Source organism: Diprion similis, chromosome 7, assembly GCF_021155765.1.
Source record: "Diprion similis isolate iyDipSimi1 chromosome 7, iyDipSimi1.1, whole genome shotgun sequence".
NCBI lineage: Eukaryota > Metazoa > Arthropoda > Insecta > Hymenoptera > Diprionidae > Diprion > Diprion similis.
In genome coordinates, this window is record NC_060111.1 from 58315 (window position 1) to 336960 (window position 278646).

The following is a 278646-nucleotide window of genomic DNA, read 5'->3' on the forward strand; positions in this document are numbered from 1 at the left end:
GGCCCTTCGCTTTTAGATTGTAGGCCTGAACATAAGTGCATGCATGAACGTAAGTTTTCTAAATCGCTAAAGGGGCGAACGAAATTTGCTGTATATGACAGCTCTGCCACACGTTAGATTTCTTGGAGATCCTATTTTTACCTAATCCCTGTTTCTTGAAAGTTTACTATGAACATTAGAAGAAATGTCACTGACGGAATAATTCAAAAGGCATATTTCGATTGATATTACATTCACCTATTCTGGTCCAAAAAATTCAATTCACTGTGGACGACTTGTATTCTGAACGAACCGATTTTTCTCTGGTAATGAGAATCTATTATCCGTAGTTGTATAAAGAATCATGGCCTCAGGACATTTAGCATTGCACGTGTCTGATTTGCCATCTTCCTTCGGCCGTCACGAAGGTTTCTCCGGCAGTGTTCGCCACTATATCGGCACGGGTGTCGAGCGTGGCACACTGGGACCCGTATACATGCACGTAATTACACGAATCGTTCCACCGAGTATGGGCTCCCCAACGAAAAGCATGGCAACCGAAACTAGCATGTCGAAGACAGGCAATGACGCCCTCGGCAAACAAAGACATTGACTTTGATGATATATAATTGATCCAAAATCATTATCTCTTTATTTTTTTTCAATCTTCCGTTTAAATTCTATTGATACACGTAAGAGGCGGGAGAGAAGTCTAACCATGTTGGAAGTATCTTTCGAACCGTGCAACCATGGCAGCCCCGGACTCTCCCCGGTTCTCAGCAAGTTGTCAAATTGTTCAAATTGAAAAAAAAAGACCGGACGAAAATTTACAGATAGAATTGAGAAACATACATCAGTATAGACTCTATAGACTATTCTCCTTCGCGCCCACATAGGTGTAAATTATACATTTAGGTTAGCTTGAGACCCTGCGTGCAGAACGAAAGAAAAAACAGAATAATGAAATATGAAGAAGGGAAAAAGGCGTTTTTGAACAAACTATACGTTGTATACGTAGAGGCGCAGAGTCGAGCTGGTGTAAACTCTGAAATAATTTTATTAACTCGGGTAGGTGTTCCGGGCTTCTGGCTTAACGTTATTAAACCCTGGCTTATTTCCCTACAATAAACTGGCGAAACGCAGCAGTGGCAGCCGAGGGTGACGACGAGTTGTTAATTATCGTATTCAGGCGGTGAGAAGGGGTTATCAGTTTGGTGACTCAGCCTGAATAGCGAAGCTAATACTACGACCTAACTTATTTAGGCGATGCAGGTATATACGTGTACCTGCCTGCTTGCCGACAAGAACCAGCCATTGGGAAATTTTACTTATTAACCATCGTCTCTGCAAGAGTCCAGACACAGAAAGAACACCTAAATGAAAGACTCATTGCCCAATCCTACCCATTGTTCAACTCTTGTGACATCGATGTGGAGCAACTCTCGCGGCCGCCTCGGTTACTCCTTCTGCCTGGATTATTGATTTCTTATTTGTGTATTTTTCTCAGCAGAGCACTGTTAATTTACAATTATATCAATTTGAAATTTTCCTGTGTAATAAAATCGTGTAAGCAGTTCACTTAAAGGTACACTGTAAAGAGATCGTCAAGCGGAAAATTTTGTCTAAACGGTGCGCTAATTACAAAGCACTGCGAATAGAGTTGGCTTGGGAAGTCTGAAAACCGTCGGGGTATATACATTAATATTTTTTATACGTAGATTCCCAGTAGTATTAAAACTAAATAATGTTTATAAGTGTGCATGAGTGACACTATGAATGACAATATACATATAAATATACCTAATATACGCGTACATGCGGATGCACTTGTAGACTTGAAATACAAAGATTGTAGGTATAGGCAGGCGGGTAATTATAAATATATAAATATATATGTATATATACGACTGTGTCTATATATATATATATATATATATATATATATATATATATATATATATATATATATATATATATATATATATATATATATATATATATATATATATATATATATAAGGTAGGTACCCTGCACACAATTCACCGGTATAAATCTCAGGCTCTTGGCATTGGCGAGGCTGCCACAGTCGTATAATCGGCTCGTTGACTAACGAGCGCGTGGTGCTGACAGCCGCCGATTAGAACGTGATCTTCGTTGTAGTTCCTTTATTATTATACATTCATTTCCTACCATCGGGCGTTGAGCGACGCCCAACTTGTATCAAGGCCGAAACGATCCAAATCTTGCCCTTGCTGGCATGCGAAAATCTATGAATTTTCATGCTATTCTTTTTTTACTAGCAACAATGGGCGAAAGGTACGTGAAATATAAGAACAGCACATCGTAACGAACGCAAAGAACCGTCGCGTCGAGCATAATTTCGTGAGTGTTGGTATTATATACGCGAGCTGAATTCCAATTTGCGAATGAAACCCCGCGGCTTTTCAATCATCCAACTCTCTTTATGTACTACATATGGTAGCTGGGAAATAGAGAAGTTGTCCAGGCACTGAAAGTTTGAACGCATTAGAGGTATGAAATAGGAATTGTTGAATCGATGCAGGTCGACTGTTGAAGTATAACGGTTTTGTTTCACCGACAATGAGTCACCTGCGTACCGACCCTGCATCAAGTATCCAAACCTCCCACCAAAATCTCGCAGGGGTAGGTGGGTGGGTAGATAGAAGGAGCGATTGAACGGTGCATACCTACATACCTATAATATAGTTGCGTGCACAAGAAATTTCACACTGCACGCACGCACGTACGCACGCACGCAGCGCCGCAATTATTAGCACTGCGGTCATTTATGAATCACCAACCAATCAACCGTCAACTCGCGAAGCGTCCGTATGAGTGTGCTGCACCTAACACGCGTGCGGTGTTATACCTGCACGAGCAATTAAATTCTCGTAACTATCCCACGCGTTGAACAGATCGCGCGCGATAATATTATGGAGTGAAAATGAGGGGGTAGAAATGCCGGGGGGGCGGAGGGCGATCCCCCTCCTTCCTACCCACCCTGCCTTTACACTCGGCAGGCGGCAGGCTGGCGCCCTTGGCCCTGTAGAAGGGACCCCCTGCGAACCCGTCATAGACGTCCGCGCGGGTGTACGATAGAACGTATAGGCGGCATGCGATAGATGCGAGAGAATCCATTACAGGTAGATACTACCTACTACGTATACAACCTATGTTAGAAGACGCACGATTGGTCAGCATGAAACAGCAACGGTCGCACACTACAACTGCGTGTTTGCATCAACTAAACTTCCCGTACGCGTAATAAACACTACATAGGTATATTTTGTGCAACACAGGTCTGACAATTTCAGGTATATTGCACAATTGCGCATTTGACTTTGTAGTTTATGAAGTACGCGCAATCTACTGACGTGTACGCTTAACGTGCAAACGTAATCTCTTCCGATTTGTCGAATGATTGCAGAATCAATGAGTGCCCATAGATTCGTTTAAATTTCGAATTGGTAAAATGATACGGAAATTATCGGTATAATTATTTCGCAGAACCTCATTGACCATTCGGCTGATTCGTGCATTTGGAGTAGCGGGGTAAAAATTTTTCACCACATTCTCCAGGGATGAATTACATGTAGTCTCGTCACAGTTGCTTATGTGGAACGTGCCATGACTTTGAGATAGGGATCAACGGAGAAAAAGGCGCGGATCAAAGTTCCGATTTCCAAATGGTCATTTTTCAGACAGATCATTACACCAAATGACCAAAATTCCGAACGATCAAAACTCCAAGCGTTACCAGCCTTCGAATCTGCCGTGAATCGTTTATCGCATGTGTGAAAATTGGTAACATTCGGAACATTGACCATTTGGAATATTGACCCGCATTCAGATGAAAATAGATCCGTGGATAAGCATCTCTTCAAGATAACGTAGTTTTTTGAAAGACGAACGTATCACCCAATTTTTTCTCCCCTTCCCTCATGCCGTAGTTGTGTTAATTTTCTCGTGACATGCAGAAGCGTCGATTTAAATATGTTCGATCTTGCCATTTTTTAATTTTTTTTTGTTTTATGTGTAATCATTTGTTCAATACTTTTGATGATCGGAGTATGACCTCCATCCTCAAAAGTAAACTGACATTCCCATTAAATACAAATTAAGGGGTATGTCGATGCAGGTGTTTCAAAATTATTCGTGATAAAATGAATAGGTAGAAGATTTTTCAAACTACACAAAGGTAAATTACGCGAAGCTATAAGCTATATAACTGCATTACAAGTATTTTCCTATATTACCTGCCTGCCTACCTATCTTCACCCCTTCGACATTCCTTCGTCTGCACACAAATAAGTGCCCGATTCTCGCGAGACATAAAGGCGGCGTCGATCAGTCAGGCGCCAAGCGTCGCGACGCACGCCTCACTTCCCCTCTCGTCGTAACGAAAGACTGGACGTAAGGTGCACACGACGTTGCGCTACGCATGCATATACCTATTGCATCGGAAGAAATCGGAGTTACGCCGTCTCACATGCCCGAAACAGGCGCTGTAAAGGTAATTATACGAAAGTCGAATCGAGAGAAAACAATGGGAGATACCTAGTAACGATGGAAAATGAAATGAGCCCGATCTTCCACCCAACGTTGAACGCTCAGAATTTTTCTTTTAACCTGAACAAACTTTTTATGGAGTGCTGTGGTGGAAATTCGTAAATTGTTTTTTTCAGAAACACTGTAACATCCATATGTATGTGTATATATATATATATAGGTAATAAGAAATTAACAATAAAGATAAAGATGGTTGACATTTAGAAAGGTGTTTGCAGTATGATAGAGCGGTAGCTCTTAATAAAGCTTTATCTTTATTGTTAATTTCTTATTACCTAAGCAAAACGACTTAATTGTACAAAGGCTCTGTCTACATTTGCCCCATAGTATACTAGGGCATAATAAACTCATCAAATCAAATCAGAATCTCTCCCTCTCCCTCTCTGATTGCTGCTTTAGGTAGATATATCGACAGTATAGTTACATGCTTTGTGTCGAATATCTTGTACGTATAGTTCTCAAAAATTCATGCCCTTTCTTATTATATCTATCAAAAGAGGGGTAAATTCTAAAGTCGCAGCCTGCTAGCGGATTACGACGCGACGCGGGGATGAAATCCAAAAAAGATAATTTGAATTTCTATTCAGATCCAGGCAATTTGTTTGGTAGACGTTTCGAAATCGGGAAAGTCATGACCAATGTGCATATTGGCTGTCACACTGTAGCGCACAGGCATCTTGGACGTTGCTACCTAGATGTCATATGCGTAGGTATACCGAGTAATACATTGGCACAGCGTCGGTCGCGGCGCCGGTGCCGGGCATCGTCGTCGTCGGCGACGTCTTATAATACGACTGCCGAGTCGCGACGCTTCCACGACGTTCGTCGCGTGACGCACTCGGTGATTACGTTGTACAGCTAAACGCAGAACAGTAGGTATAAGATACGTACATCTGGGTGTGTACCTACCTACACCCTACACCCTGCCCCCTATATTATACGCAGCTACGCGTATAATTCACATATAATAAAATGTATTTTGTATTGTACATGCATGGAGATATGTGTTATACTGTCTACCTGCACACATTATACATATACCTAGTACAGGTATACAGTACCTATGTGTAATACGTCGTGTTTAAATAGAAGGGACGCACGATGCATGTGTCAAATCAAGTAGGCTAAGCGATTGAGAGCGAAAAAATCCTAGCGACACCTCCGCGGAAAGTTCGATTTTCGGTGTGTAATTACCGTGCGAAATGCAATAAATTTCTAGCTTCGCAATTTAATGAGTCGCGCGAGTGAAATTGGTTTTCCACCCGTGATGCAGGTTTTTTTTCTCCTAGTTCCGTACTAAAATTGCCATAATTTACATGCGCACTGCGAGAGCGAACGAAAATTCAAATTTCGCTCCAATAAAGCAGGAATCGGGCATAAAAATTGTTTTCATAGTCTACGTCGGTCAAGGTTTATTGCATACCTATACGATGAGTATGTATAATAAGAGACACGCGTCGCGATTGGAAGATGACGGGGTCGCCGGGCCACGGATCGACGCACGACCGTGGTCCGATTGTAAATCAACCGCGGTTCGTGCGTGCGTGCGTGCGTGCGTGCGAACGTGCGGATGCGACAGGCAGCAACGCGGCGCGGGACTGGAACTATTTCAAAGCATCGTGTGTCACTGCAGCGGACCAGCCAGCACGCAATATTTACAATTAGACGAGTGCGTGAGCCGGCGGGCGGCGATGGGTTTGGATAGGATGCAGGAGGGTTCGAGCCGAGCCGACCCCCCTCCCCCCCCCTGCCGAGGCGGTCGGCGCGACGCCTATGAGTCAAAGTGACGCCGCCAAGACTCGAGACTCCAGACGCCCGCAACCTGGCCGATTTCACTTATATTACACGCGTCATCCCCCAACGACAACGTTGACGTCGCCGGCGTCGCTTACCTCATAGCCGTCTACACAACGCGGCCGCGTGTGACGCGCGACGTGGTTAGTCGCAAGTTATATCTGCAGTAGTAGTCTATTAGGTGATGGCGGTTTGGTCCTATGGAACGCGAAGTACCGAGGTGGAAACCGCAAATGCGACGTCAAGTCATCCGGTGATTCAGGCTTTCTATTCATCGTCAATCCTCGCGATGCCGGGGCTTCCGATGAGAATTCGTCACGTATTTTGCTTTGGATTACACGAAGAATAGAAACTGCATAGTTATGGTTGGAGAAAAAAATCACCTTCTGACTATTTAACAAGATGATTCGAACGTTGCATTGGTTGATTGCGATCGACGTAGTTGTGTAAGGAAAGAATTTAATTTCTCTGAATACCTAGCTTTTAACCTAATAGCTGTTAACCTACAGCTGCCTAAAGGAAAGCGGCTGTATTCCGGGTTTTCAGCTTTACAGATTTCCACTGTAGTAGTTGTTGCCGTACTGAAGTTTTTATGAAATAAAAAAAGCTATTATATCGTCAGTATACAGGATCATTTATTCGCTGTTGAACGCGCGACCCGGCCGATAAAAAGCCGCTTCGGCAGGCAATAGATAGAACGGCTGCCATACGTCAATCGCACTTGTACGCATCGTCAGGAACGAATGGATGACTCTGTATGTGTGCCAAAGATTACGCATGTATAATTTTGATGACCGAAGAGATTGCAGATTCGGTATGTGATGGACCGAGGTTCAAACTTCCTGAAGCGCATTGTTTGCAGGTGTTCATAATCGGCAGCTGATATAGCAGCCAGGTGGGTATAATCCACCAACAACAAAACTGTTCTAAAGTGAACAGTTGGATCTTGGCGTTCACAGACGTACAAATCCCTTAAACTACCGCTAACTGTTTTCGCGGAATGGAGCTGAACCCTCCCGAAAGGTATTGCTAGAAAAATCTGTCCCTAAAACATGGACCGCAATGTGCCTCTGAAAGACTTGATCAACGTCTATATTCACTCTATAAACTTGGTTTCTGTATAATTTATAGTTTCAATAATTTTCTGATACTTGTGAGGGACGAGAATTCTCGATCGAAACAACCTTCGTAACAAATAAAATGGTTAAAATTGCCAGGGAAAAGGAAATTGATAACCTGTAAGCATTCGTAACTGAGAATTCTAATCTGTGCGATATTTGCGCGATTCTTCAAAATTAATACCAGATCGATTTACGAACACTATGTTGCATTCAGTTCCGGTTGTTGTTTGTTTTCATTCGTCGTCGTTGTAAAAAGATTACGCCGCTCACTCGTCACTTGACGTGATTTTAATAGCTGCAGTCGACCAGCGGATAAAGCCCCGCGCCCGCAGATTGAAATGTAAATTTTAATCTGCGAAAATTGGCGCAGGGTACTCAAGTGATTCACTGGCACCCCTTGGCTAAGAGAGATTAGCCGTATACGCGAAGAGCCTTCTTTGTACGCAGTGCACGTATGCGTATGGTTGGTACGAGGCATACGTGTGAGATTCGCTGTATTCTAAACGGGTAATTTCACGAGTCCTTGACTACTGTAGAGATTTGCGCATCCCCTGAGATGAATAAAGAAAAAGCAACAGGGACGCGCGGGAATGAAGGAAAGGGAAAAACGCACTCCCTCCTCGTGGCGACGGAAGGGAGGCTGCGGGTCGCGCCACCGCGTGCAGTCCCTAAATACATCGAGGACGCCTCAACAGGTTCATGAATTTTATTTCTCGATCACCGTCAAATCCACGCTCCGTGGCTTCGGGCTTATCGTATACGATCGAATCTTGAGTTTTTACGGTGCGCAGAATATAATCTCAATTGACCGATACAAATCCACGATTTTTTCAACAATTCACGCTTCAGAAATTCCAAAGAACGTTTGTTCTGTTTTTTCTTCTTGAATAATATAATGCGAAAGGCCACGAGCCAAAGTGCCCAAGCCCTGTTTTTGTTAAAATTGTAGTTTTTTTTCTGCCTATATGCCTTAATGTTCGCACAGCAAAAACATGGTACATTTCCTCATAACTGTCCGAGAATAACCTTGATACGATTACAAAAATATTTTGAAACTAGCAATAACTCCGCTTCGATGAATAGTTATGCGTTTATTGAATAGTTTTGACTAACAATAAGTGGGACTTGTTTCAACAATCATGCAGCTAAGCATTGTATACTATTTTTTTCATCGCACGTTAGGTTCCTTCACATCTTGCTACCCTCAACATAGCCAAAATTTAATTATGATACTTTCGCAGCTATAGCAATTTTTGCAAGTTTTTTTCTTAAGTCCAACTGCAAGTCGACCTTTTCAACTTCTCTCCCCGTGATTCTATTCGATACATCGAGTACATGTATATAAACCCTACTTTTTCAGGGAATTCGGGGTATATTTGCGGAAATTCGAATGCTTAGTCGTTTTCCTGAAAAGTTTAGTTTGGCGAACAAGTCTGCTGAAATATGTATATATGTGTGTGTATGTATATATATATATATATGTATATATATGTATGTATGTATGTATGTATATCTTATGACGTGAGTAATAACTTGCAAGCAAAAATGAACCGAAAGTAAGGTGCGTTCCACGCCCTGTAGCGTTGCTAAATAAGTAGATGTAACGTCGTGCAATGTATATGTCTTCGCATTGTAGGTATATACGTTATGTATTTACATGCGTACCTAACTGCTAATAAATGGAGACATCGCCTCGCGCGGACGTGCGCGTTATAAATTTGCATCGAAAGTGGCACTTGCAGGTTTTCCAAGAGGGGCTGCTGCTCACCGAGCGTCGCTCATGCGAATTCCCGTGTGAGAAGCGTTATGTTTATCGCACAGATTGCGAACCTGCACACATTATACATCCCAACAGATTTGCCATTAAATGTAGTTTAATATTCATTGCCCGTAGGTATACAGTATACAAACAAACTTCAACCAATCTTGAGACATCCGCAAAAATGATTCAACCATTTTGCGCCTTGTGCGCCTCAGCTGCAGTTTTTTGGTAATCGATCGAGCGGTTGAGTTTCCTATGCAAATATACACTTCAATCTGACTGCTTTTTCTTATACATACCTCGTTTTTCTCCCTCAATTAACATATTCCATTTCTAGCCAGGATTCAAACCAGAAGTTGACGACACTTCGTGAAACCTTGCAGGTAACAATTATACGCTACCGTGACGCATTACGTTTCAACCGATAGTCTGATCGGCAGTGAAAAATGTGATACCGGTCTATTGAAACACTCGGAGCTGTGCGGATACTTTTGCACTGTACGTGCAATCTTTATTTTCATCGCCGCGGGCAAAATTGATCCTTATTTTATTGACAACGCAACTACAGTCCCTCCAAGTTATTAGTGGCTACCTCGTCGGTGTACACGAAATGTCATCAAGTCCTTGTCGCTTACCGTTCGAATTATAAATGAGACACGGCTGATCCTATCACGTCTCTTGATAGTAATTATTGCTGGCACCGATATTTTCCTACTGGTATGGGCAGTACTGATCAAATAAATGCAGTTTCTGGCTCTTTTCTTCGCGCAGCATGTAAAGAGACGATAAGATTGAATGATTTTCAACTACCAATTTCTCTATCATTGCGAAAAGTCGAGAAAATCAGGGGTTCGTATAATCAACTGAAAAATTGTAAGTAGATCTCTAGGTCACTAGATCTCAACCCAAAAAAACAAAAATGGCAATATCTCGAAAATCAAAGGATGGATTATTACGAATTTGTGGTCAATCAATCGATGCGGCGCTTCATAACTAATTGTTCAAATTTTAGATTGGATCGACCCAACAGTTTCTGAGTTGTACAAATAGCAAAGTTGAATAAAAACACATCCCATTTAGTAATGTTCTCTAAGCTCTAAACGTATCAGAGCGGTAAGTTGGCAGACTGATCTATCGAGTTAAATCAGATTGTCCACTTGGTTTTTCCCTAGTCAATCGCGACTGCTGTTAGTTTTCTGTTTTTGTAGTAATTCGTGTCAAGTGTATTGCGATGAACAAAACATTTAGAAAAACAAAAACATTTATATTTGCACGATCAACAGAGCATTATTAAATATCTTTACCTAACATTACAGTTTACCATTACCCTGGCCGCCATTCATCGTAAAATTAAATTGGAAAGAAAAAAGAAATGGGGAATCGCAATTATATGTATACTAATTCCAAATCTTGGACCAGGAGGCGGAGAGCCGGGGAACGGAGAAAAGGATAATTAATGAAATCTTACGGTTGGCATACGCGGTACTGCGTTGATATAAATCATGGATTCTACATGGGCCTGCCTGCGGGGGTAGGTAGGGTCTTATACCATATGGCGAGCGTGCAGATGTGTGTGCAAGCGTTTATAAGTAGCGCGTGCTTCTAGTAATGGGATGGGTATATGTAGGACCCTTTCTATACACGCAGGCACGCAGCCACACACACACACACACACAGACACACGACAACGCTATTATATTGCATTCCCACCTTCCTAAGGTCTACGTTATACTCGGTTCAAAGGACGCACGCCACCGTGGGTACATGCGGTAGAGCGCTTGGCCCCCTTTCTCGGATATTTCGCCTATTATCTCAACTATCCGTTTACTGCGGAGACTATACCCATACGGACGGCGCAAGAGTGTCGATTTATAAATACGAACGCTGATCTTACCCTTCTTCTTCGTAAACCCTCCTCTACATTGTTCCTTATACGTTTCAAACACTGCGTACCTAAAGTGATGGTGGCACATGTAATTATGAATCTTGGAATTCACCGCGTCCTTACCTTCGGTACGTCGACCTTTTCAAATCCTTACTACGGCAGCTCAGTGATGCAATTTTTCAATTCTAAATTCGTCTCCAAGCCTATACGTTGAATTTCATCGACCATTGTTAAACCTTTTTCAACTACATTATTGATTGGTCACCTTCTTTTTATCTGACGAAACAGCTTAGGAAAAATAAAAAAGATATTGCAATGACTTTTCACAAAAAAAAATTGTACAAGGCTACATGGTCTGGAAAAAATATTGAAATGAGTCATGCTTCAAAAATCGTAAACGGATTAGGCCCACTTTCCGAAGTCTGGGCAAATGATATACAAAACCTCCAGAAGGTTAGCAGTAAGACGGATGTTTGACGAAAAAGTATATATTGTTCTGGTAAAAAGTGTTCGTCACCTGTACGCGCGTATACATGTATAACAACGAGAATAAGGTATAACGTAAACAGCAGGGCTGCAAATGTAGTCAACTTATAGTGCCAATTTCCCGGCTGACTGCGGTCAGGGAATGAATGACAAAAAAAGATATAGATATGTCGAAGAAAAAATCAAGAAAACTTTGTAAGCAAGGGAAACAAACTGAGAATAATGGGTGTCCGGATGACGAAAAATCGAGCAGGGGAAGGATAAAAACAGGATATTAACGAAAGCACTACTATACGGAGGTAGAGCCTGCGCGTAACGCTCATCATCGTCCGCGCGGTGAGACCGCATAGAAACGCGGATATAGGTACGCGTACCTTAGCCGGGAGGGAGGGAGGGATGCCTAGGGGAACCTAGGCACGTAGATTACACGTCTACGCACCCTGATCCATAAAAATGTCCCCCCGATCGTCCCCCCGGTAGCTCGTGCTCGTGGCATCACCTGCCCTCGGCCTGGGCAACCAGCGCTTACACCCTCCTTCCATACGGCCATGCGTGCGGTAGGCGAATAAGGCACAGACCCCTGCGGAGGGGAAGTTGGGCCAGGTGATGACTCACCCTAAGGCTCCCGGTTAACACGGCGAGGGGTCGCGTCGCTGCAATGGTACGGCAAGCGGGTAAGTGCTGCACCAGGCCGTGAAATGCATATAAGAGACCTCAGGAGCCCATACAGCTTATATGTATATAGGTATGCCTCATATTCTACAAACCTATACCCAGTACGTGTAGACACCACGTTGCGTAATTTGTATAATACGCACGCGTCCGGAGCGCGGGTACGAAGGGGGCAAAGGAACACCCGTGCAACCCGTGAGCACGGGCAAACAGACGGACAGACAGACAGACTGCAGGATGTGATTTATACGATATACCGTGTCCGCTAGGTAGAACCGGAACCCCGAGGCTGAAATCGAAAAGGGGAATACTACCATATCGCGAGGAGGAGAGATAGGGGGCGGCGGGGGGGGGGGGGGGGGGGGGGGTCGTGTGCGACTGAGGAAACATTGAACGCACACCCGGCCGCCCGAGCACTCTGAATAGACGGGCCTGCATGACGGGACGCACTTCACAAACGTGCAGCTGGATTTATGCAGAATATTGTATATGGACACATAGACGCGATTAAATACCTACCAAGTGTCCGATATATGTTGCGAAATACAGAGATTTCGAAGAACAAAAGTTATTGGTCATGTCGGTTGTGAACGTGTCTATATATTCTGCACACCTTGAACGGAATATAAAAAGATACATTGCTGATAACGATACATTTACTACCGATCAGATTTTTTTCATTCATTACTGAGCCGGACATCGGAATAATTTGATTCTATTGTAGATTTTCTATTATTATGTCTCCAGGGTATATCACAACAACCGATTATTGAGAATGTTTTACGTATTATTTCTAATCCTTGATACTTCCAGATGTTCTTCGTCTGGATCGAGCCGTTCGTTCATTAAGGCTATAAATATGGTGAAACAAACTTGAAACCACTACGCACGATTTCCGGTTCGTATATCGGTGACGTGAAAACGTGGACAGCGGAAGGGAAAGGCAATACGAGTGAAGTGATACATCTTGAGGGGTTTCCTCCTGCTCCGGGACAATTGGTTCAGCCATTCGTATTATTAAAGTGTCGCCATTCGTGTTCCAGGTAGTTTTTCTCTCTGTCTTTCGTCGATTTCATTGTCCCTTTCCAACCCATAATATCGAGTTCATCCAAATCCTAACAAATTATACGTGAAAAAGACGATTGATGTTAGCAGCAAACTGAAAAAATCTCTAAAAATCAGAATCTCACATGCGGTTAAAAAAAAAAATTAGATGCTCGCATTTTCACTAGGTGGTAGCTTCGGAAGCCAAATTCAACTTACGATTAGCCTGCACAGTTGAAAGTCAAGGCCCGAAGCGATATCCTGATCGGGGCTAGCAAACTTTTGATTAAGCTGCCTCTCGATTCGGGATTGAAGAGGTCGAAACCGACAGAGCTGCGCGCACAATCTATACGTCGAAAAATATGCCGGAGTGTCTTCTAATTTGAACAGTAGATGCAAAGAAAGAGCTATCAAATAAACCCCCCACTTTCAAGAACTGTAACACTTTGTACAACGCGCCGAAGGAGAAGGACTATTGTAAGGATGAGAAGATCGACCTGCAGCTAGGGTGCTCCTGGGTTACGGCCACAGGTGAAGCGACGGAACGTTTTCTTTCATTCAAGACTACCAGGCCCATATTCCACGTCACTCGGCTCCTGCTTTTGCATCACCCCTGTGGGGGAATGAACTCGCTTAAAGTTGAATGAAAGGCGTTAAGAAGCACGTAGCAAGAGAGAAAGAGCAGGAGGACAAGTAGGAGACCTTAGACGAGTGGCTTTGCGCATTGCGCGGTCGGAGGTGGTGGTGTGGCCGACCTCCGGCTGGGTGCTAACTATTCAACCGCGTCGCGTAGGGAGTTAGTATGAATGAGCCGGCGAATTCTCAATGGAAGAAAACGTAACATGATCTACGTAGGGAAGCCCTGACTCTGCCCCCGCTCTACCTTGTCTCGAGACAGCGAGGCACACGTTGGGTACCGTTGTCCATTGGGTTCGCGAAATATGAGAACGCCTGCTATAAGGTGCGCATGCTACAAATTACCTACACTGGATGACAGACGAGGATATTGTCGCGGCTGAAGATAGAATTCGGCCGGTCCTGGATCCGCGAATCAAGAAAACATTGTATATCACACTGTTGTTCGAATATGAGGAGAAAAAGCCAAGCGACATTCGTACATATTGCGCATCTAGCGACAAGATGCATTGCATTTCGAGCAGATTTCGATTATCAGGCAACGCACGCCAAGCTACGACCATGAATGTAATTCATTACCGGTTACCAAGAGTTTTAAAGGAAATCCCATCTTTCGGGGGATTTTTTTCCTCAGCAAAGTCTCTGCACATCTGCACAAAAATTTGCATTAATCCTCGACGAAGAGTACTGAGGAATTTGCGCGTGATAAGTAAGAGCCTGGGGAAACCCAGGTTCTTTGACAAGCTAATGCAAATTCAAGACCAAAATAATTTAACTAACTGAGTTTGAAATATACATGGTCAAGCCTCCAGCGTGCTGCGTGACATCTTTCGGTTTCTTACCTTCAGCTTTTCCATGATCCATGATGTCGAGAACAATTTTATTACAAGAACCCCAAATATTTTTGGGGCCTGGCTCTGTCGAGGAAGCTTCTGTTATTGTGTTATTTCCAAATTTAGGTCGTCGAATATATAAAAAATAAAGGACAAAATTCAAAATTTTTTTCGAAAATCCTAACCGAATCATCATAAAAAAAAAAACAATTGTAAGGAAAAAATCGTCGAGAACTTGCAATGGCCGGGAATCAAGTTACACTGCTACAGGGAATTCATAAGGGTATAAGTTTCTGATGATGACTGTTCGAGAAAATCTGCAACGATTAATGAAAATTCCAAAATTTTCACCATCCATCGGAATTGCACCAGTAAAATTATTTATATTTTCTTTGGGTTCCTGAGTCTGGTTCAATCCCGAGGGCCTACACACGATGCGCGAAGTCGACGATGAGCAATTACGGGATGAGAATCTATGATCAACCGGGGCGTCAGGACGCGGTCGTCTGCGCCCATCCGTACATGGCATGGCATCGGTAGGGACGTGAAGCTGCAAGAGAGGGCCGATGCGGGCGCCACGCGCCGTCAAACAATAGCTGAAATCAGGCATTCAGTCATTGTGAACCCGAAAGCTGTGACATCGAGTTTGGGCAGCTGCACACGCATCTCTCCCTCGACTTGTGACCCACGTTTCACTACAGGGTTTCTGGTTTTCGGCGCGTGCTACCGAATCCGAGTTTACCCCCGTCCCCCCAGGTGCTCACCCCGTATCGTAAATAGCTGCATGCTGCATAGTTCCACAATAAAATAAGGATATATTTTCTCTTCTTTGTTTTTCTGCGAACATCTCTGTAGATCACAATACTTTTGCGGATCATAAGACATTTCTCGATGATGAAAGATGAGTTTTTGATTTCCTTTTTTTCGTATGCAATCGAATTTAAAGTTTTTTGATTATCAAACTCTAAGATCGAATGGCGCCCACAGTTTACGATGAGCATGTTTGTTTAACCCCTTGACTGGCGGGGACGTCTATAGATGTCCAAAAAAAGACGTGCCACTTCTGGCGAGGACGTCTACGGACGTCCTCTAAATATTTCATCAATATCTTTGAAACGACTTGACCAATCGTCTTGAAATTTATAACTCAGGGGTTTTTTGACTCGCTGAATTCAAATTTGAGGTCAAATTTCCAAAATTCAAAATGGCCGATCCAATATGGTGGATGGACAGTTCAAATTTGATCAAATCTGTTCGAAAAATACTGCTCAGGGATTTTCAAGGTCACTGATTACGAATCTAAAATCAGATTTGAAAAATTCAAGATGATGGATCCAATACGGTCAACAAAAACTGTTTCAACTGGATTCGATCAGATTTGAACTTCTTGCTCCCTATATTAGATCCACTATCTTGAATTTTCAAAATTTGATTTCAGATTCCTAATCAGCGGCCCTGAAAACCCCTGGGTAGAGTTTTTTGACCGAATTCGATCAAATTTGAACTTTTCGTCCGCCATATTGGATCCGCCACCTTGAATTTTGGGATTCAATATGAAATTCAAATTCAGCGACCCCAGAAACATTTGTATATACATTTTCATAAAGATTGATTAATATTTTGACTCTGCCAGCAATGGCACGCAAAGTGAGTTTCGTCGTGCCAGTCAAGGGGTTGAGCTCCCAATAAGCGATCTCTACTAATGACTCGGCTGATTACCAATGCAAGTATGTAGCACGTATGTAGAGGTGTTCAAACCATTTAGGTAGGGTATATAGGAAAGGACAACCCAACTTTCATCGGGCTTATCTTGAAAAGCTGATAATTATCTGTAATTAAAGCTAAGCACTGCGGTGTAACATACTGATCATTATCTGAAATATTGATTGCACGAAAGTACATGCAGAGTATTACGGGGTAAATATTCATGAAAATTGAAAGGCTGATTAAGATGCGCTGATAGGAAAAATTAATCTTTTCCTTGCAATTAATAAAAAAAATACCCTCACACCGCTGACAGCCTTTATAACGCCCTGCGTACTCTCGACTTAATTTTGATTCCGAAATAGCGACTAGATAATATCTTATCTGGCATAAGCACGTGGGGATTAATTGGCATTCCATATGCCCTGATATTTACGCAACCAATGACGTACGTTGCATACTCGGTGTCGCAATGCCCCCCTTTCAGTCGAACATACCTGCGCACACTCATCTGCCCGATGACGAGTACGCACACTATTAATTAATTAGAGTTGAGTAGGTATAATTTATGAATTTTCATTGCTCCCTGCACTCAGCACAGTTCAACATCCAACTGCTTGAACGTGTAGTTTTTTCTGCTGCCTATACTTAACTAACTTTCTTATGTCGCGTGACGTCACACCTAAATTTTCACCCGGATCTTATAGTGGCGATCAGTCAAGCCGTTAATTGCTTGTTGGTAAATTTATTCACCTATCGTTTATTAATAGAAATCGCCATTGATTTGCCAGAGTTCTCTGCATGAGGAGTTGGTAGAAAAATGTATCTCTCTACGGTGTGGATAAATTTGATCTCCCGCTTTTGAATCGATCACAAGAATCTTAACTTGTCCATGTTTGTTTAATTACGCATTTTTTATCGGATGTACGTACAAACCATCAGTACTCCGAATTAAAATACGTTATTGATCTGCAACCCAGAGTACGTTTTTACATCGAACAAAGAGGCGTTTGTTCATACCTCGGGGAAACGGAGGCTACTATTTAGAAGGTCATTGAAGTTCTTCGTATTACTAGGCTATGTTTTATTACTTTTATTTTTCCTTTTGTTTTGTTTTTCACGGAAGAACTTTAAAGGGCTTTATGGGTATGTAGATTGACTGACAGTTACAAATGTCCCACTTCCCGCCACCCTGCGTAAATACATTTTTCCACTGCAGAATAGTATTTAACGGGCTGACATTGGTATGATACTAACAGATTATCGAGTGCCATGACATAGTTGCCTGCAGTGCCACAGGCTCCCCATTGTATAAAATACAGAGCTGATTAGATCGCATGCGTTGGGACACTGGAGAGAACGAATTTTCTTTGCGAATAATGCATTTTTTATTTAATCTTGGTGGATGGATTTTGATAACGTAAAGCAATTATAATGATTATGAGAGATTGGGAGGAGAAAAAGACCTATGTAGAATTATTGCTCGAGTCTCCACCTGTTCATTCGACTGGACCCTCATTGCTAATTCCGGTTTACGGTCCATGCGTGACGAGGGTAAACAGAGGCAGCGTCTTTGAAGGCGACATAAAGCGCATGCCCAAGGCGAGACGCGCACCTTACGCGCTTCCTTTCCGCATCTCCCCTCCGAAATCTTGATCGCCCATTGTAGCACGTGCCTTTGAACCTATGCAGGTTGTGTTTCCGGTGTCAAGCTAAGAAGGAGGTGGAAGAAGAATAGAGCGAAGACCGGGTAGCAGATAAACTCCTCTCGTCCGAATTGAAAACTACCAACTATGCATTGTGCAACGATTATTGTAACCGGCTCGCAACAGAGGAACAACACCATATTTACACACAGACCCCTCCCACTATCCTCTTGTCAAATGTGTCCATTTCTTTCATTTCCTTGCGAGGTATAACGAGGGTTCCGATTGACACACGCGCCGTCGGCACCATGTGTCCCAAGGCAGCGTCACGGATTGCAGGCCGCCTTGGAGTAAGGTGTGCTGCACCTCGCCTACAGATCAACCGGAGGTAACACAGCAACGTCCTTCTAGCGATGTAGAAGAGCATGACGTCACAGGCCTCATGCAGAGGTTTCGAGATCCGAGTCTCAGAAATCAGCTGCTCTTTGTCCCGCGGTAGATTACGTCTTCTCACCTTCGGCTTATGGATTTCGGATTCATTTCTGCACCCGCGCAACTGCATATTTCCTCGATGCCTCATGCTTGCTCACACATTCTTAACTCGAGTGCAACGTGACATTGCGCATGATCTAAGCAACGCACCTGCGCAATAATGAGAATAACGATAATGAAGATGACAACAACAATCGGTTATGTACGCGTGCATGCCGCAACGAAGGTGCCGATGCAAAAGCGCCTCTCCTCCCGGTCGGTCGCTCTTCCCTTCAATCCTATGGCACTTTAGCTACTGCATTGTTGGCCGTGCAGCTGTCTCTCGCGCAACACCCCATGGCAAAGTCCCGCCAGCGTGTAACTGTGTTCCTACATACGTGACGGTGACGATGACGACGACGTGCGACGTGCGACGTACGGCCCCCATACGTGGCCCCCGTGGAGCCACGTCATATCACCTGGCCTGCTACCACGCGCCTGCGGATTCACTGCACACGAATGAACACCGGGCCCACCAGGTAAGGCCGGTAACGCGTGGTATAGCAGATACACGCGGAGATAGAAAGAGGGAAAGGGGTGCGCGATGCATTCGATTATACGGACGATAACCGTGGGCGTGAATATACAAGAGAAAATATGGAGATTGCGGCATTGTATCCAATTTTCGATCAGTAAAATACATGGATCACTGCAGGGTATATAGTTAATCGAAGCCCATTTCTAGACTGCAATGGGAAAAGTCCGGAAAACAGAATTGCAGGGTGTTCAATTGAATATCTAGCATTTATGTACCTATTTAGTTATTGCTGCATGTTCGAAATGTTAACGAGTACTTTTCTTGACACTAACGATTTGGCGTGCAAAGCTGACTCGTGAGGATGACTGAGTGTGCAAATGCTATTTCGCACATTTTCCATCAGAATAATGAAATAGTTTAAACTTTTAGGTCTCGAAGATTCGGAAAATTAACATAAAATTGCAGCAAACGTGGGATTAAAATATTAATAACGTACCATAACCTCGACCTGAGTGAGAATCTGTGGTAGGTGCACTTAATGTTTTCGTCAACTTTCTAAACTTTTTCCAAAGACTACACAAGCACAATTGCAACCACTATTACTTTCCGACAATCAAATCGATTTCAATACTCTGGGAGAACAAAAGTGAATAATATCGAAGCCACACGATGGCCAACACGTAGATGAAAAGATTTTATGTATTTTGAGGTTCAATTCACTAATATCATGACTTGCACCAACATTCATCACCTAATTTCTAAGTCTGCTGAGCAAAAAAATCACTGCCTAGCAATTTTCCAAAATATCAATTATCCCCGAATTTCGTATTCAAGAAAGGAATTTTATTGCACCGACGATCGGAAAAATTTTCCGTGATACATGAATCACTATCTATCTAGACTATAGTATAGACTGTGGACTAACTATACATGGCTGTCAGACACTGTAACTGACTCTATCGCACGCGCAAAATAAGCAAATTAACATATTTTGTACGTATAAATTATAAATATACTGTTTGTTGCATCATGGGGCATCTGTTGAAAATCACACGTATGTGACGTATACGTAATATTTCCCGTGTAAAAGAATGACGTAACGCAATTAAGATTACAGCGGCAGACAGATCAGTCTTTCGGTGGTGAAAACAGTTTATATGAATTGATTTTAAATTATGTAATTGTATTTCAAACTTACATTTTCGTATACACTGTTTTTTGAGCAATAAAAAAAATTAACAGTGAAAAATGAAAAGCGCGTGCATTGTTGCTAGTAGAGATAAGATCGTGTCGAGGCACGCGTCACTTTAGCGAGCAATATTATTGAATCCGCTTCGTTTACTTGTACATTTATTACTAAATTCATTACGCACGATGAGTTAATAAAGAATACGTGGTAACGCCTCTGTCAGATAAAAAAAAAATGAAACTTGTAAGCCTATGGGTATACAAGAAATGTTTTTTTTAAGATTTACAGATACATAACAGTGCGGAGGAAAATGTAAAATTTCTGAACACACGTCCAAACGGAAAAAGTTCAAGCCTGCAAGTTACGGATTTAAGTCCAAATTAGAATTGTCACAGGAAGCTACTCACACCGCAAGTTATTCAACGAGCCGTGCACCCAAGGTGTAATATACCTGTCTGGATATACGTAAACGCATTCGTGTACACACCGAAAAGTAGGGATAACCTTAAAAGTGAATCAAACACATACTGATATTAGGAACCTACACGGTCATTTATTCGTTGTTGAATACAAGTGCAACTGACGCAGCAATTCTACCTTGCGCCCGCATTTAAGAGGCTACCCCCCCCCCCCCCCCCACGCCGCCCCTTACGCTCTCTCTCTCTCTCTCTTTCTCTCTCTCAAATTAAATATTCAAAAGTCGAAAATAATCATTCTTGGAAGTAGCGCTTTTATCAGTCGTATCAATATTGATAATTTGCCTCCTATATCAATCAATGGGATAGATATCCCATACGTTAATGAGGTAAAAAACCTAGGTGTAATTATGTCGTCGAATCTTTCTTGGCGTAGTCATGTCATGGCTATTTCCAGGAAAGTCAATTACTCAATCTATAAGCTTAAGTATCACAAAAACGCACTTTCACACGAATTAAGAACTACTCTTATAACTTCTCTTATCTTTCCTCTCCTAGATTACTGCTGTCTAGTCTACCATGATTTAACTGACGAACTAAACTCAACCCTAGAGAGGTTAATAAACTGCGGAATTCGTTTCATTTTTAATTTAAGGCGTGATGAGCACATTACGCCGTATCGCAGACGTCTTGGTTGGCTCACAGTGCGATCTAGGAGACTTTACTTTCTCGGTATCGCCGTTTTCAATATCATAAGTAATAAATCCCCAACATACCTAACTGAACTATTCACTCGGCTCCCTCCTCCACTACACCCTCCCCGCCGTCGTACACCTACATTCTTTATCCCGACTCATCGTACTACTACCTTTCGCAACTCGTTCGTAATGTCGGCCAGTTACTTCTGGAATTCTCTTCCAACTGAAATTATAACATCTCCTTCCCTAGCTATTCTTAAACTGCGTCTTCGTGCATACTTGTTCAATTTAGATGCCAATCAGTCGGACGTTGTTTAAATCTGTCATAGCTTGCGTTGACCTACTTATTACTTTTGTCGTTACTATTATAAATAATGGCTAGTCGTATCATCATGCTATTAAAGTTATCATATTTTCGCTATCTCTTTCTCATCACCTTCGATTTCGGTCAATCATATATTCTATTATATTTTATTTTATTTTTATCCTTATATTTCGATGTTCTGATTGTATTGTATTTCTTTTATAACTCATACTCTACCTTAAACATTATTCGAGTTTAAGTTAAATATTATTTTATCCTATCTCTATACGCATTAATACTCTTTGTTATCTTTACTTCTAATTCCAGCTTATCCATATTCTTATTTTAGCAGTATTACTATTATATTGTTTTATTTTTATTTTTATTTCATTTTATTTTCATTCGAATCTATTCCAGTTACTACCAAAACTATTCCTGCTAAGTCTTACTCTTCTCTCGTATTCAAAAACTGTAATTCTGTATTTTAATCTTTGCCTCAAGGTCTAACCAAGGCATAATAAACGAATCAAATCAAATCAAAATTTCTCTGGCCCAAGTCTCGCGTTCAGTAACAAATAAATAACCCTGTATCCGCATTCCGCGTGTATATACGAAACAAGTCGGATCCCTGTACTTGAGGAAACGATCGCAGTTATTTATATATTTTAGATGAATGTGCGAGCATTAGTATAGCTATAGCGTACCTACCTACCTATACATGTACTCCACAATCGAGCAGCTCTTTTTTTCCTTAGGCAATCCGTTAGTTTATTCGGTCGACATTTACTTATTTTTTACTCTTGATAGTAGTATTATTGAAACTGCACGCGGCGGTACCCCGATAACAAAATCATTATCTCACCCAGCTCGGACCTCGCAGGATAAACACATCACCGTCGTATCGATACTCGTATTGTTGAACGAACTTAATGATATTATTTCCGTATTATCGTGCAAACACACGCGTTATCTCAAAGCTTCACAAAATATACACATACCGCACGGTTACGGCGCAACGGTGGTACAGCAGCAGTAGCACACGACTCTGTTTGACAATGCGATAATTATTGATTGGTCAGAAGAAGGAAAGGGTGTGATAAAAATCTACTCTGTGCATCACGAATCATTAACTACGTGACGTATAGTTACACATTTCACACGACAAATGTATAATAAGTTACATATACCAAAGATGAACATCGCCAACTTGGTATATATAATAATAATTGTTGAAGTGTAGCGTTCATGGTGTATTGCGAAGCGCGTACAAAACAGAGAGAGAGAGAGAGAAAATCGGAGATGAGCAGCGCGCTTAGCGGGGTCTCTCCTTTCCAGCATCTATCCACCAGCGAGCATCCTTCCTGAGCTTCGGTAAATACGCAGCGTAAAACACGATAGAAAATTCATGGGTTCCATGCGTCGACCACGTACCAACTGTGCGTATTGACGATTCCCGATCCCCCGACAGATCCTTGTCCAATGCCCGAGATTTCAATCGGCCATCCAGTTGCTCAATGTTACATCGTACGACGTCACAATGCAAAGAAATGTGTCCGGAAAACAAACAGCTAATAAATGTGTGTAGTATGCAGCGACGTCGAGATTAAGACTTGCGAAACGCCCTGGATTCTCGATTGCTGTGTACGTTTCACCTTGTTCTTCACCTCAGTGCCTGCATCGCACACGTCTGCACGCATGCACCCCTAACTGCTCTGGGAGGAAAGATACGAATCTGAAGCATTTAAAGCGATGTGGGTACCGTGGCTGCACGTGTATGGTTCAACTTTTTCATAAGCACTTCGCTTGAAATTATTAATTATTCTCCTTATCGTATCGGTGGGGGGGATATAACAGCTTCGTGTCAGTAATTGTTGAAAAGTTGAATTAGGTCGTCAAGACTATATCGTAAGGTACGCTGCATAAGGGAATACTATACGGTTGGAAGAAATCTACCAAGGAGTAGAGCATTCGTCGCTGTCGCATAAAAGGCGTCTTCACCCCCAACTGCATTTATTTGAATTCGCAGATGTTTTAGGACCTCACTAAACACTTTGAAGCATACATTTTTAAATGATTGTATGATCGTTGAAATTCTCACGCGGGCGTTTTTGGGATCACTGATTACGAATCCGTAATCAGATGTATGAAATTCAAGATGACGGATTCAAGATGGAAGCGAAAAATTTAGAAAATTGTGGAATTTTGCTGAAAATGACACATGGGGGGTTTTTCCGGTCGCTGATTACGAATCCGAACGCAGATTTTCCTAAATTTTTCGCCGCCATTTTGAATTTTGAAAATCTGGAAGGCCTACACCCACGAGACAGTTCAAGTTACAGAAAAATATTAATGGACACTTTTAAAAAGTCTCTAATACACTACAGATTGCGACTAATTTCAATGAAAAATCATTAAACCGAACTGAGCTATAATAATTTAAATAAAAAAACCAATGATTTACATGTTATTTAACTGGAAAAAATTCAACGATCGAGAGGAAGTACTCAAAATTAATATTAAGGGCTCATCTTTGGAGAGAATTTTTTTTTACATGTGAATAACCAAATTTTCATGTGTCAGCTAATAAAAAAATGTTCGTTTCGAATGAAGCACCCTACTAGGGATATATACATTTCGCTTTCTAAAAAATATCTGTCTTTCTTTTTTCGCCGTTCTTCGATTGTGAACATTGAAATGTAAATATGCATAAGATATTAAAAGAATCTCACATCGAGTATAAGCATGTATAAGCAAACCAAGGAATAGAAAGAACCAAAGACAGCGTTTACCCAAATTTTTGATTGTTGAAATTCAATATCAGAATCCAACTTCACACATCAAGTCGGGTGAGGTCAGGTCAGGTTAGGTTAGGTTCGATCAAAAGTCTCGAGTGTCGTTATGAACTTTCCAAGAATTTTGTAATATCCATCAATTATTACTGCAGCCTTCGGTAAGAAGAGCCGAGAGAAGAGGATGAATTAGCGATGCGGTGAACCGTGCTGCATTCTCATATTAAAAATTTACTCTCGCCTCTCTCCTCTCTTTTCGACCGGTGGTCGGAGAATATTAAAAAAATTCCCCCAACAAAAATTTTTGGTTCTTTTGTTAGTAGTTGAAATATTTGTAATCGTTATAAGCATGGCATTTTTATTTACGGCCTCAATGTTAATTTTTATATAAATATCAGCTTCAATTAAGAAAGTAGAATGGCGCAGCGCTGCGGTACACAGCTTCAGAATTTTTATTTCACACGCAGCCACGATTAAAAAGAGCCTACTTAAGCGTATGAATTTATTAATTGAGTATGGATTCGGCGCAGGTGGGCGAGCTGATAGGTAACTATTTGTTCCGAGGGCGTTCATAATGACAACGACTCGCGTCGTGCATATGACGCATCGAAAAGAGTATGCCATGTATGGACGATCAGAAGCCAGCAGCCACACTGCACTGACCGAGAGGCGGTTATGGGTATCGACTTGAAAAAAAAACACGAGAAATTCTGCTTTTAACAGGTTTCCCATCACCGACCCTCTGCACGCCACAACGTTAATTTCGAAACGCTAATTCCTCTCTCGTGTAGATATGATTGAAGAAGAAGAAGAAGAAGAAGAAGAACCAAAAACGAGAAATAAAAACGAAAGCGAAGGACAAGCAGGTACATACATACGACTGTGTTAATCACAAGACGCCCCTATTCTTTGCCACTTTATACCACCGTCACCGCCAGGCCCGCTCTCAAGAATCAATTAAGCGAGATCCGGTTCAGCTCTGCAGAAGCCGCATGATAATGCCCGTTAAACACGGCTGTAATAATATACGGTTTCCGAATGCTTGATTAACACGTTATATTCATTGAACGGAGAAAACCATAACTTATTGGATTTCATTTTGTGGAACGGTTCAATCCCGATGCACCCAATATGGCCAACGATTGGGTTCTTTCTCCATCATCGTCTCGCCATTCAAGATATTTTGTAATTATAATTCTTCAACTGGAGCATCAATTAATGATCTTGCTTATTTACTAGGTTGTTTTTTCCCTCATCCTCGGGTTAATTCCAATCTGGGGGGTAGATATTGATAACCGGGGCTTCGACGTGACTGGAATACGCGTATATGCGTACAGGCAAACGCAGGCTACAGGAAGGTTACAGGAAGGAAGTGTCGCGGTTGTCCTTCCGGGCAGCTGCCACGGGTGACCTGGATATACCTATATATATGTATGTATCATCGAAGGACCGTACCAGGCTATCCCGGTATATTATCCGCCTGCCACCCGCGGTAAAGTAATCTACTCTCTGTACACACCTATACCGGTATGTATATAATATCTTTGAGTTATATAGGACGCCATACAAGTGCCATTACACTCAAGAATCCCAAAGGCTTCGTGTAATACCCTGCAGCCCCCCACCCCACGCAACCCAAGAATTATTCTTCCCTGCAGTCGTTGCTTGTAGAAGCTGATTAACTACGCGCAGGACTTTTATCTTTGTATTATTTTCTCATCCATGCGTCAAAGTATCCACGTGAGGGAATTTGACCTGAAAACTCTATAGCTGTAATAAACACTTATTTTTCATCGAGAATACGTATTACGAACTCCCGGTTGCAATGTTTAAATTTCGAAAAACCCAACACAGCAACATTATAGGCACACGTATAATTCTCCTTTCGTGCATACCTACCTACATACATATTCTAAGCATGTTCATTACATTGTTCGGTGCGAAATATTAAAAAAAACTTCGCAGGTTGGACAACAAAAGCCGAAAAGCAGGTGTTCCGGCATGTATGCCTCGATAAGAGATGTATTCAATACTTTATTTTCATCTCCTTAGTTATAATCACGAAAATGCTGTTTACTAGAAAGAAGGATAAATAAAATGACGATATATTACAAGAATCCATACGTCGAAATCTGCTGCTGCATTTTCGTGCAGCGAAATAAAAATATCACCTGTAAATACATAAGTATATGTGTGTAATCTGCAAAGTGTGGCAAATGTAATATAACGAGCAGGCTTAAACTTGCGAACTATAATCATACGCAAAACTTCCAATTGGTCGGGAATATTTATAATTTTGAATTCAAATACCATAAGGCCGTCGAGCGATGCGATTCGATGCGAAATATCGAGTTGCCCGGGTACCTATAATATGATTCCTAGGTATTTTCACGTTCGGATTGATCGGATGGCGTGCATGATATTATACCTATGTGTCGGGGGCCGCGTTCCCTTTCAAATCACTACATCAGAGGTACGAATTATTTTCTCCGCGACCCTTAGTCCTCCCCAGCTGCACTAGCTCTCTCGGGGCTATCGGGGTGTATGTAATAATCCTTATTCAATTCATCTCTATAGGTATACGGGTTCCGGCCACTGCAGTGACAGATGGGACTCTCGCTTTCGTATACGCGTATGGTACACCTAATCCACCTATACGCGTGCCGTATGTACGATCTATGCATTATAAATATATTTCACAAGTACGCCGTCACCGTTTATAAAAATAAAAAATAGCATACCTTTACCAAAGGAATAGCGTATACCCACCTGGGTATACATACCTAATGTTAGATGGTACATTGTTTCAAATAATGATCGAAAGGTGGGAAAAATTTACACGAAATTGGCGCAGGTTAATGGAAATTTCCTATCAAGTTTCTGCGATTGTGAAATAACTACAATATTTATCCCTTAGCTGCCACACCTCAGCCGGACCACATAGCGGGCACATAGAGCCTGAGGTAACTAGTTACCCCGTGTGGCCGCTAAGGGTTAAGCATGAAATTGTGCGTATATCATATCTATCATGAATATTCGAACGTATGCATACATATAGGTACTCGTACACCTTTAGGCAGGTACGCCTACATTTTACGTACGACATAGGACACGTACCCTGCGCAGCTACAAAGGTTATTTCCGGGGGTAGGGAAGAGACTCTCATCTCTTTCTCCCATTGTGCCCGTCACGCGTCCCGACGCCCTGATCTGCGCGACATGACAAAGAGAACGGTATGGACCAGCCCCATGAAACTTCGGCCCGCCCGAAATGCTTTGGTCTGACCGCTTCGTTCTTATAGCATCGTACCAACGAGGCGGCGTGGTTGATATTACTAATTTTTTTGAAAATTTCAACTCCAGCCCCCCAACCGGACGAGGCATTTGCAGTAATGTCGCGTAGTCACATCCGATATTAACAAGACTGTCGTCAGCTGATTATTACTCGAGAGTCGGGCTGTCCGGTCCTCTCTTTCAGGCCCGTGGCATGGTGTGACGAGTGGATTTCACTGTAGGTACCCTGTTCGACTGTTGGCGATTTCATCTCGTAAGAAACTGAACTTTGGAAAATGATGTCGGTCGGAACATTATACGGAGGCGCGTTAGAGACCCTCGACTCTTCTTCGTTGCCGTCGTCATCGTCGTCCTGGTCTTCGTTGCGCGTCGTAATATCCTGACACGTGCCACGGGAGAGGTTCGTTCCTTCACTAATATCCAACTTACGCGGCCCTGTTGTTCATCGCGTACCTACCTAGGTATACCTATACAACATCTCTCTCTTTCTCTCTCTCACCAACAGCTAACCTTACCTGACCCTTACATCTATACATAAGTATACTTCGTAAACTCAACTAATTTTACACAAGGTATATGATATAACCTATTATGTTTCACGAAGATGCTCGAAGGTTTCTGATATCCGCGTCACGCGCCAAGAGCATCGAATTACCCGCTCACTCGCTCATTCGCTGACTCCTACAATAAATGTTCGAGGTTAACGTGCATAGACCGATGTTAAAAACTTCACTACGTCTAATATACTGGACTCTTGGGGAATGCATATTGTTGATTTCAATTTCTTCCCATCGTCAAACGCAAGAAAATATTATTATATTTACGTATATACATTTATTATTCATAGATGATGTTCATCGTTCAGTTGAATAATAGATTGACTGTAAAATCAATAATAGGCATTCCAGCTTTTGACAAATTGACCCAAGACCTTGAAGTTAGTTAACTATGATTAGTAATTAATTTTGTATCCAACCTTCAATATTCGTAATGCACCTCGCGCAATATTCGTGCCAAAATTATTATACCGATTCACCCTGATTATCCCGTAGCCTAGCGTCTTTGCAAGATTACTGCGAATCACGCGACGGCACAGACTTCTATTAGGATAATTACACAATCGTCGTTGTACGTCAAACGGGTTGAACTAGACCCAAGGGGTAGTTTACTTCAACCGGGGTGGCAGTAAATTGTATTATTTGTGAACCTTTACATTAATAACCCTATAAGTGTAAGGTAGAATATTATATGGGGCATTGCATTAAGTGTGCAAGGTTAAACATTTTGACTATTTTTCGTGTAAGATTTGGCACGTTCTGATGGAAAGCCGGCAATTTCCTTGATTCGGTTCAAGTCCACACGCATTCGCGCAAAATTCGCATCAAGCTGTGTAAATTTTTATAAACTCGAGTTCAAGTAAATGCACGCGCCCGTATGAACTTGGTAACTACTTACCCGAAATATACACAAAAAGTTCCTACGCTGCAATCGATCTGACCGAAACCCGGATGCTCTCAAGATCGGTTCAAACTTTGTTCGTAAAAAGGTGTATCGATGACGCATTATCGTAGAATCATATACCTAAGCTTTAAAATATAGGTATAAATCATTCGCACCGTTGTATATCATTTCATTCAAATATATTGCGTGCATGTTAAATTATATTGTAATATATATTGGACGAATTGAAATATTCACCCGGATTCGATTAAATATGAAATGAAGCGGTGATAAAGAAAAACAACAAATCTTCACGAAAAACATGCGTAGGTTAGCTAAATGTTACGAAACTCACATGCGTTCCGTTCCTCTATGCTGCACATCTACATACGGGGTTGGTAGTAAAAGCTGAACGATGTCAATAGCGAGTGTCGGTGCAGTTAGTTCGACCCGACCGACAGACTGCGACTCATCATGAGGTTAATCTATTGAATTCTAAAAAGAAACGAATTAAAAAAGTTAGTCGACATCATACATATAGCTTGGAAAGAATTGCAACTATAGGGGCGAGACGAAGTAGTTCACTAGATAAGTTGGAATGAGTAAATTTCAGCCGCACTGGCGATCGGTGCATACATCATCTTTTGAAAAAGAAATATACCTCAATCGAAATAGTATACAGTTCGCGCTGGATCCGAGTGAACAATTGTCGGTAGAGTTGCTATCTACTTTTTATTTCTATTCGCTTAATTATCTATTCCTTCAAGGTTTGGGACGGGGCTTACCTCGTACACAAAGCGAACCATTATTACACATGGCGGGATTATCATCTCTCAATTGCGTGTAAATTAACCACGTTACATGTAAGACACCTTATAATTCTTATATTACGTACACCGGCGGCGTAATTAGCGTGACATCTTTCGTTGAAATTATCTCTAATTCACAATTATATCTGGAATTGTATATAGAAAGGAGCCAAGCAAGAGGAAAAGAAAATCCACAAAAAAGTACACCACGCCTATTACATATAACCTACAACGAATGCAGCATTGGCAGCGAGCAAGAGCTGTTAAAATTTCCCACGGCTCGCTGCGGTATTATAAAAGTTACACCGACCACATACACGCTAATACACTACATCTATAACAGCTTACGGGGGAGGGGGGCGAGTTCCCATGGAAAATGATAGTGCCGAGATCTCACCCTTCCTCGCGGCCCTACAGATGCCAATAAAATGAAATGTATGATCAAGTGTGGATGTATTAATTCTATTTACGGGTCTGTCACGGTCAGCGCATATGGCGTGGGACGCAGGGATACACGGTACAAACACTTATTCCCCTGCCGTGCGAGCGAACGGCGCACGCCAACTCGCCCGCGTCAAGTAAACACGCGTCTACAAGTATTTTTCTTTATCTTGAAATTTGGAAAAACGCACCATCGGTAATTCTTCTACGAATCCGCAGACTTTTACTATTGGACGCAACTTCGTGAAAGTAAAAATTTGTAAAAGGAAACTAAAGAGAATATCCATTGACAAAAAAATAATTATAGTGTGCAGAGAATTGTCGAATTACGCGAACTGCGGGTAGATGCGGAATGCGATAGGAGGGTCGGCTGTATCCAAGCCCATGCGGTAATACAGTGCCATGCACGAATTATATTGCCCATGCACTGGTTCATCATACGGCTCACGAGATCCTTGAAAAGACCCACCTGTTGCTCCCATTGCCCTTGGAGCATTTCTACCCCTGCAGGCGTAGCGGCTCTCATACACCCCCGCAACGACAGCAATAGCAGACGACGCGTAATCACCCCGCCCACTTCCCCTCTGCCGAAGGGTGGGTAGATGTATAAACGAGTTGAAGCACAATCAATTCAAAATCATATCCACCCCGTTCGATTATGATGTTTTCTGGCAATTTCTAAGTTTGTGCTTCCTACTAACGATTCTTATCGGGAGTGATCCCATTATGCCATAGTATATGTATACACTTTTTAAATTTTGTCGAGTGAAAACCGAGCTACGTTATACGATAAGCAAGTGAAGGCGTATGCGTAGCGAATGCATATAGGTGGAACAAAAAAATTGAATGCGGACATGCGACGCGGCACATTACCAGGTATATTTTCTCACGATTTATAGGGGATGTATTTTCGCGACGGCGCGGCGACGGCAGCAGGAGGGCTACAAGGATGAAGACAAGAGGAGAGAAGTGCACACGGAGCATTTTTCATTCAGCAGATAGAGGGCGCCGATTAAATCTCTATGTGGGCACGCAGTACGGTATTGTTTCAGTGCACCATTGTGTGGCTTCGGGAGTTTGAGGGTTACTTCGTTATCGTGTATCAACAAAGAACGCACACCAATCACCACGGGAATGTGTCAATAGTAGGATGAAAAAATTTCCATCCGTTACTTGTACTAATTTGTCCCAAAACAATTCAATTATTCGACCCTCGGTCATTCTCTTGCCAATGAAAAACTGCTTTGAACGAAAATTCGCCAAGGTACGTTCAATCGAGAAGCAGAAACATTTTAAAGACACGCAACCCATGCCCGTATACCTACCTATACGCATATTGTAAAAATCTTAAGCAACGGAAAACGAACTCGCAACGACTCGTGTTATTTTGTCCGGCTATATCTATCGCTACTATCTACGGGAGAATTCCTCCATCGGTGCACATTACAATAACATGGAAAATCAATTTTGGTCATTCCGAATAGGCTACGAATAGAAATTTTTTCACCTATAATCTAGAAGCTGTGTTTTTCTAATCTTCCATCGATTGGTGCCATCTGTCTGCCGCAGGTAAAGCCTATCGATGACCAGTACTGGGCGCCACGAATTACTTTGTGTGATTAATTACGTCGAAATTACTAATTACATTGGTAATTTGTAATCAACAAAAAAAAAATACTAATTACATTTTCAATTTGTATTTAGAAAAATTTCAATTACAAATTACGAATGTAATTAGTATCGTTTATTTTTCTAATTACAAATTAAAAATGTAATTTAATTAGCATTTTTTACTCTTATAATTACAAATCAAAATTGAAATTAGTAATTTTCTTTCTTTCAATTACAAATTACAAATTACAAATTACATTGATCGTTTATTTACATCTGTATAGAGTGAATTTCGTATTGGTGTGAACCTAATATATAATCTATAGATGCATGATATAGACAGGCCACGGTGGGGATAATTTGCGTCGCCGATCGGAGGACTCTTAATTACTAGTACAATATCGCGAACACATTGTCTATTCGGTTTTATGCATATAGGTACTAGTGTTGTACGACCTCACCGGCTTAACCGGCTAAGACGGTTAACCTGATTAATTCGTCAGTGGTTTAACCGGTTAATCGGTTAACCATGTTGTTGAATGGGTGACCAGTTAATAGTTAAATGTTTAACCGGTTATTGGTTAAATCGTTTCAATAAGTAATTCGTTCAAAAATTAATTGAATGCAATTTTTCATGCGCTAATTGTAATATTAGGTTGGCTTCATCATTTCAGTAAATATAGAAATTTTTTACTATTCAAATTAACGATCTGGTTAGAAGCCGTTTTTCAATCCCTGGTCATCAATTAGTCATGAATTTATTTGTATTCAGTAAAGCCGGGAGGAATAAACCTGCTAACAGATATGTATTCTTGAATCAATTATTATTAGTATAAGTAAATAATACTTCGTTGTCAATAAATGTAATAAATTCACTTGTCGAGGGTCTGAAACGGATGTAATAAATTGGGTAGACATTTAGGTTATTTTATTGAAAAATGCAGCCGGTAACGAGTGAACTTTTGAAATGTTGATTAATTTCTGACCCCTTCAAATTTATTTTCAAATTATAAAATAGTGATTTTTCTTTCAACGTTTCGTTACTTTAACATTACTAGATTTAACCTCACGAATACGGAGATCGGAGAGCGAAATCACGCTATCATTATATATATATATATATATATATATATATATATATATATATAATGTATCAACTATATAATGTATTCGTGTCCATTTGACTAACAGGGGATTCTTATATATTATATACTATATATGTATAGGTATTAAGTACTCAAGAACAGAAGGTTATACAGACGAAGTAACGTCCCACCACATCTGTCCCTCTCGCTCTTTCTTTTGCGTTTTTTTCTCTCCTATTTTACTTTCTGTTTCTTGTTATACGAATGACACTTATCATCGCCCCGTGCCGTTTCACCCTGGACGTTCTCTTTAATTACAGCAGATGCAACAATGACGCATGGCTTCTATATTTGGATCAGCGCCCATCATGTTATCCAATAATGGAAAATACAAAATGAAAGAAGAAGACAAAGAAGGAGAACTGTAAGATAAAGAAGCCACCGACATCTAATTTTTTCATATTGGCGATTGATACCTGCGCATATCGTACTATATTACATTATAGTATGTCCATATTGAAATCGTAGCCTTCTTTTCAAAGATTCTATGTATAGTTGTTTAGTTTTATTGCTTATTCAATAACTGACTCATTTGTTTCTGTATGTACTTATCCATTTACTTAGTCGTCTCGCACTGTGCAGTTTCACATTTGCCTCGAGGCTGTGGGGTGACCCACAGAAAACGATACACTTTATAAACCTATCAGTGACACATCGCGAATGTAACGGTTCGAAGCCACTACGTTAATTATACTTACATCACCGCAGCAAGCATTAGGATTGGCGTATATAGATATGGTGTCGTTAAACGAGCGATCATCGAACCTTGAGAGTGCAACTACAGGGTGGAAACCATGCGGGAAAACGACAAAAAAAAACAGAATTAACGGAGTTCCACCTGGTGCGGTCATCATGGGGCGAGTGGTCAAACAAAAGTGTAAAAATACTCCCTGTTTATCACATTTACACGGCCGACTAGTCCGTAAGGTCTTGGCTGCCTACAAGTTGTTGCTATAATACAGGAGGACGCGCGCGCACTAGCCTGAAGAGGGATGATCGCAGTCTAACCAACCGTATAAATATCATTTCTCAATTTCGTAGCATGACTAAGGATTTTCCGAGCTTTGACTCTCGGGGCGGGGATGGCAGAGGCGGTTGGAGACATTTCAAGGGGCCACCCTTTTGGAAGTTTGCCTCGATCCCTGTCGAACTTGAGGTACTGAAACGTCCTCGGACATCTCCGCCTGATATCCGCCCTGACCACCGAAGCCTGCGTATTGTAGCCATACCCATACCCATACCCATACCTATACCTCTATGTATACCTGTAATGAACACTGTAATTGTCCAACAACGAGACGGCTCGGATCATCGCGGGCGGCGAGTCAGTCAGTGCCTCACTTGCTGGTACCAATGGTGAATGGGCAAAGCAATTTCACCGCACTTCTGTCGGCGCATGCGAATGGGCGGAACACTCAAAGGCGCTGCGATTATTTTAATAAATTGTTATTTATTTTACTTGAACATAACTGTACGGCTGAAACACTATACCTATTATATCGCCAAAACCTCCGCACATTTATGGTGCATAACATTTTACTTCGTACTCATTGATACTTGCATCCGGATCTTATTGTTAATGTAGGGTTCCAGGACATCCGAAAGTGTTTCGTTGCTTATACTTCTTGAATCACATCAACGACTGCCCAATCACTCATACCGTTAAAAAGTTATGTTATGGTCAAAACTCTCATCAATTCTTCTGATTCGACGTTTTACGGCACAACACCAGCTCGAAGTATCGGAGAAGCAAACTCTTCGATAATTATTATATTGGTATTATGGCGTAAAACGTCGAATCATTATGTTTCATGACTGAATTACCCTGCAATAATATGAAATACTCTCCAAAACAAGTAAATTGATCTCGACATTTTCCGAGTCAAAATTAGCTTCCGAAATGTCAGTTTACACCGTCGCTTCCAATACCTCGCTGTTGTATATGCTATACACCCATCTATGATGAGTTAGGTAGCCTACTTACCTGGGTCATAGTATAGGATATGGGAAAATTTGCATCTATGCGTATGCGTACGCGCATCATTCTGCATTGCACTTGAATGTTGGTATAACCTTCAATTTATACCCAACCTTCGACAAGCCCGCATGACACCTCATTCTACACACATTCTGCTGGGCGTCTCTGCTGCTTGTGGTATAAGATTATGATTCAAATTCATACCGGCGGATTATAAATACAGGCGGCCTATGTGTTGCGTATTGCGAATACACGAGCAGGTGTTCAAAACTTCGTCGGCCAATAATTTTTAAAATATTGTTACAACTGACGCTGAGTTATCGTACACGCGAACCTGAGGTTTCGATCGATCAGGATTGATCGCGAAATAAAAATTTATTTGCCACTAGTGCTGACTTAATTCTTACAACAATTCGTAGCAGGGTGAATATAAACACCGGTGAGTTAGCTTACGGGCAAATCTTGCACTGAACTGTATGAATTTTATTTTAAAATCTTATCGTTAGTATCAGTAAGAATTTGAATTTTCCATAAAATTTTATCAGGTAGGTAAACGTCTTTGTTCCTGCACAAGGGTTGGTTATTGTCAATTTTACACATATCCAAAGCTACTTTTAACACATAATGCCTGACGAAAAATCGTAAAAGTGCCGGAATAATAAAATTTCTATTCTGAAGATTACAAAAAGCAAAAAATCGAAAACCTTGAGAACAGTCACTTAATCAAAACACTCATCACATTTTCTGCAACACCATATATTCGCGTGCTGCAACTCGTTGACAAGTAGTGCGGTTTGGCCGGTTATTATAAACGAAAAAAAATCCGATGGAACAAATCAACAGCTCCCTCGTTCCGTCTCTCCTCCCCCTCATGCCCGGTGTATCATCTTGGTATAAGGTAAACGCACAAGCACCTAGAGCTAAACAATATATACAGCCAATAGAGCTTGCAACGTGACCAAGTGCCAACGGCAGCTCGAATATTCCGCGTCACAAACCCTCATCGAGACAGGGGATAGACGCACGTTTGCTGTAGTTTGCACGCCAGTGGAGAGAGCTTATACCTTTGATTGACCAAACGTCAAATGGTATAATACCGGTGAATGGTGGTCCCCATAACGTCCGGCCAAAACGGTTCAAAGTTGAGTCTCTGCATGTTCGGTAGAATTACCGTCTATCTCGTATCCAAGTGTAAGTGCACTGCGCACCAGATCCGATCCTGCATAACAACAGCAACAACATCTACGACGACGACGACAACAACGACAACGACGACGACTACGACAGCCGAAACAAAACCACAACCATGATATCGGTGGAGGGGGTAGAAGCTTAGCAATTGAAGTATTCCAGGATCGAGGGGGATTCATGTTGTACGGGGTTTAGAGAGGGACGAGACCAATCGCTCCCGTCGTCAGGACTATTCGTCTGCGCGCGCAGCTTGCGGCGACGGTGGGGGATTCAATTGTCATTGGGGTTGAGCTTGCCGCTACACCCTACGGAGACCAGGATTCGCCCGGTGGTGGGGACAGGTAGGCGACGATCGGGTCGTCAGGGAAGACATCGGCTGGCGTTAGGGTTAGTTTGCGGCGAGGCGAGCGAGTGTGCGCTTGCGTCACCTTCGGGCCGATCACCGTCCTTTCTTCTGACTGACTGACTGACTGACATACAGACAAACAGACAGACTGACTGACCGACAGATGATTGGAGGGAAAAAAAAACCGACCAACAGACGGATTCAACTGTCTCACGACGAGGAGCTGTCCTTGGCCAGTAATCAACGTCGGGCTCGATAATAGACTGTCCGACACAACCTACATCCGGGTATTGAAATCTCCTCCGTCGACAACCCTAACTTCCGCCATCGTGAACGACGATGACATCGACGCGAAGGGAGACATTTCAAGAACTCAATGTTAAATTGGAGGAAAAAAACCAAAAGCTGAGGGTCAGGGTTAGGAGGGACTTTGCGGATAGAGAAATGGAGATCGGAAAATCCACGACATCTGTGTTTGGTCGTATAAAGTATAATACAGATATACCATACCTATATACTTTATGCACGGTTTCCATCACGATTTAAAAACTGTCATCACAATTGAAAGATAGCGTTATGAGAGTCGATATTGATCTAACAAAAGATGATTAAAAATATCCCACACCAACGATGTGATCCGTTAGCAAGACTGAAGAAGATACTAAATCACCAAGCTTATATGACGTCGGTAATGTTTCATCGAATTGACAGCGGTGAATGCGTCAAGTTGCCCGAAGAGTTCTACGTAGAAGCGGAAGAAGACCAGAAGAGTCACATAAATTACACGAGACGACATACTTCAAATAACAATTTTTGACGCCGAATTGAAATTCTATAAACCGTTAAGCATCCGGTTGTTATTTTACGAGAGCACAGCCGGACCCGACCGCCCGTTACTACTTGGCAGGCTGCAGACGGGCTATCAGCGACGACTGTCGCGGATGGAACTACTGGGAATGCATGGCAGACACCCTGGCAATACTGCTACTGCTTCGGACATATTATGTCTATGGAACAGCTGACGGCCAACTTCTCTTTCACTGACATACACACACTCGCCAGCCTCACAATTGCAGCTCGACACACATTTCTGTACACATGCAATACATTGCCTTGCATGTATAGGTAAGCCTTGTAGTATAGTCATTATCATCATCATCATTATCATATTATTACTTGTATTAACAGTACTGTTATTACTATTAGAAGCAGTTTTTTCTTTTCTTTTTTCTTTATGGCTATGCCCCCGTGAAGGATGTGCCATTAGAAGCAGTTCAAATGACCATTTTTTTTAGTTTCTTTTAGATTATAGTTACAAAGCAAATACTAAAGTGAGATTAATGTTAAGTTACCGATCAAGACATCGCAAATATTCAATAATTTGTATCTAGTCATGCATTAATGCAAAACTTCAAATATCATTTCATTAGGTCATCTATACACGTGTACCTAACCGACAATCGTTTAGACCTACTTGATTTTTTTACCAAACGAAATTGATTGCTCTTTCCACGTACTCCCATATTATGCCATGCTGGCTCAAAAATAATTATACAGATATGCATAAGCTTTTCACTTTATTCTAGTGAGAAACACGGAACTAAAATCTAAGTCAGTATTGAACATATATAGTCTACGTAGAGAGTACTAATTTAGAAATGTACCGTTGTACCTACGTGGTCAAACATAGCGTGGAACGCATCGTGAAAAAATATGGGAAATTCAAAAATGCAGTTGTTAGCCCAGCCTCTTATAGAAAAATGTAAACTTTATTATTCTCAATGATGTGAGCATTTCCCTGTCGGAGAAAATTTACAATTATAAATCGAGTTCCACCTCTCCGAATCATATATCAACCATATATTATGATTGTTTATTATAATGCGAACACTTTACGAGCATTGATATACGACGAACTATAGGTGTATAAATTGATTATAGTCAAAGCGTCAAATGAACGTATATCTCTCTAAAAGATTCATATCTAATTAAGTATTAATCATTCATTTTTCACTTGAATTTTTTTTTTTTTTGTGTATTCACTACCCAGTTGAATTTGAACACACGGATATAGGGCAGGCCACAATTAAATGCAATTCGAATGTCAGATTATATTATGTAGGCAATAATAAAGATGTTCGTCGACGTAGGTAATTTTGTAGAAAAAAATTATTCAATGAACGACGTTTCAGGCTAGAAAACAATTTAACAAAACTGATTCAGTCACAATCCTTTGTCAAAAAAATCTTTTCCGTTAACTTAGATTCTAACTTGTATTCTTACAAGTGTTAAATTCATGATATTTTGTGATATTTTCTTAGTTTTAGTTCTCGAACAAAATTTAATCTCAAAATGAGGCATGATTGTGAATGTAACCTGTTATATACATTGACAATTCAATTATTCTCAGTAACTATTGTAAAACATGCAAATTGCATAATCGTAATTTTGTTAAATTGTTTTCTAGCCCGAAGATGGTAAGCTGCAGCCTTACCAAAACGTCGTTCATTGAATGATTTTTTTCTACAAAATTACCTACGTCGACGAACTTCTTTATTATCACCTAAAACAAGATGGTCACGAATTCAACATGTTAGATTATATTATAGGCATAATTTTGACCATGAGTACAAAATGAATTTTTACAAAGATTCCTAACGTTAGTTATACTTTGCAAACATAGACGTCTAGCTATGTAGATATATGAGTCTTTTAAATTATGAGTATGAATTATTTCACTCATCGCGAGTTATTTCAAGCACGTATACGTATATACAACCGATTCACCTGAATAAAAACCTATAAACCATATTTTAGTCGCAGCTAGATAAAGGAGGGAAGCAAATTTGCCTTAGCCCGCGAATGAACCAATGCCATAAAGAGATAATCTAAGAAAATTCATACGACAATTGCTGGGAAATCTCAGATCAAGTTCACCTGACAAAAATTTGGAGAATCCAGGATTACCTTGCGTAAGACGACGTAATCGCAGATTCTTATGCTACTAGATTAGAAAAAAACACTTACTCTCCCCGCAACGTACATCCCCTGACTTTTTTAAAAATCATTTAATCTAGGAATTTAATTTTTGACTATTGGTATAAGCCTAGGTAAGACAATCGTTCAGTTCGGGAAACGTGCCAGTATAGGTATAAGCGTGAGTATATTTTTCCTCCTCGTTTTACACAATACTTTCACCAGAACATGACGTGGAAAACATTGCGAAAAATGAATGAAATAATTTTACGAAAATAATAAACTCCGTACAATCTAAATTGAAGCGAAATGCGTGAATAGTTTTGGAATATGAGGTTGTGTCAGATAAGCATTGAGAACGAAATCATATTGTGTAATATATAACTCAATTCTGTAAGTACATGCTATTCCCCTCTTTTCACTTGCTCGCATTATAACGGAGTTTATATTCTAAGAAGTACAAAATGCCCGAATGGCAGCTAGTAGATTTAAAAAAAAGTATATAATAATTTCCCGCTTGTAAATTTAGCTTATTACCATATTTCATCCATCGAAATATTGAGATCAGACTAACCGTCTTTTTCTCGTGTATTCATAACAATTCATTGAGAAATCGTATTCTATTTCACGATAAAAAAAAAAAAATGAATTAAGTATATATGTGTAGAACAACTTTTTCACAAGGCTGTGTTCAATTAATTAATTTAATTTAAACGAAAGTGTCTCACCACAGGCGATAACCAGTGGAAAAAAAATTTTCGCTGTTCCTAATTACAAAAAGTAACAACCTAGCATGCAACTAAACTTTCCCCATAAATTGGGGTTGGTAGTAATTCATAAATACATATAGATGAGTATAGACGAGTTCTACGACAATGATGAGAAAAAGTAATTTTCTACACGGTCATTGATTCCTCATCGTTCACATCTGGAAGCCGTGAATGCAATTGGCATCGGATACTTCCACCGGTAACCTATATACCTACCCAAGGCATGCGCGAGGGATTCTCTCTTACAATCAAAGATCACGCGGCACAGGAGTGTTTGAATAATGAGTTAGATACACACTGTCATATGTCAGGGAGACGGGCGTACGTAAGCCACAAAGTTTCTATGCAATCATCAAGTGTTGCATGTCACTCACCTGTGAACGGCAAAGAATGAATGACCCTGCATACTCCACGCGTATACGTCTGTATATAATATTACTACCGACACAGTCTGCGGTAGCTAATTATAAGATATGAGTTATAAAACAACATGAAAAATGTACTGTATATATATAGAGAGAGCCGGAGGAGCTCCGGAGAAAGTAATATATGAAAGTATATTAAGAGTGAAGTCTAGTCACAAATATTGCTCGTGGACAATAACCTGAAAAGTTTTGCAAGTCACGTGCCGTCAAAACCAAAAGCACATACTTATATACAATAATCGCAGCTTGTACAAAATTCGATAAATCAATATTGTATCCCCGACTGTCTAGAATTAACTGATATAACAACCATTCGCATATTAACATTGAATCATTGATAAGCTCGACACTGATTTCCGCACAGCCAAGTAAGGTATTTGATCTCAGTCCATGAGCTCATCTAGTCTGTAAGATTTGAGAAATCATTTACATAAGTATAACACAAAAGTAAGATCGTACTCTACCTATACAATACAACTTTTGTATTGTAACCGATTAATTGTAAGATAAGTAAAACTACATATGTATATATATATCATATAGGCATTGTCAGCTTACAATATTTTTCTAGTCGGTTAGATATGTATATTGTAGTGGGCTTAAACTGGAAACAAGCCACCTCGGCAGCTACAGATAGGCGGTCGGAGTTATGATTTGCCATTGCACCAACGAAATTGTAACGCCCGGTTGCCTATCTGTGGCCGATATACATTTATATATGCATACAAGTATGCATGTATGTATGTATGTATGTATGTATTTATGTATAAGTATATTATATATGACGGTGACGGAATCCCAATTAATTTTTTTTCCTTATGTAAGTGTCACGGGAGGATTCCAAGACGGTTAACAATACAGACGATGCCCACCGGCAAATAGGCAACCAAGGTTACATGTGGGGTAGGTAGGTACTTAACTTCTTGTCGGATGTCACTTAATTCGGTTGCTTATCTCCGGGTGAGCATCGTTCGCGTAGTTAGCCTTGTTAGTAGGAAGCCTCCTGGTACATCTTTCAAATGTAAAAGGGCTGACAATGAGTTTAATATTCCCTCTTAATTCAAGTTCAATTGACCATTATAATCTTGCAGCGCGATGTAAGTTCTCGGCTTGTTTATACTTGTGTAATATTTGTTTTTTTAGAATATTTTCCTATGTATTATTTATCGATTTATATTGTATAACTTATTATGTATAATCGTTTCTTCAGCGTACACGTATTTAACGATAATTAGTCATATACATCGAACTTGACCAATCTTTGTCATTTGAACAACGAATACCCTTTTTCAACCGTTTTTCCTTCATCGCTATTTTTTGTCGAGTTTCAAATATTGCTTTTTGCCATTTTGTTTATTCTGTCAGCACTGGTAGTAAGCTGCACACATTAGATATATTCTACATTATGCTAACATCGATTCCCTTCAAACTATCTATTAAGCATATAATATATAAATATTGTTTATGCGCGTGTCGTGTCATGTCGTGTGTTTTGCTCATTTACACTTTGTATTATTTCACTGCTACAGAAAATTACAGCTATATTCATAGGTATAACGTTTATCGTGTCATAGGTGTAATTATTCATTAGCATACTCATATATTATTATATACCATGTACGTATATTGTATGCATGCACTATCATACATACATAATTATATAAAAGACATTTGATAATACAATTTTCGTTACCTATACACGTATGTAAAATGAGAGAAAAAACCAAAACAACTACCCATATCAACCGTCGGATCTTGTCCGTTGATATATTCTATACACTTTGACATATCGACTATTTGTACCAATACATACAATCACTTTCAAATCTGTATACTGCGTTATTAATGTTTTAATGTGTCTGTAACTGTGAGAATTGAAATATTTTGTATCTGCTAAAATTGTCACATCTTTTACTTACAAACCTCACATAATACCACAATTCCTTGTAGCCCCATAATATTTTTCAGAGAATCTGCATGCGCCCAGAACCTTCATTGCTGGTTGAAATTGCGTATGTATAGATTCGAATAGCCAAAACAGAAAACACATCAAAACGTACCTATAGAATACAAATTTTTACTAAAAATCTTAACTATTCAATAGCATTTCCTGCATTTTCTGTATTCGAATCTGTTTGACATATTCAACAGGGATAATATTGGTGCGTGAGTGATTCTGTATGTCACATATACATACCTACGTGACATACATGCTCACCAATGCCGCTAGTGCGGGTGAATGTCTGAGGAAATTGTGGAAAAACCGCATAGTATAGAGCGACACAGACTCAGGGTTTACGGGCCGTAACGTGTGTGGAAAAAGTTAAGAAATTGAGAAAAAAAAACACTTTAAACATCTCCGGTAATGCGGTTTGTACCTACCAGTGACGGCCGAAACACATCGCTATCCGGCAATAGAAATTATTCTGATCAAATTCAAATAACTCAAGCTCACATATCAATACCTTCAGAAAAGGTCTAATGTTTTATTATGCTTATTTCGTTCATCATAAAGATCTCCAGTGATCTTCTAAAAAATGTGTCAGATATAACGATATATCTATACAATTACGTAAAATTTCTTGAACGTTTTTCGGATAACTTGTAGGCACCTGATCAGCGAACATAATGAGTCTACAAACATTAGAATCGGATGAAAAACACCACCATTTAAGGTAATTGTACAGTTATAAATCAGCATCTATGTGATAATTTTATTACAAGTTGGTAGCACGTAAAGCATATCGATGAAATTATTAGATTTGCAAACTGCGATGTTTCCCGTAATTATGCAAAAAAACCGGGTGAAATTGTAGATAAGAGCTGCAACGTCAATTATTAATTTCAAACTGCTTTTGAACGGTAAAAAACTTTAATATACCTATTGGTTCGATTTTACTCTCGATTGGTTCGAGTCACTTTACTCAGAAGATTATTCTCTACCATACCACCGTAACATTTCTTTTCATCACATTATTATCGTTGAATATTTAATATTTCAAAATTGTACTGATAATTATTGACTTTGATCGACACATAGTAAATTGAACTGACTATTAGAAGAAATAAAATGGACGGGAGTTCTTGCTTTAAAATTTTTCCAAAGCTAATCTGTGACCGGATGATAATTCTTATTTACTATTTCTATTCATTATCTTAATTCATTGTGTAGTCAAGTGAATTTTTAAAGTCCCTAAATACAGGTTCATAGGCCGTATGATTACATAATATATGTACCAGAAAAAAAAACGAGAAGAATATGACAATAAAGAATTTATAAGGTGATCTACCTCGAAAATGCGTCGCATTTTCATCGTGCATTGTTCATGACTACGTGCGATTCGAGTACGACGAGTCTCTATTAGGTATGCAACAGGACGGGGGTTAAGGAATTCTGTGTATATATATATATATATATATATCTGCAGTGATGGGAAAGACGGCATTTTTGTACAAAAATAAATAACACACAGCTATCTGTATTCATGGCGCATGCAAGAACCTCCATCACGTAATACATATAAGCGTTACAAAATAATCTTCGTGTAATACGTACGTGCACTTAAAACAAAATTGAGGACAATTGAGCGACATGGTTTTCATTAATATTTTGCCCTTTTTCCATTTAGGTTGATTGTTCGTCGGAAAAATAACTCCCTTTCCGCGGCACTCGAGTTATAGAACTTCACTTTGAAATACTATAACGGTTGCATACACCTCGCATACTCACATTGTGCAGTTACGGTGCCCATCGACTATTATACTTTTATTCATTGATAGGATGAAATAGAAGAAGTTTGGAATAGCGAACAACCCTCGACTCAACTGGGTACCGGGTGCATATAGGTGTACAGTACCAACTTCCTATCCGAGGGGAATGACTATAAAAGTTGACATTAACTCCTACAATTGCAGTCTGCAGTCACGATGAATGCACAATGTTTACTATACATTGTTTACAACGGCTAGTATTACTAACTATGTTTACTAATGTATTACAATGTTTACAATGGCTATCCTACCCTGCACATGAGAATGTTAAGAAATTCACGATTCAATTTTTAAATAGTGCAACTGTATAGAATAATGTTCTTTTCTTTTAGATAAAAAATAAATAAATAACTCGCTGACGGATAGAAAAAAATCTGAAAAATCAGGACTGTTTCAAAAGAAGTAATATAGGTATAACGGACAATTGACGATTAAAACAGAGATAGTGGGGGTAATTGATTTGTCGATTTGACGTGTATACAACTGGACACGACCAAGGGAAACCGCGGTGATGGGTGGCCTGCAGATTGATCGTCGATAGACTCGAATAACTCATACAGGTTTGGTTCAGGTGGGGTGGACCGCCGATCGTTTCTCGACAGAATTACCCGTAGCGTTATCTATGAAAATGAAATCGAACCAGAAGTAGACCAAACGGTGCTAGCTAACAATCGGATTCGATATTACCGTGCAGGATTCAACGCTGATTGAGAGCAAGTACAGTGGCAACTACAACGAAAATCCGTGCGTATCTAGCGGTGAGCAGCCGCATGCCTATATTCTGTTGAAGAGAGCCATGACCACTTGTAGGGATTCCTGTGCCACAAAAATTTTCCAGTCGGCAGTAACTTACCGACAACAACGGTTCTAGTAGATCAGTTATAGGCGGCAAGTAGTGCCGGTGCAGCTGACTTACATACCGTCAGGAATGTTGTGCCTTAGTTTACTCGATGTCTCTCCCTTACGTACCTGTATAGAGAACAGGAGATTTGAATGTGTTGTGATGATAAATTCATTCGAAATTGGTGCCTAACGCGCAGCTCTTAGATTTTTCAGCCGAATTTTCCTTCACCATGTATGAGTACATGCAGTGTAGGTATGGCATTGCGTATGCGTATATGCATATGCCTATGAATGTGTATGAGCGTGTGCGTACGTACGTATGTATGGATGCGTGCGTGCATGTGTGCGTTCGTGTGTGTATGTGTGGTGTTTGCGCCGACATCTATGACTAACGTGCGTGCAAAGGTTTAAATCGAACGCGTCCGCAAAGGCCATCCATATCCAGCATTTTCGTGTCGGGTAACAAGGTTTTCGATATTTTACAACACATTACGAATCCCCCGACGCACCTGTTTGCACGACAAATTTTTAACAAAAAGCAATATTCTCTTAATCTCCTTGAGCACAAACGAACGTTAAGTCAGTTTACTCAACGCATATCGGGGTATCATTGTTATATGCGAAACCTAGGTCAAACGATCCGTAGTTAACCTTGATCCGCTGAATAACGATGAGAAGTACTGTACACTCGTTCACACCAGAGTCTCGCACTCGGTTAACCGTTAAAGCCGGTAATCCATACCCCTGCAGTAACTAGCAGTTATCAATGAAATGACGAGAATTAAGAAGAGGCTGTAAAATTGTTTGGCTTTTATTGGAATCAATTCACTCCGTATAAACCCACGGACATGGTGTTTGTTATAAATGAATTCATTCCTCTTGAGACGAATACATGATTACAAAGAATTCTATCACTATCCCCACAAACCTGCTGATTTTCTTTGCGTTCATAATAACTCGAATAATGCGTACCCAATTGAGGTTATATTACAAGAACCATTGACTAAAAACACAAGTTCCTCCGTCAATGCAAGAACACACCGTACAAATACTATTTTGCAATTCCAGTGAGCAATGCTAAAACTTGTTCTGCAGACCCAGGAGGGTCAGCAAATAGAAGTAACTGTGAGCCCGGATGATACATTTGCAGACTTACAGAGACTATATGAAAGTCCAGAAAATCCTGGCCTATTCGAACTTCTGAAGCACCTCATTACCAATGGGATAGACGTGGATGCGAGAACCAAAGTATTTGATTACGTTACAAACAGTAGTAAGTTCCTCCTCTTTCCTATCCCCAGTTACACACCCGAGTATGTCCCTCTTGTCAATTTGAAACTATCGTTATTCCAGGTTCAACGGAATGGTTGGTCGAGGAATCACTCGACGATATTAGCGGTCTAGAAACAGTTGATACTCTACAAACTATAATAGAAGAAACACGGATAAAAGAATGCTGTGTGGAGGACTGTTCCAACACCAACCTAACAGCACCGAATAAAGTCTTCTTTCCGTTGCCAACTGAGAAAGATAGGTGAGGGATTGTCGATTGGGTAAATTGTGACAGCCAAGATTGAAAGTTTTCATTTTAGATTATCTGCATGGTTGATGGGAATCGGAAAACCAGATCTTTTCAATATTGGAATAGAATCTGCCACCGAAATTGCAGAAAAACACTATATTTGCGCAGATCATTTTGCACCTAGTCAATTTTTAAAGGGAACGGATCAGGTACTAAAACGACGAGCCTGCCCTTCGCTGACACAGGTTAACGTAGAGGATCAGGCAAGTTCTCTGTCGAACCAGAAACAAGATCCATTGTATTTGGAAGCTGAAACCTCGGGTTAGCTTTTCACACATAGCTCCTAGTATCATTAATAATGTTAAACCTCGTCATATTCCTCGTCGCCTTGTTAAGTATCGTATAATTTTACAGACGAATCACGTTTACCACGGATTATGGAAAGTAATAAGGATCTCAGTATCACAAACGTGTTTGATAGTGCAATACTAGATGAGCTTGACATTTTTAATGGCGTAACTCATCCAGGTCGATTATGCCGACTATGTGGCGAGCATACCCTAGACCCTGTTTATCTCTTCTCGCCAAATGATCGTAGCAGCAACAAATGCACGGTGGCTGATAAAATAAATTTATGTCTACCAATTACGGTAATCGTTTTTCAAGCCATACTCTGATACTTGTAAAAGTAATCGTTCACAGACGGTAGTAGATACAATAATACAGTATAATGAGTGTCTCCAATTTTTCAGGTAACCGCTAAAGATCCTCTACCAAAACAAGTATGCGCACAGTGTTCGGAGAAACTTGACACATGTTACAAACTTGCGACAACTTGTCTCGAAACGGAAGACAAATTGAAATCGATGTTTGAAATGAAAAAATTCCATGTAAATGCGGTAGAGGACAAAAGATGTCCATTATGCATTTCTGGGAATATGCAAATTGTAACTAAAAGTGGAATTTACCGCAAAGATAAGGCTGACAGCCTTCCAGAGATTTTGAAAAATTCCAGTGCCCGCACTAGACAAGTGTCACCCTCTAAAAACAACAATACTAAAACGGAAAATTTGAGTTCTTTTGATAAAGAACCTCTTCGGGGTAGGTAAATATTGCTTTTTCGGTTGTGAAAACCAACTTGGATCTCCTGTCTTCACGAACTGTTCACAAGTCGAGATCTATCCTCAAAACTGCACTTGAATACAATCCAGATTCTTACATTTTTTCCAGATTTCTACAATGATATTCCTACGTCGACAACACAATTAGAAAACTCGTTCAAGAATGAAAATGTTCCACTAAGATCGCCGTCGTATTTATCAGAAGGTGAATTACTGTGCTCAATTTGTACCCAAAAAGAAGACAACGTTGAACAATTGACTGAGCATGCAAAGCAGCATAATGGGTACCCATGCACGATTTGTGCAGATGTTGACTTTAAAACTGTAAATGAACAGCAACTACACTTTCTTAAACACGGGGTTAACCGCGGGTATTGCGTAATATGCTCTCTGGAATGGACGAATGCCACGGATGCTGCAGAGCATCTCAAACTTTGCAAACCCGAATTTTGGAGCGTTGAATGTGCACGATGCGGGGAAAAATTTCCCCATGTTGAAGCAAGAAACAAGCACACTTGCCAAATGTTGATAACCGAAATGGAAGGGTAATAAGATGTTAATGACATTGAGTCCCTAATATGATAGTTACTGCCATTGAAAATGTATTACAATTGTCATACACTGTATCATTATTTTCTTATTCTAGGTTCAAATGTGACCTATGTGGGAAAAAGTGTATGCAAAAAATTAATCTAAACACACACATGAGGTCACACGAAAAGAGAGAAACGGTTTACTACAAGTGTTCGTTTTGTAACAAACAATTTACACGAAAAGGAAGTCTCCACAAGCATGTTTCGACGTTGCACAGTGTAGTCGAGTCTGCCACAAGTCCTAAATGCTACAAATGCCGAAAGTGCGACGAGGCTTTTGTAACCTCGGCAAGCGCCGAATCTCACATAACAGAGAAACACTTTAGTCAATTAATGATAGCAGATGTGGGCTTTACAAGCGATCAATTCACCGCGGATGAAATTAACCTGTCCCGAGTGTACATTTGTGAATACTGTGAGCGTTGTTATACGATCCCTAGTTCGTTACACGACCATAGGCAGAATGAACACTACGAAAATTCCGACTATCAATGCAACATTTGTAATAGTTCGTTCGAGTCCTACAAATCGTTATCGCGGCACAAAACGTTACACGTTAAAGAAAATGACTTGGAAGACTTAGGCATCAAGCAATATTATCTCTGTAACTATTGCAACAAGACATTTTTACATTATGGTACTCTGATGATTCACACGTCGCAACATCAACAGCCGTTACCGTATCTATGTAGGCTTTGCAACTTCCAATGTGCGACTTACAAAGAGGTGGCTGAACATAGGAAAAATACGCATCCGTATCAGTCGGTTTTGCACGAACGACCCAATAATTTATATCACTGTCAGTACTGCGAAAAGTGCTTCAGCCATGAAGTAGCACTAATCAAACATATCAGGATGCATACCGGTGAGAGACCTTACAAATGTTCAATATGCGGAAAAGGGTTCTCTCAAACATCAGGCTTGTACACACATCTGAAAGTTCATTCTAACCTGCGACCGTACACCTGTCCACAGTGTCCACGGACGTTCAAAATCAAAGGCGACAGGGATAATCATGTAAAAAAACATTCGGGGAATCGTCCTTACAAATGTGATTTTTGCGAAAAGGCATTCATGACGCAACACGTCTATAGCCAACATCGTAAAATACATACGAACGAAAGACCTTACAAGTGCGATGTTTGCGGTGAGGCTTTTAGAAGGTCGCATGTACTTACAGTCCACATGAGACGACATACTGGTGCAAAACCGCACACCTGCGACATGTGTAGTAAGGCTTACAGGCAGCGCGGCGATTTGTTGAAACATAAAAAAATCCAGCACGGCGTAACCGCCATCAATTCAAGTGGCACAGTGCCTAATTCTAGCACCATTCTTCCGTCTTCTAGTGATATTTCGACTAGCACTGAATCGACAACCATTTTTCTACCCATTTGACTAGCTGCGAGAAGTGTATGACAGTGTATGTGCCCATTCTACCGAAATAGAATTTTAAGGTATAATTCTCCCTAAATCCTGTTGTATTTATAGTATTGAATCTGCATTTGAATATCGAAATAGGGAGTGCTTTCTACTAAATTGAGAGTTGCCTTTAACTTACTCGATATAATGTAAAGTCGGGATTTCTCAATCTTTAGATTTCCTTTACACCATCATAAATCAAATAACTATGTTATATGCCGCGTAAATACATCAACAGTATTCTGAATAAAATACACTTTTATTATGTGATTGATTAAAAAACAATTCCTGCAGTTTCATGACAAACAGAATCAACTGAAAGAACACAATGAAGACACTTGATTCTCATTTCTTGGATAGTTGAAAAAGCATAATGTAGTTAGACAAATATTCCAAGATACTTGATTTATTTGTTACACATGATGTACATTATTTTCTCTTGAAATAAACAGATAATGACATTAGCTTGCATCTTTCCTTAATCGCTCTTGACAGGTTGTGATTTTTTAGTATCTCTGATTTTCAATTCCGTTGACAACTGACAGCAGCAGTACAAAATAGACAACAACGTAACGAGGCTTTTCCACGAATCTACAAGAAGAGTATAAGAAAACAGGTCTAATCTTGACAAACAGTCTTACTTCTGCTTCTTCGGATCGTTAACATTTTATTGAAGGAATAAAATTGCCTTACCGCTAAGTATCCTCCGCACAAATATATTCCCAATATCTTGACCACCAAAGAAATAAAAATTGGAGATCGCTGACATTGCTAGCAATGGGCTTGCCAACATACAGTGAAAACGTCTTGCATTCATTGGCCCCATCACTTTTCTCTGAGTCTCAATATATATTTTAGAGCTTCCAATTATCCTTGCCAAACTTTCTATCGTTACTCCGATGAAATTCAAAACTGACCATGTGAGTATAAACATTTGCGTGCCATGCCAGATATATACAAGTGAAAAACAGAGGAATGATGCAAAGACTCTTTGCAAAGCAGATTTTTTACCAGCAACTGGTAAGTAAATATACCTGAAAAATGATAGTTACTTGTCGAGTCAAGAATCGAAGTAATCCAGATTCTAATGGTGGATGGAGAATAGGTGGATATTTTTCGACTTGCCTGAGAAGAAAGTTGTGCAACCCTCTGTCAAAATACTTCCACATATCAGAATACAAGTGAATTCTAGCGATACATTTAGGAGTGTAGAGATCTGCAATGTTTTCAGCGCGTGCGATCACGCTCGAGAATCCATATACCACTACATATTTGTTCAAGAAATACTGCCCCATGCAATATCCGAAACCATATAGTGCCCAGCTATCGAAGCTACGTAACAACTATAAGATGTGTGAGTTTAAATGCCTGCTGGAAAACTTGGATAGTTTAAAGAATAACTTTTTAAATTTCCATTCCAAAGAATTCAATCTTACCTCAGGGTGAAAGTGAAGTATATTAATATAGAGAATGTGTAAGGAAAACTCTGTGAAAAATATCCAAAAAAGGTATCGAAATAAACCAAGAATAAAGGACGTAACCCTCTTGAATGTCCATTTCTCGAACAACTTGTTAATCTGAGAAGTAAATGATTAATTATAATTGATCGAATCATCCCATATATAGCAATGAGAAGACTTGTACATACCCCGTTGACAAAATCGTTGTACAATATCAACTGACCAAGAAACAGTGTGGGTAGATAAAGACAATAGGCTAATATCTGTATGAATTCTTCGAAGGATTCGTCAAAACTTTTGGACCGATATTTAACTATATTGTCAAAGCTGAAACCGATGCTTTTCAACTGCATCCAAGCCAGGGCGACGATCAAGACATTGTATTCATCTTCGTCAAGTTCTAACAACTTTTGTAGGATACAATCTGTACTTTTTACAGCATTCAGTAGGACCAAACAGAATAAATGAAGTGTCCATAATATAATTTTGCTTCGAAAAGGCACAAGGAGCCATGCCAGAGTCGGGTGAATTAACAAAAGGATTATTGCCGGTGGGCCGACAAATGACCATAGAAACGTCAAACTTATAACGATGTACCAACAGCATAATAGCTAAGAGAAAAAAGTTTGTTTACACACTGGTCGGTACAGGGCCAAATTATAATTTGTGCCAATAATTTCCAATAGAGGGACGTATCGCACGTTTTAACGTGTCTAAGATTACCGTGGAATTGAAGAAATATTTAACTATTTGCCCAATGAAAACTTGAACGCAAGCCCAAGGTAAAATTCTATACAACAGGGGGATCCAGACCCTCCATTCCGGGTCGGCGGTATCACGCTTACCCCCAATCCATTTCCATCCAGGACTAAAGTCTCCGTAAACATCATCGTAATACCTAAAGTCTGGAAACAATATTTGTAAAGGATTTATTTGTTTCAATTTGAGAAGAAAAAGTGTAAAGTCCACAGACCTAGCTGCTCACTTCAATTAATTGTTATTGAGAAGAAATTTCAACCGTGAAATTAGCTTAATAATAATAATAATAACAACAACAACAATAATAACAACACCAGCAACAACAATAGACATTGTTGAATTGTAGAGAATTTTTTCAAATTCAGAACAAGGAGATTACTTTTAAAAGTTATTCTTACACGAACTAGACTGCAGGAATAGGTGATACATTCCTATGAGTATTCCGCCGGTCCATCCGCAAAAATATATCCAGAATTCAAGGCCATTAAGAGCAACGCTCCGCTTCATTTTCCGATGAGAAAACAAAATAAAGACGAAAATTTCTCTGGCAAATAAAAAATCAGCATCAAACGCCCAAGCAAACTTCCCGCGATTTCGCTTCGATATGTGTAATTCTAATTTGTGTGCTCTTGGCTTGGGGGCAGCTTGATATCTCGGAGACAAATAGGTATATCGATGTGCGCAGAGGTTAAAACTACGATGCCAGCCAGAGTGAGTGGTCCTCCATTTATACGCTTCATGATAACCGAAATAAGAGTTTGGCTATTTCTAGGTTTGCTAATAACACTACGTCGATGTGAAAACGTACGAAATGAACGTAAAATTACGGGAAACACCGGGTAAAAGAAATTTCGTCAATTTATCCGCCAGCATGGTTACGTTTGAGTCAATTCCAGTCGGACACGGTCGTATAGTAAGGGGCTATTACGGCGGTAAAATTTGAATCCGCGTTGTGTCGTATCGCGTGAAAACTGGGACAGTTAAAAATGAAAGGATTCCCACCCTTCCGAAATTCACATCAATTTCACTCCTACAATCCATTTTCGTATTCTTTCTCGTATGCGCAGTTGTTTTAAACTTTTATTTTTTAGGTGACTGAAGTGAAATGCAAGCGATGTCGCAAAGTTCTCTTCACAGAAGAAGCTACTCCGCTATTAACAGCCCATAGCGAAGTTCGAACTGGGCCGACACACTCCCGATGTGGTTCTGGGGCACCGGAATACTGTCTCTATATATCAGAGGAGAGCGTGCCCGAATGGATAAAAGACGCCATAGATAAGGTGAGTCGTTGCTCTTGAGACGTTGACTGAAGATGTATAAAAGATATTTAGCCATATCAATTTTGGTGCACGGTCAGAGGAAACGGAAGGGCAGGGGCTTGCGGCATTCTGCTATGCCGACTTGATTTTACCTTGGGATTCCATAAGTCAAGCCGATAAGTGCAATGCGGTAGCGTTACCTCCGTGGCTGCTTGTGCTCGGTAAGCGTCACGAAAAATAACCCAGGCCCGGTAGTCTTTATATTATATTCGGTCAGCGTTTAATATCTGTTTTTGGTCGAGCAAGCCACAAGTTTCAACTCAGGGGTAACCGATATTAACAATTTACAGGAATTCTGGATAAAAGGAAAGATCCATTGCCCTCACTGCCACAGTCGATTGGGCTCATTTGACTTTGTCAACCAGACAAAATGTGACTGCGGGGACTGCCTGCCACCTCCGATCAGAATAATTCATTGCAAAGTGGATAGATTGTCGGACACTGGTTCCAATCTGCCTTTTCTACCGTTACCCAGAATTCCTTATAACCCTCATCCAAGGGATAACAACGACGTGCAACTCATTCAATTAGTAGCAAGCAATAGACGTGGACATGTACTTGATATAGAAAATTTGGCAGAGAATAATATAGCTAATAATCATCCCTAGACATAATCCTCATTCGAGTATAATTCACATACTGAAAATTATGACTTGGAAATCGGTGAGTCAAAATTCGTGCTGGTGCACTTGATCAGCTGCTCTATCACAAATTACCCCGATTTTTGTAATTCCGTTTCAACACGATTTGTATAAAAGAAGACAATGAATATCTGTTGTGAAATGCTTTTGTAATATTGTTGTGTGCGTATTGTGTTTTCATGTCACCGACGAATCCCCTTGTATAATAGAAAAGATGAGAATTCAGCCTTCGAATTTGGTGAAATTCGTTCTACTACCACTTTTAAAATAAAAACTTTTTCAATTTACCGATATTTACAAGGAAGCTACTACGCTTACACAAGTTCATCAAAATTTTTAAAGTACAATCAACTCACCATCATTGTTTTCAGCAACGTTCTTCAAAGTCAGTTCACAATCTGCAGTGCAGCATTCCTCCCTCTCTGGATTTTCGCTGTCTCGATTATTTCCGTTGCAATCATCCATCGCCGATTCACTCGGTGTTCCACGTTCCTCGTCGGATTAACGGCCAGGCGACTGCAGTATTTAAATATTCAGACATGAAGCTAAACACAACACACGAACGCTAATCTGCGTCATATCAGCGTAGACGAGCACGGTAATTTTCAAACGATTATCAGGATCATTCTTTTAACGTAACCACACTGTTGAAACACCAAATGATTATAAACAACTGAACAATCGTTCGAGGCCGCGCGGCCGCATACAGAGCAAAACAAAACCGACTTGGCGTGCCGATTCACGTTCTTGGAATTGTTATTACACGTGCTAAACCTTTTGCGAAATTTTCCGGTGGTTATTTATAATTTGAAATTACATCGGATTACATTACACCGCTCACATGGATGACGTGTGAGATACTAAATTTCAATAAAACTGTTACGCTGAGTTAGATGACTGCCGGGAATTGGAGAGAATTCGAGTCGAATGGTGCGCGCTCTTAGTTGCGTTGCACCGTTTATCCGCGGCCGACTTCAGACCGCGGTCGTCGTTTTTTTTAGTAGGCGCTACCCGCGCTACCTAACGCAAAAATTTGAACTAGATGAGCGGCGCGCAATCTGGTCTGATTTGAAAACGAGACAGGGGTTATTTGTGCATGCCCTCACTATGCATACAGATGCGTATGTATGCATGTAACAGAGATACACGCTCCTCGTGCTCTTTTGGGAACGAAATGGCTGGAAATGGCCATGTCTCACACACACTAGTAACGTGCTTGAAAGGTACGCTTGGAGCCTCCGACCGTCTGACATTACTTTTGAATTTGGGCCAAGTTTGTCTTTGACCTTTGTAATGTCAACGATAACGCTGCGCTAACGCTGCGCTAACGCTCACTGTAGACGTTACTATTATATAGAATAATCCTAAATCGTGGTCATTGCGATAGATATCCATCGGTAGACACCATGTTACAGCTAATTACACGCTGTGCAACATATGGGCAGTTCTCGTTGCTAGCGGACAACTTTTATTCGTTCAACTTCAAGTTATTACTACTCCGTGTGACTAAGTTGTCTGTCGTGTGACTACCTAGCGCACGGTGATGAATGAGGTTATTTCTCCTGGCCACGGATTATTAACGCTAAATTGCTCGTATCGTGTCGTATTCTGTGGATACGTTCCACTCGACTCTAATTCCTTGGCACGTCCTCCCTTGAGGGAATAGCCATTAGGGAAGAAGAAGAGAAGAAGACACTAATTCTGCGTAGAATTCAAATGTTCCTAGCATGAGTGAATAATCGAGTATACGGTTGCCAGGACAACGTTGATTTTAATAATGTACTTGCAAATAAAGTTTTTTTAATCGCATTGCCCAGTCATTCAATGATACGATGTCAAGCACCGAGAACATTCAACTTGGCAGAATCTGTGTGGCTCTCCAGGCGGAGGATAAGCGGCGAAGAAAAACAGCCTTGGAGGAACTCGATGAACTGGTGTTTGGAAAGAATGAACCGATGAATGTTGACGAGGTAGCAGAAGTATGGGAAATCGTGCATCATAATATTGTAAGAGCATTGAACGACCAGGCTGAAGTATGTCGCGACTTTTCCATCGACTTGCTCAAGAAGTTCTTTGGGGTTCTAACTCCTTGTGACAAAAACATAATATATTTGATACCGATGGCAACTAGACGCCTGGGATCGCAAGAGATCGTCGAACCTTCGGAAGAAGTTAGACTCAATTTTGTTACACTCATGAGCATGGTCATTAAAAAGTACAAGGACTACCTACCGGCTTACTTGAGAGATTTCATCACGATATTAGCCAAAACGGTCACTGACAATTATCCAAGCGTTAAGAAAGAGAGCTGTATATGCATATCTGAACTTGCCAAAACTATTCCAAACCCTTTTTACAATCATTCCGAGAGCTTGGTTAAACCTGTACTGACTAACTTTACGCATCAACACTACAAAGTCAGAGTAGCCTCGGTCAACACAATCGGTGACATTGTTCAGTATGGAAATAACAAAATGATTGAGGAAGTCGCTACCCCAATGGCGGAACGGCTTTTTGATCAGAGCGGAGGGGTTCGAATGGGTAAGATTTGAAGATCAAGTTAATTTCTCTCATTTTTTTAAGTAATGTTTATTATTTCCTTCTTTCTGAAGCTGTTATTGAAGTCGCGGGGAAATGGCTCCTGCACCTCAGAGACAGATATAGCTGGTGGCATAAGTTGATTCCGCTACTTTTGACCGGGCTTCATGATGAACTAGAAGTAATTAGGAACACAGCGAAAAAACTATGGGAAGCAGTCGGAGAGCAGTATATTACAGAGAACGACAATGACGAGAAACTTAGGGATAAATTGGATTATCTTGGAAAAGACCCGGAGCATTATCCTTCAAATAGTAGGATTACAGGACACGCTCAATCGGCACTATGGCTTTATCCTCTAATTGGGTACATCTATACAATCATTTATCACCTATTTCATGTTTCAGTTGTCAGGCCCAATTTGGGATGTCGGACCATAACTCAGCAAAATCTTTGCAAGCTTGTCGGTGGTATTGGAGTCGAACTCGGAGACTGGATGGCTGACATAAGGGTTCGGTCAGCCCAACTACTTTGCGTTTTGGTTTTAAACGTAGAACAGGATGTGACACAACATATAGAGAAGATCTTACCATCTATGTATCGGTAAGTATTTCTAGACGTGACAGTTTTTATTTGATCAGAATGTTGATTGATCTAATCTATGGTGGAACACGTATTTCACAATTTATTTACCAGAAGTGGTGGTTGTTGCAATTTCTTTTGTTTTTATTCAGAGCATGCAATGACGAGGATAAGAGAGTGATTGAAAATGTCGAACTTGCTGCTGAATACATGGGATACTTTGTGCCGCCGGATGTATATTGTCATTTAGTTCTACCTACACTGGAGGAGAACCCTACACCTGGTCACTTCAGAGTCTTCTCCGCAATACTAAGAGGAAGTGATCGCAAATCGCTTAGTCCGAGGCTTGAAATCATTGGTGACTTTTTGCAACAACCTGCCATCTGTCGGGGCAAGAATTTTCAATATCAAAAGCAAATTCTCCAATGCTGCAAATCACTTATGTTTGTATGCCAAGAGGTTCGTTGTTTCAGAATTTCGCCCGTCCTGAATCTAATCCAGATGAACTAAAGCCCCATAGTGATTTATAGACTTTTTGGAAATAATTCCAACACTACGTAATAATGTCTACATTTTAACCTGTTTCAGGACTGTCAACAAATTTCACACGATCTCTTTACTGTCATATTTACAGTACTGTCTCTGGCTGCTGAGGAAGAAATTCGACAGGAGAGTTTCAAATTGTTGGAAAAGTTGGCTGAAATACAAGACTTACCAAATGTGGAAGAACTGTACGAATGCCAGCTGAGATCATTACTAAAACTTATAGAAAGTAATCCTGAATCATGGACGATTTACAGTTCGGAATTTTTGATTCTGCAAGCCTGTTTGTTGTACACAGGTTTTGTAGCTTCACAGCATATAGATCTCATACTACCAATGCTGAAACGGACAATGGGTAAAGAAGCCGATCCGGAATTACGACTCAAGCAGTTTCTCCTTCTTTCCAACTATCTAATGCGAAGACAAGAGACTTTGAGAAAGACTGAGAATCTGTCAGATTTTATAACGACAATTCTCGAGGAGATAATCATACCAAGCTTAGTCTGGTCAGCTGGGAGAACTTCCGAAGCTATCCGTACAGCAGCTGTGTGTTGCCTTTGCACGGCATTGGACGAAAATCCGAATTATTCTGAGAACGGTACATCTAAATCTGGAGCTAACGAATCGATCAAATTAAAAGAAATGGAACAGAATGAAAATAGATTCTCAATAATGGGTATGCATGAGAAAGAGAGTGAATCGGAGTATGAGAAAATTAGGAAGAGGGAAGAGAAGTTTGTGAAAAAGAGTTTAGACATAGGGACTAACAAGACCATGAATGAGCTGCAACTATTCCCGGATTCTGCATTGTTTCTGAAATTCTTTAATAATACTATGCCTATTTTGACCACCTTGGTAGACGACAACGCAAAGAAAACAAGACTTTATTCTCTGCGAGCTATTTGCCAAATTATGTCAATTGGTGAGCAACTTTCTTGTTTGAACGACGAGCACGTTCATCAGGTTTACCCGGTGGTATTAAGAAGATTAGACGATGGCTGCGACGACGTACGATTCGTGGCTGTCAGGACTCTGGGGCTTGTTTGGGCAGTTGCCCCAAAAGAATATGACATCGTGTTCAGCAAAAGTCACATTGACGCCTTGTATACCAGCACAATAGTCCACCTAGATGACCCTGATCCAAAATTCCAAGAGATTATGCTCGGTAATTACCATAAATGTGGTGCCTTGGGAAATATATTATACTAACCTATTTTCCTCTCCCACTATATGGTCATTTTTATTACAGAAACGATGAAACCACTGGCCAAACTCCACCCTGAGCTCCTGGCTCAAAAGATTCAAAGTTGCAAAGGAAATTTCCGGAATCAGAGGAGCTTGGCAGTGTTGCTAGAATATACATACGATCTGTTGTCGAGAAAGTCATAACGGGTGTAAATAGAATTGCGAAACGATTATCTGATTAAAATAGCCTGTAACTTTCGAATGTTCATTCACATTTCAATAATAGTAAAAGTTGATAAAACATTCCGTATGTAAACCCAAAAATGGATTGTAATGTAATAGTGAAAAATTCCGAAAGTCCCGAACATCTTTCAACTTTGAAACAAGATTCACGGCTTATTTACCTATAAGACAGGTTGATGGATTTGAATTTGATGAGGAGGCACGCGCCGTGGGATCCGTAACAACTTCACCAGCCGGCAGCGTAGCATGAAAATGGCGTCGCAATCCAGTATCTCGTTACCGTGGTATGAATTTTCTGCTACACGTTACCAGATAGAGGTGATCGACGGGTGAAACGATCAGCGGATCATTTACGAGGTGACAAAGTGCACGACTCTGCAAAACTTGGGTATTCTACACATAAACCAGTTGTAAACGATCAAACCTAAGACAGGAAGTTCCCCGCCCTTCGTCCCCCGCCATATTGCGATCAGTTCGCGTCTTCCGCTTGCCAAAGCAATAAGCAGTCGGCTCGGGGCGGAATACTGTTTTCGGCAATAATTTGCATAACTCCTAGCCCGCGGCAGACGGACCAAACAGTTTTCTCCGCCTACGCTGTCAGCGAGCCAACTAGGTAAGTATAAATTATTACATACAGTCAAGTGCCTAATCTACGTCAAAAACTATAACTGGTTTTGTAAAAGCTCCCAAGGTGCGAATGTAAACTGCGGTATGTGTACCTACACGTATTCTGGTTATAATTTCGCTTTAACGCTGCTGAGGTTTCACATATATACAATATTTCCTCAATTTTTTATACGATCACTTCAACGAGCGAGTCCAAGCCGTCCCATTTTCTCGCGTTCGTTACATCTTTATAATCGCTTCGGAATTCCAAATTTTCTTTCCAGAATCGTCATTTTTTTTTTTTTTTATCAGATAGTATTAACGCGATAAATTTCCTCGTTGACTCATCGAACCTCTAGGGGGGTCGCCGCTTGTCATTCCACAAAAAAGTCATAACTACGTGTTAAAAAAAAATGAACCAACTGTAATTTGGAAAATTTTACTGTTGGAGAAAGGAAGCAGATACTTTTTTTATGTCACTCATCTAGTTCTCAATATTGCATTGGTAATTATAGCGATGATAATAACCATAAGAAGAAAAGATTTGTCTGCGGTCTTTGCTCATCTTTTAACTTATTTTAAGATGATCTCTAATATGCTGACCATGTTTCCAGTGTCCTTGCAGTGAAGATGGCAGACCCTGCGGCAGATCACGTCAACACACCTGAGGAAGAGTTGGAAGTTGAAGCAAATTACAAACCTCCACCGGAAAAAACAATTGAACAGATCCTAGAGGCAGATAAAGAAGATGAAAGTTTGCGCAAGTACAAGGAAACTCTCCTGGGAGAGGCCAAAGCGGGTGCTATTGTCGTCGGTAAGTGAAAAAGAGTATTAATCGATACTAAAATCACCACCTTTTCATCTACCAATTCCCAATTTCTGTACTGAATATTCGAAGATTTAACTCATGATTTACATTGCAGAGCCTGACGATCCAAGGAAGGTGATAGTGAAAAAACTCGCGCTTTGCGTTACGGATCGGCCCGATATGGAGTTAGATTTGACAGGAGACTTGACGCAGTTGAAAAAGCAATCTTTTGTAATTAAGGAGGGTGTGAGCTATAAGATTCGAATTGACTTCATTGTGCAGAGAGAGATTGTTCACGGATTGAAATATGTCCAGAAAACTTATCGCCTTGGTGTACCCGGTTAGTATTTACTAATTCATTCATTTCAATGAACTTATAACTGTAGTCCTAAATTCAAACCTGCTTACTTAGCCAGTGTCATAATATTAATATTTCATGCTTTGCTTCGCGCTCCGAAATCGCTGGATTTCACAGGAGTTACAGGTAAAAACCAGAAATAAGAAATTCCTTACAAGTTGTATGTTACAGGGAATCAACTCACTCTGAAAATGTAGCAAATGTTAGGGAATATCTATGTTAGTAGAAGAGTCGGTGTGTATCGAAAACTGTTGTTGAAAATAAGAAGCATATGGAGTATTTCACAACGTATTGATCAAGATCAAAATTCAAGATTTTATATTTGCTCCAGGATTTTTTACGTGAAACTGTTGGTCGAAGAACCGTGTCCAATTCTTCATTTTTTTTATTTGACCAACCAACTCTATCTGAGATATCATTTGATATGATATTCTCACAACGTCCGTTTTCCAAAATTTTTTAAAATTCAGAAACTTTAATAAAATTTAATGAATTCTCGAACCATTTTTGAGTTTTTATGACAAACAAATCCAATGAATTTTGAAAAATAATCGCAAGTATTCATAAATGATCCAATATTTAACATCGCAATATATCTGTTACTATGTAATTTCTTAAATGTGCTTCTTCAACCTACGTTATCGGAAATGGTTTTCTTTCAGTATAATAGTAAAGGTTCACTGTAATTATTACTTGTTTGAGTCTTGATCATCCTTCAAAATGCCATATTTTTTGTAATAATGAGGACTTCATTGTCAACAGAAGTTAACAAGGTTTATCACATTTTATTATATTTTTCTGAATTTCCTTAGATCCTAGAATATGAGTGCATTAGAAATAACAAATTAAATCATATCTCAGATAAGGATGGTTGGGAAAATGTAAATTAAATATAAAGCTCTGTCTTCTGACCCCTCCGGTCGGACAAAAAATTGTGGAACACATCCAAAATCTCAACTTCTGACGTTGATCAGTAGCGCGTTCATTGTCCCATATCTTATTTACACAGAAGGTGTATTAAGCACATTCTCAATTGGTAATGTAGTTTCCAACGTTCGAAGTTCTTATTCTTTATGCCGAATATCGAACGCCTTATGTTGAACCCGGGAATCACTCCATTAATGTGTCATTGTTTGCATTCTTCTAATTTACAATTGAACTGTAAGTAATTTTATCGCAATATAGTGTCCGTATTGTTTCGCTGCATATTCTTGATTATATAGAAATGCAGGTAAAAACCGGATTTTTGCCTTGCAATAGGACGATAAACGTCTGGATAAGTGAATCTGATGTGGGAGCAACATATTGATCCATAGCATGAGTTGCAGGGGTTTGCTTTATGGAACTCTTATGGTTATAGATTGGACTGATTTTTGATCAGTTTTTTTTTTTTTTTTTTTCCCCACTCAAAAATCGACAAACCTTTGGTCACACGACGGATATTGTATTGACTAACAAATCTAATCTTCTATTGAATTTCCTTATTTTAGTTGACAGAATGACGCATATGGTGGGATCTTATCCTCCCAAATCAGAGATTCAGTCTTACACGACCCCATCAGAAGATGCGCCAGCAGGTGTGATGGCCAGAGGTTCCTATACAGTGAATTCCTTATTCACGGACGACGATAAACACGAACACTTGAAGTGGGAGTGGTCGTTTGACATCAAGAAGGACTGGAAAGAGTAAAATCTTCGAATCGCTTACAGTTTCTTCCCATTCCATAATTGAAAGGAGCGATCTCAGGGTGTCCGACCCTGAATTATTCTGAAATTATGGTACGCAATTAATCATAGGAATTACTGTTACATAAAAAGTAAGAAATAATTTTAAAGAATTTCGCCAAAACAACACTTTAACCGCGCATCCACTGCTTGCTACTGGGACATGTCAACGATGTCATCATTACACACAAACACACACACACACACACATACACCAAGTGTTATATAACGGCGATTTTTATTTAGTATTTGCACCATTACAATATATCGTAGAATAAAACCGTGTCTCATGTTTTGCTAAAAATACCTGAAAGATCAAAGTTTCTGTGCAGAGGCTTGAAGTAAGAAAGTGAAAATTAAAAGTAGAAAAAAATATACGATCGCCAAGATAATCTAAATCGTTGAAACTAAACTGACAGTTGAATGAATGATTGTGCAGATACGAATTAATTATTGCAGACAAAAAAAACTTAGTGCCTCTTGGTGCTGATGAAAATTATTTTTCTGCCTCAAGTGGACAGGTAAATATAGGACTTATATATTAGAATAGGTAAAATAAGCAAAGAATGATATTAGAAAGCAGAAGGTTTGATGAATTTTTCAATTTCGTACGTTAAGTTTCATACTATGTATAAATATGTATATACATATGTGCGTATATAGGTATATACATACGCAATGTATACCGAAGTACACGAATGGACTTAAACGTATACAAACATCGTATGACAAGGATGACTATGATGAAGTAAGTCATTATTAGAATTTTAAGGATATTGGCAAGCAGATGATTATTAAAGTAATACAGAGTGGTCGATTTGATCGCCCCGGGCGAACATCCCGAATACCGGGGAGAAAAGAAAATTTTATACGAAATTCGAAGAGCTTTGAAGGTAAAAGATAATGACTTGTGGATTTTGTCACTTTCGAGATTTGAAGAAATTATCTTTCGATCTCACTATCAGCTGCTCTCACCCATAATGGGTGTTCCTTATCTAAAATCAGATGTTACTCGTGAAATTTGGAGAATGACAAAACCCGCAAGTCAACCTGCCTATATCAGCTTTATCTTTCCTCCTTAAATTCCTCGGGGGGTTTCGAATAAAAGTTTTCGTATACCCTTTTTTTTATTTTTAAAATCTTCGCCTGAGACGGCAAAAACCGACCACCTTGTACGATGACGATACATTGTTTATACGATCTGTGAAACTATCTTCCCTGTCCTATCTGATCAGCTACAAAAAGATAGAATAACATTCAATGAAACTTGATGCGGTGATAGTCCAAATTACTGAGAGACAAGGACATTCTGCAACAACGCACTGTGTATATAATAATACCATTATGCAAAAATCGCAAAACCAGTGTATACAGTTCATGTATCATGTATCATGTATAAATAATTATGAAAACCTTGCACTGTGCAACCATAATTATTATGATGTATAAATTTATTCGACAGATTTCGAACCTCTGATAACCGACTGGTGACAATAATTGAGGGGGATAAACGAATTTGTAGGGACATTGGAAGAACAATTACCTAGGCCAATAAGCCACCGACTCAGTCGGATTTCAATCGCCGCGTGAAATTTCATTAGATGCTTGACGTATGTGCCGTCGGTGCTTTTCAAGAATCGTCACGGTCAGTTCACACGCTACAAGAAAGCATCGAGGTGCATCAGCTTGTGTGTATGCGGATACGTAAAATACAGACAGGTGTGTACATACATACTGACCTGCCGGACAGACGAGCCATTACTCTGGCTATGTACCGACTTCGGTCAGCGAACTCGAGTCTTCCAATTCCCAACTAGGAATCCCGTTTTCTTCTTGCCTCTGGCAAAACTCCTAACGGAGATGTATGATTTTTATGTTTTTCACAGTCTTGCACTCATGTAGGTAATGCCGGTAATGGTACCCGATTGTAGAGCCGCTTTATCCACTTCACTTCGATTCTACTTGGAAACGGAATATTCATTTCACTTCATAGTTTAACTGCGATGGTTTAAAAATTTCAAAGCTTGGAATCTGGGATGTAGCTTCCTACTTGCGGAAGTCCTTTGCGAATAAGGTACATCTAGCCGTCGGGGCAGGTGCAGTTATCTTGTTCTCGAAAACTACCTATGGTCACCCAACCGCACATACATGTACAGAGCCCCGGTTCTGCACCGTGGAATTTCCTTCAAATTGCAATTGGTTAATTATCACACGGGAGAAACTACGACTTTGCAAATTGAGATTTTAAATCATGCACAGTGTAACACTTTATCGAAAAAAAAAATTATAACACTGCAGTCGCATCCCGTTATTAAGCAATATTCAAGCTCCTGGAAACGGTCCGAACGTACCGGTTTCGCTGTCACACGAACCGCATAAATCGTTAGTGCAACAGTCAGTCAATGCGAACCTGGAACCGCACCGTGGCTTAGGCTTTAGGTCAGTGACAGATTGACCCTACTGCGATTTCGGGAGTTTGATCGTGCTGCCGAATTCGCAGTTCGAATTTTTAATCCGACTTGTTGCTGTATTTCTGGCGATTACGGCGAGGATAGTGTATCTGTATAGCATCTGGAAGTTTGGTGCCGCAATTCGTATGCCGGTAGGTCAGCGGCAAACAATAAGATTCGATCATGCACTACCATATGATAAAATTCTGTAATTGCACCCGGCACGTTTGCTGTTCTTTTCAAGAATTAAAAATCTATAACTGCTGCATAAGATCAGAAATTCAAGGGCCCATTTCTGCAGAAAGTCGCCGACGAACCGTCAGGGTATCGTAGAAGATCTTCGGTTTCGACAATCAGGGACGTTGGTTCTGGGACTTCGGTCACAGCAGCGAATGAGTGGGCCGTCCGTCACTTCGCGAACTTCACCTGTGTGGAGGACACCTTATTCCCTGCAAAGGAAACCATGGACAAGTCACGAATGTTCTACAATTACGAGAGAAAACTTGTTGGTTTCCACAGGTGATTAACTATATGGAACGCGCGTCGGTTATAGTGATCCATCAGAATTCGTACCAGTTTTTTCTGTATTGATTTTCAGAACAACATGGCGATTCGCTCCCTAGAGAGGTCGAAATTTTTAACGAATCAAACTCAACTTGGGAATATTCAACACTACGGGTACGGGTGTAAAAAAACAAACAGGCCGTTTGGAAAGGACGTGATGGTGATATCTAAAACGTCACCCTGTTCACATGACATGTGCGATAAATTTCGACCCCGGTTGAAAATTAACCATTATGCCACGTATTGAATGTAGATTTAATTTACATGTATAGTACATGTATTCCTTCACTTTTTCACCGGCAGTGTCGTATATTATAAATTTATCACCTTTAATTGCGAATATTCATCGACTCGAGAATCAGCGCAGTGACTATTAATGCTGAGAATTAGCTGTAAAAGATTCGCAAGCGACCTGAAAATTTACAGACCATGATTCCTAAAAATTATACAGTAGAGTCCAATTAGATACGCTCGGAAGGCTATCACATGTTTAAGATTAAATTAATTTGTGCTTACGCCGCGCGTTTGTTGTTTAATTGGTATTGACAATCGACACACGCGTGTTTTCTTAACACAATATACCTGTATAATTCTGTTCTCTTGATCACAGACCGTGCGGCATACTACCGTTATACTTGAATGAAATTTTTGCGATTAAATCGAAAAGTGGTCCTGAATTCAATCATCATAACGTATTATACCTGTAACGTTTGAACGGTTAGGATATAAGTGAACCGTGCGGAATACCTATAAGCACGTCATACAGTGCTCTGTGTAATTTTCTAATAATGTGAAATTGAATGTATGCTCGCTCTGTTTACGGGATTTTCTCAAATTAAATAATTCTCTAGGGTAGAAGAGCAATCCGTCTTATCGTAGTTTATTGAATTGAATCGCACATAAGAGCTACGTCCAAAAATTCGGACGTCGTAGAGAGGTGGCGAGGGAGTCCGCTGATTGGCCAGGAATCACGGCGCAAGGGATCACGGGTAGACTCTGGCTGCCATCATATTGCCACACGGTGGAACCACCATGTGTTGCTATCCTTCTCCAGCAGCGTCAAAGGCTCAGTCGCGAGTTGAGCGTCGCGTAGTGAAGGTCCTTAAGTGTTGGTCCCGTACTTGCTCAGGCCACGGACGTTGTCGATCGTACATACATAAGGACGTGAACCTTGGCGACGTCACGGAGGTGCTGGCTGATTCGTGATCGGCAGGTGAGTAAGCCACTCGATAACCGAATCCCGTTGATACCAGCTAATTGGCGCCATAAGCTTTTCGGAGGACGGAAATTAATTGTTTCGATGCGGAGTAATATATCTCGTACGATTTAACAATATACCGTATAAATTTTGCACATTGATCACCTGGATGCGGAAAACGGCAATTCATGCACATTCGATAATGGTACCGCGTGTGGGTCACGGGTTATAATTGTAATTACTTGGACGTAAACATCGCAACGATTGCATTGTAAAATAATTGCTTACTCGGCTCCCGTGATGGAATCGGTTGCCGGCACGGTACGTTGACTCTTGGTGTCTACGTACACCAGAGTAAACAATTATCGCGCCGTCGTTGCGTGAATTATTAATTATATAGGTGACTATATCGATAGCGGAAATATGTTTGAAATGACAGCAAAGAAGAGTTAAAAGTCAAGGACGTACTAAGCGTGAAAATTTAATGCCTCACTTCGTTTCACTCGGAACGAAACGTATCCCGAGATGGGATTCCTGAGCGGGATTGAAGCTGATATTAGCGTGAATCGGTTGTGAAACTTAGGAGACAATCCATGCAAATTAGTAAACGCCCGCTCTGCTCGCTCTTACGTACCGCGGAAAGAGAGTGTGAGAGAGAGGGGGAGAGAGAGAATTGTGATCCACTGCAGTGTTGCACTTTGCAACTCCACCCAGAGAGTGGAAAAGTTGTTGAAAAAAAATGTAGCAGGTGACCGATTTTTCTCCTCATTTTCGTATTGCGAAGCGAACCTTTGCTTCGATCTTTTTGTCCCTATGCACCGCGTGCCGGGATTTAACGGTAAACCCAAAGATCGTTCGGCACGCGTAGTTGCCGCTCTCCTCTCGTCTCCTCTCGTCTCCTCCCGGCTCCTCCCGTCTCCTCCCGTCTCCTCTGGGTCCGGGGAGTGTTTTTATGCTAAGAATCCACCCCGTAGGCTGCACGGATGGGTGCCGAGATGGGCAACGGCCGTCGACGCTGACTCGCGTAGTTTTCTACGCGGGGTGGATGAGTCACTTTCCCCTCGTTCGTCTGCCTGTTCCAGAGTGGTGCGCCGAACGTAACGTCGTAACGTCACTTGCCGGGGGGCGATGAGGGGTGTGGGGACCAACCCCGCGCCGCGCCGGGAGCCTACGGTACACCGGGTAGTAATATAGAGGGTGTGAAACTCGAACGAAACAGCTGGAAAGCCGACAAGGAGCGCCGAGCAGAGCCGGCGAACTATGTTGTAGAAGTTCTATTCGTTCTTTCATCATTGTCGTGACCTCGGTCGATACTGTACATTCGTTTGTGCTAATATGCTTCATTGTCAGATGTAATTACGTATTGATCATAATCCGATTACCCATATTATATGGGAACTCGACAGGCAGCGGTCTTCCTGCGCTAGCGATTTCTGATTACGGTGATCTCGGCTCTCAATTATATCAGACTCGCTACTCTGCTCGCCTACTCGTGGGTATTTTTTATATTGCACTCTGGTTATTTACGAAAAATTGGCGAGAAAAACATCCCATTTTCGGATGCAGGCTGAAAAGTTGTAGTTCGAAATCCTGAAAACCCGCTCGAAAGAATTATTTCGCACGACCACGTCTTCAACATCCTGGATGAGAAATAAATTTGAACGATCTTGGACGAATATAGCTAGGTCTCGTAATACTAAGCGATCTTTGGCTTGAGTCATCTATGCCTGTATGACCACTTATACGGAGATTAACGTTTCGTATACAACCCTGAATCTCTGAATTAGAATTGAAATTTGAATTTAATGATCATGTAATTGCAAGAACCTGTTCTTACGCGTGGGTTTTCAAAATTTCAGAGTGAAACTTCTCACAATCAGTGCATATAAACTGGAAATACTGATTTCGAAGATGAAATTCTTTCACTACACCCCAGTGTCCCCAGTTTATAATTACTCCGGTATAGTGATATATTTCTTTTTTCGTGATCAAGTACATATAAATTATTATACATACAACAATATACCGTATCCATCAACATTCGGCTAAGTGAATGATAAGCTTGATCGACGGACAGCGGAAACCGCGGAGGGGACTTCAAAGTGCAACGTTTCCTAGTTCTTAATACTTACTACTTATTGTAATTGTGAGGCAGTTTAACACACTGTACCTGGTGTCATCGTCACGGTGAGAGTATACCTCTTATACCCGGTCTCGAGTTTCGGTTCTCACGAGCAGTGAACTTCCGCCGCAATCCTGCAAGACAAAGGGAAGAAAGGAACGGGAATAGAAGTCGGATCTTTTTCGGTATAAAATCGGAAACCTTGACCTCGGCCTGGCCAAAGCGCTGCAGTAGCAGTAGCACCACCACCACCACCACCACCACCACCACACCATCATCCCCACGACCACCATCACCATCACCATCGCCACCCCACCACACTGTGTGAATATGTGGCGCCTGCGCTTTGAAGACCGTCAGTCGGATCGCAGCTCGTACACGCACTACTACCATTGAACGCATTCGCATTTATATGTATACTTTATGCTACATACACACGGGGTACCATGGCTCACATTTTCTATATTTAGCGAGACTCGCATCTACCGTTTCTAAATATGGCCTACACCGAATACGAAGAAGACCAAACGCAGTGCTTGATCGCTAGATCCTGCCGTAGCGTCAACGGCTTATCACGTGCCCTCAAAAATTGGCGAAATAAATCGGTAGATTGCGCAGGTGATGATGATAGCGAGATAACGCTTATTGGGGCAGAATACTTGATGCCTCGATATCGTTTTTTGCCTTCTCTGTGAAACATTAGGGTAAATGTGGGATATTTGCCCAACTTTTTGAAAAAGGTAATTAAAACACAGAAACTAAGGATTTCAAAATCTTATAACATAGTGTTAGTTTGTATACTCATTAATGAACAATATAATCAAGGTAATTTGTTATTATTTGTTTCATTTGTTTAGTTATAAACGAAATAAAAAAGTCCTACAAATGGGGATAGATGCCAACTGTGTGGGTTAGATGCCACATTGGTATTTTGACTCGTGGGATGCGTGGATGCCCAAAGGGAAAAATAAAAGAATATGCTAATTTTCTTAACTTTTATCAACATCACAGGGATGGGAGAATAAAAACAAATAATAAAAGTAACCATTTATATTTATTATCATATATTCGACGAAAAAATAATTTGATTTTATCGATAGTACAATCAACTTTGGTACTTACTTGATACCTTTCATACTTTTTTTATTCAAAAAATTATCATAAATTCTTATCCAGTAGCATAACTATTTATCATTATTATTTACTTTTTACGCATTGGATTATTTTATTTTTGCATATTTGATAACTTTTTTACAGTGTAGTTTCGAACCTAATATTTTTTTTTACTCTCAGAAAATATCTTAATTTCTATTACCTTTAATTGTAGCTTCATTATTCCTCATAGTAATATTTTCTTTGGAAGTCAATACCTATTGCAGCTGACTGTTTCCCTCTCTTATATAAGGCATTTATACTCTCAAAGACTGGGGCATCTATCCTTTATTGTGGGGATAGATGCCCCCCTCGTTTTTTAATAAATCGTGTTAGAAAATAATAAAATAACGTTTGATTGATTCTATTTAATATATATAAAAACTATAAATACCAAAATATGAGTACTTACTTTATAATATCAAAAGTTCCGAACTCATGAAGATTATGAGAGACCTGAATTTAGTGTCTCGCCGTCGCGTAGAATTGTTTTCGCTCTGCAACTTGTGACACGTTCGCTCCAGTCGAATGTTCGGCATCGACTGGTCGTAGAAAAGAGATCATGCTGCGAAAAACAAAATACTGTGAACCTCATATTCGTCCAAGTACGTTATATGACGACTTAGGCATATATCCCACTAGGGCATCTATCCCACATTCACCCTATAAGTATCTTATAGGAAAAAGTAAGCGTACACGACTGAGAACGTTAAACGCGAAGCGTCGTGCAGAGCATCGGACAATCAAGTCCCCGGGTTTTCTCCGGCAAGTTTGCATGCTGGGCCGTGAAACTGTCCCTTGCGTGTGGTGTTCTTCTCTTCTCACTCGTGTAAACAGCCTTCCAGTGTGACTGCACCGTTGCAGCGCGGCGACGTAAGACGCACCCGATCTTTGTCTCATACTATCACCCTTTGCAATTCTAACGCTCGATCTTCATTTCACACTTATTATTCTTGAATGTTGTTCGCACTTTGATAGTTCTGCATGATCATTGGCGACGTTCTCACTCTCCCACCGCGAGAATCCGCACCCGTGCGGATCAATAAACGAGTCACGAACTGTGCGAATTCAGCTTCTATCTGTCCCTGCCTTTGGTCCGGAACCCGTCCTTCGTCGACGCTACTTCCTTCCGCTCGTCCGTTCGCCCTTGACCCGCGTCGATATGGGAATTCCGCAACGTGGCTTCGGCTACCACCCGTCTAACCTATCACGATGAGATGTAGGAAATTGAAAAAGACACAGAAGTTTGAAGTGAAAGAAAAAGAACGAAATAAAACCAATGACAGAATGGTGCATAATAGAAAACATGACTACGTAGAACTTATAGGGTGCATCGTTTCTGTGTATAATATCTGTCTTGTATTTGATACGGATGCTCGATCACCTCGTGTAGCGCTATTGCAAACGATTTATCGCTTACAATTAGCTTCAACGGTCAAGGGGATTAGAATCACAACGTCTCGGAATTTCCTAGCGTAGGCATGATACAAAATTATGATATTCACGTACTCGTACATTTAAGTTCATAAATTCTGTATATATTAAATCAATTTTAATTCGGTTGATTTCATCGAGCTGCTTACCGCTTAATGCTGAGAAGACTCACTCGTGTATGTACTTACCTGTATTATCACCGTCGTGTATTTTAAAAACTAAACGTACTACAAGACAAATTTTCGTACACAAGGTGGAGGATTTCGAGGCCGGAAGATAATGCTGCTATGCGTTGACTATTAAATTCGTCGATCGGACCCATTTCAAGATTTCGCGAGTACCTATAACGTTTGGTTTCAAGTAAGGAACACGACGTGGGGCATAAGCAGCTGATGCATGATCAAAAGCGAATTCAAAAACGTAATAACATGAAGCTAAAATTCTGTTCTCTAAATTTAGAATTATTTTTTTTAGTCCCCTACCGTAGCTCTCGTGTCGTATTTAAAGGCTCAAGTCCGACACGCGAGGTTTACTTTATTGTCAGTACAGTCATCTTGAGTGGACCAGTGCGGGTAATTGTTTTAGTCATCGACTCACGATCTTCCTTTCCAATAGCATATTTTACCTTCAAACTTCCCAAATTCGTAACTGCCACAAAATTCTTCCAAATGAGAAAAAAACCTGAAATTTAGTTTGCGTTTGCTATCTGCAGCTGCTTATACCTATACCTAAAACACGCGTTTCCTATTTGTAAATCAGCGCATCAAACGTTACTTCTTACGGAATATCAGAAATGGTAAATCCGCATGCCAACCCATATCAGCATTATATCTTTCCCCCTCGAGTTCTTCCAAATTTTGTGTAATTGTACCATTTCTCATAACTCGTTTAGCTTTTTACATATTCTCCTGGGCTTGTTGAAACCGACCACCCTGTATACCCAGTTGTACTACGAATGTGCGGGGGAGGGGGGGGGGGGGGGGGGGCATTTTGTACGAAGAACCACTTCGTCGCGGTCCGACGCAGCCGGCTCGCCCGCCAGCCGACAATTCCGGCCTTGTCCTTGAAATCAATAACCCGGGAAAATGTTCGAACCGCACCACACCCACCTCGCAACCCCGAATTGCGCATTATTCTTCAACCTCTGCTGCAGCACCTACCCACTTATACCTATATTTAACAAGAAGTTTCTATAATTATATCTTGAATTATGAGTCTTCGTGAAAATTGGAATAATTTATTAAAAATTGCAAGCATAAAATTGTTTACCCTGTCTTTACTATACAAAGATTCTTGCAGCACCCTATTCATATGTCTGACAATGAATGCATTTTCGGATTGGGATTTGAAACTTTCGAAAATTCGACACCCTAATTGAAAAACATATTTAGTCCTCTAAGAAACTGTGCGATTTGTTTATACCCGTACCGAAACAATGTTTTTCGCATGCCTGTTCGCAGAAATTCACTCGGAATATACCGTCAGTGCAAGCGAGTATACGCTGCCAAATTCATCAAAACAAAGAGCCCGTAGTAGCCAAGGCCACTACACCCTCCCGACGACAACCGACGAAGTCTGAGATAAATCGGCGGTACCTGAGATATCTCCGTATCAACTTGGAGCCTCCATCAGAGTAGGGAGACAGCAACTTCGACTGCCCAGGGCGATCCACCAGACTTCTCTGCACCATGCAAACGAACGGTTCGGAAAACGGGAGCTCCGAGAACGGTGTCGACCGGACCGGCTGGACGGTCAGTTCCCTTCTTCTTTTAATTTTTTCCCACCTTTTCGTTGAAACTTATGTCGGACACATCAGCGAAAACCAAAGGATCTTAAACAAGGGCCATGAAAACTTTAACCGCAGGCAAACTTGCCGTAACTTTTATTTCCTTCACGGAGGACCGCTACTTTACATTTGTTTCGCTCTGAATTAATATTCACGATCGGATTTTCCGTATTATCTGCCGTTCGAAAATATGTATAAATTGTTGTCGGAACTTGACTACAGGTGGGATTGATAAACGGACAGTTCAAGTACCTGACGGCGGAGACATTCGGCTTTAAGATAAACGCGAACGGCGCAAGTTTAAAGAAGAAGCAGCTGTGGACGTTGGAGGGAAGCGAGCAACAAGTATTCCTGCGGTCTCACCTCGACCGTTACTTGGCCGTCGATCAGTTCGGCAACGTCACTTGCGAGGCCGAGGACACCGCCGATCCTGGATGCGCCTTTCAAATCCAGGTCGCATCTGACGGTACGCCGCAACTGCAATTTAACTCCGTTCTATGCAGTGCATTCTACAGATTAATTTCAGATGACGCGCATCAATTGATTGCAGCTCGGCCGTTTTATCCTTATACGACCGTATACTGCAAGGGACGTTTATAGCGTAGCGATTGTCGCATGAATCGGTATCACGGTCGGTTAAGAGACCGAATAATCGTCGGTGAATTCAGAAAGCAACTTATTACATACCTGTATGAAAAAGGATGTTGAGTATACTGCGGAATTACAGGCATCACGCCCAAGTCAAGCCTTTAATGCAGTGGCCTGTCCATCTATTCTTCTGCTGGTAGTGGTGAAAGGAGAGAAACACCTGGCGAATATTCTGCACCAGCATTAAAACGTCCCCTGCATTGTATACCCGCACTGCAGCTATAGCTGTTTAACGCTGACAATAAAACTAACGAGCCGTGCATGTTGAAATGCGCCGGCAAAGTCGACTAGCAATCGTCCGCACATATAACAACTGCAATATAACTTATATTTATAACTGTATATATTATTACACGTTAGAAATCGGTTATGGTATTCTCTGCGAGTCGCAATTGATTCATACGGCGCATTCGTCCTCAGTGTCGCGTAACAATTCTCTGTTGGATACACTACCCTACAAAATTTTGACCTGGGTTGCTCTGTAATCATATTACATATAGTATATTATAACTTATACACGAGATAGAGACGCTCGTGCCGAAGTCTGATTCGATGCATTTATCTCGATCCAGGAAGTGGCAGATGGGCTTTGAGGAACATTCAGAGGGGCTACTTCCTCGGTTCGAGTCAGGATGAGCTGAAATGCACGGCCAAGGTTCCCGGCAATGCCGAATACTGGCTCGTGCACCTTGCCGCACGGCCTCAGGTAAATAACTTGTAACTACGGCTTACCGGCCGAATTTCACCCGACGACACGAGCTCGCGATGGAATGCTCTACGCCCATATTATATATCTATTATACATAACAGGAGACATTTTACTCCTTGCGCATGAATAATCATAATCTTTGCGCTGCAGGTGAACCTGAGATCAGCGGGCCGTAAGCGTTTCGCTCACCTGAGTGCGGCTCAGGACGAGATCCACGTCGACGCCCCGGTGCCGTGGGGAGAGGATACCTTATTCACCTTGGAATTCAGACCGGCCGCAATGCCCGACGCCGGTACGACTGATGGAAACTCGGCGCGAAGCGAAGCCGGTATCGGTGGGCACTACGCTCTTCATACCTGCAACAACAAGTACTTGGCTCGCGACGGAAAGCTGCTTGACTCCTGCACTCGCGACTGTCTATACGCCGCTGAATTTCATGCGGGAATGCTCGCTCTGAGGTAGATACAAGATCTAAGCAATCCGTTTTTGTTGATGAATTATTTCAAACTTGTAAATTTCTTCTTTCTCTCTATTCCATTGTAGAGACGTAAGCGGCGCCTACTTGGCTCCGATCGGCAGCAAGGCGGTACTCAAGTCCAGATCCAACACCGTTACTCGGGACGAACTCTTCTCGCTTGAGGATTCGCTGCCGCAGGCTTCTTTCGTCGCTGCGCTAAATCACCGCTACGTATCCGTTAAGCAGGGTGAGTTTCTCCAAAATCTGTCTTATTTATTCATCTCATTTATATCGAAAATACTCCACGCTTCGAAAACTGACCATGTATCGTTCACTTTGAATCGAGGTCTTCCTTATAGGAATGTATACTAAGGTGGTCGTTAAATGTAACATCCCGATGGATGATCATAAATCGGCCTCATTGTCAGATCTAGAAAAAAAATTTCTCTAATTTTTTCGGATTCTTATTTCAAGTCCCTACTGTGCCGGCAGGCCCCTGATTTTCTTTTAATTAGAAAAATAGGGAATTTTACGATTTCCGGGATCTCGCCTATTCACGGCGGTTTCGGTCAGGAAATTTCCTCAGGATTACGGAAAACATAATTTGAAAAATTCCACCCGTGTGCAAAGTTGTTAAAAATCGATTTTAATACCAAAAAATTAAGGAAATTTGATTTTTTCAATGTGAATGCCGAGGCTTGCTTATTATTATAATTTTTTGCTAACGTGACCCATTCGCTAAACGCTTACGTGCCCTTAGTGACCCTATGGTCGTATTTTATTTTTTATTTAAGGATGTATAACGTTGGACACTTTCCAGTTGAAAATTTTATTTGAGCAGAATTTCTGTATTTCGTGATTCGATAAAAATCTGAAAAAATTCAAAAACATTTGGTATGCTATGAACAACAATTATAAATAATTCAAATAAAAAAAAATAATAGTTAAAAATAAAAACTCGGTGTGTGTTCCATATTGAAAAAATCAAAATTCCTCAATTTTTTTGTATTATAATCGGTTTTTAACAATTAACTTTGTGCGCAGGTGGGATTTTTTAATAATTCTTTCCGTAATCCTGAGAAAAAACTGCTCAACTTGCACGGAATCCATGTCCATCCTTTGCGATCCCTCCCTTCCGGCGACTATCTCTTATCGTTGAACGGTACAGGATGTCGCCCGAAAGCTGCAAGTTAGCGACAAGTTACATTTGTATTTCCGTCCCATTGTACTTCCTGTTTGTTCCTCGATTCAGTTCAATTCAGTCTTTGTTATCTTAGTAATGTACCTAATGGCTTCCCAAGTACTGAAGAAAAAAAGACCTACAGGGAAAAAGGACAGCCAGGAACAATTACTTCGAGCTGAAATGACGAAAATTTAGGCGAAATCGAGAAAACTTGAAAGGAAGGAAAATAAAATGTATAAAACGCTATGATAGTGATGCATGTACGGTTCTACATAGGCATGCTTTAGATAGAGAAGAAAAATCCATCCTGCGAGAAATGACTTTCAATATGGCTAATTTGCCCAGACAGAAAAATCGTGATATAGAATTACGAACCATTGTGAAACTTGTTTCTACCACTCTTGAACCTTTTTCATTCGTGCGTCGCTAGCATGAAACTCGTTTAAATTACAACTTATTGCAGGGTGCAGTCAAGTAGAGTTCCGAGAAAAGTGCGCACAGTGCACATTTATTGTGTCCCATTTATTGTCCACCGCGTTCGTTGATTATACTTATAATCTTCATAAGCACAGATAAACGTCGTAAGTATACGAAATACATATGTACATACATACATATACGTATAGGTTCGTTGTCTGAGGTATCTTCGAAGAACTGCACTGGTTCACTGCAACTGCAAAGTATCGTTGCATTAATTCTGCTCACACACGCAAAGAAAGTGTAAGATGAAAATAATAGCGACCTTATAAATACCTCGGTCTATTGTTGATTAACGCGTATTAGACGGCTTATGTACCCGATATGCAAGGGTGTATAGGTGTATGCCAGCTATAATCTGTCTGCTCGTCCTAATCTTATACGTCGTCTAATATAACGTCATACTACCGCGAAAGGTCGCGTAGGAAATTCGGTGATTTTCAAGTCCGATCACAGACGGGGTGAATTGTGCGTTAGACCTAATCCAAGCGTTCCCTTCTCTATAACACATTGAGAGTCTTACAATGTTATTACACGGGTTTGAAACAGAAATTTGTTTCTCCCGCAGTCTTCTGCCTCACATCTCAACGCCTGATCCTTGCGAGTTATAGGGATAAAAAATAAAATAACAAACAATAAATCACGTTATCAAGTAGGTTATGTTCATGATAAATTTGACGCAACTATTGATACCTGAATGTCGTGGGTGCGGTAAATTATTACACGTCGACTTGTTTAATCCCGGAGAGGTTTAAACGATCGCACGATATTCACTTGTTGTATATTTTTTTTTTTCACAATGACATACGAAATGATATATGATATCCGAGCACCGCCGTTGTCTCGCTACATCACGTGATTACATTACTGTTCCGGTCAAAGCTAATTGTTATTACCTATAATAAAATAAACAAATATGAAGAAATAAAATTCAATAAAATGCAAATTCAATATCAAATCTTACGTCTGCCCTAAGCGAATATACAGATCATCAATTCAACGGATTTATTGTTTTATCAACATTGTTGTCATTTTGCGTAAATCAACCTTCCCGTTACATTAATCTGCTGCAAAATAATGAATGAATCAATCAATTAACGATAATTTTCGAACCTGTCGAAGATCGTACACAGGTTACTTACCTATACCTATAGGGATGGATACGTGGAGATACAGCGTGTATTTATTTATAACCCAGTGCAGACAGAGACCGGAAGTTGATGCATGAAAAATTCATGACTCCGCGTTGTTCATCCCACGGCCCTACGCCGCCAGGATACTAATTAATTGCGTGTTTATCCCGCGGTGGCCCAACACAAATTCAAAACTTTCATCACAGCCGAGTATCAGACGCATTTAATTAGGTATATTTTGCACCGAAACATAGAATGCGAACTAATTTAACATTATTAAGAACAATCGGGGAAGGAAGAATAGTCATAACTTAACATTGTCGTTACGTTATTGGTATACCTATATTATTATATCAAAACCAAGCAAAGCCACTGATCCACAGCCTAATGAAGGGCATATGAATCAATGAGTTAGAAGTTTCTCTATTTTTATACCAAAACGAATTCCGAGTTTCTTTTGCCAGGTCCTGAAAAATCCCGTTGTAATTGACTCGTTATTCACTATACAGGTCGTGAAGTGATCGGCATCGCGGCATCCCACGGATGTAATTTTACGTCGTTTACGCCACGATTTTGAAAGTATAATATAACATATGTACCTACATATAGCAACATGACGTGCGAGACGTGACGATCGTGAATGTATCGACCTATACAAAGTTAATTTTCAAATTTGGATGCGTTTTCGCAAAAAATGTCTCTTCGTCAAATTTTTAAATATTATTCTAAGAATAGGATTCCACACTATGCAATGTCCAATACAATAATATAACCATATTGTTTAATTTCTTATATCCATGATAAATTTTGTCCGCATTTACTGCAATAAGACATTGAAATCAATTCAAGATATTATTCATCTTGTGTATGAGATATTCCTGCATTCTTCATCTTTAGAACTTTCTATCTCCAAATGCCAATACGATTGGAAACGAAACAAGAGGAAGGGAAGTAAAATATTCGGGTAAAAACAATGTTTGATTAAAAAAAGAGTATGATCTCGACCGCGTGGCAACCTTATCTGATATCCCGTTACGTTGGAAAGCTTCGTTTCTATTCTCCTTGTTACTTCACACCTTATACATCTTGTGTACATGATACTATACATATAGGTATGTATATGTATAGCTCGGCATAAAAATACGGCTGCAGTACCTAATACTTATACAGTGTACATCTGCAAGAAGGAACGCTGCAGGTTTTAGCCGGCGCGGATGCTCGCTAGACAAGGTCTGAATTCACGTCAGACGGTACTCGGGTTTGGTTCAAACCGGTTGAAATATGTAGTAAAGTGTACATGTGTGCGTGAGCTCTCACGGTTCCAGGACAGAGCATAGAATTTCTTCATCTTTTCATTCTCGTTCTCATTCTTATTCTCATTCTGTGCGGATTTTCAACGCCTAGCTCTTGCTCCGCAGGTACCCGCAATTTCTACGTCAAAGTTGACCACTAATTTCGGATCATTATTTTAGAATTGATCAATGCAGACTTATCCCATCATTTTAAGAACCGCTAGTTCTCCAGAAAGTTTCACTAATGTTACCGCTTCAATTACAGCGATTCTATACAGTCCCGGTGAGTCGCTTATATATAAATTCAAATGCACCTACAACATTGAATAATATAATTTGTCGCGAAAATTGAATATTGAATACTGTCAGTTTGGAAAAGCGGAAAAGACGCCGAGTTTTGTGTCATAATTGTACGAACGTACGTTAAGTAATTAATCTGGCGAGATTATAACAACGGTGCGTGCAGGCGTTTCCGGAAACCACGACCAGTTCCACTTCCGGTGCTGTTTGCCTTCTTCTTGATTAGATATAATCTGTGCACACCCGTATGCACGATATCGCACTGGCGTCACGCAAACTGTAATGAAGTACTGTATGTACGAGCTGCACTCGAGTATTAATTACTCTATAAGAATCTAGACAAGGTTGGATGAAGGACAAAACCTGCACGAAATTCAATTTGTACGCGTCTTTTTCCTCCTCTCCTCCTTGGTTTTAGGTGGACTATTGAATCTTGGACGATTGGATAATTTAAAAAAAAACAGCTTCTCCAGAAATTATTCCATGATTAAGCTGTTCAATCATCGCAAATTATTTCCATTTCTGTTGCGATTCGCAAGATTGGTTATCGTGTCGATTCGTCATATTCTCTTTAGATTTCAACTGATTCGAAACAGAATCAAGGCTTGTTGAATTCTGCGTAAAATGTTGAAAAGCTACTGCTCCTAACGCCAAGTCTATCTTATTCGATTTTTTTTATTTGAATTCACAACGCACTCAAGTGACCAAAGGTCCCTTGACTGGAATTCAGTGATAGCGTGAGTAAATATTTGCACCAATCGTAGTATTTCAGTAATTGCGCTGCCTGTGTGTCTGCGATGTTTATAATAAAAGGTACAAAGTTATAGCCTTGGATCACCGCACAACACCTGATGATGTAGTTCAGCTGGAAAATATACTTGTAGGTCGATGCTAGTTGCGGTTCTTTGATAAAGACATCTATGTTTCATTGTTAAACATGTATTGTACGGCTTGCAGATTGCAATACTAATTTAGTGTAAAAGTATTGTATCGCGAAATTTGACTCTTCCTGCAGGGGTGGACGTGACGGCAAACCAGGACGAAATATCGGGCCACGAGACGTTCCAGCTGGAATTCGATCGAGCGACGAAGAGATGGTACCTTAGAACGATGCAGGACCGCTACTGGACCCTGGAGGCGGGCGGCGGTATCCAGGCCTCGGACCACAAACGGTCCTCGAACGCCCTGTTCGACCTGGTGTGGCAGGAGGCCGACGGCACCGTCGCCCTCCGAGCGAACAACGGCAAGTTCCTTGCCACGAAGCGGTCTGGACACTTGTACGCCAATGCCGACGCCGCCGGGGACTCGGAGGCGAGCAAGTTCTACTTTTACCTGATGAACAGGCCCGTTCTTGTCCTGAGATGCGAGCAGGGCTTCGTCGGCCTCAAGAGTAATGCGAGTCCCAAACTTGAGTGCAACAAGGCCTCCTACGAGACGATTCGTGTCGAACGGTGCGACCGCGGTATCGTCCGATTCAAAGGTTTCCTGAAATACGATAATTCTTGTTCCACTGACTACCGTTCAAGGATGACACAATTAAGCTTGCTGGTAAAACGTGCAATTTTTCGCAGGTCAAAATGGAAAATACTGGCACGCGGACAGCGAGGGTGTAACGTCGGACGCTGATGTACCGTCTGACGGGTTTTATCTCGAGCTGCGAGAACCGTCGCGCATTTGCATCAAGTCGACGGATGGCAGATACCTTTCGGCTGGTAAAAATGGGGTATTTCGCCTTGGCGACACGGACTACGAATCGGCAACAAAGTGGGAATTCTAATGCGTTTAACACGACCATTAATATTATCCATATTATTATCAATATACAAGAATGCATTCTTTGCGTATCTCGGCGTCGTTCATCCCCGCGACTGATTATACGTATAAACTATATCACAAACATTACGAACAATTGACAATGTCGTATGTACAACAAGACCTCACCATACTTTCCTCAAATTTTATACCGCAGTATACGCGCGCGCAGCTGTATTCAAGAACGGGAGGGGGGGGGGGGGGGATTTTATATCGCGCAAACATGCATTTTATTACTATTATTATTATCGCCGTCGTCATCATTATTATACTTATTATAATTAATATATGGCACGTGTATCGATACGTTTACACATCTTTGATGTGTAATTAACTATTGAACGAAGTAGAAGAGAACGAGGTATTATAATTCAGGTCTCATCTCCAATGCTTACGGTGAAATTGGATATGAAAATTAATATAGGTATAGGATCTACAAACCCTGGTTTTCCGTTTGTTGCTTTGTCGTGGGCCGACCACCAGACAATGTAGATTTCCACGAAGCCACATGCGCGCTTTTTCTGTGACAGCTAATATTTCGTGTAATTAATTGTCATTGCCCAACGCAATCATTTCTTCTGATGAAAAAAAAAAAATTGTACGTGATACCAACGAAATTTTCATACTTTTCTATGCCCCCGTATAGAGTTACATAAATACATACCTACAATATAGATAATCGGATACATATTACGTAGTATGCTACTAATAAGGAAACTGTCATTTTGCCGAGATTGTGACTTCAAAGCCTTGGAAAATTTCCATAAATATTTGTTTATTATTTATACAGTAAGAAAGTTTGTGATTATTATTATTATTATTGTTATCACTATTATTACTAAATTTGCTATTATTTTGGCTAATCCCCCATTAAAGTCATGGATATGATACATTATATTAATCATAAACTGATTACTGATGTATTTTACTTTGTAAGACTCTAGAACTTACCCGATGGCTATGCTATCGTAATTATATTCAGGATTGGTTTTTCTTATGCAACAAAATTTCTCTTTTGTGTAAATACATCAATACAATATCCCCTGCATTATCCACTTCTACTATAATTCATACCAATGTTGATGATAAACACAAGAATAAGACAAATCATTACGTAAAACCATTTTATATACTTTATCTGAAAAATGCGCGGGTTGTACAGATTATTACTTTTGTATGTGCAGTGAGTATCATAATTATTTGATTATCATTATAGTCACTATTAATAAAATTTCACTGTTTTGTGATTCACGGGATTAGCACGGTTATTTCCGAGCAATATCACGTGTAAAAAATATCCACTGTGCTCAGAGTGTTATGAAATGAAACTAAAACAATGAGACATTTGCCCTATTAACAAAGGAAGTTTTTTCTGATACGGAAAATACTAGAGAAAGATTAAAAAAAATATTTGGAAAAAGAAAAAAGAAGGAAAATTACCAAATCGTTAACCTTTTTTCCTTTTCTTGTCAAGGACTTTTCGTTAGTGAATCGATTGACTCTTTCTAGCAGAAAACGAATTCAAAACATCGTAGGATCAACAGCTGAGAATAAAGAAAATCCTGTGCAGAAATTGCATATGCACCTGTTGAATCTATCTGATAATCGGCTATGACGAGGATGATTTTTGACTCAAGACTGGCGCTGGTATACTGTGGTGGATAACAATGTTACAAATGCCATAAAGATGCCTGTGATTTCTTGATTTTGCATTGCCTTGAGGCTTATAGCTAAAAATACTTTTGAATCTCGCAAGTTTACGGAAAAAACGAGATGTCTTTGCCGTTTCCTTGAGCTATGAAACTCACTTCACAAAAAAATTCTATCATGTTTCATTTTAGAACTAAGCTAGCCGATCATAGTGACATGATGCAGATAGTATAAAATATTCAGTTATCGCCATGAGTTACAAAGTGCCATTGTGATTCCTCACTCATGGTTACATCTTAATAATCATATTTAGTAATATATGTAAATACTTACTATCGTCTTTATTATCTATCAACGCGAACTGTATCAGGTAATATGACTTGCACGTATTGAAGTATAATAATGAGTGAGGATAATATTCAAAATTGGTCAAACAGCATTGTTGATTGAAAATCATTCTTCAAATTAAACACAAAATACTAGCATCTACATCAATTTGTGTTTGAATTAAACCTATTTTATTGAAAGCATTTTTTTTTCTTTCTTTGCAATGTGTAAGGATGGGGATGTTTGTTCTACACCGTACTGTAATCGAAGTCTTCTTCTATGAGCCCTGTTATCAAGTATTTCGCAAGATTCCGAAAACATAATACGTAGCGCAGGATAGAGGAGCGGCAGAATAGGCAGTTCTCCTACTCTCACTTGCATGTTATCAAAGGCAATGCCGACCATTTTTGCAGCATCGTCATCGAGTAGCGGTATCTTAGCATATCGTTGACTGAAATGGGTAAGCAAAGTGAATTTTGCGTTCATCTGTTGACCAATATTGATTGCCTGTGAAACTGTGGAATGCAACTTGAACTTTGCCTCATCCTCTAGCTCATCTGACATTGTAGCTTCATGAATTAATAGATCGCTGTTTTGACCTAAGTCAACCAAACTTCGACAGGGCATTGTGTCGCCACTAAAGACAAACATGGAAAGCATGTGAGAATAATTTCGATGATTGCAAGTGTATGCACTTTGTGCACTTTGACTGACCTGTAAGTTACTTTGAACCCATCATTCAGTGTGACGGAAACACCAAAAGAATTTACCACGTGCCTGACGTTCGTCGTGTTTACATCTTTTACTCCTAATTGTGCGTATAAATTATTGCATTTGTCGTTTGATAACTCGTTGTGGTTGTTCAGTATCAGGTCTCCGTTTGCAATGAGTGTGAACTTGTCCAATATCGGCTCAAATCTTCTGTGATAGAAGCTAAGCCAAGCGGATATCTGTTTTGGCGCAAGTACGAAAGCTGGATTTTTCGTTGCCCACATTCTAGCTTTCAAAAGTCCAATCAATCCCATGTGATGATCGGCGTGTAAATGGGAAATATAAATCGCCTGAAATATGGCAAAGTAGGCAAGATTAAAGCTAGCTATTATTTCAATGTCAACCATCAACTTATAAAAATTTTAAGTAATAAAATACACACCTTGATGCTGGCCAAAACTTTGTACACCTCACTCTTGCCATAAAATCTCATCAGCTGTGTCACAGTGCCCTCTCCACAGTCGAATAGTATGCTGCTGTTTTCGGTGATCCTGAAAAGAATCCCACTGGTGTTCCTGTGCTTGTTAGGTGCGCATGAACCTGTGCCTAAGAAAATTAATTTTGGGTACTCTGCAATCTCACCCAGCTCTTTCGTCTTCAAATTTATGTCAGTCTGAAGGCATGCTAGAGCATCGAGGAAACCGTCGATTTCCATTGCTTTATCTATATACTTTTTGGGCTGTAATTCCAGCTCCAGACTGCGATCCAATCCGTTTTTAGGGCGCAAACGGATGCAATGCAGTGTCTTGGCTTGACTAACTGTACTATCGTCAGGCTTAATGTTCTCCGCAGATATCTGTAAAATTCAATGAAATTTAATGAATTCGGTTACGTTTTGACACTCATTCTTCATCTTCTTGTCATTAAATGCCTATCTTGAAATTAATCTAAACTCTTTACCACCGAGCGGCTAGAATTTCCCATTAGCTGTTCAACCAGTTTCTCCTCGTTGCCTTCAATGATTTCTTGGTCTGGGAGGTTTTCCTTGTCGAAACCCTGCTCACTGAGAAATGGGAATATGGTCGGATGGAGTAGATGCAGCATGTGCTGCATTTCATGAACAGCTTCACTTCCAAGACAATCGTTCTGTTCGTTTATTACCAGTTGAATTGGTCCAGGGCCAAATGCATTCATCCACTTTTTGTAACGTGGATCGGCCATGACTTCCACAGGTGTAAAGTGCACAATGCAGAATGGAATGTTATCCTCCTCGGCAGTCGATTGCTGATAATCTTCGAAAATGGGGTTTTCCACTAACGATTCGAGGTGATCCACCGTGGGGCACTCCAAAACTAAATTAAATAACAAATAAGCACATATCAAAATGAGGTAATTGATTCATTATTTGCCACAAATTACCAATGACGACTGATCCAGGTTCCGTAGGTCCCATAACGTCGGAGCTTTTCACTATACGTCCGTCTTCTAAAGTGACGTCTTTCCCCTCTTTCAGCTTACCAAACAGAGGGCCAGATGGAACGCCTTGCTCAACACATTTAATAAGGGATAACGTACCAGGACGATCTTTGAATTTACAAATATAAGCCATTGCATCAGTTATCCTGGGGTTGGATTTCAATGACTCCCTGACCTTGGACCTCTGCTCAGTTTTGTCCACTAGTCTGAGCCTTTTGCCATTACGATTAACCTCGTGAGCGTAATAATCCGTCTCATCATCAGTGTAATCCAAGCTGTGATCAGAGTCAGACTTTTCGAGTCCGGAGTGTTTTTTAGTGAGTCGAGCGTGTCTGACTGTAATACATTCATCCTCGAACACATTTTCATAGCTGCAATCGTACAGTGAAACTTGCAAGCTTTGCAAAATGATGAATTTCTTTGCTGCTTTGAAAAGTTCGTCCGTTCCCTGGGGACCGTGCAACACAAAGTGAGGTACGCCTACATCCTGTGCGCTCAATGCCAAGCCTGGTAAACCACCCAGATTCTGCCAAGTTGGGCTTGTTATAAATATGTGTTCTAGTTTTGCTACTTTACACTTGTGCTCTCCCGCCAGCCTCTGCGTCCCCTCGCCGCAGTTGAACATGTATCTCACTCGGTCTGTGAACAAATAAAGGGATCTTGGCGAGCCTCGCGAACCGGAGCCCAGGACCTATTTTGGAAAAGAGGAACAGAGGTTACGGTTTTGCTCTTCTTATAAATTCAAACAGCTCCGGTATGCTCGGAGTGCGTTACCTGAAAGTATATAGAGCTTGGTGAATAATTTTTCTGGTTTTCTTTGAGTTTTAGTCGATGGTCCCGCATCTCTTGGATATGATTCTGTGACCGCGGCATTTTCAAGAGGATCTCTTTCAGGTTAGGTTTCACCGAATACGTGCCCTTGCGTCTTACAATGTAACGAAACAAATTCCATGAGTACCAGTTTTTGGTTGACATTATTTAAGCTTCGCTCATTATCTTTCCGCCTGCAAAAATAAGGATTTATCCTTAAGGACCAGGTTGGTCTAACTTGAGCATGAACGCATCGCCGCAGTCACATTTCCTGCACGTGTGACTTGACGAAAATAACGCTGGATAAGATCTCATTAGAGTACTTCGCAACAAACCGAGTGACCTTTCATTCATTGTATTTTTACCATTTATCCACAATTCAATGTTCGACTCTTATCACATCCCATCTGTTGGAAATTCGAAATTACTCAAAGTTAGATCCTGTTAGAGTATCCTAATTCTCGCCATCCTCTGCTCCGGCAGTCACGTATGTGGCAATTCCACCATGGTCGGTAAACCTATGTATTGTATGGTATACATGTGTATGTAACAAGAACAAGAACTAACCAGCCAATTTCGCCCGAAGCGCCAGCCAGCGTTCAGTCGGGAAAACTCACTGAAAACTCGACTTGCAGAGAGGACGTCTGTAAGTCTGTTGCAGTCAGCAGGCCCAGGAGGTTGTCATTATAAAAAATGGGGTTCGGCGATTATCCCGCGGAGTACAACCGGTCTATTCACGGGCCGTATGATCCTGCCCGATATTATGGAAAGCGTGAGTTTAATGTCGTGATGTGAAACGGAGTGACATATAATTACCGAAATGACGACTGATCGAAGTTCTATGTTACAGCGGACACTCCGTTCGGCCAGGTTAAACTCAACGAATTGATACCATGGCTCGGTCGTCGTAACAAGAGTCCGAGGGCAATGGTAGCCGCAGTTTCTCGAGGTAATTTGAATAAAGTTTCGTGTCTCTTCGATTCGGGAATGACGGACTCGTAAGAAAAAAAATTCTTGCCCCAATCCCCATCGAAGTTTATCGAATTATGCGTAACCCTTGGAAAATCAGCAGCCATCTTGTCTGCCAATTCGTTGCATAACCTTATAAACTGATTGAACATAAACGATTCTAATTACGTAAGCAGGAAATTTTCTAATCCCTGAAAAATCCTTTTGCAAAGATATATCCGGTGTTCAACTTAAAAGTAAACCGTTATCATCGTATCTTGCTAATGAGTACTAGAAAATTATTCTCGATATTGTATATGATATAGTATTTGGCGAAGCTGTAGGATTGCTCGGGCGCTTGTGTACCCCTGATATTCTATTGCCGTATCACAATTCACCCTATACTTGCGTACCCAATCGGCTTACTTGCATGATCGCGACGAAACACTCGTGACGTCATTGCAGTAGTTACTTTCATGTGGTTTGGGTAGAACTCGGCATGAGTGTTTCATGGCAATTACACAAGTGGGCCCATTGAGTACTCAAATACGTAAGTGTAAGGCAAATTGAGATACTGCAAATGTTCTCTGCTCTAATATTGAATGACAATGGTGGCAATTTTTCTCAGCATGGTGGCATTGGCAACATAAGTACGTACACGTGAAACGCGGTGGGATTGCTCCGTTTTTCCAGCTAACTGCGGGAGCCATGTTATGGTTTTACGTGATCAACTATCAAAAGTACAGTAAGTAGCCAGCATAAGCTATGGATAAAATATAAGAACCTATTCAATTCAGCTTACATTTAATAATTTCATATCTTTATTTTTCAGAGAATCACAGGAACTACAAGTACCACTAAGGTTCAGCTTTCTCGGTCCAATGCAGGAGAAGAACAGAAATAGTGTTGCATAAATTGTATCTTTCAAAATTGTTAATCTAACATACCTATATTATTCAAATGAATAAAACAAAAATTACAATTAGTGAATGAGTAGATAAATGGGTCTGTTTGTGACGATTACAAATTTTTATGTGCACACGTATAAAGTCATGAAACCTCTATCATTGGCTCATATTTTTGCTTGTTTGTTTATGTGTGGCATACCGTTATACACGTAATATACACGTGTTACAAACCTGGCATAAATGATATCACTTTCCCATCGTTTTGAATTTGGTCCATCTACTTTAATTTTCTTAAATGGGAACAGACAGACAGACCCGATATCACTGTCTGTTTACAGTTATTGGGTCTCTTCAAATGATTGAACAAGCGATTGATGTTGCTATGAGTGCATTCATTTTTTTGCAGCTGTGAAAGAACTAAATTCAGATGTGTGAAATAAATGATTGAAATTTGAAAAAATCCAAATATGCAGCGGGAATTGGAGATGGAAAAAGTCACGGAAAATAAAAGTGTAAAAAGTCAAGATTCTTTTGCACTTTCAAAAGTTGGCAGTCTTTATTTCGGACCAAATCCATCCGCCGAAGTGTGTTTCAGCGCTGACTAGTTTTAGATGAAGTATGCTTCTTTTCGTAATCATCGTAGGACAGTAAATATATTTGTATCTTTTGAAGGCTCAAAGACTCATAGAACAAGCAAAGGAACTAATCAGAGAGAACAAACGGATTCAAGAAGCCAAAGCAATGTTACTGCAAGAGGAAGCGGAACTTTACAATAGAAAAGTTTACTTGAACTCTGAAAATTCCTCAAGTCACGTTTTTCAAGCCGATGCTGAGGTAGCACCATAGTTGATTAATAACAAGGAAGATCTATCGTTTCTGTCTAATTACAGAAAGTTACATCGATTCATTAACGCTTTTATTCATACAATTTGAAAGGAGAAATTCGAATTATACAATATGGTTTTATTATTCAGCTGCACAGACTGTTGAGCGAAACAATCGCCTTGTCAGGCAAGGGTAAGCAAATTGATGATCGCAAGGCGCAATTGGAATTATACTACAAAGAATTAAAACGGCGTAAAGAATTTCTTCAAGAAGCCATCAAGATGCATGAACAACACCAACACAGCCGAGGGTCAGTCGTTTAATACTCTGTGGGTCTGTCGTTAACTCGATACGGTTACTTGCATCGGTTAAGAAACAAACACTTAAACGACTTTGACCTAAGATACGTAAGCACCGCCAATCCTGCAGATAATGTGACAAGTTGTTTGCCAACAATTCGGAAATTGCCGATTTCTGTACTTCCCAACTAATAGACCTGTTTTCACTGGAATCTCATAACTAAATTATGTCGGGCTAAATGTCGGATCTCAGAATTTTCAAGCATTACTCAAAATAGTTCATTTTTTATTTAATACGATCGTACAACATGGAGAATTTGGATTTTCATCTATTCAGACTGCCGTTTATAGTCATAATGTGATCATCCAAATTTCTCTTAATAAATTCAAATGTTTCGCAATTTCGTAGCTAGTTTGTTGGAATTCCGTCAGGTGATTGACTGTAGCTGGTGTCAGTGGTATCGGATCAGAGCTGCCAATTTAGTTTATCTCCGCAATTTTCTATCCGTGTGATAATGTGCCTCTAGAGCGAAAAGTTCATTTGGCATTGTACTCACTGAACTGTTAGTGATCGTACCACGCCACACAGAATACATCGTTGCATGATCAAAGTTGTAAGTGCAAACTTCAATTTATAGTTCTTTCATTCACTGCATCATCCGTAGTTCGTCGTGGAAAAAGTTGTTCGACACTAACCTAAAAATTCTGTCGTCATATTACACAGCTGGGGCACTTGGGGCGATATGCATGTTTATTGATCTATTGGTACAGTTTAATTTCAGAAACAGTATTTTGTTGACCGTAGCAGTTGCTTCGTGACTCCGTATTGGGGATCATTTTATAGGGGTGATCCAGAAATCACGTGTCTAAATTGATCTTGACGTTAGGTTATGTTGGGTTACGCACGTTTACAATGCCAGTATTTCCCGACTTGCCGATCAATCCTCTCTATCAGATTGTTTATTATTCCATAAACACTCATCGTGCGGGTGGCTCTGTGATCAGTGATGCTAATATTTTCATACAAGATTGCAAGTTAGTTTCTTTCAAGGCCCTAAAATATAACTTACTGAAATATCAACCAAATTGTTACATTCCTTACGTATGCATATGTATGTGTATAACCATTGCAAAACATATTTGCTATACATTTTCATCTCGATAAATCTTAATTACGAATTTTCTTTGGCAAGGTATGTACAACATTATAGGTATCGTACAGAAATCGTATGAGAAAAGGTGAATTGAAGTCTGCGAAAGGCGTTGCGTTAATCTTGAAACTGACAACTAGAGAATATTCACAAATAAAAATAGAAATTCAATTAAATAGCAGCCTGAGGGTCCCGACACTTCTATAACATAAATAATGCCCTTCACTCTCCGAACATAGAATAATATAACACAAGCATACCGAATTACGTACTGTATACCTATATAACGCTACATTGCGGTCTGCCGCTTCAGGCCGCCTTGTCCACCCTAATTGTAGGAATCGCAAACTTTTTCCCCGCTTCAGTCACCCGCGAGACTGTCGTATCAACACGAAAAAAAACCGTACGTGCCGGAACGAATAGCCCGCGACCTGTCTACGGAAGCATGTATAATAAATCCGATGACCGTAAGATGCATAGAGGCATGGCAGCTGACAGCTGACCATCCGTACACGCTGTATGCGTATAACAGTTTTCGAGAGATACCAATAAAATGAGGTTGATGAGGTTGCTATGCCACTATCGATTCGCGAAGCACACGGGGCGGAGGCAGACTCTGCGGTTGTACCGACACCGCTGCCGGAATGTCGTACGGGGCTCTGAACGTCGTCTTTGTCAGTCTGGGATAGACTCCTCAGCGAGCGTTGAAGGACAATAATCAGCTTCGTTTCCGAAACTAATAAAAGGGAAAAGGAAGAGCAACGAGACGACGTGGACGCGAGGGAGTATGAGAGAACCCGATCGGAATGCGAAAGGGAATCTTGCGAGCGCCTCGTTGTTGCTGTTGGTGGTCGTGTGGGTGGTGCTTGGTCCGCGTACGGGGGTCGGATCGAAACCTGCGAGTGCGACGTGTGAATGGGTTCCAACTCCCGCTGCACCCCCAACAAGTGGTCGGGTGGATAGCGCTTGTGGGCATCGCGGTCGGCACATTCACGGTGGTCCTGCCACTTCTCGGTCCAGGCGTACAGTCTGTCGGCTCGGGCCTCCTCGGGGCCACGTTCTCGCTTCACGTAGCGGCGCACCTCGTGGCGCTGCTCATCGACCCGGCGGCACCGCAGCTCCGGTCGCAGTCGTCGCGCAAGACCAAGACGGTGCCGGACTTGGACCGCGCGCGGCATCTCCACGTGATTGAAAACGGCCGGTGCCACCTGTGCAACATAAACACCAGCCGAAGGACGAAGCACTGCTCGGTCTGCAATAAGTGCGTCGACCAGTTCGATCACCACTGCAAGTGGCTAAACAACTGTGTCGGGGGACGAAACTACCCCGCGTTCATCGTCTGCCTCGTATCGGCGGTCGTCGCAGCCCTTGCGGTGGCCGCGATATCCCTCGCCGAGTTAGCCCTGGTCCACGCCGACCTGGCCGGCTGGGGCCCGAAGATGGACAACTCGACGCAGCTGCCGCTGGCCCAGCAGCCCCCCGGGACAGGTTCTCTCGTTGTTATTTCCCTCGTCGGGATATTCTCGGCGATAGCCGCCGCCCTCCTGATTCACCTCTGCTTCTTCCACGGCTACATCGCCTGTCTCGGTCTCACAACCTACGAGTATGTGCGCGAAAAGCGCGAGCGCAAGGCGACCCAAGCCGTTCCCCCTGCACCGCCAGCGGAGGTCCGGGCCCAGAAGTGTCCCGCGTTCTGCACCGATCGGGTCGCCACTGCGGAGGAACCAGAGCGGCCACGCTACCATTACAGGAACCCTTCGTCAACACCGGACGCGATGGACCGCGAGATGACCGAGCAGCGCAGCGTCTTTATCTGCTCTACCCACCAGCGGTCCCCGCTCTGCAGTGCCGAGGACAGCGGGGGGCCCCGATGCAAGGAACGGCCGAACTTCCACCTCTACTTTTCGTACGAGACCCGCGACACCGAGACGTCGATCGAGGTCTCGTCGCAGACGATTTTGAGCGAGACCGAACGATCCCGGGGACTCGTTGAGCTCAAGCCTTCCACTCCTTCCCCGGTATCCTGTTGCTTTTCGATTACGAACGCGGGCTCGGAGAAGCGGGCGAAGCGGAAGCCCCACTCGCCGTTGCCCTTACCCTCGCCCTCGGGCAAGGAACGCGGCCCCGGATCCTGCCTCACCATGCGCAGGATACAGTCCTTCCTACGTACCAGACTCAGGCGAAACTCGCGACAACGCCACGCTGCCGGCGAGGCGCCCACCGCTCGTCCCAGGAAGAACAGGGTAAACCCCGCCGCGAGCCACGGTGGGGTCGGTGAAAACAAGGAGGAAGCTCCGAAGTTACAGTCGCCGTCGGACGCGTCGTCGATTTTATTCGGGGACGACAAGCCGAGGCCCCCGTTGAAGCTGCCCCCTTTGCTCCTCGTACCCAGACACAAGATGGGAGAAATTCCCGCGGCTTTTGAGTCCATCGCCCGTGCAGACCCCGCGCCGGTCCCGCAGCCCAGACGGAGTCAGCCGCCTCTCAGAATAAGGAGAACCTCCTTCTACAAAAGGCCTCGATTCAAAATGGGCCCGCATGTTACGGAGATCGCCCAGTTGTCCCCGATTCCTGAATCAGAGCTCTCGAAACCCGCCTCACCTAGAACCCCGCCTGAAATTAACCACTTCCCGTTTCCACCCTCGAGCTCGTCTTCGGTGAATCGGGATGACTCGGTTAACGCTGTTACCGATGTTGCTCAGGCAAATTCCCTCTGACTTGTCGGTTTTGTATGTTATACAGAGTACAATTTTGGAGGTTTTAGATATTGTTGAACACGCATGGCAGTTGATTATTACAAGCTCTACACAACGAACTTTGTTTCCGTCCATTATGTCGTTGTCGTTGGTTTCTACGTATACTTACAATTATACATATTATACATACGTAATGCGCAAAATTTGTATTATGCTAAATGTACATACAGGATATACCTATATCATAGTTACGATATACGTTATGATAATGAATAAATACGATAATTACACGAATCTTTATGGACCCCTGAGGGGAGGAGTCGGTACCCTCGATTCCTTGCACAGCACAGCGATTCTGCTCTCTGTCTAGCATGCATTCTATAAATTGCATCGGATATAAATTCCATTTGCAATAATGGCAAATTTCTCGGTTCTTCACTTTACATTGAATGGATGTTTACTTATGTTTATAAACTTTTATCAAATCATGTATTAGTTACGGGAAAAACTGTCCTGCGAATCCCTTTTCCAGTGTATACCTCTCTTTATAAATCTGGGCAAATTTCATTATTCCTGTTATTATGTGAATTCAATATAGGTATGAGATGACGATAAATGCTTGCAACATTTTTATTTCCCAATGTCGGTAATATACACTTATAGTGTACCTATACACACCTATAATGAAAGGACTGAGAATCGTGGTATTGTATAGGTACTCGTACATGTACGAATGATTGTTAGAAAATTACCGCACAGGGTAGTACGATCATCGATGGAATAGCATAGCCAATGACAGTATCCGAGATCGCGGTATTCAGGTGCACTTTCAAGGCCATGCAGGCGGATCACTCCCTTCTTGTTTATATGTATTAATGAATACCGCACTGCACGTCGTATAAATTTGGCCACACGATCGTTTGCCATTCCTAAACGTGGAATTCACCCTTAACGAGCGATTCGTCACGTGTTGTAGGAAATTTTCCGTAGCATTGATTCCTAGGATTGATTTCGCTGTCAATAATCGTTTCCCGCCATGTTTCGTTGATTTCAATACTGCAGATGGAGACCAGCCCTGCCAAAGTAGACGCTACCTTCGATAAAGCAAAAAGGAACATTTGGCGCGATGTACTCGGATCCCCGCGATACGTGATCGCTCCGATGGTGGACGCGAGCGAATTAGCGTGGAGATTGCTCTCCCGCAGACACGGTTCTCAACTCTGCTACACCCCGATGTTGCACTCCTCGGTTTTCTGCAGGGATCCGAAATACCGGCGCGAGGCCCTTGCCAGCTCCGCGGAGGACCGTCCGCTGATAGTACAGGTACATATGTTAGTTGTTAATTGTGTAATTAATGAACTTTAAAAGCTGAATCCCACGTATTAGTGTTGTTCACGCGATGACATCACTGCAACGTTATCGTTAGATTTTATATTTTCATCTGCACAGTTTTGCGGCAATGATCCAAAAATATTGCTGGAAGCAGCCCTCCTTGCCGAGCCTCATTGCGATGCCATTGATATAAATCTCGGCTGTCCACAAGCCATAGCGAAGCGTGGTCATTACGGGGCATTCCTCCAAGATGACTGGGAACTACTGAAAAACATCGGTAAGTGTACGCTCTGTGCTTTTACAGAAGAGATGAGGACAAGGAAAAAAAAATTTTTATCTGCAGAATCGCAGTAAGATATTCTCCGTATTTTTCTATTTTTAATAAAAAATAATTGGTTTCCCTTTTCAGTGCGGACCTTGAGCCAAGGAATAAAGATTCCCGTTACCTGCAAGTTAAGGATTTTTTCCGATATCGATAAGACAATCGATTACGCTCACATGCTTGAAAACGCCGGAGCAGCCATGCTCACTGTTCACGGACGAACCAGAGATCAGAAGGGGCCTTTCACAGGGTTAGCATCCTGGAACCATATCAAAGCTGTCAGGTAATTGTTCCCTTTCCTTGAATGCTTTGCCAAGTATAGGTATGTTCGTATGTATAATATATAAAGAAAAACCGAAAGGAAAGGAAACAGAATTTCAAGGAAATGATTCTTCTTATATTTTATTTCTAATTTGGATTACAGGGAACATGTTAAAATCCCAGTGCTTGCAAATGGTAACATACAGACAGTACAGGATGCAGACCGATGCATTGAGGAGACGAATGTTGAAGGAGTTATGTCCGCAGAAGGAAATTTGTACAACCCTTGTATATTTGAAGGGCGTTATCCACCAGCCTGGGAACCTGCGTCAGAGTATTTGGATCTTGTGGAACGATATCCTGCCCCCAGCTCTTTCATACGCGGACATTTGTTCAAATTATTTCAACACATGTATGTCCTACTTGAATATCTCGCTAACATCACGTTTTTCAACGGATTTCTAAATTTCCACCAATTAAAACTGTTCAGAATCCTGTTTTTGCCTGAAATCATGAATACCATTGCTATTTTGCATAAAGTTACAGCATACGTTTAACTAGAGAGTAGACTTTGTCTAGCAGGAAATGAAGAGGCGAGGGCAAACCTGGCGAGAAATTCTACGATGGAATCGTTTAGAGGTGTGGTGGAGGCTCTTAGAGCTCGATATTTGCCCTACCATGAAGGCCTTATGCTGTGGGATGATAAGAGCAATGGTTTGTCCAGAATATATTTTACTTTTAATAATTCCTTCACTCTAGTAAGATGACGTTTATCGACCCTAATGTTTCTGTGTCTTCTGCGGCAGATTATAATTTGAAATTACCACCGTGGCTGTGCCAGCCGTACATGAGGGATTCGCCCCAAGAGCACCTAATCAAGGTGGAAGCAAAAAAAAGTGAACAGGAAAATAGCACAATAAAAAGGAATTTGAAGGATGGAGATGGTAACGACATTTCAAGAAAAAAACTCAAGAAACTTCGTCGAATCGCTAGGCGACCCAACAGACAGTCTGCATCTGTTAAACGTGGCTCAGATCTATGTACCACCTGTCCAAATCCATTGGTCAGTAATCAAAGTTACATAATCTGATAATGAATAACTTTGTTTCTTCGTGTCTTTTCATCTTAATCTTGTTTATTTCTTAGGGATACAAATGTGGATACAAACTGTGTCGACAGTGTTGCAGGGCGAAATGCTACAAGGAAAATTTGGATTGTGCAGGTCACAGAAATCTCGCGAAAACTAGACGACAAATAGCTATTCAATTTGCGGCAGAGAGACAAGAGATCGGCAATGTTAATTAATTGACAGATTATTGGGGAAAAAATATTATGTAAATGCAAATAATAGATAACGGAAATAACGGTGCATAGTTTCGTCTCTTATTTCAATTTCGAAACATACGCTACCCATATAATTTTCATTCTTCCTGAAACAATACGAAGCATCTTCTAGTTAGTTTTACTTTATTTGTTACATTTTCCGTTGTCACTTATCGTGCGTGGGTCGGCCCCCTCGTCAGGGGGGTGAAGGACGGCCTCCCATGGGGCCGAAATTTAGCGAAACTGCGCAACGCGGCTAAATGCCAGCCAATGAGCAAACAACTTTCCGTTCTACCTTTTACTAATACAACAGAAAGTGTTCAATACCGTATCCAAATTTGAGAGTGGCTTGAATGAATATCCGGTTCGCTAATCGTAACCAAGCTTCATTTCTTAACTAAGCTCCGAATCCACCTCGATTCTAATCAAACCGACTAGGGCTTACAGCATGTTGGGAGGTTCGGTACATCCTTAGAGCATTCTAAGGCTACATCTAATTACTTGTACACCTCCTTTTGACAACTTGCGGTATTACTTATCTGGGAGGAACCCTGCACCATAGCCGCACCGTGCGAACGTTAGTTACCATAGCCAGTGGCAGCTTGCAGGCAGCCCCGCCAGCCCCGCCGGCAGTCGTATCTTGTCTGCGGTCGTGTCCGAACCACCGATCCTTGGATTTGAGTGCATTTGAGAGGGTTGCGCAGCTGTCATAACAGTAGCTCATATGGAATCCGGGTAAACTGACGATGATGAGTTCATTACCATGCCGGAATGCAAGATGTTTGTACGTATTGGGGTTGGACATCCTATGAGAATATCAGCAAGGCGCCGGGCAATACACAATATTTTGCACTAGGTTGGAGCTATCGCGGTATCGGTAAATTAGAAGTGCTTCGTGTCGCGGGGAGTGCGTATGTGTGTGCGTCATACGTACGATAAATATTTCGAAATGAATATTACTGTTAGCGACATAGTCACCGCTCCGCGTGATACAACTACGGCTATAATTGCTCGACCGTCGCCGCGTTGGTAATGCCAAAGTAGGAGAGCGCACATTTGCCATGGCGTCTGCTGCAGAACAACAACAGACTACCCTGGAATTTTACCAGGCAATGGCTGACTTCAAAAACATGTTTCCACAGATGGATGATGACGTTATCGAGGTACCACCTTGTCTATACCTAACACCTTTAGATAGAATTGAAGTCAATACATACAGAACTTTTTAAACTTTGCGCATTCCTTTTTCCAGGCTGTGTTACGTTCGAACCAGGGTGCGGTTGACACGACCATCGATCAGCTACTGGCAATGAGCACGGACAATGAGAACGAAAAGATCAGGAGTGAGATTGAGCAGAGCGAAGATTCGTCTGAAGATAATCAGGCTAAAATCGAGCCTTGCAAGTCATTGAAGAGTATTCACAAGTGGCAGCCCCCCTTGCTAGGTCCGTTGCCAGACACATTTCTGAGGCTTCCCAGACAGTGGAGCGAGAACTGCGAGGCCCCAGAGTCTGGAATCGCGTTAGAGGGTTCCACGATGGAGGACGAACGTATTGCAATTTTTCTTCAGAACGAAGAATTCATGGCAGAACTGAGGTGGAATGAAGATTTCCTTTCTACCTTGGCTAGCGGTCAGTCGATAAATCAGGCAAATTATAAAGAAGAGCAAATGTATGCCTGGTATGATATTGATTAATCCAACCATTATTTTTGTTTTTTTGTAGATACTAAATTAGACGAATGTGAGAAGTCTGCTGGCACAGTAAACCACGACGATGAGGATTTATTCAAAGAAAGATTAAGAAATATGGGTAAAGGTATTGAGAAACGGGATTTATTCAACAAACTGAAGCTCAGAGTTGCTCTGCTAAAGAAGCTTCTAAACTTTTAAATACTTTTTCATATATTGTTACAGTTTCACGTCGTAAATTTGCCCAGCTCACCAAGGTGTTCACACGGAGTAAGAAACGTGGTGGAAGACAGCTGCTACCGCCCACGCCGTCGTGTGACGACCTTTTAGAATCTGAGGAGATATCCAGATCTCGAAACTAGGATTTCACTCGCTCTCCAGTCCTTGCTCGAAAGGAACTGAGTTATAATCTCTAATCCACACCGTTGCCCTGGCCAGATTAAATAAAATTCAGGCTAAAAATATATGTGATGTAGAAAAAAAGTAGCCATGTTGCTGATTATCAAGTAAAGCAAAGATTCTAGTCATGCAAGTAGGAGAAAAGACTGGACATCATCCTAAGAATCAGAGGAAGCAAATATAACAATGCAGGTAAATAGAAGCCCCAACAAGCTATATTAAAATAATAACCCAAAATATACTTATATTGTCGCTATAATTACAACAAACTTCATAATTATTGAGGTGAAGAGACATTGTCGAAAATAGTCAATTCCCTCCATACACCTTAAAGAAGTGGTAACTCTCACACGTAATTAAATCAGAGATATTTAGTCGTCAATTTTCATTGTCTGAAATCAAATGAAAATTTACCTCCCAAAGGGCACTTTCCGAATTGCGCAAAATTATCCAAGAATCTAATTTAATACCTATTTAATTCATAAAACGAATTACTTCTGGCTAGTCTCACAGCAGAAGCTAAGAACCCTGAACAATTAACTTTCAATTGGTGCATCAAGATAAAGCGCAACCATTCTCATTTCAATATGAGTACGTGTACTTATCAGCAAACTGTTCAATATTAGAATTGTAAGAGCAACGTGATCTCTTCTGTTCGGCGTATCTAGTCATCTATCTGTCTACCAGTCGTTTAATGTAATATACTACTGATAATACTGTTACTTTAGTATAGTTTATACTTAAGAAAAAATCTAGTACAGACTTTGAAATTCGTCAGACATACCAATAAAAAAATTTCGCGGCAGAAATTTAAGGCACACTTATGGAAAACCTGATACCCACAGTGTGATAGTTCGAAACCAAGGTGAGATGACACATTTAAAGTACAAACTGAAACTAGTATCAGTATAAACTTAGCCGTCTATTTGAGTTACTTACAAATTGTACATTTCGTAATACAGAGCATGGTATTATGTACTTATTATAAAAGTCCATATTATACGCTTGGTTATATAATTCGTATATGTTTTTAAAATTCAACATTGATACTTATAACTAATGACTCAGAGAGAGGACATGTCGGGCTGTTTGAAGAATACTCGCGCGCCTGAGAGGCTGTAATAGAGAAGTTGAAACTCGGCATTTCTTTCCACCAGACGTTTCAGCGTTAAAGCTCTAGTCTGTTGTAACTTTTCATCGCCACAATCGTCTTTATGCTGGGCTGCTATTCTCTCTAGAGTCATTTGTTCTTCGACGGTTTTGAACCACTGAAGTCCGTCTATTTCCGTATTCTGATCAAGGAGGGCATTAATGTAGGCGACTCCCATTGCAAATCCATCATCCGTAAAGGCTGCCCCAGTTTTATTCTTTTTAGACATTTTCTCTTTGTTTGCTAGAGCATTATCCACATAGCTGAGTGTGAGTGGGGGAATGATAGCGTAAAATTGTTGCAAGTGGATGTTTTTTGTGTCACGGAATGCAGAAGCGAATACATCCACCAGCAATCTGAAGTATTGCGTTCCTTCTGTGAAGCTTTGCACTAAATTTGCAATGTCATCGTCTAGCCGTTTTCCAGCAGCTTGTGTAGTTATTGTAAAATCCAGCATCTTACATGTTGACTCAAACACAGTGTCAGAATTAATTGCGGGGAGAAAGGCAATCGCGTTGGAACAAGCGTGCAAACCCCCAGACCGAATCAGTCTAACGTAACCCAGGGCATTCCCTATTTGAGATACCAGGATTCTAAATTGATCTAGATAACTGAGACCATCCGTCGTCATTCCAAGCTTGCGTATACCCTTCTGAAACTTCTCAGCTCTCTCATATGTATAAGGAGTTGCTCTGCTCTCTCTCTGCAATTTGATGAATCTGATATCTCGTATTAATCGTGACTTTATATGTTCATCAAATAGGAATTGTGAAAATGTGTGTAGCTTCGCACGGAGAAATTGATAGACGAAATTCACTGTAGTGCTCATTATTCCATTGCCATGAGTTCTAATCGAGTTCGCTATGTGTCTTATCCCGATTGTGTTGAGATATTTATTAGAACTAGTACGCTCTATGAAAGTCTGCGTATTTAAGTTGTACAAGTATTTGGCAACGAATGTGTTTATATTTCTCATTATTTCAAGCGCATCTAAACCCTGTTCCAAATTCTGTGTTGGTAAATGATCCTGAACCATTTCCAGATTAAGTTTATAGCCAGCTAATCTCCGCATGGTTCCGTACGTCCTCCAGTCATGTAGAGCCACAGTGGTGAGATTGTAAAACATGCTGTCCAAATAATGTTCGATGAACCTTTTTGGGCTTAAGAAATTATCAGCAACAGGTAGTGGAGAGGCTCTGACTATTCTGTTGGAATTAACAGCCCCAATCTTGAATGGATTCGAGTCATCCAGCTTGAGATGTGCGTGTACATGTAACCTTAGGCTGGTTTCAATCTCGTGACAGGCTGGTTCTAGGACATATTTCACCAGCATTTCCCTATGCTCTTTATTCCTGCTATCCATGGAATTGGGAGGCTCATGATCAGTTACTGCGCTATTCAGTGCACTGAGTAAATGAACAATCCGACTTATATCTGAGTTACCATCTATGACCATGCTTAAATAAGCGGGCAGCATGCTTCGGTGATAGAGTACAATGGAGTAATCGCATGCCTGCCTAACCAGATCATGTAATTCGGCGATAGTATCGTAGGCGTCCAGATGTCCCCTTAATTTGACTAATTCTTCCTCTTTGAAGCTGTCTGTCAGTTGGCTAGCAGCTGCCAGAGCGCAGCGTGTTATCAGCCTCCTATCGTCGGTTGGGGGACCGTTCATTAGTCTCATACCAAGGCCTATCAGCGTCATAGCATCAAGCTGCTCTCTGCTGTATCCTTTGTCCTTGCTAAGCATCAATCCTCTCTTAGCGGTTTCAAGGATGACCAATATTTGATAGCTGAGATGCTGGATAACATGGCTCTGAGATAGAATAATGACAGAGCCGAAAGTGTAAAATGTTGTTTCAAGTGACTTCTGCATTTCTATGAGTCTGCATACAAGCTGGACAATGTTTCGGCTCATTGGTTTCAGTAGAGCAGCGTGAAGATTGGTGGTGAAAAATATGTTCTCCTTTACCTGCTGCACCAGGTTTACAAACTCAATAAGTATACAGCATCTTCGTTCCAGATCAGATTGCTGAAATTTCTCAACAGGTTGCACGAATATGTACTGCATCTCGACTGACCACTGGGTCGCCCTTCGAGCCAAGGAATTTGTGACCTCTGACAATTTCTGGATCTTAGAGGCAAGGATCTTTTCCCCGGCTTGGGAGCCGACTAACATGCCAGCTTCTTTTGGGATTGCATTGGCCAAAAATTTATTTGGAATCCAAATAATATTGCCAATCAGATTAATAGAGTAGTATTTTTTATTCATTTCGCAAAGCCTCTTAAGAACCTTCTTATCTACAGTTCCAAACAATTTGACAATGACGACTGCCGCCACATTTGTTCGGATCCAATTTTTGTTAAACACTAAATTGTCACTAGCTTTCTTCTCCACATCCAGCATGGTATTCTTCAAGTAACAAGCAAAGCGATTCTGCATTATTGGACTTTTTTTCACATCCATCGCCCTGTCGATAGCTACGAGGAATAAATTATTAGCCAAAAGTTGATGGCGCAGATCTTTCAGCAGCTTTTCAAAAGTACATAACTTTGAGCTAGGTATATTGAATTGCTCAGAGTTGTGGAGCATTGTGCTGGCACGGATGCAGTACTGATCCCAAGTATCGAGAAGCGATGGTTGAGCAGCGATGACCTCATCTAGAGTTACAAATATTACAAATAAATCAACCAGATGTTCAATGACCAGTGGAAAGTAAATATCGTAGGCATTGCTCGTAAGATTTGAGAGTTGCTGGATTGTCAGATTTGCGACAAGAGACACCCGATTAACGTATGCCGATAGGTCCTGCAGAATTGATAACAAGATGTTGACATTGTCCCCCTTTGCATCGACGCTGCATCGGTCGCCCTGGGTGAGCAGCCTCTGGTAGAATTTGTTACCTTCGATTTTCAGTAGTCTGATTTCCCTGCAAGTACCCGCGACCGCCGCGAGAAGCTTGGCCAATGTTTTGTTCTCCATTTCTACCATGTCCATTATGGTAATATCTTCGCGGGGGTTGTAAAAGAGACGGATCGGCCCTTGGATGACGTATTTCAGAGATGTGTCAGGAACCCAGCTTGAATCCTCAATTGATTTATTGAAAAAGTTGCCATACTTTTTTAGCTGCGCTTCTCCGACCGTTCGATGAACTGCCTCATCCCTCGCACTGTTCCACGATATGGAGTCTATCATCTCAAGGGTGCGAATTTTTCACTATGCAGTTTCACAGTATCAATATTGGCTGTCAGATTTACCGTCCATTAAGCTTCTTCCCAGAGTTCGGCCTATGCATTATAGGTTAGTTCGCCGACGTCAATTTCCACTGGTAGATTTTATGGTTAGACAGAGTGTCGGAACGATAACAGGACAGCCCGTTTGTCGCGCACGCCCAGTGACGCCCATACAAATCACGATCCATGATATAGATGAAATTCTTCTCTCTGGATTGAATATCAACCCAACTGATGCTGCAAGGTCGTGAAGCTGCGTAACACCAAATAAGAATCACACCCACATCATATCAATCAAACCATGGTAAAATTAGGGGTTTACTGTCAAACTGTAACCAGGGTCAGGTGCAAAGTAAATTTTCGATAAAATCGTTTATTAACCGATAGTGTTTTTACAGCTTGTTCAATAATTCAACGGATCCTTACTCGAGGGTGGGCACAGTTTCTGTATGAAACGTACCTAAAAACAACTTTAAAAAAAAAAGGATAATTTCTGAACGAAATACAACTGGAGTATGATCATTGATGTGGTATCGCCAATTTGTTTTTGAATTGTGAAAAATCAGAGTTTTCTAAAAGGTTTTTTCTTCAGTTCCCAAGCCCCTTGAATGTTGTTGTCGAGACTAATTTAGGGCTGATCAACGCTTTGTACCAGAGGATTTCAGTGGATGCGAGATCCCTGCAGCTGGAAGTAATAATAAAAACGTTCATTTTCACATTCCAAATTCGAAACTATAACCACTGCCTGGCTATAACTCACATCTTCTCGTCATTAAGTGGTTTTCTTACTGGATTCCAACCTGGCACAGGATCAGTATTGGTAATCATTATCCCACGGATACAAAACGACAATCCAAGTTTGCCCAAATGAGAGTCCTGAAATTTTTTCCATTGTCGTACAATATCACAGATCAAAATTACGTGATCTCACATTCATTTCCTTAGCAGAGAAATGTAAAATGTAGATCAACAGGTATCTTTCCATTCTTATTCGTATTTTTACTTGATTATCAATGTAATGGCAAAGTATGCACATTTCTAAGAGTTTTTGGCAAAAGTTGTTGAATAGAACTTTTATCACATATCATTTACATATCACTTCGGAACATAATTCACATACCCTCCATTCGGATGTAAGACAATCAGAAATGCTAAGTATATCAGTGGCTGCACTAGCTTCTTCGATTCCTCTTGTGGTATTCAAATGATTTTCATGTAAAAACCGTACGAAGGTAGATGGTTGAGTTTGGAAGAAGTATGCAATTTCTTCTGGGTCATGTACAAACTTCCATGAATTTCCTTCAACCAAGCCTGCAAATTTAAATGACCATTAAGTACTGGATAATCACAAAATCGGTATTTGGCAGAACTTCACGATACTTTGAATGCAAGATTAATTTAAATTACAAATGTAACTTGTAATTCACGTAGCAAAAAGTTCTACAAGATGTGTTTCGATTTACTTTTAGATATGAATTATTACTTACGTTTGGGATTAGTTACTCGTCCAATGGCATGAAGTAGGCTTAAAGATTCTCCACGACCTCTTCCTTCGCAATCGAGTTGTCTATTAGGTACTAGAAGTATACGAACATTGAATAACATTAAAGCTAAATCCCGTGGCTGTATATGAAGCTGTGTAAAGTTCTATGAAAAGGCTGTACATAAAAACCTTTCAGAGAAGCAAATATGAGGTTGATAACAGTGCTCCTAATATCTCCGATATTGTTGGATAATATTTCCTCTATGATATGTTGCGACACATGTACCATTTGGGAGGCTCTGGTGTTAAAGACTAATGAAACTCTTTTCAAAATATTTTTCGTGACGGCTTGTGTGACTGGATTTATGCTGCAAAGTGGTACAGTCAAATTCAACGAGACGATTACAGCGAAGAGCGAAATTTTATTTTAGCAATTCTTTTCTAGTTCAACAAAAGTACATGAAATATGAATTTCATTACAGCAGCTTTACCTGATATGGCAAATACCAAATTTTTCCCTGACATTTGGTGGAAATAAGGTTTGCAGCGCTCCCATGCCCCCTGAATCAGTGCAAATAAATACAATTGGTTCTTTGCCCATCCCAAAGTATTGCCTGATAAATAATTAGAACCATATCACTTGAATTCAATACATAAAATGCAAAATCTGGAAAGTAAACTTACTCTAGCAGTGCGTGAAAGGCATCTTTATCGTCGAAATAAACATTTGGAAAGTCTTTAACCAGTAGTAGGCGCCTGCAACAATCTTCAAAGAGAGAACTGTATCTTGTAGTTCTGACCATGAAATCTTGAAATTTATCTCCTTGCTTTGTGAATCTATCTAGAAAAAAGATAGCAAATTATTTAATGAGTATTTATCAACGAAATTAAAAATAAATGTGTCTTTTATACTAAAAACAGTATTGAACAACCTACTATTTTCATCCGCGCCTTGATCAGCTGGAGTGATCCATTCGACACATTCAAACTCCTTCTCTTTAGCAAGTAGCTTAAAGCTGACAGTTTTTCCAGAACCCGAAGGACCCGAGAGAATCAGAGCGCACGGCTTGCCCTTGACAGTTGTATATTCCAACCAGTCGTTTATTTCTCTTTGTTTTTGTCGGCTAATCGACAACTCTGAGACTTCTTGAGGTTCGGAAGCTTTGAGAAGAGCCGGTAAGCTGTTTATGTGCGTTTTTTTCTCAAAGACATTTATTGTTTGTGGCACTCGGTCTAGAGACAGTACTTCTGTTTCTATCTTCGGTCGCTTTGCAGGTGTCACCACATCTCGTTCATTCATGTCGCAGTCAAAGGACCATGACGTCCGAATATCTTTGGTCTTCTGTAAATTCCAACAAATTCGAAGAGCTGTGAGATCGTTCCGACACGTTATAAGTTTGGAGTTATTATGACAGTGTTTTCGGTATTCAATGCTTATTCACCTTTGAAACAGACATGTCTGTAGTTCTGAGCAAGGAATGTGGTTTGAAATTGAAGTGATTCTAGGTCTGGATACTTCTTGATTGTTACCTGCTGGCAAACTTTAAAGTGACATAATATTCATTCATATTTCATAGTTCATTGATAGGCGTTCAAATGTTGACATTTGTAGCAGCACCTCCTTGACAGCACCGTGCAGTTCAACGGTGCAGTACGCCACTGGAATATGTCTGATGTGATATATTCGTCGGACACTGCAGCTACCTCTGGCTAAGTTTAGTGGAATAAGTTCAATCGGCCATGTTTAAATACACTCAGCAAGTATTGACATAACCTCTCTTGTGATAAGCGGTTGAGCCATAGAACTTATACTACGGTTGAGCACAACAACGTCGTGAGGCGCAAACAAAACGTTGCTTCGATTAGGATGGAAGAAGTTTAGAAATTAAGGTTGAAATTTCAGAATGCTCTAAGAATATATTTCCTAAATAATCCAAGATGTCTTTGGCTGACGAACTGCTGGCTGATTTGGAGGAGAACGATGACGCGGACAAGTTTATGGAAGAAGATGAGCCGGAATTTATTCCACCAGCAACCGTAACGAAGCCGATTGAAGAAGGTCCGGCTTATCATCCACGTTCGTATAGGTTACCGCATAATACAAACTTTACTTAAAATTCGATACTTCATTGCAGAAGTCAAAGTTGCTTCCGTTCGAGAACTTGCCAAATTGTGCGACTCTCCACAGCTCCAGAAAGTCGTTTCTCTTATAGACAGCTATGGCAAAATACCGAGAAAGTCAGCCGACATAGTAGGTCCGGTTGAATCTGACCCTGAGTATCAGCTCATCGTCGAGGCAAACAATATTGCCGTCGATATCGATGACGAAATAGGTAAGTTTGCCACGGATTGCAACGGCTTCACCATGCTCAATGGTTGGTTCATATTGTCAGTGCCATCCACAAAGTAGGTTCCGGTTATGGCAATGTGAGTTTTTTTAACGAATGCCAAATTTTTTCAATACCTGTGGGTCCCCAATTTTTCAGCCATCATTCATAGATTTACAAGGGATAAATACTCAAAAAGATTTCCTGAGCTGGAGTCGCTGGTAGTTGGTCCATTGGAGTACGTCATGACGGTTTGTGAATTGGGGAACGATTTGGATCGAGCTAAGAACAATGAAAAGTTGCAGCAGTTCTTAACTCAAGCTACTATCATGGTGGTGTCGGTAACTGCATCTACTACTCAAGGGTGAATTTTCCACTCAATTTTAGCATCCTGGTGAAAAAATTGCTCATCCCATAATTTTTGTCATTCAATAATCTACGTCTCCCTTATTAGCCAACTTATGACTGAAGAGGAAAAAGAGGCAATATGTGAAGCCTGCAATATGGCCGTAGAACTGAACAATTGCAAGCTGAAAATATTCGAATATGTCGAAAGCAGGATGGCTTTCATAGCACCAAACCTTTCTATAATCGTCGGAGCTTCGACCGCGGCAAAAATCATGGGTAAGTGAGGTAACTGCGGAAAACGAAGTCACTGTATCAGTTTACTATCGGGCAAATTTGAATTCGTTTTGTATCAATTTCAATTGTTACAGGGATTGCTGGCGGTTTGACAAAACTATCTAAAATGCCAGCTTGCAATCTCCTGGTGTTGGGCTCCCAAAAAAAAATGCTTTCGGGATTTTCCCAGGTAGCTGCCCTCCCCCATGCCGGATTTATTTATTATTCTGACATAGTGCAGGACACACCGCCTGTAAGTATTTCAATGGTTTCTTTGCAATTTACAATCTAATCTATCTTGGTTCTGACTTATCTTCAACTTATTTTTCTGCCCACAGGACTTGCGGAGAAAAGCAGCGAGGCTTGTTGCCACAAAGAGTATGCTGGCTGCGCGAGTCGATGCTTGTCACGAGAGTACAGACGGTCACATTGGCCAAGCGCTAAGGGACGAGATAGAAAAAAAATTGGATAAGCTGCAAGAACCCCCGCCAGTAAAATTCATAAAACCTCTTCCTAAACCAATCGATCCTGGTCGAAAGAAGCGAGGCGGTAAACGTGTACGAAAAATGAAAGAACGGTATGCGATCACGGAATTTCGAAAGCACGCAAACCGGATGAACTTTGCCGACGTAAGTCTTATCTAAAGTTCAACAAATCGGGGTATCAGATTTCGGAAATCTGGAGAAAAATACCATTTCATTATTTTTCTTGCTCCGCAGATTGAGAATGACGCTTATCAAGAGGACTTGGGTTACTCCAGAGGGACTATTGGCAAAACGGGAACAGGCCGTATCAGGCTACCTCAAATTGATGAAAAAACGAAGGTGCGGATATCAAAAACACTTCAAAAAAACTTGCAGAAACAGCAGCAATGGGGCGGCAGTACGACAGTCAAAAAGCAGGTGTCCGGTACTGCATCGAGCGTTGCCTTCACCCCGCTACAGGTAAATTATCTGGTTTTTTATTTCTGGAGTATGACGAAGGACCTCCGAGTTATTAATTTTAAAACACATCGACTCTCTGTCATAATTTTATGCTCACAAATTCTATGCACAAAGTCTAGTATTGACAGCAGTACAATTATATCGATTTTGGATTGTTTTTTTATTTTCGATTAGTTTCTACGCATCTGTGAATAACTGTGGACATTCACTGGTTTGGTATAAATACTCAATTCTTTATTAGGGTCTGGAAATCGTGAATCCTCAAGCAGCAGAGAAGAGAGTCAACGAAGCGAACGCGAAGTACTTTTCAAACACTGCAGGTTTCCTCAAAATAAAAAAGTCATAATTTACCTATATTAATCATTTTCGCTTCGTCACCGCTAAAAATAATGACGCTCATATAATTCTACCATTCGGAGTATAATTACGTAGGTAAGAGTACATTGTCTTTGATATAAAAGAAAATAATGATGATAAAGATAGCGACAATTTTGATCGCATTATTCAAAGTTCGTAAAATTAATTTGTGTCCGACGGCGAGTGTTCTTCGCTATAGCGTTTACAGAGATATCTAGCGTTCCATTTATCTGTCCACCTGGGGTGACTTTGAGATTTTAATCTCTCATCTATCGCTTATTGTCGATTCTCTCGTAACATAGTAGAAAAAAGTGATCTGACACTGATCTGTATCTGGCACCTCGCGTAAGATCGACGTCCTCAGTAGCTACATGATATTCATCTATGTATTCTTTTTCTATATCTACTTCGCGTCGATCCTTGCCACCTTACATTTGAATTACCGCGACTGCGTGTTACGAGCACGATCTCACCCGCTCAACAAGCTCCGCAAAAACTAGTTCCGCGGTGTCAGGCTTCGGTTCGAAGCGGTTCGGGTTCGTTGGTCGAACGGTGCTGCGAGTGAAAGCATACATCGGTCAATTGCACAAATTGTGAATGACATGCCGCCGCATTACCCACGTGCATAGTCTCATACTCGAAGTTTATATGTATGATATTTCTGTGCCATATGCCCAAAAATTTTTTTGAAAACGAACGTGAAATCTCTTTCATCCTAGAGTCACGAGGCGCGCGCCTTATCTTTTTAGCGCAACGTACTGTCGCCGTTTGAAAGCTGCAGAATCGATGAATCGGATAACAATTACAGAGTACGAAAAGAAAATTTGCCACTGACAGTGAAATTCCTCTTCCCCGAATTCGGAGCACTCAGCGGTACGTTGTGGTTCGTCAACTTTGGCCCACTCCATCATCCGTCGCAAGCTGAAATTGAAAACAAACCGATCGCGGCCTGTTTACCTGCGTAAAGTATCGCATCGTAACCCGGCTTCCACATGCGTGTCGTGACACGGAGTCCGATCCAAGCCGGTGCCTGTGTTACTCCCTTTCTCGTTTCCCGCGTGGCCGAGGCTGTTGATTTTGCTTCGGTGCCGAAAATTGTCGGTGAACGTGACAAGGTTGTTGGAAAATCGTGTCGCTCGAACCTCTCTCGGTGCCTCTGCTCGTTGCGCCCCGCAGCTATACGGCGATACTCCCAGGTGGTATCGGGTCAAGGCAATATTTGGCCCATCGGGGATCGCAAGGATGGCTAGTTTCAACGACCTCAAGACCGAGTGGTCCATGCTGTGCCAGGAGTGCACCGACTGTTGGACAAAGACGGGTGAGCCTATGACTATTAAGACATTAGTTGTAGCATTCTGGACGTTCGCGTCACATTCGCGTTTTCTTAACACGTGCGGCCGTTGGCGAACTGAAATCGAGAACGCTCTTATTCTGGACTTTCTTTCTCCCTCTCTCGTCTTTACTTTCGGTTGACCTATCATAATTATTATATTGTGGTTTGGGAGACAAGGAGGAAATAAAAACAGTGTTAGAAAAAGCGTTTCGCGTTTTTACACCGGCACGCAATTTGTATAAATAACTTCCAAAATCCATAACAGTCAGCCCATCGATCGGATTGTAGTTAGATCGGTTGTTCGGTTGGACAGGTGAAATGAGAATCGAGATTCGGCACTCACAGCATGTTGCCGTGACGGAGAACGATATACCTATAGCTGTACAATACAAATTAGAACAGAAATCGCCGGGAGCTATAATATTTTCGATAGAAATGTTGAGAGCAGTGCGCAGATGGAACGTTGAGATTACGTTTATAGCGGCACAAAGCTCGATGTTGTTTTGATCAGTGGGCAAGGATGTTATACACAATTTAACCGTAGGCGCGTATACATATTTTTTACACGGTATTGACTTATACGTGTAGGTGTGTGTGTGCCTGCGCCGAAAGGTCGCCCCTGCAACGATGAAAACAATACGATAGATAACCTAGTATTGTATACGTACAATACCAAACGTTCCTTTGATCAAAGTGTGTAAACCGTAGAATTAACAATAAGAAGAAACTACAATAGGTGATGGTAAAGATGCTGGAATAATTAATAGACACCTGTGCCAAATTGTCTCGAACGACTGTCACCTCTGGCAATTCGCTTTTCATCACGTGCTTGGGATGGGTCGTAGGTACGATGTGTGTTCGAAGAAACGGTTGACGTCGGCCGAGTGCATGGAAAAGAGAATAGACAGCGTCCTGCCCTGCATGTATAATAATGTACATGTATGTACATACAATGTATTCACCTACGTTCACGTTGTACGAACGGCAACCGGAGTATTCACCCGACAAGAGAGCCACGCCCGCCACATTCCAAATTCAGTCGTTATAGCCATCCTCTCTTACGCATTGAACCACAATTCATTTCGTTGATGTACATTATACATACATGTAATCACAAATATACTCTTCCGCGCATTAGCACCGGCAACGGTTTTTCGACCGTTACGATTTTTGTAAACTCAGGGCCAGTGCAGTATCGATGAATACTGCATACAAATGATCCCGACAATCGATGGCCCAGAATCATTGTATTTCGCAGTTACCGAATGTATAGAAACAGACGTTTCATCCGTAACCGAATGACTGCCCCCCCCCCCCTCCCCCTGCCCCTTCACATAATTAAGAAGAAATGAAATGAATATGTCTCCCATCTGCGGAGAATTCGACGGTTAGCCAAACCGATTGTAAGGATTCCGAAGTATGGATGAACTTTGGCGCTTTTCAAAGTGAATTATGAGCTCGATAAGGATTATGGTGCGTGAAATTTATAGATCTGTCTAAATATATGATGAAATATTCGAAAAAATCACAGCAAGTATAACACGAGTATCATAAAATTGTTGCAAAATTAAAAAAAAATACAGGGATCTTTTGGAAAAGTTGCGAAACGTTCAAAACAACGTTTGTATTGATTCTACTAGGGGTAAGAAACTTTTTCAAAGAGGAGCAGTAACGTCGTAAACGGAATAGCTCGACGCGTGTATCCTATCTACGGATCAGTGAAGTTGTGAGCCGACAATCGTTTGTTGCATGGTTGATAAAAATTTTTACAAAATTTACAAGCCTGCGTCGCCGAGTGGCTCCCCCGTGACATTGGCCGGGGGGGGGCATCGGCGCAGTAGATTCGTGCGGTGTATGGTCAGCCGGCCAAGGCCGGCGTAAGCGCGATCCAATGACGGTAGAGCGGCGCAGCCGCCGTGACGTTGGTGCGCCGATGACGTCGTCCGTCGCGGTGTCCGAGGGGTTCGGTATTGATCGCGGCGGCAAGCGAGGTCGGGGCAGTATTGAGTCATGCGCTTACAGAGCTCGGGGCAGAGCGACGTGCGGCCGTTGTTTGTGCACCGAGAAATTCGTACTCATCAAGTAGCGCCGAGGCGAGCGCCTTAGTCAGCGTCGCGACGTCCGCCGTCGTCGTCGTATTTCAGTGGTAAGTCCGTCGTCGCGGACGTCTCGCCGACGTATCTCGCCCACCGCGCGCATCCGGTGATCGGCGGCCTCGCCTGCCCCGCGGGTCCGCAGCTAAGGTCGAAACTTCCTCTTCTTCGTCCGCGCGGTAGATAGTGAAAGTGTCTGCTCGCGAGTGAAGGTGCAGCTGCGCGGCCCCTGTGGCAGGTGGGGTTGTTCGCGGGGAAGAGCAGAAAAAGAAGAAGGATTCGGAAGCGGATCCGAGTCGCCGGGCTCACCAGGCCGCATATATCGATCTGCTTATCAACGGGGAACCACCACCAGCCACCTCGGCGATGAGCAGCGTCGTCTCGTCGATCGGCGGTGTTCGCTGCCTGGCCGACGAGGAGGCCGATCACAACATGTTGCAGGGTAAATTTTGCATTCTCTCCGCGTTAACCAGCGCTTACGAAATCCCTTGCGAAAACGCTACCTTCTATTTCGCCAAGTTGGCTTATCTTCATTACTTCTTTTAAAATTGCACCGCGCGCGTCGCGTGCATACAGTACCTACGTTGTACCTACCGCGTTCGATTAATCATGCATACATACATACATCTGATCGTCGCATATCATACGCTCACGTCAATTATTTAATCCTCTTACTTTCACTCGATATATCCCCCACGAACGGACATTCACGCGTGCGTCTTTTCCGGATGCGTGAGGCTGATCCGGGCACGGGAAGCCGGAAGCCTGCTTTTCCTAGCGCGTTTTCCGTCGCAGTGTAAACCAGGGCTGCAGCCGCTGCCGGGTTCGATCTGACGGATCTGTTCCCTTCGCAGCTTCGGCGACGTGGGTGTTGGTGTTTCGCCACGTGGAAACCGAGCTCTCAAGTTCACACCACGCGAGCCATTTATACCAACGTATCATACAAGACAGACATATAGTTATAACATGATATAATGATAACAATTATTACACAGGCTTCAAGGGTCATGTATGTATACAATACGGTTCAGTGACGGATCGCTTGTGTCACACGCTGCATCGAGGATCCCAAAATGAATCCAACTGTACTGAATATATATACCCATAAATATGTTCTTCTCACAAAAGTATCGAGCAGCAAACAACCGGACATCTCTCTAATAAATAATTGATAGTCGGGAATAGAGAAGCTTATCGATTTGTCCCAATTTAGCTAATTCACGTTCACGTTCCGCGGTCTTGCGTACGGTGGATAGTAAATGACCAGGTCGGCTGTGTTTCCGCGGAGCAAGTGCGTGAAATACAACTATACCTGTACAATAACAGCATAAGTTAGGTAGCGACAGCTTTTGAACCGGTAAGGTTTCTGGTCCGGGATTGTTAAGAGTTGCGGTTTCAGATGTTCGAGCGCTTTATAATCTGCAGGCGAAAAAAGGTATTGCCGGTGGCAAAGTGAATCGAATCGAAATCGAGTAAGTTGTTGAATAAAAAAGGAATCAATTCGCGCCGCCTCGCGATCGATCAGTCCGCTCTATGCAGTTCTGAATTGCGCGCAGTTGGGTCAAATTTTAATACCGCAGATCCTCGCGCTGCGCAGTACATTAATGCTTGTTCGACTGGAAGCTTCGAGCGATCAGAATAAAACAACAAACGCGGAAAAAACCCGTCTGTCGAATTAGGAAATATATACCAATGTATACACTCGTGTGTTCGTATCTCGCAGCTATTAACTTATTGGCGGAGTGGATGTAAAATCTAGGAGTTTCGTATCAGCGCCAGTATATATATATGTATATATATATATATATAAGCAGTACCCTCCTCGACTTTCCTCGACACCCTCATCGATCGCACCGATGCACTTGGCCAATGCCAACCAGGCCCTACCTCCTACATTGGCCGTACAAGTACAGCAGAAATAAAAGTTCCGCCATAAACATGGTGCGGAGAGCTAACGGGTGGACAAGGAAGGGAACGAACGAAGCCGGGGAATTAGAATAGGAGTGCCTACAATCATTGGGGGTGCAGATGATAACCGTACGCCTCGTGTTATGCCTGAATAGTGTATACATAGCATGGATGGTTTGACAATAAGCATGCAGTGGGACAAACCGGAATTCGCACGGAAATTCGTCACTGCGGAAGTGCAGTTGCAGGAGAATAAAAAAATTGTTTACTTCGTCGCTTAAATTAACCGTTCCGCGTTCTACGATCGATGATTAAAGCGAGTTTCTTTCGATTTAAGTACGTTGTATTATATTGCATGCACCGAGAAGAAAAAAAAAAATGCTTCGTTTTACGTTTGTCACTATAGTTTGCGTTACAGAAGTCTAAAGATACGCGATATGTACCTGGGAACCCGAGCCATTCACGGCCGTATATACCGTGTAATTTCATTGTGTTTCGTATAAGTTGTTACAAGGTACGATACCCGCACCATCCTAGATCGTCCAAGAAACAGAATGCACGCAGTATGTAGGTACAGCGTATGTAAGCACACACACGCCTGTACTGTACATGGAAGTATTACATGTTTCGTTGCTAGCTGACTCGTCGTCTCAGGTGTCGCGGGTGAACCGAGCCATTTCCCTACCCGCCGTCGCGCAGACTGAAATCTTATATTCTCCTTGCGCGGAATCTGCCAGTCTAGGAGCGTCGGCGATTTTTTTTTCCTCTCTCAATCTTCGATCTGGCAGTCTCCTTGAAAATTTCACTTAGTTTTGCTTAAACGTAGAAATTAGGAATCTTAGAGAAATTAATAGTGGATTGAGTGTATGTATGATAATGTACACGGTAACACTCAAGGCTGGAGACAAGACGAGATTAATTGCAAGATTAGCCGTCTCGAATTACGGCTGCCGGGTGGTTAAGCCGCTGGCCCATTCGATCAATTAGCGTTTAGCCTGGTATGCGGTTCACGCGCCACGAGTGGTTTTCTAACTTGTGCACTAGCTGGCCTCAGCAATATATTGTTAGCGATATTATGCGATTCCATAATTCGAGGACTTCCGTACCGATTGATCAATAGATCTCAAGCTTACATGGCAGATGCGCCATTTGCGGGCGTAAAATGATATTCTTTCGCTTGTAAACGTCTCCAATTATCCTGCTCTCGATTCTTATATACCTAGGACCGTATACCTATAATGTATCGCGCCAACTTGACATGAACGATGACTTTAATCGGCTGTGGTTTTACTTGTTCAGACCGTTGCCCCGCCGGTCAGAAAGCGTGGAACGATCAATATATAAACAATAATATCGTTCGCTCAAACCGTTCCGATGTTCAACTTCGTGACGCGGGTCTTTTTTAATCTAAGCAGACATAAATCGAGTTCAAACTTTTTGAATCAAGTCAAGCTATTCTTATAATTGTGTAGTACAGGCGGTTATAGCGATCACGCGATGTAATATTTAAATAATTTTACAACCACGGAGTAATCAAACGGCGTGCTCTTTGGAAATGGGTTTTTTTCCTCCTCTATAGCGTTGATTCTGTTACTATTCTGTACTTTGACCGGTCAAGGAACATTCTCTTAATTATGCAAAATTTTTTCTAAACTGCGTATAAGTATAATATGTATATATTATAAGTAAAAGTGTCTCCTTATTCTCAGACGCAGATATTCACACCCATTATGCAAATAATATGCATTTTTGCCCTTTGGAGAAACACGCATCTGCTCATACCTCGTACACCTCGTGTAGATATACCGTATACCGACTTAATAAGAATCGTGGGATTCCCGTGCTCTTCTACGTACAAAATAGCCTGAATAGCGCAAACGACATCATAATCGGTAGATACACGCGCGGAGCGCACGCCACCTGCTGTATGATCCGATCTAAATTCATTAACTTTCTTAAATGAACGGAGGTGCGGTGACCTACGATGGTCGAGAGAATGGACACCCGCGCGTTGAGTCGGCGTATGCTAAGAAAAAAAATAAAAGAAAATGGACCGCACAAAAAATGAGAGTGAAAGAATATAAAAAATTTCTCCTACAGGATTATAATAAATTCAGCCACGTATTAAAACTTGTCGACGGTTCTATAATGTATAGGGTATCTACACTGTATCTGACGGCTTGAATGTGTGGAGGAAGAGGTTATTATACTCGAAAATTGGCATACAATGAAAAAAAATCTACATTTGTTTCCGCAGTGTTTGAATCGCTGGATTGAATTAGTCGTGAAAAAGTGTGGGGACATGAACGGAGAATCAACACTATACCGCGTGAATATCGAAGTTCAACTCAGGGTACGTTTTGTACTCAAGAAGACCTTATTCAAAATTTGTCAGAAGGATCACGGACAGACTAGCCTTTCGCGTCATCTCCGCTTTTGACTGCTTGAAAACTCTGCATTTGTTTGTTGCATGCATTTAAATACTTACTGGCAACGCACGCGAAGTGTTTGGTTGTTCATAATTCTTTCCGCATCTAAAACGTCCGTGACGTTCGCGGCGTATGATCATAGGAACGAGTATACTCTGCAATGCAATAGTTTGCGGGTGAATGCTGGCCGCGAAAAGTAAGATTGAACAGTCTCGGTCAGTACTCTCCGCGGTTTCATTGTAATCGTGAGAGTACACAGATCACAGGCATCCTGTCCCACCTCTGCCACAACCGGAGATCGGAATTGTTGTTCGGTTTTTTTTCTTCCGTCTATTACCGTATGTACGATCCAACTTCTATACAGTTATTATTGTAATATCCCCTGTCGATAATTTCCTTATAATTTCACATTGTACGCCTGCAGTGCTTGTGCGGTTCGGTGGTGGTTTACAGTTCGATTCCGTGCTTCTTGACTTGGGCGCGTGCGATTGTGATTTCGTATTATTTTAATCACTTTACAGACTATAGAGTACATAGACAAGAAGACGAGGCATTGTTTACTTGGCATTCGTTCCGTTTGAGTTTTCCTTGAATCGAAACGGAACTGCTACGGATATACGTGTAAATTCATTGAATGATGAGATAACTTAAGGATATCGTGTAAATCCAGATGTCTAGATCGGGACGTAAACTATACGGAATATTGAAATCTTGAGGGTCGGTGGGTATTTCGAGCTCATTTAAAGTAGGTGTTGATTGAAATTGTCTGACTTTGAAAATTATTGAAAACCTGCGGTAATTGGAATGCTGAAAACACTTTATTGGCATCAGTTTTACTGAATCGATCGTCGAACGGTGGGAAACAGGTTCGTTTGACAATACCGTATCCGTATACCTATAACCTGACAATGAGAAAAAGACAACAAAATAGAGCATGGCATGCAGGTGCCTTGGCTTGCCCTGCCATAATACCGCGTCGTACTACGGCCCCATCCGGACCGGCCGGGCGGTCCGCGTTTCACTTTCCCGTGCGGCCACTTAGGAGGGCCCTCAATTTTTGCCATCGTATACTGTAACGCTCATTCACCCCGCTCGCTCGCGACCCAGTCCGAAATCTATAAGCAGGGCGTATATATAACAGACGTAAAAGCACAAACGCCGTTGCAACCGCTCGAGGCCTGCACGTCAAGATGGCTGAGAATTTCTGGCTGATGGTGCCACATTCGCAACGTCTGTTCCGTCTACTTATTATACCAGCAATGACGCTGCCTGTGCCAACTGGCGGCGTCTCTATTTCCGCCGGATGCGCAAGGCCATTGTTTTTTCATTGTGGGGCACGCAACTCATGAATATCGGATCAAATTTTTTTTCACTTCCATCGTAGAGGTGAGTGGAAGTGATTAGAATTGGATGGACGCTTGCTAAAATTAAAAAAGTCATATTATGATATTTGAGAGATTTTCTTCTTGGTATCCAAGATCAATCATAAGAAATATCCATACACTCGTATGTAAATAATTTTTTTAAATCTCTCATATGAATCAATCAGGCCTATTAATTCGTCTAACATTATAATAATTCATCGGAATGATGAACTAGGTTCCAATTGCAGGGAATTGACGAGTGGTTTGAAAAAAATGAGTAACGAAGCGCATATAACAGCTCCAGCTGTCTTGTGTGGGTGCATGTTTACAGGCGTGTGTAAATTACGCGGAGGCTGCAGCAGCGAAACGCGATGTGAACCGTGACTTGGGTCAAGAGATCGAATTTCTTCCCCACAGAGAAAGCAGGAGCAGCCCCCGCTCTCTCGGCGTGTCCGGCCGCATGTGGTTCCTCTTCTTCGTGCAGGAAGAGACGACGCCGCGACGGTGAAGATCATCGACGCGCTCGGCGAGAGGCGGTAGGTAGTAGGTAGCTTGTAGCTTCCTTCGCGGTATCGTCAGGCATCGCGTTGAGCATGATATAAATTCTTGCGTTTCAAGTGACCGTGTAATACACCCGATGGACCGTGTATCGAACTGTATAACTGTGTCGGCGGTATTTGCGCGCCGCGCACCGCTCGATCACACTCTAGGATCCGATCAACGCGGAAGCAAATTAAGAGGAAATCGATGCCACAGTCTCCGCTTCACGCGGCTGTCGACGACGCTTCCGGTATATCGCGTGTAACTAAATCCACCGGCGTTTTTTCGCTCTTCTTCTCTGCGCCGATCGGGGAAACAAGATAGTGGAGGGTTGATGATTGAGAATTTTGGAAGTTCGCATATGAGGACTGCGTTGATGGTAATGTGAAAATGATGATCCACGATCGATGCTGTTGTACCTAACAGGTGTAAGGTCTCGTGTACCAATTATTGATCCTGTTACAATTATTGACCTTTTGTGGTTGTATCCGTTTGATCCATAGTTCTAAAATCACCAAAAAATTAATTTTTCATGTCTAAATCTCTACAGCAATTGGTTTTAGTCATCTTGAAAGTCATAATTTGTCAAATTCGGAAAGGGTCAATAATTGGGTTAAAACGTGTCAATATATATAAGTGGTACACTTACCTCAACGGTTCACGCGGTCTAGGTTGATCTATGGAATTTGCAATCGGCGGCGCAGCGGCCTCCTCTTGTTTTGTATTTGTACGACAGGTAGATATAATACATTATAGCCCCATAAGTCTCCGTGATCCGTTGTAACTCCGTCTCAGACTGGGTGTGAGTAAATCGCCTCATATCCCCTGCGTGCCATGCATGCGAGTCCATAAAAAGGATTTAGCCGATTTTAACGATGCAAGTAAGAAACTCGAAAGTCCGTATGAAGGTGGATGACCGTGTTGGTATTGGGTACGGTAGAACGCGGCGCACAACTCGCGTCATCTCCTACGCTGCATGGCATCGGCATGTCTTGCGCGATAATTGCGGGCTAGGCTTCACTCGACACTATACGCCATATCGAATCAAAATCATGCGATGAATTATTTTTATTATCACGGGGCTCTTCTGTTCGGTTCGCCGGAAGGCTGACGAAGTTGGGAGACAGCTGCAGGTGCAACTGCAGGTGAACGTCTCCGTCATCGGTTGCTGAACGCTGATCCTTCAAACGAGAAAGGGAACTGCATTTATGCGAGCACCAGGGAAAATCCCTGTGCTCGTCTTACATCTTCAGACTGTCCACCGTCAGTATTTATATATACAGTAAATTAAACCATAAACATAACAGCATATCACCGTGGTGTGTATAATATAACAAATTACCATCCGGTCGCACGGACCTTACCGATATCACGATCAATCTGTATAGGTATGCAGTGTACAGTTGTATAGGGTGATTTATCGTTGAACGACCGCTTTACCCTTGAGCGAGAGAGAGAGAGCCGCTTGTGCCGATCTCATTGCCAGGTAAAATCGGCATTAACATCTGTCGCCGATACACAGTAACAGTACATACACAGGAACCGAGAATTTCTACTTTTCCACGTAGGGTCGGCACTCTGACCCCGACCATAAACTGTAGTTACAATCTGACAGGGCCAGCGAAACATCGGTGATTAGGGCAGATGCGCTCGACGAGGCTCCAAAGCTAAATTTCCATGACTTATCGCAATCATGCACAAATTACACCCTCGATGAGGATAATCCGATCCATCGACAGCTTGTGCTGTTTACAGAAGCTCCTACGTACCACCTGGGTACGCTCACGTACAAGTATTTGCTAATTGCGCTTCAAAACTTACCTGTATAAGCTTTGGGCCTCAACTTTGAGCTGATTCTTGGTATTGGTAATACCCCGTAGATTTGCATACCTATACAGCTTAAACGGCCATATTCATAGGTATACCTATACCTATACCGCTGGCAGGGAAAAGAATTGTCAATAAAGCGGTAATCCCATCTCCGAGGAGACATCAGGTACGGGAATCACGCTGGTGCATGTACGCTGCAGATGTAACTGCATCGTGCAGCTACTCGTACAACTGACGCTTCCGCCTTTCGATTGACCATGGCATCGACTTCCTCGATTCATTCAATTTGTATAACGCGACGCTAATCTAACGACTGCCAGTCTGCATTAGCTGCAGCAATATTACGTTGAGAATTTTTACCACCGCATTTCGGTGTTTTTTCATCAAATATTTGCTTTCATACTTTCGCACTGTATTTATACACAGACGAGATCAGCGCAGCTCAAAGTACTGAAATAAAATTCGGTCCAAAGTAGGATTTTTTTTTTTTTTTTAACATGGCTTAATATTTTTGTGACGATTTCTCGGTACTCCTAACAACAAGAAAAGTGAGGAAATTCTCCCAGTTTTCGGAAACAAATGAATCATACAACCTTACATTTGTCGGGAAATCTCTAAGGTGGTAGGACCTAGTCCGTAGAATTTTTCTTCAATCTCTTATTATTTGCTATTAAGACTTGATTAAATTAAATTATTGACTATTAAGACTTGTCGATTATACTTAAATCGCAATAAAGTCAACAGAAATTTTTTCTGCATAATATGCAAATGCAATGCAGCGAAACTTACTATAGCATAGCACAAGAGGTAGACAAGTGTGACGTAGCGGTAGCTTGGATCGCTTGTCACCGCTGTTACTTCTGAGTGTTCACTATCCAAGCATGTGTAACTCCAGCGATTCAGTTTACGATTTTTCTGGATTTTTTCGTCGGAAATTTCTTTATATTTTCCTATAAGTGACCGAGGGAATATCGCAGATTTCGTGAAAATCCAAGTTATGGAATAGTTGCAGTGTATTCATTCTTCAATGCGCGCACGCATTATTTACTACGGAATTTTATTGCAGAAAACTTGGTTGAGTTGACTTATAGTATACTACGCACGTCGAAAAAGCCCGGCCGCTATATTATAAGTCAAGTTGAATTAAAGAGTGAACTCCGAGAGTATATAGGATACCCAGCGCGCAGAATCACGTTTGTAATGAGCATTAAACAGTTCTCAAGGCAGTTTGAGTCTCACGCTGCTGGTATGTATGTACGATAATGCATATTCTTCTTCTCATGTCGCTCAAAGCCGGAAATCGTTAATACACGCTCGAAGCGAGTCGAAGTCAACGGGCCTTATAGCGTTGTATTGGGATTATATCGCCGTATTATACGCCCGACGTTTTACAGCGGTAAAAGAAATTGCGGTGATAATTACTTAACGAGCGGTTATTAAGAAATCTACGGCCAAAAACAAACCAAGTAACGAACGAAAATGGAAGTGAAACGGTGTTCGTTCGTCTTCTTCGCACAATGCCATCGAGAAATGCGCATGCCGTGCCGCCGCGCCGCCGCGCCGCGCCGCGACTTCTCCCGCATGGAGTCTTATAGCCGAGACAATAGATGAGAATCGAGACGGGATGAAACCGCGGTTCGCTGCGCGGCCTGCAAATATCTAATTTTCATATTTCTATTGTTTGCACACCCGTGAAATTCCTCACGTCAATACCATGTCACACCAGTGTTACTGCTGCATGATACAACGTCGACGAACGTCGACACGGCCCGTGAAGGACGAACTTACAATTTCCACCGTACCTGTATATCTATTACGAGCTTTTTATTTTCAGGAGAATGAATATTATTCGTGTAGATATGATTTATGACTCTGGTTGGTTGAGAATCACGATGCAAAAAAACCAATCTGAACGACTCGTCCGCTCCTAATGGTCATAGAGGCCACGGACGGGAGTTGTAAACTTGTGCAGCATGGCGTGTATCTGGTGTCGATAGTCTGCGTATCTGCACGTGCTGATAGAAAGTGATTTCGCGAACTCTGCGTAAATCTTGAGATGGTTTTCTGCTGCAGGGGTGCGGCGGGTACGCGTAATAAACGAATGGATCGGCACATAAGTAGCTAGCTGTAAAGCCGTGTGAGGAGAGGAAAGCTGCTAGGCCATCGATCGAGTCATCTAGTTAGCCGCGACAACTTTGCGTACACCTAATTGCAAAAATAATTGGCTACCACAGTGGCTCGCTCGTCGCTCTTCGACTTATTCTTACTATAGCCGGGCACGCACTGATCGTTATACCTGTACATTTTCATAGCATCATTTCCACGCTGCTCGTTGCTGCAGGTTGTCGAAACGCGAAAGTGTGATACACTCGGTTTTGTTTGAATCGATATTTCTTTGTTGCTGCTTCGATTATGTATTCCATCGCTGCAGGTGAGACATCATCAGCTAAATCTTGCGTAATTTCTCAGTAATAGGATATAATAATATGTGATTGGTTAACTTTGCGACTCAAGTATGTCGCTTTTCTTAACAATTTATGCATATATATTATACCTAGTAGGTAACGTATTGAGTCGAGTTTTTACCGTAAATCGACGTAAAATCAAACATTTTTTTCACGAATGCTCGCCGTCGTGATGTGGTTATTTTAAGATGAAACAACGTGAAAAAAGTTGAATCGTTTCCTACGGCCACATTCGACATCCGACATTTAAATTCCATTACGCAATATGACCAGAAGATTATAACCATCGATATTTCACGTTATAGTTCGATCGGTGTACCGCCGCCTGGCTCTGACTTGTAACCTGTGGGCTACCTGCAGGAAGAGCGCGCGCGAGATTGGAATTACGTGCGGCTATATACGGCTAACGGGATTGCGTAATTTTGCGTTACAGACACTAATCAACACATGCACTCGGGTCTGTCTCTATGCGTACACTAGAACTGTGAGGCGTAAATAAGGTCATAGCTTGGAATTGAAATATTCCCACCTTGCCATTTCGGCGAATCCTGGGCGCGAACGGTAGAAGCGAAATTTAACGTTCATCGATCGCGAAAAACCGGCATAGAAAGCAATGGTATTTCATTCGCCAACTTCTAGACTTGGTACCTATGCCTGATGAAACCGATCGAGCCTTGTGTCGCCTTATTCATGTCGTGGTCTGAACGTGCAGCTTATATTTGTGGGCTTCAAGTGTCGTCGGAAAATGCCAAATTCCTGACCAATTGATAGTTAATTTCTTAGAAGGCCGGCAATCACAGCAACACGTAAGATCGTTGAATGCATCCCCGAATTAAGGGCCTGAGGGGAGTAAACGCGTGCAAAATTACCTGAGTAGGTAAGTTAGGTAGGTTATACATTATAAACCGAGGGAAAGGAGCTCGGTGCCCACCGTCCTTTCAACTGGGCCAGCATGGCACCTTTCTGCGTACCTGCGCTCTGCCGATCGTTTCAGAGATGGAGAGAGCGAGAGAGGGAGGGAGAGGGAGGGGGGGGGGTGAGAGTGAGAGAGAGACAGAGAAAGGATTTTTGGAGAGGGAAATTGCTGGCGCACCGGGTTCGAAGTCCGAGGATCTCTGGCAGACTCTGGCAGTGGTGCGGCGATAACCATACGATCCGGACGCGCGATTTCATACCCGCTTTTTTGCTGGGGGGTGTAGTGCGTGCTTTGCAACGGACCCTGCAACCAGTGGCCGGTGATTCTATTCCCTCCTGGTTTCGATTGGTTGGTTGCGAGTCGTGGTCGAGGCAAGGAAGTAGACCACGGTCAGAGAATCGCACCCCGGGATTCTTTGAGGGTTATTGTTCACCATGGGAACGAGGAGCATGGAGGTAGTGTGGGACTCCCCCGCTCAGATCAACAACAATCCAATTGACCGATGGGATTATTCGATCGAATTGGCATGCCTACAGGGCCCAGAAGGTACAGAATTACCGATTCTTGCAAGTACCAATGATAAGCGATTTTCCGATTCTGTACGTGTGAATTCGGTTTGTCTGACTGAAATTTATTGCTTTGGAAGGAGCAAACACCGCAGTAAAGCTTGGCTGTACGCGAACTTTGAAAGGAGGAAAAAATAAATAAAAAACCTACGGAACGTTGAATCGACCGTTAAACGCTCCGGCTCATCCGTGATAAGTGCCAGGAAAATGTTGATTTCGCCAAGTTGCGAGTATTTGTCTTTATAGTAAAATCCTTCAATGTCCGTCAGCTTGTGCTTGTTGAATAATAATATACATACATGGCGATCAGGCGTGAGTCTCCTCATCATTGAACTTAAAATTATTGGAAGTTTAACGGAAAAGATATAGGAACTAGCTTTGCTCATTACAAGTGTTGGTTCAGCTGCGTTATCGCAGAGCAAACGCGACGGCCCGTCGGTATCGACCTTCGTAAAAATTTGAAAAAAACTCCACAGAGGTCATCGAAAGATGAAGATAAACGTCTTTCTTTCTATCTCTCTCCCCTGATATTTTGTATTCAATAACCAGCGTAAATCAGCGTCTCGTGTTTATAATTTAAATATCCATTGAACCGGACGTCGATAAGGAATGCCGTTTATAGAACCTGAGGTCTAATCGAGGCGTGAGATGCGAGAACCGCCTGAAGGGGAAAGAAGTGATAACAGCCGTATCGTGGTTAATATTCTCTCATATTATGTTTCGTGGTCGCGAAAAATGTATACCTAAATCGATATAGGTACGTATGCACAATGTACACACATGTATACCTATAACACCTTAGATCATCCTCCTGACGAACGAATACGACGATCAGAGAATTTTTGTGTGCCTATGAACCATAAGCTGTGATGACGTGACCGAGGACGATTCGCGATTTCTTATACAATTAGCAAGCCGGCGGCGAAAGAAGCACGCGAGGCATACGTCACTGAGCTCAAATAAAAACTTCCGAACGAACGTTATGTTATACCTTGCAGATCTCCAGCTGGCTGCCGAACTCGGGAAGACCTTACTCGAGCGCAACAAGGAGCTCGAGAATCATCTTAAACAGCAGCAGAACACGATCGACGAGCAGGCGCAGGAGATTGAGGTGAGAAAACTGCCAATTATCTATGTGACAATACTCCCCCCCCCCCCCCCCCCCGCCTTTGCGAAAATTCACCCAACACTAGATGGCAAAACACCAGGTCCAAGCTAATCACGTGGCGTGGAATGCGGCAGCCGCCTGCTTGGGTCGCCATCGGGGCATGGAATGGCCCATGGCCCGTGGGACACGGCCAAGTGAGGACCGGTTTTATTCTTTCAAGACACGCGTGTAGTACGTATGTACAGCGTATGAAATCACGACGGTATGCCTTAGAGTCAAGGCGCGCCCTGGGCCCCTGGGCCCAGACCACCACAGACCTGTGACTCCCGTCTGCCCGCCCGCATATTACGCATCCTATCCGTTGTGGAATTTGAATTTTTCATTGAAAAAACCAGGCAAGAAAAAAAAATTCGACTTTATATTCATGCCTGGAAGTTATGCAAACATCCTTCTCGCGTGTTCTCTTCGCGCATTCTCTAACATTCACAAGATGTTGTTTCTCCTACTCGCGGAAGGCCTGCTGGCCACGGGTGCAATCTAACGGTTCTCTCTCCTACTATTTCCCCAGACTCAAGTATTGGGCCCTTATTCTGCACCTTACATGCGATCCTTTTCGATAGTTACGCAATTTCGAACCCCTGATCTTCCGGAGGACTTTACATTGAATAGCTGCTGTTTTTTTTTAATTATTATCTCGCCTCGTAGTATAATTGCTGTGTTGTGACAAAAAAAAAAGAAAGAAAAATATGTCGACTCGTAGTTGTTCAAAGTGCATTAATTATATGCCGTGCCTATTATTATTCATTGCACGGCAGTCCGAGGACAAGCTGTGAGGTGTGTGATTTATTCGATAACGTTTCTATGAAACAAAACGGAGACAGTGGTACCTACACATGGCCTATCTTCCTTCATTCTTGTATTTTTTCCTTTACTTCGGTTGACTGGTTTTCAAACTAGTAAGTTAGTAGTACGTAACTAGTAGTACGTTGCGCAACTTTCACTATAAAAGCAGCCAAACAATCATTAACTGCAGTTCACGGTACGGTACGATGTCTAATTAGCACCTATAGGTATGCCCGCAGGGTCTGCCAGGGCCAACGTTCGTCCCTCTACGTATATGAAAAAAACGTGAATCTTGTTACATATCATAGCACCGAATTCCACTTGTAAACGCAGCGCATTCCATACATCATCAATCCATTGCTCTGCCACTGACAATGAATGCATGAATGAATGAGTCGTTCTTAACAGAGTTCTCGAAAATCTCTCTATACATATCTTTGAACGGGTCGCCGCGCCACCCTGGCTCGGGAAGCTCTTGACACCCGCGGAGATGGGTTGCCGGTTCTCTTTTCTTTGGAGGATTCCTTGTTACAATTAAATTCATGCGCTCATTTTCAAATACCACCACACACATTACACATTGTATTATACTCGTGCCAGCTATCAAGTATTGCTTTCTATATGCAAATTGATGTGTAAGATCTGTTGTATCGTTGAGCCAAATAATGCGCCAAGGTTTCCGTTATAAAATTAGACCTGTCTGCATCTTTTATACAGCATCCCTTACCTAACATCAATATACGTATACGTACGACGTCGTGCACGCTAACATTTCTTCCAAAAACATCCCAAGGCCTTTCGTCATTTTTTACCGTTCCCGAGTAGATCGAAACACGATACCAACTAGCCGAAAATATCGCACAACATAATAGAATTTCGGTACAATGCTAAATGGATATCGATACCCCGATCAAGCTAGTGACGATTCGCCGATACGTAGTTCACCGACACGAGTAGGAAATTATCGCAATTTGATACCCATCTCGTCTCGCGATTGTGGTTCTCAATGAACTTGACAACATCATTCAAGACCTTGGACCGATTGTTTTCCTCCTGGCCGAGACTCGCAACATCTCTCTTTTCGTTGCGATTTTTTGCTCGTTTCGAATTCCACTTTTACCCACAGGTTCGTGGTAGCTGAAATCTAAACTCCGCTTTATTCGGAAATTTGTGAAACTGTTTAGTAGGCAGTTTCATCCTGTGCAGTTTTTTTGCATTTTGCGTTATTGCATCAGTTATGTTATCAGCCCTTAATGCCACTGTTTACTGTTTAAATTTTGCATGAAATTATAACGGGTGACTACAAATTTCCGAGAAAAAAAATTATTCTTATAAAGCGCACTATATATACCCACGCAATTTTATGGCGTGTAAACCTGCAGGTGAAACGAGTCGCGATTGCAAAAGTAAATAATTTTCACTTTGTATTCCCAGTACATGAAGAAGCAAACTGCGGCTTTGAGGGAGGTAAATGATTCTCGATTAAGGGTATACGAGCAACTGGAAGTAAGCATACAGGATTTGGAGCGGGCAAACCATCGCCTGGCTCTCGAAAATTCCACGGATAAGAAACAAATCAAGAGGTACAAACTTTATTACTTATATCAACCTTAAAGCTCCATGGCGATTAACTTATTTTTCCGCGCTTTCGAATTTTGTGAATGAATTTCATGCAAATCTTTTCCCAACTCCGTACAGCCAGAGTTTTAACATCGAAACTCTCGAAGCTCGATGCGAAGAATTACAGAAAAAGCTGGACGAGCTTGCCGCCGAACACGAAACTCTGCTTCGTCGACATCGCACCAATGATCATACGAACAATTTGCCAAATCGCGTCACCGCAACTTGGAAGGCCAAGGTCTCGCAGGATGGCAGCATTGAAGAGGTAAATCAGAACCATCGATTTTCATTCATCATACAATGTATAATGTACCAGTATATTATAGTTACCGAGTTTCTATGACAGGTTCCCGTTTTGGTGCCTTGAAAAAGATTTCCCTAACTATATCTACGAGATGTTCCGGGTATTCATTTTTGCAGACCTCGGCTACATTGTCAAAGAGTAATTGATTTCGTTTACCACAGGACGCTGCCCCACCTAGCCCTTTGCCTGAAAAATCTATGGATACAAGTATAAGGGAGCTCGCTTCCACACTGGCAAGCGACGATGAAGTCACAGAATTATTGCGGCAGCTTCACGAGGCGCGAAATCAGAGGGCGCGGGAGCAAAAGAGAGTCGCCGAGCTTGGCGAGCAGCTCAACTCAATCCTCCAGGAAAATTCGAGTCTCGAGGAACAGCTCAATATGTGGCGACGCAAGGCTGAGGACATGAAAAATCTCCAGGACGAAATCAGCACCCTCGAAGAAGTCAGGTATTGTGCCTCGTTATTCCCGTTGTTTTATACTGCCGCGTTTCAATTTATACTGCAGTCAATTGCGGCAAAACCATCGCAGATACGAGAACGAGGGCTTGCGTGGTTACACATGTATACATATTCGCAACGAAAAAACTTGACGAATATAAGCATCATTTAATTATATCTGATCGTTAATTAATTTACTGATATACTAGTCTGACCAAATTTTGCAATTTTTATCAACGAATCCATTATTCGTCGGATTTATTGTGTTTACTGCATTATTGAAAGTTTAAGGTGTCAAATATTTTCTTTATTTATTCTTAAAATTCATCCCAGACAAGGGCACCTCTGCGGTCGGTGTTTGCGCGGCGTTGACAACAGAACGCACGATGCGCTCTCGATAATGTTGGACCAAGAGGAGGATGACGATCTAAGCCTGATCGAATCCATAACGACCGAAAGCTACAGGGAATCCGAGACTCCCCTACCACAGGTAAGGATTTATTCAAATTTCCATCCCCGCCTAATTCGGTCTCACAATCTCTCACCATTTAGCTCAAATTCACGCGCCCAAAAATAAACGAATTGGTCGAGGTTTTTTTTTTTTTTTTTTTTTTCCATTTACTGTATCAATTTCTTTCTATACAGTTGTATAAAAACTTATTACAAGAGCCACAGGGTTGGACCTCAACTTCGACTTAAAGGTGGAGATGAAATTACTTACCATATCGTAAAATAACCGCGTCTCAGATTCCCGCATTGATTTTGTATCAAATATATTATTATGTTAGGATATTGAGTTTTACGTTGCGTCAAGCAATGAGATGGAACAAAAAATGTGACGCTTCCGTGCTCAACTGCAGAGGCTAAAAATTTTATGTCATAATTTTTTTGCAATTACGAAAAAACATCACCGTCGAGATTGATTTTTTTTTGTCATCATATATACGTAGTTATTCGACACGCACAGCTGTTCAATTCGATTTCCTCCAGTTTCGTACGAATTTAATCCACGCTTTGTACTTTCGTCATCTTGATTTTTCACAGCATCAAATTCATTGAAGCTTTATAGGTTTCGCGAAAATATTACAGACACAAAATTTTTATCTTGTAGAACAATTCTCCAGTCTTCCATAGATTGGGTTAAAAGAAAATAACCCAATCTCAGTCGAAGACTTATTTTACATGAATTTATAACGTTGCGTTCTAGCAATGGGATGATAGGTGCAGTGACATAACGTAACTTGTGGTTTTGTTTGTGCTTTAGGTGAAAAGTAATCCGTCCAAAAAAGAGAGTAGACAGTTTCTAGCTCTCATCTGGATGATAGTGACTAGTATTTGGAGAGCGCCGTCTCTTCTAGGCCTGTTTTTGGAAACGTTGGATTATTTGAGAAACGAATCCGTCTTACCGACCATCCTAAACCCATTCAGAATACCGTTATTTGTATTGAAAAAAATTCTACCGTCAAGAATTATTCATAAAAATTGAGCTAACTTTTAATAATATGTCACGGTTTTAATATGCGTATATAATACGTAATTATACTACTACACGCCAATTTTTTGTATAATCGCTACACTTTATATCTGCATATATACTTACAAATACACACGATTATTATTTCAATAGTTTTAAGCTATGCGCTATTCAAATTTGTGAACAGAAAGAGGAAAACAGACTCGAGTTAAACGCGCCCAAGAGAAATTCGAAATGCGCGCGGTTATTAGTTATCCACTCTGCTTATTTTATATTATTACAAATTTATAGGGACAAACGAATTCACCAGATTTAACAAGTACAACGTAAATTTTTAATCATTCAATGCCGGCTGCTTAATATTTATATTTGTAATTCAGTAGTTATTGACTGCTTTTTATCATTGTTGACAACGAGTTGATTGTAATTGATCAACTTGCTGATAATTTCACTTTTTTCAGATTCAGAGATCTTTTTTCTCTTATTTCACATATGTCGTAAATTACCGATCATTCGAAGTACCCAATATCGAAATCGAGGTATAGATCTTTGATATATATTAGTGTATTTATTTTCTCGTAATGGACTGTTCGAATGCTTCGTATTAATTTTATCATACAACAGAAATGATGTGCCCTGTTGTCCGATCTTATCTAATATTTGAAGCAGTACTTGTTCAAAGGCCTTCGTCAGTATGAATTGCGGAAGACATCATGTTTTAATGCTTTTTTTATTGCATAGGTCAATGCTTGGGTGCAAGTCCTTTTTTTTATCTCTAGTTCTGGTTTTCGCACGTTATTAGTCTTAGTTTAGTTCCTAATACAATCAGTATGAATATGAGTATACTAACGTGCCGATGAAGATACAAATCAATCATTTTGTGTGATATTACTTCAATTATTTAAAAATTCGTTTGTTTAACATTATGCTTTATAAAACGGCGTAACATATAAGACTGATAATGAGGATTGTAATTTTTTCTTCTCTCTCGTATTTAGTCTCGCTTTATTCTCTCCTTTTTTTTTTGTTGTTGATACAATGACACATTGTCAGAAATACTTGTTGCAATTTCTTATTCTGTACCAATAACACGTATTTCACATTAGCTTACGTCGATCTAATATTCTTTCGTAATGCTTAAGTGATACGTATTTTATTTATCATATTATACTCATCTAGTCCGATGCTTTTTTTTTTGTAATACTTAGATTTTCTTCAATTAATCATCGTCGTCGTGCAATGTTTTACGCCAGATTTATATGACGTCTTGAATAAAAAGGAATTTTTTTCAAAATATATACCGCTGCGTTACAATGTTTTCTTTACATAATAAACATACATCCTATAAATCTGGCAGTAAACCTGCATCATCCTTCATTCCATTTCATTCCCTATTCTTTGGAGAAAGAATAATCAATACGTAATCATAGGATATCGCCTTATGTTTTTTTTTTTGTTATCGCCGCTTTTTCATTTTTCAACATCACGGTGCCAATCGTTCATCGTTCAAAGACGATTAGGATCTAGAAAAAAATATACTTTAGATCTCCTTCCACTATTCTGAGGCCCTGACTTCTAAATATGAACAAAAATTGGCGTTATCATTCATTCGTACTCTGTTAGACTGACGAGATGAGACTTTGTTGAAAACTGGGTTCACAATCTGAATGTAACATGGAATTTACCGAGTATAATTTGTTTCTGCAGGAAGTTGGTCAGAAAGTTGAGGACGAAGAGGTTGAGGATAACCCTTACAGGGTGCTGGTCGAGAAGTACGAAGCTTTGCTCGAGGTGCAGCGGCACCCGGCGCCGTGTCGAAAGGCAAGCGGAGAAGGAGGAGGAGGAGGAGGAGGTGGGGCCGGGGGCTGCTTATCGCTCCAAGAAGAGTTGGTTATGTCGGGAGACTTTAACAGTTTCATAAACGGTTCCACGTCCATCCAGGATCAGTCGTTGTCGACGCAGACCGCAAGTACAAAGCGAGAAGTCTGCGCATTGCCGGTGCCGAAATCCACCGGTATCGAAACTCGCGGCAATAAGGGTCTCAGGTCAGCGTGCAAAAAGCCCTTCTCCGGTACCCCGACTGACCTCTCGGAGGCCGAGTCATCGTCCTCTGGGTTCTCCGACGAGACCAGCAACAAGGCGACCCAAACAGACGACCCGAGGTCCGGCTCGCTTCTCTGCTCCATCGCTGACGGCGAGGATTGCAAGTTTAGCATCTACGACGACGCCAGTCCCATAGAAAGCCGTTTCCGCAAGACTCCGGAGTACAGGCAGCTATTCCGCGAAATATTCGGTGTCCTGAAACGTGCCGCCGAAGCTAAGGACGAGGGCGAGAAGCTCCCTCTTTTAGACGACGCCCCCGGCTCATCACTCCCCAGGGTTCCTCCGGTCAGCGTTGCTGGCAATAATTACCGTAAGTCCGCTACGATGACGGTCGAACTATGGATACCACCGTTATTCCGATCGATAATTAATTGTCAAATAACGAAAAGTCTGATTAAACCACTCTCTTCTCAACTTGAACGTCTGTATCGTTTTACTGGCGTTTAGGTCGTTCGACGCTCATGCATATACTGTAATATTATAGCTATATCTGTTAGCATTTCTTTCAAGCGCATGATATTTTAAATCGATCTATTGTACCCCAACTAGCGAGCCACCAATCATCCTTGAGGGAAAACGCTCCGAGCGAATTCACCGACGACAACCAGAGCGTGGTTTCCTCGGTCGTTTCCGAGCCCCCGTACAGAAGCACACCCGTTTCAGGGGCGCAGAAAACGGGACGACAGGAGTCCTTGCAGCCGGCGAAACCTGCGAACAATTCGTCCTCGAGCGTTAACGGAACCGGGGAGCAAAATAAGGCGAATGGAATTGGAACGAGGCAGGGGATCCACCTTACCCCGATAAAACGACAGCCCCTTGAGTACCTCTCAATTGGAGTGAACGTGAGGAAAAAGTCATCGGCGAAGAAGAACAATTCGGCAAAGAAAATGCAGGTGGGTGCTGGTGAACGGCCGACGACACCGGATTCTGCTCAGGGGACCAACAACAGGACGAAGACGAATAGCGCGGGCAGGAGGAGGTTCCGAGCACCGAATTTCGGGCTGGAACAGACGGAAAATAGCGGTAGCAACGGGACCGTGTGGAACGGTAACACACTGAATTTCTTCCCGAGCAAAACAATTGGCAAAGACACCCTGCAGAACAACGGGGCAACACCGCAAACCGCCAGGCAGAGCAACTCCTCATTTGTGCGATATGTCAGCGAACACCATAACACGACGTATGAGTACCGACCTGGCACAGCGTCAGCCGAAGTTGCACGTCTCAAACGCCTCGAAATGTCCTACGCGGAGGCACTCCGCATGCCAAACAAACCAAAAACGTCATTTAATAACAATAGTAGTAGTAATCATAGTATCAATCGTCGACATTAATAATGTAAATTTTTTTTTTATTTTTTTTATTTTTTTAATTTTTTTTTTAGTAATTTCTTTTTCGAGGCGCGTACACGCATATCGATCTTCCGCACCAAATCTGTTTTCTACCTATAAGTATATATTCTATATATTTATATTACACTCTATACACTGTATTTCAACTCAGTGAGAATCATTCTTTTAGTACGTATTATATCATACCCGACCTACACAATACGTGCAGTGTGTTTAAATATCCCCCCCCCCCCCCCCCCGGCGCCTTCAAGGCGCAAGCTGGTTGAATTATTCCTACATAGGATTCAGAATTGGCTTTAATCGCTGCAGGTGCAGCCATGTCATTATATCCTCGGTATAATAGTTCAAACTTGTAAATACAGTATAATGCATAACAAGTAGCGTTTAGGTGTTCTTAATTTGTTGTATATTTTTAGTATTCCTACTTGGTATTTTTAATTTTATCTTTTCTTTTTTATACAGCTTTTGCTCCTGTTCTTTTACTTCTTTTAAATTCCTCGAACCTGATCGAAGCATAGTATGCCTACCCATATGAGTGTGATTACTGTAATAAAATAAGGAATTTGCAAAATGCATGTCTACAAGCGTCTATATTTAAAAAATTGTCGCGAAATAAGACACCTATATTCAGTTTTATATATCATTTCGTGAACCATAACAAATACGGGTTCGATTTTTACGTAACAATTTAATTTTAATATAATACGGTATGGTAAGAAATATATACATACATACATCATACATATGAAGGTGATGATAATTTCATTGAACGTTGATTAATTGTTATTCATCGTATAACGTAATAGCAAATAAATAAATACACAGAAACATATACGTATTGGATGATGTCAACACATTTCAGATAACGTGGAGGTCTCACCGATTTTAACGAGACATGATATTTTCAAAATATAAATTATACACTCACACATATATGTGCCATAGAAATTCGAATGATAAATTATTGTGACTGTTATTATGATTGTTATTACCTTTTCGTCTCTGATACACGTCTTATACCTACGCGTATAATATACAACTGCGTTTGTGTTTAATTATTTACGGTAGATGATTCAATATTTATATTAGACTAATATTATGATATTAATTACAATCATTGTGTTTTATTGTATATGCGTATATTCTATATTAGACCTTGTAACGATCAGGTCAGAAACGGAACGATGTGGAATTTCGAAAAATAACCCCTCAGTGAATGACCAATATACTGCAGTAGTTTTTATATACACTTAAGACCGTCAATAAAGTAAAATCTATATCTTGTACATTTCAATCGAAAAAGAAACTATCAATTATTCACCACATCCATTCTAGATCGTCAATAATTGGTATGAATATGAATGAAACGTTACATAGCCGAAACCGTATTACTCGGGCCTGATAAATCCGCTGCGAAGAGTGTTGAATATTTTATACACCTCTATGCAAAATAAAAAGGTGCTTCACCTTGGCACCAGCCTTTTCCATTCATTGTTTCGAATGAAAAATTCGGGTCTTTCTATGAGCTTACAACAGGTGGCAGCAGCGGCGGGACTTTTCCCGATCGAATATGCACTTTCGTCTGCTTCGTCGGTTTTCGCGTGACGTCAATTAGCGTCAATTTAACTCTAGTGTGTTTTCGAACCTGCCAACGACTCGGGTCAGATCGACTCTCATAGACGTGCGTACTGCGACTATTCTGAACGTATGTCGGATCTATGTTTAACGGAGTGAGACTTACAGGTGCAGGGTTGAAACAGCTGTTCGAATTACGATGTATGTACCTACGTTATACGGGGACACGGCGTATTGTATATAAAATGACATCTCTTCTGTTTGACTGACTGAATAAATAAATAAATAAATTGGCAACCACGAAACGGCGATAATTTTAACCATCACGCATTACCGCAGTATTTATCATTCTACATTACTTAACGTCTAACCACAGGACAGGGAAAAATCGCAAGTGACTTCTCGGTAACAAGTCTAAGTTTGCGTACTACGTACGTACCGCCGTAATTTAATTTATCGTATATTTGTTTATTTATTTCGGCTACGAAAAACCCGCGATTATTCGATCCTATTATGTATTGAACATCTTCAAACTTGTTCATGTATTATCCTCCCCATATTCAGTTATTAGAAAACCTGTGTTCCTGTAAACAATGAGTGGGATACGTACAGCTCAAAAACGAGCATACAAGCTCATCGAGCTGAGATGCATATATTAAATAAACTGTCCAATATCGAGGTGACAGTTTCTGCTGCTTGTCTTAAACCTAAGGCATCTTGAATTTCTGCATTATGGGGCTCAACGATCTGATGTTCTGGTTAGTATCGATTTCATTATGTGCTTTTTATTATTTGAATAACAGCAACTTGTACTCACATTAGTTTGTCGGACTTTTGTAAGTCCTTGCCAGCTATGTCTAGCTTCAGTGGTTCAAACTGACATTCAAAGTTATTTCAAGGTTTGTCTCTACAATTTTTAGGTATCAGAAGAAAATTGGAACTTACGATAAACAGCAGTGGGAGAAAACCCTGGAGCAACGATTCATAAACCATTTTATATGGATTCCTGTCACCAGGACAAACTTTAAGACGAACTTGATTGATGTTGACCTAGTGAGAGGCAAGTAATCATTTGACCTTTGTTAATAATGTAAAAGTTACTCATTTTCCGATCATTCTGATTTCTTAGGGTCATCGTTTCCTAAGGCAAAACCCGAACATGGATTATGCACTGTTGCTTATCTTGCTGTACAACGGCTCCTGTTCCTCCCCTTACACAAATCGTGGTGGGTGCAGCAGACCAGTCCACGAATATTTTTACTCTTCTTACTCCTTTACTGCCTGCAAATATTTAACATCGGCGTCTACTACTACTACTCAGTGAAGGACAGCAGCGAGCCTGAAGTGCGTTTGAAAGTTGACGTCTGAAAGTTGAATCACTTCTGATCTCATACCTAATCTTTTTCAGATTGTATCAGCCTTTGAAGTCCTGATTCCAGCCGGCATGATGCTGGTATTGTGCATGGTGCACTCTCAGATTGTTTCCACCAGCTCTGGACGAGCCACGGCTGACAGTGAACACAGTTCCAAACCAAATAGATCAAAGCGCAGGAGATGCCATGTGAACAAGAAAAGAACACATCACAACCCACGTGAGTGAAATAATTTCCCACCAATAGATATATATACGGTCTTTACCGTGGTGAGGAATTAATTACATAAAGTAATTTCGTTTTACCACTCTTTCCATTTTTTCCAGTTGCCCAGGAGGCCAAGTATTACCAGTATATAGGCACTGAAGAAACGAGCACTACTGTTGGTGAAATTTCGTCATCCGTTAGATTTGCCAAGAGCGTCATTATCCCAGAGGCCAGTACCGTATCCCCTATACCGGTTGGTTATGACAAGCGTTGTTGAATCTTGTCTTAATGGATATAATTGCATGATCTCTGTCTCATGAAATTTTATTTTACAGCAAGTATCCAACAATGCTGGGGAATCAGAAGAGAAAGGTATAGAACCCACTACAAATTTTCTAGATGCATATGACGGTGCTGTTCATGATGCCTCACCTACCAATAAACCAGGTCAGATACAATCTTACTCCTTGAGAAACTTACCTCTTCCATTATAATTCCAACTTCATTGATTTTTATGCACACAAATGTAGTGGTGAATGACTCCAACGGAAAGACACATCCTGAATTGGTTAAAAATCAACAATATATTCATCAAGATGATGATGGGTTTGAAAGCTTAAACGGGAATGTTTCGAGCGAAATCGGTGAGATTGCTGCTGACCAGTCGCCAGTTCCATTTGAAGGTGATGAGAGACAGGAGAAAAAAGAGGAAAAGCGATGCTGCGCTGGAAAATCTAAGAACTGGTACCACAGTGTAATAAATGATAGGATACAGCACCAAGACGAGTCACATCAGTGCAGATCATCAGGTATGAATAACGTATCTTGAGCTTGTGTTAGAGCGAATATAGTATATTAGTTTAAATATAGAAGTACTATTTGATTCATAGTTTTTTTTTTAACTATAAAAATTTTTCCCGCAGTGAACATAGCTCAGTCAAAAAAAAGGAGTTGTTTAGACAATGGAAGACAGCATATCAAAGATCCGGTTCGTATATTTTACTCTGTTTTCATTAAAGACTTTTGTTTTCGAAGATTGTTTCTGAATTTTTTTCATCATTGGCGATTATTCATCGTACTATACAACTTAACAACAGTTTTGAACAAGTAGTTTGCTGTGTGAGAAAGCTTTACCTCTGATCAAGTATGTTAAGGCTGGTGACAGACAATTCTGCTGACTAATTTAAGTAAAATGGTTCTTTTTATTCGCTCAATCATATAAGGCAAGTGAAGTCTCAGCCACATTTAGCAGATATGATAAGCAGTGCGAAAGTGAAGAGGAAGGTGAGTGCGAAGATGCAGCTACACAACATCTCACGGAAGCTACAACCTCAGCTACTGAATGGATGGGTGTCACCACAAACAGTGACGAAGAATGCAGCTACAGGTAAAAAGCTGAAATAGTGATTGAATAATAACAGCAATCAGTTGTTCGTATTCTAATACAGTAAATGAAAATTAAATTTCAGTTCCGAGCTCGAGGAGTCAGAGTCGGATGTCGGAGTGAATGTAAACCCTGGAGAATCTTTGGAAAATCCATTCTCCTGGGAGTTTGAGATCCCAAAATTCAAGCGAATTCCTTCTTGGTCGGCGCCAGACAGTGGTAAGTTTTGGCAAACATTTCTTTTATTTATTTTTTTTTGTGGAAAATTTCTCTGACCAACATAATAATCTGCCTATTGCAGTATCGTGTACTATTTGGAAAAATGGACATTTGGGAAAAGTTGAACTGTCCGTTCTTGAAATAGCATCTTTGATAACATACAGAGTTGAAGCCATACGAGAGAGTATGGATTACTTTTACTGTGGTCTTGTATTTTCCATAATACTTTCTTTCATACCATCGATGTGGCGGCTGAGTGATCAAATAAGAAAAGACCCCGTAGGTAACATAACAGGATCCCTAGTCCTCGGGGATTTGTCACAGGTCATTTTGGACACGTATCCAGATACCCTGTGTCGAATTATTGATATAGCATTTGGAACTACGCTCTGGTAAATAAGAATTTGGATCTTTTCTTGGAAGGTGTGTATTATAACATAATAAAAATTTACTAATTGTGTAACTTTTTTAGGGAGCGAACAGTTATCCTCATATCTTTTTTCGAGAGATTGACGCTTTCTTGCCTCCTCTTCTTCTTGGTTGCTGTGGCGGAACGTACTTACAAGCAGCGTCTGCTATGTGCAAAATTATTCTCCCATCTAACATCTTCGAGACAAGCCAGACAATCGGAACTCCCCCATTTTCGGCTCAACAAAGTTAGGAATATTAAGACGTGGCTTAGTGTCAGGTCCTACTTGAAGGTATAATGTTTACAGAATGTTTTGCTTTTCTTGCAGAAGTTGGAAAACATTTACGAATAGTCAATCTATCTACTTTCTTGCAGAGGAGAGGACCCCAACGTTCCGTCAACATGATAGTATCAGCTGTTCTACTTCTCACATTGCTCTTGCTATCATTCATAAGTTTAGAGTACATAAAGGTAAGATTCAGCTGTGGGAAATCGTATCTTAACAAAATGTTCCACACTTCCGAATCTGACAAATCATTTTCACTTCCAGGATTCAGAAAGTCTACATTCGCAATATACCGTCGAAGCGCTCTGCTGGAGTTGTGCCCTCGGAATATTTATCCTCCGTTTCATGATGCTCGGTACAAAAATAGACAGAAAGTACAGGAACGTTTCAATTCTGCTGACAGAACAGGTAATGTATTCTTCAGTTTCCTCAATTTTTTATCGCAAGAAACTTGATTTGTGCATTTCATTCATTTTCAAATACAATAAAGAGGACAAACCCTGGTCCGTATTCAAGACGTCTTTCTACTTGTCACAAAATTATAATCGTTGTAAAATGGTGACGGTGAATTTTTTGCTAACTTGAGACAGGCGAAAAAACGAAGAGAAGGAAATTTTATATGCTAGTGAACAGTGAAACACAAAAGTAACAATTTGTGTACATGTGCCTACAGTAAAGATCCGAAAACTCTATGGAATTCGTGAAGCAAAAAATGTCAAATGTAATGAGAATTTAATCCTATGTAAGTAAAAATTTCAAGAGCGCACAAAACGTGTCAAGGAAGAAAGGCAAGTTCTATCCGTTGATTGAGAATACGCAGTAAAATTACCTCCGGACTCACTCGGAGTCACCCAGGCGGAAGTAATATTATCCTGGGGCTGAATGTCTTTATATCTTCAGTCAATGTTCTATCCTCTGACCTTAGGCCAGCAATCTCTTTGAAATTGGAGTCTGGTAAAATGTGTAATCACTCGTCACCGGTTTGATTGGCGGTGAAATCCAATTGGTGGATTTTCGACCAATCGAAACCCAAGAGTGGGGGGGTCTGTGTTTACTCTGCAGGCGCTCAGCTGCCCATTGCACCTGCCGAAACCATGCGGTGCCAACCGTAGCACGTAAAATACAAAGCGGATTTATTCAATGCGTGCTAAACGAGAAAATTGGCGGGTGTCGGAAGGGTTAAAAAAAAAAGTGAAATATAAACTGCCTAATACGAACTTGAAGTCGCGTAAGTATATTTCGCGGCCAATTTAAACCCATATAATTGTTGAAAATTTGACCGAATTGCATTCCCAGTGTTGGCGGCAGTTGAACAAAGCAATTTGAACATAGCACTTGGCAGTTGCGAATTGAACCGGCAAACCCTCGGAACTCGGGAGTCTCGCTCTGTCAGCTTAATATTATATTAAGCAAATTTATCCTCCCTCAGAAACTGCAGGAAAGTTGACAGGAAGGTATATGTACATATAGAATTATTTAGAGGCAATTCTGGATTCTAAAACACGTCGGCATTCGTTTGTGATTTCACGTGTAGAACATAACGTTTTAACGTTTTGTAATCCACTATAAAGCTGATCGCTCAACTAAATTTGCATCCAACCTCTGTTAATCGCAACCAGATATCCACCATGGACACTAGGCTCAGGGCAACGAAATTATCCGGAGTTGTGAAGACATATAGGAAGAATGCAGGAACTACCACGCGGTACCTGAAACCAAGCATGTTGGCTTCGATGAACATCAATGTTCCAGTGAAAGCGGATGCTAATAATCGTGTAGTATTGCAGTCGCTACCCCATATTCAAGACAATGTCGCAGCTGTGACAAAGCATCCTTCGGCTGAGGAGGGTGTAATCAATGCGAAAGCAGTGAAGCCAGCGATAGCTACAAAAGCAGCGATGACAATGGTGAAGCCAGCGATAACTGCAAAGGCAGTCATGACGACTGTGAAACCAATTAGGCCAAAGCTTAGCAAGTGGGATTTCAAGGGACGGCTGGCTTACACAGAACAGGAGTTGGTATACTTTAAAAATAAATTGAAGAATGCGACGACAGAAAGTAGTGAGCTCACCACAGCGTTGGAGACCTTGACGGAGAGTGCAAAGCATGAGAAAGAAAGAGCAGAGGAAGCTGAGAAAAGATACTGTGAATTGGTTAAGGAGCGTGATAGGTTAACAAGTTTAATGAAAGATTATCAAGCGACTTCTGAGACATTGAAGACTGATGTTGACCAGCTTAAAACTGAACTGTACAAAACACAGTGCAGTCTCAACCAACATAAGGAGGATTATGAAAACCATGACGCCGAGATGTCGGCTGTGGTTGATAACACTGAAAAAATGATGAAGGAGAATTCTGAGCATGAAGAAACTGTGAGGTGCTTGGAAAAGCGCAACAAGGAACTCGAAATTGTTTCCAATGGACTTTGTGAGAAGAGGCAGGAGATGCTAGAGACACTTAAATTGCTAAAAGGGGATGATTAGGTTGACAGTACCTCCTTGTGATTATGACTGATTGTATGATACATTATGTAGAATTTTTTGGAAATTCAAACTAGCTTGAATACCCTTACTTTATACAAGAGGATGAAGACGATCTCAAGTCTTACAAATTAATTGAATCTCAATCCTAGGATTGAGTTTTGTAATTTTACCAGCTTGAAATCTAATTATTACTTATGATTTGTACTCTGACCTTTTCATTTGTAAAAACGTTCAATTTATTATTTAATGTACCGGTGTCGTCGGATAGAGTAATATATATATATATCGAAATACATATATGTATTCTAATAAACTATTATTATTATATTTGGATTGACTATCGCTGATTTTTTCTTTACACGTTATCTCTACATTTTCAACATCAAATAAGTTGTTGAAGATGAAAAATTCAATATGATATAAATTTTGCATAGCGTTTATTTTATAAGGGTGATGAGAAAGTTAAGTAAGAAGTGTGTATAAAAGGGTAAAGATAGGCAAGATGCAGTATGTGAATCTGTGACAAGTTGCTTGTCTAGAGGCGTGCCTAACTTCATGAATTGCTTACAAATAGACAAAACTGGATACCTTTTTTCCTATTGCAGATCAATCTTTATCTACAAATTGAGCAGAAACCGCAAAACAAGGACGAACTTATGGTTGCTAACAGCGTGCTGAAGCTGGCTGCAGATTTACTAAAGGTGCGTAATATGGATAAGCCTAAACAAACTATTACAGTTATTTTAACAATATTTTACGAATTCCAGGAATTAGAGAGCTCTTTCAAAGTGTCCGGTCTCCATGCAAATCCCTACATGTACACCATCACCAAGGTGGTAATACTTTCCGCCCTCTCAGGAGTTCTGTCGGAGCTTCTTGGGTTCAAACTTAAGCTACACAAGATCAAAATCAAATAATAAATGTCTGAAATGTCAAAAAATGTCAAATGTCTGAATGTAGCTTCAACTTTTGGAATGACCTGTGTCATATTAGTGTGCTACGTGAACTTTTGATTTTGGACCACGAAGCAAGGTCACAAATTCTCTAGCATTTTTCTTATATAGAATAGATTGGCACTGTATAAGGCAGAGGTATGTATATGTTATTCACAGGACGAACTTTATGCAGGCCACTGATACAAAAAGCGTTATTCAGTGGACTAGCAGCGTTTGTAGTTGAAGATCTCATACATATGAGGTCGCTTTAGACATACAAGATGAGAATTACAATAATAATAATAATCATCTTGTTTAACACAGAAGATCGTGATTTTCTGGGATAGTAATTACCTTTAGAAGCTTTTATGATCATTATGCAATAGGACTTTTTTTCGAAATTTATAACTGACGTAGTCGGAAGAACATCCGCGGCTTACTTTAGTTGCAATTTGTTTTTCTTTTTACACCCAGCAATCAATGATTCGATCCTGATCCATTCTTCCAGCTATAATTATAATTGTACAAGTTGATTATTTCATTCTTCTTTTATCCTATCACTTCAAATTAGATCAATCGTACCGAAAAATAACCAGCGAAAGTTCAGAAAGTAGGGCGAATAACTTTGTGTAGAAACTGGTCGTAGGTTTAATGGGTAGTCACATCAAACGCAGCATATGTATGTACATACGTACAAATTATTTGCATATTGCGATTTATTATTCGATTTGTCATAAGCATATTTATTGTAACGAAAATCTCTAAATACCATAGTTATAGTACGCAAATTTCCGCATTTCTCAATCTTTAACTAATTACAGTAAGAGGTTGTTATATTGTTCTCGTTGCTGTTGCTATTATTATCGCTGTTGTCATTGTTGCTATAAATCCAGATACATATTATAGTCGCATGAATTTGCTGAGATACAGCTTTGATTACGTAAATTGTTGAATGAAAACGAAATTCGAGTCTTATCGTAGTGGTAATGAGTGTCTTAGAAAAAAAGAAATGATAAAAAGTTGTAAAACAAAAATAATATCGGGCAAAATAGATAGATACAATAAAATTTCGAAATCGAAACTTATGTTACCTCCAATTTTGGCCTGGCGGATGTTAATATTTATTAAATATTTATTATTAAACAGTGAGCATGTGCATGTTGTCGGCAGCGATTATTTGACCTGATTTTCATCTGTAACATATTTGTCTCGCGTTGGCAACGTAAATAATGATGTAAATAATTACTAGGAAGGAAGAAAGATTGACTCATAATTTTATATCTGAAATATTATCCAACATAATAATCATTAATCACTGTCGGTACAACAGAGTCCGAATGAAATGTATCGTGAAGCGAAAACATTTGATTGTCTGACTATGTAGCGCCTAACCGCAGTCAACCACTTACCACGCCAACTTACACAACCTCTAAACACTATTGACTATCAACATTAATAATCCTACAGTAATTACAGGATGGTGGAGATAAATTTTGTCAGGTTCAGCTTCGGTTAATTGTTGGCTCATTATTTTTACACAGATTAAATACACTGCTGGGTAAAATATTTCAATAGATCCATTTAAAATGAAAAAGACACAATACTTTCAAAAACGTAATGTAAATGGGTAAATGTAAATGACCACTTTGAGATCATTTAAAATGTTGAGTGCAAAATGCCTATTTTGAATGAAACCATTTCAAATATTGCTCAGCACAGATTATGTATGTTCGTCATAAATTTAGCTGTGTGTTGTGTGCTCGATTTTGCATAAGACTCAAGTTTATGTACATACAATAATTACAGCGTTGAATTAGCTATCCTATTCATCATTTCTTTCACGTTGCTGTACATTCGTGTGCGTGTACTCTGCACTTTAATATTTCGTTACATACGTGTTCCAGACATCATTTCTGAGGAAAAACGGATAATACCGCAGGTTAGGTAATAATTTCTTTCAAGATTTCACGGCAAAATTCTGTGGCATTATAACTCTCCTCCGCATCAAGTGATTGCAAAAATTTCGGGTTACCGTAACGATCGTGACTATAATGATCACTTATCGTGCCTCTAGTTACCGTTACGTGTACCTAACAATATAGGTAGATGTGCTGGATATTGTATAGGGAGAATACGAGTTGAGTGGTTACTCGCCATGATCAATTACTCCAGAATCATTGGAACTGCAAAAAAATAAGAAAAAGATTACAAAAGCCTGTAACGGAGAAGACCCGAGTCCGATCAGAACTATCGTAATGTCAGATATTACACGTGAGCCACGTGAGGAAGGAATTGTGCTTCAAATCCAGTGTCGCTGCAGTCCTGCCATGTTTTCTGGTTCCCTCCGGTATCTCAATTATGTAACTGAGAATGCCGCTATTAGCGAACAATCCAGTTGATGTCTGCATGGATGCTGGGAGGTTGGCTATGGATTCGGACGGCTACGTTCCCCTTATATAGAGTGACCAAATTAATGCAATTTCGTCGATGATCAATACAATTTTTCCTCTATAAGTTATTTGACTGCAAAGTTTATTGGTAAGTATGGAAAGATCGACGGAAAATTGCAATAATTGTTCTAAGATGAAAACTACATGCACAAGGGTTGACATTTTTTGCACCTATAGTACGAAATGTATGGTCGGTATTTCTCTCATACGTTAGTCATAATAACGGGTGAAAAGCATGCTGGGAACCGCAACCTCATGGCGGTTTGGAAACTTGACTGCATGCCGGGAATTCAAGAGATATCTGTTGATTCAGCATTTTTTCCGATGTTTCCTATCCATACGAAAGTGTGATTTGATTTTACAGAGCCACCCGTTGTACAGAAATATGTTCCCCCGGCCAACGGAACTCGTGGCTGCAGGAGGAACGGAGTGGAGCCGAGTGAACAGGCATCGCCGAAGTTGGTGCGTCTAAAAGGCAGCGGCACGTTGACCTTAGGGTACGTGCACACCGGTGAGCAAGGCTAGAATCACTCCGCAAAAAGATACGCGTGCAAAACGTGAACGATGAAAGTATGCAGAGCAAGTGATCGCCGGTGTGCGAATCCCCTGATTGTTAGCCTTATAAAATGATTCGCTCTTCATCTGCGCTGTATAGGTATACCTATGTATAAAGCCCGGTTGTCGGGTTGTCACCAGGGACTTGATCGAAACCGTGAATCCGGGTAGATGTAATAACCGGCTCTCGAGCTCTACCGCGTACGTGTGTGCATTGTATGTATGTATGCATGTATGTACGCACAAACGCACCGACACGCATGCAACAATCATACGGATTTAATTAATCCATGCGTAGCCGAGTTTTCCAACTTCTTTTGCAAAGATGCGGATCGAAGGTATCGGAGAAAAATCGACGGTCCGCCCTGGTGTTCGACGTTGCAGTGGAAACGCAAAAGCGTATAATTTCCTGACCGATTCTTCTCCGGCTGTCGAGCGGCAACGGCGGACGAGTTTGTTTTTGGTTTTCGGCTGCGAGAGCCGAGTCGGAGCGGAGCAGAGCGGCGTGGTTAGGCATCGAGGGGCCCGCAAATCGCAGAACGGCAGAAGTTGTGGCTCGGAGTCCTCGCAGTACGGCGTCGACCGCGAACAGCGATGGGTGTGTCAAGCGCGGATGTTTATTACGACGGTTCGCGAGCATTCACGTGGCTCGCCGACCTGGCCGGCCTCCCGATTGACCAGGTAAGCTGAAGCCACCGAACGATTCCGGTCCTGCATTACAATTTCTAGTCCCTATTGATCCTCACTCGCATTCTCTCGTGTGATAAATCTAGACAGAGTTGACACTGACAGCTGGCCAGCGGCATGGCAGTCTCCTCTCCGCTTTTAACGCGCGTCTGCAGCTAGGTTACACTGCGTCTGGTTACTTGACGACGGGAGTTGCATGTATCAATCGATCAGAGGATGAAAATTGCGTGTCGCTACGGCTGCTTCGCGTGATGAGAAATTCTGCGTTCGCAGGCATATTATCGTATTTATCGTCCGTAATTATCGACAATGAAAGTGACGGGGGACGCGCGTGGGCGTGGGCAAGCCTACCGGTGTTTACGCATGCACTTCTAAGCGCCAAACGATCTGCGGCACATTAGCACTTGATTTACTACGCTTCCAATGTTACCGAATGAGAAATCTCACGGTCTTACGGAGAAAATCATCCTGCGCGACGAACCAATTATGTAAGCCTAACAATGGGTTTGGGGATATGTACTTCGATCGAGATCGTTTGGCGGGAGTACTTAATTAATTGTTTTATATTCGAGGAACGATAATCAAACAATACAAACATACGCCCTGTTGCACTACCTCTATACACCTATGTATGTCAACGGCAATGATATCATCCCATATTTATAATCGCTTTCATCATTGCTCATACGTGTTGGATCGAGAGCGTATCCGATCTCTGATCTATGCAGGGAGCGACGTCATATTCACAGTTATAACCCGTAGACTTTACATGTTGAATGCACGATACTACCGCTGACTTCATTTGTTGATAGTTCGAAACTCATACTTTTTTGGTTTTGTTTGTTGAATTCCACTACTGCTTTTTTATATTGTTGCGACTATTTTTTGCTATTGTTATTGCCGTTCCAAATGTTGATATACGAATTATAGTCATACATATTAATTATGAACGGGAGAAACGTCGCCGCCTGCAGTGCGCACATTGTTATAAAAGCGATTAAGATGTCTTGGCCAAGTGCTGTTGATGAAAAAGGAAAAAAAAATAAGAAACAATAGAGGGAAAGGAACGCCTCGTCGAGCTATAAAGTACTATAGAATTTTCATTGAAATAACGTGTTAATGAAATACCAATTGAAGAAATTTCTAAAGCAAACACGTAAAAAAGGGCAATGCGCTTTTATTCGCTGCTGACAAAATTGTATAAAAATTTACGAACTTGATGCAGCAAGAGAGGTCAGAGAAGACACGGTTTTGAAAAACTACAGGTGTAATAAAATACGCCCGTCAGAAGGAAATCAAGTATACATATATATGTATATACCTCCTCAGACGCCGTAGCAGTCAAAAAGCGTGGGTAACCAACAGGTGTTCGATTTCAGCGACTGGCGTAAATTCATGAATTACGTTACTACATGCGATCCGGTATTTGCTTCGTTTTTTCCCGCGCAATTTCTGCCTGCGTTGGCACATTACTTGTCCGTTCCACATTGCAGTTTTTTTCAGTTTTATTTTTAGTTACAGAACCTATTTCAAGTACATATACACAAATCGTTGCATATCCAATTTCAGAATTGAAATTAAAATCAGTCAAACGCCTGCTGCATTTCTTCTATGTTTTTCTTTGTATAGTATTAAGCACAAGCGTTCAAATGACGTCGACGCGCATAGACGCATGGTTAAAAATAAAGTTCCCGAAATAAGCGTTGAAAGAGAGAAAGAAAATGTACTAACAAGCTGAACAAGCCATCACATTTTTGATGTTGTTCTTTTCTTTCTTGTCTCTCTTATATATCTGCCTTGTATAAATAACATATAAGGGTGTTTCAGAAAAAAATAATTTGCGATTTTCCAAAATATGGCAAGATTGCGTATGAACGCAAGATTCTGGAAAAAGCTGAGAGTTCTACATTTTGTTGAGGTCGTCGTCATTTTTTACTTTCCTTTACATTTTTTTTAACGTATCAAAAAACACGTTGTACCACTTCAATTACTATTCCTTTCCTGAAATTTATATGTTGCCACCTCAGAAAATGGCAAATGATATTTTTCTGAAACATATTAATGTAATACGCAGTTGGCCGGCTGACACCACCTCAATCTATGATACGTATATAGGAGCAATAAAATGATGAAACACCTCGCTGCTGATAATAGGCGTCGGGAACAAAATAACAATTATCGCAGGCCACGGTGCAGAGGTCCATGTCGAGAACTTTTATGCATATGTCCGTCCCGCCTCATAAGTATGTCGTTATGCATCCTACACACGTTTGTATGAGCAATCCATTATGTTGCCTTAAGACTTCAGATGTACATGCAGGGCGAACTGTAATTTTCCTTGACAATTTCGCATACCGTATATATGACAGTATCGTAATATATCTGGACCAACAATATATTTTTAATAACGATAAAATTGTGTTAAAGTCGGCATGAACGACAATTTACCGTTATACAATGTTTCCGCTGTTCTTATTGTACTAAGATTTTTTACCTCTCGCTTACTTCAGCACCATCGTTGCATTTGTATGTTATATACACGATACAAACTACGAAGCGATGATAAAAACATCCTTCGTCTATAGCCTCTACTGTTGCGTTTATTCTCGAGAGAATCCTGATCTGCAGTCATGTCTCAGATCTATTCTATAATACGGTAGACGTTTGTCTTATACTCATGCTTATGCGCCTCGTTTTACACGCAACTTGAGGTTATTCACAGGCTGTGTGATACGTTATAATTAATTTATAATGTATTATACATTATAGGTATAAGTATAGCACGTGATACTGCAAAACACGGAATGTTAATTCATCGAGCTGTGAGCAACGATGTATATTTATAAAAAATTCGATTTCCTCTGCATAATATAGCCGAGCCTTTAAAATTTAAATTCAGGGTATTGTGTCAAACGTGCCTGGAACTCCACACACTTGAATTGAGGAATTTCCAGTTTCACCCCTTCGTTAATTTTAATGATTGTAAACTATATCTTGTACCATACACCTTGAACTGCCCGGAAGTGGCATCTAATAATAAATAACTACTTTATATATACTTTTTTTTTGCGCTACGCCGCGTGTGCTCACAACTGTTCTGTTTCTGTTATAACAACGTAGATGAACTTCCTGGTGACGCAATTCTCAGCGCTGGGACTAGCTTCCTTGTTGAGGTCTTCGCTGAGCCCACGAGCCGTTAGTCCCGCCACAAGACATGCCTTTGGCTTGGTTCTCGGCCTCTTCTTTGGTTACTTCAGTTTCGGCAAGTAAGCCAATTAAAAACCTCGACTCTGGTTGGCATTTAAAACCATTTCTTCTCATCTCTTTCTTGCTTTCTCTGTCTCATTCATTCATTCATTCATTCATGTTCACTGCAGTCTGTCTTTCTGTTTCGAATAAATTACTAGGTATACTCCACGGATAGAGAATCTTTGAGAATTCACTGAGTTTCAAATGACACATTAATGACTTTGGCTGATCGTTCCTTGGAACTGTACGTTGTACATTATTTAAATGAAACCCCAAGTAATTGACGCTTATCCGTTCACGTTGCTTGGATTAAATTTTGATAAAACAAACAACTGAAAACGTACAAATGATAAGATATGTATGTGCCGATAATGACGAGGGATTAACAATTCATGTTTAACGAAAAAACAAAAATCACTTTCAGACATGCGGTGCATTTGGCGGCACTTCCGGCTCTCTGCTACGTCGTCATGCGGACTCATGATCCTCGTAGTATGCAAAGGTTAATAACAATAATATTTTATGCATCTGTAAGTAATTATCAGTCTTGATTGGATATAACGAGGAAGATAGAAAAAAACCTCATGTGAATTATACAGGCGTATCAATTTACTGTAATATCTGTGAACTTTAAAATAAGTTATCTGTAATATGTGAATAATAGTGGTCTCGTAAAAATGTTAGTCGGAGAAACATTTAGAGTATTCACGAAGTCTATTGAATGAAATCGGACAAAGGATGGGGAAAAAATTCATGCATAGATTCCGGGTTTTAAAAAAAATGTTCAAAGAGACATTCATGAATTAAACAATTTCACTTGAGACTGAAATTTGAGAGGGTTGAGAAAAAATGATTGTTTCTTGATTACAGGCCTGTGCTTCTCGTCGCGCTTCTTTATCTCTCCTGTATACATTTTCACCGCCAAGTATACGACTACGGTTCTTACACCCTGGACATAACAGGTAAGTATGTTGTTATACGCATAATGTATGCATGTCATCAGCCATACACACGCAATCAGCACGAGCAATGCTGCGGTAAATTATACCATCAGATCCTTGTTTGCTGCTTGTGCCCTGCGCACTGGACCAATTAATGGATCACATATATAGGCATATGTATTGCACACACTCGTCCGCGCAGCTTGGCAAATATCGCCATTTAATGTATTGAAAGTAGCGTATGTTCCTAATGCGACTTATAATACAATTGCGTGACAGGTCCGCTGATGGTGATAACACAAAAGGTAACGAGCCTTGCCTACAGCGTCCACGACGGAATGACACGCAAGGAAGAGGAACTAACTCCCTCGCAGCGATATCACGCCGTCAAGTGAGTTGCGAAAATTATCGAGTACATCTTACACGACTCGGCAAGCGGTTATTTGCTCGTTGTCCCACTCACCCAGCTATTAGAAACAAGTTATCGCTTTAAGTATGTCTACCTTGTACTTATACCTGTACGGTCTATATTATACCTACATGCGCTTGGAATGTGAATGCATGCTGGTTGGTCGGGTATAAGAAAAAGTTGGGGCAGTGTTACATGAGTAATGGATATGTATTGTTTTTCATGCAGCAGTACTTCATTCTCATCCGTACTCTTATACGTATGTTCTTTTTGTTATTATCCCATTCGAGTCTGCTGCTGCATCGCGGAGTTTGCGGCCAAGTTTCGTGATGATTCACCGTAACACTTGTGACGTCGCTAGTTTCATTCTGGGACGTTGTTCTCTCTTTGGGGCCCCAGTTGCAGTTCTTACCTGAAAACTGTGAGAACCCAATAATTGAACATTTTAATCGATCAACTAGAACAATGCCGGTTTTATTCTGAAGTAATTATTACGAAAGTCTAACAGGTTTAAACGCTTTGTAAGCAGTTTTACCACAGACTTAATTGTCGGATGTGTTGCTTGTGTATCATACACGTGTGCATACCTCTGGCGGTCCTAATTCATGAATTTCAACGTGGGCCTGATCTCTTTCCTCGAACTTGTTTCGATTAAATTTGACATCGACAAGTGACTTGTGCTATGCAAACCGAATGCTCTGACTTCTTCATTGCATTTTGAATTTCATTTTTATTCTCTGACACAGTCTACACTTTTTGTGATGACTACCTTACATGAGAAATACCGTATAATTTCGCAGTCCAAATATAACAAGTCTCTACAGGGTTTTTTTCCAGACCATCTGGTCAAATACTACAAATTTTCATGGAAATCCAATTCAAATACACCGTGTATTTTTGTGTTTCAGAAAAATGCCTACAGCCCTTGAGTATTTCGCCTACGTCCTACACTTTCAAGCGTTGATGGCTGGTCCGGTTATTTTCTACCGTGACTACATTGATTTTATCGGCGGTCACAATATTTATGGCTCGAAAACGTTAGCTGTGAGGAATTGATTCTTTCGGATTCTACATACTTTCTTTCGCATCGAAATTTCCGTCCTCTAGTCATTCTTTCTAATTTTATATATTCTTTATTCTCAGGGCTACACGGACAAGAATTTGAACAGTAACAAGATCGTCTTGGAACCTTCGCCGCGTCTGGTTGTGGTAAAGAAGGTTCTTGCCAGCTGTATGTGTGCTGTAATATTTGTCTCTTTCATACCATCCTTTCCGATACAAAAAATCAAAGGTTCGTACGCTGAATTTCTTTTTCACCCCGATTCTTTTATACGACATTTGTTGATTGATGTCGGAAAACAATTTTCTACTTTTCTCTCCAGAGGATGACTTCATCGAAAATACGACTCTTGGTTACAAGGTGGGCTTTCTTATGGTGTCCACGATGCTAGTTCGCTTCAAGTACTATCACGCGTGGCTCTTTGCTGACGCTATATGCAACAGTTCGGGCCTCGGCTTCAACGGTTACAATGTCGATGGCACCGCGCGCTGGGACCTGATTTCAAACGTCGACGTACTTAAGTTCGAAGTTCGTACACCAGGCATTTTCATTTTATCATTCTTTTATTTTGATAATGTATTTATCCCCTACTTTCTGTTTTACCTTGTATTCAAAAAGTACATGATATTCTTTTATCAACTCGTTTATAGACGGCGCTTAGCCTAAGGGACAGCATAGAGCAGTGGAACAAGGGTACCAATCGGTGGCTACGCATGATCGTTTACGAAAGGGTAGAAACACACAGTACTATCCTCACCTACGCGTTGTCCGCGCTATGGCATGGTTTTTATCCTGGCTACTACTTGACCTTTGCTGGAGGGGCGTTATTCACCTTCGCAGCGCGATCTGTAAGTCACAACAAAGACAAAAGTTTTGTAGCCTTATTATGCATAGTTGAGGAAACACTTAAGCTCCCACCATTTTCTGCATCAGCATGGTGGGTATTCGAATTCTCGAAAAGCATATATAACCATTACAATAGTGTGAGAATCACAGACGGTCTCTACGCAGTCCAATTTTTGCAGTTGTTTTCTGCCCGTAATACGTGCAAAGTGGCAGTGTTTTAAAATTTTTCGATGAACATTTCGATATTTTTTTGTTCAGTGAAATTTCTTTAAGCTGGATATTCATGTAGGTATACTTTGTAACGTAACGATGAATACTTGTAAGTTGAAAAGTTTGGATTGGATGGAAATATTAGCAGGTTATTAATTGCTTCACATTTCATTCATTATTTCAATTCTTACACAGATACGGCGACACGTTCGACCTTACTTCCTCGGATCGAATGTTTCCAAGCTATTTTACGATACGCTTACTTTTTCCACAACTCGAGTTTTCATGGCATACATCACCTTCAGCTTCATTCTACTCGAGTTCTACCCCAGTATCAGACTGTACCTGTAAGTTGAGTCAGCTGTCCTGTATGCTCAATTTCTTCTCACGGAATTAATTTATGGAAATTGTTTATTTACTTTTTCTACACAGACACATGTACCTTGCCCCGCATATTTTGGCACTGGCAGCTCTAATTCTTTTGCCGAAATTGTCGGCGCTAATGCACCACCAAAAGATTACTACTGCTGCCGCTACGGCTGCAGCCTCGGACATTTCTACAAAAAAACATGTGTCGAATGGTCACGGCGGGCCAGTTGCTGACCGCATGGCTCACGTCGCCCACCTCGCACAAAAGGCTCAGTAAATCGGTTATTGCACAAAGCTGGACAGCTGTAATTCTAATCTATACGTATAATACCTACTACTAATCGTAAGTTTTATATAAAGCAAAAATATTTTTATGGATATTTTTAATAAAAATTACAACATATCATAAACATACGCGTTCATAAGCGTTGAGGTTAGAAGGTAGAGATCAGGTGCGTGCAACTGAGATCTATCTCACGTTTATTCTGAAAAAAAAGGATAAGAGAAAGGGACAAAAGAAGTGTAGACCAATGCATTATGATGCAACCATTGTGATCCGAAAATTTCGAAAATTGATTTTTATACCAAGCGTTTTTGCACAAATTCACGGTGCACTTGTTTCAATAATTGGGGTATTCGGCGCTGTGAGTGTGTGAGTGAGCCACAGAATTTTCTACAGATTCGAGAGAGTTTTTTAATTACTGACTGACTATTTGTTTTTCTCTTCTTTGTTTCAACTTTGGACATTGATAAGATTAGAGATACTCGAATGTTTAAATTATATAATGTGTATGATGCATGTTGTTTCAATAAGAAATGTGGGTGGCATGCATTTGATTGAAACAATTTATTATTTCGTAAAAATGTGAACATTTTTAATGGTAGTTTAGCGATTACAGATACTACGTACTGTTATATTAGCTCAATAGCTTGAAGATGCGTAAATTTACGTAATTTCAACTCATTTTCCCACCTATTTGGACCCTCTATACGTACCGATATGTATACACGTTATGACTGACTCGTATTGTATTAAGATATGTAGCAGAGGCGTACATATGTACACATGTATATATAATTTGAATACTTTTTACAAATGTTTATGTCCAAAAGAAACGAAAGGAAAAAAATACCAACAAATATTTGTTTTCACTGTTGAGTAGAGAATAACGTGTTTTTTTGTATTGCTTTTTTTTGTTTCATTGAAATTTTGTTATTAGTCACCGTATCTTACACTTATCACCCTGATAATCATTGTGCGGTTTAATCGCACGTAATCCTATTTGGACGTAGGTGTAATAATATCTGCAATATAATAGATTGGTCATATTCCATCATAAGCTTTGAATGATTCTTTTTTCGTTGTTTATTCTTAACTTGAGCCGGAAATGTAATATTCAAAGCGTTATCGACAAATTATCACTGTATATATATCGACATAATGATTATAACGACTGATATGATTGAATCGTGTAAAAATTCACTTGCAAATTCGAGAGTAACCGTGAAGTTTCTTAAAGCATGAATATGTCCTGCAAATTCTACACGTATTAACCATCGGGCATTTATATTTTTCCAAACTTACAAAAATTTAATAATTTAAGATATGCATGCGTGACCCATCCACATACGTATATACATGCACCATACCATATTTATGTATATATAGGTATTGTTACACAGTGAAATATTGTTTGTATAGTATTAATTCATAATTGTGCTAATTGCATTTAAATAATAATTTGTTATTGGTCTGGCCGCTTTAAAGACTACGTGTTTCTTATCGACAGCCTCCGGATACAAAGTTGGATGAAATTTACCAACTTTGATCTACTATTTCAAATTTTTAAATGGAGAGAAATGGTCTCCGCAAAAATTTTGCTAGAAATCTGAAAAATTAAGTTATGGACCTAATATTTGTAACCTTGAAATAGTAATTTTTCTTTTGTAAATTCAACTCTAAACATATCCTGAAGGCTGAAAGTCTAACAAAGACTTAAAAAACTGCTTACTACGTTTGATAAGTGGACAAGTACAGTACGCTTTTGCTCCGGTCAAACGGCGTACGGATAGCACAAATGAATATCACGTTGCCTGGATGCTAGGCGTTCACTAGTTCCATGTAAAAGAAGCGTTCGTACCGGCGGCACCGGCTCATTCGATTCTCCACGAAATTGGCATACACGCAATCGATCAAGCTGCACGTAATCAAGCTTACAAATCTTTCGAATCGCAAGGGATTGCCCTGCGTAGTTCAACCCTACATAAGTAGTTCTTCCCTACACGGCGTGGTTGGCAGTCGCGAAAACAGCAGCGTAGAATGACTTTGGAGGTTAGTCGCGTTGGTAATATAACGGTATGAAATTTAGAGAAATCATTATTTCGGAAGTTCGATAAAAACATTGAAGCTGATCGTCGGACATCAATGTTATTTTCGAATGAAAAGTATTGTCTTTTCTCGACAGGTTCCTACCATTGTCGCCAAGCCACAGAATATTGTTATTAATATAATGCAGCGCATATTATACTGCAAGACTTTTTTTGTTATCCGTGGGCATTTCATTTGACGCAGAAATATAAAGAAATTTCATGAATTCTACGAAATCGCAATAGTTAAATTCGTAGAGTTCATGGCATTGTTTTATTTCTGCGTCAAATGGAAATCCATCGGAGTCTTTTTGTTTAGAATTGCATGTAGGATGGAGTCGTCAAGCCCTTTTTGGTTGTCGAGATGCGTGGACTTCGATATTTGAAGATATATATATATATATATATATATATACACACACGTCAACATCGAAATCGACTAGGGCACCTCCTTAAGACCCGTGACAAGTATATAGCAAGTGCCAAGTCCATTGAGGACACGGCACTCACATTTTCGCCAGACCTTCCACGTATTGTTGTCAGCCTGCGAGCTAATCTCAGATCATTAACATCTTTATCCTCGAGAGGAAACCACGAGCGTGAAGTACAATCCCACGTGTTACGGGGACACCTGCGACAAGTAATTTTACAAACAATTTCGCAAGGTCAGGCCGCTCGGATTTTTTTCCCATTCTCTTCTTTCTTCTTTTAACGCGTAATGTGCAGTTGAGAACTTTATATAGCCACTCAGTAAACGAATTCAATCCTGTATCATTTCATTCAACCGTTTCATGTAATCCCAGTTAACGCAGGCGTTAGGTATATATCGTAATTACTGCCTGCAGAGTTAAATCAACCGCTCTCGTCGGCGCGACGCTTTGTGTATAACAATAATTATGCAAAGAAATTAACGCGTGGATCATCCGACTTCTACGCTTGGGATATAAAGATAACGCACGCGTTATAATCTTCTCGTATATTATATTTTTTTAAAAAGTTATGTAACAATGTCCACAAGCATTAGACTTAGCGATAAGTAGTCACTGTTAAGGATTCGAACATACAATCACGCACAACATTCGACGAAGTAAATAACGCGAGGATATCACAATTTCATTATTGTCCGTTCAGCCTGTAACGAGCCGTAGGTTATTTGAATAATCTGCAGCTCGCGATGCCAATCTTTTATCGTCATGCAAAGTACAATATTACAACAAATTTCATTGAGCATAATTATGCACCTTTGTTTATGTGCGAATCTGAACGATTGCAAGGCAAAAAGTTTCCACGCCACGCGAATCTTCCGATGAAAAAGTATTAATTATTTATCGTTTCCATCTCTACAAACGCGCGTAAAACGAAATCGTCTTTTTGCGCCCATATTAAATCTGTTAGTGACCATGAAAGTTTTGCAACTGAATCCTTGATCGAAAGTTGCACCGCAAGGGTGACAAATTTCGCACGTTTAATTCGTTTGGAACAATTGGTTTTTTTATACATTCCTTTCCGTCCGTCAGCACCTGTACAACCAAGCTTGATTCATTATAATTGAAATGTTATGATATGACGCATTATGAGAATATATTACGGAAGATTTACACAAATTCTCCATCGATGCTCGAGATTGTCGGTAGACAATCACGTTAGCGATGCACCATCTGTACAATTAAGTCTTACAGGTAGACGTAACTGTTATACGTCTCGGTACCTGAAACACGATTAATTAACGCCGGTGAAATTTTTTCAATAGGGCTTACGTGTCTGCTAATCAAGAACGCGAATCTTAAGGCCTGCAGATGCTTGGCGTTAGCTGATAATAATTCTTTTCATGGCGCATTCGAATTGGGGTTCCTTCGCTGGGTATTCAAGCATGTATGTGAGCCAAGGCGACGGCAGCCGCGAAGTTCGGAATTGGTAATTAGTCACTATTGCGTTCCTCTCAACTCTCTTTGATTTAGAGAAGCATCGTAACTCGCATAGAGCTAGGCACGAAAGGAGAAAGAATTAGCATTAGATAATAATGTATGTACATGGACAGTCTTGTGCGGTCAGAAAAAGTCGTCGATATTTCTGACCCATCATACAATGCATATAGACGCGAGTAAAAGTGTGACCGCAGTCGGTTCGTGTCATTTCAACTTTTGCCAATTCGCTGATGTCTTTCACGTAGCATTGCGCACGAGTTGGAAGATTATAGGTTGTATCTGTAGTATATCGCAAGTTTATCGCCGAGTAAATACCGAAGGTTTATCCGAAGGCAATTGATGTTGGCTCGGCTGCACATTTCGCGACCAAGTTGCAACATTTTTTCAATACGTGTTTAGATTTTAAAAATTCACCATACCGTGTAACGACCATACCATGCAACGACCGAACCGGACAATTTCTTTCGCGGACGCGCGGCGAAGTGTTGCCAACCTGTATCACCGTATAAATTGATGATACTGGTGCCCGTTATTGCAGAAACCACGTATGGACATTCGACAAGCTTAAAGAGCTGGCTCATTTAATCAGAAAATTCTTCGCACCTATGCTCGACGACATACGGGTGCAATTTGTTCGTTGTTCTACTAATTCGAAAATTAGTCACGTGTTCGGTTACTGGTGCGGAACAAAGAATTTCTCTAATTTTTGTTACATATTCAGTATTCAGTTGAACTTCAGTCCACGTGCTATGGACAACGAACATCGCAGTTGTCTCTGCTCGCTCCATCGGCGAGGACGAGGACCACCCTACGCATGATGATCGATTGGGAGTCATCTAAGGAAGGAGACACACCGCAGAAGCGCGTGCTCCTCATGAGACCAAGAAGGAGGAGAAGAAGAAAAAGAAGAAGAAGAGGAAAACAACAGTATTCTGGTGCAACACGCGGTGAAACTCGTCTCCTTTGGCGAATGAGCCAGTTGGCGGAATCGATCGGTAAGTAATAGTTCATTCACGCTTATAGTAACGAGATAGCTAGTTCCTCCAATTTCTGACCATCTGATACTAGAATTGCTCACCGTTTAAAATATCATTCACATACAGAGGTGATACAAACGATATTCACGAAAAGACTTTGAAACATGTTGACCAACGCAATGTTATTGATTCCTCGTACGTGATGTGTCCTTGCAGGCCAATTCATTATAATACGTTCTTAAACTTGACGCTCAAGAAGTTTTGCCCACTTGACGTTTGCCTGCGGCACAACTGTTAGGTTGTTTGTCTTCTTCGTCGTGACGCCGGACTTGATTCGGCGTGAGCTGCGTGTAGTGGTCTCTTGGATTTACTCGAATGACAAATCGAAACATATACAGTTGTTGCCCTGACGTATGATTGTATTCTAACGGCGCGATCGAAGTTGGAGAGTATCTGTACGGTGTGTGATTATGACAGTCTTCCTCTCCTACAGTCTAAGCTTTAGTCTAGGAAATCTAGACAAAAATTAATGAAGCAGTGAAGTGTGGTGCCCGAGTGCTCGCTTAGGCCATAGAAAGATTATATAGAGTACCTAGAAGAGCCGTGAGGGTACGTTTATTGATAATGCGTTTGGTCATCCGTGCCTTAATTAGGCCTTAATTAAGGTGGCCCGGTTTAGCGCCGTTCATTGTGGATTATGTCATACCGAGAAACATATTATGTATCACATCATAGATTCAGGTGCTTGTTTTATTCCGAGGAGACCGAAAAATTCTTGGAGGGGACATCACGAGTCGTAGCGTCCGTATGGGGTTTCGTAATTTTGCCACTGCTACTCCGAGAAATAATACGCAACGTTGATATACCTGCACGCGTTACAAAAAGACTCCGTCGTAAACTCCTCGGCGAGTATGTCATGTATATGTACATATTAGAGATTAGCCTTCTTCTCGAATTCTCGTCGACCAGAATTCCTGTGCATGCATACAGCCGGTGCCTTGACAACGGCATGCCGACTACATGAGTTGCGAAGTAAATCTTGTTTACCTGTAAGGTACTTTTACGTTGGATTACGACGACGGACGAGTCTTCAATTCGATATGGTTATAACTATCGAAAAATTGTCTACTAATTACCCGCAGTTTACTAATTTCTTAGAAACAATTCATCAATGAAATGATTTCCACGCCAAATGATTCAGAGTGTAGCTTTGCAACTTTTAGGTGAAAAAAAACAAACAAAGAAACCCAATTAGGGCAAAATTTTCGATCGACGAGCTTTCTGATATATAGGTCCATTTTTGAATCAGTTGAAAACTCTCTCTCTCTCTCTCACTCTCTCACTCACTCTTACAATCAAGGGTAAACCTCGTCCGCTATTCTTATGCAACACGTGGCTACAATAGAATTTCGCAAGGTTACTAGATTATGGGTAGGGAATCATGGAAAATGTGAGAACCAGGTAGACTGGGCTTTCTCGAAGGATACAAGATATAATATTCACATCAATAACAGTTTAAATAGTCCCAGATGCGGTCACTTAACCGTAGGAATAAATTTACGAAAGATTAGTTGTGGTCCTTCATCGTGCATGCGATGGACCGCATGCATATATCTATTATACTCACAGGGAATAGACTTGACATGTGGAAATCGTATCTGGGTGCGGAATGTAATTCGACTATCCGTAAAAATTCAAATTTTCGCTAGCGAATCGCACGTGAAAGATGACGAGTGAAAGGAACGATGAGCTGAATATACATTGCGGTTAAGTAAAACGGGTCAAATGTAATGTATACTCTGTAACAGTGATTATACAAAAGGAAAAAATGACCGATATACCGGCTATAATTAGTTATGTGTGGGAATTCCGAGGCACGGGAAAACCCTTAGCCGTCGTCTGCCAACGCGGCGAGGCCTGCCGGCCTGGCTTGGCTTTACTTGGCTTGACTACATTTACGGAATTCGGACCATAGAAGTTAAGTGTAGAAAGTGACATATCACTTGAATACGCTGGTGATGAGCCGCTGGAGAATCGCTATGAGCATATTGAGCAATAATTGCACAATTGATAAATTCAAACACTGTAGCATGAAAAAGATCTATGAAGCGGGAGAGAGAGAGAGAGAGAGAGAGATTTGCAATCCACTATAATGTGTTGCACTTTGCAAATCCACCCAGAGAGTGGAAAAGCTTTTTAACAAAAACTGTAGAAGAGAGAGAGAGAGAGAGAGAGAAGAGAGAAAATAAAAGGGAATTCTCTTGCCTTTCGCTCAAATCGAAAATCAAGTCTGGCCCATCGAGAAAGTGCGTCGAGATCAGTCCACTCAGTTCTTCTCGGTCGAATTCTTGGGATTTCCGCTTAATTGCGGTCCACTTGGTCTTTTATGAGCCAGCGTGTGTACCGCGTGTTCCTGTTTCGACGATCGTTTGTTATTAAAATCAGTAAAATAACTCAGTTTTCGGCATGGTCAGTGATTATCCCACTTTATCTTCTACTTGCATTGCGCTCCGTTGTGCAATTCTTAAATATTTGGAACGCCTGCCTGTAGGTCAACAAGGTATGAAGTAAAAAAACATCAACCGAACCGAGGTGGTACAGTAGAATAGACAAACAACAATAACTCTATATAGAACATTGCCTAACCGTACCTACATAATTTCACCACTCATTGTCGAGCAAGTTTGCTTGCCGGATTTCGAAAAGGAATCGACTGTAATCACACACGTTACTACTGATGATAAAATGGTCTTGGTTTACAAAATAATTCATTACGCAATGGATCTTTGTGCTGTGGTGAGTGATAAAAAAATTAGAAAAATATTAATAACGAGGCTCTGGGCGAAAACATCTGCTGGTCATTAATCTTTGAGCTCGAATCATAGAAAAACAGGTGACAATTAACGTCCGTGCAAGAAAGTTCCCATCTTAAAAGATGGCGAATATTGCAAGGCTACACGTTATACAATTCAAATTACGTTGGAGTATGAAGAAGGAGGAAAAGAATAATTATATAAAACGTTTCGTCTCATTATTAGGCCAGATCTTGACGCCACACTCTGCAGTATTTTGCTTTGAATAAATACTATGCTCTGGGCTCAATAATATTTTTGAAACGTTTGAAAAACACCATTCAATAGAAGGATACAATGTTTTTGTAATACTTGAATATATTTTTAATAGGTTTTAAAAACTTCTATATATGATAATGTTATAAGATTAGCTCGGAAATGTATCTCAAAAACATTTTTCAAATATGTCTTGTAAAAATATTCACAACTTAAATTTTTCTTGCGTCAACACAAAAGACGTATTGCAAAAATGTTTCGAATATTTCACGTTGTAATATGCAGTCAGGTATAGGTGAATACTCGAGCGTACACATTCAAGCTAGACCTTGTATTAATATTTTATCACACGGTCAGCTGACATTTGCCATTTTGGCCGCGTATTTTTTCTTGCGAAATGCACACTCACTCATGTGCTTGTGATCATGAAAATCTATAAGAAAGTATGAAACTCAGAGATTCGTAGAAAAAAGAATCGACCGTTACTTATATACGTACGTACTTTAGTGATGCCGGTAGCACGCATGCAGTTAGATATTATAGTTTATAACAGGAGCTATTCGATGTAGAAATTGTTCCTATTAACAACCGGTTGTTCGTTCTGCGAATTTTATTTATCCATCCTTCTTCCGCATCTATAAAAATCCGAATAAACAGAAAAAGGCTGGTGTAATTAAAAAAAAATCTTTTTTCTTAAATATGCCACATTCGCTGTACACTTATGCTGTATACCTATTGATACCTGTACACAGACATTAAGAGACGCGGCAATCAAGAGAATGTGGATTCACGCGTTATGCAAAATCAGTACCTACTGAAGTTTGTTCCACTTACACAATCCCGCAGAAAGGAAACAGCTGGCAATTTTGATCGTTGCATTTTAGCCATAACTACCAGTTTTAGGTAAAATTTATACCTATGTTATTTTAATCTCATGCGAGTTATTTAACAATTGGTGTGTAATAGTGCGACTTGCGTTTAGAACTACCCATCAAATCAATTAATCATTTTACTTGCAGTAAACATGTGCGTATTCCGCACTTCGTTTACAGACTTAATGCATTAAGACACGAAGGTAATATCAAGGATGTGTAATTTTAGAGTAATCCACCGTCTGGGATATCACCGTTCCGTTCTACCTATAGTAGAAACAATATCGTCACCTTGTCGACTAATTAACTTACAATGTTATGATATATTCGACATAGGTTTAAACAGTGCATTGAATTAGTTTTGACAAATATTTTTTTTAACCTTACGCAAATTGTACGTGGTAAAAACATCATGCGGCTGCGGTATAGGCGACTAATAAAATTCCACTGGCACGATATACACACTTGACTGTGAAGCCTTGAGAAAGAAATTCGACCTTACATTTTGCGCGAATTAAATACGGTACGAAATCAAATTTGCACAATGAATATGTGACCATGTAACGTCGTATATGATACTTTTCTAGACAAAGCTGCATTACTCGTATAACAGCTATGGATCGCTCGAATAGAGTGTGCGAAGATAATACATATAATATACATAGGTATATGTATGTATAATTGTATATATGCCATATTTGCACGCGACCGCTTCAATTTCCGATTTTTTTTTTTCGCACAATATACAAGATCCGATCATCGTGCTCAGCGGATTGGTTTTGACCCCGGTGTTTTTCACTCACATTGATTCAAAATTTACATACATATCAAATTTCGCTTAGCATATTAGGTATAAACGACCGAAAATTAGGTATCGACAAATTTAGGAGACCGATCGCATCGAGTCGCGAAAGCTACAAAAATTCCACAATAAGGCCGAAACCAGCGGCTTGTAAAAGTTTAGCTTGTGAAAACCAGTAAACGGGATATTACTTTATGGTCCATTGAACTCTAGAATCTTGAATATGCCTGTGAATTTGCTGATTAGTAGACCAGGATAAACTACTCGAGTAGATGTATCAAGAATTTAAAAACAGGTTCTATTTTATTCGCAATGAGTTTATGAGAAAAGCGAAACGAGCATATTATAAAATTAAAATAGGTATATCATGAAAAGGTGACGAGAGCCTACAAATAATTACAAAATAATTTTATTTAAAAACCAGCAAAAGTTAGCAATTTAAAACCTTCGATGGAATAAATTAATAACGTATAATAAAAATAATTTATGGTCCTCGGAGAGAACGGTTACTGTCGGAGGTAACATATGACGTATCTCTTTGGATCCTGCGGCTTGGTAGCGTCCGGGGATTTCCCGACGAGGAAAAGAGCAGAACAGGAACTACGGAAAAGAGTAAAATAGGAACTAAAGAGAAGAGGAAAACAGGCACCAGTGGTTGCCCTGACCAACGTCTTTCTATGTCAATGTATAAAGCAATGTCAGAGTTCAGGAAATACCCTACCGGTCTCGAGATAACCGAACTCTCCTAATGTCTTGGAGTGAAAAGTCACTACGCGAGAGTAGAAACTGCATAATTCCAAATCGAGTGAATATTTCACTCAAATAAAGTGAATATTCATTCCAATCGAGTGAAATTTACATTGATTTTATTCATTCCAAGCGTTTGGAGTGGAAAAGTTCGCTCATAGAGAGTGAATATTCACACCGTTGTGCGAGTTGCACAGTTTTCACTACGAGGACATTTATATTCTTAAGCATTTACAGCTCTGCAGCAGACGGATCCTACGTCTGTTTCTGGTTCACCGCACTTTCCCAAGAATTGCTTTCGCATCGTTTCTTCATTCCGCTGGGGTCTTGCCGTCATGTATGAAGAAACGTTTTGTTTTTAATATTTTCTTGGAATAGTACATCTACCACTGCGGTTATTGAAAAAGGAATCGAGATTATTATGTCAGCCAGTAAACAATGCAAATACGAGTGGTTGATTTTTTCCAGTGACTGACCTCTACCATTCTATGAACGCATCTTCGAAAAGTCATGGCTAGTAGAATTGTTATTCAATATACAGTCATTTGTTAGCGTTGGGAGAAAAGTGAAAAGTCAATTTTATAACTCAGCCGGAATCAGAAATTATTTTGTTTTTTGATTTTTTTTTCTGTTTCCGTTTTTCAGTCCTTCTATTTTGGATGCTGAATTTCGTCGTGACTTATAAGCAATGATTTGTTTTTCCAAGCAATCTTTTCCAGATTGAATTTTTAAATCAGAACTCACATTGAACTCGAAAAACTTGTTCGCCTGATGAGATTAGAAGAAAAACCCGCAATTTATCATAAATCTTGCTGTGCGGTATAATCCATGTAAATGATCTTATTATTTATTATTGACGCGTATAATACAGCTAGTGAATAAATCCCCGAATGAATGCACCAGGAAGTATATTATATACGCACATATGTATGTATATTTTATCGTGTGTCCATAATATGACGAAACATAAAGTATAAAGTGTGCAAAGTAAAAAAGTATACATTTATCATACCTAACTTTACATTCTACGTCCATTTACAGGTAGACACGTTCTGCGTATAAGCGACGCTTACACGGCTCGCAGATTATTCTCGGTGCATTCATTCTGGGAATTGTAGTAAATAAGACCGCACTTACTCGTTATCTGCATATATCCGTACCGTATTACTTAATTGTCTTATACCGTACGGTGAGATTTACGATGACGGGTCTTTTTTCCATCCTCGTTCAGGTGAAGAAATTTTTCTATATCAGCGTGAGTGACGGATGGAAATTCAGGTTGAGAAAGATTTTTTTAGTATAAATTCATTATTCCATAGATAATGAATAACGGCCAATGAAAGGCTCTGGAATTTCGTGCGGTGTTGCCCTATGATAATTATGTCATCGGGTGATTGCACACCTCTGACACAACATATCCTTGTGTGAGAGAATTTGCGCGAACTTACGATAATGCCCGATATCGTGGAAACTTATTTGGCGACTTAAAAGTAGCGCTTCCGCAGCAGAAGCTGTCAATTCGTAGACTCGTAATAAACCCGTTCACCTTATACAATTCAAGCAAATATATTTGCCTTCATTATTTACAGTGTATGAACCTCGCAATACGTATATGACTGCAAATCTCTGTGGAATGGGAGCTTCGTATATTGAATTTGCAATCGAGAGGGAATTTGTAATTTTTACAAATCTGGAATAATAGCCAATAGTTAATTTTTAATGAAAAATATCAACTTCTTGAATTGAAATTCATCTCTCTGTATGAGCGTTTCCTTTTGAAAAACCGAGATATCCTTCAAAAACTCGAACTAATGTTAAACGCCACCAAGGTAGAATCACCAAAGGTGCGCAGTCATTATATACCGGAAATTGAACTCGCTAATCTAAATTTACGCTCTGCAGTTTTTACAAGCTCTTCGATGTCCTTGCCGGCTTCATGACCGAACGAATTTCAAGAATCAATCTACATAATATTGCGTGCTCGGGACCGTCTATAACATCACAGATACGTATAACAGCGTACAACGTGAGAAATTTTCATTGTTAATTTGAAGCCACTGAACCAGGGGATCGTTGCTTCCGGGGTTGCAAAAGCTGGTTTCCATGGCTGCTCGACCCGCCCTTGAGAACTTCCGGTCTATCGCTTGCAACGCGATGTGTGCTATCTTCCCCGCGATTCCAAAATTGATCGAAAATTCTTCAACACATTGTCCATCAATGTCACGGTTATACATACGTGCAGTCCATACGCTGTAAGAATTACGTATATTATTATCGTATGCACGTGTCTGCATCGTGCTATTACAGATAAAGCGAAAGGTTGCGGCACGATAGGCTGGAAGAATAATAGAGTTCACTGCGAAATGTTTATGGTGTACGTAGGACATAATACCTGTAATTCAAGTTTCTTTTGCAGGATGAATTGCGCGTGACCTTCTTCTGTTCCGAATAAAAGTGCTTCGCGTCTTACGCGACTGCCATGATTTGTATAGGTATAGATTCTCCTCATTTCAGAATTGCAAATATATTCACGTATCTCGCGATTTAAACGTGCTGAAATGATGTAAAACAAAGTTTACGTTCAATGGTGCAACTTGTTGTGGGATGAAAATGATACTTTTTTTTACCAGAAATTCCGGGCTTCAAATCTGCTTTTTTTTTACTAAGAATCTAAACAGATTCTATACAAAGTATCCGCAATAATTATTTTGACGATATGAGAAATACGATCCGTCTATTTTGCGTTTCTCACAAGCAGCCTTTTAAATGTATTAGATTTTTGACATATCCCAATACCCCTATTGGGATCTGGAATCTCTGTCAAGTAATAAAGACGTATAATTTGCATAAGCCGACTGTTATTTTCGCGATATGCAGATTGAAAAAGTTCGCGGATTCCTCGATGACGCAGGTAAATTTTTGAACTTTTTTGGGACTTGGTTGAGGTAATACTATAGTCTATATAATATTACATATAAGGAGTTACATGGTATATATATATAAATATATTACAATATCTGTTTATTATCTAAGGATGTTGTGTACGGTGACGTCAGGGAGATCCGGCTTCGTAAACGATGCCTACGTACGTGCCTGCGTGGAATAACCGACAGGATCGCTGTGAAGATAAATAAGAAGGAAGCATGCACAGTCGGCTGTCGAACTGTCGCAAGGCACAAAAGGATTAATTAATCCTCCAATTATCTCACCAAATATATAAGAGATGGACAAAAAATTTGTTCTTGGAATATCGGACTTGGAGATTAATTAGCGATTTTCGCTCACTGTAGACGATGAATTTTTATTGAGATCATTGTATAAATATAGTAACCTCATTAATTGTTGGTTCTTACCGCATATTATATCCGTATGGATTGCCGCAATCTATAATATGACATCCGCGATCGAGAAACCACGAATTACATCATCATAAAAAAGGATTTTTTCAAATTATTGTAGACTTCGAACACACGTTGTACGCATTAATTTCGGAATCTCAGAGTGGGGGGGGGGGGGGGGGGGGGGGGTAACGCACGGGTGCTGACTTACTTTTCGTGTGAAATGTAATATTCTATAAATTGTATTCCATAGCTAGAGCATAGAGCATATGTAATAGAACGCGTAAAAAATGCGTTCGTAAAATAGAATTTGCAAATCGGATTCCGTATACACCCGGCAGCGGTCTAGACTCGGTGCACTCGCAGTGGTTGTTATTCTTCCGGCTTCTAGTCTCATCGACATTTTTTACTTGTAGTTCAATTTACCTTCTACCAATCTTACGCTCGTTATTAACAATCGTATATTATTTACATTCGACCGTATTCGCAACTTGGAACAAAAGGTTGCGGGTGTTTCACGCAAGAATAACGAAAAATAAAAATAAATTGTCAAAGATACAAGTAAGGTTGAAAGGAAAATTCTCAAGAGATAATCAAAGGCATGATAGGCGTTCCGGAACCCAAGTCGTTATACAGAAGCTTGAATGATTTCGCTTCCGTAGAGCAAATTACGTGTCAGGTGTAACCATAATACATACCGGCGCGTAATGAATCGAGGATAAATCCTGGAATCGATTAACACCGTGCGTTGGGATTGCGGAATCCCCGATGACGTCTTCGGGGTCCGATAGCTCATCGAGACCTGTTCATGCTCGGAGAGCGTGTGGGGTGTGTTTGACCTCCGATCGAGTCTTGTGCGTGCATACATAGGAGACGGGAGCTGCGTTCTGGCCGTCAGTTCTTCGCAGAGACCCGGTCTTTCGGCATCGGCACCTCCGCTCAAGGCACTCGCTGATTTTTCCCCTCAGGGAATAGTCACGCTTAATCGGTTTCCTCGAGCTACGCGATCGGCAACGCGGTAGAGTCGGGGGATAACCTGCAGTGCAGTGCCCAATACTAGGAAAAGTGCTCGACGTCGGTTCAATTCATCATATATTGTTCATCAAGTTCATCAAGTTCAATTTTCGGTGATATTGCGTGGGACGAAAGGGGTGCCTTGAATCAATTGAGGGAATACTTCGAAATAAGACACCACAAACAACACATTAGGTACGGGGTTTGTTGCAATTGCATGTTTCTTCTACTGGGTAACAATGGTGTATTGGCCATATTATATTACATGCAACTAAAAGGAAGGACGATACTGTGAAATAATTAGACTCTGCTTTGCTGCCACTTTCACCCCTCTTAGAAATAATTCGTCGTCAAATCGAGGAAACGGAGGGTCATGAATAAGTGAATTTGACAAATCGGAAATCGTGCAGACTCCTTGGTGGGCTTGCAATTTTTATAATGTCTGATTTCAAATCTTAGGATCTCACCTTCAGTAGTGGACGCGCTTAGAATTATAAAAACAAGAGTGAGAATGACAATTATTTAGAAACAACTCTGTCAGCTGAAAATCTATTGTGACGGGAAATTGAAACCAGTGAGACTAGTTTGTTCATTGATAGCCAACTATCGTCATCGGTTGACGATTAGGATTATAAGAAATCAACTAAAACCGCAATTAGAACCAGATAGATTCTATATTTTTCCCCAACTGGGCAAAGTCAACTAGCGCGCGATGTTCCGTCTATTTGGAGACGTATTAATGACGGTGATGAAACAGCAGAAAAAACGTGTCGGTTACCCGCTTACTCGAGCAAAATAGCAGGGCTATAAACGCTCGAGATTCGCAAGTGTTTATTTAATTGGATGTTATAAAAATTGTTCGCGTTACGGCGAGGGACATATATGATATTTTACTTCGTCTGCCTTGTTTTCTTCTTTTCGATTCTGCGTCATTGTGGAATTTTCTTACAATACATGCAGTAAGCTTGTATATGGATGCACATATACCTGTACACTTTCGAATACTGTTATACAGGATAAAATTGAAGCATCGACCGACTGCGTGTTAGAAAGTTCCGAAACAAACGGACGGTTGGTCGGGAGTAAGAAATGAAGATAAGAATAAATAAAAATCATTGGTTTACACGCGGTGAGCGGTAGATTTAATTGAGCCATAGCCGCAGGAAGAAATAAAAAATTTGAAATTACAAACAAGGTGAGCCGTGCTTGGCGGTGGTATGAACACTTCATTAGTTGATCAATACCTTCGTTTTCACACATGATCCACGTAATTGGGCGACAATGAACGCGCTTTATTACACAATCTTACCCGCCCGAATAATAAGCACGTATATCTTTCAGGATGCTAAGCATGATACTCGAATTAAGGTCCTTGAATCTCATAACAGAATCATATTTATTTAAAAAGTTGAACATTTTGGAGGACTCGGGCGACTTCAGTGATCTTAATTTTACTCTTTCCCTTTTGGGTTTCAGATTAAACATGCTTCTACTCGTGGAACTCATGGTTTTGGCGGCTCAGATAATGGCGCTGGGTCACGAAGTCGTTGCAGGTAAGAAAAGCAACCTGCACAAATCGAAATACCGTATTGTTCCGAGTATAAGCTGACCCCGCTTATAAGACGACGCCGCGACGCCCAATTCCAAGACAATATTTCGGGTTTTTTTTCTTAATTACCCGCATATAAAACGAGGACGATTTTGGCGATTGGTGTCGAGGATGAAAAAAATTTCGGTTTATGTTCCAAAGAATATGGTATTGTTTTCCCCCTTGGGTCGACTTTGCGTATTACGTCATCTTCGACGAAGCGGAATCATTTCTCCGATTTTCAAGATCGATATGAAATTGAATTAGGTGAAATAGTTTTTCATCGTATTTCTAAATGGTGCCACGAGTATGTGTGTTTTTACTTTTTTCCTTCTCATCACGTAATTCAAACATTGAAGAAAAATTGAATGAATAAACAAATAGTAAGTACATAATAGCTATCGGAATCTCAGGACGCAGTTATAAGACCGCACGTACCGCGCCACCATAATCTATGACTTCCCACGGACCTATTATATTTACGAGTGATATTTTTGTTGACGAAATCCGGACCATTCGTACTAATCTGTAGTGTTTTACTCTACATGTACGTATAGAAACGGTGATAACGGCGGCTGAGGCGCCCGCGTGGTTCATGAAATCGGAATTCTTCTCCGAAAGCGAGCCAATGACGGACCTGAGCAAACACCCGTGTCGGCGAAGATGCAGGGACGGAGAGCCCTCCATGGAATGTCGCTACGATTTCCGTCTTGAGGCTTATCACACAATGAGCAAAGCCTGCTTCGACTGCTTTTCAAATATAACCGACTGCTTCAGGCAGGATTGCATTCCCGCCGACGGCGTGAAGCGATCCCTCGTCGTAGTCAACCGGCAGATGCCAGGACCCGCTATCGAGGTAGGCGACATTCCCGTCTGACTTTGGAGAAAACGTACATATCAAGATAATGCACGAGGCTCGACCGATCCCCGATAGTGAATATATTTTTACTAATTCTTTCGACGTTCAGGTCTGTCTGGGGGACCGGATAATAGTCGACGTCCACAACATGTTGCCCGCGGAGAGCACGACCATGCACTGGCACGGACAACACCATCGCAGCACCCCTTACATGGACGGCGTACCCTACGTGACGCAGTGCCCGATTCACCCTGGAGCCACCTTCCGGTATCACTACGGCGCAGCCACCTCCGGGACCCATTTTTGGCATTCGCATTCCGGTGAGTACGAGGGATATACCCGATCGCCCTTGTCTTATTTTCCCTGCAATTTCATCAATCGAAATTCCGTAATGCGCAGGATTTCAGCGCGGCGACGGTGTCTTCGGCCCGCTCATAGTCCGCGTTCCACCCCTTCTGGACCCTCACTTTAATTACTACGACTTCGACGAGCACACGATGATCGTCATGGATTGGGATCACGAGACCGGCGCCGATAAGTTTCTCGCTCACCACCACGCTGGCGGAGACAACAAGCCCTCAAACCTTCTGGTGAACGGCCTCGGCCGCTACGATGGTGTCAAGACACCCCTCGCCACTTTCGTTGTGAAAGAGGTGTGTGTTGACGTAATTGACTCGCCTTGTGGGTCATATGCATGCGGCTAACCGGTTCGATCTTCTTTCAGAAACGAAGGTACAGATTCCGCGTGATAAACGCCGAGTTCCTCAATTGTCCAATCGAGATCTCTATCGACAATCACACCATCTACGTAATCAGCACCGACGGAAACGATATCCAACCGGTTGAAGGTGAGCTGAAGGCATAAATTAGGGTTTCCACCTAGCGGCACTGTTGTAAGAGCCATAGTACTTGGACACGGGTGGGGAAGCGTTCAAGCACAAAATAGGGAACGCGGCGCTATCGAGAGTGGCACTATTGGTAGAGCGCCCTGTAGATTACAACGTCTATTTAACCTGCGCGATCGATTTCAGCCGAATCGCTAGTTACCTACGCTGGGGAGAGATTCGACTTTATCCTCCAGGCAAACCAGAAGCAGGACAACTATTGGATTCGGTTCCGGGGTCTTATGGACTGCGACGAGCGGTTCACCAGGGCAAACCAGGTGGCAATTTTACGGTATATGGGAGCACCCGAGGTCGAGCCAACCGCAAATGTATCTTACGAACGAAATGTTTCAACCTCAACGAAAGCGTTGGTGAGAACTCATTATCCGTTCTAGCAAGCAACTAAGAATAATGCTACTTTGAAATATGGACATGTAATTTGGGCATCTCTTATTTGTTGTGTAACAGCAAGTCAATGCGCTCAATCAAGGCACGGAAAATAACGCGACGACCAGCATGCCGTTACTGTACTCCCTGGATCTCGACAACGAGGCCAACACCAGAGATCCGGATTATCAGTTTTATATTTCTTATGATTTTTATGCAAAGGATAACCCCCATTTTCACCGGAAAAATCTCTACGGTTTTCACAAAGGTAGTTTTCATCACTCGAATTCAAGAATAAATTTAGAACCAGATGAATTACACTCAACGACGAATACACGTGCAAGTGTCTTCCAAGGATCCATCTAAGATCCTCTCATCCAAAGATATATTCTTTATACTTTTTAGTGATAAACAACAGTCAGAGAGTATTTACGCCCCAACTTAATTACATATCAATGAAACTACCGGATTTTCCGCTGCTCTCCCAACGCGAAGCGATCCGGCCTGATCAGTTCTGTAACGAAAGTAGCGTTACAAATTGCGAAGAAAACTATTGCGCCTGCACTCACGTTCTCCAAGTAAAATTGGGAAGCGTGGTAGAGCTGGTTTTGATCGACAAAGGTAAATACACGGTTTGATAAGAGAGGACTCAGTTCAGCATAATTCGGGTTTCAATCCAACGAATACGATAAAACTTATTTTCAACCAACAGGTTTTACCTATGATGCAAACCATCCATTTCACTTACACGGTCACGACTTCCGAGTCGTGGCCATGGAGAGGGTTGGAAAAAATGTTACAGTCGACGAAGTTAAGAGGCTAGATGCTGCTGGTCTTATTAAAAGAAAGCTCAGTCAGGCCCCAATCAAGGACACGGTGACCGTTCCTGATGGAGGTTACACGGTGGTCCGTTTCCACGCCAACAACCCCGGTAAGTGACTCGAATGAACTTTCAAGACGCACCGAAGCCTTATACCAACAGATTCACAGAGAGATTAAAAGGGAATGTTATTTATGGATTAACAGGGTACTGGCTGTTCCATTGCCACATCGAGTTTCACGTTGAACTTGGGATGGCCTTAGTATTCAAAGTCGGTGAGCACAAGGACTTTCCACCGGTACCCGATAAGTTTCCACGATGTGGAAGCTACACCCCAATTGGACCTCCGGAAGCAACGACGAGGACAACCGTGGAGACGACGACTGTTGATTCAACGACGACGGAGTTGATGACAACGAAAAAATCATTTTCCACGGCTTCGACGACGACGACGACCGCGACCGCGACGTCAAATCTCACAGAAAACGAGGTTGTGATCAGAGAACAGCTCAGCATAATTCGATGGCTTTCTTCGGTTGTTCGCGATTTGACGATGAAGGCCAGCTCGGCGGATTCGACCAAAAAAATTTCTCCTGTTAAGATCGTTCTCTCAATAGTCACACTTTTGTTTGCCAATAGTATTCAACGATAAAACGATCAACGAAGCGAACACTCGACTGATGGTTTTCGAGATGTCGTGACCTTTGGCAGGTACGAATTTGGCGACATTTGCCGGTACCTGTAGTAACGGTTCAAAGGACTGAACTTATCGCCATCTGAAATATTTTCATCGTCGCACTCGTAATTTCTTGTAAAAGTATAATGTTTTTCTTTTATCACAACTAGACGAAATGACGATTAAACTACTCTAAAATATGTCGGTGTAGTAGAGGTATTCATCTTCTCCTTCGGTGATACAAAAATTACATAAAACTTCTGATCCTACTGATAGTAATAAGTATTACAATCTATAGGATACACAAAGAACACATGAAACGAATAAAACGGAAAACAGAGACGTTCGTATGTCGGCCATGAAGAATTCGACGAGTTGTTAATTTATGATTTAATTTCCAACAGACATTGTATGGACGGTCAATTGTTTATGTCTTGATTAACATCAAAGCCACGGACATTGAACACGCGGTTACTTTAGCACGGGACGAAGGAAATCGCGTTACGTAACTCCCGCGTAACGTCGCTTCCCGTACTAAATTAGATTATAATAATTTTGTAATATCAGTGATACTAGAAATCCGTTATACGGTGTATACTGTGTAATGATCCGGATATTATATAAATCTCAGCATATTATATATACATATACATTATACATGTATATATATATATATACTTATTACTGTGATATGAATATATTTATGTATTGGCAAGTACTTAATTGATACATGTAAAGCATAATTCGTCAATCGACAATAGGATCCTTATACAGAATAGTTTTACTACATCATTTGTAAGTGTGTGCGTATGTGTGATTTTTTTAAGTATTTTTATTGCTAGAAATAACGTGTGAATGGAAGATTTATGATTTTTTGATACGTTTCTCGTGATTTCTTGCTATAGGACAAAAGGGACCAACGCATTTTGAATACACCAGTTCATCGCGTTATATTCTTGCCCTGCATTGCATATACCTAGGTATTTTAAAAATAAAATCTATAAATGATGTATGAATAATCGGTTTTTCCATCATGTGTACAAATAAATTGCGTTTTATAGCAACAATAAGTCTAACTTATCCCGATTATTGTAGATAAAAATAATATTTCGAGGTGTATAGTCTGAAAAAGATGACACAAAAAATCAGGAGTGAACATTAACGTAAAAGGAAATACCAGTTCGTGAATTACAACGGCTGCGATTAATCATTTTTGATACTAAAATGATTCCCAATTAAAGTACACACTTGCACTGCTATCGTGTGCGTGTCGTGTGTGTGCGAGTGTGTGCAGAAATGTAACGATGGCAGGAGGGAGATTGGTAGAGAAAGAGAGTGCAGTACTTGGAGTGAACAGTACGGTGGAAAGGGAAGGGACGAGAGACAGAAAGAGAGAGAAGTAACGATTGACACAACGGTCCAGAGAGAGTCGAGTGAATATCGCGGCAACAGAAGAGGTCAAAAAAAATTCACCGAGCTAACTGGGAACTCCAAACGGGTATTCCCCAATGCCCCCACCACGCTGTTTACGCGCGACAGGTTGGTCTTTCCTATAGTATCAGCCACTTGACGGTAGTCACAGACAACTCATAGACGGCAGTTGCCGTTTAGACTTCGGCACGAGCGTTAGTCAATTACGTTGAATTGCCGATACGTGGAGGGTTAGTGGTATAGATTCCCGCGGTACATCGAATTGTAACGAGTTCATTTGTTGCAATAGCCAAAAGTTTCGACTTTACCCGTAAATATGGCTTGCCAAGCTCTCGGACGGTGCCGCATCTGCGCTCGGAAGCACAAAATTGCCATCTACGGAAGCGAAGAGAGGCAACATATCTTCATTGAGAAAGCCAACCTGAAGCTCATTGTGAGTTACCATTTGTCAATTTTTATTTTCACCTTCTTTTACAATAATCACAGTAAATATTTAAACATTATTTCTCAATCAGAAAATCGATGGGCAAAGTGTAGAAAAATTGTTCTATCCACTTTGCAGATTTTGAACACCGTGTGCGCAGTTTGCATAACGAAAATCGAACGTTTGATAAAGAAGATGGATCCGGACCTGAATTTCAGCAACGGCATCGAGGATCAGGATAACTACGAGATAAAGCCTGATGTAAACTTGCAGTTGTCGCGAGAAGAACCCAGGGAAAGTAGCGAAAAGGTGAACGAGAACAGTGAAAAATCTGCATCTATCAGATCGACGACGAAGGACGTCGAATCTCCGGTCCATCCCGAGCGGAAGTCTGTCGCGTTTCAGGGTTCGATTGCAATCACAAGAACGAAAAGAGTGGAAACCCCGTTTCGAAAACGCTTTAGAAATGACCATTCAGATATTAGCGACAAGTCTGAGGAAACAACCACGCCGAAAGAGTGGCGAGATTCATCGACAACATTTGCGACTCGCGACGAGAGGGAAGCGAACAGTTTATCGTAAGTTGAATTCCCATGATCGAAAGTCATACTGAATAAAGATTTGAAGCGCATTAAATCGTGTATATTATTAACGGTTTTCAACATTTTTCTTATTCTTACAATTCTTGGTGTGTTTCGTATAGGCCGGCTGGACCTCCCGCGGTGTGTACTATTACCGCCACGAATCGCGGCTCGGACGATACTTTGTTGGCCGTCAAAAGGCAAGGCCGTTGCTTGTCGTGTGATTTTTGTCAAAAGAGGTTTACACATGCAGGCGACCTGAACAAACACCGTCGAAAGCATACTGGAGAAAAACCGTACGAGTGTGACCAGTGCCAACGGAAGTTTGCGCACGCTTCGAACTTGGCGAGGCATCAACGTGTTCATTCCGGCGAGAGACCGTTCGTTTGCACCGGATGCACCCGAACATTTAGCAGGCGAGATAAACTGACTGTCCACGTTACAGCGGGACGCTGCTGCTAGGTGACACGAACGATTTGAATGCCGCTCAAACGCAACCGTGAGAAAAATGGATGTATATAGGTACATATAAGTATCATTTATAGCTCCTAGTTTTGTACATCCTCGCCAGGTTAATTGGTGTCGACGTTCAGGAATCGGTGAAAATCGTTAAACAAATTCTACAGAAGAATTACCTCGAACTGCACAGTCAGTGAGCAACTTATCTATCAGTTCCTAGGACGAACCTTGCCGTCAACGTTACACAGAAAAGAGTATTATGGTTCGCAATACGTGATCACGAACAAAAGTTCTTACATCTACATGTATTATCGAATTTCAGATATTGATGCAAAGCTAATACGACTGCCGTATATCAAATCACTCTCTGCTTCGCGTCTCTTTACTGCTCGGGATATTTAGAGTTCGTGAAGCAAGAAACATAGTTTAAGAAATTACCTACAAGCAACGTTACTTCAAAATAATATTGTGTTGCTGAACTACTACTTAAATACTTAAATTCGTCAGGAAGGGATGCTGGTAATTGAATCCAAACAGACAGCCTTTAAAGAAAAGCAATATATTAGTCGTACACTTAAAAATAAGGCGTGTGAGGTCTGTTACAATAGCCTTACATATGCACCATATAGAAATTAAAAAGTGATGACATTACAAAATTGTTATAAATGTAAGATTGCAAATGGAAGAGCTCATGATGAAATTGGTAATTAACACCTGTCAGGTAAGTTTTAATTGTTTTTGTTGACTGAGCATAAGGTTTAACACCTTAGTATTTTATGTTCAAAATTTTTGAAAATATACACCGTTACGTCTTTGAAGCTGCAAGTGAAACTCTGCATATGACATATTAGGATGATCATGCTACTAAGTATGATAACAAAGTAAATAATATCTTCTTGGAATAAAAAAATCATTACTAAACATTTGAGTGAATTTCTTCCGTTCCAGGTATGCAAATGGTGTAAGAAGTATTCTTTTGCAAGGGCCTCTGCATAGGATGTGCGAGTAATTTGGCCATATTGTCATGGAGTTTGGTGGCGTTTCTTCCAACTTCTAGGATATAAGATAAATTCTTAGCATCTAGAGCCGTAAGCTCGTTGTAAACTTCTTCACACATGTTCTCGCTACTTGGCGGTTCGTGAATAAACAAAGCATCCAGTATGAAGTATGGATTATCTGACAACAACTCGAAAAATTTGTTTCCTGTTTGAAACCGGGGAATACAGTTTGACCGCGAGTAAATCAATATAGCCCTTGTGATGAAAGAGGGGATATCATTGGAGTCCGTGTCCCTTGGCAAATCGGTATGAGTGTTAAGAGCCTCGAACACTTGGCTTAGATCAAATGAAGTGTCGTCTGTATTGAGTTCCTCTTCTGCGAGAGAATCTAGAGTGTTGAGAACGGTTTTGATATTGGCGGTAAAGTCGCAAACCCATTTGATCGAGTCAGAGCATAGAGTCATTATAGCAAACTCATGGTTTCGATTGATCATCGACTTTGCACCAACGAAAATTTCAACAACTCTTTTTATTAAAAACATAGGCATGTAGGTAGCTCCTGTTCCTAACTTGAATTGGGTGCAGTCCTTCTCTTTGGTAATGTCAATTATCAATACTATTTTCTCAGGCAGATTAATCTCTGGCAACGAGCGTACCATATCATTTTCATCAGTCTTATATGTTTCCACTTCCTTCTTCATTTCCTGCTTGTTATGAACTTGCATTGGAATAGTGGCGGCGTGGTAGTTTTGGCGGATCGACGATAGTGGGTTAATCAGCTCCGTAGCCTCTCTAGGACCACTCATAATGTTCTCTATCGTTGTCACAGTCTGAAACCTCCGCGCCATCGACTGTATTTCGTCGCTTGAATCCTGATTGTCTATCATTTTTAACATTCAACGATTATAACCTCTGAGTGTGTCACACGTCAAACACTAACGTAGACAAACAGGGATGTAAATTAACCTATGAAATTAACTCAATTTGTGATGATTAGATGCTCTAAGATCGTGGCACAAATATGAGTCCACGGACACAAAGAACAGCGTAGACTGGAAAATGTGAAATAAAAATTTCGCCATCTTGTGGTGACGCGAGAAACTAACAGTAGTTATGACGTCATGCCGCGTGGGCGTCAAGCACGCTACATTCTCTGGGCAGCAAACGTCACATTCTCACCGACAGTTCTCGCCGTCGCAGTACCGTGTTGCTTGCTGTCGCGGCATTTTGCTCGCCGTGAAAATTAAATTTCAACGTGACACCATCGTGTGACGTTACAACGGTACTCTCCGACAATTCCAGAAGTTAGGCACTAGATATAATCGTCAAGGCACCACTATACGCAGAGTTGGTAATGCTGGGGGTTCTGGGTTACCAAATACACTGTGAACGTCGTTGAAACTTTCAGATCACCACAGACCACGGGTATGTTCCGATATGCACTGTGAGCACTGTAAGGTGTGACGTCACTTTAGTATACTGCGAAGCCGTTCCTTTATAGTTAGCTATACTGGTTACTGTTTAAAACGGAACGCAGTTCAGTATACTGTTACCCATGATTTTTCCCGCTTTTTTCACTTGAAAATAATTATAAATGTACAAGTTATCTGTTCAAGAAAAATTGTTGTTGAGTGTAGTTATACCTAAAAAATGAATATTCAAGTTAATAATCAATTGAATTAATCGCATAATAAAAGTAAGTATACTTTTGGTTAAAAGAAAATATTGTTTTTTAAGCAACGTTAATATAACTTTACATATTAACATAATAACTTTATAAACGAATTATTTAAATGAGGTTATGTACGGTAAAAGTGATGAACTTATTTCAACAAATAATTGTTTATTATTTAACTGGCAAAAAAATGTATAGCCAATGGAATACGCATTAATTGCAACTGCAATTGCTGGTGCAGTCCAAAATTTATTGGAATCTTCCGATGATGAATCTGATGACGATGAAGATCTCATATACATCTTTGGAAATCGTGCGGGACAAAATATCATCGTCAGAACAAAAGATTATGTGGAGACAACCGTTTTTAGAATGACTGATGAAACTTTTAAAAGTCACTTTCGGTAAGGCATGCATTTTTATCCAATAAAGTTATTGATTATTTTTTTTCTCATTAAAAATCAATGTAATTAGAATTTTCATTAACTGTTTTTCATTGGATTTCCATTTTTTACTCAATTATAGCATGAGGCGAGATACTTTTCAATTCCTACTAAATTTACTCGGACCTGATTTACATAAACAATCTGTTCATTACGGTAGACACCCCATTTCTGTCGAAAAACAGCTTCTCTTGAGTATTTGGACCATGGCAACACCAGACTCCTACAGGTAAAATATTTATTTCATGCTATTTATCTACTCTGAAAAAAGATAGAAATGCAGACGTAATTTAATATATCATTTTTTTAATAGATCTGTATGTGATCGCTTTGATGTCGGAAAAGCAACTGCATGGAGATCTGTTTGGAAAGTAGTTAAATCAATTTATAATTATTTACCTGTCTACATCAAATGGCCTACGCGCGAAGAAGCAAGGACAACATCAAATTATGTACATCGACGGTACGGATTTCCAAACGTTTTTGGAGCAGTTGATGGAACACATATAAGAATAGCTCAGCCCAAAGAACACCATGCTAGCTATATTAATCGTAAAGGATTTCATTCCATCCAAACTCAGGTATTAAAAAAATTATATTCTTACTACACACGTACATAATTGTATGACTTATTTGAAAAAAGTTAATTTTGTAATTTCAGCTAGTATGTGATCATAAATTGAAAATCATTCATGCATATTGTGGTGAAGCAGGTTCAGTTCATGACGCTCGAGTTTTCCGGCTGTCAAGTCTACAAAATTATTGTACACCTGAATTTCTTCCTGATGACACTCATTTGTTAGGAGACAAGGCTTACAGTATCCAACCGTGTATAATGGTACCTTATCGAAACAATGGTAATTTAAGTCAAGAATGTTTACGATACAATATGATACATTCGAGTTCGCGTATGATGATAGAACGAGCAAACGCTTCATTAAAAGGGAGATTTCGCAGTTTATTAGACAAGCTACCATTCAAAAGAACCGATTTAATACCATATTATGTTATTGCTTGTTGTATTTTGCACAACATTTGTATTTTGAGAAACGATTTGATCGAAATTCCGATTCTTGTGAATCATGACATTCCAGCATTTGATGTTGATGTTGAAGTAAATAATGCCATGAAAGTTGCCGGAATGGAGAAGAGAGAACGCTTGAAAAATTTTATTAACAATTTGGAAATTTAATGCGTTAGCTATAAATGTGTGCAACTTAATTACAAACTGTTAAATTCATGTATATAAATTTATGAAAAGCAGGCATTCAAATCGATTTGATTGAAAAACAAATTGTACATTTGTTATAAACATATGTTCCTCTGTAGAATTTTTACGGGTTATCGCTATGAAAACTAAATGAGAATTAATAGTTCAGTTTAGTTTAGTTTAGTTTATTTGTTTTTCCTCATGTTGGTGTACACGTTACATTGAATCAATGTGATTTACATAGATATATTTGCTATTTATACAAGTAACAATCATTTTTTTTTTTTTTTACATTTTTCTTGTCATGATTTTTACGAAAAATGAATACCATCCTGTGTACCTTCATGTAGAGTGCTGTGCCCTTACCCAGATAAGTTTGTAGGCTTGTGCGTAGGGAGTTCAGGGTTTAGCTTCATTTTGTCCGTTATTGTGATTGTTTCGTCAGTACTGTGTTTTGTCTTCTAGCTATAATTAGGTTTATTCCGGGTTTGTAATTTTATCGAAGTATTTTTTTCCTTTGTTCAATATCCATTGTTTTATGTCTCTCTTAAATCTGAGTATTGGTTGTTTTCTGATTTCATTAGTAATTTTGTTATAAATATTTCTGCCTATGTAGACAGTTTGGTGCTGTCCTTTTGTGGTGAATGTTTTCAAATTTGTTATCTCTTTGTTGACTTTAGCCATTGTGTTATGCGTATGCACGATCTGATATTCTTCGTCCATTAAATTTGTTTTGTGTATTTTTATCGGTGCAACCTTCATGTAAATTTGTCTAATATCTGATAATCCTGTTTCTTCAAAGAGTTTTTCTGTAGGGTAGGTACATCCTATCTCTTTTGTATGCGATTCTTGGGATGAGCTTCTGAGTAGTGTCAATGATTATTTCTAGGTATCTAATTTCTTCGTATGTGCATTTCTTGTGTGTTATATAACATTTGTGCAGTTTACACCCGTATTCATAGTTGTCCCTCAATAGATAAGGGGTCCTCATTGTATGTTCTATACACACCATAAGGAATCTTTGTTCCTCAAGGAAGGACTATGAATACGGGTATTAATCAAAAATTACGGACCGCATGTTTCTTCTTCCATTTTGCTCGATGCGTATATCATATATTTGGTTTTTTTGCCGTTTAAGGATAGTAGTTGCTCATTAAAATGTAAAAATTTATTAATAATAAATTTTTTTTCAACTTTATTGGTATTTCTTTTCCAAGTTATTTTATACATTTTATTTTTAAAATACGTATATTATAAAGTACTTGAAAATGTATTATAAATTATTTATCGAAAAATATAAAAATATTAATCTTTCTAATTTGTACTGTTCATTTTGGCAAACTTTTAGATAATAACATTTATTTTTATGAAGATAGTCATTAGACTAAAAAACTCTTATCAATAATCAACATTTTTTAAAATCTAGATCTTCGGTTTTTCAGTAATGACTTAGTACATGTTAACATATAAGCTCTAATATGTAACTACAGTGAGTACAGTCTCCATAACGGCTGCCCAATTTTAAAACACAGTAACTGACAAAAAGAAAATTTTTCAGGAAACCAATAAAACATATTGTAGTCGAGCCACACGAAACGGTAACTATACATGAGAAATGAGCAGTAAATTATCATCATATTTAAATCGTGATAAAATATGAGTCGGACTCTTTTTGTAGGTCTGCACCAAAACAAAGAATGCCAAAAAATCGATTTTGAAAAATTTGTGAGTTACTGTGTTTTAAAATTGGGCAGCCGATAATTTTTAAAATCTAATTAAAATGATAATATTGACAATGACTTTATAAAATAAGAAATGATAAAAAATACTTAATCCTAATTTTTTTTACCCATAAGTTGTGCTACAACATCTGTCAGTCGATTCATAGCAGCTATTTTTTCCTGATGGTGTTGTTCACGGATCTCGTCTCTTCTCTTTCTTTCTTCAACTAATTGGTCGCAATAGTCTTTTAAACATTTTTGCCTCTTGGATGGTGGACTTTTGATTTCGTGTTCTAAAAATTAGAAAGTTAGTTTTTTATTTCTCAATGAAACGTAAGAACATGACAGGAAACTTGTTTTGTAAATTTTAGGTAATTTTGGAAATTAGTAAAAGCATAAAATATAAATTAAAGCTTTCGAATGGCAATATCAATTATAAATATTTTCGAAAATGTTATAAGTACCCATTTCGTTGGGAATATTTGATCCTGCAGTTGACAGAGGTTGAACCCATGGCTGCTCACCAAACAGCTCTTCCATTTCCTAGAAATTATAGATTTATTTAAAATTAATTCAAACATATTAACGTAAAAGAAACAATCATAAATTTCAAATATTACATCATAGTAAGGCCAAGTAATTTTTGAATTCCCTGATTTCTTGTTGCTGTCTTTCAGATTCTTATAATGACGCTTTAGGGTGTCCATTTTTGTTCTGCATTTTTTTTCATCAATAAGCGGTAATCCGTGTTCGGCAAGTGTAGTTTTCATATCATTTACGACCTTCGACCAAACTTCACTTTTACAAGCATTTTCTTCTAAAAATTCCAATTGGTGTTCTTTGTATGTTGCAATTAAAAGTAAAACCTCTTCTTTCGTCCAGTTGTGTATTGCTTTAATTGAATGATAACAATATATTAATTAAAAACGTATTATAAAGTAGCTGAACTTATAATCAATGTAATTGTAATCTTATGACATAGGAAGTAGCAGATATTGAATAAATGTCAAAGTAATTTGATAACTCCATATTGGTAAAAGATTTTTTTGGACATTTTCTAGGAACAATACATTAGATATTTAATTTATTTTTGTGTTAAAAAGTAATTGTTAACTAAATTTTTTATCACACGTAGAGTTACCCAATTTGCTAATTAGAACGTCGATATGTGATCTTAGATTCTTTCTTTAATTAGCATCGAGTGAACGTTTCATTATTCAGGTTTTATTACATCTTACCAGTTTTTGCATCGCTGTCATCTGGAATTGATTTTTGTTTTCTTTGTGATTTACTGCTCGATGACGCGGTATGTGATGTAGCAGCCGTCAAAGGCACTGCATCCGAAAAACCTTGGTGTTCTGTTGTATTGTCAACAGAATCAAAGCTGTCTACAGAACCATCAAATACTGTTATTCCTGCAAGTTATAAATGATTATGAAATAATTATTAAACTTGTAAGCCGACCACCTCCTGCCCGCCAATTCCGGGAAATCGTTACGGCGGCAGGGAGTGCGTACAAAAGGCGTCCGTGAGGCGTGACAGAGAGACAAAGCGGAATTGCAGCAAGAAGTAACCTGAAAGAAATTGTGTTGGGTGCCAGGTACGAATATACCAGATATTGAGGTAGAAGCGGAAGGAGGTATTAACAGGAATAGGAAACCAAGTAGCTCAGGGATTTAGAGGGAAACGTGTGCCAATGAGGGAAACTTGCCAAAAGGGTTAAGTAAAGAATAACCAAGGATTTATTTAAACCAATTTATTTATTTATTTATTTATCAAGAATCAACGGGCAGAAAATGCCCTTTACAGTAAAATAAATACAAAAAAATAAAAAATAAAATGAACTAATATTATATGTTATATAAAATAAACCAATAAACCAATATTCAAAATTGATCCATTCTCAAAAAGCTTCCTAACGGTCAGACAGTTTATGAAACGCAAGTACGGCGTCAGCGGCAAAGAATGATATATAGTATAAATTCGAGAACAATGCGAGGAAGAGCAATAATGACTTAACAAGTAGTGCTAGTTATTTATGTAAGAGCCACGCGATGACTGATGCGAGCTCGGGCATCGCGGATAATGTTCGACGCTTAATTTGAAATGCGATAATAGGTCAGATTAAGACAATAGCATAGCACACAAATAATGATAAAATAATACGAGGAAATATATCAAATGTGAAATATTACAAGAAAATGTTAAAGCTACTGTAAGCTTAAATCTTATATGCAGTGTCGCAATACCCAGACGCGTGGCAGCGGATCACCGATCAATTACCACGGGTAAATCTCTAATCTTGACTAAAAGTAATATCGAAAACAAAAGCAATGAAAATTAGTAAAGCAGAAAACAATGAATAATAATCAGTAAACCAATTACTAATATAAGAAACCGTTAGCGAATTAGTAGCGACAGAATGCAAAGTTGAGCGAACAATTAATAAAAGAATATTAGATGATAACTCATAACATGGGCCAATATAATAGAATATAAACTTAAAGTAAAGCAAATTAAAACGAACGAAAACCCGAGAGACGCTACTAATGACTCAAGCGGACAATTCAACAGAACAAAATATACAGCAAAGGACTCAGGGTTTCGACCGGGAACAGAAAACACACTTACGTAAAGTAAATAGGAGAAAAAGAATAAAGAACTCAGATGTGAATAAAGGAAATTAGAAAAAGCAAGAGAGAACTGTTAACTGGTTATGTTAATGTTAGTTAAAGAAAAACTTAGATATCACTTAAGATCTGAAAAGTAAAAGGAACGAGGCAAATAAAGGAATAGAAGCGCAGGCAGCAAAGACATCTGTCTTCCTCAGGCGGTGACGACAAAGTGAAGAAGTAGGGTAGAGTAGTGCAGCCTCCTGGACGTAAATCGCCATGTTACTAACTACAACTAATTTTATTTAAATAATAACAGTATCAATGGAAAAATTATTTATATTGTTTTTCTTTCTTACCCTCATTAATACTTCGCGTCAAAAGTTTATTCGCAAAAACCATGTCTGCAAAATAACGAGAAAATATTTTATATAAATAATTAGGTTATGAATTTAATTGTGGTTCAATTGAATATTTACCCATGGATGCACGATTATAAATTTCTTCAGTTACTTTCATTTCGTACAGAGTATTTGTTTCACAATGCAATAAACATAATATTCTCAAATTTTCGGGATTTCTATTTGACGGATATTTCTTCCTATTTTCCATGTTTGTATTTGACGAATATCTGGACGCGGTTGATCACGTGATCAAAACCACTGAGAGCACCTTACCTCGAGAACGCCAGTGCTCACAGTACAAAAGTGGTGACGATTGATGACGTCATATATTTCCCTAGGATACTGCGGCAGTATACTGTCGGTCCATAACGGAACGAATTTCTACCCAGTAAGAGCACTGAACAGTGCTCGCAGTGTATATCGGAACATACCCTAAGTTTACACAATCTGTGGTAGTTGCGTGGATGTGAAAGTTGTTGGTCGTATGCCAATGGGTCACCTCGTCACCTGCTGGTGAAGTATTTTTCATTCAAGAACAAAGTCTGTTTGTCGGGATATTTGTGTGTAATTTTTGTTTAATCCGTGAGGACCAGCGCCCTGCATATCAGCGTAACATAACCTCGAAATTTCAAAGGTAAGCCTTTTTTCTTACTTAATCCTAATCTTTTACCTATGGTAACCTAGGTTAGTGATTCACGCTAGCTGCACTTATATAAAATATAATAAATTAGATCAGCAGCATTTTGAGTTTCTCCGAAGGTGACGTGGATAAATTTTATACAAAAAACAGTTTCCTCTTATTTCTTGTCAATTAAGGATCATTGTTAATCCTGTTTTACGCGGTTATTGCTGCTCATCGGCTGATTTGTGAACGTTGTAATTGGACAATATACGATTATCCACGAATAATATTAACCACAGTATTTATCGGCGATTATTGACACTGGGTACACCGAGAGCGTCGCGAGCTTGTTTGATAATAACATGTCTCTCAGTTACTTGTAAACAAATGTGCACTACGTACAAATAAATTTCAAAGCATCCATGCACAACAATTTTCATCGTCATCCCCACGTACGTAATTTCCGAAGGCTTTAACATCCATCCGCCAAAGTTAAAATTTCTACCTTTTCAATATACGTCATTTTCTACTAACTGGCATAGCATTACGTAGGACAGATTAGAATCAGAAAGTGTACGTAACTGCAACCACCCGTTATATTGATATCGAACATGCTATATTAATTCATCGTAATTGAACCAATTGAGACCAATATAAACATTCGTGTATTATTATCGGCACCTTGATTATAAACTCTACGATGTAACCATCAGGGAGCGTGCGCGATTTATTCGTGTAAGCTGTACCCCTTGCTTTACTACCGATGATGTGTAAGACAAGTGGTATAAGATATATCCTGAATTCCAAGGTTTGCGTCAAGGAGGATGGCATTGCGTATATTAAATTAATATTGGGAAATACCACACCAGTCAAAATGTCTGGTATTTAAAAAATCGTTATGACGGAAAATAATTATATCAATTTGATATAAGAATATTCTATTATCGCGTATTTTTAAAGATCAGTCATCTAAACTGGTTTTGATAGAAATGGCGTCGTCTTAATTTCGGTAATTTTAGTGTTAAACGCTGAATAATAATCACTATTGTCGCTTTTTTACGCCGCATTTCATTTCATGCGTGATGTTCGATAATATTTTCACAAATGTTGTTCAAACCATTGTTTTTATGATCCGTACCGTTTATGAGGGACAACAGAGTTGTGAAAAATTTGCTCAATTTCACGTGCATGTAACAATTACGGAAATATTCCGGCATGCAACAGTCAGATGTTTGATATTTGGTTTCCTGGGATAATTTTCGTCATTACAATACGTATATGTGTTTCTTCACTCATACCGGTTCATTCGCGCTTACGCTTATAATAATCTTCGGGAACTTTATTAAGGAAATTCCTCGGGAAATTCTTTGACGGGACAAATGCTCCCCATCTCGAAATTCCTTCACACACACACACACGCACACATACACACACACCGTCCGTTGTTTCCGCAACTTGGATATATATCTCTACAAATGATGAAAATGATTTATTCCTATTTAACTATAATTTCGTCTGTCTAATAATTCTAAAATCAATAAAATGTAGAGTATTAGAATGTCGAAGAAATACGTGCTTCTTAGTTTTCGATGCACTACAACATGTATGAATCGGCTAAAAATCGGAGGAGTCGACCTACATAGGGTTCCTCGTGAGATAATCATTTTTCAGACCGTGATTCCGTTGATTTGAGAAGAACTTTCGTCTTGTTAAGAACATTTTGATTTCTATTATAAGAACTTTTTTCACTTAAGGGGACAAAAAAAAAAACAGTTTCATAAAGATAGATCTGTAAATTTCATATTTTTCGATTGCGGTCTCGATCAAATTGGCCGTTCGATTTCTCTTGCACCAGCGTGTCATATCTAACTCTTTACTTTTGGTGAAAGTACCTAATGGGTACAGTTGCTTTCGGTTAGATCCAAAGTTGTCCACTCACGATATTCAGAGGTATAAAGCCTTGGGATTTTCGTTTTTAATGAACCGTAATCGCCGCAGCAAATGATGTGATGAGAATGCGTCTAATCAGATTTTTGTGGTGTCACTGAGAGAATGACGACGGTGGGTAAAGACAATTAACAACTATCTATACGCCTGTGTATTCCGTATTTATTATCGTGTCGTGCCACGTTCCTCCTGCAGTTTGTTATCTTTTAATACCTACAATTTCACGACTCGATTGGAGCGTTTCTTTTCGTTCTCTTTATATTTTTTTTTTATCAGTTAATTTTTTTCCCGCTAACAGGTGTTTTTTGCATCGTTAACTCCGAGCGAAAACGATCAAACATGTAACGGAAAACGTGGATACGTATAATCGCGCATATCATATAAAAAATGTCAAGTCAACCATTCAATACAGAGAACATTTTTTTTCTTCGCCAATTCAGTATTATTAAACTGATTTTTCATCCCATTACTCTCCACGTGTACTGCCAGCGTGTAATGGATCGAACAAAACTACCTTCCTTTTTTTTTCTACTGAATTTGTATACCCGTACAGTCGCAATTGTAACTATAACAGTCTAACAGATGTTCAAAGGCGTATTCATTTGCTCGGTATGCGAATTTCCGAGTTAATGTTGATCGATCGGCCTCACCGCTGCTGCTGCTGCGTTATTTTCCGATAGTCCAAACATTAAACATTCGATGGAAAATACTCTTTCAATGACACTCGTCACAAACGATTCGTATATTATAGCAACACGATCGCTGGCTTCTGATGCGGTATGATATGAATATTAGACACCGAAGGAATTTATTGCGTCGCATCGATATCTTCGATTGAAAATTCTTCAGTCATAAAAAAATCCGAGAAATTTCCTTTATCCCACAATGAACGACGTATTTTCTATTTGCTGATTTCCTTTCTGTATCGATAATAACTATAAAAAAGTCGGTGGAAATACCGTAAATATACCCAACAATTTGGTTTAATTACCAAAAACGGTAAAATTTTAACCGGTCAACTGATATTGTTTCATAATATGTACAAATTTGAATAACTTTCTCAATTTTCAACCGATCCCCATAAAAATTGGCATGTAACCATTTTTTGGAATGTTTTACCCAATGATACCACCAGAATGACAAAATTCAAAATTTCACCCTCAAAATGGCGTCATTAATGACGATCATTTTTTAATAACTTTAATAGAGTTCGTATTTGTGGCCTGAAAATGGTGTCATTGGATACGTACATTTTCAACAATGCCGCAAAGTCGACTGTACGGGAGTGGAATGAGCAATATCAAAAATCTCCAAAAACATTCTATTATATATTTTAGTGAATAATATGCTTGCGCTAGTTTACCCACGAAAACTGGAAAAAAGCCTACCAGTTAACCGGTTAATATATTTAATTTTTTCACGCGTATTTTCCATTCTTTCTGTCCCGCCTTATCAGTTGTGGTATTTTGCTTCCTTCTTTAATGTTTAATGTACAGAATTGTAAGAAAAAAAACATATTTATATTAATATAAACCGCTCGAGGAAATGCGGTTCTTCCTATTATGTCCTTAGGTTCCTTTATTTTTTCTTCGATTCTGCTCTTATCGGTACACCACAGGATCGTGTTTTTTCCGCACTTTCCTGAAGTTATATTAGCAAGGTAAAAGATAAAAGTATACATAACAACACTGCAGCGCTGGCAGCGCGTAGGTTTCAATACTGTGTGTGTGTGTCTGTGTGTCGATCCACGTGTTAGAAAGTCCCTGTCCTGCGGCTCTGCCATTCTTGTAGTTTTTTCTAACTCCGGTTCGTTGGCATCTTTCAAATTAATTTGATCAGATTACACATATGTACCTGTGCGCGAAGTTTTTCACACGATACTTTGAACTGCAAAACCTTGCAGGATTTTTTCTTATCTCAATTATCCGTTGATAATTTCAACGAAAACCTCGTTGTTACACCCATACCGATATGGTCGATAAAATCATTAATGTAAAATTGCGACCATATGATAACATGGCTGGTCAAAATTGCGTGATTATTTAACATCGAAGACAGTTACTGGAAGGTATTCAATTGCCGTTAGGAAAATGAAAACCTTCTTCAACAATGGCTATATTCGATAAACCAGATCTTATACGCCTGCGCCGCGTACAAGTATTGTTATTGTATAGCTATATGAAAGCCGGCACTGTGCGTTCTTACGTTATGCTTCAAAAGAGATTGGCATTCCGCATGTGCGTCCACGAGTATAAGAATTTGATCTCATTCGAATTCATGACTTGAAGATATAATATAAAATAGTTCTACCATATGGTTATAATCTGCAATCAACGATTTGTGTCACTCTTAGCAGATGACATTGTTAACTGGCGGATTAATACGCCGTCAGGATAATCTGAGAAAGAGCGATACGGATTGAAATAATATACAAAACTATACTTATAGAAATAATTTAGGTTCACATTCATATAAGCGTATGCATGTATCAGCCAACGTGTGGCAACGGCAGTGGCCGAACGTCGGTTTTATACGCGCCATTCACCTCTGTTACGCTCATACGGATACACAGGCTCCTGCGGCTGCTTATATAGTTCGAGTTTCAGTTTGAGAATCAATTATTTGCAGTTAGTGTTTAACCGAGAACGCAACCACGCTCCGAGTTTCATGTGCAACCAGCTGCGCGGTCTTATTGTTAACCAGTTGCTATTAGCTATATTCTGCTGCACTTTTTGGGAATTTGATAACTAATACCGTTTTCATAATACACCATGTGCCACCTTCACGAAGCCGTGTCCTCTTCTGCTCCGTTGAATGTACCTATCGCAATATTTATATTTGATTTAATTGAGTTTAGATAACGGGAATATGTAATCTTGAAAAACGTTATGATAATCAGTTGGTATAAGAACATGGTGCAATTACTTTTGCAAGTGGTTCAGGAATATCCCAGCTGGATATACTTTGGATGCCAACCTTTTATCGTGATTTTAAACGCAACAGCACTACCCATTGATAGTCGGCTGTAGAAATTCGAATTGATCATTTCTGTCGATCAATAAAAATGGATATTTTGGGGGAAAGAAAAGAGAGTGATCTCAGTTATGAATTTATTCGTTTATTTCTCGTCGAATAAAATTCATATAAAGCCACACGAGTTATTGTGAAAAATGAAGCCTATCGAGTACACATCTTGGTACAATTCTCCGAGAGATTCTCTCGTACGGCGATGAATACAGTTTTAACTTGTAACATCAAAGCTTCACTCCTCGAGCCGGTTCAAATATCTAAATGGTTTATTAAAAATTTCCAGATGTCCGATGATCACTTAAATTCGTCGGATGGGCACTCGGGTCACGGAGGACATATGATGGGACATGGCGGAGGTCACGACGAACACGTGGGTCACGGGGGCAGTATGGCACACGTAGGAGCGTCCAGTGGACCATCCGCGGAAGCCTGCAGTGGTCACGGGATGCACGGAATGATGGTAATGTACAAGACCCAGGACTAATCTTGTACTCGGTGTTTTCCGACGCCTTTAACGATAAAACATAAAATCGGGATCGTAACAGATGGCGTTTCACGGTGGCTACTGCGAAACGGTTCTCTTCGACTCCTGGAAGGTCTCTTCCGTTGGAAGCCTAGTGGGATCGATGATAGGTATAATAATAATGGCCGCGCTTTACGAGGGTCTCAAATATTACCGGGAATATCTGTTCTGGAGAACGTACAACGCTTTGCAGTATCGAAGCGTTTCCATGCCGCAGGAGAAGAACGTTGTTTCCGAGGACAACAGGGTTGTGCAGTGAGTATTTCGGATCTCATGTTACGCATTGTTGCACACCCCTGTGATATGCTCCTTCCCAATTCCTTGTAATTAATTGTAAGATACAACTCTGACCGAATAATATAATGTAAACGAAATAATCAGAGTGCAGCGAGATTTTGTGTAAACGACGTGTTAAAATACTGACGCGTATAAAGACCATCGACATTTACTGATCGTCAGATGTAGCAAACAAATTAAATCCCCGCTCCTCCATAACGACGAGATCTTAACTTTTTACCTCGTATCTACAATGAAAATTGTCATAGAATTTCGTAAATAGTTTGTCACGATGTAATTTCGTCGCTTTAGTTTTTTTTATGTTTTACTTTTTAGTATGGTCGGAGAGGTCATACACAAGCAACCGTAAGTAATCGATTAAACGGTCGATTTTTCACAACTTTTCCTTCTAATGTTGGAAATGTGTTTTAACACCTCGCACGAATATGTGTAACCGTCTTTATTTTTTCCTTATCCTCATCTCGATTGTACGAATACACTGTGTCTCCTTATTCATTTCCTTATTCTGTTACATAATGTAAATTATTTTTAGCTGCACCTAACACCCATTAACTGCAAGGCTGAACATTATTCCTCATATTAATTCACTAACGACTGCTAAACCGCTGGAGAAATACAATTAATTTGTCGGTAATCACTCACCGCGGGTTCATCTATGAAGCATGTCTCAAAAATTTCCACTTTTTCGACAACTGCACGGCCACATGAGAAGTTTATACCTCCATAGCTATTATATCCTCAGAATCTTCCTTTCTCATCCTCTTATGCTCGAAAATATATGGTACGACGATGGATACGTTAAAAATGAATTTCTCTCTGCATTCGTAGGCCAACGATGCTCTCCTGGATGCACACCTTTCAAACGTTCCTTCACATCGTGCAAATAATTATATCGTATTTCTTAATGCTGATATTCATGACGTACAATGTTTGGCTGTGCTTCGCCGTTGTTCTTGGTGCTGCCATTGGCTACTTCCTTTTTGGATGGAAAAAATCCGTTATCGTTGACGTTACGGAACACTGTCACTGAGTCACAATAGAGTGTTCCTATACTGATCGTAAAATTGACAGGCACAATCATCCTAAGGAATATACATATAGCGTTATTGTTGTTATGATTATTATTACTATTATTATTATTTTATGTGTAGTTTCAAAATTAAAATTTTTAAAAAAAAGCAAAAATTATTTTATACCGAGGAAATATTGCATTGACTATAATTATATTACTGTTAACGCAGATTTTAGTGACTTCCATGAAATACCATATAGTTATGCAAAATACTAATTATAAAATTATAACGATAGGTTGTTGCCAGTGATATGCGGTGAGCTCTTGGGTGAACGACTGATTATTTTTCAGATTTGTAATTGATTTTTCCAATACAGTAATGATTTATCTCATGACGTGAAAACTCTCATTCGGTTACATCGACAATTAATTTTTGACAGAAAATATTTCTGAAAGAGTTGGTCAAACCCAAAAACAACGTTATACCTACGTTTAATACGTACTTAGATTTAAGAATTGAAAAACCGCTACTTTTCGAATTGACCTATATTTATAATTTATTAATCATGTACATATTGTTGCGACTACTACCTATATATTACCTATATAAATATTGTATTATAAGAAGGTGCGAATATGTGATTCGAAAATGAGCCTATGCGAGTCTTTTTTTCGTATCCTCCTTTTTCTTTGACTTCCTTCGCCTCACGTGCAATCTGTGAGAAGATTTTTCAACAGATAGCACAAACTATGTAAGATATCAGATTGTATGTTCTACAGATAAAGAACATTAAGTTTTCAATAAATTAGCAATACAATAACTCTTCTGTTGTAAGTATTTCAATTGTAGTTATTAAAACATTATTAATTAAAGATGATAAATAAATTCAACAATTATCGATATAAGTGATGTTTTTTTACTAAAAACGAAAAAAAAAATATAAGCGCGACGGCAAAAGATTCACCTAAAGTATTGCTACAGAATTGTTTCTTTCCTCTTTCCTGTATGGGTAATTTGAAGAAGAAAAAATACAACAATAGACGTCAAGATTAATTTATTTTGCGGTAATAACATGTAGTAAAACAACCATAACCAACGAAGCATAAAAAAGATAAAATAAAAAAATATCTAATCACTACCGTAAATGCTATTTCTAGTGGAAATGCAGTGCTTCTATTTACGTAGAGTGACTTTGGTCCAAAAGTCCTTCGGACTTGCAGCGAATCCTGGAATCCGATCCTCCAAGGATGACGGCTCACCCTCGATGAACGAGAAATCGAAATTCTGGGCAAGGGTACTGAAGGTGAGGAATAAAAATTGCCTCGCGAATGTTTCACCGGCGCAAAGTCGACCTCCTGTAGTACGACGTAGAGAAAATGATTAGGTACTCATTGTCAGTTGTTGCTCTCAACAAGTTTTACTGTCAAATAGTTAATACAGAGACATAATATACTTGCCTGCGCCGAATGGCAACGTGCGGTCTTGCCCCAAGTGGCCGTCCACGGTGAGGAATCGCTCAGGACGAACTTTTTCTGGATCACCCCACATCTCTGGGTCGTGGTGCATGGAGTGGAGGTCAGTTACCAGAACTGCGTTCTTTGGGACATCGAAACCGCCGAGCGTACCTTTCTCCATCGCTCTGTGTGCTACCGACCAAGGAGTCATCGTCTCCACTCTCATAACTTCACGGATTGTTGCCTCGACGTAGGGAAGACTGAGAAGAGAAGAGTAGAAGGAAAAGACACATATGAGCGGATCCACGTCACTTCACTCAAAAAAAAACCGTCAAGTCACGGATCTTTGCGCCATTTGAAATATCCGTAGTACTATGTAAAAAAAAAATACAATTTCAAGGATTTTGAATTTTTTTCAAAAATGGCCGAGTTCGAGCTATGTAAAGTTTTGTATATCACTGTTGCACTGCTATGTTTGAAAATTCATATCTCCGAAAGTATACATCGGAGCGGACTGATCCTGCAATCGTTCTGTTTGTAAAAGAATGCGCTTCGATAAAAAAAAATTTATTTGAAAAAAAAAACATTTCTTTCAATATTTTTTTACCGTTTTTTTTTTTTTGATTTTGCTGCCATTTCCGCGGGACTAACAACAATTCATGGAGATAATTTTTTTCGGATACCTGTATCCTTCCTCTTTAATCCTAAAAAAAAAAATCCGTAGAATGGATAGCCCGGGTAAGTGGAAGAGCATCAAATCAAATTGAACTCCACTTTATCGTATATAATATACGCAACACACCGAATTCGCGGGAGTAGCGCAGACGTGGATCGGCGCGCGCGGTGACGCGCGACGAGACGTTTCATTTTTTTTCTCCGGCCCTGGTAACTTCTCCATCAATTTTTTTTTTTAGGATTAAAGAGGAAGGATACAGGTATCCGAAAAAAATTATCTCCATGAATTGTTGTTAGTCCCGCGGAAATGGCAGCGAAATCAAAAAAAGAAACGGTAAAAAAATATTGAAAATTTTTTTTTTTTCCCAAATAAATTTTTTTTTATCGAAGCGCATTCTTTTACGAACAGAACGATTGCAGGATCAGTCCGCTCCGATGTATACTTTCGGAGATATGAATTTTCAAACATAGCAGTGCAACAGTGGTATACAAAACTTTACATAGCTCGAACTCGGCCATTTTTGAAAAAAATTCAAAATCCTTGAAATTGTATTTTTTTTTTACATAGTACTACGGATATTTCAAATGGCGCAAAGATCCGTGACTTGACGGTTTTTTTTTGAGTGAAGTGACGTGGATCCGCTCAGTAATCTCCTTTACATTTCATGTATACATACATGAAATGTAAAGGAGATTACTGAGGATTCATCTTGAGGGTTGAACGATTGACCAAAAATAAACCCACTTTACTCTATCGTTCAGCGTGATTAGCCGATCCCTGCCGACAACGGTATCTATTTCCTTTTGAACTTGCTCCATGATGTGGGGATGGTGCATCATATACTTGATTAGGATCGTCACGGCCCACGGGTTCGCCGTTAATGCTGGAAAAATCAGGTCCGTTCCCAGCATGAGGATCTGCTCTTCGGTGATTGTGGGTAATTCTTCGTCCTCCTTCAGTCTTTTAATACACGTGTCGAGGAAGCCTCTCTCGGCATCACCGATATACGATGCCTCGTTCGTTCGGAAACATTTCTAGATTTTTATGTTACGAAAAAATCATTCGAAGATGGGTAATATCCCTCGCGAAAAAAAACCCCAACTCATAGATAATGCTAAATTCCCATAAGAAATAAGTTTAGGGTTTATTCCCGTGGGAGTATCGGCTGACATGTTAAAAACTAACTCTGATGAAGTTTGTTATTCCCGTCGATCCTTCGATGAATCCGGGATAAGAAAACCCGTGAGCAAAGTGGCGAATCCAAGGAGTGACCAATATCGCACCTCCGGTTGTGTCACTGTGTCTTTGAAATTTTGCAGCGGACCTTGCCACGACTCGTAGCATCTCGTGATCAGCTCTTGGTAAACGTTCCCCGGTGAATATAGTGAGAAAGAAATTGGCTGCTGTTGGATAGAGGACATCTGGAAAACGGACGATGTTCCTGTCCTTGAGCACCTTCTGCAGCAGCGTCGAAACAAGGGGGTATCAATATTTCGTGAGAAACCGGGACTCCGATTCTGAATTCACTTACACCGGTGAAAAACCTCTTTACCAGTGTAAAGAAAATCAGAATCAGGCTACAGATTATCGTATAGTTTTCTATAGTTCTTACCTGTTCGTCCTCGTTGGCGGGTGCACTTTTTAAGGTGTCAAGCAGGACGCCGAGCTCCTCCGCAAAATCGCTTTCAGTCTTGTCCATTCGTCGTCCGAACCCGAATTCCCTCATAAACCTGAGGGCAAACCTCCTTTGCTCCCTCCATTTCTCACCATCGGTGAAAAAGATGCCTGCGCGATACCGGGGGAATATTTCCCTTATCAATATGCGAAATCAAATTCATATTTTTTATATTATTTTGACGAATGAATAATCTTCAGGTGAACCAACGGTAATTGGTGATTTTTGAATGACGTGTATTGCATAGCATAAATCGCGTGACAGGGAGTACCTATGAAATTTTATGAACAAGCTAATTTAATCCTTAATTTTATCATTTTCATTTCGTAAACTGTTACAGAAAGCCATTGGTGTACAAATTTCTATGTGTTGAATCGGATTATCTGGTGGAGTAAATTGGATCGAGAATAACAAGAATTATTTTTAAAGTATAACGAAGCAAAACAAACGAGATGACAATTTTTATCAATAACGATGATGTGGGGAATTTATGCGTTATATTTTATTCTTTGTTGTTTATCAAATTTACCACTGAATTCGACTTAATCAATTTTATCGCAAATTTCATATCTCCGGACGTCATTGCATTACATAATTCGTTGATTACGCCTTTTTTAAATTACTTTGCACTCAATACAATTTGCAGCTTCTGCAATTTATATTTCGTGACATAAATATAATATTATATTGGCGACGTATTCTAAGATAAGGATTTTAAATAAGGTTTTCCGCATCAGTGAGTCGCAGACTGCGATTGCGACGCATGCAATAATACATCCCACGACACGCTACAACGGCACCAATGAAGTATCGTAAAATTCAATTTTACTACTCTGCAACTACTGCGCTTGTGAAATATTTTGCAAAGTTTGTGCAAAATTCGGAGCAGATGTCAATTTTAGAATTTTATTATATTTGTGTTACTGTCAGCTAATACAGAAGAAGAAACTACTAACGATTGCTGGTTCTTCTTCCTTGCGGGTAGAGTCGGGTATGATCAGTTATGATCAGTTATTGTCAATTTTCATCCTAAGTATACGTATACTCACCTAATTTTTTCCCAAAAGCTCTCGATGTGAATATGAAAGCATCGGTCAATCTTCCGTCGAATTCCTTCTTCGTGAGCAGTTCCTTGATACTATTATAGTTCGTCGCAACTACCGTGTAATAATCGCCCAGCCAGCATCCTACCACTTTGGATTTGTACTTTTTGGCGTAATAAGAGATCGTTTGATGGGGAAAATTGTAGTTTCCCCAAAGAAGGAGCCAATAGCTACCCCATATTGGGAACCGAGGCAAACCTGTGATAAAATAGACGATAATATTCGGCAAAACGAAAGATTCCGTCGAATTTCGAGACGTGTGAATAGAGTATAAATTCCTTGTGCATCCTTTTACCTGGGGGCGCATTTTCCAAAGGTTTACCGAATACGAAATTGTAGAACTTATTTGATATAACGAGGAGCAAAGTTAATAATAATGTTAACACAACAAACATGATGGGTACCGAACGTGTTTCTCTGGGTGCCGTAGCCGACTTAATGAGATTTGCCATAAACTGAAGACGGTATTGTATTCTGTTTATTTGTTCGTGGCTGATAATACTTAGGAGTCGTGCACTTTATTTATCTACTTACCCTTTCTCCTCATTATGATAATGGAGCCTTGATAATTATTATTATAAGAGATAAAACGTGAACTTAGTGGTAAAAAAAGTTTTTCGTAACACGATGGGCAAAATTTTATATTAGCCACTGGTTCGCATGTGCAAAATACGATTTGCGTGTGCGAATAAGATTATATCTCTACAATAAAAATTCATTGGCAAAAACAAAAAACGAAAGTAGACTTTTCTAAGTTTGAGAACGTTTGGTTTTGTGATGATTCTGATCATTTTTAGCTTTCTTATAATCATGAAGTTTTTTTAATTTTCTTTACGATTTTTGTATTTCATCTTGGACTTGTCCCCCTCACCTCATTTCTTTATTGTCTATTCTATTGCTACGGATTACTCAGGTCAACAAAGAAACTTTTTCCGAGTGTCTATTGAGATAAATAAATAAAAAACAAAACCTTTATTTACTACTTATAAAGTTTGTTTTCGTATTTTTTTACGTTGATAAATAAACCTTGAAATTGCTAATAATAATGATGTTTATTAATAATTATCATTGTTGAACAAAACTGATTTAAATGCAAAACTGAAGTTTGTTTAGTTGTTATTTGCAATAAATTTTTGAGAAAATAGATTATTTTTCTTAAAATCCGAAATATCATTCTGCTTTCTACAAAAACGAACTTTATTTAATAAAACTATTTTTTCATTTATTACTTACGTGGGAGAGAGAATTTGACATCCAGAACACGAGACTCAAAATTCGTGTTGACTGGTGTTATCTTGAACAATATTTCCTTGCCCTTGATAACGAACTTTGCATACTTATTTGGAAAAATAGTACATGCAACGCGTCCACGTATGTGATCTCGCACTTTTTGCGTAATGTACTATTTATTTATCACATTTATAAATGATATAAGCTCGCATCCGCCATTTTCGTGTTTTCCTCGTTACGACGCAAAAGCCTTCGATGCGTATGGATTCGTCGATTTCGGAAAGGATGTTAAAGATTTTTATTCTCTGAACAAATTGATAAAATAAAAGGTCGTATAATGGCGCATATGTCCTTATACCATTAGACACGCAATATTATATCACTTACTTTCCTTTATTTTACGTAGGAGAAATAGTCGCAGGTAATAGGTATGTACATTGCACCTACTCACAAGAGCGTAAGCATTACACATGTTTATTTATATTGGTAAATTTGTTGTTAACAGTTTACTGTTAGAAATATGTATACACGTATTGTACAACAATTATTCACGTAAATTCGATATTTTACATTAGCACATTATAAATATTGAATGCACATAAGCGGCGGTTGGAGCCAGCGCAAGATATAAGGTAACAAATAATACAGAACATATACATATTAAATAATATTTTTGTTTTTCTCAGGAGCCTCCAGTTCATACGGAGTTTGTTGGTATTCTTCCTCTTTAATATATTTAAACTTTGATTCTAAAGTGGGTTGTCCAGTTCATTCAAAGTAAGTGCAATCATTGAGTATTCTGAACTGAAGCTGCTGATTTATAACTGATTTCATACGATCGTCATTGATAATTTTTTTACCTATAGACGGCGTCGATTTATACAGCAAGCCAATGCAATCTTCTAAATTTTGTACAATCTCTCTGTCAAAAACTGGTGTCTCGATTAGATCCATGTGAAGTTTCAGGAAGGCCGCGTACAAAGGTACGCAATGGGTTGGTATCCTCGGTTGAAATATGACTAGAAACGTTTTAGCGGCCTGAAAATAATTCGTGCAATCATTTCTTAATGTTCTCTTCACTCATTTCTCAATATTCAATATAATTTTCGGTCGACTACTCAACACTCACTTCCATTGTGACTTTCAGAGTTTTGAGATCTGTATGGTGCTCACAGTACTCTGACAGAATCCTTGTCAATCTTTCGCACCACTTGGCACAACCGATGTTTGTCAAGAGTCCTGGCAAGCTTGACATGTAAGCATGTCGCAAATGTGCATCCTGTTCGAACTCCATACTACTCAGTAACGACAAGATGACGTCATCTCGTATAGTCCACTGTAAGGGAAAAGTTTTTTGCTTAATTGAAACAGTTATGAAATATTGATGAGAATCTTGGTAGAAGGAGATCTATCGGTATATGCATATTTTCCATACTTGGAGACAATCTGTGTTGTTGTAGAATTCCAATGTTGATAAAAGGCTTCTTATACAAGAGTACAAAGGGATAATGTACGCCACTTCTCGAATGATTAACAACCTCTTCAAGGCATCGTATATCACCTCTGCGTACCCAGTGTCCACAAGCTCTTTCCTCTGAAAATGGAGCGATCCTAGTAGCAGTTTATCAGTATTGAGATTGGCTGACTGACACATTCTTTTAGATTGAAGAAGAGTTCAGTCACCCTTTTCATAGTCAAAACAAGTCCTATCATTATTAAATGTAGAGTTTGCAGATTTGGGTATATCTGAATGATTCTAAAAAAGCAGATAATTGTGATAATTTTTCTTAAAAAAGTTGAGCTATCAATGCCTGCTAGTACCAATAACTTTTACAGCAAAGTAATTAACTGTAGTTAGAAAGTACCCTACCATTTGTGCGTGCTGTAAAATCTTCCCAATACATTTTATTCCAGTCACTCTATTTTCAACAACGTAATCATCCAAGATTATCAGCGCGGTTGGTATTATACTGTTCATGTGACGGACCAGATTAGGTTCCTGTAAATACAAAAATGCATGAGGTTGGAGATGATATCGTGACTGCAACAGAATGTGAACAATAAAATTTAATGACTTGAAATGTTTGAAGGTTTAGGGGTGGAAATAAAAAAGTGATTATTTAAAAGCAAATTTGAAGCTGATTTAATCTATCACTCCATATACTTAAATTTTTGCAGAGACGACGTTCTTTCCATATGTTTGTTACATTGTTGTTACAAACTTCAAACTGAAAAGACTACTTTGATATTAACAGATAACTAACCAAAAGTCACGAGTGCAGGGGTTTGACCAACCTCTACTTGCCATAATATCCATTTGTAGCAAATTACGGCTGCAGGATAATTCTTCCAAGTATCTTTTAGGAGTTTTGGCCTGAGAGCGAGGAGCACCGCCTCAATTACACCACTGCCATCCAAACTAGATCCCTCGTCTCCCTTTCCGACTAATAGCTCGGACATGGATCTACATTTGCAGAGACTGCAGAGGTCAGATTGGATAGAGCTGACTATGGATACTGACTCTGCTGTGTTCCACATGTTCTTCTCGCTCTGTTCGCCGATGATGATAATCAAGTTTATCAGGTAAGTGCGAAGAGGATGACTCCGAGATGCAGTTTCCCTGACGTTTTGGTCCCCAAAACTCGTTGCTACGTGGCGAAGCGTAGATTCTACATTCCGCAAATTTCTGTTTATGATCTGCCTGTACTCACAGTAATCCTTTTCTTCGCAGGGCCGCTCATTTCCAATTTTTTTACACGGTACCAACGTGCCCTCGGTCAGCTGGACGCAACTTCTCCATAAATCGTCGTTTATTGTGTTGCCAGTTATCTTCATCGACTCCAATTCACGGAGCAGGTCATTCATCGTAGAGCGGATCGATTTACCAGAAATTACGAAATTGCGGTAGCACCCTGGGGAACTAGAGAAAAAGAGTTTGACCGCTCCTCTATCTGTTAACCTTAAAATTTAATTCAAGATTTTCCACCATCCCGCATAATGCACATCGCGGGAATAGAGTCGATCAGCGAGGTGCGATGTTCCGATTTTCGAGATATGGTTCGAGGGTCGATCGGTCGAACGTAGACTAGCTTGATACGGATGTCTGGATCAAAGAGTATAGGATCTGGATGGTCGAGCACTCGAGGCACTCGAGTCTCGAGCATAGACTATAGACGGCATTTAGCAATTCGTAGTTATTCGAGTTCCACTGAGTTCTACGGTAGTGCGGCACAGTGAGCGTCTGTTCATTATTTGCTTTCTGATAATACTTTCTGGTTAATATATTGATTGAGAATATCGGTAAATATGAATTAATGCAACCAGCAGTAGTAGCTGTTTGTTGATAATGGCTGAGTACCGTTAGTTTATTTTCTAAATATTTTTCTTAGCTCCTTTTTCCCACATCAACTACAATATCCGCGCTGTCGTTTGCTTTTGACGTGACGCACACGCATTCTCACGCCCATCTTGATTCCAACCACACTGACGCGTATCTTGTAATTGTCGCCCTCTTTGAGCGCGACTATATTCGTAAGCACAGTTTTCGGCACCACCCTCCTTCTAAATAATATCCGTCACGTATTGATATTCGCTAGATTCTAACTGTATTGGTGAATTCTCTCGCCATCGCAAAATTCTCGCATGTTTGATATATATATACGGAGATCAGTGAATAATAGCTATTCCTTCTCATTCGTCTCTTACTCGTTATCAGGAACTCCATGGTTCACTTACATCCTCTCTTCACAGGCATATCAATTATTCATCACAATCTTTTCGCAGGCCTGACATTGTCACACAGCTATGCTTGGCCTGTATTATAAATGTTTTGTAACTAATTAGAAAAACACCCCTAAATCTTCTCAATTAATGATTAACTAGCAACAAAAAACTACTAACAGTTAAGAATAGTCATGGTCATACAATTATATGGTTTGCTGCGATACAAAGTTATCAGAAATTCTGAGAATATTGAAGACCTGCGGTTCCTTTTTTTAGCCATCCGATATGTACATCCAAGTACACTCATTATTTTGTAAAGGAAAAACGGGTGATTAACTCTAACTGATGTCTAAATTTTGTCTAGGTGGCTCGGACTCGTATCGCGTGTCTTCAGGAGTGGGAAGCGATTCTGAAGTAATGGCAGAATTAGCGGCGCTTTTGCGTCATGAAATCCCTGATGGGAGAAGCAACCTGGCTGACAGTCACACAAATTTGGAACGAGTCGCAGAGTATTGCGAGGCAAATTATTTCCAAGCCGAGAACAAACGTATAGCTCTTGAGGAAACTAAAAATTATACAACTCAGTCGCTTGCCAGTGTTGCATATCAAATAAACACACTGGCTTATAACTTTCTGCAGTTGTTGGATCTGCAAACCTCACAGCTTGCTGAAATGGAAAGTCAGATGAACCACATTGCTCAGACAGTTATGATTCACAAGGAAAAGGTTGCCAGAAGGGAAATAGGCGTTCTTACTGCGAACAAAATGACCACGAGACAATATAAGATTATTGCACCGGCAAATCCTGAAAAACCTATAAAATATGTTAGAAAAAGCATAGATTACACCATCTTAGATGAGATTGGTCATGGTGTGCGAAGCGGAGGTACTCCGAGGAGCAAACAGCGTGGGGGGAGCCAGGGCAGTGTACAAAGTCTCGGTGCTGCTTCGACTGGATCTGGTTTGGGTGCAGTCATTGTGGGTCCAGCACCTACTACAAAGCCACCAACTCCGCCACAAACAGTCCGGACAGGTAATCAGTTACTTGTAATAACAGAGATGTAGCCATTCTATAGCTTAACAAAATAGTTTTAGAATACAAAATTATTTCTCTAATGTTCGTGATAAACCTTTTAGTGGCACTAATTATTTTCAGGAACACTGAGTAAGGGCTCCCGTGAGTACAGAACACCACCCGCAGTGGCCCCGCCCCAAGTTCCCAGCCACTATGCACCCAATTACCCCTTAGGTAATCCTAGACGGGAACGAGGACCTGGTTATAGTACATTACCACTTCATGCTCATACCACCGCACATCCCTCTCATGGACTTCAGCATACGGTTCATCCTACTAATCTTACTCAACACACTCTACCCCCTCAAGTTGGAACTGTTCATCCACTCCAAAGCCATCCACAAACTCCACCTCCCGCTCCACCCAGTGTCACTGGAGCTGCAGGGTATGTCCAAGAACATCTTAACAGTATGCCACGTAAGTAGGTTTACGATTCCCTTAATAACTGAAATTATTTAACTTTGAGTTCTGAGGTCAGGATGGATATGTTGTATTGTGACTAACAGAGTATTCTATGTATATGCAACGGAAGTATGATTTACTTGCCTTTTTTGCCTGTGTTCTACACCTAAAGTAATCTTAATACATAAAGTACGAGAACAAAGCAATTTGGCATCCTAGTACTTTGAAGTGCTGTTTTTGTTCTCTGTGATAACAATAAACCAAGCGATACAATGTTTTTTTTGTTATCTTACAGCGCCCCCCTCGCCGCTGGTTGGTTCTGGGAGTGAAATGACTAATTACAGTGGTCACCATACTCTCCCGCATCGACTATCTCATCAAGTTAGCCGCAGCAGTGGTGCGAGCAGCCCTCCGTTGCCTCCGCCGCCTCCCCCGGAACACGACGAACATTCCCAATTTGGAAGGCCACAGCAACCATCTGGTGCGATTATGCCGATTGTGCCAGATGAGGAAGACTTACCTGGATGGGTACCAAAGAACTATATTGAGAAAGGTATGATTTATATAAACGATCACTCAGTTGGGTTAATCAGCATTTCCCCCGTTTTATGATTGAAATTTAGAAGGTCTGTTTTGTCTAATTCCAGTGGTTGCCATATATGATTATTATGCCGATAAAGAAGACGAATTGAGCTTCCAAGAGAGTTCAGTTATCTATGTTTTGAAGAAGAATGACGACGGATGGTGGGAAGGCGTAATGGATGGAATAACTGGACTATTTCCTGGAAACTATGTAGAGCCCTGCGTTTAGAATACCAATCTCGACTTTAATTTGAATCGATTAGTTTTTCTATGACAAATACTAGTGGTTAAAAATCGAATGTAAGAGTTGCAAACTTGTATTATATGTATATGAATCGGTGATTCGAAGTACATTTTTGCGGTCCAAAAATGTTTTGCACTTCAGCATTATTTCGTACGTGTTTAGTCTGCTTATTATGTGCAGCCACGAGATGGTTGCAGGTTTTGTTACCAGACCGTTTCAAAAGCAATATTGTACGTATGGTTTCAGCAAAATAATTTATAATTCTTGTTTTACTCTGCTTGGCTCTTCTAAGAATATACTTCGGTAGTAGAATTATCTTCCCATGAAACCTGAGAAAAAAAATTACTCTGCCAATCCTGTAATATTCAAACAAATATTTCAAATGGAAAAGGATCAGTGAAATAAATCTAGTTAAATTACGTATTTGATTTTTATGTGAAATTGGTAAATAGTATATTCTATACGCTGGGCTGTTATTGTAGGTCACACATAATTATGTCATATATCATGAAATAATAGTCTACTTGTCAGGTATAATCAATCGTTTTGAATGCCTGAAGGCATATCGTGGCGTCCTATGATAGCTATATTATTAGTGTATAAGTTAATATTATACCCATATTTTGAAGTTATTCGCAAATAGTGGGACTCTTCTATGCGTAAAAAATTGAATACATTAACCTGTTGTTGAACTACATAAAATTAAATAAAATCTTGTTTATACGGAATAAACGTAATATTCCGTGGGTTTGGCAATTTATTGGTACTTTGAATGAATTGAGTTCCATTCCTATGTTAAGTATACAATGCAATTCGCATGAAAGTACGATTTGCACAGTCTGAAATCGATCCTATTTTCAGAAGTTTATTGTTTTTTTTTTAGGAAAGGAAGAGATTTGGACCAATTGCAGTTTTAGGGCTTTATGACTCAAAATTTTCGCAAAAAATCCGAAGGGGTTAGCATTACTTTTTTTGGTCATTTTTGGAGCCGAGAATTTTTCCTCTCGGAATCGATTTGTATGACCATCTCTAGAGTAATTCGACCCCCAGGAACTCAGAAAACACATGAAAAAGAGCGTCGGCCCAACAGCAGAGATATGACGACGCAAATTTTCAGTTTTTCGGCTGTAACTTTTGATGCGTTCCTCGCAGCGTATTGGGACTGCGCTGAATCGATTCCTCGCGCAAAATTACGTCGAAATGGTGCCTGAAAGAATTTATTCCAGCACTTTTCATAATCGTCTAAATTTTCGACAAAAATCCAAAGGGGTTAGCCTTACTTTTTTACTCATTTTCATAGCCGAAAATTTCTCGTCTCGAAATCGATTTGTATGACCATCTCTGGAGTAATTCGACCCCCAGGAACTCAGTAAACACATGCAAAAGAGCGTCGGACCAACAGCAGAGATATGACGACGCAAATTTTCAGTTTTTCAGCTGTAACTTTTGATGCGTTCCTCGCAGCGTATTGGGACTGCGCTTAATGGATTCCTCGCGCAGAATTCCGTCAGAATAAAGCCTTAAAGAATTTATTCCAGCACTCTTCAGAATCTTCGAAATTTTCGCCAAAAATCCAAAGGGGTTAGCCTTACTTTTTTGCTCATTTTTAGGGCCAAAAATTTCTCGTCTCGGAATCGATTTGTATGACCATCTCTAGAGTAATTCGACCCCCAGGAACTCAGAAAACACATGAAAAAGAGCGTCGGACCCACAGCAAAAAAATGACGAGGAAAATTTTCAGTTTTTCGGCTGTAACTTTTGATGCGTTGCTCGCAGCGTATTAGGACTGCGCTTAATCGATTCCTCGCGCAAAATTACGTCGGAATAGAGCCTCAAAGAATTTATTCCAGCACTCTTCAGAATCGTCGAAATTTTCGTCAAAAATCCAAAGGGGTTAGCCTTACTTTTTTGCTCATTTTTAGGGCCAAAAATTTCTCGTCTCGGAATCGATTTGTATGACCATCTCTAGAGTAATTCGACCCCCAGGAACTCAGAAAAAACATGCAAAAGAGCGTCGGACCTACAGCAAAAAAATGACGACGAAATTTTTCAGTTTTTCGGCTGTAACTTTTGATGCGTTGCTCGCAGCATATTGGGACTGCGCTTAATCAATTCCTCGCGCAAAATTACGTCGGATTAGAGCCTCAAAGAATTTATTCCAGCACTTTTCAGAATCGTCGAAATTTTCGCCAAAAATCCAATGGGGTTAGCCTTACTTTTTTGCTCATTTTCGGACCCAAAGATTTCTCGTCTTGAAATCGATTTGTATGACCATCATTAGAGTAATTCGACCCCCAGGAACTCAGAAAACACATAAAAAAGAGCGTCGGACCTACAGCAAAGGAATGACGACAAAAATTTTCAGTTTTTCGGCTGTAACTGTTGATGCGTTGCTCGCAGCGTATTGGGACTGCGCTTAATCAGTTCCTCGCGCAAAATTACGTCGGATAGGGCCTCAAAGAATTTATTCCAGCACTCTTCAGAATCGTCAAAATTTTCGTCAAAAATCCAAAGGGGTTAGCCTTACTTTTTTACTCATTTTCATAGCCGAAAATTTCTCGTCTCGGAATCGATTTGTATGACCATCTCTAGAGTAATTCGACCCCCAGGAACTCAGAAAACACATGCAAAAGAGCGTCAGACCAACAGCAGAGATATGACGACGCAAATTTTCAGTTTTTCAGCTGTAACTTTTGATGCGTTCCTCGCAGCGTATTGGGACTGCGCTTAATCGGTTCCTCGCGCAAAATTACGTCGGAATAGAGCCTCAGAGAATTTATTCCAGCACTCTTCAGAATCGTCAAAATTTTCGTCAAAAATCCAAAGGGGTTAGCCTTACTTTTTTACTCATTTTCATAGCCGAAAATTTCTCGTCTCGGAATCGATTTGTATGACCATCTCTAGAGTAATTCGACCCCCAGGAACTCAGAAAACACATGCAAAAGAGCGTCGGACCAACAGCAGAGATATGACGACGCAAATTTTCAGTTTTTCAGCTGTAACTTTTGATGCGTTCGTCGCAGCGTATTGGGACTGCGCGTAATCGATTCCTCGCGCAAAATTACGTCGGAATAGAGCCTCAAAGAATTTATTCCAGCACTCTTCAGAATCGTCGAAATTTTCGCCAAAAATCCAAAGGGGTTAGCCTTACTTTTTTACTCATTTTCGGAGCCGAAAATTTCACGTCTCGAAATCGATTTGTATGACCATCTCTAGAGTAATTCGACCCCCAGGAACTCAGAAAACACATGCAAAAGAGCGTCGGACCAACAGCAGAGAAATGACGACGCAAATTTTCAGTTTTTCGGCTGTAACTTTTGATGCGTTTCTCGCAGCGTATTGGGACTGCGCTCAATCGATTCCTCGCGAAAAATTACGTCGGAATAGAGCCTCAAAGAATTTATTCCAGCACTCTTCAGAATCGTCGAAATTTTCGCCAAAAATCCAAAGGGGTTAGCCTTACTTTTTTGCTCATTTTTAGGGCCGAAAATTTCTCGTCTTGGAATCGATTTGTATGACCATCTCTAGAGTAATTCGACCCCCAGGAACTCGGAAAACACATAAAGAAGAGCGTCGGACCCACAGCGAAAAAATGACGACGAAAATTTTCAATTTTCGGCTGTAACTTTTGATGCGTTGCTCGCAGCGTATTGGGACTGCGCTTAATCGATTCCTCGCGCAAAATTACGTCGGAATAGTGCCTCAAAGAATTTATTCCAGCACTCTTCAGAATCGTCAAAATTTTCGCCAAAAATCCAAAGGGGTTAGCCTTACTTTTTTGCTCATTTTTGGGGCCGAAAATTTCTCGTCTCGGAATCGATTTGTATGACCATCTCTAGAGTAATTCGACCCCCAAGAACTCAGAAAACACATGAAAAAGAGCGTCGGACCCACAGCAAAAAAATAACGAAGAAAATTTTCAGTTTCTCGGCTGTAACTTTTGATGCGTTGCTCGCAGCGTATTGGGACTGCGCTTAATCGATTCCTCGCGCAAAATTACGTCGGAATAGAGCCTCAAAGAATTTATTCCAGCACTCTTCAGAATCGTCGAAATTTTCGTCAAAAATCCAAAGGGGTTAGCCTTACTTTTTTGCTCATTTTTAGGGCCAAAAATTTCTCGTCTCGGAATCGATTTGTATGACCATCTCTAGAGTAATTCGACCCCCAGGAACTCAGAAAACACATGCAAAAGAGCGTCGGACCTACAGCAAAGAAATGACGACGAAATTTCTCAGTTTTTCGGCTGTAACTTTTGATGCGTTGCTCGCAGCGTATTGGGACTGCGCTTAATCGATTCCTCGCGCAAAATTACGTCGGAATAGAGCCTCGAAGAATTCATTCCAGCACTTTTCAGAATCGTCGAAATTTTCGCCAAAAATCCAAAGGGGTTTGCCTTACTTTTTTGCTCATTTTTAGGGCCAAAAATTTCTCGTCTCGGAATCGATTTGTATGACTATCTCTAGAGTAATTCGACCCCCAGGAACTCAGAAAACACATGCAAAAGAGCGTCGGACCTACAGCAAAGAAATGACGACGAAAATTTTCAGTTTTTCGGCTGTAACTGTTGATGCGTTGCTCGCAGCGTATTGGGACTGCGCTTAATCGGTTCCTCGCGCAAAATTACGTCGGAATAGAGCCTCAAAGAATTTATTCCAGCACTCTTCAGAATCGTCAAAATTTTCGTCAAAAATCCAAAGGGGTTAGCCTTACTTTTTTACTCATTTTCATAGCCGAAAATTTCTCGTCTCGGAATCGATTTGTATGACCATCTCTAGAGTAATTCGACCCCCAGGAACTCAGAAAACACATGCAAAAGAGCGTCGGACCAACAGCAGAGATATGACGACGCAAATTTTCAGTTTTTCAGCTGTAACTTTTGATGCGTTCGTCGCAGCGTATTGGGACTGCGCGTAATCGATTCCTCGCGCAAAATTACGTCGGAATAGAGCCTCAAAGAATTTATTCCAGCACTCTTCAGAATCGTCGAAATTTTCGCCAAAAATCCAAAGGGGTTAGCCTTACTTTTTTACTCATTTTCGGAGCCGAAAATTTCACGTCTCGAAATCGATTTGTATGACCATCTCTAGAGTAATTCGACCCCCAGGAACTCAGAAAACACATGCAAAAGAGCGTCGGACCAACAGCAGAGAAATGACGACGCAAATTTTCAGTTTTTCGGCTGTAACTTTTGATGCGTTCCTCGCAGCGTATTGGGACTGCGCTCAATCGATTCCTCGCGAAAAATTACGTCGGAATAGAGCCTCAAAGAATTTATTCCAGCACTCTTCAGAATCGTCGAAATTTTCGCCAAAAATCCAAAGGGGTTAGCCTTACTTTTTTGCTCATTTTTAGGGCCGAAAATTTCTCGTCTTGGAATCGATTTGTATGACCATCTCTAGAGTAATTCGACCCCCAGGAACTCGGAAAACACATAAAGAAGAGCGTCGGACCAACAGCAGAGAAATGACGACGCAAATTTTCAGTTTTTCGGCTGTAACTTTTGATGCGTTTCTCGCAGCGTATTGGGACTGCGCTCAATCGATTCCTCGCGAAAAATTATGTCGGAATAGAGCCTCAAAGAATTTATTCCAGCACTCTTCAGAATCGTCGAAATTTTCGCCAAAAATCCAAAGGGGTTAGCCTTACTTTTTTGCTCATTTTTAGGGCCGAAAATTTCTCGTCTTGGAATCGATTTGTATGACCATCTCTAGAGTAATTCGACCCCCAGGAACTCGGAAAACACATAAAGAAGAGCGTCGGACCCACAGCGAAAAAATGACGACGAAAATTTTCAATTTTCGGCTGTAACTTTTGATGCGTTGCTCGCAGCGTATTGGGACTGCGCTTAATCGATTCCTCGCGCAAAATTACGTCGGAATAGTGCCTCAAAGAATTTATTCCAGCACTCTTCAGAATCGTCGAAATTTTCGCCAAAAATCCAAAGGGGTTAGCCTTACTTTTTTGCTCATTTTTGGGGCCGAAAATTTCTCGTCTCGGAATCGATTTGTATGACCATCTCTAGAGTAATTCGACCCCCAAGAACTCAGAAAACACATGAAAAAGAGCGTCGGACCCACAGCAAAAAAATAACGAAGAAAATTTTCAGTTTCTCGGCTGTAACTTTTGATGCGTTGCTCGCAGCGTATTGGGACTGCGCTTAATCGATTCCTCGCGCAAAATTACGTCGGAATAGAGCCTCAAAGAATTTATTCCAGCACTCTTCAGAATCGTCGAAATTTTCGTCAAAAATCCAAAGGGGTTAGCCTTACTTTTTTGCTCATTTTTAGGGCCAAAAATTTCTCGTCTCGGAATCGATTTGTATGACCATCTCTAGAGTAATTCGACCCCCAGGAACTCAGAAAACACATGCAAAAGAGCGTCGGACCTACAGCAAAGAAATGACGACGAAATTTCTCAGTTTTTCGGCTGTAACTTTTGATGCGTTGCTCGCAGCGTATTGGGACTGCGCTTAATCGATTCCTCGCGCAAAATTACGTCGGAATAGAGCCTCGAAGAATTCATTCCAGCACTTTTCAGAATCGTCGAAATTTTCGCCAAAAATCCAAAGGGGTTTGCCTTACTTTTTTGCTCATTTTTAGGGCCAAAAATTTCTCGTCTCGGAATCGATTTGTATGACTATCTCTAGAGTAATTCGACCCCCAGGAACTCAGAAAACACATGCAAAAGAGCGTCGGACCTACAGCAAAGAAATGACGACAAAAATTTTCAGTTTTTCGGCTGTAACTGTTGATGCGTTGCTCGCAGCGTATTGGGACTGCGCTTAATCGGTTCCTCGCGCAAAATTACGTCGGAATAGAGCCTCAAAGAATTTATTCCAGCACTCTTCAGAATCGTCAAAATTTTCGTCAAAAATCCAAAGGGGTTAGCCTTACTTTTTTACTCATTTTCATAGCCGAAAATTTCTCGTCTCGGAATCGATTTGTATGACCATCTCTAGAGTAATTCGACCCCCAGGAACTCAGAAAACACATGCAAAAGAGCGTCGGACCAACAGCAGAGATATGACGACGCAAATTTTCAGTTTTTCAGCTGTAACTTTTGATGCGTTCGTCGCAGCGTATTGGGACTGCGCGTAATCGATTCCTCGCGCAAAATTACGTCGGAATAGAGCCTCAAAGAATTTATTCCAGCACTCTTCAGAATCGTCGAAATTTTCGCCAAAAATCCAAAGGGGTTAGCCTTACTTTTTTACTCATTTTCGGAGCCGAAAATTTCACGTCTCGAAATCGATTTGTATGACCATCTCTAGAGTAATTTGACCCCCAGGAACTCAGAAAACACATGCAAAAGAGCGTCGGACCAACAGCAGAGAAATGACGACGCAAATTTTCAGTTTTTCGGCTGTAACTTTTGATGCGTTCCTCGCAGCGTATTGGGACTGCGCTCAATCGATTCCTCGCGAAAAATTACGTCGGAATAGAGCCTCAAAGAATTTATTCCAGCACTCTTCAGAATCGTCGAAATTTTCGCCAAAAATCCAAAGGGGTTAGCCTTACTTTTTTGCTCATTTTTGGGGCCGAAAATTTCTCGTCTCGGAATCGATTTGTATGACCATCTCTAGAGTAATTCGACCCCCAAGAACTCAGAAAACACATGAAAAAGAGCGTCGGACCCACAGCAAAAAAATAACGAAGAAAATTTTCAGTTTCTCGGCTGTAACTTTTGATGCGTTGCTCGCAGCGTATTGGGACTGCGCTTAATCGATTCCTCGCGCAAAATTACGTCGGAATAGAGCCTCAAAGAATTTATTCCAGCACTCTTCAGAATCGTCGAAATTTTCGTCAAAAATCCAAAGGGGTTAGCCTTACTTTTTTGCTCATTTTTAGGGCCAAAAATTTCTCGTCTCGGAATCGATTTGTATGACCATCTCTAGAGTAATTCGACCCCCAGGAACTCAGAAAACACATGCAAAAGAGCGTCGGACCTACAGCAAAGAAATGACGACGAAATTTCTCAGTTTTTCGGCTGTAACTTTTGATGCGTTGCTCGCAGCGTATTGGGACTGCGCTTAATCGATTCCTCGCGCAAAATTACGTCGGAATAGAGCCTCGAAGAATTCATTCCAGCACTTTTCAGAATCGTCGAAATTTTCGCCAAAAATCCAAAGGGGTTTGCCTTACTTTTTTGCTCATTTTTAGGGCCAAAAATTTCTCGTCTCGGAATCGATTTGTATGACTATCTCTAGAGTAATTCGACCCCCAGGAACTCAGAAAACACATGCAAAAGAGCGTCGGACCTACAGCAAAGAAATGACGACGAAAATTTTCAGTTTTTCGGCTGTAACTGTTGATGCGTTGCTCGCAGCGTATTGGGACTGCGCTTAATCGGTTCCTCGCGCAAAATTACGTCGGAATAGAGCCTCAAAGAATTTATTCCAGCACTCTTCAGAATCGTCAAAATTTTCGTCAAAAATCCAAAGGGGTCAGCCTTACTTTTTTACTCATTTTCATAGCCGAAAATTTCTCGTCTCGGAATCGATTTGTATGACTATCTCTAGAGTAATTCGACCCCCAGGAACTCAGAAAACACATGCAAAAGAGCGTCGGACCTACAGAAAAGAAATGACGACGAACCTTTTCAGTTTTTCGGCTGTAACTTTTGATGCGTTGCTCGCAGCGTATTGGGACTGCGCTTAATCGATTCCTCGCGCAAAATTACGTCGGAATAGAGCCTCAAAGAATTTATTCCAGCACTCTTCAGAATCGTCGAAATTTTTGCCAAAAATCCAAAGGGGTTAGCCTTACTTTCTTACTCATTTTCAGTGCCGAAAATTTCTCGTCTCGAAATCGATTCGTATGACCATCTCTAGAGTAATTCGACCCCCAGGAACTCAGAAAACACATGCAAAAGAGCGCCGGACCAACAGCAGAGAAATGAAGACGCAAATTTTCAGTTTTTCGGCTGTAACTTTTGATGCGTTCCTCGCAGCGTATTGGGACTGCGCTCAATCGATTCCCCGCGAAAAATTACGTCGGAATAGAGCCTCAAAGAATTTATTCCAGCACCCTTCAGAATCGTCGAAATTTTCGCCAAAAATCCAAAGGGGTTAGCCTTACTTTTTTACTCATTTTCGGAGCTGAAAATTTCTCGTCTCGAAATCGATTTGTATGACCATCTCTAGAGTAATTCGACCCCCAGGAACTCAGAAAACACATGCAAAAGAGCGTCGGACCAACAGCAGAGAAATGACGACGCAAATTTTCAGTTTTTCGGCTGTAACTTTCGATGCGTTCCTCGCAGCGTATTGGGACTGCGCTCAATCGATTCCTCGCGAAAAATTACGTCGGAATAGAGCCTCAAAGAATTTATTCCCGCACTCTTCAGAATCGTCGAAATTTTCGCCAAAAATCCGAAGGGGTTAGCCTTACTTTTTTGCTCATTTTTAGGGCCGAAAATTTCTCGTCTCGGAATCGATTTGTATGACCATCTCTAGAGTAATTCGACCCCCAGGAACTCGGAAAACACATAAAGAAGAGCGTCGGACCCACAGCGAAAAAATGACGACGAAAATTTTCAATTTTCGGCTGTAACTTTTGATGCGTTGCTCGCAGCGTATTGGGACTGCGCTCAATCGATTCCTCGCGAAAAATTACGTCGGAATGGAGCCTCAAAGAATTTATTCCCGCACTCTTCAGAATCGTCGAAATTTTCGCCAAAAATCCAAAGGGGTTAGCCTTACTTTTTTGCTCATTTTTAGGGCCGAAAATTTCTCGTCTCGGAATCGATTTGTATGACCATCTCTAGAGTAATTCGACCCCCAGGAACTCGGAAAACACATAAAGAAGAGCGTCGGACCCACAGCGAAAAAATGACGACGAAAATTTTCAATTTTCGGCTGTAACTTTTGATGCGTTGCTCGCAGCGTATTGGGACTGCGCTTAATCGATTCCTCGCGCAAAATTACGTCGGAATAGAGCCTCAAAGAATTTATTCCAGCACTCTTCAGAATCGTCGAAATTTTCGTCAAAAATCCAAAGGGGTTAGCCTTACTTTTTTGCTCATTTTTAGGGCCAAAAATTTCTCGTCTCGGAATCGATTTGTATGACCATCTCTAGAGTAATTCGACCCCCAGGAACTCAGAAAACACATGCAAAAGAGCGTCGGACCTACAGCAAAGAAATGACGACGAAATTTCTCAGTTTTTCGGCTGTAACTTTTGATGCGTTGCTCGCAGCGTATTGGGACTGCGCTTAATCGATTCCTCGCGCAAAATTACGTCGGAATAGAGCCTCGAAGAATTCATTCCAGCACTTTTCAGAATCGTCGAAATTTTCGCCAAAAATCCAAAGGGGTTTGCCTTACTTTTTTGCTCATTTTTAGGGCCAAAAATTTCTCGTCTCGGAATCGATTTGTATGACTATCTCTAGAGTAATTTGACCCCCAGGAACTCAGAAAACACATGCAAAAGAGCGTCGGACCTACAGCAAAGAAATGACGACGAAAATTTTCAGTTTTTCGGCTGTAACTGTTGATGCGTTGCTCGCAGCGTATTGGGACTGCGCTTAATCGGTTCCTCGCGCAAAATTACGTCGGAATAGAGCCTCAAAGAATTTATTCCAGCACTCTTCAGAATCGTCAAAATTTTCGTCAAAAATCCAAAGGGGCTAGCCTTACTTTTTTACTCATTTTCATAGCCGAAAATTTCTCGTCTCGGAATCGATTTGTATGACCATCTCTAGAGTAATTCGACCCCCAGGAACTCAGAAAACACATGCAAAAGAGCGTCGGACCAACAGCAGAGATATGACGACGCAAATTTTCAGTTTTTCAGCTGTAACTTTTGATGCGTTCGTCGCAGCGTATTGGGACTGCGCGTAATCGATTCCTCGCGCAAAATTACGTCGGAATAGAGCCTCAAAGAATTTATTCCAGCACTCTTCAGAATCGTCGAAATTTTCGCCAAAAATCCAAAGGGGTTAGCCTTACTTTTTTACTCATTTTCGGAGCCGAAAATTTCACGTCTCGAAATCGATTTGTATGACCATCTCTAGAGTAATTCGACCCCCAGGAACTCAGAAAACACATGCAAAAGAGCGTCGGACCAACAGCAGAGAAATGACGACGCAAATTTTCAGTTTTTCGGCTGTAACTTTTGATGCGTTCCTCGCAGCGTATTGGGACTGCGCTCAATCGATTCCTCGCGAAAAATTACGTCGGAATAGAGCCTCAAAGAATTTATTCCAGCACTCTTCAGAATCGTCGAAATTTTCGCCAAAAATCCAAAGGGGTTAGCCTTACTTTTTTGCTCATTTTTAGGGCCGAAAATTTCTCGTCTTGGAATCGATTTGTATGACCATCTCTAGAGTAATTCGACCCCCAGGAACTCGGAAAACACATAAAGAAGAGCGTCGGACCCACAGCGAAAAAATGACGACGAAAATTTTCAATTTTCGGCTGTAACTTTTGATGCGTTGCTCGCAGCGTATTGGGACTGCGCTTAATCGATTCCTCGCGCAAATCTACGTCGGAATAGTGCCTCAAAGAATTTATTCCAGCACTCTTCAGAATCGTCAAAATTTTCGCCAAAAATCCAAAGGGGTTAGCCTTACTTTTTTGCTCATTTTTGGGGCCGAAAATTTCTCGTCTCGGAATCGATTTGTATGACCATCTCTAGAGTAATTCGACCCCCAGGAACTCAGAAAACACATGCAAAAGAGCGTCGGACCAACAGCAGAGAAATGACGACGCAAATTTTCAGTTTTTCGGCTGTAACTTTTGATGCGTTTCTCGCAGCGTATTGGGACTGCGCTCAATCGATTCCTCGCGAAAAATTACGTCGGAATAGAGCCTCAAAGAATTTATTCCAGCACTCTTCAGAATCGTCGAAATTTTCGCCAAAAATCCAAAGGGGTTAGCCTTACTTTTTTGCTCATTTTTAGGGCCGAAAATTTCTCGTCTTGGAATCGATTTGTATGACCATCTCTAGAGTAATTCGACCCCCAGGAACTCGGAAAACACATAAAGAAGAGCGTCGGACCCACAGCGAAAAAATGACGACGAAAATTTTCAATTTTCGGCTGTAACTTTTGATGCGTTGCTCGCAGCGTATTGGGACTGCGCTTAATCGATTCCTCGCGCAAAATTACGTCGGAATAGTGCCTCAAAGAATTTATTCCAGCACTCTTCAGAATCGTCAAAATTTTCGCCAAAAATCCAAAGGGGTTAGCCTTACTTTTTTGCTCATTTTTGGGGCCGAAAATTTCTCGTCTCGGAATCGATTTGTATGACCATCTCTAGAGTAATTCGACCCCCAAGAACTCAGAAAACACATGAAAAAGAGCGTCGGACCCACAGCAAAAAAATAACGAAGAAAATTTTCAGTTTCTCGGCTGTAACTTTTGATGCGTTGCTCGCAGCGTATTGGGACTGCGCTTAATCGATTCCTCGCGCAAAATTACTTCGGAATAGAGCCTCAAAGAATTTATTCCAGCACTCTTCAGAATCGTCGAAATTTTCGTCAAAAATCCAAAGGGGTTAGCCTTACTTTTTTGCTCATTTTTAGGGCCAAAAATTTCTCGTCTCGGAATCGATTTGTATGACCATCTCTAGAGTAATTCGACCCCCAGGAACTCAGAAAACACATGCAAAAGAGCGTCGGACCTACAGCAAAGAAATGACGACGAAATTTCTCAGTTTTTCGGCTGTAACTTTTGATGCGTTGCTCGCAGCGTATTGGGACTGCGCTTAATCGGTTCCTCGCGCAAAATTACGTCGGAATAGAGCCTCAAAGAATTTATTCCAGCACTCTTCAGAATCGTCAAAATTTTCGTCAAAAATCCAAAGGGGTTAGCCTTACTTTTTTACTCATTTTCATAGCCGAAAATTTCTCGTCTCGGAATCGATTTGTATGACTATCTCTAGAGTAATTCGACCCCCAGGAACTCAGAAAACACATGCAAAAGAGCGTCGGACCTACAGAAAAGAAATGACGACGAACCTTTTCAGTTTTTCGGCTGTAACTTTTGATGCGTTGCTCGCAGCGTATTGGGACTGCGCTAAATCGATTCCTCGCGAAAAATTACGTCGGAATAGAGCCTCAAAGAATTTATTCCCGCACTCTTCAGAATCGTCGAAATTTTCGCCAAAAATCCAAAGGGGTTAGCCTTACTTTTTTGCTCATTTTTAGGGCCGAAAATTTCTCGTCTCGGAATCGATTTGTATGACCATCTCTAGAGTAATTCGACCCCCAGGAACTCGGAAAACACATAAAGAAGAGCGTCGGACCCACAGCGAAAAAATGACGACGAAAATTTTCAATTTTCGGCTGTAACTTTTGATGCGTTGCTCGCAGCGTATTGGGACTGCGCTCAATCGATTCCTCGCGAAAAATTACGTCGGAATAGAGCCTCAAAGAATTTATTCCCGCACTCTTCAGAATCGTCGAAATTTTCGCCAAAAATCCAAAGGGGTTAGCCTTACTTTTTTGCTCATTTTTAGGGCCGAAAATTTCTCGTCTCGGAATCGATTTGTATGACCATCTCTAGAGTAATTCGACCCCCAGGAACTCGGAAAACACATAAAGAAGAGCGTCGGACCCACAGCGAAAAAATGACGACGAAAATTTTCAATTTTCGGCTGTAACATTTGATGCGTTGCTCGCAGCGTATTGGGACTGCGCTCAATCGATTCCTCGCGAAAAATTACGTCGGAATAGAGCCTCAAAGAATTTATTCCCGCACTCTTCAGAATCGTCGAAATTTTCGCCAAAAATCCAAAGGGGTTAGCCTTACTTTTTTGCTCATTTTTAGGGCCGAAAATTTCTCGTCTCGGAATCGATTTGTATGACCATCTCTAGAGTAATTCGACCCCCAGGAACTCGGAAAACACATAAAGAAGAGCGTCGGACCCACAGCGAAAAAATGACGACGAAAATTTTCAATTTTCGGCTGTAACTTTTGATGCGTTGCTCGCAGCGTATTGGGACTGTGCTTAATCGATTCCTCGCGCAAAATTACGTCGGAATAGTGCCTCAAAGAATTTATTCCAGCACTCTTCAGAATCGTCAAAATTTTCGCCAAAAATCCAAAGGGGTTAGCCTTACTTTTTTGCTCATTTTTAGGGCCGAAAATTTCTCGTCTCGGAATCGATTTGTATGACCATCTCTAGAGTAATTCGACCCCCAGGAACTCAGAAAACACATGCAAAAGAGCGTCAGACCAACAGCAGAGATATGACGACGCAAATTTTCAGTTTTTCAGCTGTAACTTTTGATGCGTTCCTCGCAGCGTATTGGGACTGCGCTGAATCGATTCCTTGCACAAAATTACGTCGGAATGGAGCCTCAAAGAATCTATTCCAGCACTCTTCAGAATCGTCGAAATTTTCGCCAAAAATCCAAAGGGGTTAGCCTTACTTTTTTACTCATTTTCGGAGCCGAAAATTTCTCGTCTCGAAATCGATTTGTATGACCATCTCTAGAGTAATTCGACCCCCAGGAACTCAGAAAACACATGCAAAAGAGCGTCGGACGAACAGCAGAGAAATGACGACGCAAATTTTCAGTTTTTCAGCTGTAACTTTTGATGCGTTCCTCGCAGCGTATTGGGACTGCGCTTAATCGATTCCTCGCGCAGAATTACGTCAGAATAGAGCCTCAAAGAATTTATTCCAGCACTCTTCAGAATCGTCGAAATTTTCGCCAAAAATCCAAAGGGGTTAGCCTTACTTTTTTGCTCATTTTTGGGGCCGAAAATTTCTCGTCTCGGAATCGATTTGTATGACCATCTCTAGAGTAATTCGACCCCCAGGAACTCAGAAAACACATGAAAAAGAGCGTCGGACCCACAGCAAAAAAATGACGAGGAAAATTTTCAGTTTTTCGGCTGTAACTTTTGATGCGTTGCTCGCAGCGTATTAGGACTGCGCTTAATCGATTCCTCGCGCAAAATTACGTCGGAATAGAGCCTCAAAGAATTTATTCCAGCACTCTTCAGAATCGTCGAAATTTTCGTCAAAAATCCAAAGGGGTTAGCCTTACTTTTTTGCTCATTTTTAGGGCCAAAAATTTCTCGTCTCGGAATCGATTTGTATGACCATCTCTAGAGTAATTCGACCCCCAGGAACTCAGAAAAAACATGCAAAAGAGCGTCGGACCTACAGCAAAAAAATGACGACGAAATTTTTCAGTTTTTCGGCTGTAACTTTTGATGCGTTGCTCGCAGCATATTGGGACTGCGCTTAATCAATTCCTCGCGCAAAATTACGTCGGATTAGAGCCTCAAAGAATTTATTCCAGCACTTTTCAGAATTGTCGAAATTTTCGCCAAAAATCCAATGGGGTTAGCCTTACTTTTTTGCTCATTTTCGGACCCAAAGATTTCTCGTCTTGAAATCGATTTGTATGACCATCATTAGGGTAATTCGACCCCCAGGAACTCAGAAAACACATAAAAAAGAGCGTCGGACCTACAGCAAAGGAATGACGACAAAAATTTTCAGTTTTTCGGCTGTAACTGTTGATGCGTCTCTCGCAGCGTATTGGGACTGCGCTTAATCGGTTCCTCGCGCAAAATTACGTCGGATAGGGCCTCAAAGAATTTATTCCAGCACTCTTCAGAATCGTCAAAATTTTCGTCAAAAATCCAAAGGGGTTAGCCTTACTTTTTTACTCATTTTCATAGCCGAAAATTTCTCGTCTCGGAATCGATTTGTATGACCATCTCTAGAGTAATTCGACCCCCAGGAACTCAGAAAACACATGCAAAAGAGCGTCAGACCAACAGCAGAGATATGACGACGCAAATTTTCAGTTTTTCAGCTGTAACTTTTGATGCGTTCCTCGCAGCGTATTGGGACTGCGCTTAATCGGTTCCTCGCGCAAAATTACGTCGGAATAGAGCCTCAAAGAATTTATTCCAGCACTCTTCAGAATCGTCAAAATTTTCGTCAAAAATCCAAAGGGGTTAGCCTTACTTTTTTACTCATTTTCATAGCCGAAAATTTCTCGTCTCGGAATCGATTTGTATGACCATCTCTAGAGTAATTCGACCCCCAGGAACTCAGAAAACACATGCAAAAGAGCGTCGGACCAACAGCAGAGATATGACGACGCAAATTTTCAGTTTTTCAGCTGTAACTTTTGATGCGTTCGCCGCAGCGTATTGGGACTGCGCGTAATCGATTCCTCGCGCAAAATTACGTCGGAATAGTGCCTCAAAGAATTTATTCCAGCACTCTTCAGAATCGTCAAAATTTTCGCCAAAAATCCAAAGGGGTTAGCCTTACTTTTTTGCTCATGTTTGGGGCCGAAAATTTCTCGTCTCGGAATCGATTTGTATGACCATCTCTAGAGTAATTCGACCCCCAAGAACTCAGAAAACACATGAAAAAGAGCGTCGGACCCACAGCAAAAAAATAACGAAGAAAATTTTCAGTTTCTCGGCTGTAACTTTTGATGCGTTGCTCGCAGCGTATTGGGACTGCGCTTAATCGATTCCTCGCGCAAAATTACGTCGGAATAGAGCCTCAAAGAATTTATTCCAGCACTCTTCAGAATCGTCGAAATTTTCGTCAAAAATCCAAAGGGGTTAGCCTTACTTTTTTGCTCATTTTTAGGGCCAAAAATTTCTCGTCTCGGAATCGATTTGTATGACCATCTCTAGAGTAATTCGACCCCCAGGAACTCAGAAAACACATGCAAAAGAGCGTCGGACCTACAGCAAAGAAATGACGACGAAATTTCTCAGTTTTTCGGCTGTAACTTTTGATGCGTTGCTCGCAGCGTATTGGGACTGCGCTTAATCGATTCCTCGCGCAAAATTACGTCGGAATAGAGCCTCGAAGAATTCATTCCAGCACTTTTCAGAATCGTCGAAATTTTCGCCAAAAATCCAAAGGGGTTTGCCTTACTTTTTTGCTCATTTTTAGGGCCAAAAATTTCTCGTCTCGGAATCGATTTGTATGACTATCTCTAGAGTAATTCGACCCCCAGGAACTCAGAAAACACATGCAAAAGAGCGTCGGACCTACAGCAAAGAAATGACGACGAAAATTTTCAGTTTTTCGGCTGTAACTGTTGATGCGTTGCTCGCAGCGTATTGGGACTGCGCTTAATCGGTTCCTCGCGCAAAATTACGTCGGAATAGAGCCTCAAAGAATTTATTCCAGCACTCTTCAGAATCGTCAAAATTTTCGTCAAAAATCCAAAGGGGTTAGCCTTACTTTTTTACTCATTTTCATAGCCGAAAATTTCTCGTCTCGGAATCGATTTGTATGACCATCTCTAGAGTAATTCGACCCCCAGGAACTCAGAAAACACATGCAAAAGAGCGTCGGACCAACAGCAGAGAAATGACGACGCAAATTTTCAGTTTTTCGGCTGTAACTTTTGATGCGTTCCTCGCAGCGTATTGGGACTGCGCTCAATCGATTCCTCGCGAAAAATTACGTCGGAATAGAGCCTCACAGAATTTATTCCAGCACTCTTCAGAATCGTCGAAATTTTCGCCAAAAATCCAAAGGGGTTAGCCTTACTTTTTTGCTCATTTTTAGGGCCGAAAATTTCTCGTCTTGGAATCGATTTGTATGACCATCTCTAGAGTAATTCGACCCCCAGGAACTCGGAAAACACATAAAGAAGAGCGTCGGACCCACAGCGAAAAAATGACGACGAAAATTTTCAATTTTCGGCTGTAACTTTTGATGCGTTGCTCGCAGCGTATTGGGACTGCGCTTAATCGATTCCTCGCGCAAAATTACGTCGGAATAGTGCCTCAAAGAATTTATTCCAGCACTCTTCAGAATCGTCAAAATTTTCGCCAAAAATCCAAAGGGGTTAGCCTTACTTTTTTGCTCATTTTTGGGGCCGAAAATTTCTCGTCTCGGAATCGATTTGTATGACCATCTCTAGAGTAATTCGACCCCCAGGAACTCAGAAAACACATGCAAAAGAGCGTCGGACCAACAGCAGAGAAATGACGACGCAAATTTTCAGTTTTTCGGCTGTAACTTTTGATGCGTTTCTCGCAGCGTATTGGGACTGCGCTCAATCGATTCCTCGCGAAAAATTACGTCGGAATAGAGCCTCAAAGAATTTATTCCAGCACTCTTCAGAATCGTCGAAATTTTCGCCAAAAATCCAAAGGGGTTAGCCTTACTTTTTTGCTCATTTTTAGGGCCGAAAATTTCTCGTCTTGGAATCGATTTGTATGACCATCTCTAGAGTAATTCGACCCCCAGGAACTCGGAAAACACATAAAGAAGAATGTCGGACCCACAGCGAAAAAATGACGACGAAAATTTTCAATTTTCGGCTGTAACTTTTGATGCGTTGCTCGCAGCGTATTGGGACTGCGCTTAATCGATTCCTCGCGCAAAATTACGTCGGAATAGTGCCTCAAAGAATTTATTCCAGCACTCTTCAGAATCGTCAAAATTTTCGCCAAAAATCCAAAGGGGTTAGCCTTACTTTTTTGCTCATTTTTGGGGCCGAAAATTTCTCGTCTCGGAATCGATTTGTATGACCATCTCTAGAGTAATTCGACCCCCAAGAACTCAGAAAACACATGAAAAAGAGCGTCGGACCCACAGCAAAAAAATAACGAAGAAAATTTTCAGTTTCTCGGCTGTAACTTTTGATGCGTTGCTCGCAGCGTATTGGGACTGCGCTTAATCGATTTCTCGCGCAAAATTACGTCGGAATAGTGCCTCAAAGAATTTATTCCAGCACTCTTCAGAATCGTCAAAATTTTCGCCAAAAATCCAAAGGGGTTAGCCTTACTTTTTTGCTCATTTTTAGGGCCGAAAATTTCTCGTCTCGGAATCGATTTGTATGACCATCTCTAGAGTGATTCGACCCCCAGGAACTCAGAAAACACATGCAAAAGAGCGTCAGACCAACAGCAGAGATATGACGACGCAAATTTTCAGTTTTTCAGCTGTAACTTTTGATGCGTTCCTCGCAGCGTATTGGGACTGCGCTGAATCGATTCCTCGCGCAAAATTACGTCGGAATAGAGCCTCAAAGAATTTATTCCAGCACTCTTCAGAATCGTCGAAATTTTCGTCAAAAATCCAAAGGGGTTAGCCTTACTTTTTTGCTCATTTTTAGGGCCAAAAATTTCTCGTCTCGGAATCGATTTGTATGACCATCTCTAGAGTAATTCGACCCCCAGGAACTCAGAAAACACATGCAAAAGAGCGTCGGACCTACAGCAAAGAAATGACGACGAAATTTCTCAGTTTTTCGGCTGTAACTTTTGATGCGTTGCTCGCAGCGTATTGGGACTGCGCTTAATCGATTCCTCGCGCAAAATTACGTCGGAATAGAGCCTCGAAGAATTCATTCCAGCACTTTTCAGAATCGTCGAAATTTTCGCCAAAAATCCAAAGGGGTTTGCCTTACTTTTTTGCTCATTTTTAGGGCCAAAAATTTCTCGTCTCGGAATCGATTTGTATGACCATCTCTAGAGTAATTCGACCCCCAGGAACTCGGAAAACACATAAAGAAGAGCGTCGGACCCACAGCGAAAAAATGACGACGAAAATTTTCAATTTTCGGCTGTAACTTTTGATGCGTTGCTCGCAGCGTATTGGGACTGTGCTTAATCGATTTCTCGCGCAAAATTACGTCGGAATAGTGCCTCAAAGAATTTATTCCAGCACTCTTCAGAATCGTCAAAATTTTCGCCAAAAATCCAAAGGGGTTAGCCTTACTTTTTTGCTCATTTTTAGGGCCGAAAATTTCTCGTCTCGGAATCGATTTGTATGACCATCTCTAGAGTAATTCGACCCCCAGGAACTCAGAAAACACATGCAAAAGAGCGTCAGACCAACAGCAGAGATATGACGACGCAAATTTTCAGTTTTTCAGCTGTAACTTTTGATGCGTTCCTCGCAGCGTATTGGGACTGCGCTGAATCGATTCCTTGCACAAAATTACGTCGGAATGGAGCCTCAAAGAATCTATTCCAGCACTCTTCAGAATCGTCGAAATTTTCGCCAAAAATCCAAAGGGGTTAGCCTTACTTTTTTACTCATTTTCGGAGCCGAAAATTTCTCGTCTCGAAATCGATTTGTATGACCATCTCTAGAGTAATTCGACCCCCAGGAACTCAGAAAACACATGCAAAAGAGCGTCGGACGAACAGCAGAGAAATGACGACGCAAATTTTCAGTTTTTCAGCTGTAACTTTTGATGCGTTCCTCGCAGCGTATTGGGACTGCGCTTAATCGATTCCTCGCGCAGAATTACGTCAGAATAGAGCCTCAAAGAATTTATTCCAGCACTCTTCAGAATCGTCGAAATTTTCGCCAAAAATCCAAAGGGGTTAGCCTTACTTTTTTGCTCATTTTTGGGGCCGAAAATTTCTCGTCTCGGAATCGATTTGTATGACCATCTCTAGAGTAATTCGACCCCCAGGAACTCAGAAAACACATGAAAAAGAGCGTCGGACCCACAGCAAAAAAATGACGAAGAAAATTTTCAGTTTTTCGGCTGTAACTTTAGATGCGTTGCTCGCAGCGTATTGGGACTGCGCTTAATCGATTCCTCGCGTAAAATTACGTCGGAATAGAGCCTCAAAGAATTCATTCCCGCACTCTTCAGAATCGTCGAAACTTTTGTCAAAAATCCAAAGGGGTTAGCCTTACTTTTTTGCTCATTTTTAGGGCCAAAAATTTCTCGTCTCGGAATCGATTTGTATGACCATCTCTAGAGTAATTCGACCCACAGGAACTCAGAAAACACATGCAAAAGAGCGTCGGACCTACAGCAAAGAAATGACGACGAAATTTTTCAGTTTTTCGGCTGTAACTTTTGATGCGTTGCTCGCAGCGTATCGGGACTGCGCTTAATCGATTCCTCGCGCAAAATTACGTCGGAATAGAGCCTCAAAGAATTTATTCCAGCACTCTTCAGAATCGTCGAAATTTTCGCCAAAAATCCAAAGGGGTTAGCCTTACTTCTTTGCTCATTTTTGGGGCCGAAAATTTTTCGTCTCGGATCCGATTTGTATGACCATCCCTAGAGTAATTTGACCCCCAGGAACTCAGAAAACACATGCAAAAGAGCGTCGGACCAACAGCAGAGAAATGACGACGCAAATTTTCAGTTTTTCGGCTGTAACTTTTGATGCGTTCCTCGCAGCGTATTGGGACTGCGCTTAATCGATTCCTCGCGCAAAATTACTTCGGAATAGAGCCTCAAAAAATTTATTCCAGCACTCTTCAGAATCGTCGAAATTTTCGCCAAAAATCCAAAGGGGTTAGCCTTACTTTTTTGCTCATTTTCGGGGCCGAAAATTTCTCGTCTCGAAATCGATTTGTATGACCATCTCTAGAGTAATTCGACCCCCAGGAACTCAGAAAACACATGCAAAAGAGCGTCGGACCAACAGCAGAGAAATGAAGACGCAAATTTTCAGTTTTTCGGCTGTAACTTTTGATGCGTTCCTCGCAGCGTATTGGGACTGCGCTCAATCGATTCCCCGCGAAAAATTACGTCGGAATAGAGCCTCAAAGAATTTATTCCAGCACCCTTCAGAATCGTCGAAATTTTCGCCAAAAATCCAAAGGGGTTAGCCTTACTTTTTTACTCATTTTCGGAGCTGAAAATTTCTCGTCTCGAAATCGATTTGTATGACCATCTCTAGAGTAATTCGACCCCCAGGAACTCAGAAAACACATGCAAAAGAGCGTCGGACCAACAGCAGAGAAATGACGACGCAAATTTTCAGTTTTTCGGCTGTAACTTTCGATGCGTTCCTCGCAGCGTATTGGGACTGCGCTCAATCGATTCCTCGCGAAAAATTACGTCGGAATAGAGCCTCAAAGAATTTATTCCCGCACTCTTCAGAATCGTCGAAATTTTCGCCAAAAATCCAAAGGGGTTAGCCTTACTTTTTTGCTCATTTTTAGGGCCGAAAATTTCTCGTCTCGGAATCGATTTGTATGACCATCTCTAGAGTAATTCGACCCCCAGGAACTCGGAAAACACATAAAGAAGAGCGTCGGACCCACAGCGAAAAAATGACGACGAAAATCTTCAATTTTCGGCTGTAACTTTTGATGCGTTGCTCGCAGCGTATTGGGACTGCGCTCAATCGATTCCTCGCGAAAAATTACGTCGGAATAGAGCCTCAAAGAATTTATTCCCGCACTCTTCAGAATCGTCGAAATTTTCGCCAAAAATCCAAAGGGGTTAGCCTTACTTTTTTGCTCATTTTTAGGGCCGAAAATTTCTCGTCTCGGAATCGATTTGTATGACCATCTCTAGAGTAATTCGACCCCCAGGAACTCGGAAAACACATAAAGAAGAGCGTCGGACCCACAGCGAAAAAATGACGACGAAAATTTTCAATTTTCGGCTGTAACTTTTGATGCGTTGCTCGCAGCGTATTGGGACTGTGCTTAATCGATTTCTCGCGCAAAATTACGTCGGAATAGTGCCTCAAAGAATTTATTCCAGCACTCTTCAGAATCGTCAAAATTTTCGCCAAAAATCCAAAGGGGTTAGCCTTACTTTTTTACTCATTTTTAGGGCCGAAAATTTCTCGTCTCGGAATCGATTTGTATGACCATCTCTAGAGTAATTCGACCCCCAGGAACTCAGAAAACACATGCAAAAGAGCGTCAGACCAACAGCAGAGATATGACGACGCAAATTTTCAGTTTTTCAGCTGTAACTTTTGATGCGTTCCTCGCAGCGTATTGGGACTGCGCTGAATCGATTCCTTGCACAAAATTACGTCGGAATGGAGCCTCAAAGAATCTATTCCAGCACTCTTCAGAATCGTCGAAATTTTCGCCAAAAATCCAAAGGGGTTAGCCTTACTTTTTTACTCATTTTCGGAGCCGAAAATTTCTCGTCTCGAAATCGATTTGTATGACCATCTCTAGAGTAATTCGACCCCCAGGAAGTCAGAAAACACATGCAAAAGAGCGTCGGACGAACAGCAGAGAAATGACGACGCAAATTTTCAGTTTTTCAGCTGTAACTTTTGATGCGTTCCTCGCAGCGTATTGGGACTGCGCTTAATCGATTCCTCGCGCAGAATTACGTCAGAATAGAGCCTCAAAGAATTTATTCCAGCACTCTTCAGAATCGTCGAAATTTTCGCCAAAAATCCAAAGGGGTTAGCCTTACTTTTTTGCTCATTTTTGGGGCCGAAAATTTCTCGTCTCGGAATCGATTTGTATGACCATCTCTAGAGTAATTCGACCCCCAGGAACTCAGAAAACACATGAAAAAGAGCGTCGGACCCACAGCAAAAAAATGACGAAGAAAATTTTCAGTTTTTCGGCTGTAACTTTAGATGCGTTGCTCGCAGCGTATTGGGACTGCGCTTAATCGATTCCTCGCGTAAAATTACGTCGGAATAGAGCCTCAAAGAATTCATTCCCGCACTCTTCAGAATCGTCGAAACTTTCGTCAAAAATCCAAAGGGGTTAGCCTTACTTTTTTGCTCATTTTTAGGGCCAAAAATTTCTCGTCTCGGAATCGATTTGTATGACCATCTCTAGAGTAATTCGACCCACAGGAACTCAGAAAACACATGCAAAAGAGCGTCGGACCTACAGCAAAGAAATGACGACGAAATTTTTCAGTTTTTCGGCTGTAACTTTTGATGCGTTGCTCGCAGCGTATCGGGACTGCGCTTAATCGATTCCTCGCGCAAAATTACGTCGGAATAGAGCCTCAAAGAATTTATTCCAGCACTCTTCAGAATCGTCGAAATTTTCGCCAAAAATCCAAAGGGGTTAGCCTTACTTCTTTGCTCATTTTTGGGGCCGAAAATTTTTCGTCTCGGATCCGATTTGTATGACCATCCCTAGAGTAATTTGACCCCCAGGAACTCAGAAAACACATGCAAAAGAGCGTCGGACCAACAGCAGAGAAATGACGACGCAAATTTTCAGTTTTTCGGCTGTAACTTTTGATGCGTTCCTCGCAGCGTATTGGGACTGCGCTTAATCGATTCCTCGCGCAAAATTACTTCGGAATAGAGCCTCAAAAAATTTATTCCAGCACTCTTCAGAATCGTCGAAATTTTCGCCAAAAATCCAAAGGGGTTAGCCTTACTTTTTTGCTCATTTTTGGGGCCGAAAATTTGTCGTCTCGGAATCGATTTGTATGACCATCTCTAGAGTAATTCGACCCACAGGAACTCAGAAAACACATGCAAAAGAGCGTCGGACCTACAGCAAAGAAATGACGACGAAATTTTTCAGTTTTTCGGCTGTAACTTTTGATGCGTTGCTCGCAGCGTATCGGGACTGCGCTTAATCGATTCCTCGCGCAAAATTACGTCGGAATAGAGCCTCAAAGAATTTATTCCAGCACTCTTCAGAATCGTCGAAATTTTCGCCAAAAATCCAAAGGGGTTAGCCTTACTTCTTTGCTCATTTTTGGGGCCGAAAATTTCTCGTCTCGGATCCGATTTGTATGACCATCCCTAGAGTAATTTGACCCCCAGGAACTCAGAAAACACATGCAAAAGAGCGTCGGACCAACAGCAGAGAAATGACGACGCAAATTTTCAGTTTTTCGGCTGTAACTTTTGATGCGTTCCTCGCAGCGTATTGGGACTGCGCTTAATCGATTCCTCGCGCAAAATTACTTCGGAATAGAGCCTCAAAAAATTTATTCCAGCACTCTTCAGAATCGTCGAAATTTTCGCCAAAAATCCAAAGGGGTTAGCCTTACTTTTTTGCTCATTTTTGGGGCCGAAAATTTGTCGTCTCGGAATCGATTTGTATGACCATCTCTAGAGTAATTCGACCCACAGGAACTCAGAAAACACATGCAAAAGAGCGTCGGACCTACAGCAAAGAAATGACGACGAAATTTTTCAGTTTTTCGGCTGTAACTTTTGATGCGTTGCTCGCAGCGTATCGGGACTGCGCTTAATCGATTCCTCGCGCAAAATTACGTCGGAATAGAGCCTCAAAGAATTTATTCCAGCACTCTTCAGAATCGTCGAAATTTTCGCCAAAAATCCAAAGGGGTTAGCCTTACTTCTTTGCTCATTTTTGGGGCCGAAAATTTCTCGTCTCGGATCCGATTTGTATGACCATCCCTAGAGTAATTTGACCCCCAGGAACTCAGAAAACACATGCAAAAGAGCGTCGGACCAACAGCAGAGAAATGACGACGCAAATTTTCAGTTTTTCGGCTGTAACTTTTGATGCGTTCCTCGCAGCGTATTGGGACTGCGCTTAATCGATTCCTCGCGCAAAATTACTTCGGAATAGAGCCTCAAAAAATTTATTCCAGCACTCTTCAGAATCGTCGAAATTTTCGCCAAAAATCCAAAGGGGTTAGCCTTACTTTTTTGCTCATTTTTGGGGCCGAAAATTTGTCGTCTCGGAATCGATTTGTATGACCATCTCTAGAGTAATTCGACCCACAGGAACTCAGAAAACACATGCAAAAGAGCGTCGGACCTACAGCAAAGAAATGACGACGAAATTTTTCAGTTTTTCGGCTGTAACTTTTGATGCGTTGCTCGCAGCGTATCGGGACTGCGCTTAATCGATTCCTCGCGCAAAATTACGTCGGAATAGAGCCTCAAAGAATTTATTCCAGCACTCTTCAGAATCGTCGAAATTTTCGCCAAAAATCCAAAGGGGTTAGCCTTACTTCTTTGCTCATTTTTGGGGCCGAAAATTTCTCGTCTCGGATCCGATTTGTATGACCATCCCTAGAGTAATTTGACCCCCAGGAACTCAGAAAACACATGCAAAAGAGCGTCGGACCAACAGCAGAGAAATGACGACGCAAATTTTCAGTTTTTCGGCTGTAACTTTTGATGCGTTCCTCGCAGCGTATTGGGACTGCGCTTAATCGATTCCTCGCGCAAAATTACTTCGGAATAGAGCCTCAAAAAATTTATTCCAGCACTCTTCAGAATCGTCGAAATTTTCGCCAAAAATCCAAAGGGGTTAGCCTTACTTTTTTGCTCATTTTCGGGGCCGAAAATTTGTCGTCTCGGAATCGATTTGTATGACCATCTCTAGAGTAATACGACCCCCAGGAACTCAGAAAACACATGAAAAAGAGCGACGGACCCACAGCAAAAAAATGACGACGAAAATTTTCAGTTTTTCGGCTGTAACTTTTGATGCGTTGCTCGCAGCGTATTGGGACTGCGCTTAATCGATTCCTCGCGCAAAATTACGTCGGAATAGAGCCTCAAAAAATTTATTTCAGCACTCTTCGGAATCGTCGAAATTTTCGCCAAAAATCCAAAGGGGTTAGCCTTACTTTTTTACTCATTTTCGGAGCCGAGAATTTCTCGTCTCGGAATCGATTTGTATGAACATCTCTAGAGTAATTCGACCCCCAGGAACTCAGAAAACACATGAAAAAGAGCGTCGGACCCACAGCAAAAAAATGATGACGAAAATTTTCAGTTTTTCGGCTGTAACTTTCGATGCGTTGCTCGCAGCGTATTGGGACTGCGCCTAATCGATTCCTCGCATAAAATTACGTCGGAATAGAGCCTCAAAGAATTAATTCCAGTACTCTTCAGAATCGTCGAATTTTTCGCCAAAAATCCAAAGGGGTTAGCCTTACTTTTCTGCGCATTTTTGGGGCCGAAAATTCCTCGTCTCGGAATCGATTTGTATGACCATCTCTCGAGTAATTGGACCCCTAGGAACTCAGAAAACACCTTGAAAATAGCGTCCGAGCAGCAGCAGAGAAATGACGATGAAAATCATGAGTCTTTCGGATGTAACTTTTCAGCCGTTGTTCGCTTACGTACTCAATAACAGCTGACGTACTAGTAGAACTAGTAGAGGATACTACCCACTCCATTCCTATTTCGTCTTTCTCAGGCACAAACTATATATCTTTGAACTCCTATTTGAAAGACTTGCAAGTCAATTTTATTCGTAACCATCGCGTATCGTATCATTCTTGGGACACGTGTGAAACGAACAGATGTAATTACAAAACTGCTCAACTTCTGTGAAATTTATTCATTTCAGACTGATTAAACCTGCAGACAACTTCCTAGAGGCATTGCTAACAGCTGGCAAAGCATCTCACAATCATCACCACACGGCCCCCTGGGACTATAAGGCCTCCGAATGGCCATTCTTGCGATTGAATATTACCACATTATTTGTTGACCTATTTGCAAAAATTGGATGGGCGTATGATTTGCGAGAACCTTCACCCACCCTAGTGCAAAACGTCATCCAAAAAATTGGTCGTAATTCTAATATATAATCCTTGATTCGAAACAAACACATCCAACCCCAATTATTGTAGTACACATTTCAATAAAGTCTATAATGATTTTGGAAAAGACAAGTTGGTCCTACTTATTTCACCAAAGTATACGATTCCTTCTGTCCATCTCGGGCCATAAGCCATTTCCATTGCATAATTTTACGTCATTACACGACTGCATCGCAAGAGGAATGATTGACTCTGACGAGTGGTGAAAGATTTGGGACTCGTTCGGTGGCTAACCGAATGCGACATGACAGCTACTACTACTTAATGTGGGTTTACTAAGCCATGGAGAGGGTCATTACTTTAATGCTAAATATTTATTAAGGGTACAAAATAGGTATAAAAATACGATATCATATGATAATTGACAATTACAATACTTCTGTTATTTAATTTTTCTTCTTAGTTTCTATTTTCGATTAGTTTTAACCATGTTATCATATGTATAGTTATATGGTAGTGAAGAAGTAAAGTCCACGGAGTTGTTGTGCTTAATAGAATTATAAGATATTTGATATAGATCTTAGTTTTTAGCGTATTTTATAAATATATGTACGCCAAGTGCCTATGTTATTATTGAAGAGAACGATTATTACATTATGCATCCTAGATTACTTAATTTATTTCGTTTGTAACGACCATTCGCCGTCATATATATGCCTATGCATTTAATTTGATTTTCCATTAGATACTAGAATTTTTCCAAGCCTTATTGCGCATGGACTCAAAGTTAATACATAATATTAGTATTCGATTCAAGGCACTTTTATAATTGTGGACTGAATTAAAGAAAAGAAAAAATTACTATAACAATATAATGACTGACAATTAATGTCACACGCCTGTCACGCGAGCGGTAATGCTTTACGAATATAGTATATAATCATTTGTATGGAAATTAACTTCTAGTTGCGCAACGAATTACGGGTATTTTCCATTGTGCCTAACAACGAGCCTTTTCTTGGCTCATTGTCAACTACTTTGCAAAGTTCACGTTCATCACGCACGAATAATTAAGAACGATTCATTACAACCGAGTAACCGTACACCGTCTATTATTGTAAATAAACCTGACTGTGATATTATTAATAGAATGATTTTTGCTGTCAAATTTACAGATGTTATATTGCAATATTGCTCATCGTTCATGCGGATCGGATACTTAGACTTTGATGAATAATCATTGAATTATTGATCAAGTAAATCTCACCGTGATTTGATCCTAAATAAAATAAACGTTTAGCACGTGTCTATTTACCACTCGCCTCAGCAAATAAAATAGCCAATTTATGATGACACACATATGTACTGAAAAACAAAACCTCATATGCACCCTAATGAGGGTAAGGTACATACCTCTATTACAAAAAAAAAGTCGAAAGGTTATTTCCTTCTTTTTTTTTGTCTTCTTTTTCAACGCAATAATATTCATAATATTCATATGTCGATTGTTATATCTTAGGTTGTCTATTTTTTCAAAATAATAATAACTCACTGTAAATCAGCAAAATTTCGTTTATAACAAATTCCAAATGAAATTTATCAAATAATTGTCGTGACAGTTTACGCGAACAATTCACTTGCTTTCGTAATTGAGTTATTAGTTTTTTTTTCATCAATTCTAATCATAGTAACATGTAAAAAAATAGAAAGATATTATCTAGGAGGTAGGCTTAGCTCAAGTGGAAGACCATTGTGAGCTTTTATACCAATCACTGGCATCTATATTTCAGAAGAAAGGAAATTGGTGTCATTCGTTTCCACTTATGTTCGTAACTTACTTATAACGTACTTATTCGATGAGGTGACGGTGCATATATTATAATCCATCAGCATAAATTTTGGAGGATACAAACTTCCACGTAGATGAATAATAATTGTAAAAAACCAAATAATTCACTTCCTCTTTCATTATGTTATCACATGCTCATCTGATTTCACATGTCAAGACATTTTCATCACTCGTTATACTCAACTTGAGCTTCAATAACTGAAATCGCATTGCTTCCATCACAATGCATTTGTAACTCACATATTTTATTTCATTATGATGAACATTCTCTAAAGAAAGTATAAATACGATATGAGGTACGTCAAATTCTTTTTTCACATCACCTTATTCACGGAAGTTTGTAATACATTAGTATTATATTTCCGACTTTCAAAGAATTATTTTGATTCGTTCTATTGTGTTTCTGATTGTATTTTTTTCCTTAAATTATTTTTATCCTTAGTGTGCTCATAACTGTGCTTAGTATGATTATTATCATCTTTATTACTATGATAACAATGAATATGATTATTAATATTTCAGTTACCACTGTCATTGTTACTTTTGTGTTCATTAACTTTATTTTTATCAAACGTATGAACTTAGTCTGTTTGTGTTCATTTTATTACTCCATTTTCATCATTACCGGTAACAATTTAGGCTAAATTAATGATTATTCAATGTCCCTCCCCCTGCACCGCCAAATCATTTAACAAATGAAAATCGCCAAGTATAATTAATGTAACAAGAAGTATATTGCTGTTATTTACTTTTGCCGTACGGTAATAACTGGCAAAGCTTTGATCCCAATATCACTATCGGCATCGCTTTGTAAAAAATTATTTTTTATCTTGTCGTTGCTACTTGCTAACAACAGAACTGTACTCTGTTTTCCGTTTTGTAGCAGATTGAACGATTGAGGATGACCATTCAATAGCTTAACAACGTTTCCATTTTTCGGTAACGCATTGTTATCAGCAGAGTTCTGTTGCAGGTTTATTCTCTGTGTCAAAAAACTCAAGAGTCCTTTATTTTCTATTGTAAGATTATTTGATTGATTGGTTTGTAAGTAAATACGAGGTGGCGAGTTATGCTGCGCTTGATTTGCCACAGCTTCATAATTTGTCATTGGATATTGAACTATGTGCTCGACCGCAACGTTAGCTCGTGAACTTTGATGTTTAATCACACGAGATTGTTCTTTAAGGATGAGTTGGTTAGAGTATTGCGTTTTTGTTCTTCCTCCTTCTCCGGCCCCTGCAGCTTCACTATTTTCTCCGGCAACTTCCGTTTCACTTAAAATGTATCCACCTTGATTCTCTCTCAATGCAGTGTCTCTGTCAGAATGTGATGAATGACTGTCTTGAGAAAGTTCGCCGTCGCCATCATTGCCAATTAAGAGACGTTGGTTTTGTTCCTCGCAATTGACCATTTCTTCGGACTGCAAAGGATCTACAATATCCAGTTGTGATGACTCACCATTTTCTACGGCAACACGCATTTCGTCATATCCAGCAATACTCGAATCTTCATCAACTTGTTGAGGTATTTCCACAGATTCTTCGTATTCAATTTCGTTTTCCAAACTCAAATTATCTTCAAAATAATGCACGCACGTTTCCTCCTGTTGGGCATGTAAATTGTAGCAATCTTCATCAGCCTTCAAAACACTTGCGTTGTGTTCATAAGCCATGGTATTATCACCGGATCCCGTCATGTCAATCCCCTCGACATACTCAATCAAATCGGTATTTGCCTTACTTGAATTTTCGTCATATAAAATTTCTGAATGGGTATCAAGGCTATCGTGGAACGTCGTTTCCCCAGTTTTCACAACCCCTTCATTATCTATGTCATTATCCTCTTCAATACCGACACTGATACACCGATCATCCATAATCACCTTATCTATAGCTGTCTCCTCTTTGTATTTCAGAGTTTCCAAAACATTCTCAACCTTTACAAACTCCAGATTATTTACACCTATTTCAGTCTTGATGTCATCAGTCTTGTCTTCTTGAGAATTGTGAAAATATTCATAATTTCTGTAATGATCTGCTTTCATCTCAGCATCACCTACCGCTACCACACTTTCATTGTCCCAAAATTCGTTGCAACTGTTTTCACTGTCTTTATCTAATGCTTCATAATTGTTTTCCAAGTCTTCGCCGATTTGAAGATTCACCTCAGGCTCATTGACGTCCTGGTTTTGAAATTGTATGATAGCCTCTGGCGCTGTTACGTCCTCGTCAAGCATACTCTCGGAGTTGATAGTCACTGATCTTCTCTTAGGATTCGTTCGTACTTTTTGAAAGTCTTCCTCCGAAAGATGTAACAATTCTCCAGTCGTTGTCAGCACTTTACCGTGGCGTGTTTTCAAGTGACGTTTGTACGTGTTTCTTGTTTTGAACCTATTTTCCAAGCAAAAACATAAAATACCATCAAATCAAATTACATCTCAATTGTTAATTCTGTATTTATTACGCATGATGGTAGTTATGACTATAATTAAGGCCAAAGCACACACAGAAAGAAAATCTTAGCATACCTTTGACCGCAATCCTCACAGCCGAAAGGTGCTTCTCCGGTATGTCGCCGTCTATGTTCTCTGAAGTGAGAAGGATGCCTGAACTTTTTCCCACAATCTGCACACGTGAAACGTGTTTGGTTCTGATGAATTAACATATGATACTTCAAACTGTGCCTTCTTGTAAATACAGCCCTGCATATGCGACATTCGTACGGCTTGATGCCGGCATGACTGCGATAGTGAGACACAAGTGTTGTAGGCGCAGTGAAAGTTCGCGGTGGATCGCATATACGACACTGCAGATTCCCACCAGCTGGATTACCCTTCCGTTTTATGCGATCCATTAACGCCAAAGCCATTTCTCGCTCCTCTTTGCTGGTTCCTATAAACTTTGCCTTCCCTTTTGGCTTTGTAGGGACTGAAATCTCCATATTCCTATCGTTCGTGTCCTCAGACCAAGTTACAGACTCTAAAAATATTTATCGATTCATGTTTATTACTGTAATAAGTACTATAACAGCCATAAAATACATTCATCTACAATTGAATTAGAATTCCACTTTTCAACGGTTATGCAACTTAGTATAACTTTTTCCACAAGATTGCTAGTTTGAAAACCATTATCATAGGTTGTGTCCAAGTAACCTAACCTTGTCGGACTGCTGAAATGGTCAGAATGTTTTCAGAATGTAACAAACAGTTCAAAGTTGAACAACTGTATGATAGGAAGAAAGACAATTTTCATAATCTAGATGAAGCTCAAAGAGGTTGGATGATTTTAAATATTGGATAAATTGTATATCGATCAGTATAAATGAATAGAGGATGGAATTTTGATAATTTCGTCAAGTTATGGTAATAGTAAATGTAACATGCGTACAATGAAAAACACGCATTATATAGCATCGTATGAATGACAAAATATATTAGTACAACATGTATTCATCCCAAAAATTCGGCTAGGACAATTGCCTAAATCAAGATAAATTTAACCAGAAACGTGTGCTTCAGGAAGCGAGAAATAAGACGATATATAGACTGGTTATTCATAGATGGATAACAATTTTGCCATACCTGGTAAGTAAATCGACTCTGATTCATCCTGATCAGCAGGTACAGAAATATCCTGAGCTATGTAAGGCAGCTCTTTCATATGAACTCCGTCACTTTCAACCACCATTAGCATAATCTAAAAATAAAATGGTTCAGTGTTACGTAACGTAAATCAAAATCATAATGATAATAAAAATAGAGCAACCACGAATTTGAACAATTTCTTCCATTACATAGTAAATTATACACTTGATTTTCCATTGTAAAATACCTAAAATATTAATAGAATGACTAATTGGTAATTTCAGAGGAAAAAAAATGTGAAGTCAGGTCCGAATCCAGAAATATTTACAACCACAGTATCGAACAAAGTTCTATCTGAAAATCAAATTCAAAAAGAGATTCATCCCTCAGTAGGAGAAATAGACTACAGTGATTATACTTTTTTTTCAATTGAAGCTAGTTCGTGAAACTAGAAACTGGTAATGAACTTGAAAATTTATCGATTTATACTAAACTCAAACTGTTTACGGTATAGAACATACATTTTCTCCCATGGCTTGGTTGACCATAATTTCGTTCATATCAGGGGTGATTTTTTCATCATGGCTGGCAACTTTATCATGTTCATAGTAACTGTGATCACCAAGAACCTGAAAACCGGAAATATCTTCTGGCTCCTTTTTGACCTCAGCCTTCTGTGCCTCGGTAATTTTGTTCATCTCAGCTTGTGTCTTCTGTTTTTCAAATTCAATGAAGCTCATCTCATTTGAAAGTATTTTACGCAAATAATTAGTCGACTTTTCAGACTTTGACTCCTTGTTCTCTTTGTTTAAAACCTCGACTGGTTTTTTCTGTTGATTTGTCCTCATCTTTTTGTTCAAAGAATTTGACTTGGGACTTCGCTGCTTGACTGCTATCGCCGTGAAAGTAGAGTCTGAAAATAACATGCTATCGTCAAGCTATGCAAATTTCTTTCATTTCTGTCCCGTCTGCTTTGTTCTCTGTTGATATAATAAATTAAATATTAAAAAACTCACATGCAACCTTATCCCTTTTGAGGTAATCCAAATGATCGGCAAGGTGAGCCTTAATGGACATTCTGGCTCTACCTTCGCTGGCAAAGCTTGTATACCTTTGCCCGCATCCAGGAACGAGAGCGCAAGTGTAAGAATACTGCCGCTTCAACTCATCGCTATTAAAAACAGAAAACTGTTTTACTAGCTGAGTAGCTGGCATTGACAGTAGTTGGGACGTGGTGAAGGATGGTTCTTGTTGACATTTTCGTTTAACGGAAGGCCTCTTTGACTGAGATTTCAAAGGGGCATTAGATTCCGTCCATTTTTTCTCCGAGTGTAATGTCTGTGATGCAACTTCCGCCAGCATATCCAGCAGCGCGCCAGGACTGTCCCTTCCCACGCCATCTGTTTGTTATAAATCTAATAAAGTTCAATCCAAATACAAATCCATATAAAGATCAATTTTAAAATCATGACCCCGTTAGTGAACTTTTATATTTGTTTTGCAGAGTATATAATATTCATATTTGTATATATGCAAATATTTACAGAATTTGTATATCGTAAGCTTTGTACTTATTTTGTGTTCAATGATACATTTTATTTTCTAATCCCACAAGAAAAATTCTGGAAATAGCATTTTCCGTAATAGTAAGATGTTTCTACATTGTAAATGATAGCTAAGAATGCAAGGAAAATTAATTATTCACGGTGAAACCTGTCTTTCAATAACTGCATCCAAGAAAATGTTCACCAGATAAGTACAATAAGTTTAGCTGACGCCTTCTTATAACTACACCATGTATGCCCTGAGGGAGGAGGTCCGTGATTATTATAATGAATATAGGTTCACATAAACTATGTCAACCTTCATCAGAAATTGAGTTGAATATTTTTATAGTATAGATTGCTATATTAATATTGCTTGTGGTGTACTCATTGGCAAATCGAGTGAAGTAAAAAGTATGAAAATCGAATTTAACAAAAAATATATAAAATGATATTAATGATCTGTTTGGCTGCACTAATTTCAGATTACTTTGAAATTTCAAGTTAATACATTACAAGTTGTATTGGAGAGATAAAAAAAATTCAATATTGACAAGTAAAGACGAAAACGTTGCACTTGTTGCTTGAATAGTATTTTCGCGGTATTTGCCCGCTTTCTGAACAAAGCAGGGCGATGCTAACTAACGACAGTGATTCTTAGGCTATTCCATTCATTTATTTTTTTACAAGACATACGTCTCACGGACGGTAGAAAGGTGGACATGGATATGAAAATATAAACCAATGGAGAATAAATATAATATCATATTTACACATCGGGATGGTGAGTTCGCATATGCAACGAGAAACGTCAAAATATTGTACGCCTCTACGTGTGCATGTGTGTACGCATGCGTGCGCAGTCGACAGTGAATATACGTATCGGCTACGTACACTATACACATTCGGTGTGTATAGCTATACGTAAATACATATGACAAAATACAGGCGGCATATACGTATATTATACACCACGTGCGTGTAGGTGTGCGGATGAGTGAGCATAGCTGCTGCAAGGCAGATTAGTGACGTCACAACGTCACCGATTTTACTTGTCAAATGACAATCGGAGGTCCATCCGACAGTTATATTTTGGCATCACCCGTCGATTTGACTTGATATTTAGCCTACGTTTTCACATTTCAAATAAAGATATACACTCGGTATTTGACGATCGAGAATCGGACTTTGTTTTGTTGCTACTAAGCCTTAATATAAGCGAAAAGTAAACGAAAAATACGACACGCCGCGCCAGAGCGGCGTCAAACTAGCAGACGCCATCAGGACGCACAGCAGACGGATTTTAAAGCTTGTTTTCATAGCGGAACCTTTGAAATATTTAGAGTTTTTTAACCCGTTCTTTATTCTAAACGTAAATTACTCACTCTAGATTGAAGTACAACTTACGTTCTGTTCCGCTGTAATAGTTGTACACTCGTTTCAAGCTTGTTTTTGTATTCATTGTGACCGTTCACTTTCGCGGCGTATCCGCATTCCACTGCCTTCTGGTCGTCTCCAACTCTCTACAACACCGTTCTCTATTTTTTATCACCAGAACTTCAACTTCGCAGGGCTGACAACCGTCGCGAGCCCGTTCAGGTGTGTCTCGATCCTTGATCTCCCCTAGGGTCTAGTTTCACAACTACGTGATCTCTACTCTATGTCCAGCGTCTGTGTCTCGTGTCCTCGTTCCCATACCGCTTGCCGCGTATCATCAACTTTTCCCGTTGTGGCTCGTATCCTTGAATTAAGGATCATAGCCACAAAGGAAGAACTTTTACCATTGCTGGATCACAGGGTGTGTAAAGAATCTTAGCCCTTCACTGTCCGTTTTCACACAACTGGATTATAACCTACCGGCAAATTTTTCAGTCGTATGTATGTAATAATGCATCTAAATCTTATAGGTGCAGAAATATGAAATTCTCCTCAAGTCTGTGTGCTCAACACCTAGGGCGAATGATAAGAAGGCATTGGTACATTCAAGGAAATCGTCCAATTCTTGATACTCCCACCGAAAGTTACCTCAAGTCACAGAACATAGAAATCATTGACCCAGAGATTTTGCTTGTAAAGCCGTTGCCAGAGAGGTAAGTGAGTGTCCAACTAATTGAAAAACATCAGCTGTTCACGTCGGTCCTAAGAAAATAAACTAATTCCATGATCATATTACACATTTAGATTGAAACTGAATGAACCATTGATACCACTGCCTGTTCCAAATGACAAAACTCATCCAAACTGGAAAGAGAAACCCTGCCTCTCTTATCGTGATCATAATGTGTTGCTCGAAGGTGTGGAACAGGCTAAGGTATTGACTAAAACTGTTGAGATCGTCGAGGGGCTACCAGAATCAGTGAATAATCTGATAACGGAGCACGACGAGCGCGTAGAACAGTTGGTCCTAAGGTAACCAATTTTTTTATCTCTTTCATGGGCAATTACTTGAACTTGGTATATTCCTAGGGTAGTGCAAAATTCAACTATATACGATGCCTATCAGGAACGTCTTCCTAAACCAACAGATCCCGAAAGACCAGGATTTATCTTTCCAAGACCATATGGGATTTCTGCATTAAGAAAAGTGTGAGTATTGCGGTGTTTGCTAATTTCCTTGCTGCTACTGATGAAACTTGGTGATGTATTAATTACAGACGAAACTTATCACAAAAGCTACTTCAACTATGCGAATCTTTGAGCGGTCCTCAAGTAGCGTTTGAAAGAAATCTAATACACAATGGTGTCGTTAGTCTACCAATTGGTATGTGTAGCTGTTGAGTAAAAAAACTGATTCAGTCTATTGTAAATAAAGATGTTATAAGTAAATAGGATGCAACTTATCGTCAGCTTATTCTCAATTTATAGAAAAAGATGAGAAGCAGTTACAATTTGAGCTGAGAGCGGACATACTTGTGACTTCTTCGAGTCCTTTAAAACCTATAGCAAGTAAAGATGAAGGGAACCACATTCAGTTGTCGAACCTTCATCCTATTGATTCCACAATCACTTTGGAGAAAGAAAATATCTACACCCTTCGGAACTTCTATCGTAAGTTATGTAATAATTAACAACACTGAATCATTATTTTTGCAACAAAATCCATAACTTTAATTCCTCATTCATTTTCACAGCTATCGAAAAAAACTCTCAGTGGATGAACGTGCACACAATTTTTGCACATTTTAACCCGCGCGAGGTGAAGAATATTTATGAAACTCCAGTTACTGAGTCACAAATTCTTGGACGTTCACTGCTCAAATCATTCGCAGTAGGCGCAGCATGTGCTAGACAACGCTTTGGAAATGAAGTTTCAAGCTTACCAGAGCCTGTAACTATCCAATGCATACAGTCGGATGGAAAGATGTTTCACTTCTCAGTTTTGCAAATTAATACATTAGACTTGGATGGATCTGGTGGGGAAAAAAATATATGGTGGTCAGCTCCGAATATAGATCTCTATGAGACAGCTGGTTATGAAGGTGGCGTACCAAAAGTCCAGAATTATAATCCCGAAGTATTTAGAAGAATATTTGCATTTTATAATAACAATTAAATTTTATTGTAACTCGTAATATTTGGTGAAAGTAAGTGTCCTGTGCTACTGGTATAAAACGGAGCTGTCCCTTTTACCAAATCACCCGGATTTATGGCTTGTATATAGTGTCATTTACTTGATATAAAACTAGAAATAATACAAGACGATTTGAGTTCTCATTCAAAGAATCCATTGCTATTATACTTTATTCACAACAGCAGCTTATCGTTTTCTTGAAATTTACCATTGAGATAAAAACTGTTTTATAATCGATCTAGAAGCCGTATTACATGTAGAAGATACATATCTCAGGTATTGGCTTTTTTAACATAGCAAATTGATTATTGAGTAGAAGATAGTTGTATGTACATAAAATTTAAATGCTTGAATATCGATCGATACACAGCTACAAGCGTCAATGATTCTGATGTGCGAATCATTTTCTAAAGAACTTCAAATAAACGACAGCGGCGAGAATTCCCAGTTCAAGGATGATGATCAATATTAAAATAAATTTATTCGTTAAAACTCTTTTTGTCATTGTACGAAGAATTTTTTGCGTTTTGGTTAGCTCTTGATCAGTTTGTGATAAGCGCCTTTTAGCCCGCAGTAACGTTTCTCGCTGTTCTCCTAATTCTGCCACCACTTCTGTTCCAACTTGTTCAGTTTCGGCTGCAATGCGTTGCGATCGTGCAACCGAAGACGCGGAACGCACTAGGGTTGCACGACTCTCCATAAGTGTTCGTCGATGTTCGGCTTCCCAATCGGTGGCAGAATTCATTTTATATATTTGAAAGTTTTTTTTTTCACAAGATGTATACCAATTGAAAAACGAACAATTGCTGCTACGTGAGTCGATTTCTATTTCAAGCCCAATTCTCGGACTTGGTCATAATCTCCATAAATTCAGCTTCGTCAACTGTAATCACATACGAAATAAAGTGTGATTAAGTTCCTGTAACTTAATTGACAATTTGATGAATTTATTTTGAGGTGTCAAAAATACTTGTCGCTATGTTAAATTACTTAGACCGTCAAGATCAGTGTCAAACTCTTCGATCATAGACTGCATTTCATCGTCCGTTAATCCACTTCCAGTTCTCTGATTGACGTCTTGTAAATTTTTTAAACTTATTTTATTCGAATTTGTATCAGCAGTGAAGAGCTTGAACGCGTACTTGAGTTCGTCCAAAGGATTTCTCTTAGCCATTTTATCTGATACTGTGCAGACGTTAATAATCAAATTTTACAAGAAGGGCAGCCAAATTGAAATTGCATAACAAAAGTTACATTAAAATGAAGTTACTCTGTTGACATGCATCGCACGTTTCTAGACATACTTATGTAGTAAAAATCTTCATAGCCAATTTTATTCCCATGCGGCGGATCGTAAGTTCGCATAATTGACAAAATTTGTGCTTTCTTAGCTTCCAAGCCCAGGGCTCGAGTGGCAGCCTTCATCTCATAATAATCAATGAACCCATCCTTATCAGTATCCAACAAATCAAAAGCTTCTTTAATGTGAACTTTTTCATCTTCAGAAAGCTGCCGTATTTTTTTACCAACTGCAGTCGTTGGATTCTGGATTACATGTTATATGTAAGTACTTTAATATCTGACAAATTTGATCGGGGGTTAAAGAAAAAAAGTAAGCAGAAAAGAAGTAAACGCTCCGTGCTCGCAAAAAACATAAGATTGTACTTATTCCAGTTTCGAAATGAACCATTAGACCGATACATCTCTAAGAACTTACCATCTACACGCGATGCATACGAATGAACAACTTAAAAGTTTCAACACAAACAAACTCTCGTAGGTACTTTGAAGGAACTACACGAACGACACTGACACTTTTGACGTTTCTTTGCAGGTTATGTTATTAGTTGGAGAAGTTTTGGTTTGGAGCGCAAGTGTCCCGACATTTAGCAACCGCTGATAGATGGAACGTTGACTAAATATCCTCAGTCAATGAATGGAATATGCAACCATTCTACAAATTACTTCAAAGCCTGTCGGAATTTATTTGCCGTCAATTTTATGCGTCGTGATAGCTCTAGTGTGCAAGATTACTACCACTATACGAAAAAAGTTAGGAAAAATAAATTGCGACAGGCGATCGGATATGACCAAATAATTTGCTTCATGAATTGCGGGAGATTCAAATTGGTGTTTCTCGGTTTCAGACATTCTTCAGTCAATGCAATTAACTACTGTATGACAACAAGCGTAACGTATGTGAAAATTATGCATTTCGATAAACACTGAATACGTTCAGTAATAGATTGTACTTTAATAGCTTTCCTGCCAAGAGATCACTCATAGGATTACTTTGTATTCCGACTCATCGACGTAATACAGAGAGAATTTCTAATGGATACGCTAATTTTTGTACTAACAAAGTGTATAATATGCAACCTGTGCCAAAAGAGGATACCTCTTTGCGTGTGCCAACGTCACACGAATCTTAAGTTGTGGGAGCTCAGCTGCGTGAAATTGCGACAATTTTCAGATAACATACCATCAACTTTTCCTGTGTTACCTAATAAACATTCTACCTGCTCCACCTCTTCTTATGTTCTTTTTACTGCATACCTATGTTGTTATTTCTTAAGACACAATGTAGTTCTGCATCTTCTTTTTGCTCACCTTAACTCGGATCAAATTCTTACAAATAAACAAAACAGAAAATTACATGTGAGATGTATTTTGTGATTCCTGCAACAATTACAATCCATTTGCAATTGGAAGGTGAACAAAGGTGAACATCTACATAGGTCAAATAAAAAATATCCATTCGTATACGATTGTTGAACTATTATTTGGATATTAGCCAGGTTTTCACAACAAAACTCCCTTTACTAAAAATAAATATTTGCCAGAGACAATTTATCAGAAATTTTCAAGTTTCTCCTTTTCTAATGGGTCTAAATCAAATATACAGCTAGCTTGTCACTGGAAATCATTTATGTATGCGTTGTACTTTGTTTTATGCTCAAGTTGACTCCACTATTCAATTACTATTATTATCAATTTCAATATGATAAAATGAAACTTACTTATTAAAAACAGAAAAAGTAAAATGGTTTCATAGAGTAAGTATACAGATAATTACAAAAAGAGATTGATAATTAAAAGCAAATGCAGTACAATCAAGTTACAACGTATACATATATGAACGTAGTATATGTGTATGTATAGTAATTAAATAAAGTTAAATATGACGTGACTCCAAAATTGCAAAGTTGTGATCGATGTGTCTGTGCAGAAGAAAGCATACTATTTGCTTGTATAATATAATAGCTTCATTTACTACAAACCAATATGATTGCTGTAAACCGTAATAAGAATTGGTAAACAAAATAAGAAATCATACACATGTAAAAGTACGGTATTGAGTTGCTAAAAAATTATAGCATACAGGGAATACTAATTATACGAGGTCATTGTCCAAGTATGAAGTATTTAGTAGTAGTAGTAGTAGTAGCAGTAGTAGTAGTAGTAGTAGTAGTAGTAGTAGTAGTAGTAGTAGTAGTAGTAATAATATCAGTTTGCATTTCTATTTCTAATGTGTGTGTGATATTATCCACACCCAATTATTGGGTAACGTGAATAACGTCCGTGAAATACGTAAAAAAAGAAAAAAAACCAAGTATAAACAAATTTACTCAAAGGCTCTTCGCCAGGCGTAAACTTGAATGTTGCTATGTTCTCTAATAAGCTGAAATTTGTCATCAATACTTTTTATTATCCAAGTATATGTATGCAGTCTAATATGGTTCAGTGTAGTAGCGATATAATCATAGAGTTGAATACATTTAAGATAAACTATTTACAATTCAAGCCGTATTATATCTATAACTTTAGTATGTTACATTACACACTAAAAATTACATTATTGAAATAAAAGCTCTGGCCATTTTTTTTACTTTTACTGGCCTGAGCTTTAAATAATTCATTTTATTTCATGAGCTAATTTACGCCTATAATCATGTATGTATGTATATATGTATGTAATATGGTTTATAATTTATAAAATTGCACTCTTGCGTATTAGCGTCTACGATACAAGGCCCCCCCCCCCCCCCCCCCCCCTGTTGCAAAGTAAAATTAATATTAAGAAAGAAGGAATCCTGCTTCCTTTCATTATACAACCATTCGGTCTTAATTCGATTCTTTTCTTTACACTTACTACTACTTCAATATGTAATATGTGTATGTATATATTGACGCAACAGTTCAAATATACAATGTATAATGTTCATGATTAGTAATGTAAATGCCACCTTGCAGTACAATACGTTTTTTTTTTTTCCACTAAATTAAACTTACGTCAGATGATGAACCCTGATCACTTATTACAGTTATTGACACATTACTCAAAATATAAATATTCCATTCAATATCCCTCAGTAGGTAAATTGAAATTAATGCTGCAATTGGGATTAGACGAAAGTGATCAGTTTTTGTTAAAACTGGTTTTGTAAAATCTCATCTGTTGGATGACAAGATTTTCTTGTAATAATGAAAAACACCATTATTTTGAAACATACCGTACATACGTAGTACTTTTGATTATCATAACAATATGTGTTAATAGTTACGTATGACTTAATATGTGTCAAAACCGACGCGTAACGTAATTGTTGCTGTTGCTGATACAATATATTGATGATAATATTAATAATCACTTTTCATAATATGTATCTGGTCTTCGGATTGTAATTTAGAAGTGTGACAAGCGGAAGTGTAAGTTGCGATACATGTATACAAATCTCTCACCATATATACACACAAATCTGTTGGATGTGATTTCTGACAGACAGACAATAGACAGACAGACAACAGACAGACACGCACACACACACGCGCGCGTATTCAGGATAATTTATTGCTGCAATTAGAGAGTTTGACAAAGCGCAAAAACTTTGTCCTCTGTTCAATTTTGTTTTCACCGAGAGAATCTCATGAAATATAGCCAATCGAGCTACCCGAGGTGACTACTAGCCTTTTTTGTATCAATCATTCTCGGCTGGACCCTGCCGAGGTGTGGTAGCTTCGATTCACGAGATCCTCTCTGTGTATCGGTTGCTTATAACAAAGTTCACAGCAATGGTTGAGAGCCAATGTCATTATACGACGTTTCTTTATCTCTGCACAGGAAGCGTAGTATGTATACATATGTATAATTTACGTAGTATAGTAGCATTGATACTAGTTTCAGTAAAGTAGTAAACGTGGGGCATAGGTGCGTTGGGGTTCGTGTTGCATAAAAACTATGGAACTTTTAATATTTTGTACGATATTATACAATAAAATGAATGTCATGGTGAAAACTAAGTGTATATGAATCATGAAAGTACAGGCAGAAAAATTAATAGCAATAATAATCATAATAATAATAATAACATATTTACTATAGTAATAGTAATAATAATAATAATAATGTGGATTAATATGTACAGAATACGTAGTGGTATCAACTTTTGCATAGGCTTGCGTTGCACATTTTGTGTACGTGTATATTATAATAGCTATATTGTCTATATACCACAAAACAAATAATATTATGGCAACTAACATAATAATGGCAAGTATTTTGCTAACAAAAAAACAATCGCGTAGCGTTTAGTACGGAGTATAAGAGTATGTGTACAAAATGTTTGGAATGAAGTATTATTTATTCGTCTAATCGTGACAAAATTGTTGATCTTAGTAATCTGATGTAAAATAGCAAATAGATTTTTTCAATTCATTAAAAATGGATTACTTGTAGTGAAGAATGAAAGAAAAAAATTGATGTGCGTGTATGATTGAACAAAACGATATTTAAATAATTACACAAATAAAAAATTAAATTAACAGTAGAGCGGATGAAATGATGTTAATGAAATTTTTTTTTCATTTCTTACACACGGTACTCAATAGGGTTTCGAATTTTCTCATTATGATCCATAATGATCACAGGAAAACTTGAATAGAATTCTCTCATTCTGCCATAGCTTTGTTTATAATTTTTTCAAGTAAGATAATTAAATGTATGCAGCTATACGTGAATGTTATACGTACGTTATAAATTTTTGGAACTACTAATCGTCAAAGCAATCAACTCACATGATCACAGATTTCTACGAATGTGTTTCAAAATTTACAATTCATAAACGGCGGCATATGCATACTGATAATCAAATTAACAAAGCGCTCAACGAATTTCATTTTCCATCTGCAGGCGAAAGTTGTGATAACAGGTAAGATTTGGTGGGGGTGAATGGGAGATAGGGGGATTGAAACGTGGCACGCTACGTTGTTTACTAAATCTTAATTAGTGCGTTCAACAAAAATAAACGAAAGTATTATTATCGTGCTGCAGTCAAAAATAATTAATAAGTAATAATAATAATAATACTAATGATGATGATGATGTTTCGATATCTGGAAACAGACATTTGATCAACTACGAAAAGCAGTCATTCTAAAAACTTGCCATATAGTAAGAAGGTCCTTGAATATCGGCTATGAATCGGTACTGCACTGGATGCTAATAACGACGTACTACAGAATTTCATAGAAAGTATATTCAGTTAAGTTTCAATAATTTTATAATAAGATTGTATTTATATATCCGTACGATTTCATAACTGACAGTGTTTAACCAAGATACATGATGGTTGGCCATGATGATAATAATAATAATAATAACAATAATAATCATAGCAGTACTAGAAGTAGTAATAGCAGTGATAGTAGCAGTAGTAGTAGTAGTAGTAGTAGTAGTAGCAGTAATAGTAGTAGCAATAGTAATTACACAAGGAGTTATGATAATGATGATCATAGTAATAATAACAACATTACATCATGGAAGTTTCTATTTGTGCGGAGTTACTGGACAGCTTAAAAGGTGACATTTAAAATTGGTTTTCTGTTGCTTTTCGTCTTTGTTCATGTCAAATTTGCAAATTACCAAATACATGGGGGAGTATAATTAACCAGGTATATTCGGAAGATAATGGAAGAAATTAATTGAGTAACATATGCCATGGCCTATAGTTGATCGCTGAGGTTGCATTCGTTTAACATGCATGTGTATAGCCGCGGCACAAATCAATGTCGATGATATTAATTATCGTTTGTCATTCGTCATGCTTAAGGCTACGGAATTACAGGTAACTACTGTTGGAAAACTTTATTTCATCATGTCCTCGTCTTTGAGATAGGCAGAACAAAATATTGTCTACTATTGTAACATTTTACAATTGGCGTGGCACGATTGAAGTCAACGATGGTTTTTATGTTTCACGAATTCGAAAATATATTCTTAACTAGTCGTCCACGAAATACCACATCAAAAACAAATTAATATTGTTATATAATACAAAAATGGAAAAAAAACAACAGAATTTATACTTTAAATTTTCCCTACCACAATTCCTTTACTCCAAGTTGCAAATTTTTTAATTCATTATAAAGTTTAAAAACAAAACAATAATATACCAGCATACAGCAGCATCAGTTCTGAATATACGATTTCTATTCGTTTTTTTTTTCATTTCACAATTTTCTTCTATAAAACATATTTCATTGATCATTCATAAAAGTTTCCTTTGGAGTCTTTCTTCTTTTTTCTATTTTTTCTTTTTTTTTTTCTTACATGTTTCTAAAAACACACTACAGAGAATTTGATATATTGCTTACAACAACTTGGCGATACGTTTAAAACCAATGGACAATATTCAATGCCGAAAGTAGCTTATATCTTTACCAATTGGTAGATACTTAGAATATAAAATGTGCTACACACAATTACCATAATCAATGTACAGAGTTTGGAGTACCAAGTTTCAGGCTTTTCTGTTTGGTTTGTCAAACCATTTCAAAACAAAAAAGGATTTCGTGCCACTTACGCATAGGATTTTTGAGAAACTGAAATTAAGACGGGTAATGAGGATGAGACTGTAAAATTAAATACCATGTATTGTTGACGGAAAGTTAGTAACAAGGATAGTGTTTAGGATGCGGCAACCACTAGGTTACCAACATCTCGAGGTGAAGGGAGAATACATGGCTCGGGCTAGCAGTCAGAATTAGCAACCAAACGTTCTAATGTTCATTTCACTAACGTAATAAAGTCCGAAAATCAAAATTTTGTAATATACTTGGACCTTCGATACTTTTATAGAATTATGAGGATAAAACTGGACTGCATTTTTTTTCATTTCCAAAAAGTTTAACACGTTTTGCTGCTAGCTCTGGCTACCTGCTTCAGCTTCATAGGGAGAAGATCCTAGCATCCGAAAAGACGGGCTCTCTAGGATGTTTTATATGGGCTTTAGTCGAAAAGGTTGAAATGAGAATAGTAGCAAGCAATAGATATAGTCCCAACAGCCCAAAAAGAAGAGCAGAGAAAGCCAGGAGTAGAGACAGGAACCAAGAAGGCTCCAGTTTGCCCCGTCTCTGTCTGCACTCGAAACAACGTATCTTATCTTGTCAAAAATTGATCCAAAAACTTATGCATATTGTTAGTGCAAAGATAATGTAATCAACATGTCCGGGAAAAACTCAAAGCTTGTATCGAAATACCAGGCGATTTTCAGGTTTTTAAGATTTAAAAAATTCTGGCCCAATTCCAGAGTTTCCAGACTCTGTAGACACTGACTTCTTATATATTGAATTATACATATATACACATTATATACATACATTATGTATGTATATATATATGTATATATAGAATCCCTGGACACATAATGAGAGTGGCAGGGGCGAGGGTCGGGGAGGGAGAGCATGGCTAATAGGCGCTTGTTCGTATCATAAGGTATTCTCCTCTTACGAGAGTTAAGATTGAACATTATATTAAACATAATAATAATAGTAATAATAATAATTATAATAATAATGTTTAAAACAGTTGGATTACTCTTAAAAACTCGAGATTCACTGTTCTGTGGACAGTTCATTGTTTGATGATTTGCTGTCTTTTTTCTTCACTGGTACACACCAATATTTTCATTTCCGTTTAAATCATTAAATAGTTTAAATACTTTTGTTTTAATTCTTATCCTTCTATTATGCACTTCGCCTTTTTTTTCATTTAGCTGCTTTAATCCATCTTATTTAACACAAGAGAATATATATTTTTAATCAAATGTATGCTCTTAACTTTTTACTGTATCATAAGATACCCCATTAATTTATTTATTTCATTTTAGAATAAATGTCTTCATTCAATCATTTTTTTTTTCCATCCCTTTTTTGATTATTTGATTATTTACTTTCCTTTATCATGTAACGTTTTTGTTCGCTATTTATTACCACTCTATCTTTGGGCATCGTACGTATGTAGCATACTTCCTCGGTGGGGAGGGATATTTCCCCTACAATGCGAAACGTTCGCTGGCATTATTTCACCAATTTATAATGTTTTTAACATTTCATACACAACACTTCTCCTGTACTGAGTGTAGAAAAAGATTTAGTACAACATGATAATACAAGTCGTAGATCTCTCCCCTAATTACGAGACGAGACCCATCTTCCGATTCTAATTGTTCGAGTACACAGCATTGTTTGATGGTTTAGTTTTCGGTGGTACCCACTGCAAAAATACGTTTTTTTATGCAGAAACAAAATGTTTTATACAGATGCAGATTATACAGATAACTTTTCATAGTTGTCTTTACTTTCTCAACATTATTAGCAAGATGCTTGCCACTATAGTATATACACAGTTAAGCATCTTGTGGAATTCTAGTTTTTGCTTTTTTTTTCTTATTCACTCGTTTTTCCTTCTTGTTTTTTTTCTTTTCTTGTTTTTACACACACCTTTGCCATCTCATTCTTTCGAATAGGTCACTGTCAACAGATTATTTATAAACTCGAAGCTACAGTTACAAAAAATACAACAACAGCGTACGACCGTTTGGCAATGTCTGTTATAAACCAAATCGTATTTACTGTTGAATCTATATACCTTGTTCGTATACAGACATCACATCTCACTCATTACCTTTAAAAAAATTAATATATAGATCACATTCATTAAGAAACGTGCTTGCATAGGTATGATACATACACTTTTAATTAATATTGATGAGTTATGTTTACTGTTGTTCTTTTGTCTCAGTTTCCTTTCTTCTCTATTCTTTTCGTTTTATCATTATATATGTTTAGAAGGAATTTAGCTACCTCGGGCTGCCTCATGTGTTTCAGTTCTGTTTTCAGTTTTCAAACTCGATATTTTTCTTATCGTGCAATTAGGTAATTTATTTTTATGGGTAAAAAACTGACTGCGACAGAGTTCTTCATCATTGTTATTATATTTTTAAACGTTTATGTAAAATTTGGAAAATCGTAGCATCGTATAGCCAACAGCTATTCATTCAGTGTTCCTTTCAATGTAAATTTCATTGTCCTGAATCACTCAACACTGGTGAATAAACTTTTATATACTAATAAATCTCTACCTGTGTTCAAATTATGCTTATATACAAATATTTAATACGATTATAAAAAGCATCAACAAGTAAGAGGAGCTCTTGGTTTAGGTAGTTGTTCTTCTTCTCTTAGTGTCTCAGTACCATTCATAATGCACAACTTGCGGTGGAAAGAATACGATGCTGCGTTTAGACATACGATATAACGAAGTTATTGGAATTGAATATATGAACACGTGTATAATCTGTTGTAAATAAGTAAAAATATTAAAAATGGTAAAATTCATGTGATGATGAAAAAAATCGTTCGGTGTAATGTAACAAGAAATAGGTAATTAGTAAAATATTAGGAGTCGCACAGTCTTTCCAATAATTGGGCATGTTATTTGGAATTCTGTAATGCATTAATTATTTAATTTGCCAATAACTTTGTAAATATTGTGAATTTCATGAGATTTAATAATAATAATGATATCAAAGAACTCGACAACAGATTGCTATTGTTATTACTGCACGTTTACCTCAACGGATCCATCTAACTTACGCATTTGGGACCAGTTGGTTAAGTTTTGCTACATCTAGTTGACCATGAGCGTGTGTGACTCCATGGGTGCAGCACTATCGTATAAAGTGTCGGTGTCTTGCGTAGGCTCACCCTGCAGCTGACACTGGTTAGTTAAGGTTCCGGCTCCGCAGTCGCAAAAAAATCTGTACATAAGAATTTCTGGTAATGAGCTAGAACATAGAATGTATTCGTCGTTGAGACGCTCAGGAGAATTGTTTAAAATGGAGCCATGCTTTCAGGGGTTTCAAAATGAAATAATATTACTCACCTATCGTGCCGGATGAATTCTACATCGTGGCCAGCATGACAGGTTTTTATACAGTTCACACAGATAGCATTACGATCTGTCGTATTGCACGTTTGACAACGGTAAAAGTCATGCATCGGGAACGACGTGTAAGAAGAAATTTTGTAAAGACATTGGCCATTACCGACAGCTTTTTCCACTGCATCTTGATTGTTGAATATCTTATTACCTATAACGCATAAAACGTAATGTACAAATTATGATTATCGACGAGATTAAGTGGCGGTGCAAGATTCTTGCAAACGTTGAAGAAAAAAAGGATAGAATCAGCTTGACTTTTACCTCTTGCTGTTGGCTGAACTCCGCTAGCCAGACAAAGACCTCCAAATCGGTTATTGAAGATCTGATTGAACTCCAATGTGGCGGTTGCATTGTTCGTTATCTCAATGCCTGCAGCTAGTCCATCGAAAATACGATTTCTCCTAAGGACTGGATGCGATTGGGTTGAAATTAGGACTCCAGCTTGCGCGTTTCGGAATATATCGTTCTCCTCGAGTATACCTGTTACTCAGACAAAGTTAATACAGTGAGCCTTAATTCCGAAAATAAACATACAAATAAATGACTAGATTACAAACCTTTTCCCCCATTGAATATACAAATTCCGCCATCTCTTCCATCGAATATTTTATTCCTTTTTAACGTTGGATTACTGTCAGTTTTAATCCAAACACCTGCCATGGCATTGTCGAAAATTTCATTCTGTTCTAAAAGGCCTAGACCACTATTGTAGACGAGGACTCCACCGTTTTGCCCACCCCATATTTTGTTCCCTCTAATAACAGGGTTGCTCCCAGTCCTGGAAGGAAGAATCTTTGTTAGTAATTTTTACGTATCGCACAAATAACGAAATTTTCACTCTCTAATCATACCTAATCTGCACTCCAGAATACAGATGATTGAATATATCATTGTCTTCCAATTTCCCATGACCATTGTCATAGAAGTAAACCCCGACCTGTTTGCCGCTGTGGATTCGATTTCTTCTTAGTACGGGAGTTGATCCCGTCGTTATCCAAACCCCGGCCAACGTATTGGCGTAAACTTCGTTTTCCTCGATCAAACCTTGACCTTTTTCATGAACATATATACCACCATGTTGTCCATGGTGAATTTTGTTGTGTCTGACAATCGGATCTGAGTTCGTCCGGATTTGTATCCCGGCGAGAGCATTGCCGTAAATATTATTATGTTCTATGAGACCGCGGCCTTCGCCAAATATGTAAACCCCACCTTGATGACCATTGTATATTTCATTTCTGCGAATCGTTGGATTAGAATTTGATGTTATCCAAACGCCAGCAAAATTATTTGAGTGAATTTTGTTGTCGATGAATTGTCCCAGACCATTCTCATGAACGTATATACCGCCTGTTTGACCATGATGTATTTCGCAGTGAACAACGGTTGGATTAGCACCCGCCTTAACTTCAAAACCAGCGATTCGATTATTGTGAATATCATTCGTCTCAAAGTATCCTAGGCCGTTATCAAACGTGAATATCCCAACATCTCTGCCATGGTGGATGTGATTTCGTCTCATAATCGGGTTTGCGTAGTTTTTTACCCAAATCCCCGCTAGTGCATTTCGGGATATTTCGTTATCCTCATAAGTGCCTTGGGCATAGTCGGTTACGTACAGGCCAACATTTTCGCAGTCAGATATATCGCAATTTTTCACCACAGGATTTGCTCCAACACCCGACACGCAGACTGCTGCTCCAACTGTTTAATCAAAATTCAAATATTAATAACAATGAGGGATGATAGTGTCAAGCTTAAGGAGTTACATGTCATACTGAACAACTTACCGACGCTCGAACTACGAATAATGCAGTGATCAACCGTTGGACTACAATTTTCGCCTACTTCCAGACAGTAATGTTTATGATGTTGTGCAGTGCTGGTTGCATCAGGTGTGAATTTGATGGTGAGGTGGCCCGCATACGCACGTTTAGCACCTTCAACGAACGTAACTGTCGACTCCGTGTCTCTCTCTAAAATAACAGACTCGGCGACGTTGCCTGCGGCAGCTCCTATCAAAGCTACGTCGCAGTCTATGATGAGAAATTCACTACGGTACGTGCCGGCATGTAAAAATACTAGGTGCGGGGACGTTTCCTCGGTGTCTTGCGAGTTATTGATGCAACAGTTACCTTGAACTTTGGTAGTTGAGTTCGCATTTGGCGTCGATCTATTGCTACTCCTATATTCCTCAACAAAGTCTAAAGCCTTTTGCACAGTGTTGAAATACTGGAGATTTCTACCCTTATATTTAAGATCCTGAAAACCAGGCCTGACGTGTACTCCTCTGTACAATTGTCGAAAACTTTCTTTCCAGGGGTTTGAATAATCCGATTCGTCCGGCGAGACAAATTCAAATTTACAAAGACCCGGATTGAACAGGGGCAAATCATACTCGTAAACTTGCTGATACAAAGACTTCCACAATTCCGTGTCATTCGCAATCGCTTGGAAACGTTTACACACTTGCGAAATACGGCACAAATCTTGTTCCATTAGGTAGGTGAATATCGTCAGCACCACCTCGTCCGGCAACTCATACTGAAGGTATTGCGCAGCTGTGTTTGTGTTTGTGCCTACCGCAGAGTGAAATAAATAAATGAATAGCTTTACAAATATAATGAAAAAGTACGAATTATTTTTCAATTCTCCTCTAGTAAGCATTTAAACATTACCACTTTGACTTGTTTTTGGTTTAAAAAAAGGTAAAATTGATCAATGACCTCAGTGTTGACACAGACTTGAAAAAGAGAATATATGTATAACCAGATTAAATTGAAAGTTTGCTAATGAAGCTGAGGCCGGTAGCCAGGTTAAGCGTGACAACCAATCAATTCCTGCTCAGTAAGATCATTATATCAATACAGTTTTGCACCGATAATTTGGCAACAGTATGAAAGTTTTAAGACATTTGGAAAAATTTCATTGTTGGACGTGCATGCCTTGACTTGGCGTAAAGTAAAAAGTGGTCATAGTAAAATTGGAAAATTTGACAAAAAGTGATACATTTCCTCAAAGTTTCAAGTTCTGTGATTTGTAAATAAATGGTGAAAGCATTACTTACAATAAGTATAACAACAGGTCTGAGATATTTATATAAAGAAAAGAAGAAAAATTCATTGCCTACCATCGGTTGAAAGTGAGCATGTTCTCCTAGGTCGTTTTCTGGCTGGTAAAGATGAGGTTCCAAGAGCAGCGGCGATGCTGCTTCCTCCAGGCGGTGGTAGTGCTGAACTTGTGCCAGGTGCAGGATCGGGATGCGGGGGACTTTTACGTCGAAGATCATAGGGCGACGAGTGCGAATGAGACGGAGAAGGGGCGGCGATCCCCGAAACACTTGGCGAAGAGCCTCGACCTCCTCCTACACCCCCGCCTCCTGGAGGAATTGGATTTGAAGCTGGACACGGTAACTCGCATGGCTCGGCTGAGAAAGTGAGGAAAAATTATTATAACTTAATACTTAAGGGATAGTGATATAGCTGTAGATTTCGATTGATATTTATAATATAATCTTAACATTTCGTCAATAACATTTTCAATTAAAAGCCAAAGGGCATATTTAAAGAAAAAAACTTGTTGGTCTCTAAAACTCGTCTTGCTTGTTCTTGTATGAGCATGCGACTTGGCTCCAGTGCGAAAAGTTTTGCATCCATAATTCTCATTTTATTGGATAATTGAACTTTCATAAAAAACATATCACTATTTCTATCATTTTACGAAATTAGATCGAATCACTTCAATGGATAAATCAGTTGGATAAATATCATAAATTTTATAACTTAGGAAGCACCGATCAGGCTTCTTGAATATTGAAGGCGTCTCTGGCGATTGTGGAACATGTATCCACGGCGATAGAATTTTTCGATATACAGATTTGAAGTTAATCCTGTCCCTACAAGGCAAATGAGTTTTCTTATTTAATTCATAGTCCTTAGTGAATGAGAAGAGATAACCATAAATGATGTAAGAAAAAAAATACGTAGAGCAGTGTTCTTGGAGTAGCGCGGATAAAAAAAAACGGCGGCAACAACGGGAAGTGTAAATTTCTCGCATCAAGGAATAACGCAATGGAGTGAACGTTATTTTTATACATTGAAATATATTTCAGTCTACTGTCCAAGGCAGTAGTGGCACAATGTATAGGTAGTGGAAATTTAACATTAATGAAATTGAATTCTGTTGAACATCTGTTGCAACTACGGCATATGCTACAAAATTCATTAGCATACAGACGTTTTTCATTGCAAGTACACACTACTTAGAATCAAGACAATAGCAAGGTTTTTCTTATTTTACACCTCAATATTTTTTACATGGCAAATTAATATTATTTGTGAACGATTTCACGTGACATGATTGGCATTTAAAAATGTCCGATTACACGATTTTGAAGTGCCAGTTAAGAAAGCCGAATAATCCAAATACCGTGGATATTTATTCAACACTCCCGAAGGGTAGAGTAGCTTGGTATGAATGGGATAGATGTCAAATAAGCATACTACGTCGGGTATTCCTCTGGGTGTGGATGATGATAACCGACATTTTTTGGGAGCTTTTCTCTTTGTTGCTCTTTCACATTACTTGCATACACACGTACGTACGTACATACGTATAATATGCGTTGCTGCATGTGTGGTATTTTAATTTTTATCTCGTTGTAATCGAAATTACGAAGGGAATGCCGATTTATTAGTGTAGTAGTAGTAGACCGTATATATGCAAGTAGTGTGACAAATGTCCGTGTAAATCGGATATTGCAAGAACTTGTTAATAATTGGGGAATTGACATTGGAGAATATTTAATGATAGATCGTACAGCGAAAATAATCAATGAGAAGAGCAAAGACGAGAATCGAAGTAAGTTGGGTAGACAGCAAAAGGAGTCGCAGCGAAACGCAAGGGAGCGACTAGCCGAGTTAAGCCGCGAAGCTTACGAGAAGCAGTAGCAGCAGCAGCAGCAGCAGCAGCAGCCTATTGCCCTGTTCTATTACATACCCGATGTTGTTCTAGAGGGTAATGGGATTCTGTTGGCGCCTTTCCTCCGGGATCTGCGTACGTAGCTACGTGATGATGTGAATGACGCGCTCGGCATCTTGACGTTAGGTGTATCCCGATTATTTTGTAAGAAAAACGGGGAAAAAACTATACACTAAACAATGGCGACACATCCATCGAGCACGGCGGCCATCTTCTCACTACACGGAAGACTACTGCGCGACTGCCAATCCGACACGGTTTTATCCGCTATAGCGTGTCACGTGATTCAGCGAACGTCAGTATGGCGGATACCGAGGAAAATACAGATTTTTCTCGCACCACCGCGATTTTATCATGTTTCACATTATCCGTCGTCTACGTAGCCAGCCTCTACATATGGAATTCGCCGTACCATAGGTAAAATTAATTCGCGAGCCTATCCGTCGCTCCGTATATCATCGTTACGCCCTCGCGCCTTCGCCGTACGGTGTATGTATGTATGTACATACAACAAGCCCTTTAACAACGGACCATGGAGAAAATGTATAACTGTTTCGTGTCCTAGAGAGTCGCCGAATTCTTGCTCGGGCCTCCGTCCCCCCCGTCTGTCGATGCACGAATTTTCACGATTATTCAATTTCAACTATGACAAAATTTCCATGGCTGATAAAAGCCTCGTCTGGCTTTTGTCGCGTCGACTTTCATTTACTCGTTCGCTTACAACGTTTGTTTTACTTTTAACGCAAACGGCACTCCGCGTCGTTTACTTGTCATAATCGCAGCACGCACGCGACACACACACGGTATGGATGCGGGAATCGGCGCGCGTACTGCTAAACTCGTCCAAATCAGGTTGCACCCACTAGCCCTTGGAAAGACTCCCCCCCCTCCGGAAGTCTCTACACATCGCACACACCGTTGTTTAATTTTCATTCAAGAAGAGTCAAAGAAATCGACGAAAAACTCCCCCCCCCCTATCGCATCGGGGCTCGGCGCCCTATCCGTTTATTCGAACTTCGATATTCCCGACACAACTAACAAATTAATCTGCGGCTTAAGGGGAGGAATTTTAGAGGAAATGAAGACGAATTACAATCTATTTTTTTCAGAGAGCACAACGAGACGATTAAAAAAAGATTTCTCAGCGCCTTTATCATGATGTTTGTGTCCCCATTATTCGTATACTTTGGGATCAGCAAAGCCATTTTACAAAAGGTACGTTTTTTCGTTTGTCTGGCAATTTTTTTTTAGTTACATCGTTGTAAATATTTAAACAAATTTCAGACTACCATTTGGGAACTGTTGGGCATAAAATTGGTCGGTTTATTCCAAGCGACTGTTTTACCGCTGCTTTTAACGATGATCTTGTTCTTGGGGCCACTGAGTGTCCAGGCACTGAATGGGCCGTGGGAATTATACGCCGGTGAGTTCGGGCTCGGTAAATATTAACTTTTCATGTGCTACTGAACAATTGATTGAACTTCATTTTTAATTTCACCTTTACAGCACCCACCCACTCTATAAAAAATATTAGATCGCTCATATGGTGGCGGAACCGAATTGTTGCTCCTTTATCCGAGGAATGGACTTTCAGAGCCTGTATGCTGCCCCTACTTCTACAGTGTTATAAACCTACTACCGCTATATTTATATGCCCATTATTTTTTGGCGTTGCACATTTCCACCACGTTATTGAAATGATCAGGGCGGGTGTGAAATTTCAGGATGCTCTTAAGTTATGCAGTGAGTAATTCAGTACATCATTTAAACTAGAAGTACTAGTGTAAATTTTGAATTTCGTCGCACAGGTGAAATAATTTGTTACTTTATAATGTTACAACATATTCAACATATTTTTGTCTGTCCCAGGTTTTCAGTTCGTTTACACTACACTGTTTGGTGCCTATGCTGCATTTCTATTTGCTAAAACTGGTTAGTATAAACGTTGTTTTTTCCACCACAAGCAAATACATTTTGAACATTTATTTTACACGCTCAACTGAATTCTTCAATCTCTTTCCTCAACATTTTTCACAGGTCATTACATCGCACCATTTACAGCCCACGCATTTTGCAACCACATGGGATTTCCAGATCTTACTGAAGTTTTGGCTTGCAAGGATCCAGTGAGAAGAAAAATATTACTCAGTTTATTTTTTGCTGGAGTAATCGGGTGGTGTTCTTTGTTGGCGCCTATGACAAATCCCGCTTGGTTTAGCAATAAATTGTTTTGGCAAATCGATCCACTTTGAAATAGTTAGTGCATAATTAAATTAATGTACTACATGGATTGCGTACACTAATCAACTTCTTCAGTTTTCTCTTTCTTTTTTTTTTTAATATAATAAATTTTAGTGTTATTTCATAACGATTTTCCATCAACGTACACATCAATGAATTGATAGAGTTAGTTACTAAAGTCATCGATATAATTTACATTTCACACTTTGTGAGAATTTTTATCTATCAAAACTTCAACGTCTTCCATACCACTTTATAATATCACACTCACAATATTTAGACATACCGTTTGACGTATGGTTCAAAATCTTTATAAGACCTGCGAGTTCAAGCTGTCTTTGCACATGGTACATGCAGCGAATGAATGCAGAATGAATAAAAATATATCACCACAGTGCCTGTAAATGATTCAGCTGTTTATACACAAACATTGTAGAGATTTTTTCTTTCCAGTCCCAAGGATAGTTATACATAGATACATATGTATTTCGATCGCGGAAAATAAAAATAAGTTGAAAAGCTGATGTGATAACAGGAACTTCATTATGCCACTTATGCCACTATTTTAATCAACAAACAAACAGTGAAAGTCCTGTGATAATTGATCGCATTGTAACCAGACTTGTTCGCTCGTTATAGTTATCAGTGCGGAATAAAATTTACTTGAGAATGTTTGAAGATACGAATTATTCATAAATATTTACAGTATGTTCGTACATCCTTGTTTTGCTGAACGATCAATTAATATAATAGCATTGTGCTTGGAAAACGAGTATAGGAGTACATAGGCATTTAATTAAATAGACTACATAATTGTGAAGTTGCATTGACATTTTCGAACACATCATGATAATGTCAGTGCAAAGGGTAGTATGATCATTTTTTAATGTACCTAATATAAATGTTGATAAATAATTAATAAACGTTTTTAAATAAGTTCAATCTATTTTTGCTCTATTTGAAGCCAGGAAAATTTCAGTAGTAGAAAACTGCATTTAGTTTATTTAGATCACAGAGAGGACAATTACAACAGTATTATAATATAATATTCTATTATTATTATACATTTATTCAGAGTCGCGGAGTTAAAAATGCCTCAAGCATCGACAATAAATACAATGCATTGTAATGAAGTGGAGTTTCAATTAAACCTAGAAATGATTTGAAAACTAAATGCAATATAGATCGGTAGCCGTTGCTACCACATTGTACACACGTATGATTACAAAAGGAATTTCTAGCTGCGCAATTCTACCTATACATACATGTCTTTGAGATAAATATAACAAAAATATGTCAGTATAACTATTTATCAAAACTTTATACATTTGATGTCATGTTAATGGTTTGTTACATCTAGATCATCTTCCGTGAATAATTGGTATGAAATAATCCAAAAGCAAACTTCAATACCTTCAACTATATATTGTAAAAAAAAACTATTGTATGAACATGTGTAACTATGACGTGAAAAATAGTACGTATGCAACACACCAATCAAGTACATGTAACCAACCAAAAAATAAATCTCAGCGTTACCATAATTTTTTAATTGAATCGAAGATAAAGAAAATTACAAAATAATATTATTCTATGTCATCTCGTAAGATATTGATTATTTTCGTTCTATCAACATAAATCATGTAAAGTATACCGTGAACGCATAGTGATTTGTTAATGTGGTGAGGATTTTGTCATCATATGGGGTCATTTATTGGTTGCTTAACGCTGACCCTTTAGTAAGAGAGACAGCTATTATGCGAACACCACGGAATATCACTGCATCTGCTACCCTTGCGTTCAGCAACGATTAAATGGATTCAACACAACATATTGAATCCAGTGTTGATTTCCAATCACTTTTTTCTAGATTTCATTATTAGAAAAGATATTGCACTTCACTCCGAGAATTTACACACAGGTTACACGCAGCTGTAATTACCAATTATGGCGGTACAGGGAAATCTCGTGTATACGTTTGTCACTCGTATGCTTTATACACAATAATTTGTAATTGCCATATCTTTTGAAAAACATACGATTAGAGTTTCACTGTGGTACTTTTCTTTCCCTTCTTTCAGCTCAAGATCCACAGTTTTAGTTATCCATATAAATTAGTTGTAATAAACTTTCAATAGTGCGGTTGTTAAGTTATCAAGTATCTTTATGAAAGTATTACATATAACGTGTAATTAACGGCGGGCTCGAGATGAGTCAAGTTGCACGGAAGTATAAATAACTTCATGCGTTTACTGTTTTGCGATGGAAAAAAAACATTGATTATGAATGATTCTTCAATATTTCAAAGGCTAGTTCGAATTAGTTCCCGTAATTTGAAAACTGTAATAGAAATGGCAATAAGTTAACGATCAACTATAATTTGAGTATAACTTCACAACGATAATTGTATTGATGCTGTAGGAACTTGGAACAAAGCTGAAGATAAGATTAACTTATTGTCAATAAATGAAATATTAAATCACGAATCATGTAGATTGAGCAACAGTGATGATAGAAAGGCAATCAATTTGGCTTCTCTTTTCAAGCCAAATATAATTCTCTATTCAATGATTAAGTTCGACTGGCAAACACTTTCACCATCCCTGGTGTTTTTCCTGATATTTGGATTCAAGTAAGCTGACTGGAACCATTGGGAGGTTCTAGATGTTGAGACTGATTTAAAAATAGAACATTGCTTGCTTTAATTCGAGTTCCAGCTGATATTAGCGACGGAGAAGGACTGATGCATGGAGTCGAACAGTGGCTGTTGCTCAAATCACATTGGTCAAGTAATTTCCATAATTCTTCCGGTGTCGGGCCTCCGTTGACTTTTTTTACTGAAATATTATACTTGATTCAGACGGTTTGAGTCCCCATGATAGCAGTATCAAGAGAAGCTAACTTATCTAAGGTACAAGCATCTGCACAACATATTTGTAGCCACACAATTATGTAGCATAGAGTAAGAGAATAAAAAACGTAAAAGTAGATTTACCCTGGTCGATTTTAGAACACAAATCTAAGGCAGTAGTTAGGTCCCACATCTGGATGGCCCCATTAGAGTGCCCGGTGAAAATGAATCGCCTAGGTCTAGATCCCATGCGACTGGATCCTTCGCACTCGTGGACACAGAACGAACTTATAACACTACCGTCTACTGATTCAATCACACAAACTCTATTGCCATTGGAAGCAAGTCTCACAAACAGCTGATCTGTTTCCGGGACAACCTTTTGCACAAATACTTGTTCGTCGTCCTGTTCACCAAACGGACCTACAAAGTGCGAATGATTTGAATAGTAAGCTGACTGTAGGTACCCGCCAACAAAGATGTACTTCGATTAGTTGCGTACCGAAATCGTTACCAGCGTTGTAACTAACGCACGGTTCAACAGCGTCGAGTGAAACTATTTTAAAACTAGCTTCTGGAGTGGACCCTGGCTGTGTGGATATCATACCTCGAAATCTTGTTACTGCCCAACTTCTGACATGATTGTATTCAGAGCACACAGATACCAGAAACTTTTCTGACAGTGTAACCTGCAATAAAGAATTAGCAGAATTGAATATTGGAAATTAAGCAATTTTACTTCTGAGGGGACATGTTGTTAGGCTTCCTAAATTTGGATACCTTAGTAACGCTACTCTGATGGACAGTGAATGTTTGGAAGAGTTGAGGTCCATGACCGACAGTCTCAGGATGCTGTACGATAACGCGTACGCTCCCCGATTTTGTACCGTAAGCAATTTCAATCCAATTCCCACACAGACCTGTGAGAAGGTATAGGAAATCTTCTGGTAATAATATATCATTAGTAAAGCGCATCAGTCATTTCTCAATCGAAATTATTTACATGATAAAATTTTCAAAACTATATTATACATGAAAGTTCATTATACAAATATGATTTGCAGTGTGTTCAATACAAAAGAAAGTAGACATGATTGAGAAGAAATTAATGGGGCCTAGGCGCTAACTCACGATAAGTATGCACTTTATCAAACCAGCGGTGAACGATAGATACAGGATAAAAGCTGAGACGTCAACATTAATGCATTTATCATAAAAATGCGTTGCCTAAGTACGAAAGAAAGAGAGGAAATCGCGTGCAATCCGACATTTGTAAGTGTAGATCATTTAATTTAGTTTGCAACGACGGCTGCAATGTATTGTGAAATGAATAAGAAAGCGAAACAAACCATGCGTGAGTCTATAGGTGGTAAATAATTGTCAACTACGTGATGGTGAAGCTGTGAGATAGTAATTAAACATTTGGAAAAAATCTTTCTTCAAAATGAGTAAAGGCCGAGTGTAGATAATTGTTTATGATGATTCAATAATTTTCTTAAGGAACGATGTATTTTACAAGTACAAATAAATCTGTGTAAAAGCGAATATACTTTTGATTTTTGTTACCTTCCCTCCCCCTCTCAGATGCTGGCATGTAACATAAGGCTATGAATAGGGAGAGCAAGCAGGCAACTATAATGATTAAAAAAAATCAATAGCCAAACTGATGTAAAAAACATAAGAACGGACACACTCCGTAAAGACCTTGTAATGATGGGATTGATATGATACAATATCGTACAACTGGACGAGCACATTAAACACTAACTTTTATGGAAAAATATATATTTCACATATAATATTTACGTTCAAATCAAACCCAGAAAATTATTTGAAAGATGATGAGGATTTTCTCCAAGATGCTGTACTCTATGATGATGCGGAGACCATTTAGTATTCTCTGAATAGCGATGTTGAAAAATAAATGCTAACCCCTTGGGAGGGAGGGAAAGCTACACCTAAGGGTAATATTAAAGATGCAATAACACTCGGACCTCTTCAAAGATGTATACGTAATATCTATGCTTTTCAGTATTACGATTTTTGTATTTGTATAACAACGTTTGTAATTCCTGAACACCCATGTCATATACTTGCCTTGTGCTACGAATCCAGTTGTACGGTATGAAAATGTGAAGGAAACAATGTAATATGTAATAATTTTAAAGAGAATCTCGCAAATGCTCGAATAATAAGAGTAATGATATAGGTATTTTGGGAGAGCGCAAGGCAAATCATAAGATTAAACTTTAGGACTTTGTTATTATACACTTATAGCAATGTGATTTCTTATACACACTAACAAGCGTGAATACATGTTGCAATTGGTTAGTATGACGTTGATATTCTGATACGAATAATGGAATGATAGTGGCAATTCTTGTAAATAAGGATATAACATGACCAAACATGATGATGGTGAAAGTATGATTAATAACGAAAAGTATGTGAAAGTCAAAATTAAAGAGTAAAATTTATATGACGTACAATCACTGGCCATGAAATGCGAAGTTACTATTGTATTCATGTATAAAACAATGCATCAATTCTTTGACCCGTCATTTTATGCACTCGCTCACTCAAGGTTTACAGCACTGTCTTATATATTTAACAAGAATTCTCAATTCCTGTATCCAATCTCTAATTTGGGTGAACAACATGCTTAACCTTAGTTGGATTAAGCAGAGGACTGGATCATCGTTGAAATAAGTACTAACATATCATGTTAGTTGCGACGAATGAGACAGAGTAAGTACAGCACAAGATTGCTTAATTCTGCAAAATAAATAAATTGACATATTGATAAAACTTACTGGTCTTTGGTGTAAGATAAACAGAAATAGCAGTAATGGGATCATGACTGGGATCACGGTAGAGCTCAGTGACCAGTAAATCATTGTCCTTCATTCTAAGTGGGAATTTCTGCATATCTAGAACATTAATAGATGAGTACGAATTGTGAGTCTCATAAACACGGACTCATAAACAGAGACTAAGATTGTACAACTGGCCAGAGAAATGAAAGTGAGAACCTACCAATGTAGTAAATCGATCCATTGTTGCATCCGAGCAACAGAAATGAACCAGCTGTATCGAAAGACGATATTGGCACAACGTCTTGTATTTGCCAGTGGTGGGTCATGGCATGCCACACTCCAATTTTTCCAGTCGGAGAGAGGGCAACCAACTGGCTACCAATGAAGAATAAATATTCAACACGAACGTTCAGATTGAACGTTCCGATATTTGTCTTTATCCCTTCCTCCGAGACGCTCCAGAGTCGAACCTGACTTCCGTATGAAATCGCGACCATTTTTCCATCCGTGCCGCTACCCATTTTAGCATTTATTGCTACTCGTTCAATTATCGATTCGATATGAGGACTTGTGAATGCATGCTGCCAACCGGATGAATCTTTTAAACGATAGCAAGTTATAAAGTGTGCGTAAGCAATGACTATCCAGTTGTGGTGGGCTTTTATAATTTGTACCCTCAACGGATCGACCCATGCTGAAACTTGAAGTAATTTATCATTAGACATTTGCCATTCTTCGAGTTTTCACTGCTCTGGCTGTCCTTTTGTTTCTATTGCTACGAAAAAATTGCATCAATCCGATAGTCAACTTACCTTGCTGACCACCAAACACCAGACCAACGTCATTTCTGAATATCTTGTTGAGATCCGCAGATCCATTTCTAACGTGCCTCAAATCTAAGGACGGAGTGCGAGTATGGGGTAATCCTCGCTGCGAGACCCGGTAATCAAGAGAAGAATTACGCGCATGAGTTGGAAGAGTTGCTCGTTGATTTTGTTGACTTCCATTATTCACTGTGGATTGTAAAAGATTAGATGAGACTTGATTGAATATTCGAAATATGGGAAAAATCTAGTGATGGAAGTTCTTCAGTAGTTCGAGCACTTTACCATTATTATTAGCAGTATTAGAAGAACAGGATGTGACGATAACCGATTGCTGGTTATTAGGAATCTCGACTCTGGAAATCAAAGGTACGCCGCCTGTTCTGCCGTGAACAGAAACATCATTAGCAGGTGTTATTGCTGTGGCTGGCTCTTGCAGAGGAATATCTGTGGGAAGAAAAAATTTATTTCATCAGTCAAAGCTATTATTCGCAGTATTAATTGGTACAATGCAAACCATATTTCATCAATATACATGTATGGCTAGTGCAAATTTGCACTAAAGCGCAACCGGCAGGTTAAGAATTTTTCTTTTATAATTCATGTCAGTTTCATTTCATTGACTTTTCGATTAATCTCTTAATATTCTTTAGTTTGCGAACCAGAAAAAAAGAATACACTCAAAATTGTATTATTCAAATATTTACAAAACGACAACTACGGATCGATATATAAATTTCGCTAATATACTGAGGAGAGAATAATATGACAATTTTTGAACTTACTTGGCGGCGGCAAGTAGCCATAAAATAGGACGTCACCGCACGATGATTGGGACAAATCTTCACAGAGCATTAATCGCTTGACCAAGGGCGCAATACCGTAATATTCAGCCTCGTGCCTAAGAGCACGAAGATCTGCATTTTTCAGATCGATATCCCTTGTTCTCAGGTAACTCAAAATGACTGAAAATATTTTTGGATCTCTGTCTATAAACAGTGCTCCGGTCTCATCTCGTAGACTGGAAATTCGGCCACTCAGAAGTGCCGTGAAAAATGAGTCGGGGACCCAGGACAACGTTTGGCGAGATGTGGAAAACCTGAAAATTTGAGCACTTAGGTGATAAGTGTGGGTGAAAAATTCGCGGCTGGAATGGAATTGAGACAGACGGTGGGAAGTTCGAATTAAGCGAAAAAACCAATTTAATAATAAGCGCTGAGTAATCAATAATACGTGTGCGTCATGATACTGTGTTTATTTATAATTTAATTAATCGAATAATTTATTTATTCGAAAATACGGAAGAAAACAATAGGATGGAGAGGAGAGGAGAGGGAAAAAGAGAGAGCGGGACAAAGGGGTTTTCCGCAGTATAATTTTGCTGGATTTATAACCGTACCTTGTTCCTCCGACGTTAAGATGAACGATATCCCCACAGTTTATTGCATGCGACACCGCCATAATTATTTCACAACTTGAATTAACAATTTCACGTTTGGGCTATTATTTTGACAGCTGATCCGAGGGGGAAGCGGCCGCGCAACCGCAGACACGCAACCAAAACCAAACCACAGATGATGCAGTCCGCCAATGCAGTCAGAAACGAATGCTGTATGGCTGTACGATGCATTCATCTCTGTCATTAATTGACCTACTGTCAAGAAGACTAGAAACCAAGCCTGTATACTGCAGCCGCCTGGCGGCGCTGCTGGTCGAGGATTGGTGTGCGTTCCGAAATTACCCCCCACCGTCTTCTTAGGAAAACCTGTATGTAACATCGTCGCGTAAACCATAGACTTGCGTAAACACGAATAACAACACTTTGGGATTTAACTTTAACCTCAAATTTTATGGATCGGTGATTATCGGTAATAAAACGATGCGATAGCGTATTTTGTAAAAAACGGCGACGATAAGGTGACCCGATATACCGCTGTCAAAAATAATGAGCCTCGTCCTGGCAATCGAATACCGATATCGGTGGCTTGATCAGGTTAGGTAGGGAAAATTTGATCTATTGTGAATGGAAGAAAACAAACTTCTCGGCATAAGTTTGAATGCGTCTGTACCACGGATAGCAATTTGAAATTAAATATACCTCAATGCGTGAACACACAAATGTCGAACATGAGGACTTTTACTATAAAAGTAAGCGAGACTGAAAACGTGACGCTGGAAGCTAATGAAACTTTTAAAGATTTGACGAAAAAATTGGACGAAAATGATATCCACTTTGATGTGACATCTATGCAGATTGAGGGAAAAGTGCTGACTGAAGATCTAGTTGTTGCAGACTATCTGAACATAGGTAAACCTTGAAATTAACTTTTATTCAGGATCACAATTATGGTCAGGTGTAACAGATTTGAAGACAAGCGAACCCAGTTTCCAACACAACAATACAGCTTTTCAAGCTTGCCTTCCAAACAATCGTCTTATGGTTGTAATCGGTACTCATATGGCTGGATAAGCGTTATGTGACGTACGATTAATAAACTCATTTATAGCAGACAGCACTACCAAAAATACTTTCGGAGATTAGTCTGCATTATTGATATCGATTCTATAGTATTTCATTAAATAATTATAGATAACACAGATATGGAGGATGAGACTGTTGAATTTGTACTGCCAGATTTACCAGAATCCGCAGCGTCGATTGGCAAAGGTATTGTGCTCTTTTCTTTATTATTATTATTCTGTGTTTCATTAAATAATCAAAATGCTACAACTTGATAAAGTTTGATATTCTTGCAGATTCCAACACTCAGACTGTTTGTAACGGATTGCTGTGCCGTTTGTGTGGTATTAAAACTGAGGAACCAATTCCAATTTTCAGCAAATTTCAAGATATAAGCCAAAAAATCAGTAACTTGATTCTTGTCTCTGTGCGTTGGAAAGTTATTTCTTCAATTGCTTTTGTCAAGAGTATAAGATACAAAAAATTGTATTCGTACCGGGAGGAACCTTGCAATTTTGAAAATAATAATAATAATAAGATTTGACTTTGCGGCCTATTTAGATTACGTCATTCAGATAACAATTTTTACAAAAATAGCTGTACATACCTAGAATGCAGCTTTGATTGCCTAACTGATGACATTGCGGTGGCAGGATTTAGAGGTCCTCCTGGTATAAGATGTGAGCGACTAAAAATACTTTGTACCCTTGCAGATTACACGTGACGACCAGTTATCCAAACACATTTGTACAGCATGTAATGAGAAATTGGAAGCCATCAATGAATTCATATCCGTCTGCAAAGAAACTGAAAAGAAATTATGCAGCATAACAAAATCGAGAAGCTTACTCAGAGTAAAGGTAAAACGTAAAACTGATGGAAATAAGGAAAACACTATAATAGTTCGAGATGATATCGCAATTTATAAATGCCCAAACTGTAAAGTCGATCTGAGGATAACAAGGACTGATGAAGCACAGAATTGCTGTAATGGGTCACAGGCTTCCCTAATCGCAACTGATGCATCTACGTCTTCTAGTTCCTTTGTAAAAAGTATTAAGAATAAAGCTCATACTTTAAGAAGTTCAAGTGCCAAGAAAAGAGTTGGCACCAGATTAGGAAAAGCATTGAGGGAATCTGTAAATAGAGGCATTGAAGAAAATCATATGAATGATGTTGAAGAAACTGGTGCAACTGCAAATATTTTAGCACCATCAAAATCTACTAGTAAGATAATTTGCGATGTAAATACGGAAGATGACGTTTCCGGCAATAGTATAAGTTCGCAAGAAAAAGGGAAAATGAAACTCCGAGATATCAGAAAAAGAGCACCAGTTTGCAATGCTGGTAACGATGTGGCAGTAACGAGAAAACTAGAATCTGAGGCATTAGAAAAAGCTTTGTTTTCCTCGAGTTCTAATCTCGAAGTCCCCGGAATAACTGGAGAATTTGTAGAGCTTGATGCTCTGGAAGAAAGCAGCAATGAGAGCATGAGAAAACGCGCTAAATTTAAATGTGAAGCATGTGAAACGGAATATTATTCCTGTGAGAGGTACTTCTTCCATGTAGACAGACATGACTCCAAAAATTTTTATGAATTCCTATGCAACATTTGTAGTAAAGAATTTTTAACAGAAGATAATCTGTGGGAACATCATCGATATCATCACTCCGACAATTCTGAAGGTGGTGAAACTTTATCTAAAAATGCAGACATTTCACAGCCAGAGAATAATCGACGATCTACAAAGTCAACTTGCGAAGAATGCGGGGCACGCTTCGTACTTCGTGAACGTTACGAGTTTCACATGGAGAGACATAAATTGGGTAATATCAGAATATTTTCTTGTACAATTTGCGGCAAGCGATTCAAGAGTGAAAATATTCTCTGGGATCATTATCAGTATCAGCATAAATCTGGAGAACGCTTCGCTTGCATGACCTGCAACAAAACATTTGTAAAACGGGCTAATCTGAATTATCATTTAAAAACATTCGGACATAAAGGAGGAAAACGTGTGACCAACCAGAATCAGATTCGTCAGACTGAGACCAACGGTGACGTCAAATTGTCAGATATTAGCAAACCTAGGCCAAAAATAACATGTCCAGACTGCGGAGCACGTTTCGTCCTTCAGGAACGCTATGAATTTCATATGGAGAGACACAAATCTGGAAGGATGGATGTATGCGTATGCATTTTATGTGGGAGAGAATCTACAAACGAGAACGTGCTATGGGACCACTATCAGTACATGCACAAAAGAACAAAGCGATATGCCTGCACAACTTGCGGTAAGCTTTTCCACAAGCAGTCAATGTTGAGTAGACACCAAGTAAAGTATGGACACAAAGGCTCGAGAGAAATAGATGTTGACACTGATGGAAATGCCCTAGCGGTTGACAGTGCGGCTTTCAAGAAAGTAATAGCAGAAGAGGTCGTTGAAATGAAGTCTGTAAACTGCGTTTTGTGCGGCGAAGTTGTTTGGGGTGTGGATCCCAACTTAATAAACGATGCGGTATCTTGTGCGAGCTGTGAAGGACCTGGACTCTCGTTGCAGGTAGATTCGGATGGAGCTAAAGTAATATCTCGGAGGCAGTATCACTGCAACATGTGCAACAAGCATTTTACAACAAAAGATAGACTGGAATACCATATAATGAGGCACTCTGAGAACATGGACGAATTCATATGTAGTACTTGCGGCAAGGAGTTGAGCACGGAACAAGCACTGTTCGAGCATTACTTGTTTGTTCATAAGGGAGCAAGACCACATGTTTGCGAGTTGTGTGGAAAGTCTTATCAGTTCAAAGCGAGGTTGAAAGAACACATGAGGAGTCACAGCGGGGAGCGACCGTTTGCCTGTGAAATTTGTGGACAGAGATGCATGACCAACAACGCGTTGAGGTCTCACAAGAAGACACATATAACTGAGAAACGTTTTCCATGTCAAATATGTAAGAAAGCATTCAGAAAGCGGCAGGACTTGAACGAGCATTTGGAAAGACATTGGAAGAACGACAAGACGATGATGTTCCCTCAAGTTTTCAGCTGCACTGTCTGCCTCGAAATGTTTCCCACGTTTAGGATTTTAAAAAAACATATGAAGGAAACACACAGAGTAAAAAGTCCGGACCCTATATTAACCGATCTCCAGCCTTGGTTCGAGTGCGAGGATTGTCACGAAAAATTCAAGCATCAAATGTCACTGAAGGTACACAGGGAGAGAGAGCATGAGGGAAAAATGAGGCCAGTCTACCACTGCGACGTGTGTAACGTGACTTACAAAAATGCTCGAGTACTCTCCAACCATATCAAGAATAAGCACGAGGGTGGCAAGCGATACAAATGTGCTCAATGCGGTAAGGAATACAACCAGTCTACGTCTCTGCACAATCACATCCTCCTTCATACCGGAGAAAAACCGTTCAGCTGCGAGCACTGTGAAATGACATTCAGGACCAAAGAATCCCGAGACCATCATCAAAGGAAACATACTGGAGAACGTCCCTACAAATGTCCACGATGCGACAAGTCATTTGCCACAACGACACAGCGTCGAGAACATCGCAAACGTGAGCATGACGAGGGAAATACTCATCACTGTCCAGAGTGTGGAAAAGTTTGCTTTGACGAACATGGAGTCAGAAGTCATTTGAACATGCATTTCAGTGAAAAATTCAAAAATACAAAAGAAAACCAGACCTGAAGAGTTGGTGCTTAGGCAAAAGAAGTTATATCCTTTATTAGATCACTTGAAGCATATGAATTTTCGTTATTTTTTCAAATTTTAATATGATATCTGTCAATCTGATTTGCTGGGTTAGTTTTGTATAAATTTTACAGTACTATAGCGAATCAAATCGAGAATATATTAAGAGATTGTAAAAAAATATCAGTGCACTCTAATTCGATGTGCAGCAAATTGTATTTCATGCACATGTTAATGTTATTTTGGAATTCGACTCTCCTCGTGATAACTTAGGACTTATAGACATAATTTTTTACTATCTTATTATAAATATACTCAACAGTATGTATCATTGTAATAACTAACCTGTTATAACGCGAACTATGGTAAGATATCTATATTAGTTGACCTTGATGATTTTGATAGCATGAAAATGATCCTTGTAAATATATATGAATACGTACTTTTCCATGTAAAAAAAAATGCACTAAGTTTTTTTCCCAATCCTTTTTCGTCTTTGTCCCTTAAATTGTAACGAATGTATCGAATTCGGAATCCTACTGCAGATTGTCAGTTTGATAATTTATTAATCATGTAATTACTCACTGGACTTTTCTGTTCAGCCGCAGAATAAAGTGATTTAAAGAAATAAATAGTTGCAAATTAATTGTACCCTTTGCCAAACAACGAAATTAGTTTCTGCGTATCGTAATAGCGAATAACGAGCTTGTTTCAGGAACGTACAATGTATTATTATTTCTTTAATACCGTTTGATCGAATTAAACCCCATGCTGAAAATTTAATGGAATACAATAATGAAACAAATGATGATCAAAGAACGAATACGCGTGTAACTGCTTAAACATAAAATATACTTTGAGCACGATCACGTGTGTAAGATCTTCAACACGGCGTTGAGGTAGTTCCGTAGTAAAAAGTGTATCGTGCGGGTGTCACGTGTTCGTAGTATCTTCTGTCAAAATTTAAATGGTGTTTAAATGACCCGGCTTGACACGCGCCTCACGACACACACACACAAGAGCGCGCGCGTAGATGCGGGCGTGAAACTGGTGGCTGCATGCGTATTGGCGCAGCTGTGCACTGCCATCTGGATAGGATTTGCAATTTTTAAATAACGAGACGTACAGATAAAGGAAATATGTAAATCAAGAGTATCCGAGTTTTTACTCAGCTCTTGGAGGGAACCTGAGAGACGTGGGTCATTAATGAGCGGAAAAGATATGAAAAGATATCGCACTCGTTGACCCTCATCGAAATTTGCGAGCGGCGGAAGAGAAGAAGCAGAGGCAGGTCCAGGCAGGTCGTTGTGGGACTACTTTCTCGCGGAGTAACATTTCGGGGGATGGACCGCTCGCGTACTCACACTCATACAGCGTGCGACGATTCAAAGAACTCGTTTGTTATCGGTGAATCAATTTAGCAATAGGTACGCACGGCGCGGTGTTTCATTCGATTGCTCGTATAGTACAGGAGATATTTCTTTCGCGCATAAATAACCGCTACTCGAGGGTGAATATTTTCGCAGCGAATTTTCGCTGATTTTTCTCGCCCTGTCCGTGTCTCGTAGCAGCCTTCGGTTGCTACTTTGTCAGACGTCAACGGCGGCGGTGATCGTCAGTTGGTTGCTGCGGGGTGGTTCGTGCGGTTCGACTCGAGCGAGGAGTACACAGCCGCTATAACGAATACGTGCATACGTGCATACGTGAGGGGACACAGAGAAAGAAATTCACCCGTGTGCACTAGCAGGGGGAAGTTTTAACACACGCACACCGCTCAGTCCCCGTCCGCCAGAATTCATTCGCCGGTCCGACGAGAACGATACGCGAGACGCATCGCGCGCAACGGACAAGGGGATAATATAACGTTAATTTACACGGGCTTCGAATACGAATTTAACGCGTCAAAATGGCCGGGGAAAAGCGTAGTCAAGATCAGGACGAGTCCCTGTTGAAGCAGAACGTTATCATAGTTGATATCGAAGGAACAACGACGAGCATAACTTTTGTTAAGGTAACAAAGAGAACCGTCTCCTCTACTCTCGCCTCCCAAAGCATGGCCGTCAGATAAACTTGCCCGGCTTTCACATTTCCTTTATTCAACAATTGTTGCTCTGATACTACGCTACAATTATTTCTCACATAGGTTTCAAGAGCCGCGCAGGTTTATTACGGACAAAATTGCAATCTTATAAATTTGCTAATAATCGTCGATTTATTTTCTTCCATGTGCCAAAGTAGCCAATTTGCCGGCATCGACGGCGCTCCCGGCCTCTGCGGGCTCTCGTTGCAATATCGGATGAAAATTTTTTCGCTAATTCCAATCAGATGCTTCCCCACTTGTCACGCGTCTCATTGTTCGTATATGATCATTTCGACATGCCGTTTTTCATATAACTCGCATTTTTCATATTGGCTCGGCTCGGCTCGGTTTTTCATCTTCTCTTTATTATCCCCCCTGGTCACCCGGCCGCCGTTACTGCATCGCCTCTTGTATTGTAAATGTTTTCTCCTGCTGCCTGCTCGATCGTCCTTTATTCGCCGTTCATTTATCGCTATTTCTCCATTTATTTCTGCAGGAGACACTATTTCCTTACATCCGAGAGAACGTTAAAAAATACATCGACGCTAAATGGGAGGAGGCAGAGTTTAAACGTGATTTAGAAAAACTCAAGGAACAGGTAAATATTAATATCATCATTACCGTAACCCTTATTGTTGTTGTTATTGTATATCTTCCTAACCTTCATCGTACTGTCAAGTGTTTTGTTCGATTATACCTATTTTACATGATAATTCCAATAATAGTAATATTAGCTATCCAATATTGAACAATATTTTCTATTGCTTCCTTTCATCAGTCTCATGCTAACGTACATTGTTCGAATCACAATTTCTTTTAATGTAGAAACATCTTCTTTTGCATGAAAATTTCTGTTCCCCCCCGTCCGCCCCAACTATACCAAAGTTCCGCGAGGCAAATCATTGCTTTCAAAGTTAATTGCCTCAAACTGCCCAGGTTTTTTTGAAAACTTATTGACTTGAAAAAATGTACCACAAATTATCCTGAAACAATAATGATTTACGGAAGTTATGGGCAAGAATTTTCTGTTGAGTATGTAAAATCTTGCCAAGGATCTTATGGAGGCAGTGTACATACATACATACATTCACAAATAGAAAGATTTATACAAACCCCCATGCCTATCCAATGGAAATAATAAGGGAACAGCTGGTCAAGCTGTCAGCCTCCTTCTTTTGACCTGAGTAAGTCCTTTGTCCCAGATTTTACCCTGTTTCCTAAAGCATGAAGACAACGTAGAGACCCCAAAACTTGAAACTCCAAATAAAGTTTTTGTTCGCATAGTTTCCTTCTGCATTTTCTTCAATAATATAATATTGTTCGTATTATATATTCGCACTTAAGTAAGATTTGGTCTGAAACATTACAGAATTTTTCTTTTCACTCGTATATTTCTCATATAAATATATTACCACTTGTTTTCACAAGGGAAAGCACCGTATATCACCAGCTGATTAAATTTACTAAAGAAAACTCCAGTATGTATATTAAATATTTTTTTATTTCTGTTGGTGATATTTAATGGTTTGAAATGAAAGAGATACATCACTGGCATCACCTAATGAACTGGATTGAAAATGCTGATTGCCAAGCATTTCCAGTGACACTCAGATGTAAGATCAATATTTCGGTATACATTATGAATCAAAATGTGCACGCAGAACGATTTGAAATTTTTTTACCGGTTTCGGATCGTTATAATTTTTGAACACTTGTTACACTGAAAGAAATTCAACTAGTGTCATTAATATGTGAAACTCGATAGCAACAACTGGCATACTTTATTCCTTTATTTTCCATTTTTTTTTGTTTCCTTTGTCGAACTTGCCATTACGTCCTAAAATTGCAGGCCAAGAAAGATGAAGAAGACAAGATTGAAGGCCTTGTGCCAATTACTGGTTCTACCACCGATGAGGAAAAGGAATCAGTTGTTAAGAATATTTTGTGGCAAATGGATGGAGATCGAAAAACTGGAGCCTTGAAGCAGTTGCAGGGTCATATATGGCGCGAAGCTTATGACTCTGGCAATGTCAAGGGACAGTAAGTCAATTCAACTTGTGTATTTCTTATTAGATTATAAGCGAAATTGTGTAATTGGTAATGACTTATCATTTAATACTAATTAACTTTCGTGTCCTGGAACTTGACTATACTCTCCTCTCTTCTTTGACTCACAGTCAATCTGACCTGAATTTGGCACTTGAGTTATTAAAAATTTTGAATACATGCACCTTCTTATCGGTGGTTGATTTTTGGTGTAAAATTATTGATGATTTATTTATTGGGCCAATTTTTACCACACCAGTATCAACTTAAAAGTTGTATCGAACTTTGGTGAAATAAATTTCATGTAATCGACACACTGAATTCCGCTAGCTTCTCAACTTTCAGTATTACATACGGTTCCAAATAAAACTATGATCGATTTCTTTGCACAACAATATACAGGAGCGAATCGCAAAAAATTTTTCCTCTACTCTACAATAATTTGCATCTTTTTTTT

The 278646-nt window shown here is 40.0% G+C and overlaps 35 protein-coding genes and 1 long non-coding RNA gene across 68 annotated transcripts in view; 25 read left to right on the forward strand and 11 right to left on the reverse strand.

Annotated features, from left to right (window-relative positions):
* Positions 1-23308: 23308 nt before the first annotated feature.
* On the forward strand, positions 23309-40775 carry LOC124408016. The gene is made up of 3 exons (XR_006929386.1): positions 23309-23320; positions 32496-32501; positions 40649-40775. It is a non-coding gene; the product is annotated as an uncharacterized LOC124408016 (long non-coding RNA).
* A 5205-nt stretch (positions 40776-45980) lies between these two features.
* On the forward strand, positions 45981-50719 carry LOC124408075 (zinc finger protein 761-like). 2 transcript variants are annotated; one of them, XM_046884740.1, is made up of 8 exons: positions 45981-46056; positions 46666-46870; positions 46951-47131; positions 47190-47440; positions 47534-47769; positions 47872-48220; positions 48350-48785; positions 48887-50719. In XM_046884740.1, exons 2-8 carry the CDS (start codon positions 46672-46674, stop codon positions 50229-50231), a joined length of 2997 nt encoding a protein of 998 aa, XP_046740696.1. In that variant the 5' UTR covers positions 45981-46056; positions 46666-46671; the 3' UTR covers positions 50232-50719. The 2 variants fall into 2 exon arrangements, with proteins under 2 accessions (XP_046740696.1, XP_046740697.1); XM_046884741.1 differs by lacking the exon at positions 45981-46056 and adding an exon at positions 46074-46328.
* LOC124408076 (protein-cysteine N-palmitoyltransferase HHAT) lies at positions 50644-53008 on the reverse strand. 2 transcript variants are annotated; one of them, XM_046884744.1, is made up of 7 exons: positions 52873-53008; positions 52439-52620; positions 51904-52326; positions 51692-51832; positions 51381-51598; positions 50949-51289; positions 50644-50846 (listed from the first exon to the last, which is right to left on the reverse strand). In XM_046884744.1, the coding sequence occupies exons 1-7, from the start codon at positions 52979-52981 to the stop codon at positions 50734-50736; spliced, it is 1527 nt and encodes a 508-aa protein (XP_046740700.1). In that variant the 5' UTR covers positions 52982-53008; the 3' UTR covers positions 50644-50733. The 2 variants fall into 2 exon arrangements, with proteins under 2 accessions (XP_046740700.1, XP_046740698.1); XM_046884742.1 differs by having other exon boundaries at positions 50644-50873.
* A 41-nt stretch (positions 53009-53049) lies between these two features.
* LOC124408077 (E3 ubiquitin-protein ligase RNF180-like) lies at positions 53050-54623 on the forward strand. Its single transcript, XM_046884745.1, has 3 exons — positions 53050-53185; positions 53566-53754; positions 54084-54623. Exons 1-3 carry the CDS (start codon positions 53150-53152, stop codon positions 54399-54401), a joined length of 543 nt encoding a protein of 180 aa, XP_046740701.1. The 5' UTR covers positions 53050-53149; the 3' UTR covers positions 54402-54623.
* Positions 54624-56108: 1485 nt separating this feature from the next.
* LOC124408050 (dynein axonemal assembly factor 5) lies at positions 56109-59587 on the forward strand. Its single transcript, XM_046884708.1, has 6 exons — positions 56109-56975; positions 57047-57286; positions 57380-57575; positions 57707-58013; positions 58143-59262; positions 59347-59587. The coding sequence occupies exons 1-6, from the start codon at positions 56267-56269 to the stop codon at positions 59484-59486; spliced, it is 2712 nt and encodes a 903-aa protein (XP_046740664.1). The 5' UTR covers positions 56109-56266; the 3' UTR covers positions 59487-59587.
* Positions 59588-59787: 200 nt separating this feature from the next.
* On the forward strand, positions 59788-63872 carry LOC124408051 (rho GDP-dissociation inhibitor 2). Of its 2 annotated transcripts, XM_046884710.1 has the most exons (5): positions 59788-60138; positions 60746-60945; positions 61055-61279; positions 61415-61423; positions 62788-63872. In XM_046884710.1, exons 2-5 carry the CDS (start codon positions 60762-60764, stop codon positions 62985-62987), a joined length of 618 nt encoding a protein of 205 aa, XP_046740666.1. In that variant the 5' UTR covers positions 59788-60138; positions 60746-60761; the 3' UTR covers positions 62988-63872. The 2 variants fall into 2 exon arrangements, with proteins under 2 accessions (XP_046740666.1, XP_046740667.1); XM_046884711.1 differs by lacking the exon at positions 61415-61423 and having other exon boundaries at positions 59795-60138.
* A 3229-nt stretch (positions 63873-67101) lies between these two features.
* On the forward strand, positions 67102-82781 carry LOC124408106 (protein singed). Its single transcript, XM_046884808.1, has 8 exons — positions 67102-67249; positions 73403-73693; positions 73951-74194; positions 74949-75082; positions 75236-75543; positions 75629-75789; positions 80943-81407; positions 81499-82781. Exons 2-8 carry the CDS (start codon positions 73631-73633, stop codon positions 81702-81704), a joined length of 1581 nt encoding a protein of 526 aa, XP_046740764.1. The 5' UTR covers positions 67102-67249; positions 73403-73630; the 3' UTR covers positions 81705-82781.
* LOC124408103 (ribonuclease Z, mitochondrial) lies at positions 82728-87215 on the reverse strand. 4 transcript variants are annotated; one of them, XM_046884803.1, is made up of 7 exons: positions 87079-87215; positions 86678-86907; positions 85847-86594; positions 85388-85779; positions 84870-85283; positions 84431-84777; positions 82728-84353 (listed from the first exon to the last, which is right to left on the reverse strand). In XM_046884803.1, the coding sequence occupies exons 2-7, from the start codon at positions 86876-86878 to the stop codon at positions 83903-83905; spliced, it is 2553 nt and encodes an 850-aa protein (XP_046740759.1). In that variant the 5' UTR covers positions 86879-86907; positions 87079-87215; the 3' UTR covers positions 82728-83902. The 4 variants fall into 4 exon arrangements, with proteins under 4 accessions (XP_046740759.1, XP_046740760.1, XP_046740758.1 ...); XM_046884804.1 differs by having other exon boundaries at positions 87057-87152; XM_046884802.1 differs by having other exon boundaries at positions 86678-86912; positions 86990-87132.
* Positions 87216-87333: 118 nt separating this feature from the next.
* LOC124408112 (putative ATP synthase subunit f, mitochondrial) lies at positions 87334-106638 on the forward strand. 2 transcript variants are annotated; one of them, XM_046884820.1, is made up of 5 exons: positions 87334-87485; positions 87564-87662; positions 88290-88394; positions 98734-98738; positions 106609-106638. In XM_046884820.1, the coding sequence occupies exons 1-5, from the start codon at positions 87407-87409 to the stop codon at positions 106621-106623; spliced, it is 303 nt and encodes a 100-aa protein (XP_046740776.1). In that variant the 5' UTR covers positions 87334-87406; the 3' UTR covers positions 106624-106638. The 2 variants fall into 2 exon arrangements, with proteins under 2 accessions (XP_046740776.1, XP_046740774.1); XM_046884818.1 differs by lacking the exons at positions 98734-98738; positions 106609-106638 and adding an exon at positions 88494-88637 and having other exon boundaries at positions 88290-88406.
* LOC124408108 (tRNA-dihydrouridine(16/17) synthase [NAD(P)(+)]-like) lies at positions 88842-96828 on the forward strand. Of its 4 annotated transcripts, XM_046884812.1 has the most exons (10): positions 88842-89153; positions 89242-89403; positions 89544-89704; positions 94603-94863; positions 94990-95149; positions 95282-95477; positions 95619-95867; positions 96024-96169; positions 96262-96518; positions 96602-96828. In XM_046884812.1, the coding sequence occupies exons 4-10, from the start codon at positions 94603-94605 to the stop codon at positions 96758-96760; spliced, it is 1428 nt and encodes a 475-aa protein (XP_046740768.1). In that variant the 5' UTR covers positions 88842-89153; positions 89242-89403; positions 89544-89704; the 3' UTR covers positions 96761-96828. The 4 variants fall into 4 exon arrangements, with proteins under 4 accessions (XP_046740768.1, XP_046740769.1, XP_046740770.1 ...); XM_046884813.1 differs by lacking the exon at positions 88842-89153 and having other exon boundaries at positions 89204-89403; XM_046884814.1 differs by lacking the exons at positions 88842-89153; positions 89242-89403; positions 89544-89704 and adding an exon at positions 90152-90307 and having other exon boundaries at positions 96635-96828.
* LOC124408105 (palmitoyltransferase ZDHHC11) lies at positions 91251-93831 on the forward strand. Its single transcript, XM_046884807.1, has one exon. It carries the CDS (start codon positions 91651-91653, stop codon positions 93559-93561), a length of 1911 nt encoding a protein of 636 aa, XP_046740763.1. The 5' UTR covers positions 91251-91650; the 3' UTR covers positions 93562-93831.
* On the forward strand, positions 97699-99776 carry LOC124408111 (CUE domain-containing protein 1). The gene is made up of 4 exons (XM_046884817.1): positions 97699-97941; positions 98031-98409; positions 98503-98595; positions 98694-99776. Exons 1-4 carry the CDS (start codon positions 97840-97842, stop codon positions 98828-98830), a joined length of 711 nt encoding a protein of 236 aa, XP_046740773.1. The 5' UTR covers positions 97699-97839; the 3' UTR covers positions 98831-99776.
* LOC124408101 (WASH complex subunit 4) lies at positions 99771-103308 on the reverse strand. Its single transcript, XM_046884798.1, has one exon. The coding sequence runs from the start codon at positions 103211-103213 to the stop codon at positions 99932-99934; it is 3282 nt and encodes a 1093-aa protein (XP_046740754.1). The 5' UTR covers positions 103214-103308; the 3' UTR covers positions 99771-99931.
* On the reverse strand, positions 103693-106317 carry LOC124408109 (cell cycle checkpoint protein RAD17). Its single transcript, XM_046884815.1, has 9 exons — positions 106177-106317; positions 105671-106076; positions 105419-105575; positions 105226-105348; positions 104924-105102; positions 104739-104828; positions 104372-104562; positions 104012-104127; positions 103693-103936 (listed from the first exon to the last, which is right to left on the reverse strand). The coding sequence occupies exons 1-9, from the start codon at positions 106189-106191 to the stop codon at positions 103840-103842; spliced, it is 1374 nt and encodes a 457-aa protein (XP_046740771.1). The 5' UTR covers positions 106192-106317; the 3' UTR covers positions 103693-103839.
* Positions 106639-106655: 17 nt separating the features above from the next.
* LOC124408107 (U4/U6 small nuclear ribonucleoprotein Prp31) lies at positions 106656-109108 on the forward strand. The gene is made up of 8 exons (XM_046884809.1): positions 106656-106793; positions 106870-107067; positions 107221-107425; positions 107516-107685; positions 107778-107935; positions 108021-108311; positions 108402-108626; positions 108868-109108. The coding sequence occupies exons 1-8, from the start codon at positions 106673-106675 to the stop codon at positions 108970-108972; spliced, it is 1473 nt and encodes a 490-aa protein (XP_046740765.1). The 5' UTR covers positions 106656-106672; the 3' UTR covers positions 108973-109108.
* An 852-nt stretch (positions 109109-109960) lies between these two features.
* Positions 109961-133694, forward strand: LOC124408102. Its single transcript, XM_046884799.1, is given in 10 exon segments — positions 109961-110135; positions 110138-110188; positions 110191-110301; positions 125426-125538; positions 127813-127961; positions 128077-128263; positions 128464-128750; positions 129075-129231; positions 131923-132628; positions 132868-133694. Coding segments are annotated over 10 exon segments (2706 nt in total). The 5' UTR covers positions 109961-109975; the 3' UTR covers positions 133653-133694.
* A 2142-nt stretch (positions 133695-135836) lies between these two features.
* Positions 135837-142526, forward strand: LOC124408104 (protein phtf). 2 transcript variants are annotated; one of them, XM_046884805.1, is made up of 16 exons: positions 135837-136003; positions 136166-136305; positions 136375-136589; positions 136654-136837; positions 136945-137078; positions 137161-137272; positions 137356-137634; positions 137749-137813; positions 138049-138212; positions 138295-138428; positions 138511-138820; positions 138901-139129; positions 139213-139308; positions 139388-139531; positions 142212-142307; positions 142374-142526. In XM_046884805.1, exons 1-16 carry the CDS (start codon positions 135978-135980, stop codon positions 142521-142523), a joined length of 2478 nt encoding a protein of 825 aa, XP_046740761.1. In that variant the 5' UTR covers positions 135837-135977; the 3' UTR covers positions 142524-142526. The 2 variants fall into 2 exon arrangements, with proteins under 2 accessions (XP_046740761.1, XP_046740762.1); XM_046884806.1 differs by lacking the exon at positions 139388-139531.
* On the forward strand, positions 139917-141888 carry LOC124408110. Its single transcript, XM_046884816.1, has 3 exons — positions 139917-140351; positions 140420-140577; positions 140743-141888. Exon 3 carries the CDS (start codon positions 140752-140754, stop codon positions 141604-141606), a length of 855 nt encoding a protein of 284 aa, XP_046740772.1. The 5' UTR covers positions 139917-140351; positions 140420-140577; positions 140743-140751; the 3' UTR covers positions 141607-141888.
* Positions 142527-145999: 3473 nt separating the features above from the next.
* LOC124407887 (lysophospholipid acyltransferase 6) lies at positions 146000-158511 on the forward strand. 5 transcript variants are annotated; one of them, XM_046884455.1, is made up of 11 exons: positions 146068-146227; positions 149354-149499; positions 149907-149984; positions 150353-150444; positions 150703-150814; positions 151741-151876; positions 151976-152123; positions 152215-152420; positions 152543-152740; positions 153144-153295; positions 153381-153828. In XM_046884455.1, the coding sequence occupies exons 1-11, from the start codon at positions 146141-146143 to the stop codon at positions 153592-153594; spliced, it is 1569 nt and encodes a 522-aa protein (XP_046740411.1). In that variant the 5' UTR covers positions 146068-146140; the 3' UTR covers positions 153595-153828. The 5 variants fall into 5 exon arrangements, with proteins under 5 accessions (XP_046740414.1, XP_046740412.1, XP_046740411.1 ...); XM_046884458.1 differs by lacking the exons at positions 153144-153295; positions 153381-153828 and adding an exon at positions 158338-158511 and having other exon boundaries at positions 146000-146227; XM_046884456.1 differs by lacking the exon at positions 153144-153295 and having other exon boundaries at positions 146002-146227.
* Positions 158512-158518: 7 nt separating this feature from the next.
* LOC124407886 (laccase-1-like) lies at positions 158519-174284 on the forward strand. Its single transcript, XM_046884454.1, has 11 exons — positions 158519-158604; positions 169904-169980; positions 170573-170871; positions 170984-171194; positions 171274-171527; positions 171599-171722; positions 171906-172129; positions 172227-172413; positions 172551-172766; positions 172858-173076; positions 173172-174284. Exons 2-11 carry the CDS (start codon positions 169911-169913, stop codon positions 173615-173617), a joined length of 2250 nt encoding a protein of 749 aa, XP_046740410.1. The 5' UTR covers positions 158519-158604; positions 169904-169910; the 3' UTR covers positions 173618-174284.
* A 975-nt stretch (positions 174285-175259) lies between these two features.
* On the forward strand, positions 175260-176964 carry LOC124407889 (zinc finger and SCAN domain-containing protein 21-like). Its single transcript, XM_046884461.1, has 4 exons — positions 175260-175505; positions 175635-176074; positions 176200-176561; positions 176612-176964. The coding sequence occupies exons 1-3, from the start codon at positions 175389-175391 to the stop codon at positions 176537-176539; spliced, it is 897 nt and encodes a 298-aa protein (XP_046740417.1). The 5' UTR covers positions 175260-175388; the 3' UTR covers positions 176540-176561; positions 176612-176964.
* A 120-nt stretch (positions 176965-177084) lies between these two features.
* On the reverse strand, positions 177085-178485 carry LOC124407888 (BRISC and BRCA1-A complex member 1-like). The gene has a single exon (XM_046884460.1). It carries the CDS (start codon positions 178428-178430, stop codon positions 177453-177455), a length of 978 nt encoding a protein of 325 aa, XP_046740416.1. The 5' UTR covers positions 178431-178485; the 3' UTR covers positions 177085-177452.
* An 850-nt stretch (positions 178486-179335) lies between these two features.
* On the forward strand, positions 179336-180844 carry LOC124408263 (putative nuclease HARBI1). Its single transcript, XM_046885099.1, has 5 exons — positions 179336-179342; positions 179451-179613; positions 179735-179881; positions 179966-180233; positions 180314-180844. Exons 1-5 carry the CDS (start codon positions 179336-179338, stop codon positions 180842-180844), a joined length of 1116 nt encoding a protein of 371 aa, XP_046741055.1.
* Positions 180845-186030: 5186 nt separating this feature from the next.
* On the forward strand, positions 186031-193851 carry LOC124408146 (high affinity copper uptake protein 1-like). 3 transcript variants are annotated; one of them, XM_046884879.1, is made up of 5 exons: positions 186031-186233; positions 191482-191658; positions 191744-191976; positions 192310-192363; positions 192847-193851. In XM_046884879.1, the coding sequence occupies exons 2-5, from the start codon at positions 191482-191484 to the stop codon at positions 193046-193048; spliced, it is 666 nt and encodes a 221-aa protein (XP_046740835.1). In that variant the 5' UTR covers positions 186031-186233; the 3' UTR covers positions 193049-193851. The 3 variants fall into 3 exon arrangements, with proteins under 3 accessions (XP_046740835.1, XP_046740836.1, XP_046740837.1); XM_046884880.1 differs by having other exon boundaries at positions 192334-192363; XM_046884881.1 differs by lacking the exon at positions 192310-192363.
* A 248-nt stretch (positions 193852-194099) lies between these two features.
* On the reverse strand, positions 194100-198376 carry LOC124408185 (probable cytochrome P450 304a1). Of its 2 annotated transcripts, none has more exons than XM_046884935.1 (7): positions 198235-198376; positions 197886-198137; positions 196774-196946; positions 196347-196619; positions 195906-196195; positions 194489-194745; positions 194100-194386 (listed from the first exon to the last, which is right to left on the reverse strand). In XM_046884935.1, exons 1-7 carry the CDS (start codon positions 198332-198334, stop codon positions 194205-194207), a joined length of 1527 nt encoding a protein of 508 aa, XP_046740891.1. In that variant the 5' UTR covers positions 198335-198376; the 3' UTR covers positions 194100-194204. The 2 variants fall into 2 exon arrangements, with proteins under 2 accessions (XP_046740891.1, XP_046740890.1); XM_046884934.1 differs by having other exon boundaries at positions 197886-198153; positions 198236-198364.
* A 1233-nt stretch (positions 198377-199609) lies between these two features.
* Positions 199610-202217, reverse strand: LOC124408082 (TELO2-interacting protein 2-like). 2 transcript variants are annotated; one of them, XM_046884753.1, is made up of 5 exons: positions 201465-202217; positions 201040-201168; positions 200605-200763; positions 200299-200526; positions 199610-200207 (listed from the first exon to the last, which is right to left on the reverse strand). In XM_046884753.1, exons 1-5 carry the CDS (start codon positions 202032-202034, stop codon positions 199938-199940), a joined length of 1356 nt encoding a protein of 451 aa, XP_046740709.1. In that variant the 5' UTR covers positions 202035-202217; the 3' UTR covers positions 199610-199937. The 2 variants fall into 2 exon arrangements, with proteins under 2 accessions (XP_046740709.1, XP_046740710.1); XM_046884754.1 differs by having other exon boundaries at positions 199611-200207; positions 200299-200505; positions 201465-202214.
* Positions 201632-205493, forward strand: LOC124408080 (abl interactor 2). 5 transcript variants are annotated; one of them, XM_046884752.1, is made up of 6 exons: positions 202374-202528; positions 203257-203925; positions 204049-204069; positions 204142-204384; positions 204665-204922; positions 205017-205493. In XM_046884752.1, exons 1-6 carry the CDS (start codon positions 202516-202518, stop codon positions 205178-205180), a joined length of 1368 nt encoding a protein of 455 aa, XP_046740708.1. In that variant the 5' UTR covers positions 202374-202515; the 3' UTR covers positions 205181-205493. The 5 variants fall into 5 exon arrangements, with proteins under 5 accessions (XP_046740707.1, XP_046740708.1, XP_046740704.1 ...); XM_046884751.1 differs by lacking the exon at positions 202374-202528 and adding an exon at positions 201632-201752 and having other exon boundaries at positions 204049-204384; positions 205017-205472; XM_046884748.1 differs by having other exon boundaries at positions 202375-202528; positions 204049-204384; positions 205017-205476.
* LOC124408264 (acyl-CoA Delta-9 desaturase-like) lies at positions 205321-232391 on the forward strand. The gene is made up of 3 exons (XM_046885100.1): positions 205321-205345; positions 231932-232085; positions 232148-232391. The coding sequence occupies exons 1-3, from the start codon at positions 205321-205323 to the stop codon at positions 232389-232391; spliced, it is 423 nt and encodes a 140-aa protein (XP_046741056.1).
* A 1454-nt stretch (positions 232392-233845) lies between these two features.
* LOC124407883 lies at positions 233846-240925 on the reverse strand. 2 transcript variants are annotated; one of them, XM_046884447.1, is made up of 6 exons: positions 240730-240925; positions 238795-239178; positions 238300-238691; positions 237776-237890; positions 236720-237170; positions 233846-236582 (listed from the first exon to the last, which is right to left on the reverse strand). In XM_046884447.1, exons 1-6 carry the CDS (start codon positions 240782-240784, stop codon positions 234938-234940), a joined length of 3042 nt encoding a protein of 1013 aa, XP_046740403.1. In that variant the 5' UTR covers positions 240785-240925; the 3' UTR covers positions 233846-234937. The 2 variants fall into 2 exon arrangements, with proteins under 2 accessions (XP_046740403.1, XP_046740404.1); XM_046884448.1 differs by lacking the exon at positions 240730-240925 and adding an exon at positions 240096-240171.
* Positions 240926-241004: 79 nt separating this feature from the next.
* Positions 241005-243004, forward strand: LOC124407884 (39S ribosomal protein L37, mitochondrial). Its single transcript, XM_046884449.1, has 7 exons — positions 241005-241120; positions 241230-241412; positions 241504-241731; positions 241789-241908; positions 241977-242083; positions 242188-242370; positions 242454-243004. The coding sequence occupies exons 2-7, from the start codon at positions 241240-241242 to the stop codon at positions 242873-242875; spliced, it is 1233 nt and encodes a 410-aa protein (XP_046740405.1). The 5' UTR covers positions 241005-241120; positions 241230-241239; the 3' UTR covers positions 242876-243004.
* LOC124407885 (vesicle transport through interaction with t-SNAREs homolog 1B-like) lies at positions 242843-244913 on the reverse strand. 3 transcript variants are annotated; one of them, XM_046884450.1, is made up of 4 exons: positions 244611-244913; positions 244198-244438; positions 243884-244078; positions 243579-243776 (listed from the first exon to the last, which is right to left on the reverse strand). In XM_046884450.1, exons 1-4 carry the CDS (start codon positions 244611-244613, stop codon positions 243724-243726), a joined length of 492 nt encoding a protein of 163 aa, XP_046740406.1. In that variant the 5' UTR covers positions 244614-244913; the 3' UTR covers positions 243579-243723. The 3 variants fall into 3 exon arrangements, with proteins under 3 accessions (XP_046740407.1, XP_046740406.1, XP_046740408.1); XM_046884452.1 differs by lacking the exon at positions 243884-244078 and having other exon boundaries at positions 244611-244849; XM_046884451.1 differs by lacking the exons at positions 243884-244078; positions 244198-244438 and having other exon boundaries at positions 242843-243776; positions 244611-244810.
* Positions 244914-252567: 7654 nt separating this feature from the next.
* Positions 252568-259307, reverse strand: LOC124408351 (F-box only protein 11). Of its 2 annotated transcripts, XM_046885229.1 has the most exons (9): positions 259176-259278; positions 257971-258072; positions 257308-257604; positions 255968-256756; positions 255029-255881; positions 254735-254955; positions 254439-254657; positions 254118-254325; positions 252568-253992 (listed from the first exon to the last, which is right to left on the reverse strand). In XM_046885229.1, the coding sequence occupies exons 1-9, from the start codon at positions 259270-259272 to the stop codon at positions 253863-253865; spliced, it is 2916 nt and encodes a 971-aa protein (XP_046741185.1). In that variant the 5' UTR covers positions 259273-259278; the 3' UTR covers positions 252568-253862. The 2 variants fall into 2 exon arrangements, with proteins under 2 accessions (XP_046741185.1, XP_046741186.1); XM_046885230.1 differs by lacking the exon at positions 257971-258072 and having other exon boundaries at positions 259176-259307.
* Positions 259308-259450: 143 nt separating this feature from the next.
* On the forward strand, positions 259451-261480 carry LOC124408353 (CAAX prenyl protease 2). 2 transcript variants are annotated; one of them, XM_046885236.1, is made up of 6 exons: positions 259451-259574; positions 260267-260372; positions 260442-260580; positions 260664-260900; positions 261027-261089; positions 261195-261445. In XM_046885236.1, exons 1-6 carry the CDS (start codon positions 259459-259461, stop codon positions 261407-261409), a joined length of 876 nt encoding a protein of 291 aa, XP_046741192.1. In that variant the 5' UTR covers positions 259451-259458; the 3' UTR covers positions 261410-261445. The 2 variants fall into 2 exon arrangements, with proteins under 2 accessions (XP_046741192.1, XP_046741193.1); XM_046885237.1 differs by having other exon boundaries at positions 259550-259646; positions 261195-261480.
* Positions 261481-263365: 1885 nt separating this feature from the next.
* On the reverse strand, positions 263366-269502 carry LOC124408352 (BTB/POZ domain-containing protein KCTD3). 4 transcript variants are annotated; one of them, XM_046885233.1, is made up of 11 exons: positions 269289-269502; positions 268675-268988; positions 268175-268336; positions 267878-268078; positions 267286-267765; positions 267063-267179; positions 265816-265836; positions 265030-265169; positions 264752-264938; positions 264394-264672; positions 263366-264235 (listed from the first exon to the last, which is right to left on the reverse strand). In XM_046885233.1, the coding sequence occupies exons 1-11, from the start codon at positions 269348-269350 to the stop codon at positions 264027-264029; spliced, it is 2172 nt and encodes a 723-aa protein (XP_046741189.1). In that variant the 5' UTR covers positions 269351-269502; the 3' UTR covers positions 263366-264026. The 4 variants fall into 4 exon arrangements, with proteins under 4 accessions (XP_046741189.1, XP_046741190.1, XP_046741188.1 ...); XM_046885234.1 differs by lacking the exon at positions 265816-265836 and having other exon boundaries at positions 265030-265190; XM_046885232.1 differs by lacking the exon at positions 265816-265836 and having other exon boundaries at positions 265030-265193; positions 269289-269501.
* Positions 269503-269677: 175 nt separating this feature from the next.
* LOC124408138 (zinc finger protein 225-like) lies at positions 269678-274695 on the forward strand. 2 transcript variants are annotated; one of them, XM_046884863.1, is made up of 4 exons: positions 269678-270197; positions 270480-270557; positions 270647-270777; positions 271064-274695. In XM_046884863.1, exons 1-4 carry the CDS (start codon positions 270008-270010, stop codon positions 274058-274060), a joined length of 3396 nt encoding a protein of 1131 aa, XP_046740819.1. In that variant the 5' UTR covers positions 269678-270007; the 3' UTR covers positions 274061-274695. The 2 variants fall into 2 exon arrangements, with proteins under 2 accessions (XP_046740819.1, XP_046740820.1); XM_046884864.1 differs by having other exon boundaries at positions 270093-270197; positions 270631-270777.
* Positions 274696-275403: 708 nt separating this feature from the next.
* Positions 275404-278646, forward strand: part of LOC124408293 (enolase-phosphatase E1) — a 5408-nt gene continuing 2165 nt past the window's right edge. The window contains exons 1-3 of the mRNA XM_046885142.1: positions 275404-276074; positions 276640-276741; positions 277993-278183. Coding sequence (XP_046741098.1) covers positions 275970-276074; positions 276640-276741; positions 277993-278183 — 398 coding nt within the window. The 5' untranslated portion in view covers positions 275404-275969. The remainder of the gene's footprint in view (positions 276075-276639; positions 276742-277992; positions 278184-278646) is intronic.

What these genes read in the sequence shown, in the direction of transcription:
- LOC124408082 (XM_046884753.1), bottom strand. Translation starts at nt 202,034, where the DNA reads ATGAATGACCTGCTCCGTGAATTGGAGTCGATGAAGATAACTGGCAAC. An exon ending in TTTTACAGCACGCACAAATG is followed by an intron (nt 200,764 to 201,039) that starts GTAGGGTACTTT and finishes CTCCATTTTCAG; the next exon opens with AGGAAAGAGCTTGTGGACAC. An exon ending in CTCTGAAAGTCACAATGGAA is followed by an intron (nt 200,208 to 200,298) that starts GTGAGTGTTGAG and finishes AATTATTTTCAG; the next exon opens with GCCGCTAAAACGTTTCTAGT.
- LOC124408075 (XM_046884740.1), top strand. Translation starts at nt 46,672, where the DNA reads ATGCTAAAACTTGTTCTGCAGACCCAGGAGGGTCAGCAAATAGAAGTA. An exon ending in TGATTACGTTACAAACAGTA is followed by an intron (nt 46,871 to 46,950) that starts GTAAGTTCCTCC and finishes TCGTTATTCCAG; the next exon opens with GTTCAACGGAATGGTTGGTC. An exon ending in TTTGGAAGCTGAAACCTCGG is followed by an intron (nt 47,441 to 47,533) that starts GTTAGCTTTTCA and finishes ATAATTTTACAG; the next exon opens with ACGAATCACGTTTACCACGG.
- LOC124408352 (XM_046885232.1), bottom strand. Translation starts at nt 269,350, where the DNA reads ATGGCGGTGTCGCATGCAATAAACTGTGGGGATATCGTTCATCTTAAC. An exon ending in CTTAACGTCGGAGGAACAAG is followed by an intron (nt 268,989 to 269,288) that starts GTACGGTTATAA and finishes TCAAATTTTCAG; the next exon opens with GTTTTCCACATCTCGCCAAA. An exon ending in ATCAGAGTAGCGTTACTAAG is followed by an intron (nt 264,939 to 265,029) that starts GTATCCAAATTT and finishes TCTTTATTGCAG; the next exon opens with GTTACACTGTCAGAAAAGTT.
- LOC124408105 (XM_046884807.1), top strand. Translation starts at nt 91,651, where the DNA reads ATGCGAAAGGGAATCTTGCGAGCGCCTCGTTGTTGCTGTTGGTGGTCG.
- LOC124408264 (XM_046885100.1), top strand. Translation starts at nt 205,321, where the DNA reads ATGTTTTGCACTTCAGCATTATTTC. An exon ending in TTGCACTTCAGCATTATTTC is followed by an intron (nt 205,346 to 231,931) that starts GTACGTGTTTAG and finishes ACTCAATAACAG; the next exon opens with CTGACGTACTAGTAGAACTA. An exon ending in TCGTATCATTCTTGGGACAC is followed by an intron (nt 232,086 to 232,147) that starts GTGTGAAACGAA and finishes TATTCATTTCAG; the next exon opens with ACTGATTAAACCTGCAGACA.
- LOC124408103 (XM_046884803.1), bottom strand. Translation starts at nt 86,878, where the DNA reads ATGTCAACCAAAAACTGGTACTCATGGAATTTGTTTCGTTACATTGTA. An exon ending in GAAATTCTAGCCGCTCGGTG is followed by an intron (nt 85,284 to 85,387) that starts GTAAAGAGTTTA and finishes TGAATTTTACAG; the next exon opens with ATATCTGCGGAGAACATTAA. An exon ending in GGGTTCAAAGTAACTTACAG is followed by an intron (nt 84,354 to 84,430) that starts GTCAGTCAAAGT and finishes GTTTGTCTTTAG; the next exon opens with TGGCGACACAATGCCCTGTC.
- LOC124408111 (XM_046884817.1), top strand. Translation starts at nt 97,840, where the DNA reads ATGGCGTCTGCTGCAGAACAACAACAGACTACCCTGGAATTTTACCAG. An exon ending in TGGATGATGACGTTATCGAG is followed by an intron (nt 97,942 to 98,030) that starts GTACCACCTTGT and finishes TCCTTTTTCCAG; the next exon opens with GCTGTGTTACGTTCGAACCA. An exon ending in CCTTTCTACCTTGGCTAGCG is followed by an intron (nt 98,410 to 98,502) that starts GTCAGTCGATAA and finishes GTTTTTTTGTAG; the next exon opens with ATACTAAATTAGACGAATGT.
- LOC124408080 (XM_046884748.1), top strand. An exon ending in ACATCTTAACAGTATGCCAC is followed by an intron (nt 204,385 to 204,664) that starts GTAAGTAGGTTT and finishes GTTATCTTACAG; the next exon opens with CGCCCCCCTCGCCGCTGGTT. An exon ending in AAAGAACTATATTGAGAAAG is followed by an intron (nt 204,923 to 205,016) that starts GTATGATTTATA and finishes GTCTAATTCCAG; the next exon opens with TGGTTGCCATATATGATTAT.
- LOC124408146 (XM_046884879.1), top strand. Translation starts at nt 191,482, where the DNA reads ATGTCCGATGATCACTTAAATTCGTCGGATGGGCACTCGGGTCACGGA. An exon ending in ACGGGATGCACGGAATGATG is followed by an intron (nt 191,659 to 191,743) that starts GTAATGTACAAG and finishes GGATCGTAACAG; the next exon opens with ATGGCGTTTCACGGTGGCTA. An exon ending in GAGGACAACAGGGTTGTGCA is followed by an intron (nt 191,977 to 192,309) that starts GTGAGTATTTCG and finishes TCGTCGCTTTAG; the next exon opens with TTTTTTTTATGTTTTACTTT.
- LOC124407888 (XM_046884460.1), bottom strand. Translation starts at nt 178,430, where the DNA reads ATGTTAAAAATGATAGACAATCAGGATTCAAGCGACGAAATACAGTCG.
- LOC124408110 (XM_046884816.1), top strand. Translation starts at nt 140,752, where the DNA reads ATGGACACTAGGCTCAGGGCAACGAAATTATCCGGAGTTGTGAAGACA.
- LOC124408351 (XM_046885229.1), bottom strand. Translation starts at nt 259,272, where the DNA reads ATGCCGAGCGCGTCATTCACATCATCACGTAGCTACGTACGCAGATCC. An exon ending in TATTCGTAGTTCGAGCGTCG is followed by an intron (nt 255,882 to 255,967) that starts GTAAGTTGTTCA and finishes TTGATTAAACAG; the next exon opens with TTGGAGCAGCAGTCTGCGTG. An exon ending in TATTCTGGAGTGCAGATTAG is followed by an intron (nt 254,956 to 255,028) that starts GTATGATTAGAG and finishes TCTTCCTTCCAG; the next exon opens with GACTGGGAGCAACCCTGTTA.
- LOC124407885 (XM_046884450.1), bottom strand. An exon ending in TGAAGATTTTTACTACATAA is followed by an intron (nt 244,079 to 244,197) that starts GTATGTCTAGAA and finishes ACGTCTGCACAG; the next exon opens with TATCAGATAAAATGGCTAAG. An exon ending in CACTGATCTTGACGGTCTAA is followed by an intron (nt 243,777 to 243,883) that starts GTAATTTAACAT and finishes ATGTGATTACAG; the next exon opens with TTGACGAAGCTGAATTTATG.
- LOC124408107 (XM_046884809.1), top strand. Translation starts at nt 106,673, where the DNA reads ATGTCTTTGGCTGACGAACTGCTGGCTGATTTGGAGGAGAACGATGAC. An exon ending in ACTGCATCTACTACTCAAGG is followed by an intron (nt 107,426 to 107,515) that starts GTGAATTTTCCA and finishes CTCCCTTATTAG; the next exon opens with CCAACTTATGACTGAAGAGG. An exon ending in GACCGCGGCAAAAATCATGG is followed by an intron (nt 107,686 to 107,777) that starts GTAAGTGAGGTA and finishes CAATTGTTACAG; the next exon opens with GGATTGCTGGCGGTTTGACA.
- LOC124407889 (XM_046884461.1), top strand. Translation starts at nt 175,389, where the DNA reads ATGGCTTGCCAAGCTCTCGGACGGTGCCGCATCTGCGCTCGGAAGCAC. An exon ending in AAGCCAACCTGAAGCTCATT is followed by an intron (nt 175,506 to 175,634) that starts GTGAGTTACCAT and finishes TCCACTTTGCAG; the next exon opens with ATTTTGAACACCGTGTGCGC. An exon ending in AGGGAAGCGAACAGTTTATC is followed by an intron (nt 176,075 to 176,199) that starts GTAAGTTGAATT and finishes TGTTTCGTATAG; the next exon opens with GCCGGCTGGACCTCCCGCGG.
- LOC124408138 (XM_046884863.1), top strand. Translation starts at nt 270,008, where the DNA reads ATGTCGAACATGAGGACTTTTACTATAAAAGTAAGCGAGACTGAAAAC. An exon ending in CGCAGCGTCGATTGGCAAAG is followed by an intron (nt 270,558 to 270,646) that starts GTATTGTGCTCT and finishes ATATTCTTGCAG; the next exon opens with ATTCCAACACTCAGACTGTT. An exon ending in GTAACTTGATTCTTGTCTCT is followed by an intron (nt 270,778 to 271,063) that starts GTGCGTTGGAAA and finishes GTACCCTTGCAG; the next exon opens with ATTACACGTGACGACCAGTT.
- LOC124408263 (XM_046885099.1), top strand. An exon ending in ACTTTTAAAAGTCACTTTCG is followed by an intron (nt 179,614 to 179,734) that starts GTAAGGCATGCA and finishes ACTCAATTATAG; the next exon opens with CATGAGGCGAGATACTTTTC. An exon ending in TTCATTCCATCCAAACTCAG is followed by an intron (nt 180,234 to 180,313) that starts GTATTAAAAAAA and finishes TTGTAATTTCAG; the next exon opens with CTAGTATGTGATCATAAATT.
- LOC124408077 (XM_046884745.1), top strand. Translation starts at nt 53,150, where the DNA reads ATGTGCGCAGAGGTTAAAACTACGATGCCAGCCAGA. An exon ending in AAACTACGATGCCAGCCAGA is followed by an intron (nt 53,186 to 53,565) that starts GTGAGTGGTCCT and finishes TTTATTTTTTAG; the next exon opens with GTGACTGAAGTGAAATGCAA. An exon ending in TAAAAGACGCCATAGATAAG is followed by an intron (nt 53,755 to 54,083) that starts GTGAGTCGTTGC and finishes AACAATTTACAG; the next exon opens with GAATTCTGGATAAAAGGAAA.
- LOC124408076 (XM_046884742.1), bottom strand. Translation starts at nt 52,981, where the DNA reads ATGAAGCGGAGCGTTGCTCTTAATGGCCTTGAATTCTGGATATATTTT. An exon ending in TACTTCACTTTCACCCTGAG is followed by an intron (nt 51,599 to 51,691) that starts GTAAGATTGAAT and finishes CACATCTTATAG; the next exon opens with TTGTTACGTAGCTTCGATAG. An exon ending in TTGCACAACTTTCTTCTCAG is followed by an intron (nt 51,290 to 51,380) that starts GCAAGTCGAAAA and finishes ATCATTTTTCAG; the next exon opens with GTATATTTACTTACCAGTTG.
- LOC124408353 (XM_046885236.1), top strand. Translation starts at nt 259,459, where the DNA reads ATGGCGGATACCGAGGAAAATACAGATTTTTCTCGCACCACCGCGATT. An exon ending in GCAAAGCCATTTTACAAAAG is followed by an intron (nt 260,373 to 260,441) that starts GTACGTTTTTTC and finishes AACAAATTTCAG; the next exon opens with ACTACCATTTGGGAACTGTT. An exon ending in GGATGCTCTTAAGTTATGCA is followed by an intron (nt 260,901 to 261,026) that starts GTGAGTAATTCA and finishes TGTCTGTCCCAG; the next exon opens with GTTTTCAGTTCGTTTACACT.
- LOC124407884 (XM_046884449.1), top strand. Translation starts at nt 241,240, where the DNA reads ATGAAATTCTCCTCAAGTCTGTGTGCTCAACACCTAGGGCGAATGATA. An exon ending in TGTCGTTAGTCTACCAATTG is followed by an intron (nt 242,084 to 242,187) that starts GTATGTGTAGCT and finishes CTCAATTTATAG; the next exon opens with AAAAAGATGAGAAGCAGTTA. An exon ending in CACCCTTCGGAACTTCTATC is followed by an intron (nt 242,371 to 242,453) that starts GTAAGTTATGTA and finishes TCATTTTCACAG; the next exon opens with CTATCGAAAAAAACTCTCAG.
- LOC124408051 (XM_046884710.1), top strand. Translation starts at nt 60,762, where the DNA reads ATGGCAGACCCTGCGGCAGATCACGTCAACACACCTGAGGAAGAGTTG. An exon ending in AGCGGGTGCTATTGTCGTCG is followed by an intron (nt 60,946 to 61,054) that starts GTAAGTGAAAAA and finishes TTTACATTGCAG; the next exon opens with AGCCTGACGATCCAAGGAAG.
- LOC124408104 (XM_046884805.1), top strand. Translation starts at nt 135,978, where the DNA reads ATGGGGCTCAACGATCTGATGTTCTG. An exon ending in GTACCGTATCCCCTATACCG is followed by an intron (nt 137,079 to 137,160) that starts GTTGGTTATGAC and finishes TTTATTTTACAG; the next exon opens with CAAGTATCCAACAATGCTGG. An exon ending in GACGAAGAATGCAGCTACAG is followed by an intron (nt 138,213 to 138,294) that starts GTAAAAAGCTGA and finishes ATTAAATTTCAG; the next exon opens with TTCCGAGCTCGAGGAGTCAG.
- LOC124408050 (XM_046884708.1), top strand. Translation starts at nt 56,267, where the DNA reads ATGTCAAGCACCGAGAACATTCAACTTGGCAGAATCTGTGTGGCTCTC. An exon ending in GGAGCATTATCCTTCAAATA is followed by an intron (nt 57,287 to 57,379) that starts GTAGGATTACAG and finishes TTCATGTTTCAG; the next exon opens with TTGTCAGGCCCAATTTGGGA. An exon ending in ATCTTACCATCTATGTATCG is followed by an intron (nt 57,576 to 57,706) that starts GTAAGTATTTCT and finishes GTTTTTATTCAG; the next exon opens with AGCATGCAATGACGAGGATA.
- LOC124408108 (XM_046884811.1), top strand. An exon ending in AACCATATCAAAGCTGTCAG is followed by an intron (nt 95,478 to 95,618) that starts GTAATTGTTCCC and finishes TTTGGATTACAG; the next exon opens with GGAACATGTTAAAATCCCAG. An exon ending in CCACCTGTCCAAATCCATTG is followed by an intron (nt 96,519 to 96,601) that starts GTCAGTAATCAA and finishes TTTATTTCTTAG; the next exon opens with GGATACAAATGTGGATACAA.
- LOC124408185 (XM_046884934.1), bottom strand. Translation starts at nt 198,334, where the DNA reads ATGTTTGTTGTGTTAACATTATTATTAACTTTGCTCCTCGTTATATCA. An exon ending in CCGCCAACGAGGACGAACAG is followed by an intron (nt 196,620 to 196,773) that starts GTAAGAACTATA and finishes ACGCTGCTGCAG; the next exon opens with AAGGTGCTCAAGGACAGGAA. An exon ending in CACGTTGCCATTCGGCGCAG is followed by an intron (nt 194,387 to 194,488) that starts GCAAGTATATTA and finishes GTCGTACTACAG; the next exon opens with GAGGTCGACTTTGCGCCGGT.
- LOC124408109 (XM_046884815.1), bottom strand. An exon ending in TCAAGGCGCGGATGAAAATA is followed by an intron (nt 105,576 to 105,670) that starts GTAGGTTGTTCA and finishes TCTTTTTTCTAG; the next exon opens with ATAGATTCACAAAGCAAGGA. An exon ending in TTTGGTATTTGCCATATCAG is followed by an intron (nt 105,103 to 105,225) that starts GTAAAGCTGCTG and finishes ACCACTTTGCAG; the next exon opens with CATAAATCCAGTCACACAAG.
- LOC124408112 (XM_046884818.1), top strand. Translation starts at nt 87,407, where the DNA reads ATGGGGTTCGGCGATTATCCCGCGGAGTACAACCGGTCTATTCACGGG. An exon ending in TGCCCGATATTATGGAAAGC is followed by an intron (nt 87,486 to 87,563) that starts GTGAGTTTAATG and finishes TCTATGTTACAG; the next exon opens with CGGACACTCCGTTCGGCCAG. An exon ending in GGTAGCCGCAGTTTCTCGAG is followed by an intron (nt 87,663 to 88,289) that starts GTAATTTGAATA and finishes AATTTTTCTCAG; the next exon opens with CATGGTGGCATTGGCAACAT.
- LOC124408106 (XM_046884808.1), top strand. Translation starts at nt 73,631, where the DNA reads ATGCAAACGAACGGTTCGGAAAACGGGAGCTCCGAGAACGGTGTCGAC. An exon ending in TCGACCGGACCGGCTGGACG is followed by an intron (nt 73,694 to 73,950) that starts GTCAGTTCCCTT and finishes ACTTGACTACAG; the next exon opens with GTGGGATTGATAAACGGACA. An exon ending in GCGGGAATGCTCGCTCTGAG is followed by an intron (nt 75,544 to 75,628) that starts GTAGATACAAGA and finishes ATTCCATTGTAG; the next exon opens with AGACGTAAGCGGCGCCTACT.
- LOC124408101 (XM_046884798.1), bottom strand. Translation starts at nt 103,213, where the DNA reads ATGATAGACTCCATATCGTGGAACAGTGCGAGGGATGAGGCAGTTCAT.
- LOC124407886 (XM_046884454.1), top strand. Translation starts at nt 169,911, where the DNA reads ATGCTTCTACTCGTGGAACTCATGGTTTTGGCGGCTCAGATAATGGCG. An exon ending in GGGTCACGAAGTCGTTGCAG is followed by an intron (nt 169,981 to 170,572) that starts GTAAGAAAAGCA and finishes ATGTACGTATAG; the next exon opens with AAACGGTGATAACGGCGGCT. An exon ending in CAACCTCAACGAAAGCGTTG is followed by an intron (nt 172,130 to 172,226) that starts GTGAGAACTCAT and finishes GTTGTGTAACAG; the next exon opens with CAAGTCAATGCGCTCAATCA.
- LOC124407887 (XM_046884455.1), top strand. Translation starts at nt 146,141, where the DNA reads ATGGGTGTGTCAAGCGCGGATGTTTATTACGACGGTTCGCGAGCATTC. An exon ending in GATCCTCGTAGTATGCAAAG is followed by an intron (nt 149,985 to 150,352) that starts GTTAATAACAAT and finishes TCTTGATTACAG; the next exon opens with GCCTGTGCTTCTCGTCGCGC. An exon ending in CCCAGTATCAGACTGTACCT is followed by an intron (nt 153,296 to 153,380) that starts GTAAGTTGAGTC and finishes TTTTCTACACAG; the next exon opens with ACACATGTACCTTGCCCCGC.
- LOC124407883 (XM_046884447.1), bottom strand. Translation starts at nt 240,784, where the DNA reads ATGAATACAAAAACAAGCTTGAAACGAGTGTACAACTATTACAGCGGA. An exon ending in CTATTACAGCGGAACAGAAC is followed by an intron (nt 239,179 to 240,729) that starts GTAAGTTGTACT and finishes TATAACAAACAG; the next exon opens with ATGGCGTGGGAAGGGACAGT. An exon ending in ACCAAGCCATGGGAGAAAAT is followed by an intron (nt 237,891 to 238,299) that starts GTATGTTCTATA and finishes TTTTATTTTTAG; the next exon opens with ATTATGCTAATGGTGGTTGA.